General features: G+C 37.2%; 8 protein-coding genes and 1 non-coding gene across 22 annotated transcripts in view; 4 read left to right on the forward strand and 5 right to left on the reverse strand.

Moving 5' to 3' along the window:
• Positions 1-5,493, reverse strand: part of LOC109054227 (golgin subfamily A member 3-like) — an 18,794-nt gene extending 13,301 nt beyond the window's left edge. Inside the window, exons 1-4 of one of the 2 annotated variants that reach the window (XM_042723580.1) lie at positions 5,364-5,493; positions 3,113-3,389; positions 1,824-1,958; positions 585-697 (exon numbers count right to left, since the gene is read on the reverse strand). In XM_042723580.1, coding sequence (XP_042579514.1) covers positions 585-697; positions 1,824-1,958; positions 3,113-3,242 — 378 coding nt within the window. In that variant the 5' untranslated portion in view covers positions 3,243-3,389; positions 5,364-5,493. Of the gene's footprint in view, positions 1-584; positions 698-1,700; positions 1,959-3,112; positions 3,390-5,363 lie in introns of both variants that reach the window. The other variant, XM_042723579.1, reaches the window with a different exon arrangement.
• Positions 5,494-6,210: 717 nt separating this feature from the next.
• Positions 6,211-12,705, reverse strand: LOC109054228 (ran-specific GTPase-activating protein-like). The gene is made up of 6 exons (XM_019071514.2): positions 12,549-12,705; positions 11,166-11,302; positions 7,934-8,091; positions 7,719-7,847; positions 7,261-7,323; positions 6,211-7,014 (listed from the first exon to the last, which is right to left on the reverse strand). Exons 1-6 carry the CDS (start codon positions 12,561-12,563, stop codon positions 6,866-6,868), a joined length of 651 nt encoding a protein of 216 aa, XP_018927059.1. The 5' UTR covers positions 12,564-12,705; the 3' UTR covers positions 6,211-6,865.
• LOC122137528 lies at positions 7,095-7,226 on the reverse strand. The gene has a single exon (XR_006154931.1). It is a non-coding gene; the product is annotated as a small nucleolar RNA SNORA77 (small nucleolar RNA).
• Positions 12,706-14,403: 1,698 nt separating the features above from the next.
• LOC109075259 (protein FAM214B-like) lies at positions 14,404-33,704 on the reverse strand. Of its 6 annotated transcripts, XM_042723583.1 has the most exons (13): positions 33,359-33,704; positions 28,161-28,334; positions 27,663-27,817; positions 23,236-23,414; positions 22,585-22,751; positions 20,476-21,754; positions 18,950-19,006; positions 18,124-18,182; positions 17,945-18,044; positions 17,053-17,211; positions 16,832-16,900; positions 16,116-16,312; positions 14,404-15,488 (listed from the first exon to the last, which is right to left on the reverse strand). In XM_042723583.1, exons 6-13 carry the CDS (start codon positions 21,538-21,540, stop codon positions 15,335-15,337), a joined length of 1,860 nt encoding a protein of 619 aa, XP_042579517.1. In that variant the 5' UTR covers positions 21,541-21,754; positions 22,585-22,751; positions 23,236-23,414; positions 27,663-27,817; positions 28,161-28,334; positions 33,359-33,704; the 3' UTR covers positions 14,404-15,334. The 6 variants fall into 6 exon arrangements, with proteins under 6 accessions (XP_042579517.1, XP_042579516.1, XP_042579518.1 ...); XM_042723582.1 differs by lacking the exon at positions 28,161-28,334; XM_042723584.1 differs by lacking the exon at positions 28,161-28,334 and having other exon boundaries at positions 22,581-22,751.
• Positions 33,705-34,951: 1,247 nt separating this feature from the next.
• On the forward strand, positions 34,952-127,578 carry LOC109051339. The gene is given in 45 exon segments (XM_042723588.1): positions 34,952-35,228; positions 37,844-37,873; positions 46,569-46,668; positions 51,433-51,550; positions 52,876-52,999; positions 53,476-53,549; positions 54,311-54,368; positions 55,166-55,201; positions 56,505-56,724; positions 57,297-73,493; positions 74,088-74,342; positions 74,750-74,837; positions 89,832-89,875; positions 90,033-90,108; positions 92,150-92,224; positions 93,316-93,535; positions 93,910-94,137; positions 94,339-94,480; positions 96,407-96,576; positions 97,615-97,730; positions 98,340-98,503; positions 98,889-99,039; positions 100,508-100,576; positions 101,309-101,398; positions 102,702-102,842; positions 103,902-104,095; positions 104,178-104,263; positions 106,485-106,611; positions 106,865-106,961; positions 108,132-108,275; positions 108,766-108,843; positions 108,974-109,013; positions 111,168-111,205; positions 121,458-121,546; positions 121,895-122,011; positions 122,013-122,039; positions 122,270-122,393; positions 123,194-123,238; positions 123,318-123,389; positions 123,697-123,844; positions 123,977-124,033; positions 125,041-125,065; positions 125,067-125,131; positions 125,248-125,407; positions 125,562-127,578. Coding segments are annotated over 45 exon segments (21,027 nt in total). The 5' UTR covers positions 34,952-35,206; the 3' UTR covers positions 125,848-127,578.
• Positions 127,579-128,670: 1,092 nt separating this feature from the next.
• LOC109092868 (probable phospholipid-transporting ATPase IM) lies at positions 128,671-155,973 on the forward strand. 3 transcript variants are annotated; one of them, XM_042723594.1, is made up of 30 exons: positions 128,671-129,124; positions 129,275-129,419; positions 138,833-138,915; positions 139,200-139,258; positions 139,553-139,666; positions 140,297-140,395; positions 142,111-142,172; positions 142,871-142,943; positions 143,073-143,143; positions 143,295-143,377; positions 144,394-144,552; positions 144,799-144,887; positions 145,430-145,617; positions 145,799-146,007; positions 146,156-146,202; positions 146,280-146,445; positions 146,536-146,724; positions 147,637-147,752; positions 148,090-148,254; positions 148,396-148,507; positions 148,960-149,065; positions 149,280-149,421; positions 149,520-149,703; positions 150,470-150,693; positions 150,818-150,901; positions 151,649-151,894; positions 151,978-152,077; positions 152,430-152,468; positions 152,591-152,721; positions 153,671-155,973. In XM_042723594.1, the coding sequence occupies exons 3-30, from the start codon at positions 138,873-138,875 to the stop codon at positions 153,989-153,991; spliced, it is 3,621 nt and encodes a 1,206-aa protein (XP_042579528.1). In that variant the 5' UTR covers positions 128,671-129,124; positions 129,275-129,419; positions 138,833-138,872; the 3' UTR covers positions 153,992-155,973. The 3 variants fall into 3 exon arrangements, with proteins under 3 accessions (XP_042579528.1, XP_042579527.1, XP_042579529.1); XM_042723593.1 differs by lacking the exon at positions 129,275-129,419; XM_042723595.1 differs by lacking the exons at positions 128,671-129,124; positions 129,275-129,419 and adding an exon at positions 129,185-129,229.
• A 1,393-nt stretch (positions 155,974-157,366) lies between these two features.
• On the forward strand, positions 157,367-182,628 carry LOC109093482 (iporin-like). 2 transcript variants are annotated; one of them, XM_042723590.1, is made up of 13 exons: positions 157,368-157,666; positions 163,463-165,163; positions 165,629-166,166; positions 170,568-171,218; positions 172,397-172,594; positions 172,804-172,950; positions 174,605-174,681; positions 174,805-174,979; positions 175,059-175,164; positions 176,372-176,418; positions 176,602-177,676; positions 178,987-179,163; positions 180,234-182,628. In XM_042723590.1, the coding sequence occupies exons 2-13, from the start codon at positions 163,622-163,624 to the stop codon at positions 180,415-180,417; spliced, it is 4,917 nt and encodes a 1,638-aa protein (XP_042579524.1). In that variant the 5' UTR covers positions 157,368-157,666; positions 163,463-163,621; the 3' UTR covers positions 180,418-182,628. The 2 variants fall into 2 exon arrangements, with proteins under 2 accessions (XP_042579526.1, XP_042579524.1); XM_042723592.1 differs by lacking the exon at positions 172,397-172,594 and having other exon boundaries at positions 157,367-157,666.
• A 473-nt stretch (positions 182,629-183,101) lies between these two features.
• Positions 183,102-215,455, forward strand: LOC109092869 (acetyl-CoA carboxylase). Its single transcript, XM_042723589.1, is given in 56 exon segments — positions 183,102-183,234; positions 184,517-184,670; positions 185,566-186,064; positions 191,059-191,191; positions 191,281-191,419; positions 192,079-192,188; positions 192,264-192,345; positions 192,442-192,540; positions 192,618-192,727; positions 192,816-192,926; positions 193,013-193,222; positions 193,908-194,078; positions 194,572-194,733; positions 195,484-195,647; positions 195,741-195,891; positions 196,019-196,122; positions 196,229-196,310; positions 196,402-196,547; positions 196,631-196,781; positions 196,888-197,022; positions 199,091-199,237; positions 199,325-199,513; positions 199,715-199,815; positions 199,947-200,035; positions 200,203-200,327; positions 200,497-200,610; positions 201,247-201,360; positions 201,439-201,528; positions 201,614-201,732; positions 203,288-203,311; positions 203,796-203,939; positions 204,032-204,131; positions 204,795-204,902; positions 204,979-205,035; positions 205,127-205,136; positions 205,139-205,167; positions 205,253-205,468; positions 206,395-206,550; positions 206,643-206,846; positions 208,260-208,415; positions 208,529-208,651; positions 208,893-209,162; positions 209,367-209,464; positions 209,554-209,674; positions 209,797-209,907; positions 210,078-210,221; positions 210,807-210,927; positions 211,044-211,140; positions 211,221-211,317; positions 211,446-211,581; positions 212,081-212,258; positions 212,349-212,461; positions 212,559-212,713; positions 212,824-212,994; positions 213,419-213,555; positions 214,257-215,455. Coding segments are annotated over 54 exon segments (7,143 nt in total). The 5' UTR covers positions 183,102-183,234; positions 184,517-184,670; positions 185,566-185,672; the 3' UTR covers positions 214,384-215,455.
• Positions 215,456-216,752: 1,297 nt separating this feature from the next.
• On the reverse strand, positions 216,753-225,076 carry LOC109093475 (forkhead box protein N4-like). 5 transcript variants are annotated; one of them, XM_019107217.2, is made up of 11 exons: positions 224,395-225,076; positions 223,576-223,661; positions 221,992-222,064; positions 220,991-221,154; positions 219,766-219,857; positions 219,546-219,638; positions 219,335-219,456; positions 219,131-219,227; positions 218,808-219,015; positions 217,833-218,195; positions 216,753-217,729 (listed from the first exon to the last, which is right to left on the reverse strand). In XM_019107217.2, exons 2-11 carry the CDS (start codon positions 223,619-223,621, stop codon positions 217,479-217,481), a joined length of 1,509 nt encoding a protein of 502 aa, XP_018962762.2. In that variant the 5' UTR covers positions 223,622-223,661; positions 224,395-225,076; the 3' UTR covers positions 216,753-217,478. The 5 variants fall into 5 exon arrangements, with proteins under 5 accessions (XP_018962762.2, XP_018962761.2, XP_018962763.2 ...); XM_019107216.2 differs by having other exon boundaries at positions 223,576-223,664; XM_019107218.2 differs by lacking the exon at positions 221,992-222,064 and having other exon boundaries at positions 223,576-223,664; positions 224,395-225,075.
• Between the last annotated feature and the right edge of the window lie 3,110 nt (positions 225,077-228,186).

Consider the following 228,186-nt stretch of genomic DNA (forward strand, 5'->3'; position numbering starts at 1 on the left):
CTTTTGGACTGCATAGTACTAGGAACTAGCCAACATGGTGATCCCTAGAGAAAGGTTCCTCCGGTGTGAAAGCCCCTAATGTGTAACATTAAGTCCATCAAGTCCACCAATGGCAAAAAAAAAATAAAGATGTTGTTTCAACCCAGTTTGACTTTCTTTTTTAAGTGGAGGAAAATAAAATAAAATAAAAATAATAAACTAAGGTGAATAACAAACCATAAAGCAATAATAATAAACCAGTGGTTCAGCATTGTTGAAGTCAAACTTAGTTTGATGTTTCTTCAGGTGCCATATTTAAATATAATTGAGAGCTTTTGTAGATTTATCATTTGGTCCATTTGTCACAAAAGCTATAATATGACTTCAGAAGATCTGAAATATAGCACACAAGTTATGTGGACTTTTTTTGTCATTTTTAGAGATTGACAATGTCCATTCAATTTCACTGTAAGAAAAAAGATTTCCTTTTGAAAGTTGAATGAGGGCGAGTAAAATGATGCCAATTTTCAGTTTTCGGCCAACTATTCATTAAATCAAATATCAGTCATTTCACAGAAACTGACAGTTCTCATTAGCTGACTCACTCTCTCAGTGTGCCGCTGTACTCTGTATTGTTTGAGCTGTTCCTCCAGACGCCGACGAGCTTCCTGACGGATCTTTTCTTCATTTTCCATCTCCACAGATGGCTCTTTTGATGCTACAAGAAAGACATGGTCAATAAAAACACTAAAACTCTTGCCACGTAAAAATAGGCAAGTTGAAAGTTGAGATATTGTCAACCAAGCAGTATTGGATTGAATGCAACAGGCTCATCAATACTGAAACAAGCTTGGTTGATAACATCTTTTCTAGGGATAGGAACTGACGACTGGTTCCATTTTTATTATTTTGGATCTGTAACAAAATGGTATATACACAGGCTTTACTTTACAGACGTGTTCAACGTCAATTGCATTGAATCAAATCATTCATAAGTGCAATGCAATTAATTGCACTTAACAAGTCTATGTAAATGCATCTTTTGGTGGTGTAGATTTTTTGGGGGTAAAAGTAATGTTTTAAAGAAATTCGTTACTGACATGTTACTACTGCTTTGAAAAATCTTAAAATGAATAACAAAGCAGGCTGCCAAGGGTCTTCCAGAGCAAAATTACTAGAAAAATCATTGACCGTAAAAGTGGAAATGGAACCAGAATCATTAAAATGTCGTATGATTCCCATCCCTAGTCTTTCAAGAGTGAAGCTTCATGCTGGTCCACCTTGTGAGCTCTGCAACCCATAATGAGCCATTCCAGCTGCCTTAGTCAGAAAAAGAGAGTTTCTGCGTCAGTTAGTTCTTATTAGTTCAGCCATATTTCACATCCAAGCCAAACTGACTTAACAAGACGCACGATGTCTTGCCAGTGTTTATGCTGTTCCCAGAAAATCTGAATCACCAACCAGCACAACCCCAGGATTACTGTCATAAAGCACTCACAATCACAGGAGAGACTAAACAGCCTTTCATTAATTCATTAGGTGACATAATGCAATGAAGAGATTCCCACGCCAAGCCAAAACAGAGGAGCAGGCAAAAACAGGGTACACCAAACGGGGAGGGTTAGACTAAATCAGCCTCAAAAGCCAAACCTGGGGGGAATTACGACACAACAGGAAGGGAAGGCGGAGATTCGGGGGGTTATCCGGTATTGTGTGCTTACACAATTCAGTCTCCTGCATAGGAATACTTAGTCTGAGCGATTGCAATGCGTCACCCTTGAGAACAGAGCCCTCTGCAAGAGCTGCCTCAGACTTCTCTAGGCTGTCAGGGAAAGAGGCCACACCTGGATCCAGCTGTGCGCTCAGAGGGGAATCGGGAACCAGGGATGGAGTTGCCAGAGGTGGGGTGCTGTCTCCGCAGGCTTCCTGACCCTCCACCACAGCCTCTCCGTTCGGCAACAGCTCTGCTTTGACATGACCTAAAACAAAGAGAAGGGATCCAGCAAAGAGCTTACATTACACTAAGCGTAAACTTAAGCATATCTATCATGCAAAAGGGTTTATTAAAACTTTTATTACTATATGGACCAAGTAAAATTACTGACTGGTCATTCAACAAGTGTAGGCCTAGAAAATTAAGTGTTTAGTGCATTTAAAATGATTAAGAATTAAGAAAAATCAAATAAATACATTTATTAAAAAAAAAAACAAAAAAAAAACAAAGAGAGCACTTTAATACTTTCTTTTTGGTAAGAATCACTCGATGCAAAAGCAATTAGTAATGCATTAACATTTACAATACACTTAATACAGTATTATGATATAGCTATTCACTGTTCGTTCATGTTAGCTCAAGCCCAATACTAATACAATAAGCCCAATACTAATTATCCCTTATTGTAAATTCTCTAAATAACACTGTTGCATTCAAAGGCATATTTGTCATCCGTAATTAATTTATTCCACAGAGAGAAGCGTCCATTAATAAAATAAAGTAAATAGTCCACTACCGTCTTTTCATCTCATGCAAGTGGTGCATAATTTTATGCATATTTATCAAAAGCATGATTCTTTTCTTTATGGGAAATAAACGTTACTTTGCCAACTTTTAAAGTACTAACCCAAATGAGCAGGCTGATATCTAGGTAAAGAGGTTATGCCTAGTGCTTTTTGGTCATGTTGTATAACCTTTAAACGTGATTAGTGACCTGAAAGTTATCTTTTGCACGAGTCTTGCAGAACAAGTCAAACAGCCTAATCGAGCTACACTGACAGTTTAGGAAACTGATACTGAAAGAGGGGGAAGTTTGTGGATATATCCAGAAAAAACACTTCTTTAAAAGTAACAAATGGCACTGGAAGAAGTGGGAAGAAAAACCATCTCAAAGCCAAGTGACGCAGTAAACAGCAAATGTTCACTTTGAAATCTTTCCAGGTTTTGAATGAGCGCAACAAACAACTTTCAAGCACGAGCTTTACAGTGAATCCTGCACATTTTGAGCATAATTTGTGCATAGCATGGGTATAAAAAAAAAATCAGAAAGTACAAATGAACAGCCTCAATGTTGATTAAATCAACCATCTAATTGCAACAGCGTCCATCAAATAAATTTCATCTCAAAAGAACGCTTACCGTTAGGGATTTTCTCCATTACGAGGGATCTCTCCGGCTTCAGAGACTCTACAATATTGCTGCCGTGTTGTGCATCCGGCTGCTGAGGGTTGGCCTCCACTGAGGCGGTTTCATTCTTTCCATTTTCCATATTTCTTGAACCACAGATGCTGCTCTAGCATCCATGAACATGAGCTGGTCTCACTAGTGCAATTCACCTTCACTTCATGCTCTGTAAACTTTGGTTAAGACTGCAGGCTGGCCAGGATGGTGCAGACAGCTTGAGTCCTCGGTGATCCTGGAGGATGGAAACATTAGTTTAACTCATCCATACTGGGAGAAGAGTTCAAGACAACAATAGGTCACAATGCTGATGCTTCCAACTCATCTAATGGTGTGATAATTACAGGAATGTTTTTCCTGAAGCAATGTTTTGATCAAGGACACAATGCCGACACGTGTCTTTATTACTGGATGTGGCACTCGCAAGTTCCTCTCAGTAAACCACAAGTTGTTTTTCCAAATTGGAAAAACACAAGTTGTTTTTTTACTTTTTTTACTTTTTTACTGTTTTTTGCTTTTTGCAAAAGCAATTCACCCAATTTAAAACTTTTAACTTCGTAGTTGTTCAAACAGAAGAGGTTTCAGTGACAGTCTGATCCTTGAGACAATGGGACAAAACTTGATCCACAACTTTACCGGCCATTAGCACTCAAAAAAAACAACAATTTTGAAACGAATCAGTGATTATCACTTGAAAGTTCTGATTTTCTCTTTATTTATTGAAATTATGACATTACATTATACATGTTAACTGTCATCGTCCCGTATATGGGACGCCTAAATTTACTTCACTATATTTCAATTAAATCTAATCTAATCATGACAAACTATATATCGTTGGAAAGGTCTAAGCCTCCTAAATAGATATTTTACCAATGTTTTTTGTTAAAAATTATGTAGGAAAAGTAATAGTATAATTTATGACAAGAGTGCACCCTCAAAAATCTACATCATCATAGGAGTTCTGACCTTTGTCAAAAAAAAAAAAAGTATTTTTCGTTGCCTTTTTCTCTATCACACTTTAGAAATAATCAGAAATTATATATCACCTGAAAACTTAAAATCTTAAAATTCATCCTTTAAAACCCATTTTAAAATTGCATTAATATGCAAATGGTACATCAATATCATGTTACAAAATGTTTTCATTCGTGATTTATAAAAATTTAAGTTTGGATTGTGCACTTTACAAGTCTATCTTTAAAAATGTGAGTGACAGTTAAGGGGTTATAAACACGTTAAAATAGAAAAAAGTAATATAAATGTCTCTTATGAAGAAAAGTAATAAAATGTGTATCTTTAATAAGATTTCGATTCTGTCCAAATACAAATTAAATACAAATTTAAAAGACAAGCCCCTTTAAAACTGTCATACATTAGAAACAAGGTAGTTGTCTTTTATTAGGTTTCCAATGCATTGGTTAAATATTCTCGTGTTTAATGCATGTGTGGTATGCAAAATATGTTTCAGTCAACACAGATATCCATCAACACTTTAAGATGTCAGCACTAAAGCTTTCTAAATTAAATAAGTCTTTTAAATCCATGCACTGGAGTGAATGCTTCATATTTATGATAAGTGATGGCTCTGATCTAGGATACTGAACAATCTTTCTTGCATTAACTTTAATCAGTACTGCGGTTCATTTTGCTCTAATACTCAGAATCATGGTAGACTAGTAACTGACAAAACATAATTGTTTTTTTTTCTCATTGTAACCCATCAGTTACTTAAGGTTTGATGCTTAGACATCCGCACGAGACTTACTGTACAACAGCGCGATTTAAGATAGTTAACAGACATCTGGCATGCAACCAAAGCTGACATGACTGTAAAATCAACCCAAATGCACTCATGCTAAAAATCCCATATGGACAGTTTGATGAACTGTCACTTTCAGCAAAATATCGCTTACTTTGAGGAAACTGAAAATGAAAGCACAGCCACAAACAAACTAATCATGATAAATAATCACCAGCACGGGAACAGCGAAAAAATAACATGACATACTGTGTCAGTTCGAGTTTATTATTATAAATCTCTGATCTGATTAGCATCAGCCTTTAGCCACATCGCACGATATCCAAAAAACCTTTAGCAACCGATACGTGACACGCGACCTCGCTTCTGCAAAGCTAATATCACGTGGAATGGTGAGTAATTAGCGCGGTGATAAGAAGAAATGATTAAAAACAATTAAGCACCAACCTCAGACGTGCTCCTGCCCGTACTACGTGGCTGTTTAGTTTCCGTCCTTCAAACTGATCCGGCTCGCTACGTTTCCTCGCAACAATAAAGTTCCGCATTGCTGCGTAATAAAGCGAAAACATCCACAAATTTGATTTTTTTTTTTATAACCACCTCATTTCACAGTAATCAGTTTATAACATTATATCGTTACATACGTATATGTTAACGAATTTGCTTATCTAAAATATATACATCATGCTGCAATAAGCTTTTTTTTTAAATATATATATAAATCTGTAATTTTAAAAGGTTCAAATTCTACTGTCAAATGAAACAGAGCTGTGTCATGGTCTCCATCTGCCAAGTGGAAACCTCATATTTGTCTCATTAGGCTTGTAAATGGAAGCCAAACAGACACTGATGTATGACAAAGCATCAGTCTTTAATTTGGTTTGATCACAATCCTGTTACATGATTTATAATTAGTCAGCACTATAAAATGAGAGATTTCAAGCGTCATCAAATGCCAAATGTAATTTAAGGGACCCTGCTGCTCTGAACGAGGAATGTTGAAAATTTGCTGTTCATCAGACACAATATCAAAACCTCACTTCCTAAAACATACATTCAAAATAAAAATAAATAAATGCAAAATGTCTGAGTCCAAATTATTGTGCATGCAATCATTGTTAGACCTCAGATATGCCCTGTAAATCTTGATCAGTGCCTCATGGAAGGAAAACCATATTTAGTGACACAGAACCTACTTATATTTCACTTCTCTTCCTATACTTTAAAAAATGCATTTATCGTGCATTATCACAACTCAAATCCCTAAACATTTTAAATCCTCGTTTCCAATCAATTGACAGTCAACCACTTTTTTTTATTTTCTCGAATACCATTTCAAACAGAAGAGGGTCACACTCATAACAGATTACGTCCTTCAGTTATTCATGACAGAGCTGACATTTAATTTTTTTTGCCAGAAGCAGCCCTGCACAGAAAAAGGAGTCATTTTAGTCGTTCAATAGTAAATTCAAGCCACAGAGAAGTCAAGTGTTCCTCGTGTGACTTTATTGTAAGGAAAAGTCGAAGATCTCAGATACTCATTCTCCCTTTCAACTCATACAGCCCGCTCTCTTATCAGACAGTGCTCATCTAGACTCTTGCAATATAACTCTTTAAAGTACAAAAGAAAAACAACCAAAGAGGTTACCCAATGTGGGAATCAGTCAATAGCACAAGCCTTGTATCATAGCATGTCGTGTAAATACACAAAAACATGATGACTGGTCCACAATGTATGGGGAAATGAAGGGCGATATGAGAGTTTGTGAATGGGACAAAAGCTCACAACATCTTAATGATTATGAAATGGACACATTAAGAGTGGCACCAAGGTCTTGTGAAGTCGAGGCCAAAAAGAAAACAAGTGTCCAATTTTTCATTTTCAGAGTCTGTTGTAGAAAAGGGGAAAATGGCAAGTGGAGGATCCGTACGAAGCTACGTTCCTGGGCTCATTTCTTCTTCTCCTCCTCACCAGCCTTCTCCTCTTTCTTCTCTTCCTTCACCTCTTCTTTCTTGTCCCCTGAACTCTTTGTCTTGTCATCATTCACAGACAGCTCCTCCAGCTTCTCTGCCACTTTGTTAGCGCTGTTCATGCTGCCTGTGAAACAAAATTAAAAAGGCTCCGTTGAAGGAATACTTCATTACAAGCCTAACAAAAGATAAATAAATAAATCAAAATAAAATGTCTGAGAAGGCACGGTCACCTCCCAAGTTAATGGCAAGGCAGGTTATAACGTCCTTCTAACGTTACTGTCGCAGACATAAAAAGTCTAAGTCTGGATTCGTCAGACTGAAACAGAGCGAGTCTGCATGGTGACACGGTAGAAAATTCTATCAATCTTACCTTCTAGGGACTTTCTGACCTCTTCTTTGCATTCATCAAACTTCATCTTGAACTTCTGTGCATCTGCAAGACAAAGAGAACCAATAATTATAAAATATACATTTTCAAACAGTATTATGCTATATACTGCACAACTATTGTCACAGTTGGCATGAAACGGAAATTCATCTATTTTCTAAATGCATATCACTGATCTTATTGTGAATGGTTCATACATGTATAAGTGCAACTTCCAAAGTTGTCAAATTCACCAACCAATGGATAGAACCAAGCCCTCTTCTTCTGAACATTTTTTTCCCCAATTTGATTATCTGTTTCATTCAGATGTACTACTTTTTTCCCCCTTATTGAGTCTTGAAAAACTTTTCCATAACTTGTTAAGCTTTGTTTTAATGGCACATAAATAGTTGAACTACCTCAAAATACTTATTCTTGAAATGCTGTTCATATCTACTCACTCTCTGCGTTGAGGAATCGAATAGCCAGCAGCTCTGGTTTGGGTTTTTCATCTGCAAAGTCAGCATGTGTATTCCACACCCAGGCCCTGTCGCTGCCTGCATTGGGCTTCAGCTCCATCAGAGGCATAACTAGAGTAAGGGATTTCGATAAACCAGTCAACATGATTGCAGATTAATGAACAGAAGCTGAGCGGATAACGAACTGCTGCACTCACTGTTATGGTTGGCACAGATTTTGAGGGTACGGTCTCTCCTCATGAGAAGGCGGATGGAACCCTTCTCTTTGTGTCGCAGGAGTTTGACGTCACCCGTCCCGCGCTCCTTCCACTCTGGAGGATCATTCTCACTGGCAAAACGATACAGCTTTGCCCTCCTACATGAAAAATCACATTGAAGTTGAATTTGTCAGCAGTCAAATACATTTTTCAGATTATATGAAAGAACAGAAGCCGTGATCAGATAACATATTGGTACTTCAGCAGGGCTGAACAATAGAGTTGAAGGAATTGTCAATGTCATCATTAAAGTTTATCATTTGCACTTTTTGAAACAATTTTTAAAACTTTGAGCACAAGATGTAAAAAAAACCTCACTTTCATTTCTTGCGTTTCAAAGGACAAATGCACACAAAGTTGTCAATATGCCATATTTTTGAGCGTCCTCAAATGCAGTTGGTTAAGTAAATGTAAACAGTAAGGAGATAATCGGATTTATTATCAGTATATCACATCCGTACATTCTCTTAAAGTGACAGCTGTCTAATATAACTGCTGTGGTCTGGGCACTTAAGGTTCATCAAACAAAAGACAAAGAAAGAATCATTTACTGCTCTTGACCGAAACACTTTTGCTTTTTAATTTATTAAGAACTAATCTACATTTAACTACAGTGAAGATTGTGCAGTGTTAAGTTTGATTTATTTGTGATATTGCTTGTAATTTGTATTACTGTCTACATTTCTGTAATAATGTTTGAAGTTTATATTAGCTAGGCTTGTAGTTTTTGATGTGGCATCAAAATTGGAACCGTTAATCAATCTGGTTTCATATTTTTGCATTGTAACAATCTTATTAGAATGCATGGTTAAATAAGTAAAAAACTATGAAAACCGAGGGCATGCTCCACATGGAATGGAATTTTTAAGATATTTGTTTTACATGCTCTGACGTCAACTGACGTCATTCTACCACCTTATCAGTCAGTTTAAATAAAATAACTGCTCTTGAGCCCTTTTGTCACTTTAATCAGACTGAATAAGCTTTTTTTATGCACTAAAAATATTTTTATCTGCCATGTGCCTTGCGCTGCTTTTATTTAACCTTATTTTTTTTTAATTATGTCTTTTTTACATTCCCTTATTGTATAAGTTATATCTTATATTTTATATTTGATCTAGATTTTTAGGCTCTACTGTTAGTGTTATCTGTATGCACCGGGGGTCTGAGAGTAACACAATTTCGATTCTCTGTATGTATGTACTGTACATGTGGAAGAATTGACAATAAAGCAGACTTGACTTGCTCAATTGTAGTTACTTTAAAGGTATTTTTCCAAAATATTTTTTATTACCTTACATGTCCAAAACTGTAACTTTTCACACACAAAAAAAAACATCTTGTTGCAACATTTTACAGAAATCAAGACTGAATATATTTGGCCAAAATCCCATGTTATAAAAGATGAAGTGCTATGCAGGCTATTTAGACTTAAAACGCAAAAACTGATTAGACTTAAAACGCAAAATGATTGCCCTCTCTCTTCCCTGTTCTCACATCTCAGACCTCAAATACATAAAATATCACCCTTTTTAGATAGTTTAGTAAAGAGTAAAGAAAATACTTACTAGCAGTTGCCCAAGTGGTTATCAGTCTTACTTTTCCAATACAAATAATACCAGTCTACATTTTCATTACTGAATATAAAGTTATGACCAGTCTGCATCCAGCCCAAGTTCTTAATTTACTCTTGTAAGATCCCTTTTTTAAACAAATCGTAGAGATAGTGATAATTTCTGTCCTTTGTATGTTTCATAATTATATATGTATGTAAATATATCAGCACAGCTTTCAGTAAGTAAGGAGTGTGACATGCTTTATATTAAAATGAGTCATTAAAAGCCAGAAAAGAGAACATAATCTGGTAATAATGTACTGATGGAGAGGAACGTGGACACACAAAGTATGTTACAGGTTTGAGTGCACGCCTAATACAAACCAAAATCTCAAAACGGCCAGCTTTCTGAGTATTAATGTAAACACAATCGGTTATGTCTTAAGGGAATGTTAACAGTTGGGAGAATAGTAATTAACTGTGTCAGTATATTAGATCAGTGCATTAGGTCTTAGTGACAGCAGCCTTCTGTCTGAGTCAAAGTCAGCATGAACCGGAAGTTGCTGCCGACTTTATTTCAGTACGGTGACTTATTTCCACCTGAAACAGAATATTGAGTAGAAGGCGGGGTTTTATTTCTGCGTTCCTCCTTTCATCTTTCACTCGCAGCAAACTCACGGTTGGAGGGGTGTGGTTACGCGAATTCTGCCCAAAGCATCGTCATCAGAGCAGGACTGCCATTCCCAAGTGGAAGCAAAATGATCAGATTTTGATTAAAGAGTACCAAAAACTATTATTTTTCAGAGGATTAACCTGCACAGATGAATTGTTCACCTTAAACGGGGGCTACAATGGTGTTTCATGCATTCAGAGTTGTTCACAGTGTTAAAGAGATGGATTCTCATGCTAAACATGGCCAATGTTTTAAAAAATAATTTGGATGAATGTTTTGGACCCCATTCATGTAAGTACAACTGCATCACATTTCTGTCTTTTGTTGGAAATCCACATATAAATGAATATATGTTAATGGAAACAACACAAAACATCAGTATTATAGCTCCGCCCACGGCACGCCTCCAAGAGCTCTGCATTTTCCAGAGAGAATCGGAAAGCTGTATTTTTCTTTTATAAATACGATAAAACTAAAGACTTTTTGGAGATATGAAGGATGCAGTACTACTCTATAGGTACTCAAGATTAACATGACATTAGGTGAAACTGTGTATGTTATGTACCCTTTAACTACTGGTAATATATATTTTGTTGATTTTAGTTTAATGTGTGTTTTTTTTTTAATCAAACAACAAAAAAAAAAAAAAAACATTTCATTCATACAGAGCTCTATTATATATTTCATTATTCAATTTCTGTCTGAGATAGAATAAAATAAAAATTATAGACTGATGATACAAATGAAACAAAGTGCTTGTTGTTTAACTTTCTACTTATCAGCAAGGCTACTACTTTTTACTCCTCAGTAACTTTTAAAATAATCTTAAACCCAACATGAAAAAGAATCACGATAATAAGTGTGGAACCTGATCCTACTTGAAAATATATTTTTGCCACATCACCCAAATAAGCAACGTGCCCCTTTTAGATTAAGTGACTTACATCTTGAAAAGTTCTTCCTCATCTTCCTCTAGGGTCTTGACGTCCTGCTCAGGGAGCGAGACAATGGGTTCAAAATGAGGGTCATGGTTGGAGTCCTCTACGTTCTCTGTGGATGCTTCGTGATCATCTTGTGCCTCCTGGAGGGGGAAATTATAACAGCAGTTTTGTAAATCCAACAACAATAAAACAGGCCAAACTAATGTTTAATGCATTTGGAAAATGACCCGGGATCAGATGCATGACACATTTGCTACAGCATGTGTTCAGCTGAGATTCACCATGTCCTGATGCCATCTGTAGGGATCCCGCTTCCACATTACTCATCAGATCAGTGGAGTGAAAGGCTGTGGGATTTGGAGGGATCACTCTCTGGAGTTTGGCCTATTGTCTCTGAATGTGCTGCTGCAACCAAACTCACACCCACCAGCACTGAGCATGAACTTAAACTCACATGCTGTGATGCTGGGGACTTCATGCACTTGCTATCCACTAATAACCGGTCTAACATCCACGAAGGCCTTGTAGCATGCATTATTAAAATGCTTTCTGACCCACTCTGGCAGCTAAACATGTGAAGCTTTCAACTGTTTCAACTACTTTAAGTTACGTTTTGCTCAGTCAGCATTTTAAAATTATTAAACAGTTGATTTTTGCTAAACAACCGACTTCACTCAAGCACAGAAATCGCGTGTTTATGTTTAAAGATGCGAGTTGCATCCGTTTCTCGAAAGTGGGTAGTCAGTTAGCATCCAAGCTAACAGAAGCTAATAAGAGGCCTAAATGCGTTTAAGTGTTTAAATCTCCGTCTCACACCACGGTTTTGATAAAACTGAGCAAATGCAGTTAAAAGACTAGAATGAACCCGGAAGGGTGTTGATAACCGGCTTTGAACTTCACGTGTGTTGCAGGTTAACGATGCTAACGCATACAGGCTAACGCGGTTTTAGCATGATACATTTCTATTAAAATTACGTGCTTTATTTACCTGGACATGGCGTGGATATTTTTATTACGTACATAAAATCACACATATTTGATTGTGCGTTGTGTTTAAGGAAGTGACGAACACAAATACGCACACAATTATGAATTTCAGGACGTTGCAGCTGCTGCTGACAGTGTAGCGCGATTTTAAATAAACAAACAACTTTGACAGGGTATAATAACTAACAACAATAATACAAGTATTAAGAATAGTACGTAGAAAAGGGCATTTTATTGTCTTATGTTTAAGCGCGCCAAGCAGGAATATGAAAAAACACCCGCTTTTTCACACTCTGTTAAAGAAGACCCTCATAAAACATTTATCGCCGACGAAACACACAAAATAACCGTCTGTCGCGATCCGAAAGGGACAGGAGATGAAGATGGTGGCATTCTTACCTTTGGGTCCGCCATGGTTTTTGCAGATGTTTGAAGATTAGGGAGAGTTTCTGTACGGCTCGTGAGATTTCACCCCGCTACTTTCGCGCGCGCCTAACCGGAGAAGCGAGGCGGTGACGTCAGCGCGCGCTTCGGCTACGCACAAATTCTGCGGGATTGTTAAAGCTCCAGCTGTGGTAAACAGATGTTGCTTTTATGTTCGTTTCTTTATCAGTTTATCAAGTACATATGGTTTAATTTTCCAGACATTCTTAAGAAGAATTCCCACCAACAGGTAATTACATTCAACGTCTGAGCATTTGACTGTAAAGTTTTATTATGGTCTGAGCCTCTGTAGAGCACCTGCATATAATAATGTATATATATTTTCCCAACCAAGCGGTTCAGACTTAAGAGTGTTAGTTTTTATATTTAGTGGAAACAGCTATTCTTTGATTGCTTTAAACAAGTGTTGCAGTTACAGCAATGCATTTGACTTTCACTTGAACAGGTGTGCACAATGTTTACAACAATATTTTGTAGGGGTCAAGCAAATGTGGGTTCTGGTAAGTAACCAAAATCAACTTTTTCTGCATGATAGAAGCAGACCTGTCATGCACATTTTAAGTTTGTATTGTGGCCTTTACTGGTGTTGGATTTAATGGTAGCCAACAAATGCATATTTATAAACTTTTTTTTTTGTGACAATATTTTAGTTACAAAACTTAATACAAGGTAACAATAACTGTGTGCATAATCGATAGAAAGCAATGCTGTAATTATTTGAATTTACATGACAATAGAAACACAATAAAGTTGTCTTTATTTGCCACTATATATTTATATATACACATATGTGTGTGTGTGTGTGTGTGTGTGTATATATATGTATATACATATACATATATATGTATATATATATATATATATATATATATATATATATATATATTTGTATATATATGTGTGTGTGTGTGTATATGTATATATGTGTGTGTTTGTGTGTGTGTGTATGTATGTGTATATATGTATGTATGTATATACACTTACTACATTTAATATAACCAAAATCAATCAATGAGCTTGCATGACATCTATATTTACTCAAGGTTTGTTTTTACTTTTACTTTTACTATGCACCATAAAACAAGAATAAACCATTACATTCTGCATACTCTGGGAAAGTTATGTGAAACATAGCGAAAGACAAAAATCTCAAGAAAATGAAGGCGGAATCCTATGTGATTATTTTTCCCCAGGTTGTGTGCAAAAGTAATACCTTGGAACCACAGAGAAGAGCCAATCAGTGAGTGCTTTAAGAGAACTGAAGAAGAACCTTTGCATTAACCTCAGCTTAGAATGGCAGAGATGAAATCTAGGTCTGTGCTTTTTATTAACCTACAGTATTTTCTAGTTTCTCAACAGAAAATAAGTACAGTATCACAATAATACGACCCCTGCTAACTATACCACCATCTGTGCAATGCTCAAATACTCGGGTAAATCTGATTTCATGCTGTTGAATCATATTGCCTGATGCCAGTCATCTTTAAATAACTCAATGGGGTGGAAAGTGATATTGTAAGGTGTACATTATTTTCAAGAGAGTCTGAGATTTTATTGCTGTTCCGATCAGCATCAGATTTCCTTCATGCCAAAGCCCAAAAAGATAGATTGTGTCCGCAAATTTCTTAGGGGGCTGTGGTTGAGCCCTCATGGCATGAAACACTATAGTGGTGTTTTTATTTAATCTACACAAGCTTGTTTTTAATATGTTGTAAGTGAATGTATTTTATTGGTCATATACAAAAAATACAGGAGCAAACCTTAGTATTGCTTCTGAAGTATCCCTTGGCAAATTACGGTCAAACACTTGTTTCACCCGCAAGTCGCAGAGTTTAATCAATTTTTAAAATATACATCAACAACATTTTAAATACCCCAAATTCCCTCCCGTTCCCTCCTTTAGCCCTCCCTCCATCACTCACTTGGCAATCTTTTCCCTCCATCCTAACAAAGAGAGCACCTACTACCTCCCCAAAAATGAAATCACTCTAGTTGTGCAGCATATTGCTTTTTTTAAGACATTTGCGAACATAAATACTACAGTTTGTTTTCTGCTCTGATGTTGGACTGTTCAGAAGAAGAAGTTGGAACAGCAATGTCCTCCAAACTGCCGTCCAAAAAGAGAAAATGTCCAAAATAATGAGCTATTCTCCTCTTCACGACCCACGCACTACGAGCACAATGCCAATACTGAATGGATGTCCTTTCAGTCCTCTGTTCCACTGGTCTCTTTCTTTCTAGAACTTTCTTATCCCCTCCGATAGGCAAGTTACAGGTGGTGTCCGTTGTTGAAACTCCAGTCTGGTCCTGGGATGTCTCTTTTTCCATTTGCTTTTCCTCCATACATTCTCATTCAACACCTCTTTGTACATCCACTCAGTCCTCTTTGATCGAGGAAGTCCGTATCTACTGACGGTCACCAACATTTTAGAATAGAGTGGGTTGGTGGGCATGGTTACAGCTGGTCCACAATGGGCAGGTGCAGGCAGAGTGAAGGGCAAAGCTTAACTGTTTAACAGCACTAGAGGAAAACTCAATTAAGTCACAAGGCATGCATGTTACACACTCAGTTCTAGAGCTGGTCCTCAAGAGGGTGTGATATCTGTGTGTATGTACAAACATCTGTCTGCGTATGCATGTATGAGTGCAAGTGTGTCTGTGTTCAAGTGTGTAGGGGTCTCTTGTCTTGCGATCTTTATTAATGCAGTCCTTCCGCCCCACTGCTGCAGGGCATCCCGATCTCACACTCTGGGGGAGTATTTGGGGTTTCTTGGCACCTCGGTGAAAGATTTCAGCTCGTAAGGAATCCCAGTGTCCACCTCGATGGACTTGCGGGAGAATAGCAGCCGGATATCATTGTGCAAGTAGATTTTCCCAGATTTGGAACTCTGGAATCTGAGATATGCAAACAAAGAGGAGAGGAAAAACAGGTTTATAATGCTTCATTGCTTCCATTTTGAATATACCACTTAGAGGAGAAGTACTTTTATGCTTATGTTTTAAATATATATTAAACATAGCTATCTAGCCTTTTAAGTTGGTTGCAAACTAGCCTAAAAATTGTTGCTCTCCCATATATTTCTTCTAAATTAATAACAACAAGAACAAAAAAATGTTAAAAAGTGTAACTAAAGACACATTGTTTAAAAAAAAAAATGCAGTTCTTGTGAACTTTGTTCATCAAAGAATCTTGAAAAATCACAGTTTTCCCACAGAAATGTTTCTTGAGCACCAAATAAGCATATTAGAATGATTTCTAAAAGATTCTGTGATACTCAAGACTGGAGTAAAACTCAGCTTTGCCATCAGAGGAATAAATTACATTTGAAAAAATATATTAAAATAGAACACTCTTATTTTAAACAGCAATCATGTTTCACAATATTACCTTTTTTACTGTTTTTACTATATTTTTGATCAAATAATTACAACTTTGGTGAGCATAAGAGGCTTCTTCAAAAAAAAAATCTTATGGACCCCAAAATTTTGTAGAACAGTAGTGCACATTTTGTAAAAGTTTACCTGAGGTGTATCAAGTAGCAGAGAATCTTCTTCCTGTCAGACAGTGAGCCCTCCTGCCCCTCTGACCCCTCCGCCTCATCCACAGGCACCAGGAAGATACGATGGCGCAAGAAGGTCATGTGGTTGACGGGCATGTCCCCAAAATTATACGTCACCAAAAACATTTTAACCACAGTCTTATTGGGGTTAAATAAGGTCTGCAAAAAACCCCAAAAAACAATCAAATTAATAAAAAAAACAAAAAGACAAACATAGGATTAAAAAATAAATTATAACATTTAGGCCCGGTCCACAAGAACACGGTTATTTTTAAAACCGCAGCTTTTTCTACACAGTTTGGCCGTTCGCCCACACACAAATGCTGCATCAGGTCAAATTTTTTTTGGAGTTTTCGGCTTGTGACGTCGGAGCCTGCGCTGTGATCTCCACCTATTGGAAACTTTTATTGGAAACAGGCTTCTGATTGGCCAGCATGGCTTTACGGTTGAGACTATATCGCCACCAGTTGGTTTGACATGCTCTTGACAGTGCTTCATAGCATGCGTTTGCGTTTTCATGTGGATGGAGTTTTTTTTTAAAAACCGAAGAAGGAAAAATACCCGTTTATAAAAATAGCCGTGTACGTGTGGACATGGCCTTAGAAAATACATAGTACAAAGTGCTCAAAATAAATATTAATTGAAAACAATATGGAAAGAAATAGAAAGAGAGCCCACCACTTGAATGGTCCCTGCTTTGGGTACACTGTATCCTTTTTTTCCAAGTGGTTCTAGCAAGATCACCCCCTAAACATTGCAAAAAAATATGACTGTTAATATGCATTTTACAACAGAGAAGGTCAAGGAAGGTTAAAAAAAAAAAAAAAAAGTAAATCTCAACAAATTTAGAAAAAGACAAAAAAGTACTGAGAACGAAAACAGAGGCAGAAAGTTTATACCAGGAAGGGAGAAGGGGCGCTGTGCTCTGAGGTGTCATAATAAGTCACTTGCACAGGTAAGGTGGCATGCTGCGGGCAATAGGAGCCGCTAGCCCCGATCTCTGCTGTGAAGCCCTCTATTCGCCCAGATGGAGTAAAACGACCTTTCAGAATCGACTCCTGCAGACAGATGCACACAACAACCAATCAGAAATGCAATTAAAACATTAGTCACTGTTGATTAAGGCTGGAAAAAAAAAATCACACAACTTTTAAAATATGAACATGTCTTCATACAACTGCAGACTTCCTATATTGTTACGGAGGAAAAACTGGGCATCAGAAGTGGGTATAAGACATGCATTTTTTTTTTAAGTATCAGTAACCTGACAACCAAACCTTGGTAAATCACCTTGCATGATTTCTTTAAATACGCACTCCCATAAATGTTGCATCTGAAAGGGAAATTCCTAATGTGTATGCCATGCCCTTTTAATCGCTAAAGTTTCACTGTGTCTCTTAACTAAATCCTGACAGTAGGGTTTGCACTGGCATAAACTGTTAGTAAATCTGGCCCATAGATAAAAAATAAATAAATAAAAACTAGTCTGTGCCTATAATTCACTACGAGACTTTCTGTGAACTCTGTTAACTCCGACTGCTCGAATCTGCAGACTTCCTCTGACTTTCAGCAAATGGCTTGGATACTTTCAGACTGTGAATTAGGGGAAAAATCTGTGCAAAGTTGTGAAATCTATTCCAGCTTTCAGTCTTTTAGTGTCTTTATTAATTTGCATACCATGGTTTTATTGGCTTTAATGACAAACAGTATACAAATGTATATAAAACAGGTGCTGTGTGTTAATCAATCTTAATTTAGTGTTTTATTTCATCATGGCTTAGACTTGTGTACCTCAAAGTTGCCGAGAAGAGGTCTGCTAATGGAGGATAAAGAGGAGACTGAACTACAGGAGCGACTGGTGTCTGTTCGGCGTCCACTGCGTAACTGTCGACTATTAAAACAAAAAAAATTATAAACACAGATTCTTATATATTAATACAACATAATTTAAAGAAAAAAAGATGACTTACGATTTGAGTCGACTCCCTACTTTGAGCCTTCTCCCTGATCGTGAACAGTCTGTAGCAGTCTGAAAAATTAAGTTTTAAAAAGATGTTACAACTAATACTATGTTTTTTTTCCAATAGTCTTTTTGAGAAAAAAGACTTATGTCAGTAAATAGTTTTGAAATAAAGTTAAGGTTTATTTCATGATCATGGAAAACCAGGCTGCTGATAAATGTTAAAAGTAGATTTTAATCTACTTAATGGAAATGACAATAAGTCAAATACAAGCATTTGAATGATTGGGAAAAATCATTAAAAAAATACAAAATGAAAAGAAGGCCCATTAGAGTTAGAATGCTGAACAAATTGAAGTCAATTTCAAATTTTCAAACTTCAAATGAGATCGTACTTACAGATGAAGATGTGGCTGCAATATCACACATCTCACAGTAGTCCATAGTATCATTCTGATAAGTTATTAAATATCAGCTAGATTTAACTATGGAATGGGTTTCAAACTTGTACATTTTCAGCTAGTTTGAACCTTTATTTCAGTCTATTCATCTCTTTGTTTCTCTATTCTAAACCTATATTTGCTCTTTCCTCTTTGTTGGCCTGTTTCTATGACCATTTCTCTGTCCTTCACTTTTTCTTTTATTCCTCCTTTCTTGGGCTTTCTTCAAGTCCTGAGCTCAGCCTTTGAGCACTGACACCGGCGTGATGAAAGTGACAGCATATGAGCCTCTGTAGTCCATGTAACCCCTCTCACCCCAAAGTCACTCATTCTGGAACTGAATTTGGCCAGAACCTGTATGTGTGTATTTGTTAGGTCAGGTGAGGCAGGTCTCACCTCTTGAACAATGGCTCTGTCAATGGGCTTTGTTCCAGAGTCCCAATGCTTATTGTGCTGCAACGGAAAAATTAAGCATGCATATTCTAAAAATCTCTCACTCCCAATGTCTTTTTCATTCTGACTATTCACCTGACCTTTCATGATGACTCTGTCAGTAATGGGAGACTATCTCCACCCCCTTCACATTTAAACATTACAAAAAAAAAAAAAAAAAAGGCTTCTAAAACCTTCCCATTTCCACTTGTAATGTGGAAAAATCCAGCATGTTTTTACCCCTGAATTAAGGCCCTTTCACATGACTTACATTCAATACATTTCTCACATGCCACTTCGGTCTTTATGTGAAAAGCATTGCAAAAGAGAATTTTCTAATGCGTATTAAAATAATAAAAATGTGCATAATATAATTTCACTCTCTAAAAACATTATGTTTTCCATCTTGCTGACTTGAAGACTTTGAGAGTTGCATTGCCAGATCCCTTCCCCCAGGGGGAGTCTTCAAGGTTAGCCCAAAAATGCCTTATGTGCCAGGATCCCAAATGGGAAACCAGAGGCTGTTTTGTTTGAAGTCAATGGAAGAGAGGCCACGGTTTGGTGAATAAAAAGTAAATTAGGGGCCGTTAACACGACAATATTTTTATTCAAGCATGGGAAACTTTTTATGCATTTTGGCTGTTCGTTTACACAACAATGGCATTTTGGGGACTGAAAACGCCTATTTTTGAAAACGGGTTTCTAAGTGAAAGTTTTTTGAAAATGCCACCGTAATGGTTTCTGTGTAAAAACCCAATACAAGAATTTTTGAAAACGGCGCCGTCTTGCACATGCATAGTACGTGTTAGGTATGTACACATGCACAGTACGTGTCGATTTTAGAGGCAAGCGCGAACATACATGCACAACAATGGTGGAGTACATGATACTGTTGTTGCTGCTCAAGAGTTCGCTAACGCTTCTTCAGCAAAGTGTGGATTTACTTCACCAATATTACAACTAACAGCGGAGACGCATCATATACACACAGCAACAGGTACTGTTTACTAGCAATGTGACAGTGCCAACTACTGGCCTGGCATACGTAATACAGCGTTTTTGGCCATTTTCGTGGATATGTGTAAACGCGAATCATTTTGAAAACGTTGTTGTGTATTCGCAAAACTTTTTAGTTTTTGACTACACCATTGTCCTGTTAACGTAGCCTTAGAGTGCTTTGCAGAACATGTCTGCCACATGACAAATATCCTTACTGTACCCGAAACCTTTGAACAGAAGTGTAAATATGAAGTCAGCGGGAAAAAAAATGCATTCATTTGCATTTTATTAGAATTCATTTATGGCACCACAAATTAGTTTTATTATTGTTGTTGGTGGTGGTAATTACTAATTATTTGCTTGTTGTGGTATTTATATAACTGGTTTGTGTGGTGCACATGATCCAGGCAAGTTTGTACAGTATCTCTAGCTGCATTGTTAAGTCATGTGAAAGGGCCTTCGGTTTCATTTCTACTTTCTTTGCGTTTCACCTTGGTGTGCTCCCTTGCTGAGGGCAGTAGATGGTTCCAGAAGGGTGCACCCTTGGCATCGGTGCTGCGACAGGATGCTAATCCGAGCCCTGGTGCCAACAGTGCCAGCCGACTGCGTTTTGATGTAGATGGACCCTCATCCTCTGAGCAGGACTCTCCTGTATCACTGGAGGAGAGAAGTCTTTTCTTCACTGTACAGGAATTGGATGATCCTGATACCAGGCCATTTGCTTCCACTGGTGTTTTCTCAAGAGAGCTCAGTCTGTTAGAGGAGGAGGTCTTTGTCTCTGCCGGTGGAGGAGAAGATTCAAAAGTCGTCCCCCATTCGACAGCTTCAGCTGGTGTTGAAAACGGGACAGGCGCCCAACTGCTCTCTGTGGCGGATAGCATGCCCTTGACATCAACAGAGTTATGGTCTTCATCCCTTGGCTCATCGCTGGAGCCAGCCGGGATGTTTCCTGCTGTGGAGGCCTCGGTTCTGGGAGTAAGGGTAGGAGGACTTCCCTCACAGTGGCCCCGGGTGGAGTGAGGGCCCTGTGGGTCCACCATAGGAGGAGATTTTGGGGACAGCGGGGTGAAGGCATCCGGGATGGGCCTGTCGTGGTTGTGCTGGGCTGGCCGGCGACCAGGAATCAGTGGATGCGAAGGGGAAAGGGGAGGCGACCTAGGGATTTCTGAGTCTCTGTGCTCAAGGAGCGAGTTGGAAAAAAGTGGTTCCACCCCAGAGCCACACAACACCTCCCCATCGGACTCATCATCGTCGTCATCCTCATCCTGTTGGAAAAGACGCTTTTGGGCGACAGGAACCGGCATCCCTTTCAAGCTACGTTTCATACCTACTGGGACAGGCCGAAGAGTCTCTTGACTTTCCCCGAAACCACCTCTTTGGGAGAGGATGGAGAGCTGGTAGACCTTCTGGAGCCTGATCTCTTCTTCTCCAAAAGGTTTGGGAACGACTCGCCGTACTTCAGATTCAGGACTCTCGCTCCGAGTGCTAGGCAGAGGTAGATCCCCGTCCTGGACTGGAAGCTCTTTACGAGCCAGTTCCACGTGGATGTGACGCATAGTGACTTTGTTTGTGCTGGGTGATTGTTTCAGGGGAAGTTGTGCAGTGTTAAATAATAAAGACACTAGCTCCAGAGAGTTCTAAGATGTCTGAACAAGTGCAACAAGGCTGTGGAAGTCAAAGTAAGCTTCCCATCTCATAGATGAAAGGCTTTAGTTTCCAGGGGTCAGGTGTGGAGTTATGACAAGCTGATTTCCACAGTGCATACAGCTTCTGAAGTAAAACAAACAAGGATACAAGTATAATCAAACTGACATGAAACGCATAATAAAGATTACACAGCAGAATAGTAACAATGAACACTAATTCAAATGTGTATCTTAAACAATACATTTTAGACAAAATTTGCTTTGTTTTGATATGGACATCAATAAAGCTAATACATAATACACATATGATGAAATACAATAAAAATCACATAAATATGACAACTTATATCAGCATGCAAGTAGTAACCTCTCCAGTCGATTCAGTTCAATGTAGGATTTGTCAGGTTCAAATCGGGAACTCGTCTTTATGAATAGTTCATTAAAAAACGGTTCATTAATTCAGGAATCAGACTATACTATTTGCACTACATGTTTTTGGTTCATCAACATATACTATAACATTCATTCCTTATAAAATAAGACAAAATGTTTTTTATTTTGTAAAAAGAACTGGCTCATAAGAGTCATTCAGTTGTGAATCAGACTCACTGGTTTTGCAGTACATTACTGATCCGCCAAAAAGAAGAACTGGCTTATATGCATCATTTGTGAACTGAAGGGCACTGAAAGCATTGTATGTTTGTTTTTGCAAGTAGCCTGCAAAGACGACTTAACAAAAACACTTGCAATTATTTCCTGGCACACTGACTTTTTATCTCAAATCACATTCGATTCAAATAGCAAACTCACATTCAAAATTCAGGTAAAATATGATTTATTTTGCTGTGGCACAGAAAATTTTGCATTCAGGGAGCATCACTGTTGTAAACTGGAGCAGGAAAGTGTCAGAATAAATACAGAATAAATGTGTGCATGACCATTTTCCTAACCTACATGTTAGGTGCCTGCAGCTTGGCTTCAGGTCCCTCCGCATCCACTCCTGCAGTTGTGCTGACCCTTGAATCTTCACCCTGACCTTAGCCCCTGAGTTTGGCCATCTCCAACACTGCCCTTCTGATGCAACAACAGCATTCCCAGATACACAGGCAGCTAACAGGGGCCTGACGAAAAAAAGAAAGAAAGAAAAATGTCAGAGAGACAATCAACCAGATTTTTAAATGTCAAAAAAAAGGCCCCACCAAGGCTGCATTTATTTAATGAAAAATACCATTAAAATGATAATATTGTGAAATATTACAATTTCAATAACTGTTTTTAATTACAATTTTATATACATATACATATAATTAATTCATCTGATGGCAAATAACATTACTTGCATTATCATAATTCCTCAGAAATCATTTTAATATGCTGATTTGGGGCACAAGAAGCATTTCGAATTATTTCTAACTATATTGCACCAATATAATGTTGTAAATAGTTCATTAAACAAAAATCCAAACAAACTTGATCATTTCTGTGTTGCAGTCAACAGAAAATGTTAAATTTAACATTAGGACTATCAATCTTTGACAACAGTTCTATCCTGCTAAACAATCACTTGGTGACCAGTATCACAGTGCATGCTTTTAGTTTACTTACCAAGGGCAGAGCGTCAGTGAGGTGGGAGGGGCCTTGCAGAACGTGCCAATGAATAAGTAATATCTCTCCTACAGCTCCACCCAGATAAGGCCAGCGGCCAATCACGCCTCCCCTTGGCTCCTGAAAGGAGTGGACTGCTCAGCAGCTGCATCCTGAGCCAGGCATTCCAGAGACACAACCTATTGAAGAGCAATGGTTAATCAACAACAAAAAAAAATCGACTTGATCAAATCAGTAACCGTGCCACACAGTTCAACAACCTGCACATGATCTGAATCAGTCGTTGTTAACAGATTTAAAAATCAAGTTATCTGGCTTTTTAATCAAGCTTCAATAGCTTTTTAATCAAGACATCGTTCTACTGATCAATAATTAATCAACTATGAAAATTACTCTAACAGGGAACAGACACAAAGAGCAATCGTATGACTCACTACACTCATTTCATGCCATCTGATTAATGCACATGCTCAAACAGACTGTGTTCTGCATAGCTCTGACTGGCTCTCTGTCTCTAGAGCTCAGGCCTGCTTGGGATCAAGACCGGCAGACAAAACACAGAGACACACAACAGAACCTTTGTACTGTCTTGCTTCAGAGAACGAGCAGTCCTGCTCATTAAAGGACAAAAACAGGAACATACGAGCAATAACACACTAACTTGTGTAACCGAAGTAATGGAAAAACATAAAACAAGTGAACATTATCTACTCTAGCACGTAGTATATAGTCTAAATGCATACTAGCTGAAAAAATATGTTCATCCTTCCTTTATAATATTAAAATAAATATATGCAGAAATCTTAAGGATGCATACGTACATCACATCCATGGGGAGCAGAGATTGACAAATTCATATGCATATGCCACAAAAGTGATCTAAGAATGAAATGGTGTCTAACTAAGCAATTTGCATATCACTTACCCTACCATTCAAAATTTTGGAGTTGGTATTATTAGTTTTTTGTGCTTACCAAGGCTTAATGTGATTGATAGAATATTCGGTAAAAAAAAAGTATTAATTAAGTATTAATACAATTTAAATCACAGTTGTGTCGCTTAATATTTTTGTAGAAATCCATGCTACATTTCATTCAGGATTCTTTGATTAATTCAAACAGCATTTATTTGAAAACTATAAATCTCCTGCAACATGTCATGCAAATTGTCTTACTGTCACTTTTGATCCATTTAATTAGTGCCTGTTGATTACAAGTATAAATTTCTTTAAAATATCTTACTGACCTCAAGGTTTTGTGCCACATCTTGCAATGCAGTGAGCACAATATAATAAATGTCAGGTATGCCAGTCTGATGGCTATAATAAATGTATGAATGTATATATGTCCTGGTAGAAAATTACTTGGACCTATTATTTTTTCTACATATTTGTTTATCTCAGTATGGACCAGACCATCTTCAATCTGATGGAAAGAGACAGAAATTGACACTATATGGGACTGTTGCCACCATCAAGACTTAAAGGTACACTGAAGACTTGAGGTTGAGAGTACTGTTAGACATTGCTATGACAAACAGCAAACAGGGAAGACCTCACACTGACATAAGATCTGAAGATCTCAGTCAAAGGGTCCAGATGTACTTACTGTAGAGGAGACCTAAAAAAACCCTCTGTAACCCAACAGCATTGCAGGGCCTGATACAAAACATCAATTCTATTTTCATCCCTTTCTAGGCACTACTGTTCAAAAGTCTGCAATTCTTATTTTTTCTAATAAATGTATACTTTTATTTAGAAGGATGCATTAAATTGATCAAAACTGACCATAAAGGCTTTTACATTATTACAAAAGAAATACATTTCAAATAAATGCTGTTCTTTTAAACTTTCTATTTATCAAACAATCCTTTTTGAAGTGAAGTATATATAGAAGTGCAAGTTTTCTGTTAAGTCTTTTTTCATTTTTATATTAGTTTGCACGTGGGGGTCTGTAACACATGTAAGACCCTCAGAGCATTGCTGTGAATCTTTCAGACTCAGCATGAATAGAACCCTAAACCCCAGGTCAAATACAGCTGAAATGTTTCTTGAGAAAAAAATCAGAATATTAGAAGGATTTATAAAGGATCACACACACACACACACACACACACACACACACACACAGTAACCAACTAACATACTGGAGTTACACACCAACATGTTGCCCGGAGAGTAGAATGAGAGATGTAATATGTGTTTATTCTAAGCACATGATGCCAGTTATATGACTACACACTCTGTAATGCACTTTTCAGCTGTGCAATCAAATGGTTTGTTTTTTTCTTAAATTTTACCTAATTTTACCAGTCATTAATATTTATTGCTGTCAAAGACTGCATGATTTCATTATCAGCTTAGTCCTATTCTTGAAAATCGCTTCATATGGTTGCTTCACACAATCTACAAACCTTCATATTTTATTACTGTTGAATTGCAATGAATTGTTGTTTAACTTACATTATCAAATCGAGGATACACTGAGAGTTCAGTTTATCCGCTCTGTCTGTAAAAAAAGCAAGAATGTTCATCCCCACCCCCAGAGAATTCAATACGGAGCAGAAGAAAATAGATGGGGAAACCAAACATCCAAGACTAGCATGAACAGCTGTCAGCTGTATGATGTTTTTCTGGGTACTAGGTGTTATTTAGGAGAAAGAAGTCAGTCACGAATTAGTCAAGCCAGCTTCATTTGTATAGTGAATATTACAGCCAGTTTCCAAGCAGCTTTACATAATGTGGTGTCTTAATACCCCAATGAGCAACTGAGCCATGGAAAACTCCCTAAGATGAATGAGTAGAAAATTAAGGTGATATGAAAAACGAATTGATTTTTTATGATCACACAGCAATGGAAGGCATTTGTGCTCGTCTTTAGTTATTTGAATTTATGAATGCATAGCTGTGCATCTGTTTATGATATTTATGAAGTGAAGGAAGTGGATCAAAGCAAAAATAATTCATTCCACACATTACAGTTCCTCAGTGCAGGATCACAATAACATAGATGAAAGAATGAAGGGCTCAAGGAGCCAAACAATCAAAAATTACACTGGCGCTTCAGTTAAGCATTGTTTGTTTCCACGGTTGACCACTGAGCCCAAACAACATTCTGTTAAAACTTGCTAAACCCAAACTTTATTAAAGACTCATTCTCCCTATAGAGCCACCTTGGAGAACCTGATATAGCTAATAACTTTTTATTTGTTTGTTTGTTTTTACTATGGACATATTTTTGGATTATCTGGATGCCAAAAACTCACATGTAGCTTCTGCCTGGCAAAAGAGCATAAAGCCACTTCCTTCTTTGGCTTTAATGGAAACATGAAAATATTCTCAAACAAACATTACTTGATTCAAGCAAGCTAAAATATGGCACACTTATACCCAACAGGTGTTGTTACTCAAACAATAAAGACAATTAATTTTCACTGTGAATGTGAACGAGTGAGTCAGTGAGAAAGAACATCTCATGGGCATGAGTGCAGACCTCTACAGTGATTATGTGTGCAGCCCTTGAGGTTTTTGCAAAACACCTGGCTTTTACATCTGAGGAAGTTACAAAATTTCATTACAAACTAAAGCAGCATCAAAGACTAAACACTCACAAGCTCACCTCTGACTAAGCTTATATCTCCGCAACTAAAGCCTGCCAGTTTGTAAAACCAAGAGCTGAAATATTATACAAGGGTCATGATGTCATTGATTCATTTGTGCATTGACAACTAAGATGAGAAGAGAGAGAGAGAGATAGAGAGAGAAAACAGCTGTCTCACTCTTTTTCTAAGTTCTCTTTGAAGCTACTTCCTTTTCCACTTCCAACCACCAATGCTCATAAAAGGGTGGTTGACAGATAACATGCATGAAAATAAAGATATTAGGTTAAAATCAGCATTATATATACTGTTATATATATTATATATACGATATTCACCATTTACACCAATGTTTCTTGTAGTCAATTCAATTGTATCAATTCATATAAGGACACAAAAAATTGTAAAAGAAATAATACATATATGTTGTTTAAAAAAAGTAAAAAAATATATAATGTTACTATTCTTTTAGGTTAAAATCTACATGAATACCTAAGGGGCTGACATTGATGTGTCAAAGTCTGATAAAAATTGGTTACATTTTTAACATTTTAGAACTAAGCATACAATTGGCGTGTTTTAACTGCTTTTTTTCACCATTTAAAACAGACTGTGGCTAGTTTGCGGTTCATTTAAATAGCCAGTGGTGTCAAAATGTAGCCTGTCATTTAATACAAGGTCAGAAAAACTGCATGTTGTAGAATGCATACACAACATGTTTGCAATAGTTTTAGTTGAAGTATGCCATGTCACACTGCTGTCACTGCTAGACATCTCACGTCAACCATCCATAAACACACTACAAAATTCAGGTTAGCCTCCTGACTCACCTTTCTAAGAACTCCTGCCCTTTCCTCCTCCTCTGTTTCCCCGTCCTCTCTGTCGGAGCTCTAGAGTCGTTCTTGTTGTTGCTTCAAGACTGTGAGGAGTTGAAAGGTTACTTGCATGGAATGAGGGAGTGCAGGCCTTTCTTTCTGTTCCTCCCCTGAGAGGAGTGAGAAAGAGAGAGAGAGAAACATAGAAAACTTAAGTCCAATCAAGGTTTCTTGTTCAAGCCGTCTGTGAAAACACATCTTGCTGCTTATGCTCTCTGTGCACTGCTATTCTGGTATGCCCAACTGTGAATCTCTCTTTCTACCCTCCCGAACTCCCCCTCTCTCTTTCCCTCTTTCAATAACTCACACACAAAACCTCTCTCAGGCTCCCTTTGGCACATGCATATAAACTCTGTAACCCCCCTCAACATCTTTTACCCTCTCAAATAACTTCAACACAATGAAAGCAGCTTTTAGTCCCCCCCCTCACTTCTTGTGCTCTCTCTTTCTCACCACTTGTCTCTCTCTCTTCTGTGCTTTGCCTTTCAGCCTACTTCCTCTCAGCTGGTTACTGAAGGCAGGCGTGCTTGCTTGCTCAGTCAGCACACAGCTCATGTAAGAGTGGGGCTGGCTGTCCTGTCATCTGATTGGCCGGGGGGAGGGGGATCAGATGCCACAGCGACCGTCCTGATAGGTGTGAAGGCAAAGGGAAACCTCAAAAGTCCCGCCCACCTGTTCTGCTTGTTTTGCAAAGTGTATTCCTTCATAGAGCTTCAGTGAGTTATTGTGTGCATTAGTTCCAGCTTGTGTGTATAATATGTGAGTTTGACTAATAGAGGCATTCCAGAGCAACCCAAACGTGTTACTTTGGAGGCAAATATGCCACTCACATTAGTTTTAGTGATAACTTTTAAAAGTTTGGAGAATTTTGTTTTTGTTTTAAAGAAACCAATAATTTTAGACAGAAGGGATGCGTTAAATTGATCAAAAGTGACAGTAAGTACATTTATAATATAATATTACGACAGATTTCTATTTCAAATAAATGCTAGTCTTTTGAACTTTCTATTCATCAAAGAATCCTAATATTAAAAGTATCAAGGTTTCCACAAAAATATCACACAGCACAACCGTTTCAGACATTGATAATATTAAGAACTGTTTCCTGAGGAGCAAATCAGCATATGAGAATGATTTGCAAATGAAGACTGGAGTAATGGCTGGTAAAAATTCAACTTTGCCATCACAGGAATAAATGATATTTTAAATAATAATAATAATAATAAATAATGTTTTACAATATTAATATTTTTACTCTTTTTTTTAATAAATGGAGGCTTGATGAGCATGAGAGACTTAATAATGTACACAAATATAAGCATTTTTTAGTGTTCATACAAATGCATGAGCATGCTTTTTAGATGCTAATATCATTTACCTAAATACATCGAAAAAAAGAAAGAAAGGGGGGTGGGGGCAAAAAGGGGAAGCGCACAGCTGAGCGGATACGTCTCTGCATGAAAGTGTGTTATCTGCCCTTCCACAGAAACAGATTCTGATGGGCGCTAAGGGATGGGTGTGTGTGTGTGTGCGTCTGTGTAAGTGTGTCCGCAGGCAATGTGCCACAGACCTCTTTTAAATGCATGCAGCATCTTCCAAATAAGGAGACGTAATTCTGCATGCACTTAAATGAAAGCATTAACACATGAGATGCACATGAGCTTTAGATGCAGTGGGTGAGGTAGAGGGGAAGGTGTGGAGAGCGGGCGAAATGTTTGGAGGTGTTACATCGAGCACATGGTAAAGTTCTGATGTCTTGCATTGGTTGTGGAGTTTAGACAGGCTTAAATTGCAAACATGCATTACAGAGACACATAAAGCTACTTCTCCTTTAAGAGCTCACGTTCCGTACCCATATAAGGAATGCTTGGGGGCGTGGCTTGAGACATAGTCAACTAGCCTGTGAGAATTCAGCTATACAGAGTGAAGCAAAACTTACAAATACAAAAGTGCACAACAGAGTCACAAACATGCCTATACACACACTCAGTGGTGCTCCAGCATAGATTTGGTGTATGATGCTGGAAAAACAATCAAGCAGGCAACACTGCTCTCAGCTACTTCTCCAAAACAAGGTTTATTCTCTTTCAAAACACTTTCCCAGCAGCTATTCTGAGCTGTAGCTGGGATCAACTGGTCTATGAGGGACTGTTGAAGCTCACAGCTACATTCTAACCCTTCCCTTCCTCCATGCTTGAGTGTGTGTGTGTGTGAGTGTGTGTGTGTGTGTGTGTGTGTGCGTGTGTGTGTGTGTGTGTGTGTGTGTGTGTGTCTCGTATCCCTTTCTAGTCAAACACACTTAAACTGTCAATGTTGACACAAAAAGCTTGACTTTTACACTTTTTTTCTGTAGAAAATCTTGTGCTCGCGCGATTAAATTAATCAAAAGAAACGTTTTGAAAACTGTTCAGAATGTTTCTTGAGCACCAAATCAGCACACCAGAAGGATTTCTGAAGGATCATCTGACACTGAAGATTAAGACTGGATGCTAAAACCTCAGTTTGCCATCACAGGAATGAATGGCATTTTGAAACAGAACAAAAAACAGACACTTTTTCAGAATATTACTGTTTTTTCTGCATTCTTGATCAAACAAACGCAGCCTTGGTGAGTATATAAAACGTTCTTAAATGTATAGAATCTTAACAATATAAATGTTACCAATATATTTTAAACAAAACGTCCACATGCAAAGCATTCAGCTTTTTAAACCAGAACTGAAGTCCCACCAGACAGTCACTATTATAGTCAGCTGTGTGCTCAACTTCCTGTTTTCCACTTCAATAAGCCAAGTGAGAACACACAAATGGTGCAATCCTCTGCTCTCTGCACCGGTGATGTAAAAACACAGGATGTGATTTCTGCTGGTCACACCTTCAGTTTACTTACTTTAATACTTTCTCACTGCATCATTCTCTCTTTTAATGTTGCAAAGAGCAAGAGAAACAGACTGAAAGACTGAACAGAATGTTCCAGAAGAAAAAAGTGCCTTTAGAGCTATTTCGGGCAATGGTACACCAATCTTGTACTTGCACAATCCTTGAATGATGTGTGCATATGCCAAGGTATGCACTCTATAAATAGATCAATAAAATGATACGACCCAATAAAAGGCATTGAAACACTATAAAGCCTTTAATGAGGAATCTGCTATGGTTGTCTGTAAATGTCACTACAATAACAAAAACATAGCTGACGCTAGATATTAAGGTTAGTCCCTCTGTAGAGATTAGCACCTGACACTGATGAATGAGGACAGTAACTAACATGCCCTTGGTTACACTCTCCAAGGTGGGGGTGGCGGGTGACAAATGTACTTCTCTGTAACAGAGTAAGGGCGTAATGAGAAAAAAGCAATAGATGGTGGAAGGTGGATATGAGGGCAAAGGTGAAATTAAAGATAACTGCAGGGAAAAAGGGAGCTTGGGTATGGAGGCAGAAAGATGATGAAAAGATATGTTAATGTGTGCACACACACCTGCAATTAGCCTAGCAAAAAGCAAAGCACTATATAATATTCAGAGTATATATCGTAGGCATTGCTAAAAATAGATGTTCTGTGACAATACAGCAGAGCTTCAGCATTTTATAGAACAATACGAGTAAACAAGATATTCTAGCCAAGTTAAATGCAATTTGGGGTGAGAGATGGCTTGAGATATACACACACACACACCACAGCTACAGCCTATGGCAGTTATTAAACTACTGCTAATTCTGCTGGTTTTAGTGGCTAGTCGAATTAAAATAAATGATGAACAGTTTAGCAGGTTAGGACCTTGTTCTCAAGCTTCCTTTCTTTTATCACATGTCTGCACACACTTAGCTGTATAAAAGCACATGCCTGCACATGCATGCACACATTTATCCTTGTGATAATGATATGGGACAAGCTTCTATTATTATAATCCTAATCTAAGCCACTACGGGAGAAATCCTAAAGCTGAGCTCAGATCATGAGACGGTTAAAATGTGAGGCGGATCTTAGATAAAAATGCCCAGACAGGTGGTGAGTAGAGTGGGTTTGGCTATCATGGTTAACCATTCATGGCATCTCTACGGCTATTTAAAGAAGTCAAGGAGCATTTTTCTAGAGGTGAGAGAAAATCCAATGTGTGCACAATCAAAACGTGCTGATAAGGTGTACTAAATGGTGTTGTTATGCAATTGCCAAAGGGGGTTTCAGCATATTTCTATGCTGTTGTTTTAATTTTATTCATGTAGTATTTTAAAATAGCTTTTAGCTTTTCCATCTTCATTTTAATTTTGGTTTAAGATTTTCTCATTTTCAATAGTTTTTTATTTATATAGAGCTTTATTTAATTTTTGTTTAATTGTTAGTAATTTCAATATTTCAACTATAAATATGTTTAGATGCCATAATAACATTTTTAAGTTTTTTTCATATTCCTTATTTTATTTCACCTCATACAAGAGCAAGGATCCAATTCAAACAGCTTTTGAGCCTAGTAGCAGGGCCAGTCTGCAACGCCGGAAGAACAGTGTTAATGGACCGCCACCACCCTCATTCTCATCAAGATCGAACTGAAACCCCTCATTCAACATTTACAGGTATAAGCTGCAGAAAGGGAGTCGCTACAGGCCTTAAGCCACCTCACCCTGAACAAGCATTTGCTTCCTACACCAGCTTGACATGCTTATCTTCAGATTTGCTGCAGCTATTCCTACCATGCATTTCCCGAACCCAGTGATGTAATACATACTTCTGCTGATGGCCACACGGAAAGAGGTCACCCAGCAAGGGCATTAATTAAGAAGCTGATCTGAAGCACTTAATATTCAGGCTTCAAACTGATGAAAAAGGTCACATTCTACCTGCAGCTCTTTTGGGACGTCTGAGCCCTTTGCAAAGAGAAAGAGCCCACTTTGGGTCACTGCCGATTCTCTGTTCGTTTCTCGTCTGGCATCAGCAATGAGCCGGATGGATCCCTCATACATATTCAGCAACCTGTGTGCGCACACCCACCCACCTACTGACAAAACTCGCTCAATCTTCTCGTGAAATATTAGTATTATTGATAATACTTAGCCTATGAGGAGAACAACACAATATCTTCGCAGTCTATTGTGAAGCATAAAAGCAACCTTTTAAAAAAAAAACCTAGCTACTAAAAGCCAGGCATGATTCATGGGCCCAGGGCTAGGGGTGTAACACAGAAACAGAATTATGCACACTCCAGTCAATCACAAAGCATGCAATAAACAATAAAATAAACCCTAAAAGATAAAGAAAAGCAGGCACTGGGGTGAGAAATACATGTGCATTGTGCACTTATGAAAGTTGCCTTCAGTGGATGAAATAGCATGAATCAGACAAAGCAGAAACGCCCCCCTGCGCACGAACATACAGAAGCTCCTGTATGCATTGTGTGTGCAGGCTATGATTAATCTGCCATCATCAAACACAAAAGGTGGAGAAGACCCGGGGAATCTATTTTATATATCACACTGCTGGATCATTTCATGGTTTAATCTTAGATTTAAAGAGAGAGTTTAAGGTATATGCACGATTGATTAGTGAGATTGTAACTTGTTAGAATCCATTTTTCATTATTATAATCTCTGAGCCTAGAGACTGATCTATATTTAAATGAAATGAGAGGTGGATGGCAGCACAAAGAGAACTCACCCACAGCAAACACATACAACGATGACACTGACAAGGGCTGCAGCAGTCAGTAAACTAACATTCCCATCATAGCTGGAGGAGGAAGAGTTTGATCCTGTTTTAGACAGCAGACAGACAGGATCTCTAGATCTTCAGTGACATCGACGTCAAACTATCTGTGTTGAAATCTCACAGTGTAACGAAGATATATCTGAGCGATGAGGACACCAGATGCTGCCGACAAAGCTGTTCTGATTGCCTTTCTTCTCCTTTCCACGTCCTATAGGGCCTTTGCTATTATCTGCTTGGCTCTCTGTCCAAAGCCCTCGCCCGTGAAATTATTCTGTCCCTTTAAAAACAATACTTCCGGGATTTGCTGAAAAATAACTAGGGGGAGGGGCGTTCGAACAGCTGAAAGGGTGTCATTTAAGCGATTGGTCGCTTACTCGTCTACGAACCAATAGCAGTTGCGCTATTTGAATATATTTGAATAATAGTAATATATTTTGAAGCGCAACATTCCTATTGGTTCCGTGGCAGGTAACGTCTTGTCAAGCCACGCCCCCGTCCACGTGCAAGTTCCTTTTACTCCGCTCTGGTGGGGAAACGTATTGATAACGACTGGACAAAAAATAGGGTTTATGTAACGTTGCATTAATAATATTTCGATTAATTGGCAAATTTATATTTTGTAGACTAATTTAAGCAACCAAAATATATTAATCGAAAATAAATACCTTTACTTACAAAACAAACAAGCAAATAAAATTAATTTATAATCATTGCTAAATTAGTAAAGTCTTTATACGTTTTTCCTAACACCCCTACAAAATCATATTTCCACTTTTTTATCTTTCGAAAACCATGTAACTTAAATCAATAAGACCTGGAGACTTCAATTAATTTATAGATTTCTATAAATTAAATAACCAATAGACTTAACAGCAATATGTTTAAGTTTAACCCATATAACTAAACAACGTTTAGTGCCATTTTAATAGATTCTGCACAAACATTTGCATCTTTATATGCTTTTGATTGTGTCGCTGATTTGAAGCCTTTCCAGAGTGTTCAGGGTTCAGGTTTTTTGTTATGAAGCAGCATATTCTCAGCACTAGATGGCGCGATTGAACCACACAAGCATCAGGTATAACTCAAGATTGCGTTTGTTACAGTTAAAATGCGATTAAATCAGTGGAAATTAAACATTGCATTTCTTTCCTTTTATTGATAATTTTAAGAAGCTGCACGTTGTTCTTGTCTCAAAGCTGCAACATTTATTATTTAACATTTCTGATTGAAATAAATTCAACTCAAACTTGCAGCTATTTGTTAAAAAACATCCGTTTGTTTTATTTTATAAGATTATACTAATACAGATGTTGTCAATAATGCGAGTTAAAGAGCGATTTACACACTTTTTTATTTATTTTTTTTATTGCAAAAACTTGTAGAAACATACAGAAACAGGGAAGCAAGGCATGAATATATCCCAACAAAGAGCATTCATAAAAATAAGAACAGAAAAGAAATATTCTGGATTTGCGTATGTCAAATTATGCTACTGAGATTTGCACACCTGTGCGCCTACAAAACGTTATTGGACGCGTCATCTTTTAGACCCGCCTACATTCTCCGGTTCTCGAAGATGATTGGTTCATGCACATGTCACTAACGCCACGGGGACAGTTCTCCTGGCGCGTCGCAAACACAGTCGATACTTCACTCTTATTTTAATGATGAATTTAAACAACTTCGATTATTTCTCGCAATTTCAAATATCATCTCGAAAGTGGAGGAAATAAAGTGGCAAATGCCACAGGAGGTGATCAAGTCATAATTGTGCTGTGCCGGACTAAAATCTCAACAATGTCTCTACTGTGCGTGCGGGGTAAGTGTTTGGGACCTTTAAATATTTATCCGTTTTCTTGTTATTGCATTGTCTTCCTTTTATTGTATACCTGTTTTTATATATCCTTCTGTTTTGAAATAGCGTGTAGTTGCTAAACTTGGAGTGCATGTGAAGCCGGTTAAAGCAACAGGTTATGATGACGTTAAGTTATAATTCAAGAAAAGGTGCAACTTTCGACAAACATGTTAGTGCAACACAGACTCGGATGTGTGTTATTGTGGACTGGATGCGACTCATCTTCCCCGTTAATGCGCTTAACGGGTTTTCCCGGTGCTGAGATGTTATTGCATGTGCTGTGATCACCTGTCTGGTTGTCTTACTGTACACTATGATCATGCATGACAAGCACACATTTTACTTTGCATTATTGCATTTCATCCCCCTGTTTTTCATCCCTGTGGGTGTGTTTTTGTGACTTATGCTCTGTAAGAGATATCTGTAGCCTAACGCAAAACTATGTCGACTGTACTCTACTATTACTATTTTTAGCATATCTTTCTATGACAGAAACATTAAGAGTACTATGCTAGTACGCAGTTTCATAAGACCACTGGCTCCTGTGTGTTAGCCAATCAGAAAACTGGTGTGAGATTGGGATTTTCAACAATTATTAGATTAGATATTGATATTACTGTTGCTCATAATCACAGGTAGGAATTTAAGCAGACGTCTTAAACTTGATCAAAAAAATTTTCCCTATACATTGTGCTACTGACAAATTGATACCTTAAACTTTTTAAACTTTAAAAAAATTTATTTTTTTTAGCAAAAAGTAAGTCTTCTATCCTTGCATTGGTGAACGTACCTAAAGCATGTCTAAAGTCATGAATATCATAGAGACTTGAATGGGCTCTTTTGACTCGAGCTTGTAAGTAGCAACCCAGTAAATGTTATAAGTCATCATGCATGTTAGATCTTGTTACAAAAATGCATACATTTTTCCATTTATTTATTAGAATTTTAACTTATATTTGTAATTAGAATATCAGAACTGGATCTTCTGGTGAATACCACAGGCCTCTCTCTGGTGATGTATGCAGGACTTCTCCAATCATTTAGCCAGTTTAAACCTAGTCTTAAATAGCCAGACCTTGTCTGAGGCTGAGACTGGTTTAAACCTTGACCCTGCAAGCTTGTGAACATCTGCTTGCCTTTTAAACATCTGCTTAAATTTCTTCAGTGGTATAAAAGTCTTATTTTATCAGTTCTGTTTAGCTATTGACTATTGAAATAGTTTACAGCAACTAAATGTTATGCTTTTAGAAATAAGTGGTATGGAAAAACTGAATATTTGCAATATGAGCATGACGGCAATTTTAAACTGTCTATAGGAGTTTCCTCTCTTTATAAATCTAATACAATTGATTTTAGTTGGTCTGGACTAGAGTAAATTGCTGTTCTGTGAGGTCTTTTGTGTCTCAAATATATGTCATGCTGTCAGCAGTCATGAGGGAGGATGCACGTACAGAAAATCAAACGAGACTGACGTCTCTGATGAATAGAGAGATATTCTGGGATAACAGAACAAAATAAATATGATGTGAATGTAACAGTGGATTAGTATATTTTGGCTTTTCTATCAGCATTTTGCTGCAGATCTTTTAAAAAGCCATAGGGTATGAAGAAAGTGAATGCAAAGAGCTGCATGGGAATGTTTTAGCAGATTTGCTTTGTAGTGTTTTGTGGATGGTTCAGAAGTTTGTTCTCCACATGTAGAGAGGAAGCACACAGGCACAAGGGGAAAGTGATAAGTTAGTATATATCACGATGCTGGTGTTGGGGGAAGGACAGAGCTTTAGTGTAATCCTCAAGCCATCTGGTGCTGTGTGGGTCTGTGTGTGTGCGGCCGCAGCATCACATGTGTGCATGTCAGCCATAAGCTCTCTACAGCCTCTGTTTATCCAGTCTGACCAAAAGAATGCATCTAATACCCTATACCTATCTTTTTTTTAAAGATCTATGTCTCTTCCCATTTTTTTTCTGAAAACATTGCGATGTTTTTGGAGTTTAGGTTATGGCATGTTGTCTTCACCAGGGTAGTTCTGCCACATTGCTTTAAAGGGATAGTTCACCCAAAAATGAAAATTTGATGTTTATCTGCTTACCCCCAGGGCATCCAAGATGTAGGTGACTTTGTTGCTTTAGTAGAACACAAACCGAGATTTTTTAGCTCAAACCGTTGCAGTCTATCAGTCTTATAATGTAAGTGGATGGGAATCACGGCTAAAACATACAAAAAAAAACATACACAAACAAAACCAAATTAAACTCTGCGGCTCGTGACGATATATATAGATGTGTAAAGACACAAAATGATCGGTCTGTGCAAGAAACTGAACAGTATTTATATCATTTTTTTCCTCTGATTCATGCAATGTCCGAACTGTTAGAACTCTCCTGAGCACGTCCTCTTGTGCGCATTCTCAGCAGCAGGTGCATGAGGCGTCTTCTTCTTATTGCTTTATGGTGGATCGCAGACTTATAAGTGCATTACCTCCAACTATCTCTCAAATGGACCAATTAGGAGTGTCAATGGTCAAAAAAAATGCAGTTTGTGGTTTTAACTTACTTTGTCTTTTTTCTTTTCTTTTCAGTGAAAAAGGCCAAGCTACAAGGACCTCCAGGTAATGGATTGTTTTCCTCATGCATGAAACAGTTGTTGCTCTACAATTACCTTAGACACAAAGAGGAAAAAAGATAACACCTCATTCAGTCAGTTGTCATTCACATGAGTGTTTGGTGCTAAAATGAGGTGCTTGAATCAGATTCATGCTGCGGCCCAGTTTGGCTTGGACTGGAGAGACGCGGTGAACTGGTTTTCTTGTTAGCCAGCAGGCAAGCACTAGACTGTCAGGGGATTTTCACTCTCCTATAACACACATTACACTCTACACCGCAGAGATACAAACACACGCATGTAAGTGTATGGGTCCTATTTTAACAATCTAAGCGCAGTCTAAAGCATACGGTGCAGGTGCACTCAGGGCTTGTCCGAATTCACCTTTGCTAGTTTAACGACGGGAAAATGGTCGGCGCACCCAGGCTCATGTTCTAAACGGGTTGTTCTCCTAATCATTAATGGGTGTTTTTGGGTGTAGTGTGATATAAAAATATGAGTGTCTTATCTCATATCCTTTTTAAGCCAGTTGCGTTCGCCCCATGGTGGGTTCACTGTTTACATGGTGGCATGTAATTTTTCATTTTTAAAAATGTTTGTGTGCTGCTGCGCGTTCCTCTGTGTGTAATAAGTGTATGTGCGTTGTGCACCCGGCCGTAGGCACATATTACTAACGCACTCTTTAAATAACAAAGAAAAAATATTGCATCAGACTTTAGACCAGGTTTGAGTTGGTCTATGGCGCAGTCTATTTTCAGTTCCTCAAAACAGCAACGCGTCAACAATGTGAACACACCTCTTTTTTAGCCCATGGGCGCACAAACGGGCGCAAAATGCATTTGCAATTTAAACAACGTGGAGTAGGACGGGAAAATGGGAACTGCGTCGGGCTGAAACTAGCAAAAACACTTGTGCCACATTACGCCGGGTGTATGATAGGGCGCTTTGTCTTTTAATGACTGAACCTTAGAATTAGTATAAGCTTTATGGAAGAGCAATGAAATTAAATTTTCGTGACGTGACGTGACATGACATACAGCCATTAATACAACAGGAAAAAAAAATAGGGATTATTATTTTTAGCTTATCAGTATCAGCTGATATTAGATATTTAATATCAAATATTTGTTTTTTATTTAGATTCTGTTGATATCTTTAGCAGTTGTCAAAAGGAATATATATTGTTTTTATATTATACATTATAGTTTTGCAGCATTTAAAATTGATTTATTGATTTACATTTTTAGTATTTTTTTATTTTTATTTATTCAGGCAAATATATAGTATAGAATTTTATAACAGCAAGGCTATTTATCCATTTTCTGCCATGAAAATGATCTTCATCTTGTCATTATCAGGCAGAAAAAAAAAACTATTTTATTGGACTGTCCCAGTTTTAGTGCAAGTAGAAACTTGTAAAATTTTGCCAGAAAAGAGTTTAGCTATATATTTTTTTGTATGTTAATAATTTTTTTTTTTTTAATAATTTTAACTGTTTTTATGTTTTTATTTTATTTGTAACTCTTGTATTATTTCAATTCAGTTTTTGCCATGAAGATAGCCTTAGATGCTGACATGGCAATGAAAATAAATTACATATCAGCCAGAATGTTAATATTGGTGCATCCCTAAAGAATGCACACAAGCTTTCAGTCATTTCTGAATTAGTTTTGGGATTACATATTATAATCTGATGCATGTGGGCATACAAAAATGCCAAGAGCTGGCTACAATCTCCAGCTTCAGTCTGACTGTGATGCGATTTCAGAGAGTCAAGCTGCAGAGGTTTACAGCAGTCGGCCAGAAAGGTTGTGTTTATGAGGTACCAAGCTGCTAGAATGTTACATATTAACATGTTATGCTAAACAAAACAACATCAGCTCAACCAGTGGCATGAGTTTGGGGGGAATACTTGTCCAGGCATTGGCAGATGGGGATTATTAAAACATATTTGAAGACAGTCACTATTCCTTTAACTCTCATAGGTGCTGCTAGTAGTGCAGAAATTGCACGTTTCATTCATCTGAATATATATACCTTCTGTATGCATATAGGATGTGTTTTAATTACCGGATGAGAACATAGTAACTGCATAATTCATGTACTCTTGATTGACCTCATGTAGAGTGAGAGAGAGAGAGAGAGAGAGAGAGAGCGCCAGCAGCAGCAGAGCATCAGTCTGTGTCTGACTCCCAAATGAACAGAGGTCTGTCAGAGTGACAGAGGAGCCCATAGAATTCTAATCTATTGCTAATAACAGAAAAAGCCTTTTCAGCCTCTTCTCCGAGTGTCCCACCCACAGCACCGAATTCAATACTGTGCTAGAATCAAATGCAGTTTGACTCCTAATAAAATTCTATTATCTTTGCCGCAGAGGGATTCTCACTGAAAAGTGAAAGTGCTTCACTTTAGTTTAACAGCTGGTGATGCTTAATTGCATCAAATGAGGAAGCCTATTATTGAGACGGGTGTCTAAATTCCTATCTCTTGGCTTCTGCCTGCTCTAAACATGCATTCATTTTTCATCCGAAGATATTTCATTTTCCTTTTACATTGATGGCTTGCACAATGTATATCATGATGTACAGACTACCATTCAAATATTAGGGGTTTGTCTCATCAAATTTTTAAATTGCTATTATTATTATTATTATTATAATTATTTTTAAAGATATACTTAACAAGGATGCATTTATTTGACCAAATATACAGTAACATATTACAGTGAATAATAAGGGTGTTCCAATTTAAAATAACTGTTTTCTATTTAAATATTTTGAAATGTAATTTATTCCAGTGATGGCAAAGCTGAATCCACAACCATTAATCAGTGTGTCACATGATCCTTCAGAAATCATTTTAATATGCTGATTTGTTGCTTAAATATCAGTTTTCATTATTGTTGAAGACTGCTGTGCTGCTAAGCTTATTTTTCTGAAGACAATGCAAATTTTTCAGGGTTAGTTATTGTTGAACAGAAGGGGAAAAAATTAAGAGTGAAAACTTTTGTTGCATTATAAATACCTTTTCTGTCTTTTGTTTAGTTTAGCGTATCCTTGCTGAATAAAAGTATTTATTTTCTCTTCTCTATAATATTGACTAGATTTATTGCTTTCACTTAGGTGTCTGTGTTTTATATTTAACATCATGTAGGAGTGTTTCTCCAAATAGCTTGAAAATGTCAGCTGTACAGGCCTGTGTGAATATGACTTATTTATTTTCGTAAGTCATCAAAAATTAAATATTCATCAGGTTAGGCATCCCTGGGAGCTCCTTTGCACTTTCTTTGAGAGAAAGTGAGAGCGTATAAAGGAATCTTATGAAAGGAAGTGGATACAGATGTAAAGATGTACCCACGAATGGGTCTGACGTACATAAGAGTAATTAGAGATTCAGAATGATATAAATATTTGATCATTTCCCTGCTTCTAGGCCCAGATTAAATCACAAAAATCACACCTCGTTTCTGTATTTCCATTTATTGCCGACTCCTTTTTCCTGTTCTGAAGCCTAAGTGTAGGATTGCATGTTACATAATCCACAAATGGGAAAGCAAAAGTTAAAGTTTAAACTTTTCAGTTGTCTTCAGATTTTGAAAAATAGATATTAGTGCATATGTGACCCTGGACCACAAAAGCAGTCTTAAATCGCTGGGGTATATTTGTAGCAATTGGCAAAAAAAAAAAAAAAAAAAAAAAAAAAAACATTGTATGGGTCAAAATGATTGATTTTTCTTTTATGCCAAAAATCATTAACAACTTTAAAGGATATTTTCTCAATATTTAGATTTCTTTGCACCCTCAGATTCCAGATTTTCAAATAGTTGTATATCGGCCAAATATTCTCCTATCATAACAAACCATACATCAATGGAAAGCTTATTTATTCAGCTTTCAGATGATGTATAAATCTCAATTTCTAAAAATTTACCCTTATGACTGGTTTTGTGGTCCAGGGTCACATCTGGTTTCCTCAGTAGATTTCAATCTGAAGCCCACCCTAATGTTAGGTCAGAGATGTATTTCTATGAGAAGTTAGTCGATCCAGTAATATTTACTCTACCATTTCAGCTGAATCCCTTCTAACCCTTTAACAGTGACAGACCCGCACACACACATACAGAACCAGCCAGGCTCTTACAAAGAATCAGTTGCCCTTCACTGACTTTTTCTATCTTCTCCAGCTCTATCCTTCCATCTCTCTCTCATTCAGCCCCAATTCTGCTCTGCATTACGGTGCAGGTCATGTCAAGAGCGGGCTGCAGAAGCTGTGTCCCTCTCTGCAGAATCCATGGGGACAGAGATTACACCGAGGGTCTTAAAGCCTGTCTGCAGAGAGAAATTGGAGGAATTCTCATTAAACTAGCATTACCTCTTGAGAAAAGCTGTCTAGTTCTCACCTAGACAAACACGTGACACCTGACCCTCCAGGATTACATTACCACCAATATATGCATACACACTCAGAGGACAGTTTTAATTGCTCAACTGTTGCTCTTTTAGAGCTCATTTTAACTAGTTTAATTAACAGTTTTCTCAGATGTTCTCCTTAGATGGAAAATATAAAAACAAAGGTGACAGTTGTTTAAATGCAGTTAGAGTGTGGTGAAATTAATGTGGATTGCATAGCCCAGATAGTTTGGTCTTGAAAAAATAGTTTAAAAATGTTTTAGTTTATATTGATTTTTTTTTTTTTTCATTTTGGCCCAATTTGAGATTTCTTATGAATCTATAATACAAATAGCCAAGTGATTATTTATTTAGAACAAACATAATCAGGGAGAATATTACTAATTATAGATTTACTTTTAAGGTCAAATATTTTTCAAATTATTGTGGTATATAATGTAAAATAAGAGTTAATGTTTGACATTGATACATAGATTGATATAAATGCAAATGTCTGCAACATACAAAAAAACATCATAAATGTAGTTCATATAATTTGAGAATTTGTAATTTTATGGTGATCTATTACTTTAAACAAAGATCTCCTTTTCTGCTGAGTTGACTAGAAGAAACAATTAATTCAGGATTCATTAGACACCAGACTGCTGAAATAAATCAAGAGCGAAGGACAGAAAGCCTTTCAAGAGGTGGTCAGTATTCAGGTGATTTTATTGAGCATATTCTTTGAGTTGTTTTAAGAAAGCTCTCCTTGCAAGACTGTACAAAATGCAGGGTTCGTTTCTGTGAGGGCTTCCCACGCCTTGATTGGATGAATAATGCCGATGTAAATAGAAATGTCATTGAGCAGTCGTCTGCTGATTAATTTCCGCAGATGAGAAGTTCAGCCCATGCTGATATTTATGAGCTAAATTTAGAGTAATCACAGGGTCATGAATGCATTGTTTTCTAGAAATAATATTCTCTGGAAACAAATAAAAATGTTTTGTCTGAAATGAATATTGTTCAGAATAATCCCTTTTTTGTCCAATTTGATAACGCTGCTTCCTCTCTCCCTCTAATTCTTTTTCTCTGCTTGTGCCATTTTCTTTTAAAAATCACCCCTGTGAAATGAGTCTTGCAGTCTTTGTTAGTTTGGTAATCTGTTTTGAGGTCTTCATAAGAACATGTCATTCAGTACACAGAGTCCTGGGTCAAGATTGATTAACCCTTATTTTGCTCGGTGTTAACAAACCTGGTTGGTTTCAAATGCGTATTGTAGACTGGAGCATATATGTCTTAGTTCAAAAGATTTTTTTTTTTTTTATGTATATGACAACATTGTGATTAACCGGTGGATAGTAGATTAAAAAGCTGCAAATGTTGTCAGAGATATATTGTAAATGTTAAGTTCCTAGTTAAAAGTTATATTCAGCAAGGATGCATTAAATTGATCAAAATGGACAGTAAAGACTTTTAAGTTGTGACAGTTATATTCAAATAAATGGTGTTCTTTCTATTTACCCCAAAAAAATACTATAAATTACTATAAATTCTACAAAAATATCAAGTAGAACAACTATTTTTAACACTGATAATATTAAGAAATTATAATATTGAGAAATTTCTTGAGCATCAGTTTGGCATATTAGAATGATTTCTGAAGTATCATGTGACACTAAAGACTGGATGATAAATAATGGCAAAATTCAGTTTCAGGTATAAATAAATAACTTTTTTAGCCTTTATGCAGCCTTGATGAGCATAAGAGACCAACCCCAAACTTTGAAACGCTAGTTTAAGTGCCATGAAAGTATGAACATGCATTAATATGGTTGGCATGCAACATGTTTTATGTCCTTGGCCTGAAAAATGTTGAAGACCCCTAACCTTTAAATATGGGCCAAAAGATGAATCTGCCCCACTTACACATTATGTGTGAGGTGTGAAAAAGGCCTTAAAATGATGTTAGACATGTCGAACTTACATGAACTAAATGGAAAGTAGGACAAGTTTTTTTTTTTTTTTTTTTTTTAAACCATATCCAATTTTGTATGTATAAAAGGATGAACGTGGGTTGGCCCATTTGTGTTTTCCTGGTGTGTATTATTATTTTTTTTGTAAAGTCTGTTTCTCTGAGAAAGAAGGATTGATGGAGCTTTGCATTTCTCAACATAAACCAACAATCACGGATGCAGTGAAGCTGAGGCCACATTAACACGAAAACGATGTAGTCAAAAACTGAAAAGTTTTTCCCTTGCATTTTTAAAAGGTTTCACGTATACACGACAATGTTTTCAAAACAATCCACATTTACACACATTCTCAAAAACGGCCAAAAAAGCTGTATTACGTATGCCAGGCCAGTAGATGGTGCTGTCACCTTATAGTAAACAGTACCTGCAGGGAAGTGACGATTATATGTTGTATTATAAAACGGATAGTTCCGGTCCTTGATTCTGATTGGTTGAGCCGAGTTTGAAGCTGTAGTAAATTAAACTACAAACATACACCTTTGTTTACTTCTGTGTGTTGCTTGGCAACCACTTTGTTGGAACCACATCTGTTTCCGAGGAATAACATTGTTTGGTGGAAGAATACTGTTTTTATTAATGTCATTACATTTTATTTGCTGTTTTATTCTGTGAAACCTTACTACGTATATGGAATAACCGTTTTATAAAAGCAATAAGGCCCGTGACTCTGCTTCGTGTCGTGAGTTATATGTGAGTTTAGCTGTTATAATTTAATTGTAAAAAGTGGGTTTTTGGGGCTTATTGCTTTATTTGACGTGTCTCTGCTGTTGGTTGTAATATTGGTGAAGTAAATCCACACTTTGCTGAAGAAGCGTTAGCAAACTCTTGAACAGCAACAACAGTATTATGTACTCTGCCATTGCTGTGTATGTTTGTTCACGCTTGCCTTTAAAATCGACACACGTACTGTGCATGTCTACATACATAACACGTACTATGCATGTGCATGACGTCACTGTTTTCAAAGATTCCCGTTTTGGGTGTTTACACGGAAACAACAATGGGGGCGTTTTCAAAAACGTGCACTTTGAAACCCGTTTTCAAAAATATGCGTTTTCAGTCCCCAAAACGCAGTTGTTGTGTAAACGAACCGGCAAAACGCAAAAAAAAGTTTCCTGTTTTTGGCTGAAAACGCTGTCGTGTAAACAGCCCCTAAGTCTTATGTACACAATTCAGCCGGACTGAAATGACAAGGCAATCTTGTAAAATGCCTGCAAATAATTGAGAAGTGTACCGTAGGATCCTAGAGAACGCTGCAGTTCTAAGGGTATATCGGTTATGCTGAGCTGCAGGTGCTACACCACTTTCTGGAGATGGAAGCTACACTGCAGCTGATGGGCCTTGCTGCTCACCCACTGTGCCAATCTTGACCCTGCTTCTTTACCAAGGATACCAGACCAGACACCATTAGTCCTTTCTTCAAAATCTGAATTTACTTTTCATAGCCAGAAATAAATGAAAAAAACATGATATAATTCAGCCATAATATTTCTCGCCATTAAAATAGCCACAGAAGCTGGAATGGCATTACACAAACAAACAAACAAACAAACATATTTTTGCAGCCTTGTTAAAAATATGTCTTCTTGGACGGAGGAAGAAGTTTTGGGTTCTGAACGCTGCATTACGTTAACATTTCACTTTTACATCTCAGAAGATCAAGTGACATTTGCCTATATTTTCCAAATCAAAAGTTTGTTATCCTGAAAAATATTCTCAAAACCATTTAATAAAGAGATTGTACAGCTGCTTTTGAACTGCTTTTATAAAGAGATGATAGAAGCACTCACATTTGTCTTCATATTGCTCTGTACTCGTGGCTCTCGCGGAGCTCTTGTGGCACTTTATATCTAGGTTTAATTATGCCTGCTTGTTTTGACCTCCGACAGCCTATTTCAACCCGTCTGTGTCGCTGCACATAATAACTATTGCATTTACATAAAACCATGAATATTTAACACACACTTAGAGGTGGATGTCACATCTCAATTTTCCATTACAATACTTGTCAGTTTGCTATGACATCACATGAGTTGGTTTATTTAATATAGAAAAAGATGGATTGCTCAACTAAGTTCTGTATTCCTTTGCATGAAGAATTAGTTTACCCCAAAACCAGCGTTTAGTGACCAGTACAATTCCTGAAATGTCGTCTTTTGTTTTCCATGGAAGGAAGCCATACAGCTTTAGAATAACATTAGGATGAGACACTTTTTTGGGGGGTGAACTATATGAAACTTATAGACTTTAACGTTCTAACCTGTTTTTTTTTTTTTTGCAGACAAGTTTAATGTGTATGTCACGTTGAAGGTCCAGAATGTTAAAAGCACAACCATCACGGTGCGAGGAGACCAGCCCTGCTGGGAACAGGACTTTATGTTGTGAGTATTTCTGCCTAATGTTTCTGCCTAAATGTGTGCCTAATGAAAGGACTTTAAAAACACTCAAAACTACTTTGCTGTGGAAAATGGAAGATTGTTTTTGAGCACATCAAACTGGATGTGCAGATGTGTTCTTTGAAATAGATTTTTTTTTTTTTAACAGCAGTATTTATTTTAGGAGAGTGTACAATTTTGTATTTTAGAAGAGTTATGTTCTGTATATCTTCACATAGGGTTTTTTTTTTTGGTTCATGCTTTAAATTACACACACACTCACACACACTTCAGTTTGTCCTACCTTCTCTTACCTTCGACCCTCTTGTGTTGCAATGACAAATGTTAAATAGTTTTTTGATGGGCTCTCGGGAGGTTTTGTGCGTCCCAGAAATTGTCCCCGATTTTCAGATTGTTCCAGAGAGAATTTTGGCAGTTCTTTAGGAAGAATTCTGAGAATCAGCTGCAGTTACAATGATTATCAGAGAGAGAGAGAGAGAGAGAGAGAGGGAGAGCACAAAACACAAGGACTGACATGTAAAGTTTTTTTGTTCTTTTATTCAAAAATCACATTTGTTCATTCTTCATCAGAGATATGGAAGGGTTAATTTCTGGTTTCCCAATATTGTCAGTAATCTAATCTAAATAGTGTTGAAAGAAACACCATTTTTTAGACATTATTAGAGATTACTTTTCACATTTATCTTTAGCGATAATGGTGAGAGAAGGGTTAATTTCAGTCTGTTTCTCATACAAAGCTCTTGAAGCCAGATGTATACTGTTGCATAATTTTTTGAAGATTAAAAGACTCAATCCCCATTTATTGTAATTGGATTGAAAATAGTAAACTTGGGGAAAAAGTCACATTATATGTTTTGGGACAACTTCAAGAAATAATATGTGCAATTGTCAGTAGATTGATTGTTTACTATTGTTAAATGAAGTGGTGTCGTGTGTATTTTATATGTGCTGATATAGGGTCTGTAAGAATTTTTTTATACTTTTATTCATCACAGATGCAATACATTGATCAAAAGCAACAGTAAAGACACTTGTAACATCAAACACAATGTTTGTTTCAAAAGATTTATATTTCAAATAAACGCTCTTCTTTTGAGCATTCTTTTCATTAAAGAATCTTGAAAAAAATTATCAGATTGATAATAAGCAATGTTTATTGAGCAGCAAATCAGCATATTAGAATAATTTTAGTCAGTCAGTCAGATTTTTCGGTCAGAAAGCGTAAAATCAAAAGCAATGTGCCTTTTACAGCTTAGAGAAAGTGTTGTATAATTATAGGGATAGTATGTTAGGATTCTAGGCCAGTGGCTCAGCTTTGTGTGCGTGTTCTATTCAGACAGAGATCCTCTGTGCATGGATTATTGTCCACCTGCTCAGCGCTCACGAATGATCGGCAGGTTAAAGTCCGCACATACATAACACACTTTCACTGAAGGATTGAAACAGCATTGTGTGAAGAGGATAGAAGGATAAAAGTGAACGTATTAAAGAAAAGGAGAGGTACTGATAGAGAGAAGCTGTGAGGTTTCAGAGGAATAAATGTGAAAGGGCCGTTAGTGTGACACATTATGCAGAAAACTGTCACACTATCATGTTTAGAGCGGATGCAATATTCCCAGCTGTCATTTCTGAGTTTGTGGCTAGACTCTGCTGTTCAGCCATGAGTAGATGGCCAGTTTAAATATGCTTTTCCGATATGACAGGCAAAATTAATTTATCATCTGTCCAGGGAGAGGGGCATCTCCAATAATAGATTAGGTTACAAGTGTTTATCCAGGTTGAATACTCACAAATAAATGCATAGTCACATGAGTTTTCCAATATATAGTCTGCCATAAAATATATGTTTTCCGATTCAACTTTCAAACTTTCACATTCAAAAGTAGAAAGAACAGTGCTTCTGCAGTAGTTCATGTATCTGGGACATTATTATTATTATTTTTTAAATTTATGTATGTATGTATTTATGTATTTATTTAATTTAATTTTGTTTTATTTTATTTGACTGTCACTCTTCTAATTTTTAATAACTGTGCTTTGGTTTAGTTTTGGAACATACTAATTGAAAACAGTAAAACTGCGGAGTCTATGTTAATATCACATTTACCATGAATTGGGTATTAAATTGTAATATTAAAATCAAATTTCATGTAAATGTGTCTCTCAAATGACATATAACAAAATATATTTGTTTATCCATTCCTTAATTAGTTCAACAAAGAGCAGTGTCACTTTTTAATCGGGTTGCTGTACAGAGAAGAAAATGTTTTCCAGTTTGTTTTTGAATTGTGGTGTTGTGTGACCTGAGGTCATAACAGTATAATAAATCAGTCGATATGGATTAATATCTGCCCTCTCTTAAGAGGCTTACATGCCCAAAATAGAGGCTTTGGTGTGACAGCTATTCTATACAGATCATAGCTGAAATGTTAGTTTTTTTTGTGTGTGTGTGTGTGTAATTCTTCTTACGTGACACATGAAATACAAAATACAAATGCTTTAAAATACAAATTCTTACAGTTGTCAAACACAGAAACATGAACATTATGTGAATGAAAAGTGTTTGCATCACTGTCAGGGCAAATTTTGATCTTGTGGAACTGTACAATACCATCTGATTATGTAATGTGAAGATTAGGATTACTAACAGCTGGATTATATTGTAGATAATGATGGACAACAATATAAGGGATATATTTTTCATTACATCTGTCATTTACATCTGCTTTAAAAAGACTATTATTAAACACAGGTTATTGAATACATTAATGGACACCCTGTGGTGCAGTATTATTAGTGTGCTGTTATATTTGATTTGCATGACCAGTGAATGTTTTTCATGTTTCATTTGTTGTAAAACTGTAAGATTGAAATAATTTGATGAAATGATATAAAACAGTAATGCACTGAAGACCTGGTTTCAGTAGAAAACTATATACAAGTGTGTTTGTTTTCCCATGATTGTGTGTTAGTAGAGTAAGTGTACATTGTCAGGTGTGTGTGAGAGAGAGTGTGGGGATAAAGAGGATGAGTGTTGAGCATTTATCTGCTCTTTGAGGGGTTAAACTGAGCCATGTGCTGACCTCACATGGCAGGGATCAGACTAGCAAAGAGACCAGACAAATTGATAGCAATAGACAAAATGAGAGAGAGATAGACAAAGAAACCATTTGCTGAGATGCTCTCTCGAGTTGCTAACATTTAATCTTTTACAGAGGAATAATGACTATTATTCAGAAGTTTGGTGTCGTAAGATTTTTTTAAATGCTCACCAATGCTGCATACAGCAAAAACAGAAATATTGTGAAATATTGTTATAAATAAAAATAAATAAAAAATCCTGTGTTGACAGTTGAATTTTCAGCATCATTAAAACAGTCTTCTGTGTCACATGTTCCTTCAGAAATCATTCTAATATGCTGATTTAAAGCCGAAGAAACACTTCTTCTCATTATATCAGTATTGAAAATGTTGATTTGGACAGTCCTTAATGCTTTCATACCTCCACATTTCTGTAGAAATGTGACTATGGGTGTAATTTAGGAGTCTTGAATTCAATTTGAGAGATATAGACAAAGGATGCGAGTGGCATGCTGTCTTTCTCTGTATCACTCCGTCTGCTAACCCCAATAAAAAACAAAGTTTCCATGGACAGCTGTCAGTTATTATACACACTTTCTTCATATCGCACACAATTTAGAATATTATTTTTGTTTGGTAAGTGGCAAAATGAGTAGCTTGAGGTCCTTTCAGTCCTTTTTGCCTCACTGATGTGCCTAGTAGGGTTAGATCATTCCCTTTTTGAACTAACTTTATAATGCATAAATGTGTGTGCGTATATAATGTGTCCTTTAGTGACATCCACTAGCAAGGGCTAACTGGGCTACGTGAACTTGCCAAACCCGACCCCTTGGGTTCAAGACTTGAAAGGGAAGATTCACAACCACTGTTCTGACCTACTTGGAAAATACTTAAATGCTGTAGATTTCTTTGGGTAATACAGTGTTTGCTAAATCAAGAATGGAATGGAATGGTTGCGCTGATGGTTTGCTGTCAGCTTCAAGCTTTTTAGAAACCGCTAAGAATCACTAAGGAAGAGAGGGAGAGACAGTTATGAGTTGTTCAAAGAAATGAAAATATTTAGAGGTAGCAGGACTCCTGACAGCCTCAATGTTCTGATCGTGGTGTTCGGAGAGACGTATAATTAATTCCCCCTCCTCTTCTCCCGCCTCTTAATATAATTACTGTGTCTTTATATTGAATATGATTGTGAAGATTTAGCCTGGTTTGTGCAAGGAAAATTTCTGCTTGGGTAGTTTACATTGCATGAGCTTGACATTGTTATTGTGAATATTAGGAGCTGTTCAGGGAAAATTTGAGGCGGAGAAACTGTTAACACTAAAGCAGGGTGTAAAATGGAGACTCTTTTAGTTAGTTGAATTATTTCACCCCTAAATAATGAAAATTGTTACACTCATTTTGGTTCTCACCACATAACTCCACAAAAAAAGTCCATTAATAATTCAAAATTAAATTTTTATGATCCGTACAAAATATTTATGCCCATTTCCTCAGGTCACCCACCATTGGTAAGGCTATATTTAGACTCTCCTCTAAAAGACACTGATGAAGTGTCTCGAACTCACAGAGAGGTGTGGGTGAATTGGGAGAGTTCAGAATTGGTGCATTTCTTCGTCATATTTGTTGATGGTCTGATCTCTATTTCTGTGTCTCTATCTGTGGCCCAAGTGAGATTAATCGACTGGACCTGGGTCTGGTTGTGGAGGTGTGGAGTAAAGGACTCATCTGGGACACCTTGATAGGAACAGCATGGATCCCGCTTAACACCATCCGCCAATCAGATGAGGTAAGTGAGTACCACCTGCCAATAGGAATAAAGAGAAATACACCCCCGACATTCACACATCTCAGCTGTCTATCTGATGAGGCATGTAAGTGCCACTCCCACCTTGTTTCACACAAGACGTTAAGACCATCTGAGTCATGCCCGGAGCCGAGGTGGGTGGGGAGTGCAGTGCAAATGGTGAGAATGACGAAAGCATTGCCTGAATTGCTTCCAACTGGACACTTCTGGAATTAACTTTACTTATCCTAGGCCATCCAAGATCTAGATGAGTTTGTTTCTTCATCACAGCAGATTTGGAGAAATTTAACATTACGTCCTTGGCCAGTGGATCCTCTGTAGCAAATGGGTGCCGTCAGAATGAGTCCAAATAGCTGATAAAAACATCACAATGCAGCGAAAAGCTTAACTTCAAGGCATTGATTCTGGCTAAAATGTGAAAACCCATCTATAATGTTTTTTTCAGTGGAAAAGTTGTATTATCTGAATCAGGAGAGAAAAATGCACAATTCAAGTACCGTTTGCAAACGAAAGCAGTTCAAAACACTATCAGTGAATTTTAATGTTAGAGGACAAGGGATTTTCATCAGAAAAAAAGTGTTATTATGGGTAGTGGGCTGGTATTCAGCCTAGAGATGTGTTGGCGGCCACTCACGTTTTCTGCAAAAAATATAAAAATGTAGTTGAATTAGTTGTGCCCCTCATGACTGTGAAACAAATACAGTCAAAGTCCACTTGTTGAAAAGAGATCGCTTCTGACTTGAAACTTCTAAACCCCCCCCCCTCCCACCCCCAAACCATTTGTGACGCTGGACCATAAAACCATATCTTAAGTCACGGGGGTATAATTGTAGCAGTGGCCAAAAATACATTGTATGGGGCAAAATAATCGATTTTTCTTTTATGCCAAAAATCATTAGGATATTAAACAAAGATCATGTTCCATGAAGATATTTTGTAAGTTTCCCACCATAAATGTATCAAAACATAATTTTTGATTAGTAATATGCATCGCTAAGAACTTCATTTGGACAACTTTAAAGGTGATTTTCTCAAAAAAATTTTTTTTTTTTTTTGCACCCTCAGATTCCAGATTTTCAAATAATTGTATCTCGGCCAAATATTGTCCTCCTAACAAACCATACATCAATGAAAAGCTTATTTATTATGATGTATAAATCTCAATTGACCCTTATGACTGGTTTGTGGTCCTTGGGTCACATTTGTGTGTTTTATTTGCTGCAGTACCTTCATGCTCTCTCCACACTGTATCTCTGAGTCAGAGTTGGCATGACTCCTTACAGGTCTCTCTGTCTCTCTTTCTTTAGGAGGGGCCTGGAGAATGGACCTCACTGGATTCTGAGGTTCTGATGAAGGAAGATGAGATATATGGCACTAAAAACCCCACTCTTCACCAAGTGCTGCTGGACACACGCTTTGAGCTCCCTTTTGGTAGTCCACATATAATAGAACAGAATATGGCTTTTTTAATTTTATTTTTATATTTACTTTTTTTACATGCTTTTCTCAGACCTCTTAGAACAGATTCTAAGCAGTTCCTTTAACTGCCACATATACAGTGGCCACAAAACTAAATTCATACATTTTTAACTGACTTAAGTACTTTTTAGAGCCACTGTATGATATAAAAAATCTAAATGAAGTAGGAGATGTAAATGGAGAACATCTGAGGAAAAAAGGGAGGAAGCAAGCAAAGGGTGCTGATGTATTTGTGATGTTGCTGCAGTAACCTCTGTGTCTCATGCCATATTAAACACTGTGAATACAGAATTGAGTGCTGTGTGGCCAGAAACACTGGAAGGGAGGAGCAAGAGATGCATTGGAACAGTGGAAGCTGGAGTTTTATCTAAAGATATCTATAGACTTTCTTTTCCCCTCATTTCTGTATTATTTGTTTGCTTGTGCAGATATCCCAGACGACGAGGCCCAGTACTGGACTAGAAAGCTGGAGCGCATCAACTCTATGAGGATACATGATGAGGTACAGACTGTGTGTTTAATATATGAATATGTACAGTAGAAGTAACATGGTAATTTGATGGGACTGGACAAGAGTTACCACTATTCAGATTTTTTTTTTTTTTTATTATGCATTTTTTAGATTGGGATTATGGTGAATTTCATATGAAATATGATATTAAGATATATATATATATTTTTTTGTATTTGGGTTATTTTTTCTTCATGTCCAATAAATAGAAGTTTATAATGTTTTTTGGGTTCATTGTCAGCTATTGCCTGAAAAAATAAAAAATAAATCTCAGAACCTTTTCTTATGTATGTGTATGTGTTTGTATATGTATAGGTATGTATGTATTGTATGTTGATTTGGAGCAGGTATTTGGTATTTTGCTCTCATCAATATTGCATTAGTACTCCAAAAAAAGGAATTCTGCAGTTTAGAAGAATGATCTTCTACCGCCTTCTGCTGTGAGCACTGAGCTATTGCAAGGGCCTTACAGTTATACAGTACTGCCAAAAGACCACTAAGATGTGCTGGAGGGCTGAGATTAGTGCACAAGGACATCACTTCTGATTAGTTGTGTATAATTCCTAGCTAACATGGTTTATTTTTATTTTAGCCAATGTAATAAATAAGTAAAGTAAATAAATATGTTTAAGTAAGTCTCTATATTAGACTTTTTGATTCACCTTGTTTATGAAAACACAGGTATTGTTAGCTGATGGCTTTTGAGCTTTTTGTTCATTTCCCTTGTTTTTTTATTTATTTATTTTTTATAGTATTCACTGCAAGATGAAGCACAGAGAAGACAGCTGCCCCCTGTGCCCTCCCAGTGCTGTAAGTATACTGTTTTCAGCCCTTACTGTGGGGTAAAAATGAAATTGTTATGAGTCCCCTGTAAGCCAGTAGATGGCAGTAGTTTATAGCTGTTGTAATGCATTTTGCCCTGATGATTATGGCATTCAGACTTTTTTGTTCTGTTTGTTGTATTAATATTGCAAGTGTCAAGATTTACTTTTGCTTAAAAGGATAGTACACTCAACAAATGAAGATTCTGTCTTCATTTACCTTTATGTTTACTTAAACCTTTATTACTTTCTTTTTTTACTTGGAACGTAAAAAACAATGTTAGACAGAATAACACCATGATAGTCAATATTTACTTTCATTGTATGGAATAATAAATGTATTCTGTGAATTTACTTTCTTGTTCCATGGAAAAGAAATGTCTTACAGATTTGTAACTAATTGCTGAATATTCATTTTTGGTGACCAACCAAACCGTGAAGTAATTTACTGAAATATTTGATATAATTTTGTAACAAAAAAATACAGAAGCAGATTTATGAGTAACACTTACAATTAGATTGTATTAGTTAATGTCAATGCATTGACTAACAAATGTACTGCTCGTTTTCAGTGTTAAAGTATTAATGGATCTTTCTTAAAGGGGACATTGGATGTCCATTTCTCACAAGTTGTTATGAGACATTAGGGTCTTCATGAAAAGAGTTTTGTTTCATTATAAGTTCTTGCTCACTAATGTAGGTATTTAATGTTATCAAATGGAATCTTATTGTAAAGCGTTATCATTATATCTATCTTCTGCTGTTTAACTTTCTCCACACCACTAGGCAATTGGACATACTTTGGATGGAATGATCAGCAGAGTATGTACTTCATGTGTGTTGTAACTAATCATCATTTCACTTCCTTTCTTCTTTCTTTCCATTATCTTTTATTATTTACAGAGAGAGTAAATAAGGTTCGGTTGGAGGCACTTGATATGGAAAATGTTATTTACATTACACAAAGTCGCAAACAGATTCTTAAAGAGTGATTAAGTAAAATATCTAGGATTTATTAGTAATATACCAGAACGTAAGACACCAAGATGTCTAATGTGCAGTACCAGTCTCATGTGTTTGAACATACTACACTGAATTTATGTTTGCCTACTTAAATGTCATACTACACTTTTCGCTCCATTGACTTCCATTCATATACATGCAAATGTGGGAGAGTGGAAAAGCAAGCTCATGCGAAGAAGTTGTGACTAACAGCAGATCAAAATGTCAAGGCATGACCTTGTAGCTGAAATAAAAGAACAGAAATGTAAAACTGCAGCATTGGAGGAATGTGAATTAGATTGTATGGTTTTACATTTTGGATTTATTATTATTTGTTATGTGTTGAATTTATGTTTTATTGAAAGATGTCATGACCATTGCATTTTTTTATGCTCAAAGTCTAGTCTGACCGCAGCTTTAAATCTTTCGATAATGCTTATATTCTTAAAATTAATTCTAATTGTGCCATATGGTTTTCATTTCAAAACTAACATTTTTTTTTTTTATGACAGCATTTTTATTTATTTTCATTGGTAACTTTACTACTATTTTATAATTTGGAAAATACTAATAATAACAAATGTGTTTATGTATCCAAGCTACTGACTAATAGTGTATATAAAACAAGATGAAGTTTAGTGCATATATAAATTTTTCACTGTTCTCCCTCCTTTCCCATTTTGGTTATTCTTCGTTCCTTCATTATGCATATATTTGTGCTTCATGCTTTTATTTGTTGTGCATGTGATTTGTATTTAGAAATGTGTAATTGATAAATAACATCTCCATTAACTTTTTTGACACCATAAGTTTAGCTTAAATCTTAAAAACATGCAGTCACATTTGATTTTTTTCCCCCACCATTTTTAGAATTTACATTTAGCTTCTATGCAGTGTTGTGACAGAACCTTTTAAAAGTAAAAATATCATTAGTATGAAGTTTTATGAAATAATGCCTTTTGTTTAGAATAATTTATGCTGGAGTATAGCATATACCACAATTATCACTGCTTTAGCATCGTCACTGGAGTCTCTGCAATCATGTTATTTAATTAATTTAAAGTCTTAGGTAAAGTCCTCCCTGACCGCACTTTACTTACTTCTGTATTTGATTGTGCTGTAGCTTTTGATGACCATGATAGCACTGTGGAAGACAGGGACAGTGATTACCGCAGTGAGACAAACAGCAAGCCTCCACGATACCACACCACAGCTCAACCCAATTCCTCAGTACATCAGTACCCTATTGGCCGAAGATTACACAATCAGGCATTGTCAAAAGAGTCTAGAACAGACTCTATCCAGAGCTATGACTTGGATTATAGAGAAGGAAAGGAACAGAGGTATGTTCGAGGTAACACTTGATTACACAAATACATGTACAGCTTGGTACATAATTTTGAAATAAAGCATTACCCACCCATTATCTAAAAATCCTTAAAAAACATTATTATTTAAAGTATTACATTTATTTGAAGCAACCCTAAATAAGATACTATGACTTATTTTCAGATAATGTCTTGAATATACTTGTATTTTGTCTTTCTGCACTTCTGCACAAACTTGTTCTTGTTTAAAGTTTGCAATAAAAACAAGGGCAGTGTGCAAAAATCTGCCAGTGCAGTAAGGCAAAATGCATATACTCAAGATATGATCTATGAATAATATCTAAGAGTTGTTAAAACTAAATTTTAAGAATTACAACTATTAAGAACTATTAAGCCTGTATTAAGAATTTTTTTTTCAACCAGTTTAGCTCCAAAAATGTTCCGTTTTAGTAGTTTCATACATTCTCATCTTTCTGTCTTTGTTTGTTTTTATCCATCTATATATTTTGATTTAAGATTTTGTTAATTTCTCCTTTTCATTCTTCTCCTCATCCATGCTTTTGGCACTTTCACTTTATGCACACCAGATTTTCAAGTGGTACAGATGATGTCAGAATGATTCCAGTGGACTCAGGTATGGGAGTTGAAGACTGGGAGACCAAATACAAAATTAATGATAACATACTGGATGATTACCTGGAACCAGAACAGAAAACGTGGGATGACGATGATGACACCAAGAGTGAAATTTATAGAATCGTGAGCAGCCCGGATGACTCCAAAGGGAGTCGGTTTTACCAGACAGTAGAGTGTGATGCAGTGTCCCCGGAGGAGGCTGAGGAGTATGATCCATTAGGAAATCCCATCAGGAGAGCAGCCACAAGCAGCAGTGAAGTCTGTTTGGTCAGTAAGGAAGCTAAAAACTTTGAGGATGAAATTTCCCCTCCTGAGACTTCCATCATTCCTTCAGTTAGGCAACTTCGCAGGACAAACCAAGCACCGTATACAGAGGGGCTGTTGTACAAAACCAGGATGTGGGCCAAGAACTCATTTGAAGACACCCTTGAGAACTACACAATTTATTGTGAGGAAGAGGAAGCCAGGATGAGAGCAAGAAGTGAATATGGGTCTGCAGGATCTGATGAAATGCAATTCTCTCTTGGGTCTGAAGAGGAGCTAGATGATATGGCGTTTGTAGAAGAGGATGCACAGTACGAATATGACAGTTACTACAGTAATGCAAGAAATATTTCCTCTTATGATGAATGGTCACAAGGCTGTTATGAACAACCGAGTAGCATGGGGATTGATTGCACAATGGGCCCAGATGAAATATTGTCACCTGTGCAGAAGCCAGATAAGGAGTATCATGATACAATGGATGAACTTCAGAATTTAGTTGACTCTGTGTCAGAATATCTGGCTGGAAGAGAGGAGGAAATGAGTAAATATGAATCAATGCAAAAATCTGTCACTAAAACAGAAACCGAGAGTGAAGAAAAGAAAACTGAGGGTGAACCAGCTGAGCTGAAAGAGGAAAATGCTGTGGAACAAGGTATTGCAGGTGTTAAAAATGCCATGAGCTCTTTGTTTAACTCCATCACAAATACTAAACCAGCAGCTGAAAATACAGAATCAACAGAAACTTCAACAAAAACTCCATCTCCAGTTCCTCCCCAGTCAGAGTCTGGTATTTCAAAGCTGTTCTCTTTCATACCTAAATCAACTAGTGGTCCAACTCCTGTCGCTGTTGTACCACCTGCTAATCAGGAAACTAATGCAGACAAGAAGTTCTCTTTGCAGTCACTGTTGCCATTTCAGTCCCCAGAGGTCAGTCGACCAGCTAGTGCAACATCAGAGACTGATGCTACAAACATTGCTGATTCAAGTGGCTCTCAAACTCAGGATTCCACTCCAAGTCAGACACAAACAGTGGTCGATTCAGTGCTAGGAAGATTGAGCCCTTTCAGGCTTTTTGGAGACAAATCTAGTGCTGAAACTGTTTCACAATCAAATATAACTCAGGCAAACACAGAGTCTAAAGAAGTATCAATGGAGAAATCCAAAAGTTTGTCTTTAGAGGGATCTGGCACACAGCCTGAGCACCAGTCCTCATGTGGGGGATCAGGAAGTGGCTCAGTAGAGCTTTTACCTGAAACAGAATCTTCTGGCGAATTACCTGATTCCATGCCCAGAGGGGCTACACCCAAGCTAGTAGAGAGTCAAACTGAAGCAAAGCCTGCCACTCAAACACCTGCAGAAGACACCGGATTCTTTAGCCCCTTTAAGAAGTCATTGAACTCACTGATATCAAACAATGCTCCTGACGATAAGCCAGCTGAGGTCCCCTCGATGTTTTCTATTTTTAAACCAGCAGAGGCTCCAGAATCTGAGGATGTGTCTGGTACTTTTGCCAGTAAATTAAAGCTCCCTTTCTTTTCCTCAGATGCTCCAGTCAATACTCAGGCACCTAAACAAGAAGGTGGTATGCTGTCTGGATTTCTAAAACTAACAACAGGTGAGGATCCCAATACTTCTAGACCTGGAGGACTCCAAGCTGGTACTAAATCACCACTGTCCAGTCGTTCTGCACTGCTTGAAAGTGTTTCCAAAGGAAATGCAGATACTGGCTGGTTCTCCAATCTGTTCAAAGCAAGCTCAACTGAACCACCAAAGCCACAGACTGGAACACCAGCCTCATCAAAGCCAACAGTAACCACAGAGAACATTCCAACTGTTGTTGTGAATCCTGAAAAACCAGCCAATGTCGAAGAAGCTTCTGCAGATATAGTTGCAGAAGAAGATGCTGCAACAGAATGTCATACAGATCAAGTTGACCGAAATGAAAACGCATCTAAACTTCAAGATGGATCCAATACCAAGCCAGATGACCAATGCCATTCAAAGATTCAGGTGCAACCAAAGACACAAAATGATACACAGGCACAACCTCAGTCTCAGGGCTTGCTAGCCGGTCTTTTATCTGGCAACAACAAGCCCCAAGCAAGTTCTGGTCCACCTCCACAGGGTGGATTAATCTCAGGGTTACTTTCCTCTGTTACTGGTTCCCAAAACCCAAGCCAGGTTCAACCAGGGGCTGCATCTGCTCAGTCAGGAGGGCTGTTATCTGGAATATTGAAAATGGCTGCTCCTGAAATTTTAACCACAAACCAATCAACAGGCCCACAACAGCAACAACCCTCCAATGAAGGAAACTCCTTTCAAGAATCACCTGCAACTGCTCAAAGCCACAGCCAGCCACAGCAGAGCACTGGAATTTTCTCTGGGTTATTGAAATTGGCCAGTGATACAGTTTCAAGCCCCCAAACAGCACCTGCCCAGTCAGCACCAAATCCTGAAAATCAAAATGTCCCAAAGCAAGGAACATTGGAGGGTGCACCCAATGAGCCCTCTCAAGGAGCTTCACCTCAGCCTCAGTCGGGAGGCTTCTTATCTGGACTTTTGAAGTTGGCTGCCCCTGAGACTGTCCCAGCATCTGGAGAGGTATCCCAGCCTCAGCAACAGCTTGCATCACAACAGAACAGTAATCAACAACCAAGTCAACAACAATCAGACACAAAGAATCAACCGCTGCCATCTCAGCCACCACCAATTGAACCACCTCCAAGTCAAACAGGAGGACTTTTTGGGGGGCTCCTCAAATTAACAGAGAGTGCTCTTGCAGGGTCACAACAGCCAAGTGGTTCTGGCAGTCAGCCTCATCAACAGCAATCCAGCAAACCAAATGCACAGTCACAGCCACCACCTGCTACAGCAAGTGGAATGTTTTCAGGATTTTTGAACAAGCTAACAGCCCCAGAGAGTGTCCCTCAACAGCCACATCCTCGAAATAGTAACCTGACCTCACAACAGAGCCCTAAACCCCCTGAACAACCACTATCTTCCCAGACAGGTGGCTTCCTTTCTGGCCTGTTTGGTATGAGTGCATCAGATGGTAATAATGCCAAAGACCCAGCTCCCCAGAATCTTCCACAGCAGGAGGCCCCTTGTTCTGGTCAACCAAATGCACAGCAAAGTAACAGACAAAACTTGCGAAGACAAAATCAAGTTCCACCTCAGCCGGTACCTCAAAGTGGACCGAGTGGAATGCTTTCTGGGTTGCTTAATAAGATTGCAGACACCACCACTGCACCACCCCAGGCACAAACCACACAGCAAACCAGTAGATCTGATCCAAATGAAAGTGCCCCCCAGCAATCTTCTAGCCAACAGGGTGGGTTCTTTTCTGGGCTTTTTTCAACCAACCAGACACCAACACAATCACAACAAGGACCTCCTGGATCCAGTCAACTGCACCAGGGAAACAGGCAGCCTTTACAAAGACAGAATCCGATTTCATCTCATACACCATCAACCCCTGAACCATCACAAGGGGGTCTGCTTTCAGGCCTTTTCAACAAACTTGCATCAGCAGATACTCCAGTTCAGTCATCAACATCTGGAGTTCAGCATAACCAACAAAGAAGTAGGCCAGATGCATCAGGACAGAGTCAAACATCTACCCAACAGCCACCACCTTCAAACCAGTCGGGTGGACTTCTTTCTGGCCTTTTGAAGATGGGTTCAGAAGCTGCAGCCCCAAAATCACCTTCTGTAGGACAGCAGCCACATCCTGCCTCTGGAAGCCAGATGCAAGGTCCACAACGTCAATGTCAGACTGTGTCACAAGAAACAACACAACAGCAAAGTCAGTCTGGTGGTCTGTTTTCTAGCATTTTCAAAATGGCCACCTCGGATGAATCTGTGCAACAACATGCACAGTCAAGCAATCAGCAAGCAAATACATCTGTTCAAAGTGCCAACAATCAGCAAAATGGGTCTAGTGGTATCATCTCTGGATTTTTGAACAAACTTACTACAACAGCTGAAGTAACAATAGCAAAAAGTGAAGCTTCCCCTGATGAGAAACCAAAACAGCAGCAACAAGACCATTCTGGAATTAAACCTAGTCAAGGACGTCCACAGATTCAGAGAGCCAAACCAGTTGAACTTATGTCCTCTGAAGATGGAGGTGCAGAAAAAGATCAAAAAGTTTCAGCACAAAAAGGTTTTTTGTCCGGACTATTTAGCAGTGCCTCAGATGAAGACACTTCATCCAAACTTCCTTCTCAAATCAAAGAACTGCCAAAAAGTAGTTCTAATAGTGGTGCAGGTATGCTTTCTGGAATTTTTAAATCTGGAGCTAATGAAAATGATACTTCAGCACAAAGTAAGGACTCCGAGAAGGGCTTCCTTGATCGACTAATGTCTAAGCAGAGTAAAGACTCCACTACTTCAGTTACCAACAGCACTGGTTCAGAGTTGAACAATTTAGTGAGTGAAGCTTCTCAACAACCTGCTAACCTGCATCCTGCAGTGAAGTCCACCCAACAGTACATGGAGGAGATCCATAGACTCTTATATGGCACGTCTATTAATTATGGCTACCAAGATCTACTGTATACATTTGCTGTGCATGGTGCGATTCCCCCAGAACTGTATGAACATCAGTGTCTCATAGAAGCTCTTCTTTGGCAGCAACTGAATGATTATGCTCTTTCAGAGATGCTAGCAACACAAGTTCCAGACTGTTATTCTGCAAATCAAATAGAAATGCCATTATCCTCTGAACCTGTTGTAGAAACATCTGAATGGCGGAACTTGAAAAACATTGATCCTAGTCAATTCCATATACCCTCACATCCTTGGCAGGATGTTGTCAACCTGCCATTTCAAAGTAGTCTTCCACTAGCAAATGGAGAGGATGTTATTGTGTTTGACATGAGTAGCACAAACAAGAAACCCTGGGAAGGCTGTGACAATTTAAATGGCTTCAGTGATAAAAGAACCAAAAAGACTTGGATGGAGAAAACCACTGCCATAAATCTCTCAACAGAAGTACCAGCAAAAAAATATTCGTGCCAGTCAATGTCAGACTTTAGTAGCAAAAATGACTCAAAAATGACCCCAAAATCACATTTAGATTTAAAATTTGACTCAGGATTCTTCAGACGACTCACTGAAAAAAAGGGGCCATTGGATTTGACTCCAGGTGCAGTTGACCTCAGTAGCTCTGTAACTGCCAGTGAAAATATAGAGGATGACATGTTTTTTGAAGATTCTGAGTGGTACCAGCAGTGGCTGTCCTTGTTGGAGCAGGGAATTTGGTGGCCGGCTGAGGCAGGAGATTGTGGCTATTACGTTTACATGGATGAAGAATATATATACACTCTTTTGACTGATAGGGCTGGTAAGCACCTTTACGCATGTGCTACCCCAGAGGAGAGCCGTGTTTTAGAACAAATCACTGAAAATATTTCAAGTATTCTGCATAAAAAAGACAAACCAAAGATGACACTTTGTGGATTTAAAATACCTCTGTTCAACGAAGATGAAGTTCTGTGGATACCAGGAAAAAAACATTGTGACTCACAGCTCCTAAATGCTCCCGTTAATTTGTCTTCAGCTCTTCAGAAAGGAAACAGGATTATGAACATGAATCTTGAGCGGTTCTCCCAAATGTTTCAGGACTCCATAAATGCGCAGACAGAGCAACCTGTTGACTTCAGCATGTACAATCTCAAAAAAGTAAAAATGGGTTCACAAGAGCCAAGTATAATTTTTACAGAGGAGCAACCTCAAGCAGCTGACCTCTCTAGGAAAGCAAAGAACCCATGTCACGGAGGACCATACTGGATAAATCAGGGTATTAAAGACCTTTTTCCTGAAGTATCTGTGCACCAATTCTCTTCTCCAGTTACTTTTACTTCATCAGTGGGCTATAGAGAACATCCCTCAACTATAAAATCTTCAGTTCCTGAAATCAGGATAGGATATGTAGATGATAAGCCTGTTGACCAGAAAACTCAAAGCAGGCAAACTTTCAGTCCAATTGTTTCACCAAATGTAAACTTTGTTGAAAAGACAACTACTGCACCACAAACAGCTAAAAGCACAGCATTGACAGGATCTACAGTTACACCACAACCTCAGGCCACTTCTAGAAAACCTTCTGATCTACTGAATGGCAATGGAACGCCACCTACATCAACTAGGAAACTTCCTGTAACACCAGCAAATTCAAAAAAACAGGGTGGGTTTACACAGCAGAGTGCAACCATTACACCACGAGTATTACCTAATCCACCAACCTCAGAACAAGTCACAACAAGTATTTCTTCTAAGCCTTCTGCTGCATCTCAGAAACACAAACTGGCAAGACAGCCATCACAGTCAACACAGTCTCCTTCATCAGAGAAAGCATCAAATTTTGATAGCTCTAAGACTGAAGAAGTTCCCTTGAAGCCAAAACCTTCCACAGTGATGTCAAATCAAAAACTATCATTGCCACCACCACAGAATTTACTTTTTAACAAGCCTCAAATGCCAGTAGACACTCTTTTTTGTATTAAACCTGTGGATTTCTCTGGAACCTTGAGCAAAAAAGACAAAGGTAATAATGAGAAAACTCCAACAGATACTGATGCTCAAAGGTCTATTCAGGATATCATTGACTTTACCACAACAAAACTAAAAGTTAAAAAGCAGAATGAAGAGACTTTTCACATGGGTGAGACAGCTGCTGTTGATCTTACTGTTGAGTTAAATGAGGAAGTGAAAGAATTAAATGTCACATTTCCAGCTCTAGAGGTCAGAAATCTTTCCATGACAATGTCTGATGTGCCTCTGGGAACTGTTTCTGCTCCAGCCTCTCCGAGAAGAAGACCACAGTACTTTCCTCCAGACAGTGGAATTCCCATAAAAAAAGACGTCTGTGGCAATAAAGCACCGATATCACCAAAACAAAAACCCCAGCTTGCAAGACGAGCCTCAGATCAGGTGTCCCAGGCAAGCAGTATTCAAGTAATCCCTGAGAGAGTCCTGGTGGATTCACCCTTAAAGGTAGCATCAAAGTCGGCCTCAACACCAGTTAAACTTAATCGCATTGAAGGAGGCCCAATTAAGCAAATTTCCAAACCCAGCCATGTACCGACTGCCATACATCATGCACTATCACCTCATATATGTCCTGAGATAAAGAAAAGCCCAGCATTGCACATATCTGCTCAAAATAAACAAATTGGCCTCACAAGGCAGACTTCATTTGCTAGTGAATCTATGAGAATGAGTCACATGACTGGACAGTCATATAATGAGAACACTGCTCCAGCTAATTCAGTCAAAGCAACACTGGATATGACTTTAAAGACAGCCAATAAGCATATGGAGACGGTGATCACTGAGACTTCAGCAACTGAAGCAGTACCCCTTGTAAGAAGCAGACGGGCATCGGTCACTGAAATGAATACAGATTCTTTTGGTTTGCCTTTGCTTGTAGAGCCATCAGCACCAGAGATTAATTTTATCCTACAAAGGCATCAATCATTACCCCGGCTCTTATGTAGCGAATCCACGTTTTTCCAGGAAGGTCCTGTTTTACGCAGCCAAAACCATATTTGCAACAGAACTGCAGGTTTGCCAGTGCATCCTTCTCATTATCATCAAAAAGCAACTGCTCCAGCAAATGCAATAAAAGCTACATTAGATATGTCCGCTAAATCAACTACTAATTCAAGTGTGGTTACTGAGGCAATTCAAAAGGAAGCACTGCCACTTGTGAGAGCGAGATCAACATCAATCTCAGATTGCAATGAAAAGCTTGTCGGATTGCCTTTGCTTATTGAGCCGTCAGTGCAAGAAAAAACTCTTATCCCACAAAGGCGTCAATCGTTACCACATCTCTCTTCTAATGACTCCAAGTTTTTCCAAGAAGACCCTGTTTTACCCAGCCAAAATCATCGTCCTTATAACAGAACTGCAAGCTTGCCAGTGCAACTTGCTCGTTGTCATCAAATAGCAACTGCTCCAGCAAATGCGATTAAAGCTACATTAGATATGTCTGCAAAATCAACAGCTAGTTCAGGCGTGGTAACTGAGGTGGTTCAAAAGGAAGCTTTGCCACTTGTGAGAGCAAGATCAACATCAATCTCAGATGCCAATGAGGAGGTTGTTGGTATGTCTTTGATTGTGGACCCTCCAACACAACAGAGGAAAAATCTTTTCATGAGTTGTGAATCACAATCGAATGTTAGACAAAGTGATTCTTTACAACATGTGGATGTGAAAACATCCCAGTTAAATCCACCCTTAAGCCGACAAACACCTAGTTGGCAAGCAGCTTCTGCTCCAGCCAGTGCAGTTAAAACAATTGTGGATATGTCTCCAAAGCCGATTGAAAAAATCAAAGAGGAAAAGCAAGAATTATCTCCAATGCCATTGATGAAAAGAAAAACATCTGCTACTGTGATTGCCACAGGGACATCTGCTGGTTTGCCTTTAATTGTAACACCCTCTAATTCCCAAGAAAATCTTATGTCAGAGTCCTCATTTCCAACACAAGTGCAGGAAACACTGAAAGAAAAGAAAAGTGGTACATTAAGCCAGCATTCCCTTGAAGTCAGAAGCATCTCTGCTAAAGTGGGTTGCTTTCAAAGCAAGGGTCCTACATTACAAATAACATGGCAATCATCTGTTTTAGGACAGCCTGACAGAATACCCTCAGCACCAGCTAATACAATCAAGGACATAGTTGACATGTCTCCAAAACTCTTGTCAGATCCAACAGAGGTTTGTGGAGAAGTTTTGACTGAAGCTGGTGTGCTGTCACTTGTAAAGACAAGACCAGCCACTGATGCTGAAGTATTAAAAGAGCTAGCTGGTGTACCTTTACTGGTCAATCCTCCTTTGCTTCCTAAACTAGTTCGTGGGCAAAGCAAATTGCCTGATAAAATGTCATCTTTCTCTTTGAAATCAACTATAGCTCAAGGAACAAAAGGACCTTCGGCTCCAGCTAACACGATTAAATCCACTATTGATATGTCTGTGGGCCGATCAACCTCTATGGTGTCTGAGGGATCAGCAGGAGAAATGCTTCCAAGTGGAGAAATGTCTCTTGTCAAAGATAAAACAGCCATCAACAAATATTCAAGAAAAGACTCAATAGGAATGCCATTAATAGTTGATTCTTTTTCAAGTTCTGAACAGGTCTCTCAAAAAACATCACCTTTTATATCAATACTAGAGGAAAAAGCTAATCCACACCGAATGCAATTATTGAATGGACATCATACTACAGAACCTTTGTTGCGCCAGCAAATCTCTACCCATCACCAAAATGGAATCTTCTCAATCTCAAAGACACAAACTGTAGAATCTCAGCCCTCCAGCAAACCGATAGACTTCTCTGTAATTGTTTCACCTAGAAAGCACAGCTGCTCCTCTGTTCTGCAAAATGGACATCCTGTGGATTTTACTAGAAGTGAAGAAGAGAAATCAAGGATTGGAAGCAGATATCCAAAAAATGGTAGTAGCACTTTTAAGAAATCCTATGTTGGGGCTGTTGACCTGACTGCTGGCATAATGATTGACGTGAATAGAAACAAAAGTGGTGATGATGTCAAAGATCTTTCATCTCCAAGGACTACTAGCATATCTACTCAGAACACCTCAACATGTACAGCAGTTATATATGCCACCACAACAAATAAGAAAGATTCTTATCAACAGTCAGGAAATGAGGACATATTGGCCCCCCAATCAAATTATGTAGCTAAACCTCAAGCATCATACCCATCTTTTCAGTCAAGTGTGCCTACACAAATGGCAGATATATCAGATCAGATGAAAAGTCATTTGCACAGAGCTGATTTCCATTTCTCTAAAACTTCTGTACAACTAAAGAAAGAACAAAGTGAACCTGCTGAATCAATAAACACACATCTTTTGAATAAGGAGCTTCCATTTGCAAGCGACACAAGTGTTGATCCACATGGCGCTAATCTCTCTAAACAAATCAGTAATTCATCTAAAATGGTGACCTTCAGTGACCTGCCCCCAATATCTATGCCTCACATAAATTTCTCTGAGCATACAACTTATCAGCAAGTAGCTCAAAGATCTGTCATCAGTAGACAGGTGGTAACACACCAGTCAATTCCCTTGGCTTCAACTCAGAATGAAGGGACTGAACCATTTTTTACTTCTGCTGCTGCTGCTTCAACTATAGTCTCAAGACCCAAAGGTATTATCAAACAATCAACAGTGGAAAGCTTTGGAGAAGATTGCACCTCTCACAGTGGGACAGCTACTTTCATCGGAAAGCCTTTAGCATTAAACAATACACTTGTTCAAACCTCAGTTGTTCCAGTTATATCAGTTCAAGATGTATCCATACCTGACCATGGTTTGTCACCTAATATTGTGTCTACTGCTGCAAACCTGCCAGTGTCAACTTCTGCCATTGTACTAGAATCAGTAGTTGTTGTACCCACAAGTACAACAAACTCTCAAGTTTCCATGGCATGTTCAAGACCACTTTCAACAAGTCCTGCTGTCACAACAAGTGTTATTGATAGTCGTGAAGTCTCAAATTCAAGCCCAGCCACAAAGAGGTCAGTCAAAGGTTTGATATCATTGTTCGATGGAGCAAGCTCACAGCCAGCAATAGCTATCTCACAAAGAAGTGATAAAATGATACCGTCAATTGTCAAACAGTCACAAAATGTTTGTGTTGAGTTTAACCAAGAAATGACAACATCTCCAAACCGGACCGTGATAAAAACAGCAGACATGACAGTGATCAGTGGAACCATAACATCTACTGTTAAAGCACATGCATCATCATCCTTCGTTGATCCACCCACAGTGCAGATTCCAAGTCCAGCAAGTGATACACCACCTTCTGTAATAAGACCACCCGTTGAACTTAATGAAGTTTCACCAGTTACAGCTCAAGTTTTTCCCACAGACCAGCCTTTAACAAGAAGTGCACTCATACAAAATAACAAAACAACCGTTCCTCAGACTGAGGCATCTGCTCAAAGTTTGGCTCCAACATTTAGTGGCACAATTTCTGAGCCAATGAATGTTTGTGTTATTCCAGCAGAGACACAGTCTCAAGAAAATATTTCTGGAAGCATTCCCTTTCCTGAAGTTTCAGTCACAAGTGATAAATCCACAAGCCCTGCTACATCTTCCTCTGTGTCTACAGTTACTCCCTTAACACTTCAAACACAATTGAAAGAGATACCATTTATGGTTATATCTTGCAACCAGACTGATGTAGGCCAACCAAATGAAATGTCAACTCAACATCATTCTGCTACAGTCAGTGAATGTGATGCCCAGCATATGTCAGTTCAAGCCACTTCACAGTTCTCTGTACCTCAAACAGTAGCAGTGTCTCCGTTTGTTTCAACACAAGATACTCTGATGGACCGTATTAGTCAGTTAGATGTTACTCCCCAGCAGCTTGTTTTGTCTGAGATGATGTCAATTGAAGAGACACCATCTTTCATTCAAGTTTCTCCCACTGAGCTAGAGGGACGATCATTAATAATTTCTGTATTGGGCCCAAGAAAGATGCTTATACCTCACATCATGATTTCAGAGGCTAGCAGTCCTGAAGACTGTCCTAGTGAGGAAGATACCATGACAGATGAACCTGATACAATAGAGAAAGATGATCCTATCATTGACAAGACTCCTCTGGAAAGCATGGATGGTTCTCAAGACAATTTATCTATCAAGGTTGTGGAATCTCAAGAAACTTACAATCAGAGCATAAAAATTAATCTCTCTAATATAGTGGCATCCCCAGAGGCTCTAACAGAGGTTTCAGAGATTAAACATGATAACTCTATTGATGTACTTACCAATTCTGATGTATTTTCAGCACCATTAATACCAAGCACCGTTGAACAAAATGAGAGTATCTGCCCTGAGGCCAGCTCTTCTGAAAAAACCTATCCTGATGATGATTACAAGAAGGGTGGCTATGTGTCTAATCTGGAAGATGGTGCAAACACAGAATCAACAATATGTAAAGAGAAAATAAAAGATCATGAGGTATCCTCTAAAGTAATGTCTGACAAATTGAGTATCATTTCTGGACCAGTGTCTTCAGAAACAGAAAATGTACCATCAGAAGACACCCTAAAAGCCTCTAAAGTAATGTCTGAAGAACTGAGTATCACTTCTGGATCAGTGTCCTCAAGAACAGAAAACGTACCATCAGAAGACACCCTAAAATCCTCTAAAGTAATGTCTGAAGAACTGAGTATCACTTCTGGATCAGTGTCCTCAAGAACAGAAAAGGTACCATCAGAAGACACCCTAAAATCCTCTAAAGTAATGTCTGAAGAACTGAGTATCACTTCTGGATCAGTGTCCTCAAGAACTGAAAAAGTACCATCAGAAGACACCCTAAAAACCTTTAAAGTAATGTCTGATGAACTGAGTATCACTTCTGGGCCAGTGTCATCAGGAGCAGAAAAAGTAGACACTCTAAAAACCTCCATATCCGAATCTGAACCAAGTACAGAGGAAGTGGAAAATGCAAAATCACGTGAAGAGGCAACACCCACCAGCACTGAACCAGTTTCGTCTTCCACAGATGTTGAAGAGCAATCTGGCAAAGGCATATTCTCACTTTTTGGCACTTCATCTTCGGGTCAAACTCAGCCTAAGAGTGGACAGTCCATACTAGGAGGGATACTCCCTGGGTCCTCATCCTCTAAAGAAATGCCAGGTACAGGATTATTCTCAATGTTTGGAAGTTCTGCTCCTCAAGAAACCCAAACACCATCTGCACCTAAAGAGCCACCTGGAAAGGGCTTATTTTCTATATTTGGGGGATCTGTTGCTCAGTCACAACCTGGCCAGCAAGGTTCACCTATGTCTGGCCCAAAGGATCTGCCTGTAGGACCAAGACTACCACACATGCCTACTCCAAGGATGGCTCCAGGACCTGGACCAAGAGGACCACCAGGACATGTTCCAAGAACTACATCGGGACCTGCACCAAGGGGTCCAACTCCAAGAGGGCCCGCTTCCAAAGAACCACTGGGCAAAGGACTATTTTCTGTGTTCGGTGGGTCTTCTCAGCCGACAGCACCAACAGGGGGAACTGCTGCAAAAACACCTGGGTCTGGATCCTCAATACTTGGAGGTATTTTGCCTGGTTCTGGGGTCAAGGAAAACAATGGCCCTGGTTTATTTTCCATGTTTGGTGGAGGTAGTTCTCAATCCCAAGCACCAGGTGATGCTGCTGCAGCTGAATCTACAAATAAGGAATCAACCGGAAAAGGATTGTTTTCCATGTTTGGTGGGCCAAGTCCAACGGTAAGCTCTGAACCAGAAAGTCTCTTTAAAGTTTCTTCTGTGTTCTCATCAGATAAAACAAAATCTACTGGATTCAGCCTCATGTCTTTTATGGATGATAAGAAATCTGATTCAAAACCTGCAGATGCATCCACTGTAAGGGCGGATTCTCTCACATTCTCTCACTCTCACAATATAACACCCCCACCTTTAACTGATGCAATTACAGATGAACATACATCAGTTGAGGCTAAAGAAGAGGTTCCTGCAGAGATAACCTTTGAACCTCCTGGAAAGAAGGATGAGAAACTGAGTGATGAAAAGAAGGAAGAGTCTGGGAATGATACACGGAGGACTGATGAAATGCACCTCGCCATAAATGATAATACAAAGTCTGAAATGGTGACACTAATTAAAGAGACTGAAGAGGTTGCACCTCTGTCAGAGAAACAAGCTGAAAAGGAAGAAACTTCAACGGTTGACAAAGTACATGAGGAACAGACCATTAATGAGAAAGTTAATGAGGAGCTGGACATGAAAAATTACAAAGAAACTATAGCCACTAGTTCAGAGAAAACTGATTATGTGACACCAATAAACGAGACTGAAGAGATTGTACCTTTGGCTGAGGAGCAGTCTAAAAATGAAGACATTTCTGTTGTTGACAAAATGTATGAGAAACAAACCAATAATGAGCAACTTAAAAATGAGGAACTGGATATGGAAAATGACAAAGAAACTGTAGCCACTGGTCCAGAATCTGACAAAGATTTAAACCAACTTGTGCATGAAAAATCATCCGAGCAAGAGAGAGTTTTAGAGCCTTTTGAGCTTGAGAAACCAACAGAGGTCTCATTAGAATCTGAGAAAACTGTAGAGCCTGAAAAATCATCTGAATCACGAGACCCAGTGCAGAAAAACTCTGAATCAGAAGAATGTGTGGAACTGGAAAACTCTCAGGAAACTAACAAACCTCTGGATTCTGGGAAACCATCAGAAAATGAGAAAAATCTCTCTAAAGGAACAGGGGAAGTTGATGCTGTACAAATAGCAGACAAAATTTCAGCTGAATCTGAAAAAGGCATTGCATTGACAATTTCTGACAGCCAGCAAGCAGACCTTAAGGAAAAACCAGATGAAATCCCAAAGTTACAAGAATGTGACAAAACGTTAATAGTAGCAACCACACAACCATCTTTAGATCCACAGTTGATTTCTTCTGTTCAGCAGCAGCAACAGCCCAAACCAGACACTATTGTACCTCAGCCAGGAAAAGTGGGTTTTCCTGCTCAGCCAAGACCGAGAATGGCAGGAGCTTTTTGTCAGCCCAGACCCGGAATGCCTGGACCAAGAGGACCTAGACCTGCCATTAATCAACCAAGACCAAGAATGCCCGGATCTCAAAGACCCCCAGAGCCTTCTGGATTTTCTGGGTTTATGTCAATGTTTTCTGGCCCAAGTGCTCCTAGCAAGCCAGCAACTTCTAGTTTCTTCTCAGTGCCACAGACCTCTTTCTTCAAGTCATCACCACCTTCTGCTCCAGCACAACCACAACAGCAGAAGAGCTCATTTTTTAATCTTCCAACCAGCATGCCAACGGACTCCCTCACAGGTGATCTGTTTGGATTGTTTAAAGGTACAGAAGTAGTAAAATCAGATGAAACCAAGCTGTCAGAGAAAGGTCATGATGAAACACAAGACTCTAAAGAGCAAGTGAGCCTCGCTGCTAGTAAATCAAGTGCAGTCTCTGAACCTGAGTCAACTTTGGCAAGCACTGAATTAGTAAATGAAGACAAACAACTGAAGCAAGATGATTCAGAATCATTAAAGCTTGTTGAGGAGCAAGAGGTCAAATCTCCAGATGAAACAAGCAAGGAAATCACTGAGACATCTGAAACTATTCACACACAGACATCTGAATCGGGTTTACCCTCAAAGGTACCACCAGGAGACAAAGAAACCCCACCATCAACACCCAAAGCAGTAGATGAAGATAAACTACCAACCTCACCACCTTCGAAAGGTATCTTTGGTGGTTTGATGTCTGGTGCAGCCGAGACAGCCAAACCTTTCAGCTCTTTTTTTGGCTCTTCCACTCCTGCCCCTTCAGTCAGCACCAACCCTTCACGGCCACAAGCAGAGAGCAGTGGTCTGTTTTCCGGTTTAAAAGGTTTATCTGTTGGTCTCTTTCAAGAAGAGAAGTCAGCTTCTACAACGGAAGAGACAATGTCTTCAATGTTTGGAAGGAAAATAGGCTTCCCATGGCAAAGTTCACCCCCTCAGACCCCTCCTGCCAACCAGTCTAAACACCCAGACTTGAATCCTGAAGAAAATGATGAACCAGAGGCTGATAAATTGTCACTTGAATCAGAGGTCACAGGAAGTGCAGATCCCAGTGATACAGAAGGACCAAGTGACAACTCTTCACATAAGCAGCCAAGCTTTGACGCAAGTCCAGAGAGTCCGACAGCATTTAAACAAGGGGCTTCCCATCTGGAAGTAGAACATGTAGACAAATCCCAAATTTCCCAAGATTGCATAGACAAGAACAAGGACCCTCCTGATACAGATTCCAGTGCAGAAAAGCCATCAGAGAGCCTTCAACAGCAAACCTTTGATAAAAGGCTAGTAAAATCATAATAAATGGTTATTCTTAGTCCATTTATTATGATTTGTTGTGAATGTTACCCTCCATCTTTCCAAGATATTATTTTTTTTATTAATTATTATTCATTTTATTATTTATTCCTGTTTTTGATCATTTTATTTTGGTTTCTTACAGTATGTCAAGACAATACATAAACCAGATAACATTGCAAGAACATTGTTTGCTCCTTTAATTAAGAATCATTTAAAGAACCACTTTCTCCTTTAAAATGTGCTTAAATTTCAAACATTAGAATTCACTGCTACTAATTAATTTAATTTTTTTTTATATTTATCTTTCTTATCTAGTATTCTAATACATTAAAATTAGCACTTTCCCAGTACGTTTATTCAACCTTTTCCCTAAGATTCTTCATACTGCATTGCTGTAATGACCTAATTGACTTATTACCCAAACAGATTTTATTTAGTTTGAGACTTTGTTTTGGCAGTGACTCCCACTTGTTTATTCAGTTTCTTAAAAAATACCACATTGAGCCTATCAGTCTTAAACCTGTGAGGTTGTTCTAGAATTCATTTGATAATTGCATATTTTTGTGTTCCTTCACCAGCCCGGTGGACAGTTCTCGATTTGGGTCTTCTGGTAACCTTAGCCAAGCAAGTTCCCAGTTCAGCTCTGAGCCAGAAGAACAAAGCTATTCAGATGCTCAGATCAGGCCTTCTGTTGTTGCTCAGCATCTTCCGGCCTCAGATGAAACAGAAAAAGGGGAAAGAGAGATATATGCAAATGTGGAGAAAGAAGTACAGGGAGAGTGTGTGCCCAAGCTTGTTGCTAATCAAGGGAGAAAGCCAGAGAGGCAGCACAGGTAAGTGTTCCACATCAAATAGATGTGAATAGAGGATGGGTGAATGAATCTAGAAAAGACAAGGAAAGGGGATACAATCATATGAAACCTAAAAGCTAAGCTAAATAAATGTAAAGTACAACACTGGTAAAGGTGTATTGTTTGACCTTGATTTTAACTGTAATCAAACTTAAACATTGTTAATTATACCAGAATCATGTTTTAAACGTTTGTTTCCGATCTGCATCTAAATTTGAGTTTTGTTGCCCTTAAGTTCATGTCTCTTAGCTTTGAGACCATCTGTATGGTTCCAAGGTGACAAACTATATGTAAACATGTAATATACTCTTCCAGGAAATGAATCAAAAGCGTAGTTACAGCGAGTGATTTTAGCCACATGGTTTTGTCATTTAATTGTGTTTTTTCAGTTTCTATGAAGATGGACCACGTGCTTTCTCTCCTTCCCGCCTGCGCTGGTTGAAGGCCATCAGTAAAGTCAGAGTGAAGCTGCATGAGGTAGGAGGGAGAGAACAAAACATCTCTCACCTTTTCAAACAGTTAAAAAAGAAATCATTCTTGTTTTTTGTCCTCCTCTTCCTCATCTTTTCACTTGCTTGCTCTCTTGATATTTATCTAAACTCAACAATTCCTGGTTCTTTGCCCTTCTGTTGTTTGGTTGATTGAGATTCACTTGACAAATTCAAAGTCACAGGCTGCTGCTGGGAATGAAAGTAATGACATTTCAGTTATTTCTAATGTTTATTCCATTTGAATGGCCTGTATTTATAGGATAAGATGAAGAAATATGTATAGTTTTAGTTTTGAAAATGACTAGTTTTTGTAATGTGCACTGTTTTGTATGTAAAATAAGTTTAGAATTTTTGAGTTATCATGTTTGTGTTGTTTGTGTATTTGTTTAGTTTTTTGATGCCTTGTGTTTTTATGTATGTGTGTGTGCTGAGAGATATTCAGATTGATTGTAAACAGCCACTGAATGTATGTCATTGTGAGTGTCTGCTTACTTTCTTAAGCTTTTCCCTGAGTCATACTCTGGTTGCTTTGGTAATTGAAAAAAATGTGTGCCACCCAGTATGCTCTGTTATTGTTTAGCTGTGGTCTAATTTGGATTTGAGAGTTATTATTTTTTATATTGTTTGACATGCGCTGCTGGAAAGGCTGTAGGGTGCTTGTCACTTTGACTGAAATCATTCCACAGTACTAGATGACTTTTTTAAAATGAAGAAGATTAAATGATTCTATACTACTTGAGGCTTTTGGTGCAATGTATGGACTGTCAGTGGTTCCCTAACACATTATACAAAATAGGATATTTGAGACACCTTGAAAAGGTCTTTTAAAGAATCTCCAATAGGTTCCACCATTGTGGCATTCTGAGAAATGTCTCAATACTCACTCACTCTCTCTCTCTCTCTCTCTCTCTCTCTCTCTCTCTCTCTCTCTCTTTATTATAGCATAAAATTGTCAGTGCAGAGGTTGTCATATAGAATCAGTGGTGTGTCCTTGAGTGTTCTTTAGAGACAAAAGGTGGAGAGAGCAGATTCAGTATGTATAAGAAGAGAGGAGAAATGGTAGTGACAGAGATGACTGTCTTAGTACATCAAAGCATGTTAGCAACTGGAGCCCACTACTGTATTATTTATTTTAACAATAGCAGTGTCATTAGAGAAATCAGATAATGGGAGAGAAATAATAGTTTAAAGAAACATGTAAATTCCATATATATATAAACATTTGTACATAATGTAAATTTAAAAAAAAGCCTTTTTCTGTCTCAGAGAAAAAAAAAAATGTTTCAGGGTGCTAGTAGGCAGCTTGCCGACATTCAGCGGACGTCCCGAGTTAGAATCCCAATTCCGAGTACCGTTCCAGATCCCACTCCTTCTTTCTCTCCCACTTCACTTCCTGTCAGCTCTGATCTGTCCTATCATAATATATGCCAAAAAAAAAAAAATTTACCAAAAAAAGGTGACATATTGAATACTAAACTGGTAAATGTCAGTTTTGTTCCTTGGATTCCTCAGATGCTGGAAAACTTCGTATGGCAATGCTTAGATGATCCACCAATCAAAATGATGGTAAAACCAAAGAAGGATGTTTTTTGTGGATGCTGTTTTTTTTATGTTCTCGTTGATATTTGCAATCTGCCTCAGCAGCTGTGTCCTCTGATGCATGCAGCTGCTAGTGGGAGGGACTGTGGTGAAGGGTGATTGCTCTATTGAGACAAACGCAGTGACAGGGAAAGTGTTGGCCAGAAATGTCATCTCCAAATGATCACTATTTTCTGCTGACAGCTTAAACAGTACCTTCAGCACTTAATGTTTGGAGTATTTGTTCAATTTCTTTATTAATGGATCTGAAGTGCAGAGGGTGTTCCTTTAGCATGTTATGTGCACTGTATGTTTGCATTATGTTCATTTTAAGTTAAGTACTAGAGCAAGGCAGACTATGATTATAAATATCTATACATAATCCAAAGTGTTGAATATTTCTTTCGAGAAATAATTTGCCATGGCAACTAAGTGACATTACTATGGAAACACAACCTTGATTGTTGCATGTGGAGCCGCCCTTGCGTATTTCTTGTAGTTTGACTCGATCCAGACAAAACCGTTTTCCAAAAAAAAAAACATTTCTCTTTTTTAAGGACATTAACTGCTGGTTCAAATTGCTGTCAGATGTCTTAAGAATGAGTTGAACCCGTTATTAACGAAGCTTAGCGTCTGTGTTTTTGTTCATGGTAATTTCATCCAGGATTAGGGAAGTGAATTTAAATGTTGCTTTTTAGATAATTTAATAGATGCCATTATGCTGTCAACACATTTCCCTAAATGTTCATTCTGAATTTATTATGGAAAGTAGGAGTCTGTTTATTTTCTTTGAGGTGACCTGGTGGAACAAAAGAGACTGGCAATAAAATTAGCCGGACGCAAGCTTTTATGCTAATTAAAACTGTGTATTATCACTGTTGTTGTGGTAACCATTAGTATCCAGCTTTTTAGTTTTAATGCAAAGACTCAAAGTGATGACTTATAATCAAACTGCTTGCAGTGATCAAGCTTTTGTGGAAGTGTTAAGAGCATGTCAAATAATGAATGAATTAGTGCACTTAAATTTAACCACTATAAAGCATGAATGGTGTCCCTAATGCTGCCTTAATTTGAAAAAACCTATGTGTATACATTTGTTAACTTCCATTTAACAGATGGATCCGAAGCAAACTGCCGTAAACTAATTGCAAGGACAGTCTCGCCGCTTTAATCCCAGGTTAAGGAACATGTGCAAGGACAAAATACAACTGTAGTAAATCTTGTCTGGCTAATTCTAAATGACATTGTTGCTCACTTGAACTATTGGAAAGAAATTCTTCAAGGGTTGTTTCACAAGGAGTTAGCAACTGAATTCCCTCATGAATGGCCCTCCCACGAGTCTATTAGCATAGTGTACATATGGTAATTTAAAGGAAGAAGTTTAGCATGTGATCTTGTTTAAGGGAAACAGGTCAATTTAGCTCAAAGGGAATTATTTATGTTTTATAGGGAATTCACTTTTTTATGGCTGATCACTGAGTCGGCCAGCGATTCATTGAACGAGCCGTATAACATCAACTCCAAAATATAGTGGAAACACTATTAATTAGCACAGTAACATGATCGGCAGTTTAAAACTTTAACTTGTAAGCACAAAACACAAGATACTTCTCTTTTCAATGTAAATAAGATTTTATTGGATAAATCTAAGACAATATAAACTAATCTAACACATACAGTAGATGCAAACACACTCACACATTCACACAAGCTACAGGAAGAGAGAAAGTGAGGAAAGAAGGAGTTTAAGAGAGTGAAAATGTGAAATCGCAAGTTTATAGCAATATGTGCAGTGGCATAGACCTGAAAAACCTTCAATCATTGAATTAACCCTCGCATCGAGTTCCTCATTGAGGTTAAAATGTATATTAAATGCACCAGTTCAGCTAGAATCTGAAGGTACTTGTATTGCTTGTTTAGGGGGTTCCCTTGTTGTCTGCTTATTGGCTGGAAATCCAGTTGTCGTTCGAAAGTGACATCTTGGGAAGCCAATGGTTGGGTATTGGCTGAAGATGCAGAATTGTGGGCTGGTTGAAGTTTTGATGCGAGCACAGTCAGAGTTAAACACTCGGAGACATGGCTTTGTGGCAAAACTTAACTCAAAATGTGAAACTCTCAACGGAAAAGAAAGCCAGGAAGAAAAATGACGAGACTAGATTTATCTCCTCATGGTTTTAGAGGAGCAACTGGCATGTAAGCCAGAGCACGCTCAAAGAGCGATGGCGAAAAAAAACGGCTGCTAAAAACAAAAAGCATAATTTGATGGTGTCCTGGGTTTTTAAACTCGGCTGTTGGACTCATCCCAAATGGTGTCTTGACCAATTAAACATTGTCTTTTCTGTGGGGTCTTGCTATGATTCTCCTCCCAATACATACTGTAAATCAACGTTATCTTATCAGTCACATGGTCTGAATTTTCCAACTCTTGCAGAGTATAATTTGGACTTGATTTCTATAAGAACAATATAATGCATTTTACAAAGAATTGATTGATAGAAGCATTTAAAGCATGAATTTTCAAACTCATACATACCCAACTGCAGTGCCATTCTGTGAATGTGGGGACTTGTTCTGTGAAGAACAAAGGTCAAAAGGGTTTAGCTGGAATCTCAGTGTGGTTCTTGTCTTCTAGGTGGGGGAAGATGATGGTATTAGATTTGTCCTACAGGATTAAAACTGAATTTTAACAGTGGAATGATAAAGGCTTGTTTGCACAACGCCTCTGTCCGTTTGTTAGTTCTTATAGTGTAAATTTCACATTTCTTCCTAACACACTTCAGAAATGGCGAGGCATAGTAACAGCGCACATACAGTCACCTTTGGAGCTGAAGCTGTTGGGTTTTTTTCTTACATGATAAATGACTTTGTTCTAGTGGCTTATTCAATAACCACAAGAATGATTATTTGGACATTGCTCTGCTTTGTTTTATGCCAATTATTTAGTTTTTGTTAAAGGCTTTTTGTGCTTATGAATTTAGTTCTAATGCATTGTTCAAGACGGAATTAAGATTGTGTGTCATCTGACCCTGTGATGGCATTTGGCTAAGTATCATTTTAATACAAGTTTAACAGAAGAATGACCTGATTGATGCACTGCATTGTAGTTCTTTTAAACTTTTTCTTATATACCGAACATAAAGGCACACAAAAAGCCATATAGGACACGGGTCTGTTTGTTTGTTTTCTTCTTTGTGAAATTGAGGACAGAATATATTTATTTATATTCCAGACCGGATGGACATTAATATCCTTCAGACTTCAAATCACTATGCCCATTACAATAGTCATCCTCAGAGCTGGAAAACCCTAGAGAGACGGAAGGGAGAAGATGTGTCAAAGAAAATCAGAGCGATAGAGGCTGAGCAGAAGGGAGAGAATAGAGTGAATGAATTGGATAAGGAAGAGTTTCTGACTCTGAGTAGTGAGTATGCACAGAATACTAACTGGAAGGAATCAAAGGCATGTAGGATGACATTGACTGAAAGTCACCAAAGAAATTCACCCCTCCCAATCCAACTCAGCTTCCTTTTCCTGCTGATTTCCCTACAGCGTCCACAGAACCTGTGATAACACTGTGACAGTCTTTACTTCTCCAGTGTTGTCTCCCTAATCAGAAGATCAAAGAGAAAATGCCTAGAGGGAGTGCGGATGTGAAACGCTGAATGGTATGCCATCCAGAAGCTTGTGTATTCGATTGATGGAGCATCGATCAGGCAGTACAGAGCATTGTGGAGAAAAAAATAATAAATAAAAAATTATATATTATATATATGATGTGTGGTTAATCAATTGTGTAAAGATTTGAATCCTTATTTTTCTAAAAATAATATAAGGGATATTGTGCATACAATCAATCATTATCAATTAAATAGACACATTCAGGGACATTAAATATTCCTCTGCCTCATGTTGGGGTCCTGATCACTTACTATTTGGTGATAATGAATATAGTATTTCTCAATTAGGGGCCCGAGGTCCACTAAGGGGCCTCAGTAATCTTCCAAAATGGCTTCAAAATGATTTAAAATAATTTTCATTATTTAAAAAAATTACCAATTGATATTTGTTATTGCTAAATGTGCACAAGAAATGTATCATGTACCCTTTTTAACTGTAAAGAAAAAAAATCAGAAACTTCTCATGTACTGCTAAGCTCTCACTTTTACAGTTTTACTCATTGTGGCGTTACAGCCTTGATTAAACAAAATTGTCAGATTTTGGCAGTCCCCTCAAGAATTCTCAGCAGATATAAAACCATTGTATTGCCAAATTATGTGCTGTTGTTGTTTTTAACTTGTTGTTTAACTCATGTATCCATTAGTTTACTCAAAAATGACAATTCTCATAATTTACTGAACCTCATGCTGTTTCAAACCTTTATGACTTTCTTTATTCCGTGGAACTTTTTTTTTTTTTTTTTTTGTCGGGGTCAAAAACAACATTACAACCCACTGACTTTAATTTTATGGGCAAAAAGGATTAATGTTCTCGTGTTCCACTGAAGAAAAAAAAATCATACAGGTTTTGAACGACATGAAGGTGGATAAATAATGACAGGTTTGTGGATGAACTAATCCCTGAAGCAATTTTTCTGGCAAAAATTACATGAAAAAAAAACTTGCTGCACACATGATGCAACTCATCTAAGCACTTTGGACACAGTGACGAGATGATGTCATAGTGAGAGGAAGAAGAGTTGTAGGAGAGATGTGTGGAGTGTGTGCAAGCCTCCGCAAGGGGGAGGAAAAGAGAGAGAAGCAGATGGATGGAGAAGTGAAGAGTGAATAAGGCAGTGTGAGAGAGTGAGAGAGAGAGAGAGAGAGAGAGAGAAGGAGAATGGGTGAAAGTGTGTGAACACAGCTAAGGGTGGATGTGTTCTTAGCAACAAGCCAGAGGAGTGTAGGAGGAAGAGACTGGAGAATCAGAGATAGAGGAGTGGAACACTGACACACATGTGTGTGAAGGAGCAGGAATAAAAATTACAATAATTGAAATGAGAAGATGCCATTGAGGAGCTTGCCAGGACTACATAGATTTACTTGTGCTATAATAGAGAACATAAGGAACTGGCAGTGATTTTTTTTTAAAGGTTAATTTATTGGATTATTGTGGAAGCTCTCTGGAGCTTTGGATAAAATCTTAATCTGTCATTTTCACTTAAATTTTGACATTTATGTTACCTTTGGACTTGATCAGTCCCTTTTTATGGACTTTCTACATTTGGATCACAATGTGGAGCTCTCTTTATAATTCCACTCTGTTGGAAAATTCTCATTATATTTTTCACATAGACATGTGGTTTAACTGATCTGTGCAACTTCAACGTGGTAAGTTGGATTTTTTTTTTATTTTAAAAACTAAATATTTTTAGATAATATTTTCTGTTAGTATTTAGAGAATGCAAGCTTTTACAACATTATTTTAGAAAAGGTTTTGCTTCATTTTCTGTATTTTGTTGCACTATTTAAATATATTGTTTAATTTTATTAAAGAAAACTATTTGTGTATGATTTCTTCAAGTACTCTATTTACTGTATATAGGTTTATGCAATTTAAACATAAACAGGACTAATCTAATCATCTGAATACTTTCCTCTCTTATCTAAGGTGTCATGCATCCATTGATATAAGTTTGAGTTTAATCGTGTTGGTTAGTGGTACTTTATTGTACTTTAGTGCATGTTCAGTAATATAGATATTGGAGCTGGCTGGTTGTCTCAGTCTTATTTTCATTTAGTTGCAGTGACTGTGCAGTGAAGTCAACAGGTTGTTGTTCCATCATTATAATTGTGTTTCATTTTGAATGTGTGGCAGATTTAATATTTACTTAGTTTGCATGCAAAAAAGTAACTTTGTTAAATTCAAAGGTCATGTTTCAGCTCTTCAATCTTGACCTTCAATGCATTTCTAGCCTTTTATTCTTGAATAAGAAAAAAACAAAACAATGCATCTCTATATTAAATGTTCTTCTCTTCCACACAACCTGTTGTTTTGAAAATGATTTTCTTTTAGTTCTTATTTGCTTTGGATTTTTGAAGGAACATTTAGACACAGCGTGATCAATGAAATGATCAATATCTGAAAATATGTAGCTGATTGCAGTGAAGAATAGATCTGCCAAGGACATTGTTTAGACTGTGTGCCTTGCTTTTGCTTTGGTAGATGAATGTCTGGTCATTTGGGACATGGGTCAGTATGAGAGAAAGTGAAATAGATTGGCACAGCAATTTTCTATAATCGATCATCATCTTATTGTGCCTTTGCTTGGTGTATAGTTAGAATCATTTTCTATTTTAAGATGTAATATTTTCACAATTAAAAAATCTGGCATACAGATTTGAATCTTCTATGTATGTACTATAGAGAGTGTGTCTTCTGTATCTAGGAAGGTCACAGTGTTTGGTAGTGACAGCAAAGACACGTGTTTGAACCGAATCTAAAGCCCAGTGAAAGGCAAGATTAATTAAAAACGCTGGCTTTCATCACATTATGCTCTATACCTACAGACAATTACATGTTTCACTTGTAATATAGTACAGTATACATGAAAGATGTGAGAAGTGGTATGCAAAGCTGTGAGCTCTGAAGGAGTCATTGCCAATTAAAATTCCAATGTCCGTAACAAACATTTTCTTCAGTTTGGCAATAAAATGGTTAATACGTGTTGCTGACCATTATCAATTATAATTATTTAATGCAGTTTTTGACTTTTGGATCACTGCATTCATGAGAAGAACAGGAAAAAAATATATATATAATTTTTTTTCTTTCACCTATTAAATTATTTTAATAGATTTTTTTTTTTTTTTTTGCACCAAGTAAACTAATTTTAAAAATTTAAAAAGTCAGATTATTTGTATTTAATGAAAATTGCTTAATGTTTGTTGCCTAGGAGAAGTATTGATATTTTTAATAATTTGTTTTTGATTTCGGTAATAAGATCTGTTTTGTGCAGGAAAAGGGGATGAACTATTGGAACTCAAAAACTGAAAATAAATTTTTGCCCTTATAATGTCTGCAGTAGAGGCTTAAGTAACGTGTAGCATCTTCTGAACAGCTGTAGGGCTGGGTAATATGACTCTGAAATGATTTGAGCTGCCCCAAGTTATACGTTCTTCAAGCATTTACTTTGCCTGGCACCTCTTTTTTTCCCAATGTCTCACTGAGGTGAATGTTGTCCATGCTTAAAATTTGGTGTTGTGAGTGGTAGTGTGTTTACCCTCTGCTTTCTCCTTCCAGCATCCCTTATGCCTCTGTTTGTTCTGTGCATTTGTCTTCCACGCTTTTAGGTAGACAGAAAACGCATGCCTTGATGATTTGGGCAAAACACATACGTGCAGAATGCTGTTACCTTTAGCCCTTGTGCTTCAGTGATCTCAAAAAGCCACATTAGTGTGCTTCTCACTGTGCTTATGTGGATCACTCACCCCTGAATGCCCTTACCTACAGTGAATGACATATAGAGAGAGTGTGGAAAAGACAAGGTGAAAAGGCAAGACTGTGAGGCATGCAAGCAGACTAGTGAAGCATAAGACTGTGTAAACAAAATGTGGCATAAAAATGTTTGGCTTTTGAAAACTCACATCCAGTTGTTGCTAGTTAGACAAGTGTGAGTGTACGATCGAGACAGGAGATGCAGAAGTACTGAGGTATGCATCACATATGAGTGATATAACACTTCTGCCACAACTCACACCATTTCTAACACTGTGGTTTAACCACACAATACCTCATCTTCTCTCAGCCTCACTGTCCAATCAAACACCACCTCAGAGAGACATACTCGACCGTGTACTTATTTGGGAGAGACTGCTAAAATATGCAGTTGGTGTCTGTCAAAAAATATATGCAGCATGCAGACTCACAGAACAAGGGTGTCAAAATAAGATAAGCAGAATAACTGACTCTATCTTGAGTTATACCTACTTAACATCCATGGGTCGCTTTGCAATTCCTGATTGCCTGCATGTGTAACTTGTCTTAAGTTGATGCTTGGGAGTAGATGACAGTATTGCAAAAGCAAAGAGAAACATAGATGGAAAAAAAACATAGAAGAGTGAGTTTTATGCAGGTAATTGCCAACTTAGTATATAGATAGATATCTCTATATACTGTAGAGAACCTGACTGCAGGTATAGCACATGGTTTCCATAGCTACTGGTCCAGTGTCACATGATTTTGCACAAACATGTGACATTTTCTCTGCTTAATTGACTCTCCACAAGGAGTCGATGAGCCAGCATGCCTCTTCAGCTCTTCTAAAAGTCCAGTTATTTTTATATACTGAAAGCCGAGAGTCCCAGAGTCTGTATTTTGCAGATTTTCCATGACAAAATTGTATCTTGCTGTATTTCGTATATACATAAAAAATGAGACAGGCATAGCAAATAGTATGATGCATCAAGATATTCAAAGTGAAAAGCCATTTGTGGTTTTAATGAAGCTCTGTTGTAGGCAAACATTATATTTATTGATTTGTACTAGTTAGAAATTGCATGTCATATAATGTCAGGGCTGTGTTGCTATATTACTTTACTGTTGCACTGAGTTGCCATGGATTTAAGTGAATGTTCTTAAAAGGTGTTTAGTTTATCTTTTGTTCTTCTTATCGGTTGTATGTTTTCTCTCCAGCAGATAAGCAAAGCCAAAAGTGCTGTTGAATTTTCAGTCTGTGTATATTACTGCTAGAATGCTTGTATTATGCTACTTTATTTCCTTTCACTTTTATTACACTATATACTGAATACACTAATTTTAACATTATTTACATGAATGTTTGTGTGTGGTAGATTTTTGTTTAGGCGAGATAAAAACAAAGGGATCATTTTCAGTGTGTTTCTGAGGAGAAAATGCTAGTCAGCTGCTCATTTTGGCATAAATACAATTAGGGCACATTTCCACATAATTCAAATAATTTTTACCACTGTGAATGGTGTTTTGGACCAGGTCATGTGAAAATTAATAAGTAGACACTTTCATTATGTTCTAAACTGTGCTTTGGGTGAGTCATAATATATGCAGATGATAAATTCTCTGTGTTGTTGCTTACTTTGTGTTGCTGCAAATACATGACAAAACTTTGATAAGGGAGGAAATTAACTGTGAACTAAATTGAAGGTATGCATAATCAGTCATGTTATTTTCTTGACCAAATCAGTGAATTTGCACTGGTGTGATGCTTTAAGATGTACTTTCCCCCCATAGTCATGAATTTAGCCCTGCTTAAGTCAGCTGATAATCTCTCACTTATATCATCAGATGCTGTATTTCAAGCCTGAGTAATGTGATTCAACTCTACAGCACGGAAGAAGGGAGGAAAACGATGTTCTCCCGCAACCGCTGCAATGGACAGGATGGCACGGGCGTCCCTCAATATCCCCGACCCAAAAAGAAAACTTCCGGGCTAAAGAGAAGGCAGCCTAATCCCAAAGTTGCTCTGGTGTTGCGTGGGAAAATTCATCGTTTCTTGCAAGGATCTGCAGATCATTCTGTCCAGCCTTCGGGTCTTTACTGTGCTGGAATTGAAGAAGAGGATGAAGAGGGGGAAGAGGATGTTGAAAAGCTGCAGAACTACTACAGGAGAGGATTAGCTTCAGCAGAGGTCTGCTGCTCACCTCCGGTGCCAAACGGACATGGGCTGGGAGCGGTTTCTGGGGCAGCTTGTGTTGGGGAAGTGGAACTAAATCGAGAAGGAGGCATCAGAATTCCTTGCACTTTGCAGCACAACAGTAATTCGACAGTAGCTCAAAACCAAATGACCCAAGATCTAAATGGGACTAGGTTTTCATCTGCAAGAGGACTTGATGGTGAGCCTAAAAGGCACACGGAGACTTTGCTGTGCAGGTTAAATATGGCGATGCTGGATGAAGTCGTGGAGGGGAATAATGAAGATTTTCAAGAGGAAGAATCAAGTGCTATCGTTGAGCACATTCTGAAGGAATTACGAGGGATCAACAAAATTCAAGAGGAGATTTCAGACTTGAGGGAGTACCTGTCATCTGTTCATGGCTCTGTCGAGGAGGTCTCTAGCTGTGTAGATGCCGTCCTAATGGAGATCGAATGCATGCGTTCTGGAAACAAATCTGGTGTGGAGACTTGGCCAGGAGCAATGGGTGGCACTGAGGGGCACTCCTACCACACACACAAATCAGATAACACTATTAGTGTAGGCTGCTACACTGTTGAATCCTCAAGTAGCTGTGGTGATATACTCTCAGAATATCAAGTCGTTGATGGGAAGCACAAAGAGGCACCAAGGCAGTCTGCTTCCACTAGTGTTGAGACTTCAAACCACAATGAACATCATCCTTTTATACAAGAAGCATCTTATCAAAGGTCTGATGTATCTCGGTGCAAGGAGAAGGAAGCTTAGCTTCAGTTACCTTGAGCGCCAGGATGGACAGGACTGTCCGAGCACCAGTTCCCTATCTTCGGGTCAGAGTTCCAAGTCTGAAACTGATCAAGAAAGACCCACTTTTGGACATGGAAAAGCAGGGGGTGAAAGTCAGACCTGGAACCCAGTGGTTTTAAAACATAGTGGGAGTGGAGCGATCGGTTGGAGGGAAGATGATTCTTGCTCCAGACAAGGCAGTTTTGAAGAGGCAGAGTGCTGTACAGGTGGAGTGGACAGCCAGGACCGATCAAGAGCTGTAAGTACTTGTATGATGGGCACCTCGGATCAAATATCCATCGTATCTGGTAAACACTACAACTCTCCTGTTAGCAATAGAGGAGATTGGAAGCTGTATGATGCAGAAATGCTGCCTGAAGAGCCTGGTTTGGGCTGCAATAATTGCAATGCAGATAGTAAATATCATCAGAGCTCTGTTTATCAGAATCATGGGTCTTCTTGTGAAAATTGCATAGTTCCATTTAAAAGTGAGTCAACAGAAAGTGTGATTGTTGAGCCATCCAGAAAACTTCTATATGAAGGTACATCACTCTGTAATCAAAATGTCCTTGATTGGAAGCCAGGCTCTGCTGACGACAGTAATGTGGCGTTTAAAGTAAAAAAGTTTGGTAGAGCAGTTCTTGATTTCAAAACTGCCTTGCGAGGAGCTCTGAAGAAGATGGATGGAGCTAGTGCTACTATGCCTGGTGAAAGGGTCGAAGTCCTTCTGCAGATCTCCCCGTGTGAGGAACCACAAGGAATGGTAAATACCGAGACAGCAAATTTAGACATTATTCAAATAGAGATGGAGACTACACGAATAGAAACCTATTATTCTGAGCAGCCTCAAGCCATCGGTACAGAGAAAAGTTTAGTCGAGATACCTCAATGCATCTCCACCAAAGCAAAACCTGAATCGCCTGAACATTCAGAACATCCAAATTCTCCAGGGTTGGACTCCTCCACCAGTAATGCATCAGATGCTCCATCTGGACATCCAACCAATGCTCATTTACAACAGTGTTTCTCTACAGACATTATCCCAGACTCTTTTTCCCCCGAGGAACTAGCAGTAGAAGACGAGCAAAGAACACTAGCGGGGGAAACGCAGCCTCCCACCGAGTCCTCTACAGAAGGAGGTAGTGAAGCAGAGCTTAGTCAGCGGGATGCACGTCGTCTGAAGTGCCTCAGGAGTTTCCAGCAGATTCTAAGGGACAAGAGAGAGTCCAGAAGACAACTCAGTATAGTGACCATGTCAACATTTTCTGAAGATGATTTGAACCCAGGTATATTGAATTTGGAGGCTCTAAGCTTTCCTGTTCATTGTTCCCCCTTATTGTCACGTGATAGAAGTTCTTGTCTGAAGTTTCAAATTTGCAGTGTTAGTGAATTTCTGTGAACTCAGTCTTTTGAAATTTATGTCAGAAATGGAAAGTAAATCATTCTGCTGGCTGTGCACCTCAAACGTGTCTCACAAATAACATTTAAACACTTTTTTTAACTGTAAAATATCAGATCTCATCAGTAGCCAGTGGGTGTTTGGACCTTTCCTGCAGATATATTAGCAAGCGTCCTGCTGGGTGTTAAACTAGTCTGGTTCCCCAGGCTCAAACAAATTAATTACACTCATCGAATTGAAATGAAAACAAATCTGACATGAAAGTAGAGTGCAGTGAATATTTAGGAGCCATTATAAATGAATAATACATCTCAGTGAAACTTTTATGAACTGTCTAGATCAATTGCAAAATCCTCACAGTTATGCAGTTCATGTTCTCGGTCCATATACACAGAGTTATTAAACTCCCTGTCTGCAGATGTAAATATGTTCTTGGACAACAAGTTTAATTGCTTTATGTCTAGTTAAAGAGTGCTGACTAGTTCTGGTTAAAAATGGTGTGATAGCGTGTTGTGCTATTTATTGTTATTTTCAGATGGAAGCCAGGATGAAGATCAGGTTATATATTTTTCACATGGTTTAAAAAGTGCCTTGGTGTTTTATGTTTGCACTGCTCGAGATAAATAATTCTGTTTGAAGGTCTTTAGTGTGCATGGTGCTAACAGGCTCCCTTGATTTGGGTTGCCTGCATTGTGTTGAGTTACTTGTGTCTGTTTTATTTCATTTTTTAAATCATGCCTTGTTCTCATGGCTTGTAGTCTATGCTGCATTGTAAACATTACACACATTTTCAGTCTGTGTTATTGATTGTGGCTCATTAAAGTATCCCTCCCGGTTATACCGTATAATATAGAAACTGTGATGGCAGATTCATTTTAAGGCCTGGAGTTGCTGAGTCAGAGTTTTGTAGCAATGATTTTTCCCTCAGCCTTTTTGTTTTGAGGGGTTTGACATTACAAATGATTTTGCATTGGGAATTTATGGATTTTGTTGCAATTACATTAACAATTAATCTCTTTTAGAGTAAGAAATGCTTCATTTAGTGCACAGCCTGTTGCTAAATTGATGAGTTGAGAGATAAAATGGTCAGTTTTTTGACACAGCACAGAGGTGGCATAAATGCTACTTTAATAATTTGTCCTAATTATATAGTAAATAAAAATATTCTAAATATAAAAACTTGTTTATTCTAGTTTTTATTATTATTATTTTTTTTTTTTTTACAAAGCTTGATATACTTGCTTTTTTGAAAGATAAGCCTTTATCTTTCTGCATTCACATCAGAAGCAAAAATACTTTTCTCTTGTTAGATTTAGGTTACTATTGTGCATCTTGAAAGTAAATTAAATTGTGATTTTCTGACAGGAAGTCACATAAGAGAGTTCTGAGCCTTTGCATGTCTAATCTTGTCTTGACTAGAATTGTTCTCGTGACTGGAACATTCTGCTTGTATATTAATGAATATAGTGGTGAAATTCAATCAACCAAATGGCAGGGTTTCTCTATTCCTCTTTCTCCTTATTTTCCATTAAGTGCTGTTTTTGTTGTGTATATGAAGTTTTAACATTTAATATTTGTTTTAATGCATCATAATTTGATCAACCTCTCAACAGAATATCAATGGAGACCATAACAAACATCCATGGGCCAAACCTGGGTATGATCTCTTACTCATTCACTTTCACCATTTTTGAATGGTGTTGTTGTTTAGCGGGTTTTTTGTTGTTGTTGTTGTTGTTGTTGTTGTTGTTGTTGTTGTTTTTTAACCAAACATTAATTTTCCATTTCTGGAATATCCATATAATTATCTTTAGGGGAGGAGGAATATTTGGCATTGATAGCATGCCTGACCTTAGGAAGAAGAAGCCTATCCCCTTGGTTAGCGATGTGGTGAGTGATTATTAATTTTTATTTTTTTTCATATTGTTCCATGTTGAAATGCAACATTTTCAAATTTTTGGTAATATTTCCTTGTCTACTAATTATATCAAAATATTAGTAATTGTACTTTTCAGTTGTAATCTAAATCTTATCAAATAACTGAAATTTTAGCTAAAATCCGATCTGATCTTTTGTCATATTTTTTTCTTAATGCTTTCCTTCATTACTAGGCCATGGTAAGTAAATCTTTCTATCTTTCTTTCTATTTTAGGTCTAAATGGTTATTTAAGCTATAACACGGTGTCCTAAAAAGACATTATGTAAGAAGATTCCAGTGACAAGCAATTTGTCTGTCCACACCGAAGGCAAAAGTGCTGTCATTTATTTGCCAAAAAAATATAATCTAGATTGTACAGATGTAGTTTATATGTCAAAAATAATTTTTGCTCAGTTTCATTTTCTGTGTGTGATACCATCATCTTTGATTTGCTGCTTGATTCTGGTGTGATTGCAGAGCAGTAATACTTTATCACCAATGAATGACCGTATGTCATCCTGTCTCAGAAGGGTTTGATATTACAAGTGGTCTGTTTTTGTTTATAATGGATTTTGGTGTTCATGTAAATGTGTTAGTGTAATTTTCCAGCAATCTCGTAATTGAATGGCTTCTCTTCACCCTTAAAGAGGGACATCTTATGTGACAGAATGCATTAAAAACCAGACAAGTGTGCATATGATTGAGAAACAGATCTCTATTTGAAGTGCTCGTCTTCCCCTCCGGTTCACTGACGTGCCCATGAGTCAGAAATGGGCAACTTTCTTCAATCAGTTTTTGTTGTGACACAATAAAACTGAAACCCACACAGATACATTTGAGGGGACAAAAAAAGCAAAATAAAGACAGGCTTGATCTGAAACTTGTGACTTGCACAACAGATTTTCATGCCAGCAAACGCTTCTTTTTTGTAAAAGTTGTTTTAAGCGGAATATTAACAAAGGTTATTGCACAAATCATTTCTGAATGGTCAGTCGCTGAATTTGGTGGTCAAATATTTCGGTGTAATCAAACCTGGACCATGCAGTTTAATGTTGCCTAATTTATTGTCAACGTGTACATATATTAAAACATTTTATCATTAGAATTTAATATTAGCATTAATATTAACATGCATAGAAGTTACAGAGTTACATTATTAAATAGTGCATTATCTAATAATAATATATTTCATAATAGTGTTGTTTACTGATTAAACACTTGCTTTAACATTTACAATGTTACCCATAAGTAGAGCTTTTTAAGAATTTTTTACAAGTGATAAATATTATCATATGTTTTATCCTTCATTAATTTGTGTCTAAATTTTAATATTTTTTGTTAGTATTTATTAAGATGTGCCATCCAAATGATATACAAGGGATAAAATACTTGTTTTTTTTCTTCTTTTTTTCTTGTAGAAATGACATTTTCTCCTAGCAATGTAATATCGATCCTTGTAGTTAGCTTTCAGGCCTTTTTTTCATTGACTGAACCTTAACCAGCCCCCTCACTCACCCTGTACCACAACTGACTTGCTGACCGATTGGTGGCTCGAGAAAAGATAAAGTCAGGCCATTTGTGTGTTTTGAATCGCTGTCATTAGCTACGAGAGGCTAAATTATACTCTTATCTCTGTTCTCATGGAAAATCGATCTTTGGCGTATTGGTCTGCCTTTAGCTATGAGAGTTCAGCATGATTTATCAACGGTCTATCTAGGCTGGTTTTTGTGTGTGTTGTTGGTACTATTCTTTATTATTTACAAAGTTAGCTATGAAATGCTAAAAGCTATTTAATTAGACATTGTGCCATTAATGGCAAAACAGTGCTTAGTATATTAATGGGAATGTAGTGGACGCAAGCATAGAACAGCATTTACCAGGTGTTTAAGGAAACATTAAAGACCGCTTTTGCTAAACCCACTGGGAGAGCACAAAATAGTATAATGAGTGCTACAATTACTAACTGTTAATAATTAGGCACATGTTCATAATCAACCTTTGTTCCCCTCTCAGTCTCTTGTGCAGTCCAGGAAAGCAGGGATCTCTCACGCATTAGCTGCACGCTCTTCTCTGAAGGACGAAGAACTGGTAGGAGATGCAAAATACATGAACATCTGTTGTCTTTCTGCTACTCACTTTAAGTTGTTAATGTTGTAACAAGAGTAGCGACAGCATTGTGAAATACATTTGAGTGAAACAGATTATCAAAAAAAGTCTAAATGGAGTGCATGACTTGGTTCTATCATTGGTTGTTGATTGGATAAATGGTAAATGATTGGAAAAGTCCAGCATGTTACCAGAGGGAAGACAAAAATTTAAAGAAAGATATGCATGGATGAACTGTTCACAAGATGCATTTAAAAAACAGAGCACGACATTCATGGAACTTTTTAATTTTTAGAAAGAAAAAAAAAGAAAGAAAACTCACTGAAAAGCCATGATTGACATCACTGATAATCAATGCCGTGTGGTCACATTTATTACAACCAGTAACCATGTGACAGTTTGAATGTAATTTTCAGTAAATAATGATCTTATTTGTGTCAAATGTCTTCATTATATAAAAAGAAAGAATTATGTCTTTTAGCAGACTTTCAAAAGTAATATACAGTAGCACACCAATCATGAGTAACCAAATTGTGTAACATTATTACATTTAATTATGCTTTTTATGCTTTAAAGCTTGACAGCATCTTTTTCCTTTTAATTTCATTGCATGGCATTGTGTTGTTGTTTTTTTCGTGTTGTAATGATAATATAGTAATGGTTGACATAACTCTAGTTAATGTCTTTTATCAAAATGTAAAGGTATCCTTCAAAATGCAAAATTTTTTTTTTTTAAATTGAAAAAGATGTATGCCACCTACACTTTATGTAGATGTGATGTGGCTCTCATTTGGTCATGGGTTTGACACCTGTGTGCCCACTTGCATAACTACACCTACATCATGAACCAGGACCAGAATTTATATAGAGTATCTTTGTACTCTTTCCTTTTTATGTACTTCTGGATGCTTCTTCCTATTTTCTGTTTGAACCATTTTTAACTACTTCATGATGTTTCATTTCAACACGTCCTACATGTAATCTGGGGTTTGTTTTGAAATGTCTTCTTCAGGGTTGCATCTAGGGCCCGTTTCTGGCAGAAACAATTTTCAGTGCATTTTCTCTCTCTGTAGAAGAATCACGTGTACAAGAAGACCCTCCAGGCTCTGATTTACCCCATTTCTTGCACGACACCCCATAACTTTGAAGTGTGGACGGCCACCACGCCTACCTACTGCTACGAGTGTGAGGGTTTGTTGTGGGGCATTGCGCGGCAGGGCATGCGCTGCTCAGAGTGTGGAGTCAAATGCCACGAAAAATGCCAGGAGCTTTTCAACGCAGACTGTTTACAGAGTGAGTCACCAACCAAATACAGAAAAAACAAGCAACAACAAAACAAACCTATATATGTATTCTTACTTTAATGGTCATACAACAATTACAGTAAGCTGTTTATTTAATTTCTTAGCAGTATCCCTTATGAATGTTACATCTGTGCCATTGAGAAATGCTTTTTTTAATGAAAGTAACCAACTCAGTTAGGAGAAAACATGTAAAAATGAGTAAGAAATATTTAAGATTATGCACTATGCAATTTATGCAGCAAAAATGCAAAAGGCTGCTCATGCAGTATAAACTATTTGTCATGTTTTTGATCCCTTTTTTTATTGCACATTTTATTTTGCAATTCATTTTTATGTCATTAAACACTTCTCTATAATTGCTAGGAGCTGCTGAGAAGAGCTCCAAAACAGGAGCAGAGGACAGAACCCAGCATATCATATCGGCCATGAAGGACCGCATGAAGATCCGAGAGAGGAACAGGCCTGAAATCTTTGAAATGATAAGGCTTGTGTTCAATGTGACTAAACTGAACCATGCTCAGCAGATGAAGGCTATCAAACAGACTGTGCTTGACGGAACATCAAAGTGGTCTGCCAAAATCTCCATCACGGGTACAGAAGCAGGGACAGCTGTTATTGCTCTGATACCTTTCAGTAATCTACATTTTCAAGGAATGGTTGTATAAATGCAGATTTCTAATAGAGCTTTTAATGATATGCAGTGTGCCAGCACTGGAATACATTTTTCCATTTTTAATTTTTTTTTTTTTACTGACTATGGGTTAATCTTACAAGAGACTGTGTGTTTTCCAGTGGTGAGTGCTCAGGGCCTGCAGGCTAAAGACAGAACTGGTTCCAGTGATCCGTATGTGACCGTTCAGGTTGGCAAGACTAAGAAGAGAACCAAAACCATCTATGGTAACCTTAACCCTGTGTGGGAGGAGACGTTCAACTTGTGAGTCTGATACAATATTTTCTGTTCGCTTTGTTCTTTTGGAATCCTGTCTTTTATCTGTTGTGTTCTAATTCGCATTTCTTTTTCAATGTAATCAGGAAATCATTGCTTAGGTGTTGTTATATGTTATCACCCTTGTTTCAGATATTTCTCCAAAGGAGAATTAAAAATAGAAACAAGAGTATAGAGCTGTAAATTAAACTTGAATAGGTAATTTGGTTGGTATTGAGATTTCTGACATTTGTTTGCAGACTTTGGTATCTTGGAAAATCACAGTTTGTTTGATGGTTGAGATCACTTTTCAGACTCCACAGGAGATACATGAAATTGCAGGAGACTTCAGCTTAAGTGTCTATTTGCTCTCCATGTTTTCATATTGCAGGCTAGGAGAAATAATTAGGTATTGATATAAGATTTTAAAGAGACCTCAATGGCAAGTTTTCAGTGCTACAGACTTGTAAGTCAAAGTCAAGTCCAAGTTTTTCATTGTCATATGTACAGGTTACAGTGTACTAAAGTCCAATGAAATTCTTACATGGGGAGCTTTCTTGCAGAACTAAGGCTACATTTAGACGAAAACGATGTAGTCAAAAAAGTTTTTAAAAAGTTTTTAAAAAGTTCCACGTATACACGACAACATTTTCAAAACGATTCGCGTTTACACATATTAATGAAAACGGGCAAAAACGATGTATTACGTATTCCAGGCCAGTAGTTGGCGCTGTCACCTTGTTAGTAAACAGAACCTGTAGGGAAGTGACGATTATACAGTGTGTTGTATATGTTGCGTCTCAGCTGTTGGTTGTAATATTGGTGAAGTAAATCTACACTTTGCTGAAGAAGCTTTAGCAAACTCTTGAGCAGCAACAACAGTATCATTGTTATGAATGTTTGTTCGCGCTTGCCTTTAAAATCAGCACGTACTGCGCATGTCTACCTACCGTACTACGCACGTGCATGACATCACCGTTTTCAAAGAGTCCAGTATTGGGTTTTGTTTACATCGACACAGTGTTGTTAACTTGCACTTTGAAACCCGTTTTCAAAAATATGTCTTTTCAGTCCCTAAAACGCCGCTGTCGTGTAAACGAATAAAAAAGGTAAAACGCATAAAAAGTTTCAAATTTTTGGCTGAAACATTGCGTAAACAGCCCCTAAGGACAACAACAAATGATTTACAAAAAAATATGAGGAAGATTTTAAAGGTGAATTTTACACTAGTTTGTAAAGTATGCACTACTTTTAAAAAGTGTTATACGGGAAGAAAGTACTGCATTGCATTAAATTTTACAAATAATTTTATATGACTTAATACAACAGATATGAAGCAATAATCTTTCAAATAAACATGGTTAAGCAATGTTGTAAGACAAAACTGCATGAACTCTCTGTTATCTACGGTAATGTTGTGCCTTATCTTTATTTAATAATCTGTTGTTTTATAAAAGCAATAGCATATTTTCAAGGATAGTTTCAAGAATGTTGGTACACAAACAGTTGCTGGTAGCCATTAACTTCCATAATACAAATAATAAGAAATACTATTAAAGTCAGTGGCTACAAACAACTTTTGGTTGTTTGGTTTCCAATAGAAGAAAGAAATTCATACATTTTTGGAGCAACTGTAGATGAGTAAATGATGACACAAATTTCATTTTTGGGAGAACTATCCCTTTAAAAAATGTTTTAATGAAAATTAGCTAATACTTAGTTTATTGAATAAATTTGTTTTTAATAACAATCACAGTAAACAGTTCTTACAAGCTATGCAGTTAAGTTCATTAACATAACTGTACACAGTTTTCAGTTGTCAAAAAATATAACAACTTGTGTTAATATTTATTAGTTGTTAACTTTGTTTTAAATCACAGCTCTCTTTTATGAAGCAGCTGTGATTTGTTCACAAATATACCATTTCCTCCCTAGTGAGTGTCACAATTCATCTGACCGCATTAAACTGCGTGTGTGGGATGAAGATGACGATATTAAGTCTCGTGTGAAGCAGCGTCTGAAGAGGGAATCTGATGACTTTTTGGGTCAGAGCATCATTGAGGTCCGAACCCTCAGCGGAGAAATGGATGTCTGGTACAACCTTGGTAAGTTCCTCTGCCTATGCATGTTTCATTGTGAGGTGTTATTGAATTTTTTTAAATGATTTTTTTTTATTCTCTGGGGCTTTGAAAGTACTGTAGAACTGCTGATTTAAAGGCATGATGTCAATTTGTAGACAAACTTGAAGTCTAATTTGCTGTGGGTCCCCTCTGGAATTTTGAAAAGGTTTTGTGTTTTGTTCTAGAAAATAAATTACACGGTGTTACATGAATTTTTAAACCTTCATGTGCTTTAATGCAAGTTGTTAAAAAAACGAAAGCTGAAGTTGCTCTAGAAGGGCTAATGAAGACCTTATTTTTCTCATAAATCTAAAAGTGATATTTAAAAAACCCATTAGAAATTCTCAAGGGAACCTATGACTAGACAGTGGTAATTTTCTTAAGAGTTTTAGGAATACAAACTGAATGGCTCCATTGTATGCCACACAAGAAATTAAACCATTTATCTGTTTAAGTGTTGCAATTGCCGTGCAGGTCATAAATGATCTATGCCTAAAATATGAACTGTGATTTGTAATAGTATTTATATATTATTTAATTCTTAATGTTTTAATAAGCCTGGTCCCCAAAAATCTTATAATGGAATGATTTGCATGCATTTAGATCAAGGATAACACTGTAACTGTGAAATGCGCCAGATTTTGCTTTAGCTATTCATGAAAACTTGCATAATGAATTAAATATGTCAAGCATTAGCGCTGGATCTTTTACAGTCAGTCAGATGGCCTACAGCCACACGGCTGCTTCTCTCATTGCATAATAATGTTACAGAAAATATGGTTTCTAAACCAACACATTGTTTGTTTCTGATGGAAATATTCAGTATTAGTATTCATTTTAAAAACTTGAGTTTGATGTCTTTACATTTGAAGATACTGTTTGTTTTCTATTGAAAAAAAGTGAAATGTAACAGTATCTACTACTATACATGGATCAAGGGTCACCATTACGAGATGTGATAAATGAAGAATTGTCTTTCATATCAGATATGTAATGGCCATGTGTTATCTCTAACTTTTGCAGAAAAACGCACAGACAAGTCAGCAGTATCAGGGGCCATCAGACTGCAGATAAGTGTGGAAATTAAAGGGGAAGAGAAAGTGGCCCCTTATCATGTTCAGTACACATGTTTGCACGAGGTGAACCCCTACATACACCACTTTGAATTCTTTTTAGATGACAAATGCCTGTGTACACTACTGTGCAAATAATGTGCGGTTACGTTTTTTTTTAAAGAATTTACTTTTATTCAGCGTGGATGCATTAAATTATTCAGAAGTGACCATAATGATCATATTGTCTTTTTGAAATAAATGCTGTTGTTTTTAACCTATTCATCGAAGAATGTATCATGGTTTCCAAAGCAGCACAACTGTTTACAACACTGAAAATAATGCAAAATACTGAGCAGCAAATCTGTATATAAGAATGATTTCTGAAGGATCAGGTGACATTTAAGACTGGAGTAATGATGCTGAAAATTCAACTTTGCGTCACAGGAATGAATGACATTTAAAAATATAATAAAACACTTATTTTAAATTGGAATTATTTTGTACAATTTTAGCTGAAGTTTGCATCGAATAAATGCAGCCTTGGTGAGAATAAGGGTGTGAAGATATTACAAATCTTACTAAAATCTGATCATATCTAATAAGTTAACTGTGTGCTTGAAAGCAAACAAGACTCAATCATTTCTATAGCAAGGCACATCACCAAGCCTCTTTCTCCCTCTTTTTTTTTTGTAGAATTTCTTTCACTTTGTGACAGACGTTGAAGGACAAGGTGTGGTGAAGTTGCCCACGGCACGAGGAGATGATGCCTGGAAGGTCTACTTTGATGAGCTTGCTCAGGATATTGTAGACGAATTTGCCATGCGCTACGGAATAGAATCCATCTATCAGGCCATGACGTAAGCCCTGGAGGATTTCATCTGTATTCTGACAGTCCTTTGCTGTTAATAGGAAATATCTGCTGTTAGCATTGTGTAACCACATCAGTGCCCATCAATAATCAGTCAGTCTTAAGACCTATTAATCCTATTAAACACATTAATCCTGATTAGGTATTTAAATGGTGGGAATGTAGTAATTACTCACCCTCATGTCGTTCCGAACCCGTAAGACCTTTGTTCATCTTCGGAACACACATTAAGATACTTTTGATGAAATCTGAGAGCTTTCTGACCCTGCATAGACAGCATCGCAACGCTAAGTAATAATAGTAAATGTCACTTTTTTCGAATGTTAAAAACCTGCTCAGTTTCTTACTGGATGTCTGTGTCTGTCCACCTGTAGGCACTTTGCATGTCTTTCCTATAAATACATGCTGCCTGGCATTCCTGCGGTAATGAGCACACTCCTGGCAAACATCAACGCATTCTACGCTCATCCCACCTCAGTCACCAACATCTCCGCCTGTGACCGCTTCACTGCCTCCAACTTTGGGGTAATGCTAACTTAGCATTACACACAGCCAATCTAGCCCCGACCGAAGGACAGTTTAGGGTTTGATTATTCCCTGGGTCCATCAACAGTAAAGCTGCTCAGAACAATGACAAAAAATAGTGATGTAGCTCTACTTTTTTTTTCTCTTGTTATCAGAAAAGCTACAGTATTTTGAATAAAGCTGTGCTTTTGTATAAATGTGCAAACATGTGAAAGAAATTATTTTATTCAATAAGCAAGCATAAAGTGACAGTAAAGAAACATATAAAAGATTTCTATTTGAAATAATTGTTCAAATTAATTCTTTTCAACTTATTATTTATGAAAGCATCTTGGAAAAATATCACCATTTTCACAAAAATGTTAGGTGTCACAGCTGTTACCAGCATTGGTAATATAAGAAATGTGTCTTGAGCACTAAATCAGCATATTAGAATGATTTCTGAGGGATCACGTGACCCTGAAAACTGGAGTAAAGGCGCTGAAACCACAGGAATTAATTATATTAATAATAATATATTGAAATATGCACAATAGTCATAGATTAATATTAAATAATTATTAAATGTATTAAAACAGTTCTTTTAAATAGTAATATTCTTCTAAAATATTAGTTTTTTATTTTAATCATTTAATGTAAAACATTTAAAATGAATTTAAAAATTCGATGAAACCTAAACTTTAGAACAGTAGTCTGAGCTGCAGAGTAGATTAATGATACTGGTGCGTCGTGTAACAATATAATCAGAAAAATCCCCACAGCTGATGCACGCAGTAATTTGATTATCTGTCTTGAACATGCAAACACAGAAAAGTGGAGTGATACACACATTGAAAAGTCCTAGTGCTGCTGGACTCAATTTCAACGCTTTTGAAATGTTGCTCAGCCAAATTCAAAGACTGGAAATACCTGTTGCATAAGATATAATGTCACATTCGATCACAGAGTGATAGTGAGTCTGACTGTTATTATCAGAGTCACATAAACCTTTGATCCCAAATGCACTGAAGCTGTCATACGACACAGCCGAAGATGCTATCGTGCCAGCTCATCCTATCAAAGCATAAATACAAACTCTCCCATCCCCTTCTTTTCTTGTACTGGACCCTTCTTCTGTAGGAGTGTGGCTCATGCAATGATTTGGAAAAGATACAGAATGGTGAATAACTGAGAACTTGTCAGTGTCCCTGAACCTTTGAATCCCTTTCAGGTTTTAATGGATTTATCCAAAAGCCTTTCTGTGGTGTGTTTGTACAGTTTTTTTTGTTCATGTGTGTCCACATTCTGTGTCCTTGGCTCAAGGTCTAGATCCCATTCAAAGTGAGACTGGTGTCAGAGAGCTAGTTTCTGCTCTGACTTCATAACTAAACCATGCTTTGCCTTTCAAAACACAGAAAGAAACAGTCAATCCTTTTTTGTTTGTTAAATTTTATTCACCACTGACTCATTTTTCTCTCTGTTAATGCAGAAAGATCGCTTTGTTAGACTTCTGGATCAGCTCCATAACTCTCTCCGAATTGACCTGTCAACATACAGAGTAAGTGTTCATCATGTTCATTACCCTAATCTAATCTACAGACACAGTTTATGCAGTCTAGGTTGGTATGGTTTAAAACAAATTACAGCTCAGTTGGAAAATGACACACATTAAAAAATATTTTGCTGCTTACACATGTTGTTATTTACTTTCGTTTTGTTCTTTTTTTTGTTGTCATATTGCATCTTATATTTCTCAAGCTCTTCACTGAAACTGTTGTCTCGTTGGTAAACTTTTGACAAGGTTTTTATTAGGGGGCAGAATTGTAGGCGGTTAATTATTTATTTTAATACTGATAGATCTTTAGTCATTATTAAGTCATTAATCTTTAAAACATTTCATTATTATTTTATAATTGCCAGATTCAGAAAGAGCTTTATTGCCAAGTATATTTGCATATACAAGGAATTTGTTTTGGTGGCAGAGAAACAACAACATACAGATATAATAAAAAATAAAGATATGTGAGTAAATGTAGTATGTAGTATGTGATGCAGCTGATCACAGTCAGGTCTATATATACTGTATATATATGTATTTCCACTGGTTTTGAGAGTGCCTGGCATGTATACATTTTTATAAAGAGTTATAGACTTGATCGGTAAACATAGTGCATGTGCATATATAAGTGAAGCGTTGTTTGTTACTTCTCAAGTATCTATTTTACCAATGTCTTATCTTGCTTCTCACTCAAGCTTCCTTTGATCTTCATTCTGTCTTTTTGATCTCCAGAATAATTTCCCAGCCAGCAGTAAACCACGTCTAGCAGATCTCAAATCCACAGTGGATTTGCTGACCAGCATTACATTCTTCAGACTGAAGGTAAGATAACATACCTCTAAATCAGATCAAGCAACGGCATGCTGTAGTGCCCTTCTTGTTGTTTTATACAGGGATGTTGGTCTTATTTGTATTACATACAGTACAGACCAAAAGTTTGGAAACATTACTATTTTTAACATTTTTGAAAGAAGTTTCTTCTGCTCATCAAGCCTGCATTTATTTGATCAAAAATACAGAAAAAAAATTTAATATTGTGATATATTATTACAATTTAAAATAATTGTTTTTAAATTTATTATACTTTAAATTTTCATTTATTTCTGTGATGCAAAGCTGAATTTTTAGGATCATTATCACATGATCCTTTAGAAATCATTCTAATATGATGATTCATTATCAAAGTTGGAAACAGTTCTGCTGCTTAATATTTTTTCAGAACATGTGATACTTTTTTAGGATACTTTGGTGAATAAAAAGTAAAAAAAAAAAGAAAGAAAAAAAAGAAGCTATGTTTTTAAAATATAAATATTTTGTAATAACAATATACACTACTGGTCAGTAATTTGGGGGTCAGTAATTTTTCTTTCTTTTTTTTTAAATAAAATCAATACTTTTATTCAGCAAGGATGTGTTAAATTGATAAAAAGTGATAGTAAAGAAAATATATTATTAGGATATATATTATTAGAATTTTTTATTTTATTTTGAATAAGTGCAGTTCTTTTTAACCTTTTATTCCTCAAATATATTAGACAGCAGAACTGTTTCCAACCCTCATAATAAATCAGAATATTAGAATGATTTCTAAATGATCATGTGATAGACTGGATGTTACATGTGACACTGAAGGCTGGAGTAATGATGCTGAAAATTCAGCTTTGCATCACAGGAATAAAATAATTTTTTTTTTTTTAAGTATATTCAAATAGAAAACTATTATTTTAAGTTGTAATAATATATCACAATATTACTGTTTTTTTTTTCTGTATTTTTGATCAAATAAATGCAGGCTTGATGAGCAGAAGAAACTTCTTTCAAAAACATTAAAAATAGTAATGTTTCCAAACTTTTGGTCTGTACTGTATATTGAGTGACAGATCCTATAGAGATGAATGATTCAATTGTGTTTCATATATTCTTGAGTAAATGCTCCGTCATTTCTGTCTGCCTGAGTTCATACAGTAGAAGAGGATAATAGAAGGTTTGAGATGAAGATTGATTTCTTTGTGGGGCTTTTGTGCGGGCTTTCATAATGGAGATTAGTCACTATTGATTTGTTAGCGGGTGTTACAGTGTTTTATATAGATGTATTCTCATCTTCTCTGGTGCCCCCTGTGTCCAGGTTCTGGAGCTGCAGTCTCCCCCGCGTGCCGCCCATGTGGTCAGGGACTGTGTGAAAGCATGCCTCAACTCCACATATGAGTACATCTTTAACAACTGCCAAGAGCTGTACAACAGACAGTTCCAGCCGGCCGCGGAGCCTGTGAGTAAATACATTGGCGTCATGCACAGGTGCATGTTTGCATACACACAGATGGGATGAGTACGCTTGTGTTTGACAGTAAGTTTGGATATCTCTGTTCAGATGATGTCATTATCAAAGGTTGAATTTATCATGGGTAATACCAGCATTTAACATGGGACATCAGCCTGAAATGAGTAATATTTTATAGAATTTATCTGTTACCATAGAGACCACATTTGTTCATAAAGGTCAGGCCCATGAATCATCAGTACAATTCTGAGTTTCTTTCATAGACTTTTAAATATATCTATCCTGTCTATCTATCTATCTATCTATCTATCTATCTATCTATCTATCTATCTATCTATCTGTCTGTCTGTCTGTCTAGATGTCTATCTATCTATCTGTTTGTCTGTCTGTCTAGACATCTATATCTATCTATCTATCTATCTATCTATCTATCTGTCTGTCTGTCTGTCTGTCTGTCTGTCTGTCTGTCTGTCTGTCTGTCTGTCTGTCTGCCTGTCTGTCTGTCTGATTCTATCTGTCTGTCTGTCTGTCTATCTATCTATCTATCTATCTATCTATCTATCTATCTATCTATCTATCTATCTATCTATCTATCTATCTATCTATCTATCTATCTATCTATCTATCTATCTATCTATCTCTGTCTGTCTGTCTGTCTGTCTGTCTGATTGTATCTATCTATCTCTGTCTGTCTGTCTATCTATCTGTCTGTCTGATTGTATCTATCTATTTCTGTCTGTCTGTCTGTCTGTCTGTGTGTTGTTTTTTAACTGTCATTCTATCTATTTCTTTCTATATCTATGTTTTTCTGTATCTATCTATTTGTTGTTAATTTGTTATTTTATCTGTTGTTTTGTCTGACAGTCTAATGTTCTGTCATTTCGTCTGACATTTAATGTTGTTCCTTCTCTTGTTTTGTCTGTTATGTTTTCTGTTGTTCTATCTACCTGTTTATCGATCTTTATCTGTCCATCTGTCTGTTGTTCTTTCATTCTGTCAGTCTAATGTCTTTTGTTCTGTCGTATCATGCAATTGTTTATACAACAGAAACCACAAGAAAAGAAAGAGGGAGAAGAGGGTGAAGAAGAGGAAGACAAGAAGGATGATAAGGAGGAGGAGAATGCTGCTGTAGAGGAACCAGGACCAAGCATACAGAATTTGGACTTCTGGCCCAAACTCATCACCTTAATAGTTTCCATCATAGAGGAGGACAGGAACTCCTACAGCTCGATCATAAATCAGTCAGTCACCGCACAGATACACACACAATATCGCACGCAAACACACCGAGCTGTTATGTTTGACCTGGTGTGTCCTGTGCAGGTTTCCTCAGGAGCTGAATGTGGGGAATGTCAGTGCTGAGGTCATGTGGACACTCTTTGCTCAGGACATGAAGTATGCACTGGAAGGTATGAAGAAATATACATGTATATGTATGGGAAGCATGTGTGCCCTCAAAGGGGTAATGAACTGAGAAACCAAAATTCTCTTGATCTTTTGATATATAAGAGTTCATTGTACCATAAAAACATCCTGTTAATTTTAGAACTCAAAACTTTCCTATTAGTCTAAAACAGTTTATATTGAAGGCAGTCTGCCAAAACGGCAGAATGTGGAATGCGTGACTATATGATGTTATAGTGTGTAACATTGCTTGTGTAACATATAGTGTTACATGCGTAACTAGCGTTTAAATAACGAGAGGAAAACACAGGTCTACGCAGAAATCAAATGATAAAGAATGTTTGATGACAACAGGACGCTGTACAGTAATATAAAAAAGCCTATTACTTCTAAATGACTCAAAAATCTTGATAACATTTATAGGTGGACCTCAGAGAACAGTACAAAATACTAAAAAAAGGCAGTTCATGACCCCTTTGAAGTATGTCTGTGTTCACTACATATTTATTTGAGATTGCTCCTAACATCATTCCATCTTTCCTTTCCCATCTGTCTCTGTCTTCAGTTCTTAATCATATCGTCTACAAACATGGGATAAATGGTAAAGGTCATAATGCTGTGAGGCCTTTTGGAGTCATGAGAGTGTGAACTTGGGCATACGTTTCTTGTTATAGATGCAAGATAAATACACCACTCTGTTGCACGCTAAGTAATGTGTTCCCTCAAAGGAGGCATAATCTACACTTTTTTGTAGCCTTTTTTATGTTAATTAACATTTTTTTTGCACACAGTTTAGTTTACATGAACGTGTTCCACCACCAGTTGAATTTATCAAGCCATTTTTACAACTGTACCTTTGAGAAGTAATGTGAATTTACAATTGAAATGAGTTGTGATTCCAACATATAAGGCACTGCCTCATCCTTAACAGCTTCTATAGCTTTGATACCAAGAGGAATCTTAGTAGAGTTAAGGTTAGAGTTAAGGGGCAAATTACTGAGTGTTGAATAATAAATATGGCTGGTGTTGTGTTAATGTGCTCATTCTTGTGACTATGCACATGATCGACTTGTTTTTGCAGTTTAGATTTAATAATTTTCAGTGTGGGCTGGGGAGGGAGCTTTGCATTGTTAAAATTTCATTTCAAAAGAGCAAAGCAAATCCTGTTTTCAATGATAAATCCCCTTTAAAGGTTCAAAGCACTCTCTTTGGTCTCGAGTCCTCACTCTCTCATTGCTACAGCAGAGTTAGAGAATAGAACCCCCGGTTTCCTTTTAGATCTTCCAAGTAGGAGCAAACTAGAGTTAGACTCCTCATTGAAAAAACGATATTTTCCTTTTGATGCCAGCATCCTTTTCATCCTTTCATTGCACACCTGCACTTTTTTTCAGTTCTTCCTCAAGTGTTCTTCATCTCTCCATTCTCTCCTGCCTTGTTTTCTTGATTTTAGCACCTGCCACATTCCGTATTCGCAGACTTGATTTTTATGCTGGTAAGACACACTGTACGGATAAGTCTCTGTGAGAGTTTATGTGTGCACATGTAACACTACTGTTCAGAAACGTTTGCGGGTTGGCAAGATTTTTTGATGCATTTGAAGAAAGTCTCCCCAAGGCTGCATTTAATTTATCAAAATTAATTGTAAAATAAAAAAATGTATTTGTTATGTTAAAACTGGATTTTTAGCAGCCATTTCGTTATTTTTATTATTGTATTTATTTTTTATTTTTTTACTTTTTATGGTTTTTAGCAGCTTAATTATTATTATTGTCAGTGTTGAAAACAGTTAATATTTTTTTGTGGAAACAATTATACATTTTTACATTGGGAATGTAATTCTGAATATAAAATTCAAAAGAACAAGCATTTATTTGAAATAGATTCTTTTTTTGTAACAATGTGTAATCCTTTACTGTCACTTTTGATCAATTCAATGCATCCTTGCTAAATAAAAGTATTAATTTATAGATTTTTAAAAAATCATACAGCCTTCAAACTTCTGAATTGTAGTGTATGTGTGTAAAATGCATTTTTAAACACTAGCCTCAGTGAGTGAGTACAGCTAGGTACTTTCAGATAGAAAAAGCAGTTCATTCTTGGTTTATAGCTCACTAAAGAATTCATACTGTATGTTGAATCCGAAGGAGAGTAAATGTTTACTGGGTTAAATTCGTGACAAGGTAAAACAAAATTAAATCCGTTGACTCACGCTTGTTGTTTCTCCAGAGCATGTGAAGCTGAGGTTGTGTAAAAGTGCGGACTACATGAATCTGCATTTCAAAGTCAAATGGCTCTACAACGAATACGTCCATGACCTACCCGCCTTCTCCGACACCGTCCCAGAGTACCCATCGTGAGTCTTTCAGAGCATCTGTAGCTAAACTTCTCTCTCTTTTCTTCAAATAACCTGCAGTTTGTTCTTCTTTTGAGTCGTTTAATGTTCTCACTCACACACTGTAATCACCTACAGTCTCAAATCGACTATGATCCCTAGATGATGCTTTCCTCTGTTGTTTAAATCTTCTTGTCCACTTGCTGCTTCGCTGACCTCCTGCTTTATTCCTCCTCCTGTTTCTCTACATTTCTTTTTCATTTCCCATCTGTAGGTGGTTTCTGCCATTTGTTCTCCAGTGGCTGGCTGAGAACGAGGAAGTGTCGATGGAGTTTATGCATGGAGCCCTTGAGAGGGATAAAAGAGAGGGGGTATGGTTCAGAAACTGCTGTATATCCTTTCTGTGCGGTCCTCTCTTTTATATATGGCTTCTTCGCTCTTGGTCTACCAGGCTTTAAAACAAGCCTTGTCAAACAAAATTGCTGCTTGCTGTCTACTACCTGATTTTTCTTTAAATTGATAGATATTTTCTTTTAGTTATTGTAAGGGCAAATTTAAATGGTTTTGAGAAATGCTTTCTACAATGCATTCATCATTTATGTATTTATATATTGTATAAAATACAATATATTGTTCAAAATATGGGGTTTGGTAAAAATGTATTAAAAATATATAAAAAGTTTTTTGAAAGAAGTATGATGCACTCCAAGGATCCATTTATTTGGTCAAATATATGGTGTAAATACTTATATTGTGAAATGTTATCACGATTTAAAATAACTGTTTTGTATTTTGATAAATTTCAAAATTAGACGTTTTTTTTTTTTGTGATGGCAAAACTGAATATGCTGATTTGGTGCTCAAGATTTTTTTTTTGCTTAATATTTTTGTGGAAACCATTCTGCATTTTTTAAGTTTAGAAGAACCACATTTACTTAAAACAGAAATCTTTTGTAACATTTTAAATGTTTTTTTTTTGTTTTTTTGTTACTTTTGATCAATTGAATGCATCTTTGCTGAATAAAAGTATTAGTTTCCTTTAAAAAAAACAACTCTTTTGGGCTTTCAGTCCTAAAATATGTAAATACATCATAAATATATGAGCATTTCATGTTTTAAACTATGATAATATAAACAAAGATTGAATTTTAATGTGTATTGTGTTTCCACCACACAAACCATTTTGCCCCGATTTGTTCCCCTGAAAATTAAAGCAAGAGCATCTAAGATGAATTATGAAATGTGATTTGTGAAGAAAGCATTAAAAAAAATCAAGTTTAATATCACTTTGAACAATATTTTTTAGCACAATTTCTAATCTCCATGTCATTTTCGTCATGCAAAAAGGTGTAAAAATATGATTTATATTTGTGTATTTAGGATTCATAAAATTTTGTTGTTCATTGCATAATTCTCATGACATTTGTATGACATTAAGTAGAAAAATTCAATAAAAACAAACAAACAAAAGACCCAGGGCAAACAGTTCCCGTAGCTAAAGAAACATATACGACTAAAAATCTCTCCTGTCATTTCCACAGTTCCAGCAGACGTCTGAGCATGCTCTGTTCTCCTGTTCGGTCGTGGACATCTTCACTCAGCTCAACCAAAGCTTTGAAATCATTAAGAAACTAGACTGTCCTGATCCTGCAGTGGTTGCTCAGTACAATCGACGATTTGCCAAGGTGAAGATCAACAGACCTAAACCATACTATATACTACATTCAAAAGATGTTTCCAGAGAAACTGGAAAATAGAGAAGCAGAGAGTGTTTGTCTTTAGACCATCACCATCTGTGAGTCATATCTAACTTAGACGTCTGACGCAGACACATCTTTGTTGAAGCCTACACCGGTTTTGTAGGAGCTAAGATGCATTTACATTTCATTAGTTTTAGTAAAGACAGTGACTAAATACTAAATGCAGTTATTTGACATGATCGTAATCATGGGGTTTTCTGAAATCATTTTAATCAGTAGTCAGCATATTGAGGTCTATTTCAGGGAACTAAACAGCAACTTAATGCGTCTTCAACAAAGTCAATTTGTATTGCTTTTCCAGATTTCAGACTACCAGTTCAGCACAAGGTGCAGTTCGTTTACTCTGCATACTGTTTAATAGTGTTAAACGGTATAATCGTGTTCTTTCTTTTCTTCTTTCCTCTTTCCCAATCAGACTATCACCAAAGTGCTCCTGCAGTATTGTGCTGTTCTTACCAAGAGTTTCCCCTCGTACTGTGAGAAAGAAAAGACGGTGAGCACTCAAACACTATATTTCTACCAAATGTTTGAACTTGCATGTCTGTTAACATGCATTAAGAGTCCGAGTAGGTCTAAGTTCTGTCTCTCTACATGAATATCTTTCTTTCCTGCCTCTGCTGCAGCCCTGTGTGTTGATGAACAACGTTCAACAGATGCGGGTGATGTTGGAGAACAGGGCCGTGCACAGACCTTTTGAGGGGCATGTGCTGAAACTGAAAAAGGGCACCCCCCTCCCTTTTTTTATATCAAGATTATTTAGAAAGCCTGCATAAAAGGAAGAAATGGTCACATCTTCATGACAAATTCAATAACAATAATTATTTGTAGGGTCCTGTGTTTGTAAATTGCTCTTGTGTACTCCCTCTTTTTTTTAAATTGCATTTATAGAGAAAAAAAATACTTGACTCATACATAAACATGTTAACCAAATAATACAAATTAGCTTATAAAACCAAACAGAAACCAAAATCTTTTTTTATTGAACTTCATGCACTTTTTTTTTAGGGCTGTCAAATGATTAATCACAATTAATCACATCCAAAATAAAAGTTTTGTTTACATAATATATGTATGTGTACAGGGTATATTTATTATGTATATATAAATACACACATAAATTATATATTTAGAAAATATTTACATGTATATACATTTATATATTTATATTCTTATATTTTATATTATATATAAATATATTTAATATATAAACATAACATATTCTTCTTAAATATATACATGCATGTGTGTGTATTTATATATACATAATAAATATACACAGTATACACACATATATTATGTAAACAAAACTTTTATTTTGGATGTGATTAATCGTAATTAATCATTTGACAGCCCTACTTTTTTTATGAACTTTGCAAAGAAAAAAATTATATATATTCTCTTTTTTAGCAATTCTGTTTGGTTTTTATAAGCTAATTTGTATTATTTGGTTAACATGATTATGAATGACATTGAGAAGAGGGGAAGGTGAGCAATGAGTCAAGTATTTTTGACAAACTTTTTTGAAATATAATTTAAGTAATTATGTACAACTCAATTCCAGATTATAAGAAACTATAGCCATACCATAACTATAACATATCCAACATGTATCCGTCTATCTGGCAAAAATTTGATACTGTGGTGGACCAGGGATGTTGGTCTCTTGAAGGTTTCTTATTCACTACACTTTCCCTAAAATAAGCCAGCAATGAAAAAATAAATAAAAATAGTGTGAAAAGTACAGTTGCAGTGAAAAGCATTTCTGAAGGATCACGTGACACTGAAGAGTACTGAACTGGAGTAATGATGCTGAAAATTCAGCTTTGATCACAAAAATAAATTACATTTTAAAGTATATTCAAATAGAAAACAGTTATTTAAAATTGTAAAAATATAACACAATATTACTGTTTTTGTTGTATTTTGGATCAAATAAATGAAGCCTTGGAATGAATCATGAATTACATTCTGCATGATAAAATATAAAGATTTCACAGTGATCTTCTGTAATTTTTTTTTAGTTACTACTACATTACTGTAGTAAAACCATGTTTTACTACATTTTATACACGTGAGGACGAGCGGAGAGTATACCATAACATGATTAGCCTAAATGTTAATAAATTAAGTGTATCAGCAATCATAAATCAAAGAAGAAATTTCTTATATATGTTATCTAGGTGACGAGGATCACTCGTCGCTTTGTGTAAGTTCCAGTACGAAACAGCGCGGGGGCGCACCTGTTATGATTTTCCGATGGTAAAAAATGGTAAAATGCATTTGGCCAAAATCGCATTTTAAAGATGAAATGCTACTGTATGCACAGGCTATTTAAGTGTTGGCTATGTATTGGCTATGACTAGATGGCAAATGCTAGCCCTCTCTCTCAGGCGACGTCCCACATGTCTCAGTCAGTGAGTCAGTCAGACATCAAATAAATAAAATATGAGCCTTTATAGACATAGTGTTTAGTAGTACTTATTCAAACAACAAGATATTTATTTACCCTTCGCAAAACTTTGTTCAGCTCAGCTGTTGTCTACTGTGCGGCTGCTGTGGAACTTCAGTTGATTCAATGAATATAGAGGGGGCGGAGTTATCAGCTTACTGACAGCTTGAGGATCGAATAAGATTTACACAAGCTCGTTTTAATAACTTTCATATGCTAAATATTTGTAAAACAGACAGACAGATGTAAAGGGTGACCAATAGCATTGATTAAAAAAAAAAAAACACCACAAAAAAAGGGCACTTCGGAGTGTAAGGGCAAAAAGGGCATGTGCTCTGCACAGGTTGAGCCCTACCTGTGCACGTGCCTGTTGGAGAAGATGTTTGAGTCTATGGGAGCCAAACAGGTAAGTGAAACATGAAGCTATTACAGGCTTTTAAGTTTTTTCTTTTTTTTTGGCTACAGTTGCAGCAATTTACAAAAACGTTCTGTGGTGGTACTATTGTAAACTGACATATAACTGGAAGAAGCCATTCAGATGTCCAGGAAACTATGTTTGTGCTACAAAAATGTGGTCCCTTATAAGGTACACTATCGTTCAAACATATGGGTTTGTGAAGATTTTTATTACATTATTGCAAGAAGTCTCTTATGCTGACCAAGACTGCATTTATTTGATCAAAAATACAGTAAAAACGGTAATATTACAAAATAAATTATTAAAATTTACAAGAACTCTTTCTGTTTTAATATATTTTAAAATACAATTTATTTTTGTGAGGCCAAAGCAGACTTTACTACATTTTTTAATGTCTTCTTATTAAAGAACAGCATTTCTTTACTGTCCCTTTTTATCAATTTAATGCTTCCTTTCTAAATAAAACTAAAAACAATCTTACAGTACTTTAACATTTGAACGGTAGTGTACCTCATTTAGCGAAAATCTAAAATAGCATCACGTTACCTCAGGATGCACCCAATTACTCTGAATTTGTGTGTAGTTTTTGTGCTGCTTAGAGTTTTGAGTTGTTTGCTCGTGTAACTGGAGAAACTGAAGTGTACTTTTGGTTTGATGACGCTGGGCCTGCTGGCATTTTGTGCATGATATACTTGTGGTGAGCAATGAACTGAATGTTTATTATCTGTCATGAGTTCGTCCAAATGTACCACATCTTTTTGGAAATACTGGTGAATCATCTGCTGCAAGACACGAAAATGCCATTTCTATTTTTTTTTTGACATCAGTGTGTTTCTGTGTGCATCTTTCTGTAGATATGTGTGTGTGGTGAATGTTTATAATAGCTGAGCTAACCATATGCATTTTTTTGTGTATAGTATACTGTTGAGGAAGAGCGGGTAGGTGAAGTGATGTGTTTTTGAGATGGATCATCCCTATTAAACCCTCTGTGTGGTTTGTGTGCCTTAGTAGATGTTGTGTTTAGACCCTTTCACTAGGTTGCAGTGCCCTTTTTGTGCCACCTTATGCCACCCAAATGATTCAGCCCTCCGCAGTGTTGTTCTCTTAGTATAAAAATAATGTCTCTATTTTCACTCCCAGCTGGAGAATGAGGAGGAGCCTGAGGACGATGAGGAGGAGGTGTGTTGAGAGTGTTTACGGATAGGGTCCAAAATTAACTGCTAATTACCTGCCAATCATAAGTAAATTGAGAAAATGTAAATTTAGAAAATTATGGTCCATCTTTTTTATTATGGTGCTCTGGCCGCATTTAATATTTTGGTCTTCTAAACTATCATTTAAACATCTTCCAGTTAGACAAAGATGTGTGTTTGTGTTTACGAATGTAGTCTTGTTTATGAGTGTGTGTGTTTAAAGCTAAGGATTCTTTTGGTCTCCCTCTGCTCAGGCCATCACTGATGATGAAGGCAATGAGGTCTGTACACACAACACTGCAGTAAAGAGGAGTGTGAGATATCATGGATGTGTGAGTGTGTGTGTGTGCGCGCATGTGAGAGTTTCGCAAGATTTTGTGTGAATCAACAAGGCAGTGAAAGTCTTCTGCTACTATCAAGCACCCTAGCACCTTCTTTCTTTTTTGTTCTTTGTTTTTACTATTACTCATCTTGTTCTTTATTTTTCATTACCAGTCGGATGAATCAGATGCTAAGGTGAGAAGCAGGCATACGTCTCACCTGATGTGCCTCTTTATGAAGCTGTTTATCAAACATATGAAACATTATAAATGGCTGTTCACACTGACAGAGATATGAAGTGACAAAGCAACCGGATACGATGCAGCAATTACCATACAGTTTACACCTAATAGCAAGTCACTGACAGTACAGCGACTTCTTAACACTGAGATTTTCAACAGAGCAGATAGTTGCACTACAGAATCTGGATTTTCTTCAGGACTTTTTATTAAATATAAAGTTCCAAACAACAGCCTATTAAATAGAATTTTTTTATTTTGTTACCATTTAAGTCTTGTTTATTCTCTCATTTTTGATCAAATTAATACATCTTTTCAAAATAGACTTAATTTTTTTCCAAACACAAATAAGATCTTACTGAGCCCAAACCTTTTTTATCAGTAGTGTAAGTGAAGCTGCATTTATTATTACTATTATTTTTTTACATTTATTTATTGATCATTATTATTTTTTTATGTGTGTCATTGTTTTAATTGTGCACTTTATTATTTTTGTCTGACTTGTGTATCTACGTCTTTTCCATTAGTCTGGCCTTTCGGATTCAGAAGGATCAGAGGTATGTTAAGAGAATATCGTCAGTGCTTTTTAAAGATGGACTAAAATCAAAAGCTCGGCTTATATACAGTACAGTCATCTGTCTGGTTTTCATTTACACGTTCATGTTTTGTTTTTGTGAAATGTATTTAGAGATTGTGACAGACTAAAGAAAATACAGTGTTCATTTTGGGTGAACTGTCTCTTTAAGACTTTAGGTAGTTAGTAAAATCTGATGGAGCAGACGGGTTTTTAGATTGCAGTCACACACATTAAAGCCTAATTGACCCATTAATTGCGACCAGATAATTTAATGTAGCGCTTAAGCTTTTAAAAGAATCAAAAGCTTTCACTTCTACAGCTGGGATTTGTGCCTTAATTGATTCTTGTATCCAACCAAGAGCAGTGAATCTGAATAAGAGTGAAATATGTAGGTTCTCTGTATTCATATAAAAAATAGAGTTAGTCTTGAATGCAGGTTAAAAGATATTGATTAGATCAATACAAATGGTATATTTTAATTGGAGGTGAGTGAGTGCTCTGTGTGATGTGTCCTGTGGAGTTTGTGTTCTAGACTCCAGCTGTCATGTTAATGATTGCAACTGGGTTAACATCAGCATCATTACATAATACAGACTAATTAAAACACAGCTGCAGAGTTACACCATGACAGATCTGGAAAGTCCATTGAATAGAAATTACCGTTAAAATCGTTCTGTAGGGGTGAATTAACCAAACAGTTGATGCACATTGTTGTTTGTGCAGTTTGTGGAATTGTTCATCCAGAAATCAATATTTGCTGAAAATCTACTCCCCCTCAGAGCATCCAAGATGTAGATGAGTTTGTTTCTTATTGACAGATTTAGAGAAATTTAGCATTACATGACTTATTCACCAATGGATGCTCTGCAGTGAATGGGTGCTGTCAGAATGAGAGTCCAAACAGCTGATAAAAACAGCACAATAATCCACACCAGTCTATTAATGAATGTCTTGTGAAGTGAAAAGCTGTGTGTTTCCATCATTGAGGCATTATAAGAATCAATAATAACATTTCCTCCAGTTGTCACGAATCAGTTATCCTTTTATCAGCTGTTTGGAGGTTCGTTCTAACGGCATCCATTCACTGCAAAGGATCCATTGGTGAGCAAGTGGTGTTATGTGATTTTAGCAGCTTGGTATTTTAAATTGATGGCACACTGGACTGTAATTGGAGAATGTATGATTTATTTTTATTTGTAGATTGACAACAAAGAAAAGGAGAATAAGGTTGGTTTTGTAAAGATACAAGTCAACTCATTTGACTTTAGTGGCTGTATTGCGTGTTGTGAAACCCTGTTGGTTGTGTACCTTTCAATAGTTTGTATCATGTGCTCCTGTGATTGTGGTTTAGATTGTGGTTATCTTATTGCAATGTTTTTTGATCATGGGCCATCTTTTATTCCCATAGTTTCCTGTCCTCCCTCAAGTATTGTATAAAAAGTGGTCAAATTATGATAGTTAACTAAAGATTCGTTTTGGGACCGTGTTGCCAATCAAAAGAACTGAATTAGAACAGCAGCAGTTTAAGGTTTAGCAGGCACTCTTCTAGTGACTGCACATAAAGTGTGAGTGCTTTGCTTTGTGTTATTATATCCAGGCATTTTTAAATTAATTCTGCTTTTTAAAGATGACACTGTCAAGCGATGACAGATATTCTGCTGTCCTTGAGTTTGTGTGAGTCAGGTGTTGCTGTCAGGGTCCATGGTAATGTTCTTTAACAGTGAATTTTTTGACTGGTACGTTGGTGTATGTGGGAAGGAACAAATAAACGCATAGATAGAGGCAAGAAGCATTACATTTAATACCCAGGGCAGTACTGTCTGATTAAAAAATAAATCCTACAAGCAACTAATAATGTAATGTTTATATGTTATACAGTAAACTTCAGAGTCAGTTTATTTTTTAACAATCTATTCATCAAAGAATCTTGGACAAACAATTGTATCACTAATCAGATTCAATGAGCTATGCTAAGCTAAGCTAAAAGTGCTACCGCCAGACCCAGAGATCGGCTGAATGGATTCAAAAACGGTAAAACTCAACTGTTTAACTCTAGGGGAGTTGGAAAATTAGCCTATTTTCCAAAAAAGTGGAGTGTTCCTTTAAAGCAGGTGATAAAATCAGCCTGTCCTAACCAGGTGAAGCTATAAAATCTAACCTGCTGCAACTTCAATAAGTATTTTAACATTTAGTCAGTTGGTTTCTGTATATCAAACATCAGATATTTTCTGATTGCCGTCATTGTCACATGGCACAGCAGTTTTGTGTTCTGGTTGTCTTGGTTAGGCCAATTTTTCAATCCACTCTGTGTAGCTGTTTTTAATGCACAAGCGCATCCTATGCGAATGGCCCCTTGAGCATTCGGCTGCTCCTGTTCAAAATTACAGCTTCCTTCTCTCTGTCACCCTCACCCCCTGCCATTCATCCATCTGTTATTGACTGTTGTTTCTCCTTTCATCTGCATGTACAGCTTGACAGGCAGAAGGTGGGTTTGTGTGAGCTAAATGCTTTAGTTTGATGTATGACAGTCATAGTGAAGTAGTCAGTGTCGTCGTATCAGATACTTTGAGCAGATGAATCAAATATTTAGGGACTTCCTCTTATTACACGGTAGAATTATTTATCTAGATTCTTCTTTCCTTCCCTTCAATTCTGTGTGCGGAAGATATTGTGGTGTTTGAGTTCATCTATGTGCATATTTGCTTTTAGTAGCTCTTTAAACTTTTTCTTTGTTGGCTTTCATTCTTATTGTCTTTTTGTTCATTTTTTCCTTTTGCAGTCTGTTTCAAAGAAAGAAAAGGTGTGTGCACTTTTACAGTATTTTGTAATACTAGTACTTAAAGCCTCTGTGTGTGTGTGTATATATACAGTATATAATGCACCTAATGTCTGTGGTGGTCACAGCCCTGGGGATGAGTATGAGTACTCTGTAGTGACAGCAATAATTAATCAAAAACAGCTGAAACAACGGCATGAAATAGAACGTAAAATCTTGAGATGACTTTTTAAAAGTTTAACTAGTTCTAACCCGGCACACCATCCTAATAACGCAGTGCTCGGGTTGCAAGATGCTGTAAAAACATTTCGCTGCATGTAGCTCATAGACAAACAATTAAAAAATTGTGCGAAAGAAAGCAGCTTCATTATTTTGAAGTGAAAAGTTCAAGTACGACCCCTGGAGTAATTGCCACCCACAGAACATACACAAGCATATGGTCCCCAGTGGCATGTTTTTTGCTAGTGTTTTATAGATTGTTTTATTCAATTCAAGTTTATTTGTATAGCGCTTTTCACGATACAAATCGTTGCAAAGCAGCTGTACAGTATATGTTTCTACAATATACACACTAACATATTTTATATTTGTTACAAATTAGTGAGATTTTGTAATTCCATGTATAAGATACATTTGAAACATAAACTTTATCATAATCTGTAGGCCAGTTGGGTGGAATAATTAAATCAGAATTTATAGTTTCTTTCAATTTAAACTATATTATAGTGTTATAGAGATGTAACTCTTTTGACAAAACTCTTTTTCAAAATACATAAATATACACATAACACACTAACATATAAATTTAACACTGAATTAATCAAAAGAGACAGTAAAGACATTAATAATGTTACAAAAAAGAAATAATTTAACCTGAAGAAACATATCATGGTTACCACAAAATATTAAGCAGCACAACTGTTTTCAGCATTGATAATAATAAGAACTGATTTCTTTATTTAATGCTTTTTTTGTGTGTGTGCAGCAAATCTGTTTCAGAAGATATGTTAAAATGTATTAGAATGAATTATGTTCATGTTCATGGACACTGAAGACTGGAGGAAGGATGCTGAAAATCCAGCTTGCATGACAGAAATAAATTACATTTTAAATGATAGTTATTTTAAATGTTAGAAATATTTACTGTATTTTACTGTATTTTTAATTAAATAAATGCAGCTTTGCAGTCTTTCAAAAACATTTAAAAATCTTACTGTCTCCAAACTTTTGAACAGTAGTGTATTTGATTTAGTATTATTCATATTCATATATAACTAATAATTACAGATATAGTTATAGTTATGTATATATTATGTATATTTTACATAGTCATTAAACATGTAAACATGTTTTGCATCTGCCCCAGTTTGGGGATCATCTTCATGATTTTAATGTTAAGCTATAACAACTAAATTAGCAAATATTTGCATTTATTTCCCTTAATGTATTGAATAATGCATCATTATATGTTTTCATTTAGATTTGGCTTGTAAGTGCCTATAGTTTCTATCTTGTGTGTTGATTTGTGTATGTTTCTTTGATTCATGTGTTTGTGTTGTTTTTGTGTCCATGTTCTGGAATGAGGGGGAAAGGGAGGGAGGTTTGTGTACACACGCGCGCGCACACACACACACACACACACACACACACACACACACACACACACACACACACACACACACACACACACACACACACACACACACACACACACACACACACACACACACACACACACACACACACACACACACACTGTTTGTCTGTGGTAGTGTTGCCCCATAGTCCCCCATAGGATCAACTGGACTCTGTGTGATATTGAATGTAATTTTGTTTCTCTGTCTCAAGGATGAGAACACGACCACAGAGGTGGGTGATGGAGCTGAGGTAATAAGCTGATGCACGTCTGTGGGTGTGTGTGTGTGTGTGTGTGTGTGGTGCTTTCTAAAACATGATAGAACAAGGTCTCATTAGTGTGAGGAGCAAGTGTGTGTATAAAATCTGATGGGAAGGAGAGATGTGTGCTGTTTGGCTGTGATCTTGTCCCCAGGGCTCCAGTACCTCATTGTCAGAGTCTTGTTTTTTAGGTGGAATAGGATTCTTGTGCCCTGATGTGACATAAAAACAATTAACCATAATTCAAAGCTTAAATAATGATGTGCCTTAGGCAAATGATGTGATTTAGCTGTTGTCAGTGAATAAACGATCATTGTTTTCGTAAACACAGTAACAGATGCTTATAAAACTTTTTTCTGCATTCTTAGTGTTTTTCTAGAGCATACTTCTAGAACACTCATTATGTGTTTTATGAGTAGTTTAAAGTAGTCTTGTGTCACCAGGCTATTGACTGAAGTCTGGTCAACTTTGCTACTTATTTTGGAAGTTCGGATCATTTTAATGACTTGAATTTTTTAATCTTTTTCAGCAAAATAAACAAATTCTCATCTAAGTCATTTTGTGTTGTTAAGTTAAAATGTTATATTTTCAGTTCCTCACACACCACATATACAATCTTTAATCATACTCTGAATTAGAAAATCATTGTAATGCAACCAAATAATACATTTTTCTGCATTTATTTTATATTTTTTGGTCATTAATTGGTCATGTGACAGACGTATAGACTCTGTACAAAACAAAAAGCATTCAAATACATATTTGGATCAAGCTGTGCATTCATGAATAAAAGGATTTTGAACATGCAAAATCTTGACTAAATGAACATAACCAGAGAATTGTTCCAGAGTCATATTAAAAATTTACGAAACGTTCATGACTGACCCAAACTTACCAAAACCAACCACTTTTTTTTTTTTTTTTTTTTTTGAAAAGTACAAATTAGTAATTTTATGCAGCAAGGATGCAACAAATTGATCAAAAGTAAGAGTAAAGACATTAATATTGTTACAAAACATTTCAAATCAAGAATGAAGTTATGTCTGTTAAAAATTCAGCTTTGGTATAACAGGAATAAATGTAAGCATTTAAAAAAAAATTTTTTTTTAATTGTAATAACATTTCACAATATTGCTGTTTTTAATGTATTAGAGATTAGAGCACAAGAGACTTTTCATAAACCTTCTTTGCAAAATCTTACCAAACTTTTGAAAGGTAGTCTAGCTGGAATGTATGCATATTCAGATACTGACCTGACAGAACTGAAAGTTTTCTGGACTCCAGAATATAATCACACTAAGCAAACTGTCCGTCACTTTATACACATTACACAAAAAGATCGCCACTAAGACTCACACACAATGTTTGTCGTGTAATTTTGCTAACTCTGAGAGATGGTGGTGGTATGAGCTGTGTCATCAGGAGCTTTCAGATCACTATTGCTATTGTACTCCAGTTTATTTAACTTGGTGTCTGCTGTGACGAGGAGTAAATGCAGTTGTCAATGCTAAAAGCTGATTATGTGAATGTGACCTTAGACAGAGAGTAGATTAGACCTTACATCTGTCAGACTAAAATGAGTTTGACTATGAATGTTTTTCCCATTTTATTTATTCGGTTTGTTTTTATTTTATTCTTCAGCCCAAAGATGAGGGAAAAGAGGTGTGTGGTGTTTCTCTTGCAGATGAAATGTGAACATTCCTGTATTTATCTCAGTTCTAACATTCAGAAGCATCTGTTTTCAGTCAAGGATTTGCTCAGCTGTATCATTTTTCTCTCTGTGCCTTTTCTTTGGTTTTCCCGTGTTATTTTCACTCTGTCCATCCGTAGAAAGAGGCAACAGTCAACACAAAAAAGGTGCGATAATCATCACATGTATGTGTGTGTGAGTGAGACCGTGTCATGTTGTTTTGCCAGAAGCCTGGCTATCTCTTTCCTCCTCCTGAGACTTTCCCTATCACTGTGATGGCATAGTGCAAATAGATGTTCAGGCAAACATGCATTTGTGACCCTGGACCACAAAACCAGTCACAAGGGTCAATTTCGAGAAATTGAGATTTATACATCATCCGAAAGCTGAATAAATAAGCTTTTCTTTGATGTATGGTGTATTAGGATCGGACAATATTTGGCCGTGATTCAACTATTTGAATATCTGGAATCTGAGGGTGCAAAAAAATTGAAATACTGAGAAAATCACATTTAAAGCTGTCTAAATGAAGTTCTTAGCAATGCATATTACTAATCAAAAATTATGTTTTGATATATATTTATGGTACTGTAGGACATTTACAAAATATCTTCATGGAACATGATCTTTACTATATCCTAATGATTTTTGGCATAAAATAAAAATTTATAATTTTGACCCAAACAGTGTTTTTTTTGGCTATTGCTACAAATATACCCCAGCGACTTGAGACTGGTTTTGTGCTCCAGGGTCACATTTATGATCAGTTCTGTGCATTCATTGGCCTCAGGTATTTGTTGACATAAGCCACAATTAAAAATGTAACAATTTCCACTAAATTTTACAACCAGAAAGTGTCTAAATAAAAATATATCTGAAATAAACTAATATATTTGTCTATGTTTGCTTAAAAAGTTTGCTTGTGCAACCTTTCTTTGATATAATAAATAGCACTTGGTTTGATTCTTTATCGCAATGACATTCACACAGTGTGGTTCAAGTGTCCAAATACTTGTTGGGGCCACATTCTTATGCAAATAAAGGATAAAGATGCTATCGATCTATATTTTAAAAATCTTATTGGTGCTTTCCGTCTTTGAATAGCCATAGGCTAGAAGACAGAAAGCAAACAAAACCTACTTATACGTTTTCTCTGTTCTACCACCCTGAACCAAATCTACATCCCTTGCTGTCGATATTGTGCGATGTTTTAATTGTCCTTTCTCAGCAGCATTAAACTGGATAAACACATTTTTACCAAAGTTCATTACGGGAATGAAAGCGTAACTCCCCCACTCTTTGTTTTGGTATTTTTACACCTGCTTTAATTAAGATCTGACAGATATATTGCGGAATATTTTTCTTACCGTTGAAAAGGGGCTTTAATAGAGAATGTTTCCAATTTGCTGATGACAAACAAACACGGTGATCCCCCTCTTACATCTTTTCCTTGCCTCTCCGTGCCTCTGCCTAGTTTAAGTTCGATATTTTCTATTAAACTAACACATCTTCCTGTGTGTATGTGTGTGTGTGTGTTACTCTCAACAGCTCGACTCAGAGGCTGCAGATATCCTCAATGACCTGCAAGGGAAGCTTAATTCTGTTCTGGATAACCTGAGTGGCTTGTTTGCCAAGAGGTATACTTAATTTTCTGAGCCTGAATTTCAACTGAATATCATAATTACAATGTTTCTGAGTGTTCTGCTTATAAATATCACCTTTGCCATAATAGCTCTGTCAGAAAATCACTATTATTTACTTTAATTCTAAAAATATTTAATTAATTTTATTTTGATGCATTTTGAATGCATCTATAAACATAAACTAGAAATGAATACAACATAAACATTGCACTACAGAAAAATCTATTTTGGAAATAGTGTCATTATCACTATCGTCTTGCTTGTCGGACTAATTTTGAATCTTCAAATCTTTTCCCCCCATACCATACCATTCTCCCTCTCACTCTTTCTGTATGTGTATAGTTTCCAGGCCCGTATGAATGCATGTGTGCGTCAGATGGCGGAGATCCTGTATCAGATTAAAGGACCTCTGAATCAGAACACTCGTAACACAGCGGAGGCTGATGCAGACAACGCACTGGCCGCTTATGGAGTTCCTCGACACAAAGTCAGTTCCTTTAGTAGCTTTTAAGACCAGTTTCAGATCAGTTGTCAATTTTGCCACACTAGGGGTCTCCATGTGTGCCTATTTCTGTTGCTTGGCACACTTGGTATTCTAAACAGGAGCAGAGAAAAGTGAAATAATAACCTGTCATCAGTCATAAATTCCCCGGGGAAATTCCCCCGACTGCCACATGTAAAATGTACATACACTTCTGTTTGTGATGTGTGTTGCAGCCTCAGCATCTTTGCGGACATATGTGACAAGACTGTGTTGAAGCGTGTGCTAAAGGACCTCTGGAGGACTGTTCTGATCTGCATGGAGAAAACGATTGTGTTACCGCAGAGCAGCGACAGTATAGTGAGCTATTTTACAAGACACATGTACAGGATGTTTAGTGTTGGACACCTAAAAACTCAATTCATGACACAAACAGTACTATGATTCTCTGTCCCTGCTCTCAGAACACCATGTATGCTCATTTACTGACACAAAATGGTCATTATCAGTGCTTATTATTATTATTATTATTATTATTTCAGTTGTCAGTGTTAGTATACTATCTAGGAAGAGCAATGAGTACAAGACTCAAGCATTCAGAAGTGACAGCGATGATCAATGATGAAAACACAATAGTTTCATAGCTTTTTCTCATCTTCCTCACTTTTCCTTTTGTGTTATTTATTTATTTATTTATTTATTCATTGCTTTCTTTCATTTTTTCAGTTTTTATTTGATTTAAGATTTATTTTATTGTAGAATTTTGCATTTTCAAAAAAAAAAGTGATTAATCATGAAAATAATTCCTCAAAATGAAAGTTATTTTATTTTATTCCTAAATTTATTTATTTATTTTATTTTTTTTAAAAAGAGCCTAATTCTTCTTGTTTTTTGAGAAGCCATTTTCTAACTGGTGGTGAGTTCTTGTCTGATTTGTTAGACTGCAATTTCTAAGTTATAAGTTAAAACTATATTTTAATTGAGATGGCATCTGCGCTGCTTATGGCAAGTTGTTGAAATAAAAATGTCTAGGAGATTAATTAATTAATTAACATACATTTGACATTTAGGATCTTAATAATATAATATTTTTTCAGCCAATGCTGGCAGGCAGAGGTTTGAAATAATTGTTCTTTTTATTATTATTATTATTATTACAGGGAGCTCAGCTTCTTACTGCTGCTAAGGAACTGTCTAAACTAAAGGTATTAACCATAAACACTTGAAACGTATAATCTAAAGCCTGAAGCAGTGGGTGTGGCTAATGCTTCTCTCTCATTATAGGGAGGGGTGGAGCCAAAGAGCTTGTCACCAAGACAATGTATGATCCTGGAGGCAGCACTGGATTCAATCAAGGTGTGTTGGTGGTAATGGCATGCCTGCTGAGTTCCAACACGTTAAAGTGTCGAGTGTCTGCTTAAAAACAGAACTGTCACACCAAGTCAACACATTGCACACTAAGTGTTTGGGATCAGTGCGTCATTAAAGTGTGTGGGAAGAAGAGAGAAACTGAAAGAGTCTAAGAAATCTGCTCACCACAGGCATGACTTCTCACACATATTAATGTGGTCAGACCAAATAAGTGACTGTGAACTGTAGCACCTTTTGCAGAAGGAAATGCATGCTAATTTTCTCTCTCTCTCTCTAACCTGCTACTGGGTAGCTCTTCTTCCATGCTGGTGGAAACGGTTTAAAGAAAGTGTACCTGGAGAAGAGCCCTGAGCTGTCGTCGCTGCGTTATGCTCTCTCCCTATACACACAGACCACAGATGCTCTTATCAAGGCATTTGTGACGACACAACATGCTCAGGGTGAGATACATACACCTGCACACGTTCAGTGGCTGACTTTTATTAACCCTTGCACATGGCCACACAATCTGTATTAATTATTTGACATTTGCAAGACTCATATATTTGAAAATTAAACATTTCTTCTTGCAGTTCAAAATGGTATGGGCATCAGGATTACCCCCAAGGAGAACATTCGACCCGACAGAGGTGGGCTAACGATTTGTTCATCCTTGACTCTTTGAATTTCTCTCTCTCTCTCTTCTGAATTAAATACAGAAATATAGGAAATGATAGTAGTAGTAGTATTTTATTTCTTCAGTCATTCAGACATAACAACATACACAAACAGAATTATTATAGTACAGCGATGACTGAAGGGGTTTAGGCTGAAGTGAAACACTTATTAATGCCTAACCCTAAAATGATGGGGAAAATGGAATAAATTAATGCAATAATATACAATAAATTAAAGTTTACACACATACAATCAAAAGTTAAGGGGTCAGTAAGTTGTATTTTAGTCTCCAATGTTAAAAAGGCTATGATAATTTCAACAAAAACAGTAAAATAGCAATATTGTGTAATATCATTTTTAATTCAAAATAAGTGCTTTCTGTTTTAATATATTTTCAAGTGTAATTTGCTAAGCTGAAATTTCAGCACACATTGCTTTAGTCCTCAGTGTCACCTGATCCTTCAGAAATCATTGTAGTATGCATTTATGCTGCTCAAGAAATATTTCTTATTATTCTTAGTGTTTTTTTTTAATTGTTAAATTTTTTCATGTTTAAAAGAACAAAATTTGTTTGAAATAGAAATCCTTTGTGACATATTGAACAGTAGTGTGTTAATATATGTATGTATTTTTTGTGAACGCATATACGCATTTAACAAAAAATATTTGTAAAAATTGACTCTCTGATGCCTTTTGATTTTTTTTAGCATTTTATGAAAAGATTGCATTTCTCTTCCACCAAATCCACTGCTTACTACTTGGTTGTTCATTAAATATTTGTCTAATTTCATTACTCTTAAGCTACCACTAGTTTTTCTATATCATTTGTAATGACACATTTTACAGCATTTCATTCAAATCCATTCCTTAGAATTCCATATTTTTAACCACACTCAGTATTAAATGTGAACACTACATATATTTGATTCTAATATGTTGAATATACAGTGTTTGTGAAATGAAGTGGTTTGATTGACAGGCTCTGGGGTTGAGCGGCCGATCGGAAGCAGTGATTCAGCTGGATGTGTCGCCCCCAGCTGGAAACACTGAGCAGAAACTCGGTGTCCGAGGTGAGCACACTACAGCAAAGTAGAGCTAAATTTAGGACTCTTATCTGTGCATTTAAGTGACTTAATGCTGAACCCCCCCAGTGTCTTTTTATGAACTCTTTATCTTTCTCTTCCAGTGATTGCAGTAAACGACATGAAATGGCAGACCTCAGGGATGTTTCGTCCATTTGTGGATGTTAACCTGGTCGGCCCACAGCTCACAGAGAAGAAACGGAAATTCACAACCAAATCGAAAAACAACAGCTGGACTGCAAAGTACAACGAGGCCTTTCAATTGTGAGTAAAAACACGTCTACTCGTCTGTAAATGATGTGCTTTGAAATACCAGCATTTTCTATAAGAACTATACTAATACTTACTAGCAGTTAACAATATACAGTATATATATAAAAAATATATGTGTATTATTTCTCTCCTTTATTTCAATCAGTGTGTTGGGTAAAGGCGTGAGTCTGGACTGCTATGAGATTCAGATAACGGTGAAGGATTATTGTTTCGGTCGTGCGGATCGAGTGGTCGGGATCGCAGTACTGCAGCTGCGAGACGTAGCAGACCGGAAAAGCTGCGTGTGCTGGTGCCCCTTGGGTCCGCGTATCAACACTGATGAAACCGGGACCACCGCACTACGAATCCTCTCTCAGCGCTCAGCTGATGAGGTTGCCAAAGAGTTTGTCAAACTAAAGTCTGAGACCAGACCTGCTGAAGAGGGGAGGTGAAGATGAAACTCAAGGTTGACCTCATCAATTTGACATTAAAGCGGACTGGTTAAAACAGAAGACACTTCAAACAAGCGTTCACAGACCAATCACGCAAGGACCTACACTGTTTATAAAATTGCGTATGTTTATTTAAAGCCTTAAGAGACACTTAACTGTCTGACTGGCTTTGCATCTCTCTACATTATGGGCAACAACTCACAAAATGAGTGCTAGCATTGAGAATAGCATTCCTACCGTCATGGAAAATCTGGAAAGGAAATGTCAGGGAATTTTCAAATGTTGGTGTCAGGCATGAAAAGTCATGGAAATGTAAAAAAAAAAAAATATATATATATATATATATATATATATATATAATCAGAAATCTTGAAACTAGAAAGAAGTATCTAGTTAAACAACTTGAAAATTCATGGAAATATTAAGAAATCCTAAAAAGCCAGCTCTAAAATATTTTGTTGTCTAGAAATTGATTTGTAAACTGCATTTTTTTTCACAAAAAGTATCTTGGTATTCAAATGACTGGAAAAGTCATGAAAGTAATACAAAAAAGTCCTAAAAAGTCTAAACTAAAATATTTTGTTGGCTAGGAATTGGTATTTGTGAGAGAAGTCTGCATTTTTTTTTAATTAAAATCATCTAGTTAATCAAATGACTGGAAATGTCATGCAAAAAAAAAAATCTTAAGTCAGCACTGAAATATTTTGTTGGCTAGAAATGTATTTCTTATCTGCATTTTTTTCACAAACATTATCTAGGTATTTAAATGACTGGAAAAGTCATGAAAATAATAATAATAATAAAAGTCTTCAGTCTAAGCTAAAATGATTTGTTGGCTAGAAATTGGTATTTGTAAGTGCATTCTCTGAGTTCTTTGCAACAATGTTTACAAAATTATGTAGTTTATCAAACAACTTGAAAAGTCATCGAAATTTATTGGTAAAAATGTGTGGGAGCTGTCTGAGAAGAGAAAAGCAGAACACTATACATTTTACTGAGCACTTCACAGTTATTTCAAGCACATTGTAATGAAAGCTATTAATGACATTACAAAAAAAAAAAAAAAAAAAAAAAATGTGAGAAGATGCAAGAGTTTTGCCAAACACGAGTCTATGGGCTCATTCCACATGTTCTTCGTGGCCTTCTGAATGGGAGGAGTCTTATAGCAGGGGGAGTGGTCTAACAAGATTAATTTACATTGGCTGCTTATTCTTTGATTGGCAGGCACAGATATGCACATTTAGACACGTTTTTCTCTAATGGTCTTGTTCTCTAATGTGTTCTTGAAATCTTATCTGTGGTACCTTCAATGCATTCATCACCTTTGTCTAACTTGAAAGACATTTCTAATAGTCTGACTTCTCCGAAGATCATGGTAATCCCCCCATGTCTCAAAGCAGATAAATAAAGACACACATAGACCCAACCTATAGTGCCAGCCAATGAGAAGGGATGTACTGTATGAAACTTTGTTTACCTTGTGCCAAGTAGTTTGTATGCTCTCTTTTTTGAGGTGTAATGGAGTTATGGTTTGTTTTGTTTGTAATATATGCACAGTCTGTAAAGTAAACTACCACACGTGCATGTATTTACTGTAAATTCCAGCTTTTGGTCATATGTTTATTTAGGTTTTGTCAATATGTGGAAAGCTATTTATGTATTTCAAGCTATGGAAGAGATCACAGATTGAACTGATATTCTGAATTTATTTATAAATTATTTCTGAATTAATGTGTGACTCGGATCTTTCTTTCTGATGCACATTTGGATGCATAGATCTGTGGTTGTAAAGCTTACACTCACTCTTTCTAACTTTCTATATGACTACGGTTGTTCCTCTTAAACCATTTCCTCTCTTCCTTTGTCTTTAGCTTTTAGCAGCAGAAACATGTCATTTTGAGTGTTCCTTCTCTCTTTAGAAGTTCCTCTAGAGGAATTCGATCCTTGCCCAGATTGTTGTTCAAAACCACCAGGCCATTTCACTCCTTGACCTCTGCCTTTAATAAGGTCACCTGTTTTAAAAATCAATGAAACACAGGTAAGACTTGTTTGTTTCTGTATAATGCAGATCAGTTATTTGCATTTAATGTCGGTGTATTTTGATGTGGAATACATATATTTAATAGTGGGTGAATTACATTTATGTTGTGGCAAATACTTTTTCACATCTGAAGTGAAGCTATTTACATGGAAAAGTGTTTAATGACAGTAAGTACTCTTTGTGTGTGTGTGTGTGTGTTTGTGTGTTAGTATGCTCATGAGTGTTTAATAGTTCAGATTAGTATGATTAATCTGTATTCTTAGATTTTTCGCTCTTTTCTTTTTTTTAATGGGTTTATTATAAGGTTACCTATAGTCATTTCCTCATAAAATATGTTGCATGCATGTTTGCACAGTGCTGTATCAGGACTATTTTAATGATTGTTCACTTACAGAACGGAAATAAGTCACTGGCCTGTGATAACTTTCTTCATAAATTTATGCTTGTGATGCTTGGTTATAGTTTGCGGACAAACTCGTTCCCAGAAGTGAGCTATATATATAGTGTAACTGATTATAATTAGCTTTATATAAAAACAGAAGTCCTTGTTTAGATGGTTAAGTAAAGGTGTATATTGTGTGCGTTTAGTCTGTGTGTGGTCATAGTGAACATGCTCAGTACTGCTGCACTTTGTCAGTGGTTAGAGGAATGAGGGAAAAAAGGGTAGCTTCCCTTTTTGGTGTGCAGGAAATCGATACTTTTCTAGCAAGTGAGTGGGTGTGTGTGTGAGAGAGAGAGAGAGAGAGAGAGAGAGAAAGACTGAGAGATATATAGAGGTCTTAACAAAAGTTTGACAGTCTGAGTTTATTACAGAGGGAGACCAAGTAAATTTTACCTCAGATTAACTATCACTAGAGTGGAGAAAGAAAGAGAAACAGAAGAGAGCGCTGCAAGTTGCTGCCCCTCTTCCTTGTTTATCTAGAGTGTGGGGTCTGTGTGTGTGTGTGTGTGTGTGTGTGTGTGTGTGTGTGTGTGTGTGTGTGTGTGTGTGTGTGTGTGTGTGTGTGTGTGTGTGAATGAGTCTAGGCTGAATGCCTTCACTCCCTGTTTCCCATCAACGTAAAGCAAGAGCAGATGGAAGACTGAGAGCTGAGAGAAAGGAGGAGGAGAAAGAGAAAATAAAAGGGCAAGACAAAGAGGAGGAGACTGTTTGGCTCACTTTAGCGATCTCTGGCTGGAGAAAGAAGTGCCACACTAGACCTACACACACTACGATGTCACAGTTGGAAATTTACGGTAAGAATCTTGAGGGTTAAGATAAGGGCTGCAGCGAGGGGTTAAGGTCAGTAGAGGGGGATTCGTCAGACAGTCCTGGAAAACACAGGAAGTAAAATTGTGGGTGTGAGTATGAAAGAGTTGTTCATTTTTTTTCTCGTCTGTCAGCAGTCTTAAAAAAGGGGTGGGAGGTTCACGTAATACACTGAGGACGAGTTTTTGGGTTTTGAGACTGTACAACTTTTCTAACCAGCCTGCTGTCAGAGAAACATATGGCACACAGGGTTTAACTCTTCTAAAATTACTTGAACATCAGGTGAGAACTACTGCTGTTCTTTTATTTTGTGACAAAAAAAAAGTTTATGAATACTTTAATGAATATTTTAATTTGATCACTTTTTAGAACACAAGATTAAATGTTTGAAATTTTATGTAACTCACTGAAAGCATCTTAATTTCAGCAGGTATTGTAGTGTACTACACCTCAAACTGACTTGTGTGTCTGTTTATTGAGGAGTCTCTAGGGATTATATAACATAAATATATATAAAAAAAAGATCTATATAATAATTTATATATTTAAAAAAAATGCTTTAGCATCAAATTATCATATTAGAATGGTTTCTAAAGCATCTTGTGACACTTAAACCTGGAGTAATGGCTGCTAAAATTCAGCTTTTCTATCACAGGAATAAATTAAATTTGAAATGTATCAAAATACATCATATTTCACAATATTATTGTTATATATACTGTATGTAGTAGTCAACATTTGAAGTGGATCAAAAAAGTTCACCAAAGTTGTCCTAAGATGAGAACACATTTTATTTTAGGACAACTTTGATTAAAGTTTTTAATATATATTAAATTCAGCTTTGGTAAGCATAAGAGACTTCTTTCAATAAACATTTAAAATAATCTTGCCAACCCCAAAGTTTTGAATGGTAGTGTATATTTATATCTACTTTTTAAAAGGATATTCAATTATTTGTGTTTTGGGTACATATGTTATAACTGTATTTCTAAGAGTGTAGGATCATTTTTGCTTGTTTTTGTATTTAATATTTAGCGCTGTTGATTACAGACTTCTAAAAATCAACCAAGACAACTGAAATGTTTGTCTTGTACTGTAACATATATTCTCCAGACTTGTTTAGGACATTCTGAAGTCTGGTTCTCCTCAGGTTCAGGAGTTTGTCGTGTGTAGGATGTCTGTGACTGTAGCATGACCCTGAGTTCCTCTGGTGGCCCATATAACTCGTGGTCAAATACAGCAGATAAATAATGCAGTGACAACACACAGCAGGCTCTGGCTGATCAGATATGATTATCTCTCTGACAGGCTGTTATTGTTAATGGATAAATAATGAAAAGGTCATTAGACATGACATGCCTTTATCTGGTAAAATGAGAGGCCTCTCCTTCTTTTGCTATACCTGAGTGCCGTTGTAAGGATTGGCTGAATCATTCATCAGCTCTTGTCTTATAGATTTTCCATTTAGTTGTGATTTATCGCTTTAATGCCTTTACTAAACATTTTTTTAAAGATTAAATTATGTTAATTGGCTAGGTGTTCAAATGCAAGCATGCTCATTTAAGACTACTTGGAAAAAAAGTGTTACACAAGTAGATAAGGAAGTTTAGTTTAGATGTTCAATGTTTAAATCCCATGAGGCGGTTTCAGTAAAATCAGATAAAACAGAAGTAGCTGAGTTCCTCAAATTCTATTGTATTGTGATAAGCTGCTAGCAAGGATAACAAAAAGCGAGGAATAAACTAAAAAAAAAAGAAAGAATATAAATATATATATATATATATATATATATATATATATATATATATATATATATATATATATATATATATATATATAATTCATATTTACAACAACAATAGGAGGAGGAGAGCAACATGCTACAACCAGTGAGACAACTTATTAATTATGCCTGGTTAGTATCGCTATCACTATACTGTTGCTCATGAGTATGTTTAGCACTAAGCATTAAACTTTCGCACGTTACTTGTCTTTTACACCATTTGAAATAACTCAAACCATGCAACCTGTTAAGAAGAGCTTATTGTTTTCTTAGCCATCTGATTTGTTGACTGCTAGTTGGCCAGACTAGTTCTTAAGACACCTATTTTGAGCTGAACCAGTAAGCAGCCACACAGAAATTGCTAAGAAAAAAGTACTTGAAACAGTACTCAGCTGCCATCATTAGACAGATCTCCATCTCAGGGCCATAATGCCAAGCTTCTCACACTGGGACATTTTACTAATTCACTTCACACATCTACTGTATGGACTCAGCCGTGTATTTCCAGTGAGATGTTTTAACCTGTATAGCTCTTTAGCTTGAGCTGCCCATCCTATGGCTCTTCCCATGATGCCCGCCTCTGATTGACTCAGTCAGCATGTTTCCTGCACCCCCAGGTGAAGCGAAGGAATGATGATGAGATCCCACTGCAACAGCGGCACACTTCACGTTTTGTTGCCTTTAGCTCACTATAAAGACATTTAGGAGAGTAGAGTTTGGTAGAGATGATTGTGTTGGCCTTTAATGTATAACTAGAGGTTCTGTACTGTCCCAGTTCATCATCTGCTTGGAAAGCACCAGTTAATGATAACATTGCTTCACTAGACATTTAATATGTAATCAGCAGAGAAAGTTTCTTAGTCTTAGCCACCTTTGCCTCTGTTGACCTGATTCAGGTTGAATCTATCAGACCGCCTGAAACTCTGTGGATGAGTTTTGCATTGTTTGCATGTCTGAGGGACACTTTGATAAATGCAGAGTCAATTTAAAGCTTAACTTTATGTTCCAGACCTGTTTTAATCTCTTGCATGTGACATGATGTTTGCATAACTAAAAGAAAAACATTTTGAAGGAAACATTTTGTTAGCCAAGTTTGGAAAGAAAACATCTGGTAAACCTAAATATTTGTATAGAGGTTACTTTCTGTATTAGATTGAACTTTAAAAGGGTCGTCGGATGCTGCATGCACTTTTACAAGTAGTTTGAACTGAAATGTGTGTTGGCAGTGTGTGTACACAACCACCCTATAATGATGAAAATCCAGTTTTATGTTTTTTATTTTTTTTAATCTACTAAAATCTTTATCCCTTTCTCAAATCAAGACAATCTCAGATGCTTGTCTTTGTGAAGTCACACAAACAGGCCCCTCCCACTATTGTTTATTTGACAGTAGGTTTTCAGTACTGTGACAGTAGTAGGGCTGGGCGATAAATCGATTTTATCGATTAACTCGAATGTGTAGTTTACATTGACTTGTTTGAATGAAATTCGGTTTTCTTTTTAAAGGGGTCATATGATGCTTTTTTAAAGATCATTATTTTGTGTATTTGGTGTAACAGAATATGTTGACATGCTTTAATGTTCAAAAAACACATTCTTTTTCAAATACTGTACATTATTGTAGGTCCTCTATGCCCTGCGTCTCTCAAACGCGTTATTTTCAACAAAGTCCCTCCTTCTGACATGGGCAGTCTGCTCTGATTGGCCAACTGACCCAGTGCATTGTGATTGGTCAAACACCGCAAGCACTCGTCGGAAACGTAACGCCCCCTTACATAATCGTGAGCTTCATCTTTCAAAATAAATGTAAACACATTAATAATGTCCTTAGTTTTACCATCAGTTCAAGCCAGAAAGGGGAACAGAGTCGCGTGACAGACACAGTGATGAAGCTCATATGTGTTGCAGTACACAAGCCACGGACGGTTGAGACAGCTGACTCCACTGTGTGACCCTCTCTCTCTCTCTCTCACACACACACACACACACACACACACACACACACACGCGTGTGAGTACGCGCACGCACACACACACACACAACATGCAAAACTCCGCATTTGAACAGTCAATAGCAAGTACTTAAACTAATAACAAAACATACTTACAGTAGCTGATTCAGAAGCGCCAGATTGTCATAGCAAAGTCAGAATTTTCGTATTTCAGAAGGCGGGCCTTCATTTGATACAGGAACTATTCCAGCCGTTCATGCCAGACTGGGGAGAGAGGTGTTGTAATAATGTAAAATATGTGAAAAATAATGTGTTTTTCGAACAGCCTAGTATGAGAGCCTGTTCTAGTACACCCCAAAAAAAAATCAAGACCTTGTAAAAGAGCATAATAGGACCCCTTTAACAGCTCTTAACGCTGAGTGTGCACTTGGATGGATGGTTAGATTCATGATGTGCTAGTATGTATATACTGTATGTATGTATATATATATAACTTAAGGTCTTTCCAGCATTAAGGTAATCCTGTTTTTTTTTTTTTAAATCCTCGTCTCAATTACAAATTTGACAATTTTTTGTAAATGATAAAGAATGATAGCCCCTTTTGCATTGCATTGCATGTCAGGGATGACAGATTGATAAAAAGACATGCTATTTATGACTAGATGAAACTTTTGATATTTGCGGTAAAAGTGGCTCTCAGATTGACTTTGCCCTATCAGTGTGGCTCCCATGAAAAAAATAACGAAGACAACCGACAGTCTTACAAACATTTACAAACTGTATCTGGTATGATAAGAATGTTAAGTTACATTTTATGTTATGTTATGTTACATTTTCAGGGCCTGCTCTCTTTTTGGCTTGTTGTTTCTGATTGCACTTTAACCCCAAGGGGGAAATCCAGATCAAATCCCAGAAGGGAAAATCAAAACAAAACAAAGTTAAAACTTGTTTCGAACAATTTCTTTGTCATCTGAATATTAATTTTAAGTAGGGAGGAAAAATCTATTTAAATCGTAAATTGGATTTATTGTGAAATAATCTGGGATTTTCTTTTAGGCCATATCGCCCAGCCCTAGACAGTAGTTTAGCTTTTCTCCCCAAAACAACATACAATATAATATTATATGGATTAATATTCTTATTATAAACATAATAAGAGTAAAATATTTATGGATTCATGTCATTACAAAAATACCCGTACACTACAAACAACTAGTATGCCTTTATCTTATAATAAAATATTAACCTGATTTGTTTTTAATCCATTATATTGGTATGTTTTCTAGTTTTAGCTGTATAACTGTATCTGTTCAAGTTTGATCACTCTCATAGATATCCATTCATTCATTCATAATAAAATGTGATTAAAAGCTATGATTCAGTTTTATATGATAATTATAAAATATTTGCCTATTAACAGCTTTGTTGTTCGGTAGGCTACCTTTTGTTAGTAGCTTGTATTGTAACTAACTACTATTAAAATGTAGCTGTAGTTGGACTGTTTTAATTTACACATATCTTGCCAAACTTGACAAACTGCCGTTTCAAAGAATCTCTCCCAGCACTATTCTGCTGTCATCTCCAAACTGGAGTTTTACTCACTACTAAGTAATTACTGCATTTCTGAGGAATCCTTCTGCAAGTCACTGCATGTTTTATACTGTCCTGAGATGCATGTGCTAAACAACACAAGCTACCTGTTGTAATCGAGACTCCAGACTGAAACATTTGACACTTATAATGCAGATTACTGTTCAGTGATCAGTTTGAATGTTGTATAGTACTGTATATTGATAGTTTAGTGTATGGTAACATTCACAGTTTTTGATGCTACAGTTGTTGTGCTGCATTTTCCCACAGTCTGTACAGACTGCATTGTACAAGTGTTCACTTGTTTGCCATTAGCACTTCCTTCTATTGTATGATCTTTCAGCAGTTAATCAAAATGTTGCATTTCACAATGTTTTCTCCATTCCCTCACAATTAACCACACTGAGTTTGAGTTGCACTGTTAGTGTTTGTGCATTCAGGGTTCATACTGTTACTCTGCATTTATTATATTATATTATATTATATTATATTATATTATATTATATTATATTATATTATATTATATTAGATTATATTATATTAGATTAGATTAGATTAGATTAGATTATTAGATTAGATTAGATTAGATATATAGATACACTTTAGACACACAGTGACATTTACTTTTGTCTTCAGTGGGATTCTAAAGAACCTCTTGTTCAATGAACTGCCCTACTTTCAAAACCACTTAAGTGGTTTTAGTGTCTGTGTTATACACCCTCATAAATTGTCCTGTTATTTATCTATTTTTGTAATAAAACCAACATTTATTAAAAAGTAATAGCATGTGACACTTTAACTTTTCATTCATTCATTCATTCATTCATTAGCACTCTCTTTTGATTCTGTTATGACGTCTATGGCCCAGCATATAGTCATAGGTTTTTAAAAATACCCCTCAGGGCACTGTAATTATCTGAAGTGGTGTGGAACAATATTGACCAGAGCATGTCAGCACACACACAGGCATGTGGGGTATTCTGAGACAGACAAAGCTCATCAGGAGACAGGATCTTACTTCTTTTGTATGCATATTTAACTTGAATTCACTCAGATGTAAGCCAGGCACGCATGTGTACACACTCCTTTGGTTTGCCTATTTTTTTATTTTTTTTTTTTAACAAAACTGGGATGGTGTTGTAATCACATTTCAAAGAAACATAAGAAAGCGCAGAAGAAAAAAAAGATTTAATGTTGGCTTTGTGTCAAAGGTGGAAAACGAGAGCGCACACAATAGCCCCTCAGAAAACACACACACATATGAGTTGACTTCTATGAGTTGCCACTTGACTTCTAGACTCTAAACAGTGTTTGTAAAATTGCCAGTCATTGTTTTTTCCTTCCAAAGAGAGGAAGGTCAGAGTATTGAGGGAGGATTTTCTAGGTGCTGCCTTAAATTCTTTACGGGGCAGTTGATGTGTGCCTATAACGATTTATTTTTTCTATTCCTGCTAGAATAGAATTAGAATTTATATGTATATGGTCCCCATTTTTAATCACCTTTTAAATTAATTATGAATTAAATTAGCAGAACCCACAGGAAGTTGAACTAGAATTTAAATTAAAATGATGGACATAAAATGACTCCATTTCAAGCATTTTAACTTTGTCTTTGAATTAGTTAATTTTTCTTCTTTATATTCAAATTCAGTTTAGAATTCCACAACCTCAATTTAAATTTCTCAAAAATTTGAGGCAACGAGGGGATGATTTATAGTATGTGATTTTTAAAACTGAAAGTTTTGCCTCTTTCTTTTTGTGGTTGGATTTTTTTGTCTGCTTTTTTCCTCTTCTGCTCACACCTTACTTCATTAAGCACATCCTGCATATGTAACATTATGTAATATTTATTTTTATTTACTACTTTTTTACAATGACTACTTTTTTTTTGTTTTGCTTTATTGTTTGGGTACATCCTGAATATGTTGTGTTTTGTGTTATTTATGTTTTCCTGTAGCATGCATGTTTACAAACATATGCTTGCATATGTGGTTTTTATGTGTGCGTGTTGTGGCCTGTGCCTTGTCATTTTGCACCCCATCAGAACCCCCTGTATTTGTTTCTGTGGTTTAATTGGACTCATGTCTTTCTTTTTTCCAACCACTTGCACTGTTTTTCACTCAGTGACCCCCTTATTTCTGTCCAATTCTGCCTATTTCCCTGTAAATCACTCCCTGCATCTTGTGCTGCCGTGAAGAATTAACGTCACAAAGTTTGCACATTTGGCTTGGGTGTTGTCTCTGTCTCAGTACATGCTGTAATTTTTTTTTTTTTTTTGGCCTCAATCATTACTGACAATTAGAGTGGGAAAGGTCTTATGCATTCCATTGCAAATTAGATTTTGCAGTGTAAAGACTCTGTATGTTGATTATGCAGATTACAATGAAATGTAGAATCAAAAATATGATGATGAATGATAAACCCTTTGTTTTGTTTAGTTTTTTTCCATACATTGAATAATACAATGACATGAGGCATTCAGATCTCAAAAAGGATTAAAAAAAAGGCCAATAAAAGTAGTTATATGATGGCTTTTTATCAAGAAAAGAACAAAATTAGAATAATTATTTACTTTTTTCTCAAATAATTGTCAAATGGCCTACTTTAATGATACATTTATAGTGCTTTATCTCGTCTATTCAATACTGTCTGCTAGCATTGAATGGAAGTTAGCAGCTCGAACATTCAGTTAAAGGAGTCATATGATGCTATTTAAATTTTTCCTTTCTCTTTGGAGTGTTACAAGCTCTTGGTGCATAAAGAAGTTGTTGCAAAGACTAAAGTCTCAAATCCAAAGAGATATTCTTTATCAAAGTTAAGACTCTGCCACACCCCCCTAAAACGGCTCATTCAAACACGCCCCCACATCTCTATGTCATTATTTGGAAATATTTGCGTAATGCCGCCCAAATGTTCACACAAAGAAAGAAGGCGTGGTTTCAGTAACCGCAGTCAGTGTTGAAGCAGCCATCAGGGAGATGCTGTGTGTTTCTAGGTGAAACCAAAAGCACTTTATTTGGCCTTCTAAAAGTAGATGCATTTAGGAATCTTTAAAATTGCTTACAACAGAACAGCAACGTATTTTATGGACCATTTCGTGAACCAGAGGAGGTAATTCTGACTTTGCTACGACAATCTGCTACTGTAAGTATGTTTTGTTATTAGTTTAAATATTTGCTATTGACTGTTCAAATGCAGAGTTTTGCGTGTAGTGTGTATGTGCATGCGTGCTCGTATGTGGGTCGATCACACACTGGAGTCAGCTGTCTTAACCGTCCGTGGCTTGTGTACTGCAACACATATGAGCTTCATCACTGTGTCTGTCACGTGACTCTGTTCCCCTTTCTGGCTTGAACTGATGGTAAATCTAAGGACATTATTAACTGTCTTTACATTTATTTTGAAAGATGAAGCTTGCGATTATGGAAAGGGGCGTTATGTTTCCGATGAGTGCTTGCGGTGTTCAGCCAATCACAATGCAATGAGTCAGTTGGCCAATCAGAGCAGACTGCGCATGTCAGAAGGAGGGACTTTGTAGAAAACAACGCGTTAGAAAATTACGTGTAGTAGATTACGTATTTTAATGTACAGTATTTGAAAAAGAATGTGTTTTTTGAACATTAAAGCATCTCAACATATTCTGTTACACCAAATACACAAAATAATGATCTTTAAAAAAGCATCATATGACCCCTTTAAATATCTCCTTTTATGCTCCTTAAGTCATCAAGTCACCCAGGTTTCAAACTACATTAATGTGAGTAAATGATGACATAATTCACACTTTTGGGTAACTATATGTCTTTAAGGCTTCCAATTAAACTTGAGTAGGACATGTACTGAGTTGTAACTCCTTAAATGTTTATTTTTGGTTTTCATAATGACTAGTTTTTTTTCCATTGATGTGGATAGCATATCCAAGCTGTGGCCGTAGTGGAAAACAGCCCTTCCAGAGGTGCTATAGCATGTGTGCTGTACATTTAAAAAAAAACACACAGACACATGTGGTTTCCATTATTAACTCTTGTGCTGAAGTCACTGTGGAATTGGGCGGGTTTCATAAGTGCTGTTTCCTCAACTTGAAATGTGGGTGTTGTGTGTAAATGTGCAAATATACTACCTTTTAAAAGTTTGGGGTCTGTAAGATTTTTAAAATGTTCTTTTATATTTTATATGTTCTTTTGTATTAGTGTGTTCATGTCTGTTTGTTTGCATACATTGTGTGCCACAGTTGCGTTTATCCATTAAAAACTCAGGATGTATTATAGTGCTTAAGGATCATTTCGAATAACCGTCATCATTAAGCAGTTTACACACTCTTCCTGAAAGGAAAACAACTCCCAGACAAAGGTTTTGTTCTTTTTTTCCAGAGAAATTATGATTAATCCTTGAAAAGGAAGAAGGGAAGCCATGTCATTCTTTGGCTTAGACTGTACAAGGAAGAAAGAAAGAGGTACATGCACGACATACAGTTCTGACATCAGGACACTATCAAACCAAAGTCTTTCATCACTCAAAAGTGAATTGTCATCATTGTGATGTTTAAATGAAGTATGCGGAGACATGCATTGGTTGATTTCCCCAAAAGTTTAAATGCTGTGGTGCTGTTGATATGTTTGTTTGAGCATCCTGACAAACAATTTGTCTCATCAACTTTCCTAACCTAACCTAACCTAACCTAACCAAGCCTAACATTTGTATAGAGTATATACAATTTCTCTCTGTATTTTCTTCTAGAGGTGGAGAGGAAAATCAGAGCAAATGACAGAGAATATAACTCATCATTCAAATATGCTGTGAGTATAAAATCAGAAGATTTATATAAAATCGCTAATTCAAACCTACAAAAATGAACATTTATTCTTGTCTGATGACATACTGATGACATATCCTCCAAACAGTTTCCTTCTAAAAGATTGCAGTTATTTTTAGATACCTTTCTATTAAAAAAAAACACTTGGTATTCGTCATTGTTTTTCATCACCTATTACTTATATTGGGAAATGACTTCCAGCATGTGTAATCTTTAGACAAACAACATCACCACATGAATATGTGAACAACACTATTAACACATCTTTTCTTCCTGAACCAATTCCATCAAGACCTCCAAATACAACCCCTTCACTTTTCTGCCTCTCAACTTGTTTGAGCAGTTCCAGAGGATCGCTAATGCCTACTTCCTCTTCCTGCTCATCCTACAGGTGTGTAAAATCCAAGTTTACTGAGTGAAGCACTGGCAACAGGTTGCAAGACTGATATGTTCATAATATGTTTTCATTAGTACCTATAAAATAAATAAATGGATGAATATGGATGTGAATACAAAGTCTGTCCAATTCAAAGGAAGTGAAATTCTTTCAGGATGTTTCCTCAATTTGACACATTTATTTTAGTCATTCATATTTCAAAGAATGGTTTTGTAACGTGACCCTGACTTCCGTATCAAGCCCACACCCCACACATTCTAAATGACTTAATTCTTGCACAATAATGACCGTCTCATGACCCTGTAACTTAATTTACTAGCCTTGACTTTGAGGCATTTTTGTTACTTATCATGGGCAGCTCTTTCCATTCATGCAAGTACAGCGACCATAGACGAATGGAGAGACTGAAGAAAAACAACATGGCATGACCAACAACTGACAATAATCATATTATAAATATTTTGTTCTTAAGCTCAAATCACAAAGTCATACAGTATACGACTTCTCACATTCATATATGTGCAACGTCTCTGGCGCACAATACAGTAACTACATGTATGTTGTTGCCATTACTTTAATATCATGTTCCCACATTCAAAGCACATTAACATTTTTGTTTTGTAGGTTATTCCTGCTATTTCTTCTCTATCCTGGTTCACCACTGTCGTCCCTCTAGTCTTAGTATTAACAGTGACTGCAGCCAAAGATGCCATTGATGATATTGTAAGTACACACATGTGACTATATACAACAAACTGAAGATCTATTCATTCTTTGTTCGTATTTCTTTCTTTTTCCCTTCCTGAGAGAAAACAGCCAGATCTGACTGCGATTAGACTGTTTTTGCCAAATTATTCCTTTAAAGGGATAGTCCACCCATAACACAATTCTGTCAACATTTCCTTGCCCTCATGTTTATTTTTTAACTTTATTTTCTCTGCTAAACACAAAAGAAGACATTTTGAATGTTGATTGTTCATAACAAAGCAGTTTTGATCCCACTGACTTCCATTGTATTGTTTGTCAAAGTTACAGAAGTCATTGGGAACAAAAACTGTTTAGCAACCAACATTACAAAACGGTATTTCACAGTATAAAAAAAAGTCACAAAGGTTTGCAACATTTTGTTGATTATTTTATACCATGTACAGGGCTTGAATTTCGGCGCAGGATTGCGCATAATTCTACTGATTCACGCAGTTTCCGCACTTGTAACGCTCGCGATAGACGACGGAATGTATCATTTGCACGTGCTTTTGAGTCTCACAATTTTAAACAAAAATGAGCCGACTCACACCCAAAGCACGCGCACATAGAGATGCATCTGAGAGCGCGCGCCTTTGTGCGTAAACGGCCAAATACATAAAAAAATTTAATATTATTCAATATTATTCTGTTTCTGTGGTATTTCTGTACCTAAATATTTCTGTTAAACCTACCTGAAAAACTTAAAACAGTTAATTTTATTTGTATCTTGTTATTGTATTTGTTTGTGCCATTGCTTGTCATTAATCTATTCTTATTTTATTACTGACTGTTTGCTTGTCTTTTTTAGTTAAAATGAATTCAATTCAGAGTTTAAAAAGTTTTTTTTAGTTTCTTCCTCACAACATAAATATAAATCAACAACATAATACACTGGGTGAAGAAACATTTAGTTTGGATGATTGTAGTTTAAAAATATGTCTAAAAAAATACTCTAACTCCAAATTAAATACTCTAACTCCTCAAATTAACCCCCCCCCCCCATAAGAGCCACCTAAAGGGTGAATTCCCCCCCATTTTCCAAAACAAAATTCAGGCCCTGATGTAATACTGGATAGCTTTGCCCCACCAATCATTTCTTTTTTCCCAGTGTGATCCAGAGGACCTCCAGACTTTCTGCCAGATCCCAAACAGAGCTAACTGGGTTTCCCATGCTCTGGTTGTGAGTCTCAAGGAAATAATCTGACATTTAGTTAATGAGACTGGCAGCTTTTACTACAATACTCAGTATACGTCCAATTTAAATGCCCTTTACTTTGGCACACAGACGTCATCAAGCAAACTTTCCTCTGAGCAGCAGAAAATCGTAAAGCAAAAGGTTACAGATCTAAAATTTGTCAGCAGTGGACTGGAAAATTTGATACAGTTAACAGGAGCCACCTCACCCTCAGCAGGAATACAAAAGTCCTTATGTTCCTGCTGAGGGGAGTGGAAGGGAATTAGGGAATCGCACTTATCGCCCCTCCTGTCCTCTCTGTCTAGTTTTCAAAAACTGGGATGAACTGGTTTCTGGATGCAGAAGGTCTTGGCATTTGAAGACAGAGAATTCTCTTCTGTCTTCAGAAATTCATTCATCCCATGAGAGCTTACAATTACAGTTACAATTTTCTTTTTGCTTTTTATTTAATTTCCTACATGATTTTCTTTCAGTCTTTTTTTCTTCTCTCTGACAGAATCGCCACAGAAGCGACAGGCAGGTGAATAACCGTAAAGTGAATGTGCTCATCAATGGAAAGTGAGTGGCTGTCAAATTTTGTTTGTCACTCTCTGTCAGTCTTGTTACCTACACACCTTTTTCAAACATAAATTTCACATGACACCAAATGCAGTCAGAGCTATTGTGGGTTCAACAGTTTGCTGTCAAGACGTTTTTTTAATATTGCTTATACAACTTTAGTTTTGGTATATGATCATGACCTGAGAGTTTCAGTATTGTTTATACTGTAGCTCAAACCAGGTGCATGTTTTACATATTTTAATGTGCATGCTCTTCCTAGAGCCCAAAACTTTGGCCCGTTTAACTGAAAGGTGGGATTTAGTGAGTGTTCTTCTCTTCATACCGGTAACCACAAATGCTTTGAATTTTAAACGAACTACAAAACAAGCAGATTGATCACAACAGGACGCAGCTGACGACACGTCAAAGGGTTCTTCCTGTTGTTCTGACCTGTTCTTATGATGTTATCTAGATTACACACACAATGAATGGCTGCTTGATTGATGCCTCAGATTTCTATTTTTGAAATAATTTTCTTGGTGGTCCCTCATCATATTTAAAATGTGTCAGTATAAAGCTCAGCAAGAATGTGCTTTCATAATTTATGTTGAGTTAAATAGAAACACATGACCCACACACATCGAGTGTTGCAACTTGTTGAAATCAGAATGATGTTTATGCGTTAGACATAATTTGTTCTCTTTTTTTCAAAATAGACTGATAAGCGAGAAATGGATGAATGTGCAAGTGGGAGACATCATAAAGTTGGAGAACAACCAGTTTGTCACAGTAATACATTTTACAGATTTAGATTACATTAAATGTAATGTAACTGTATATCTTTACTTAATGATTTAGGATCAGATGTTAATTGATATTAAATGAACATCACCTTGTCTCTCTGTATCATCATCACAGGCAGATTTGCTCCTGTTGTCCAGCAGTGAACCTCTCAACTTGGTGTACATTGAAACTGCTGAGCTGGATGGGTAAGTACAAGAAACAGAAAAGAGGCAGTGTTGTTTTTATGTATGTGCAGTTATATTAAATACTTTTGTGTTGTTTTAATGAAGCTGAAATATCTCATGTGATTTTTTTTTTTTTTTTTTTTTTTTTTTTTTTTCGCTTTTTGTCACACAGAGAAACCAACCTGAAGGTTAAACAGTCTCTGACTGTAACAGGAGACATGGGAGACTCTTTAGAGGATTTGGCTGCATTCAATGGTGAGGAGAGAGAGAGAGAGAGAGAGAGAGAGAGAGAGAGAGAGAGAGAGAGAGAATTCCTTGCTCTAGTTAAAGGGATAGTTCGCCAAAAATGAAAATTTTGTCATCATTTACTTACCCTCAAGTAATTCCAAACCTATGAGAGTTTCTGATGAGCACAAAAGAAGATTACAGAATGTTGATAACCAAACAGTACATAACTATATATGTTGATACTAGGAGCTGACGAGAGTCAGAGCAGGCATAGTTTAGTCTGGCATTTTTTTTAGTATGCAGCTTTGCATCTTTATACTGAATTTTGAGAAGGCACAGACCAGCCTTAACTTGGTTGTGTGAAGGTGTCTTAATTTAGAGAATAAAATTGAAATCGTATCCTGTACAAATGATGATGGACACACGTCAGAGATGTGTGTATGTGTTTTGTGAGATTTTGTCATTTGTCTGGGTTACTCCATGATCATACTCCTTCCATTCATAGAGAGCCAAAGGCCAGATATAAACAATTACTGACCCTGCCTATACTCTGATAATTTGTCTAGCATCTCTCCTTCATACAGATATTAATCTCATAAGAAGTCTTTACTAGTTAATAATTAAGGAAATGAACTGGAGACAGCAACACACTTTTTTTGGCTTTTACAAATATATTAAAAAAAAGTACTACTCCCTATTTTTATTTAGTTTTTGTTTGCTGTGTTCTCCGATAGGAATCTCAACTTTTTTTTTTTACTAGACAACAAGATAAAACTTTGTTTTTCGCCCGAGTAAAACCCCAGCTTACAAGTCTCCTGTAGAGTTTTAAAAGAGAACAATAGTCTCATTTTGTGTTCAGAAGATATTAAAATCTGCTAAAATAAATGCAAACGTAATTTTTTCCTCCCAAAACCAAATTATCTGTGCTATGCCATTCACACACAAAACAAGTTAATATAAATGAAATGTAACTGAGAAGTCCCAAATCTTCTCGACTTCTGAGTAATAACATTTTCCTCTGGTCTTCTCTGTGCTTTCTTCAGGGGAGGTGTGCTGTGAGCCTCCTAACAACCGTCTGGATCGCTTTACGGGCACGCTGACATTCGGCACACAGAAATACTCTCTGGACAACGAGCGAGTCCTGCTGAGAGGCTGCACACTCAGAAACACAGACTGGTGTTTTGGCCTGGTGTTGTTTGCAGGTAATAAATTCAGGCAGATGTGTGGTGTGTGCTCTGGAGCTGTCTGGAGTCCCAGTTCAACTCATTTATTACTGCAGAGAATGTGTGTGGCGTGTGCTTTTGAGGCTGTAAAATGGCTTACCAGCACATAGACTAAATAGACTAGATAAAAACTGACTTTTAAACAAATAATATTCTGGATTTATGATTGAAATCATTAGTGGTTTGTTATCCTGAAGTAAAAGTATATATATGTTATGTCTTCAGGCCCAGAGACTAAACTAATGCAGAACTGTGGGAAAAGCACCTTTAAGAGGACAAGCATCGACCGACTCATGAATATACTGGTGCTCTTTGTAAGTTAAATGTCTAATCTATAATTCTTTTACCTCAAGATAAGCTCCACCTTTATACAGTAGATGTATGTTTATGTGACCTACTAATGATTTTTATTTAGCAAGGATGCATTAAATTAAACAAAAGTGACTAAACACTTCTACTCTTAAAAAAAAATATGTAAAAATGTAAAATTATAAACAACTCTAATATTAAAAAGAACCTTTGAGCAGCAAATCAGCATATTAGAATGATTCTAAAGGATCATGTGACACTGAAGACTGGAGTAATGATGCTGAAGATTCAGTTTTATGAATTTAAATAAAAATAATTTAAACAGGTCTTTTAAATAATAATAATATTTCTCAGTATTACTGACTAAATAAATGCAGCCTTATAGTGAGCATAGGATAGCTCTTTCAAAAAATCTTACGACCATAATCTTTGGAACAGTAGTGTGAATAAACTATAAAAAAATTAACTGCATATATTAACAGAAGTCTATATTTGTTCATGTGATTTGTAAGCAGATGGTTGGTAACTCTGTTTGATCTCTTTGTAGATTTTTGGGCTTCTGGCGCTGATGTGTATTATTCTGGCTGTGGGGAATGGGATTTGGGAAAACCATGCAGGGTCAAAGTTCAATGCCTTTCTTCCACGGGAAGAGAACACTGCGTTTTCAGCATTCCTCACTTTCTGGTCTTACATTATAATCCTCAACACTGTGGTCCCCATCTCATTATATGTCAGGTAGAGTGTGTTCATGCACGGTATGTGTTTGTTTTCTGTGAAACGTAACATTAATTCAAAATGTTGACAAAAATGTCTGAGACCACTTTTTTTTTTTTTTTTTTTTTTTTCATTTAAACCTGGAGACAAGCAGAGTTTTAGGACTTGTGTGTTATTTTCATTCTCTGTTTTTATGTTGCAGTATGGAAGTAATTCGGTTAGGCAACAGTTACTACATCAACTGGGACAGGAACATGTATCATGCACGAACTGACACGCCAGCTGAGGCTCGAACCACAACGCTCAATGAAGAGCTCGGTCAGATCAAATACATCTTCTCAGACAAAACCGGCACGCTCACCCAGAACATCATGACCTTCAACAAATGCTCCATTAATGGGAAATCTTATGGTCAGGACCAATCCCACATGCATCAGTTGTTTATTATATTTATACGCCTGTATTTCTTCAAAAGATTGCCAAGACATAAAACTCCCCTCCAGCAATCAAACAGCCAGATACTATTTGAACTTAAAAGTGTGTTTTCTCTGCTCTACAGGAGATGTTATTGACCACTATAGTGGACAGAGGCTGGAGATCACAGAGGTGAGAAACAAAGTCTCAAACAATCAGAAGGGATTTGAATGAGTCTGCTGGGTTAATGATTTTGCGTTTGGTAATAGGAAATGACACCAGTGGATTTCTCCTTTAACCGGCTTGCGGACCCAAAATTCTTCTTTTATGATCATACTCTGGTAGAGGCTATAAAGCTGGAGCTTCCAGACGCTCATGCTTTCTTCAGATTACTCGCTCTCTGTCACACTGTCATGGCAGAAGAGAAAAAGGAGGGTAAGTGCTTGTGTATAACTTGCCTTACCCTTTTACTGTATGTGTACTTTTTATTTTTATTAATTCATTTACTCTTAATTTACTCTGTAGGTGATCTGGTATACCAGGCCCAGTCTCCTGATGAGGGCGCTCTGGTCACTGCTGCGCGTAATTTCGGCTTTGTGTTCCGCTCACGCAGCCCTGAGACAGTGACAATAGAGGAGATGGGGATTCAGAGAAGCTATGAGCTGCTAGCCATCCTGGATTTTAACAACGTGCGAAAAAGGATGTCTGTAATTGGTATGCTCACGGTTGATTGAACAAACAGTTTACCCAAAAATATGAATTTCCTGAAAAATGTACTTGCCCTCAGGCCATCCAAGATGTAGATGAGTTTCTTCAAGAGAATAGATTTGGAGAAATTTAGCATCAATTTGCATCAGTGAATGGGTGCCGTCAGAATGAAAGCTGAAACAATAGTCTGACACAACTCCTGTCCATTAATTATTGTCTCGTAAAGCAAAAAGTTGTGCATTTGTTATAAGCAAATCCATCATTAAGGCCTTTTCATAAACTTTAATTCATGGCTTCTGGCTAAAAAAAAGAATCCTCTATCCATAATATTGGTTTTCTTCAGTGAAAAAGTCATTTTATCTGAATCAGGAGAGAAATATACAGAGATAAGGCACTGTTTACAAGTGAAACAAATATATTATATAAATATACAAATATATTCTAAACAAATATATATCAGTGGGGTTTGATGTGAGAAGACAATGGGGGATTGACTTTTTCACTAGAGGAATTATTACAGATTATGGACTGATTTATTTGACCAGAAGTGATGGTTTAAAGTTAAAAAAAATTTATGAAGGATTTGTTTTTTTTTTTACACACATGCATATTTTTATGTCATGTGGCATTGGAGTCATGTGGATTACTTGTGGATTATAGTGATAATTTTATCAGCTGTTTTAAATTTAATTCTGATGGCACCCATTCACTGCAGAGGACCGATCGGTGAGCAAGCATTAAATTTTTAAACTCTGCTCAGATGAAGAAACAAACTAATCTAAGTCTCAGATGGCCTGGTGGTGAGTAAATTTAAAGCAAAATGTCTTTTTAAGGTAAACTTTCGCTTTAAGAAGGCTCCATGGCTCTTCTCATATAGTGTGTATTTTATGCGTGTTAAATTTGTGTTCTTTCTTTCAGTTCGTAATCCAGAGGGCAAGCTCTCCCTGTACTGTAAAGGAGCAGACACCATCATATATGAGAGACTACATCCCTCCTGCAGCGAACTGATGAAGGTCACCACTGAGCACCTCAATGTAAGTCAACACCAGAGGGCTCTAGTGAGACTACGAAGAGAATATTTGTTTATCTCTCTCAGAGCTTCACATGCTATTTCACACAGTTAAGACAATATAGCTCTGTTCCAAAACCTTGTGAGCTCCCTTTCTGTCTCCTGTCTACATTGGCAGTGAACTAATTCATTTTAAACTCTAACTGAACATGCTTAGCAGTTGATCTCCATAGAAAACTCTACAGATTTACTCACAATAGCAGTGCCTGTCTTACACAGAGTTACTGTTCATTTAATTTAAATATTGCCCATTAAATATATATTTGATTGTGCATTCTTTCAATATGTTTTATTCTCTGCAGGAGTTTGCCGGAGAGGGGTTGAGAACTCTTGTTCTAGCATATAAGGATTTGGATGAGGAATATTTTTCAGAGTGGAAACAGCGCCACCATGAGTCCAGTGTGGCACTGGAGGACCGGGAGGAGAAACTGGAGAAATTATATGAGGAGATAGAGAAAGACATGATGGTATCAACAAAACACACACCCACACAAAAGCATAATTAGAGCTTATAGTCTTTATGTAGGGTGCTCTGTTTAATTTACCCAAAATGTTAGCTATTTTTTTTTTTTATTCTAAAGTGTTTTTATGCTGTTCTTTTTGTGTAGTTAATTGGAGCTACTGCAATAGAGGATAAACTTCAGGATGGAGTCGCTCAGACCATTGAACAGCTGACCAAAGCCGAAATCAAAATCTGGGTGCTCACTGGTGACAAGCAAGGTGCTTCATTATTTAATTAGAAAATTTATTTATGCTATTTGAGACCCTTAATCACATCCCCACTACTGACTAGTGTCAGTAAACCTGATGTGTTTGCGTTGCTCGTTTTCTGTGCTGTACATCTCATGCTTTGAAGAGAGGAATAAAGGTATTAAGCAACACACACAAAGTTCGCAAAGTCTGTTTTAGTATGTATTTAAACTAAAAATTCTATTTACATTATGAAAGTGCAATGATTCAGTTATGTATCACGATGAGGTCAGTGCTTGTGTCATTTATAATCATTATGTAATGTACTGATTACCCACCATTTGTGCGTGTGTGTGTATGTGTGTGCGTGCACGCTCTTGTGTGTTCATGGTTGACTGGACTGTTAATTAAGTTCCTTTAATGATAAATTACCAAGTGGCCCTCTAAAAACTTTCTTGTTTCTGTCTGTCTGTCTCTAACAGAGACCGCTGAGAACATTGGCTACTCATGTAACCTGCTGAGGGAGGAGATGAACGAGGTGTTTTTTGTTGCAGCTAACTCACCCGAGGAGGTCAGACAGGAGCTGAGGTAATGTATCTCATGCAGATGACATATGTATCATATATTGAGTGCTAAAACACATGAGAGAAGGCACGATTTGGGTGGGCGTACACAAAATGGGTGTTTTATAGGGAAATTTTAATGATGTTCAATGAGTATGATTCTTTTTCCTGCTACTGGGTATGTTTGCACAGAATTTCTGTTGTGTTTATATTTAAATCTAGTTTTTTTATTTGCAAAGGGATGCCCGTCTAAAGATGCTTCCTGATACTGAAGAAGACAAATTCCTTATTCCTGAGACTATCCTGGGTGATACTCCTAAAGTGGTTGAGGATGAAAACGTAAATGGAGACTACGGACTGGTGATAAATGGACACAGCCTGGTGAGAAAGTGTCCTAATGTCCGAATGTGATGCTGAGATGGATGTAGCTGCCGAGAGTAAAACCATCTTATTTCCTGTCGGGATCTTCGGGTTCCTAGGCATTCGCTCTGGAGAGCAACATGGAGCTGGAGTTTTTACGGACGGCTTGCATGTGCAGGACGGTCATCTGCTGTCGGGTGACTCCTCTGCAGAAAGCTCAGGTGGTGGAGCTGGTCAAGAAATATAAGAAAGCAGTCACTCTAGCCATAGGAGATGGAGCTAATGATGTCAGCATGATTAAAGGTGAATTCAGCTGGACAACAATATAGATGCATAATAAAATTATCATTCTTAGGGACTTTGTGTTGTTTATTGTATAAAATGGCATTTTAGAATGTAAAAAAAAAGTTCAAATGTTTTGTTGCTTTTAACCCTTGTTCACAGCAATGCAGTGTTATTTAAGTATTATTTATATAATATTCTAGTATTTAATTAAAGTGATAATATTTTGTTTAATTTTATATTTTTATATTTTTTATTTATTTTTTTTATTTTGATTTTTTTTTTGTATTTTTTTTTAGTTTTTTCATTTTATTTTTTATAAGTTTTAACAATTTAGTTTGGAAAAAATAATAATAATAAAATATATTTATATTATATATATATATATATATATATATATATATATATATATATATATATATATATATATATATATTTCAGTTTTACTTTAGATTTATTCATTCAAATACTATTAAATTCAAATTTTCATTAAATCTTTTTAAGTGTAAGTTTTTATGGCAATATTTGTATTTTATTTTAGCTTTATTAAAAATGCTTAATAGTTTAATTTTAGTTAACAGTAACAACATTGTAGCACTGAGACTATCTACAGTGAATGCTGGTGTACTCCCAAAAGTGACTTCATTGTTTATGATTCTTTTGCTGTTCTAATGCTTGTGCTATTAACATTTGTTCCATCTGACACATTATTCAAGCTTTATTTTTATTTTAATTTATATATATATTTTTTACATTTGATATTGATCTTATTGTGTTTCTTCTGCAGCGGCTCATATCGGTGTGGGTATCAGCGGTCAGGAGGGGATGCAGGCAGTGCTGTCTAGTGACTTTTCTTTCGCTCAGTTCCGTTTCCTGCAGCGCCTTCTGCTGGTACACGGCCGCTGGTCGTACCTGCGCATGTGCAAGTTCCTGCGCTACTTCTTCTATAAGAACTTCACCTTTACCTTTGTGCACTTCTGGTATGCATTTTTTTGCGGCTTTTCCGCTCAGGTGAGCCAAGTGCAGCAGAACTGAAAACTTGTTTTTTTTCTTGTATTTACCCTTGCAAAGACTTTACATAATTATCTGTAAATATAATAAAAACATTTTGGGTTCTTCTTGCATGTCTTTCTAGACGGTGTATGATGAAGGCTTCATCACTTTGTATAACTTGGTATACACCGCCCTGCCTGTTCTGGGAATGAGTCTGTTTGACCAGGTAGGTTGTATGTGTGTGTGTTACATTAAATTAAAATTAATTTCTATTAGGGCTGCACGATTATGACAAAAATCATAATTGTCGATTATTCCCTTGAAATTGTAATTGCGATTATTAATTAGGATTATCAAAATTTATATTGAATAATGTTTAAACTATTGTTTGATGCATATTATTATATGAAAATAAACAAGCTGAAAACACTCTAACAGAAACTTTTAGTGCTTTTCTATAGTATTAAGCCTCAAATGTCAACTATACATCGGATTGGTTTCTTCTTAAATTATAAAAAAGTAAAAATATGAATGGTATTATAATGTTATACTAAAACTTAAATTAAAATAATGGGAAAAATCCTTAAGATAACATAAAAAAGAAAAAAACGCATCTTAAGCACACCGAATAACATAAGTGGACTTTGAACGATTAATTGCCACTTTAAACGATTACGTAATTGTGGCATCCATAATTGTGGATAATTTAATAATTGTGGCATAATTCAATTAATTGTGCAGCCCTAATTTATGTCTGTCCAAACAAATGCAATTCTGATCATTCTGAATTCAGACACTTGTGAAAGGCTATTTTTTTTATTAACCTTCAAGGAACATTAAAAAGTGTCAATTCGCCATGCTCTTGTGTGTTAAAAAGATGAATGAGGCCATGTAGCATTTCAACTGTATATAAATGGATAGAAATGAATTGGTTCATTGAAATGAAATCTGACTGTTTTTTCTGTTACTCCAGGATGTGAATGCTGGCTGGAGTCTGGAGTACCCTCAGCTGTATGTGCCGGGGCAGTTGAGTCAGTACTTCAGTAAACGTGCTTTTGTGATGTGTGCACTTCACAGCTGGTACAGCTCTCTAGTGCTGTTCTTTGTGCCTTACGCTGCCACATATGACACGGCGAGAGACGACGGCAAAGATGGTGCAGACTATCAGTCATTCGCACTGATTACTCAAACCTGTCTCACCGTCACTGTGTGTGTACAGGTCAGTTTAACATCTCCAGTTGTGTGTGATTCATTTGATTGGAAGTCTTTTTTCCATTAATTTCTGCTCTATGTTCCATACAGTTGGGGCTGGACCTCTCATACTGGACTGTTGTTAACCATCTGTTCGTGTGGGGAAGTTTGGGAATGTTCTTCATACTGACCTTCACCATGTACACTGATGGACTTTGTGGGGAGTCGTGGCCTAATGGTTAGAGAGTCGGACTCCCAATCGAAGGGTTGTGAGTTCGAGTCTCGGGCCGGCAGGAATTGTGGGTGGGGGGTAGTGCATGTACAGTTCTCTCTCCACCTTCAATACCACGACTTAGGTGCCCTTGAGCAAAGGCATCGAACCCCCAACTGCTCCCCGGGCGCCGCAGCATAAAATGGCTGCCCACTGCTCCGGGTGTGTGTTCACAGTGTGTGTGTGTGTTCACTGCTCTGTGTGTGTGCACTTCGGATGGGTTAAATGCAGAGCACTAATTCTGAGTATGGGTCACCATACTTGGCTGAATGTCACGTCACTAAGTCACTAAGACTTTTCCAGTTACGTCCATCTTCTTTTGCATTCATAGGTAAGCAGGGCTTGCATGTTGCATTCCATTGCATTTGTAATGTGTATGATATATCACATACTGTTTTTCATACAAATTTTCAAGAAAAAGTGTGTACAGTGTGTGTGTGTTGTGTTTTACAGGAACTGCTCGAAATTGTCTTAACCAGCCCAACGTGTGGCTGACTGTTGCATTGACAGCTATACTCTGTGTGCTTCCTGTGGCTGCTTACCGGTTCTTCTACAGCCAGATCTCTCCTACCATCAATGACAAGGTACAGTATAGAGTTACTTAACCTCACTTTACTGATCCTCAGATACAGTTTAATTCACAGTACCTCTTACTTGTACAATAACAGTAAATTACATCATTATTTTATGAACCATTATTATATCAATTACTTTTAAGATCACGTTGGCATAATCTGAATATACAGTAATTGACGGTTTATATGCACATCAAATTCCATTTAAGGTCTATATTGAGATTGCAGCCGTATTCAGAATGTTTATATCCGTACAGGTATCAGAATATTCCTGTAATACAATATGCTCAGTTTTATCACATTTTCAATGATAATTTAATTAGGACTTACACTTTTCACCTTGTTAAATGCCTGACACCACCACAAAAAGGAAAGGGTCAAGCAATCGTTAATAATAATAATAATCGTTCAAGTTTATTTCTTTTAATAATTACATTAAAAAGACTCAGTCTCATTGTCACTCTAGAAATGGACTGATGTTTTTATTCTTAACGCTTCAAAGTCATTTCTTTCTGCAGATGAAAAACACAGAACTGCATTCTGAATTCAGAATACTGCATTTAAAAAGAATGTAGTGATTTCTCTCATTTTGAACTTTATTTTTATTCTATTTTATTACCAACCACACAGAATCAGGCAATTGGATTGCAGTGTTAACATGACTCAATACTAATGTTGGCAAATAATAATGGAGTTTTGATGTGTATGTAAATGTAGTCATAGTGAGTGGCTGAATTAGAGAGAAAACGGGAAGACGAAATGAGAGGAAGTACTATATGCACATTAAAATGTCTTATTGTAATTGTGTGTAATTGCATAAGCAATAGTAATATCAACATGATAGTACTATAATGAATAACAGAGTAAAGAGAAAGACAGTATCTCAAGTGTTTGCTGGATTGATGGGTGCATAGATGGGTGCAGAAATGAACATTTCCGTTTTGATTGTTAAATACAGGTGAGGTATAAGGTATGTCAGATGAAGGAGCCTGCTCCTCGTCCGCGCCGCACCAGACTCACCCGAAGGAGCACACGGCGGTCCGGTTACGCCTTCTCGCACGCCCATGGTTATGGTGACCTTGTGACCTCTGGCAGATTTCTGCGGCGACATGCACCTGCTCGCTCCATGGGCTTGATTTCCACAGGACGCTCTCCTGGGTTCAAGCCCACAGGTCGGTCTGCGGGTTACAGCCCGGTCGGGCGAGAACAGAACCCCAAACAGAAAGTAGAACCAACATCACTGCAGATGTTCCGTGCGGTTAAAGACGCTTCCTTTTGAGGGTGCAGCTTTTCAACCGGAGCTAGAACCAAAACCTTAAATGCTGTTTACAGGGTTTGAACTCTTGGGGACCATTTCACAGCTGCTGTGTTATGTGTATATAATACGCACACTAAGAACAAAAGACTTTTTTCCTAATGTACGAAATCTTGTTGAGTGTGCATAGACACATTTGTCACTCAAAATGCAAGTGTGGTTTACAGCAAGAACAAACTGAAACATCCGTCATACTGAAGGACAGAGAATACATACAGTACTTGTCCTTCCTACTGTCATCACTACAGTGGGAGTGACAAACAAACTTCAAGACTGCAAGAGAGCAAAAAACAATGGCATTTACATGATGTCATAGAGGAAGTCATGAGGAATCTAATTCAAAACACTGTTTCCTGTTCTTTTCCTCTTCCAGGTACTATGTCCACTAACTCATTTTGACATGAGCTCTGAGTTCAGTATACACCACACCCAACATTTTATAGTCATTTTGTAACTCAAACGGGTCATTGCATATTTCCTATCCTTTGAGTTACGTTTATAATGTTAATCAACTTTTTCTTTTGCACCAAAACAGTCCTAGTTTCATTTTTCCTCCCTCTTTCTGGGCTTTAGAATTAAAGGGATAGTTCATCCAAAAATGAAAATTCTGTCTTTAATTGATGTCGTTCCAAACCCATAAGACCTTCGTTCTTCTTCTGAACCCAAATTAAGATGAAATCCGAGAGCTTTCTGACACTCCATAGAGAGCAATGCAACTGAAATGTTCCTGGACACAGAAATGTACAGTAGTAAGGACATTGTTATAATAGTGCATGTGAAATCAGTGATTCAACTACGTGTGGTTCAACTTTCATCAAAAATATCATAATTTGTGTTCTGAAGATGAATGGGTTTGGAACAACATGAGGGTGAGTAATTAATGATAGAATTTTCTTTTTTGGGTAAACTAACCCTATAAATGGGCCTTTTTGCTACTGTACCTTTAAGAGCTCATATAAGAGCTTTCTTAGCTTGTGAAATGAGTAAAGGTCTGTTCAGACTAAGAACGTTAACTATAACGATAATTATGTAAGCATCCATACCAGTGCGTGATAACATTGTTTATAATAAGTGTGTGTGTGTTAATGTTTTGTTATCTGCCGCTTTTAATGCTCAAACTCTCTAAAGCAGGATGGATTCTGATTGGCTGATTTTATTTTATTTCTTCCCGTCAGCTGAGGAAAAATACATTTTACAAGTGATTCTAACATTGTTGTTCCTCTGTTTCATTAATGTTATGGTGTTTGCTATTCTTTTAGATTTAAAAGGATTTTTAAAACTATATCTTAATTGTTATAGTTATCATCGTTGGTGTGAATAGGCCTTAACAGTGCTGAAATAGCCCTCAAATAGTTAAGATGGGAGTGACATGATCAAGGACCTTGTTAAAAATAAAGTCAGCCGCTCTACTAATTTTGGGATGCATTGGAAGTTGACACAGAGTCACATATGCTACAGTAACCAGCAGCCAGAAAAAGCCCATATCTTACACTTATCTTTATACAGCTTCCAGAACAAGACATTTTTGCAGCTTTGTTTCTATATATGCTTTTCTTTGGACTAGGACAGGGGTTTTGACTTCCAAATGTTTCAGTGTTTTAAATCCCAAAATTATATTTCAAAATAATTCATATTTTATGTCATGACATGATTATGTCTATGTTTAGAGCTAAAAAAATGAGGAGACCGAATTGGAGACATTCATAGTATTACATTATACTCATAGAATGCCTTGCATATGACTTTGACTTACAGATTAATGTTAGTATCAGGAGTTCTTATGGTTTGAGAATATACAAGTGTATTTTTAGCACAGTAAAAAACATTTTAATTCAGCATTACGTGGTATACTAATAAACATCCTATTCATACTCTAGTTGTGACAGTCACAACTATGCAAATCCTGTATTTTTTTATACAAATAAAAAACTTTTTTTTACACTTTTTATATGGTTTAAAACTGTTAGTTTGTTCATGTCTTGTCAGTTACACATGGCTGTAAGTTCACCTTGAAAGTAAAATTGTGCCATTAATTATTCACCCTAATGGTGTTCCAAACATGCATGACTGTATGAACATAAAACTTCAAAGAATATTTTAGCTACTCTTTATGATATAATGAAGTGAATGAGGAGAGGACAATCTTACTTTAGACAACACTTACAACATAATAATGCAATTAGATCACAAAATATCAGAAATTGGATTTTATATATATATATATATATATATATATATATATATATATATATATATATATATATATATATATATATATATATATATATATATATATATATATATAATACTTTGAGGTGCCAAACAGGAAATGATTATATAAAAATCTGAATATATAGATGTAAATCTGAATATATAATGGTAAATTGTGAACATATAGTTATAAGCCTGAATATATATGTAAATTATAAATATATAGAGTTATAATTCTGAATATATTATGTATGAATATATAGAAGTAAATCTGAATATATACTGATTTTTTTATTTTGTTTTTGGTTTTTTTAATTTTAACCTGAATATATAGTTATAAGCCTGAATATATATATATGTAAATTATAAATATATAGAGTTATAATTCTGAATATATTATGTATGAATATATAGAAGTAAATCTGAATATATAGTTATAAGTCTGCATATATAAATACAAGTCTGAATACATACTAATAATTCTGAATATATAAATGTAAATCTGAATATATAATTAGAAGTCTGAAGATATAGAAATAAATTATATGCATACACACACACACACATATATATATAATAGCTCATTTAAAACTGCGAAATAGTTCAACAAATATATACACAGATATTTAATTTAAATATGTATAAATATATTATATATATATATATATATATATATATATATATATATATATATATATATATATATATATATATATATATATATATATATATATATATATATATATATATTAGAATATTTAGATTTAGATATTACAAAAGATATTTGGACAGAAACTGTACATCTGTACTTACTGATTTGCATCCACTAAAAAAACGACCTAGCAACATTTGTCAATTTAGCAAGTAAAAGCCATTTTTAAATGTTTGCAATGACATTGAAATTGCATGCCCAAGAACAACTGTAATCCCTGGTTTCCCTATGTATCCAGCTAAAATTAGGTGGGCCCCCCAGACAGATGGGCTCTTAGACCATTCATGAGACATGCCAGCTATTTAACTCAGAGTCTGAGAGTAAAGGCAGGCATTCTTCGACTAAACAATGAGAAATGCATCTAGTAATGACTAGAGAGCAGGCAGAACAAAGAGCTGCCTATACAGGGGACCAGCAGTCTGACACCCCTCCCACCCTTACGCTGTCAAACCACAGTATGCCAAAGCGCTCATCTGGACCCAAAAGACGTGATTTGTGACCGTGTATAACCGTAAAGATGCCCAGAAGTCAGCATTGTAAGAGGACGCACAGTAAGGGAGGGTGCGCTTCATTCTGACGTAGCGCCGCTCGCTCCAGCGCTGCGCCTCTGTTGCGCTCAATATCTCCACCACAAAATCAACCCAAGCGTGGCGATCGTTCAGCGTGATTTGACATCGTGATATCCAGGAATCAAGGAGATGACATTTATCGTCAACGTAAGTATAACTCTGTCTTTGCTTTAAGAATTTAATGGGAATTTAGCAAACACTGTGTGGAGGAAGCTAACGGGGCTGCCCGCTGGCAAATGTTACATCACTGCTGCTGATTCAGATTTAACTGTGATTTTGTCGATCGTTAAGAATGAACTAACTAGACATTTATGCGTATTGTTGTTTTAAAATGGTAAAAAACAGACGCTGTAGACGCGTGCGCATTCACCGTTATCTTCGCTCATATAACACGCCCGTTTTTACGCTCGAATGTTAACATTAAATATCTGCATAATGGTTTTTAATGTCTTAAAGGTGGTTTTCTTTGCCTTTAGAATAATTCAATCATCAAGAAAGCATGGCCCAAAGGAGGCACATTCGTGTCATGGACAGGCTGTAACGTTAGGTTTTGTTGTTTTGATGCTGATTTGGTATTATTTTTTTATGTTTCGACTTGCTTTCATTACGATGGCGCATTGCATGTAAAATAGAAAAGAATACACACGTGGTAAAATCACTAAATAGGCCCACAGATGCAGTAATGTCAGATATAACACCGTGATTCGCTGTAGGCAAGTGAGGCCTGTTTGCGCATCGATCACAACACCAGCAGTTCCCTTTATCACCTGAAAACATCGGGACTTATAGATGATAATATGAATGCTAAAAATAATGAAAAAAAACCCACACACCAAAATAAGCCGCATAAAGGTCTGTTAAAGTACACGTATGTCTGTTTGATATACGTCACTGACAGTTTCTACTATATGGCTTACTTTTCTGTCCCCTATGATTTTTAAATGAAAATGCTATGTGAGTCATTATAGTTTAGAAGAATAGATTAAAATGCATTTTAAGCTTTATTAGGTCACATTACTATATAGGTTGTTATTGGAGAATTGTACAATCTATTGCTTTTTGTTTATTTTAGGCTATTTATGGTTAACTGACTTTTAACTTGTTGTGTAAGCAAGTCCAAGGTTTATCTTTAATTTATATATATGTACATACACACATTTATACCATTTTTTGTTTAATTTGTGTGTATTTGATATATATATATATATATATACATATATATATGCACCATCACATTATCATATTACCAAATACCAAATTACCAAATATTATAATATATTTATTACCGGATGTGACAAATGTTGTAACACAGACGAAACAGAACAGAAGACATGTTCTGTGCCAGTGACAATCAGCATTGTCCGCTACTTTCCTCTAGAAATATTGTTAAAATGCACACTCCAATAAACAAACGGTGAGCTTGTAACATTTTGCATGCTCTTCTTGACAGTGTGTAATTATGATCATAGCAAAATGTTACTCTCTGGCCCAATAGTGGTCGTTTGATCATTTCGATGTAGAGAAATATCACTGAATATATAATATATTTTGTGTTGCATAACTGACATGGGCTGAAATCTGTTTCTTTCCATCATTGAGAGAACTTTCTAGTCTGATTCCATTTAACAAAAGCAGCTTGTGTTCAAGAGATGACTGTGAGATGTTGTCATTTCAGTTTGAAGCTTATTATTAATTGTAAGTGGTTAAAAATGACCAATATAGTTAAATTGACTGTAGAAATGATATCATTTTTTGTTTTTGTTTTTGAAATCATAGTTGCATGTAATAATTGAAGGTGTGTTGGGTAATGTTGTCATTTGGTAATTGTAGAAGGGCTATGATTGTGTATGTAGTCTGTGGCTGGCTTTTTCATGTTTTTTTTAACAGTAGCTTGATGTTTACTTTCATCCTGACTTGTAAAAAAACAGAGTAAGAAAAGCGAGCATGAAAAATGTCAATTTCATTCATTAAGGTTTATTATTTATTATCTGGTTTTGTATAAGTTCGAATTTGTGTGTGTGTTTAGTGCTTTAGACATCATTGGGTTTTTTTTTTTTGGACATTTAAACATGAGTCACACTGGGAAGACGATTATGGAAACCAGTAAACCCTTTTTATCTTTTCTTCTCTTATCATTTTCTGACTGTGACCTGTTTTTCTTTAGATTTCCAGGCTATTGTTATCTTATTTCAAGTTGCCAGAATGGCTGTTTGAAAGTAGCGTCTATCTTTAAAGTCTTCAAATTGCAATATTTTTGTCAACAGCCTGTAATTCAAATCTTTCTGCAGCTTCAAATAGGCTATGTTCAGTCAGTCAGTCTCATCTTCTACTGTAAAAAGAAAAAGGGTAAATAATTTAGTATATAAATTTGCATAATAGCCTTTAGTCATCTAATATATGATACTAGAAAACCTGAATTCTATTTCAAATTTACTACTCAGTTGCTTAATAAATAGCACAAGCAAAATCATTTTGAATGCTTTTTACCCAAACCTCCTTGTGTTTGTGCATTTGTGAGAGGCATGTTGTCTTGTTGCTGTCTGTCTGCAGCTGTCCGTCTGAGCTAAACGCCCAGTCTGTGGAATGTAGTGGCTGTCATGGCCTGTAGTTACAGCAATGAGACATAGAAGAGAGAGAGAGAGAGCATTTTCTGCCCCCTTAACCAGCCTCTCTGTCCCTTTTCATTTTATTTACTACATCAATAGATGAGGATGTTATGATTTACAGTAGCTTGACTGGTGCTCATAATTTCAGCCAATAGTTGCCCTGGTCAGTCTAACGGTCTGTCACTAGTTGGTCCCTTCAATATGTCTCAGTAGTGTGTGACTGATTAGATGAAGTCAGGCTAAACTGACTCATGAACTACTGGAAATAGATGCTTCAGACTGTGTGAACTAATTTAAGGTCTTAGATACATTTCAGTGTTTCTCCAGCAATGTCAAGTTGAAATTGGAACTCATCAGCATCCTGTGTTTTCATCAGTGTAGTTTTTCGGGACCTGAAGAAGATTTATCTTTTTCTTTGTGAATCTTCTTAAAGTCTTGAAAGTCTTGATGGAACAGAAGTAGTGGCAGTTCTTTTCTTTTATATTTTGACATACATCCGAGTAAAATGGATTATTAAAGAAAAATGTGTTGTACTTGGTTCTATGCATCAGTTGTTGATTGGATAAATGTGAGTTTTCTGTCAATAAGCAGACTAAATAAATGAAAGGGATACTCCATCCCAAAATGAAAATTTTGTTCTTAATCACTTACCCCCATGTTGTTTCAAACCCGTAAACGCTTTGTTTGTCTTCGGAACCCAATTTAGGATATTTTGGATGAAAACCAGGAGGCTTGTGACTGTCCCATTGACTGCCAAGTAACTTACATTGTCAAGGTCCAGAAAAGTATGAAAGGCATCATCAGAATAGTCCATATTCTCCAAAATGGCACTACAGTGACGCAGAGAGACACAGAGGAGAGGAATTGTTGAATAAAGTCATTATTTTTGTTTTCTTCACATACAAAAATTATTCTCGTCGCTTCATAACGTTACAGTTGAACCACTGATGGCAGATGGACTATTCTAACAATGATTTTCATACTTTTCTGGACCTTGACAGTGTAAGTTACTTGGCAGTCAATGGGACAGTCACAAGCCTCCCAGTTTTCATCCAAAATAGCTTAAATTGTGTTCCGAAGATCAACAAAGCTTTTACGGGTTTGGAACGACATGGGGGTAAGTGATTAATGACAAAATTGTAATTTTGAGGTGGAGTATCCCTTTAAGAAGTCCATCTTACATTACCAATTAAAAGTATGTCATTTTATTGGAAAATCGAGGTGGATAACAATTTGATTAAAAAAAAGAAACGTATACTTGAATTAATCGTGCACAATAAAATAAATTATATGTATTTAGTAAATAGAGTGAATTTGCATTTCATGCCAAGTTTAAACAGAGTATTTTTTTTTAGAATTAGCTAATAGAGTAGTATTCCAAATGTCCTTCTGAAAATTATTTTGCAGACTGGATGACAACCAATTTGAAAAGAAAATATTTTTAAGTAATGTGGTTCAGAATATATTTTCTTAAACACACACAGACTGGCAGGAACACATGAGTGTTACGTAACTGAGTTTAATCTGGCAAGACAGCAGGAGGATGCAGACAGTTCCGTGAGGGTTTTCATTGACAGGTGATGTTTGCAGGGGACCACTTGCTGTTATATGGCTCCTATCTGTTAAGGTAAAATGCACAGAATTTCCATATTGTTTACATAATCAATTATTGGCAATATATTAAATGTACTTACTTACAAGAACAACCTCAGGAAAAATAATTTAATTGCTATATAATTTGGTTTGGTAGAACATGAAGTGAAGTAGATTTTAGGCATAAAAACATGTGCATGATCAACAAATGTAAAATATGGTGATAACAGTGTCCCAATTGGCCCAAGACTTCTGTCAGCCTGCCAGTAACACCCTGTATTGGCCCTGGGCCATTCTTATTGTTGAGACCTCAACCACATGTAAAATAAATGCTAATAACCTAATTTTATAATGTCCATGTTTAAGCAATTAGAAACTAGAACTAGTTTTCAATGGCACTATTCTGGATTATCCCAATGATATTGTCTTGTTGTGTCTATGACCTACAATGGGACAACTATCACCAACAATCTGGCACACACACACACACACACACACATACAGAGGCTTTCAGATGATGTAATGTGCTCTACTACTTCACAGAGACGGTTTTAGGTCATTGTCAGGCTTTGCACGTCCTATTACTTTTTCCTGTAGCTGTCTGCCCACTCCGAGCCCCAACAACAGGTCGCTGACCCACAGCCATTTCCTCCTTCAAGATTTCCGCCCGTCTAAAATAAGGTCAACGTCCACCACTCACCCCTCCCTTCCTCTCTCTAGTGAAGTCGACACCATTGGTACACCAGGAAAAATATACTGCGTATCACTTTGACCAAAATAAGAGCTGTGGCCTAGTGGTTCGCTCATACGTGCCACAGTGCTTGTGCAGGTAACGTGGAGTTCATCTAGCATCATTTCCTGAAGTTCACTATCATTTCCAGTCCTATTTCTTGCCCACATAACTAAAGGTTGCAAAAATATCACAAAATGATCACTGTTAGAACTGTTAGAAAGTGAGATACTGTAGTTTTATCTAGACCTCGCCATCTCCATTGAAATCTGTGGTTATCTCTAAATGATCACCTTAGTTTTACAGTAAAGGACCCAATATACAATTTGTTAGGAGTGAAAAGAAGTTACCTTTACTTTAAGAAGTTATGGAATACCATTGCAGCGGTATACTGTTAGCAAACATCCTGATGCCACCCACACCATTCATTCTCTTTTTCTTGTAGTTTTAGGTGTATGCTCTTGACAGTGCCTGTGTTTGGTCGATATAAAATATTAATAAAAATTATTTTAAAAAACATGCTTTTAAGATCCTGGTTAATTAATCACTAGGTCAGTATATACAGTATGTAACCATTAGTCAGCTATAGTAATCTACTCTTAGTTTTCTTTATGGACTCCTATAAGTTTAAGAATATTTGTGTTGGTTTAAGTGTATTTCCTTAATATTAAATAATATCAGTTAAATCATGTATTTACCCGTGTACCAGTTTATTCAAATCTTGTCTACATTCTGATTTCATTGTCATCTGTAGACTGAGCAGATTAAGGAGCATGTGAACTGGATTTACTTTATTATTCATTGTTTTTTCTTTTGTCTATTTTTGGTACTCAGGATTTGTCCCCATAGATCATTTTTTTGTTATGCAACAGTCTTTGTTGAAAATGATATGATTACACAATGAGACACCTAACTAAAAAGCTCTTTCCTCTTATGAACACTGGATAACTTAATGTCTTACATGATACGTGAAGATAATTTAAAACTGAATCCTGTCTCCTGTCTTTTTTCCAGATGTTGACCTTCCACCAGGAGATCCTCTTTAACCTTTTCTTTAATGTTCCTCACTTTCCAAAACCCCGGATTGGCATTGGACGTGTGAACTAAAGACCTTTGAAAACCACGTTCTGCAAATATCCAAATATTTTTCATCCTCATCCACATTAGGAGAAGATGGACAGTCCACCTAAGCTAGCCGGGGAGACTCTTATTGTCCACCACATTCCGCTGGTTCACTGCCAGGTTTCGAGCTCAAGACAGTGCTGTGGTAGTCCATTGAAAAGGAACCGTAATCTCTTCAGCTGCCCGGAGAATTTGGGATTGAGCCGGACCACCTCCCTACCTGAGAGAGACATTCTTCAGCGGGAGGCTTTGGTGTACAGCAGCCTCATACAGACGACGAGCAGCAGCCTTAGCTCTAGTGACACTTTTGGAGATGGAGGGATTAGGGGAGGAGAGAAACATGAAAGAGGAGGGAGGGAAGGGAGTATGGCAAGCGACACTTCCTCTTTCACCTCCAGCAATTCTGAAGAACAGGCTCAAGGCCTGCAGATGAAGACACGTCCGAACTCAAGGCGTAACCCCTTTCTGCTCAACACTGAAGATGAAGATGACGACGAGGATGAAGACAATCTGAATGGATATTTGGAAGACTCCTCCTTTCACCTGCATGGAAATTCGCATGACATCTCAAATGCCGCACTTGCAAATGAAGACTTGCCGCCGTTCCACCTGCATGACCTTGGGTTTACTGCTGAACCTTTTCTCTTGCATGAGTCTACAGAAAAACAATGGAGTTCCACTAATGGGCCTAGTGGGGAAGCAGAGAGCAGAGACCACACAATAGGTGGGGCTTTCGTTTTATCTACTAACATTGAAGGCCTGAACTTGCTGAGATTAGATAGCCAGAGGCGCCACGGAAGCAGTGGTTCCACCCTTTCAATGGACTGTGGTGAGCAAGAATGGGGTGAAGATGATGATTATGAAGACCAGTCCATGCAGGGCGGCAGAGGAAGCTCAGAGTGTTCCAGTCTCGCAGCACCACATTGCTCCTGTTGCGGCCTTTCTCAGCCATACCCTGAACATTTTCACGAATCGTTTTCTGAGTGCCACCCGGGCTACGGCAGTGATTCCTCCTGCAATAGCTCAGATGGAGTGCTGGTTAACTTCAGCACGATTTACAACAAGATGAACAATGTTGTCCCTGCCAAACAGTTGCTCAATATTAACAGTTCCACCGAGCAATCCTGTGCCTCTTCTGTGTCTGAGCTCGTTGGGAGGTGTGGAACAGAATGTAGCAGTGGACGTGGAGCTTTCTACCTGGACTTACACACCTCCCCGATCAAACCCTGCCACCATCCTTTGGCCACTCAAGAACATGCCAATTCTTCTTCTGTATCTCAGCCTCAAGGTGCCACTACGGAACTAGATGCCAATTGTAACTCGTACCACAACCTTCTCGGAAGCGAGGCGCTGTTCTCTGCTGAAACCTCTGCCAATGAGCTCACCTCGTGTCTTCAAAGCCAAGCTCGCTTGGTTGTAGCAACACAGAATTATTACAAGCTTGTGACGTGTGACCTTTCTTCCCAGTCCTCTCCCAGTCCAGCGGGATCATCGGTCACAAGCTGCTCAGATGAGCACAGCAAAGGAAGTCCCACTCAGCCAACAGAGTACTACCTATTCCAACAAATGAAAGAAGATGAAGAAGATGCAGAGGTACTATATGATTTGCTTTATGTGGTGTTAGCTTGTATTTAGCATTTTGTACCATCACTCATTCTCAGAGCTGGGTAGATTACTTACAAATTGTAGTCTGTTTTACAAATTACATGACACAAATTGTACTTAGTAACGTAATCCATTACATTACTCATTCTAGGTACTTTTGGTAACGTAACTCGTTAATCACATTGATTTAAATAGGATAATATTGTAGCATACTGTTATTAAAATGCAAAGAAAATATATTCCATTTGTTGTTTTTAACAACATAAAGTGAATTAAGCATTACATTATGTCAAGGTTTTTCAAACTGGGGTTTGTGAAGGAACTGCAGGGGTTTGTGAGTTTAATGAAAAGTCATAAAAATGTCAAATTAAAATAAATCATTTTAAAATAAAACAACCAGCTCTCTTTGTATACTTCTACATCCTTTAGATTCTTTTCTCTTTTTTTTGCCAGAATGAAGAAAAGGATCCAAGTGAGATTGACTCTACCCATGAGAAGGTAATTGAGGGGCAGGTGTATATCAACATCTCCCCACCTACGACAGCCTGCAGTTCAGTTGGTGCTTCGGGGAGCAGTCGACCTCGTTCTCGTAGCTATGATCGGAACTTGGACAAGTCTCTATCTTCTCGCCTTGGATCATTGGAGCGCATGCTCAGCTGCCCTGTTGGGCTCAGTGAGAGTGCAGCCCCGAGCCCGCCACCTCCACCACGTGTCACTTCTTTTGCAGAAATTGCAAGAAATAAGAGGAGAACTGGAGGGTCACCATCGCAGAAGGGTGGGATGGAGGCGACGTCCATGCACTCTCACTCATCTGGAGAGTTCTCGCCCATCCTGGAAGACCTTCCACAGGGTCAAAGCCACAGTTTGCCACCGCTCACTCGATGCCATAGTCAAGGAAGCTGTGATTTGTCCTCCCAGCATAGACCGCAGAGTACACCACTGCGAGAATCACCGGGGGGAGCAGGAAAACAGACTCGAACTAAAGCAGAAGGTAAGAGGAAGTTTTTTTTTCTGGATTGACTTATTTTGTGTTTGAATAATGTTATTGTGCAGACTGGCACCCAGAAGCCTGGTTGGATTTTGGAGGTCTTCTTGACTATGTATTCGATGGATAGTGACTATTTAAATATTCTCAGTGATTGCCCAATCGGGTTTGGATAGTTCCCCCAAAATGAAAATTCTGTCATTAATTACTCATCCTCATGTTGTTCCAAACCCGTAAGACCTTTGTTCATCTTCGGAACACAAATTAAGATATTTTTGATGAATTCTGAGAGCTATTTGACCCTCCTATAGACAGCAATGTAATAAACATGATCAACGTCTAGAAATGTAGCAAGGAGATCAGTAAAATAATCCATGAGACATCAGAGGTTCAAACATAATTTTACAAAGCTACCAGATCACCTTTTGTATGCAATGAAAAGAAAAATAACGACTTTATTAAACAATTTGTCTCCTCTGCGTCACCCTAGTGCCATTTTGGAGAGTATCCACTGAAAGTTAACAGCATATCGTCGCTGCCCGATGAAACTCACGTATGTCCAAAACGGTTACTTTTCAGGAAGTAAAAAAACACCGTATTTCAAAAGCAGTTGAATGTAGCGTTGTCATACTTGGTACGGCATCTTTACATGTAACCATATTCTTGCCAGTGTAATGATATAATCCACATTTGACCAAAATTGAGTTTAAATGGACATACGTGCATATTTTACAGTAACGGTGGTCGATACGCGTTCTTCCGATCATTAATTAGAATGGCCAAGTCGCGTTTCATTTTGACAGATGAATACGCTCAGTTTATTAAATAGCCTACGTCTTAGTTTATTAAATACGCTTAGTTTATTTAATATTAATTATAAATTTATTAAATGTCTCTTGCAAACTATGAAGGGACGATGAATCAATACACTGACATGGTAATGCTAGACAGATACTTTGTTTGCACAGTCCTACCTTAATTTTGTCACTCCTAGACGTACGTCTGGCGCCAGGGGGGAAACGTTTACCTCGATGAAGGAGAGTCATTGTCTCACCAGGCTATGTTTATTTGGCAATGTATTGCAAAAAAAAGAAAAGTGAAACTTCACGAAACCGGCGAGATGCTTCCACAGGGCGGGAGATACGCGGCGTGATTGACAGCTTTGACACCAAATGGTTATACGTGAAAATCAGATGACATGATTTCACAACTTTTCATTGGCCATTTAGATATGTGAAGCATACTGTATACGGAAATGAACCTGGACATTCAATCCGTCGAAAAATCTCAAAATCGGCAAAATGGACATACGTGGTTTTCATCGGACAGCGACGATATGCTGTTCTGTGTCAGCTGCACCATGCAGATACGTTTTCTGCGTTGTTTACGCTTTGATTCGAACGAAAATGGGAGGGTCAGAGAGCTCTCAGAATACACTAGGGTGAGTAATTAATGACAGAATTAAAATTTTTGGGTTAACTATCCCTTTAACATGATTTGTTTGTTTTATAGTACTGTATGTAAAGTCAAAAGACATACTGTATGCTTTGGACCTAAAAATAAATTTAATCATCCTTTACTCACCCATGTCATTTCATATCCCTATGACATTCTTCCATGGAATAATAATAATAAAAAAATAAATGTTATGTGGTTTTGAAATGAAGTACAACAGAAATTGTTGGGTAAAATATTCTTATATTTATGTCTATGGATTTTTATAGTCTGCCGTAGTGTTGGGCGGTTTCTGACTGTTTCACAGTTTATCAAATTTTTTTTGCTCTGACTGTTCCTTTATGTGAATCAGAATGCATGAAACAGTTGCACAACGGTTGCATTTTAATCACGATCCAAACAAAGATGCTACATGTAGCTTGATCAGTTTTTGATGTAAATTAGATTTATAAATTTGAAGCAAAAACAGAACGATCTGACTGAATGTTGTGAAATTACGCTACATAAATCATCTGCATGAAACAGCAAGCAGGCTGAATGAGAGCTCAGGTTCACTCTCTTACAGCAGGTGGCGCTTATGGAACAGCAGAATACAGCGTTTCCTTGGTTACCGCTGTAAACAAAACAGCTGCACTTTTAAATACTACATTAATATGCTTTATGTGGAGGTAAGATGGAAAGAAAATAGCATCTGAACTTTTCTGAGAACAGTCTGTTCCTATATTCGTATAAACATTCAATTCAGTATTTAGGATTTTCTTCCGATATTTCACACATGGTGAAGTGATTTGTTCTTCCTGCTATAATATTTTCTCCTCTTTTTTCATCTTCAGCATCTCTGGTTTATTAGCCCAGTTAAAGTTGTTTGTTATCAATAGTTCTAAAAGTTCTCCAACCATTAGTCGGAAGTGTATGCAGTTAACAATTAAAAAAATAATTGTACCGTGTGCATAATTCAAACCGCATTACTGTATGAACCGGTATATCACCCAGCACTAGGACTCTGCCAGGTGATCTTAAATCTTATGAGATTAGTAATAATAACACATCTTCTTCTAGCTGCATTATGTGAGGTGTCATTCATGTCTGAAGCACAAGCAGTGCAAGAGTTGCATAATAAAGTTACCTAATACTTAGGTTTGGAGGTTTGCCAAAGCAAAATAAATAGGCAGAGTTTGATTATTAACAGACAGGTTAACTAGTGTTACTGGACTGCATGTTAGTTGTCTCTGTGCTGTGCTGCCCCTGCTGGCTGTGACTGGGTTCTACAGTGTTCAAAAGCTCTGAGATATCAGTGTTCAGTAGGGATGGGAAGATTAACCGATATGTATCGATACGCGGTCATGCGCGTGCACGATGCGAGTGCATCGGTAGAGCAGCAGAGGATGAATGAAATTTTGGAAGCAAATCGAGATGCATCGGTTTTTGCAAGACGCATCGGTTTTTCCGAGATACAGCTTATGCTTTTAATACAGAATGTATTTCTTTATTTATTAACAAGTGTTGTCAACCTGTTTTTTTTGCGCATAATTTAATCGACCTACATAAAATAGGCCTAAGCAACGGACTTGAGGATGTGTGTACTGCACACTACAACTCAATGTATCAGCTGCGCGAATGAAGCCAGTGATGCGCCCAAAGTTGTCAGAAAGCGCGAAGAGTAAGCAAAACAAACATGTCGGACGCCGAGATAATTTATCCTCCACTGAATTTTAAATCTAAGTTTGGGAACACTATGGATTTTACAAGAAAGACGGACGACTTGACAAGACAGATGCAATTTGTAAAATGTGCCGCGCATCTGTAAAAAAAAAAAAAAAAAAAAAAAAACGGGCAGTACGACTAATCTGATATCTCACTTGAAGCGGCGCCACGGTGTTGTTGTGGAAGCGTCTGCCAGTGCCCCAGCATCCCCTGCCTCTAAATCTTTGTAAAACTTATTTTCATAGTTGAAAAGTGAAATCACAATTCTTGTTGTGCAATGGTAAGCCTTCTTTCTGTTGAAAGAGTGGAAAGATTTTTTTTAGTATATATTGCACTTATACGTTCTGTTTATCTTGGAAATACTTAAATAATATGTGCCATGCCATGTGTTCTAAAATGGCCCTCTACTGTAAACCGACACTTGGGCTCTGAGAGAAAAGCCAGTTTGTAAAAAAGTATTGGTTTTACTTGGTTAATAAATAATCAAACTAATTCAATGGCACCGCATCCTCTTTCACATAACCACATAAACTTGATCTAATTAGCTAGTGCTGAATTATCGCATCGTATCGTGATATGGGTGTGAATCGTATCGTATTGCATCGCAAAATGCCACACATGTATCGTTAATATATCGGATCGGATACTTTGTATCGAGATGCGTATCGGATCGGCATTATACCTTAGATGCCCAACCCTAGTGTTCAGGCATGTGGAGCAAACAGCTTGCGCAATAGCCCAGTGACGTTTCACACACACACTGTGTGCCGTCAGAGCACACACAACACACACCTAGTGGTGAACACAGAGGAGCTTCATAATCAGGCTGTTTTGGTCATAATATCTTGGTTGTTTATGTACCTCTTTTGGTCATTAATTTTTTGGAGCAGTGTTTTAAGGTGTGTGTTTGAAAAAAGCTTTTGTTTTTTTTGTTTTATGTATGGTTTTGTTTCACTTTGTTTCAAGAACCTGTTGTTGCTGTTGCTCTTGCTAGGTTTTAATCCAGCTGTTTTAAATTGCTGTCATTGTCATAGGCTTTCTGGTTTAAATTTACAACAAATAACTTGCTTCATTTATAATGATTTTTTGCAGCTTTAGATATTGTTAATGCCTGCATTACTACAATAAATGATACTCTGCCACAGACTCTGAGGTTTTAACTTTGCAATTTTGTTCTTAATCTTCATTTGTCTTATTTTCTCTGCAGCCCTCCTTGCTCATCTCGGTCTCTTTTCTTTCTCTCCCTAGGTGGCCTGTCTAGCTCCACAGACTCCTCTCCAGTTGTAATTCGCTATAACAAAGACCAACGTCCGACCTCGTTACCCATTCAGCCTTTCACTTTACAGCACCAGTTTGGAAAACCACAGGCGAAGCCTCTCCTTCCTCTTCTGGACGGATACATCAGCCATATGCAGACTCGAGGGGCTGCGGCGGCTGAGGGAGGTGAAGATGACTCTGAAGAAGATCGTGTGCCACCACACGGCACCTCCAGCACACCTACAACAGTGCGGCCATCCCCACTGGGCAGCTACTCCCCAGTTCGCCTCCAAGGAGCACCCACCTCTTCCGGAACCTGCTCCACATGCACTCCGACCCCGGGTGGTCCAAAGCCGCCACGTTCCCTCTCTTGCCCCAACTCTGCAGGTCTTCTGCCCCAGCAAACCCCACCCGGAATGACCACACATACAGAGACTCCTAAACTCACTCCCTTACCTCCTACACCGCCTCCACCTCCTCTGATGAAGCAGAGTCCGCTGATGCCTGCATTGCCCACTAGAAATCACTGTTTCCATCGCGGCAATTTGCCGACCCTTTCCAGCTCTGGGCTCAGTCCTCTAGCGTCACAGGAAGAGCCAGTGAAGGTTTTACCAGCATGTGTGACACAGCGACAGCCTAATGGTAGGTTTGGAGCAAAAATTAGTCAGACATAGTTCTAGACACTCTAGTGTGTTGTTTTTGACCTTATTAATAACTTGAGCTTTTTTTTCTGATTTCAAAGAAAATAAACATTAACATGGTTTTGCCTTGAGTTTGTAAAAATTGGAATTTTTTTCTTATGATTTGAGTTGGATAGAATCGTATTAGAGGTGTAACGATACACGTATTCGAACCGATAATATTCTTTTGGTTCAGTATGCATGTGTGCCGAACAAATCATTCAATAATGCCGTTTTGGTGCTCTTTGATGGGGCGTGACAGATTGCTGTATAAACGCCTCAGTTTAAACAGCATGATCAGTCCTTACTCATAACTTCTAGTTTTAATGCGAAATAAACATGAATGAACATCTCATACAGTATAATCGCTTAATCAGTGTTTCAAACATGAAAGACGTGATTAAAACACTTTACCTGTTAGCGAGGTTTTAATTATTTTATGTATGTTTATGTTAAGCTATGACAGCCACTGTTTAAATAGAAATTGTATAATTTAGAAGTTAATTTAAAAACTGCATTGTGTGCAATTTACACGTTTGCATAAATTTTTTTTTTTTTTTTTTTTTAAAGAGTTTATTATAAAAATAAATAGTAACTGAACTTAAGTTTGGGCTCTGTTGTTAATTGTAACCTTACAGTAATGTAAAAGGGCTCCCTAGTTTAGGTAGATTTTTATCTCTAAGAAAATATTAATTATAATTTAATGTGCTTAAAGAAAGAGCAATTTGTTCAGCAAAACCTGCTGTACCGAAATCATACCGAACTGTGACGTCAAAACAAAGGTGCATACCGAACCATCATAACTGTGTTCCGTTACACCCCTAAAAAGTGTAAAGGCTGCCTATCTGAACAAAGCCTTGGCTTCCTTACTTAGCTTGGCTTTTCTATCCTTAAACTACTGCTAACTTCTTCTCTTTTCTATCCCTCCTGTTTCCCCTTCTGCCCATGGTTTGCATTGCATCACTTTGGCATTTCCACAATTTTATCTTACCCTTCTGACTGTTCTTTCCCTTTTGCTACGTTTCACTGTATATGTACTTTTATCCATCTTACTGTCCATTCACCAATACTTCTTTCTGTCTTTTCGTATTCCATCCATCATTTGCCACCTTCTCCATTTCCATCCATTTCGCCCCCCAGTGCACCACCTCTCCCCACAGGCATTGAAATGGAGAGAGTACAGGCGCAAGAACCCTCTGGGTGTGGAGCGTGGAAAAGACGGCCCTCATTCTTTCTCTAGTGCTTTGGAAACCAAGAGACCTGGAACTCGTGTCATGCGACGCAATGTGTTTGATTTCCCTCCCACCAATCAACCACTCAGCTTCGGCAGACTGAATGGTGCTGAACCAATTTCTAACATTCAACGAGGGTTGAAGGGAATGAGCTGGAGAGGGGGCTGGGGTGGGGTCATTTTGTTTGTAGCTAGTAGACACTTGAGTGTGTTTATGACCTTATCTTTTGTCTGTCAATAGCTTGTTTTGTCTAGCACAGTGTCTGTGTTTGGTATATGTTTGCATTTATCTGACTGATGTTGTTTTTGTTTATAGGTCAGTCATTGAGGCAGCTGCCGCAGTGCTACAGTGACTTCCTGCCTGATTACTTCTCTCAGACGGAGCGCCCCCCAGAGGAATTCTGCTTATCTCCTGATGCTAGTACTGACAAATCCATTTCTATAGACCTGTTGCAGAAGAGAGGTGTGTGATTTTTTTTTTTCTTCTTTTTTTTTGTGTAGTTATGCTAACAATGGCACACCATGTGTTCTTTTTTGTGTTTAAGTTAAGTTCTTAAGTTAACCTCACTCCTGGTAGAGGTGAATTGTCCTAGTTTTATATTTGGATTTTCATTTATCAGACACTTTATTGAAAGTCACTTTAAGAGTTTGAGTCATTAAATATTATCACGTATTGGCCATCTAGCATCTAGTTAAAAAATAAAACTGCAAGCAGCTTGCCAGAAAACCATTGTTTTGGTTGTGCTTCAGCTTTCCTCCTCTGTGTGAATGTGGTTCAAGACACAGCTGTACATATGGATACAGAACGTCTTATGAGAGTAGGACTAATAAATAACATTTTTTCTTTGTTTTTACAACTGGTGATTCTCCAGAGGTTTGCTGTTTGGTGATAAAGGTGACACTGCATAGTGACATAGCAATAGTTTAGATAAGGACAAGATTGAGATGCTGAATTAGAAACTAAAAGGAACAGAAAAAACATGGATTTTACCAGACAAATATTCCAAACCTAAATGACTTTTTTTCTGTGGAACATTAGAGTTCAAAGGTACAGCGCGCACATCCAAAACAATAAAAACTGGGTGCTGGGTAGACAAGTAGTTGCAAAGGTAAACAATAAGTCCGCACACCAGAAAATGCTCCTAGCAATTTTAATAATAGCTCAACACGTGTAACGTTTTGGGCCCAAGCCCTTCATCAGACAACGGGCCCGAAACGTTACACGTGGTGAGCTATTATTAAAATTGCTAGGAGCATTTTCTGGTGTGCGGACTCATTGTTTACCTTTCTGTGGAACATGAAATGACAATTTTGTTGAATGCTTGCAGTACTCTTGCCCATACAGCAAGCATTAGACAAATTGGCATCATCATGCTAGATTATTGTGCTATATTCCACGTGTTCTGATGCCAAAGAATAGCTTAGGACATAAAAAATAATTTAAATAGCAGCACATTTATTCTGCTTTTTGGCCTTTGGAGGCCAGTTCCTGGTTCCTGCTTTTGTTGTATAGGCAAGAGCAGTGTAAACATTCTTAAAAACACAGAAGAAATAATGTCATACAGGTTTAGAACAACATCAAGGTAAACAAATGATAACAGAATTTAAATTTCTTTAGATCAACCATTATTTTAAGCAATTCCTTTTGCCTCTCTGCGTTGTTTTGCAGTTTAAACAATGTCCAGATTGACCTACAATCTCCATATAGTCATATATACAGCAATATAATAACCTCAGCAAGCTCATCTTTAAAGCTTGATGAGGTTAATATAAACCTTATTGTTGCGGTGAGCCCTTTAGCTCTTAAATGAATTATAGTTTTATTGCACCGCATACACACAGCATATGAATCTGCAGTGATTGTTACATACGCTCTAGTGACTAAAAATCTGTGTCTCTTGATGTTGTTTCCACTGGGTCCTCATGTCAATCAAACAAAGCCCCTTTTGCTTTCCACTCATCTCACATATTGGCAATTCTCATCAGACCCTCAAAACTGCATTAGCACAAGACAGAGCGTGTGTTTGTGTATTATTAGTTGGAGTTTAATTTAATTAGATGCATTGAATAATGAAATATTTTCTGTTCTGTCTCCTCTGTGTGTCCTTATGTACTAGGTTTGGTGAAGGCCATAAACACAGCAGTGGATCTGATAGTGGCTCATTTTGGCACCAGTCGGGATGCAGGAGTAAAGGTACAACATTAAATTTGAAATAAATAACAGTGTTAAAGTCAGTGTACTTGAGTTTGAGTGTCTCACTAAAGGCAGTAAAAACGTTGACAGTACCTTCTGGTTCACTTTCGCTCTCTTATACAGGCCAAATTGGGCAATAGCTCTGTTAGTCCGAACGTGGGTCACCTTATTCTGAAGTACCTCTGTCCTGCCATTCGTGAGATACTGCATGATGGCCTGAAAGCGTATGTACTGGACCTGATCATCGGACAACGCAAAAACCAGCCCTGGAGTGTGGTGGAGGCCTCCACACAACTCGGTATGAGAGCAATGATGTAGGGGATTATTGTATGGATGAGAATGAAGGAAATGATTTACGCTTATCCTTTCTGTCCTAGGTCCCTCTACACGGGTTTTGCACAGTCTGTTTTCTAAAGTCAGTCAGTATTGTGAGCTGACCAATCACAGTATGAGACTCAATGCCTTCATCTTCGGCCTGCTAAAGTAAGCTCTCTTTTCTCTTCCTTTCACTCCTTCTAATCACGCTCAACTTCATACTGCTTATGAAAGCACATTTTTGCTCCTTTCATAATGTTTTGCTTGTTAAAGCTTCGACATGAAATCAGAATGGATTTCTTAATTTGCATTCCTTCATAGATTTGGCAAGCACAATAATACAAAGTCAAATATTTGGTGAAAAAACTATTTTAATTAGAACTATGTTTTTAGCAGTGCTGTATTAAATAAATATAGAATATACATGCTTTTTTTTAATGCAGTGCATTTTGGGAATGCTTTATCGGAAGGATACGTGCAGACAGTATTGCTTTAGATTTTAATATAATACTTTGAATACATATTGGCATTTTCTACCTTTGCGATGGTGCCAAAAGAGGTTGTTTTGGTAGGCATCTCACTAGGATTTGGAACCGATCGATGGCGTATGATTTTTATAAGCACAATAACAAGCCAGGTCTAAAAAAACCCTTCAAATCTTGCCATCTAAAACTCAGCGGTGTGTTTCGAGAAGTCTTTAGAAGTCATCAAAGGCTCCAGTTTTGCTTTGATGGGCCTTGATGTACTCATCTCAACTCTTGTGCAAACTTCCTCTTTTCCACTCCTATTAAAATTACAGTCAGAGACACAGCGCTTTGATCATTAGTTTCAATTATGCATTCTGCAGCATGCTGAGCTCTCTCTGTCTGTCCCACTCTGTGCTGTGGTCACTCCTCTTTTTAAGATCAATACAAAGTACAGTAATCACTCCCGAGGCTCCTTGTTGTTGCACTTGTAGTATTTCACTTTAAAACAGATTTCCAGGGGTATTCAGCAGGGGGTCCCCAACACCTAGGAGGTCTGAAGCAGTACTGCACGGACAGGAGTAAATGTAGCTGTTATTCACGGGAATAAAATATATTTAAAAATATATAAAAATAGAAGACATTTATGTGAGCATAAGTCTTTTTTCAAAAACATTCAAAAAATTTTACTGAACATACACATATATATACACATACACACCCACACACATATACTGTATGTATATACAGTATATGTGTGTGGGTGTATACAGTATATGTGTGGGTATATATATATATATATATATATATATATATATATATATATATATATGTGTTACAGATTTGCATTTTACCTTTGTAGTTTTGGGGCCAAGATTTTACATCACTCAATCACCTTCACTATTTTTCAGCTTGCGATCTCTGGAATTCTGGTTCAATCACATTTACACACATGAAGGTAGGACAATACTTTCTACAACATCTATGTTCAGTATCTTGTTTAAGAGTAGTTGGCTGTAATCAGAGGAATGCTGATGCAAAGATTTTTAGGTTTCACATATTCTGTTGCCAGCATAATTCTAATAATTAGCATTTTTTGTGTCGCCATCTGTTTTTTTTTTCTTCTGGCGTGGTTCCTCAGACATCATAGCCGCACACTACCACCCATGGGGTTTCCTACCGCTGTCTCAAGGGGCCTGCCAGCCACTGTTTCAAGAGTTGCTGCTCCTTCTTCAGCCGCTCTCACTGTTGCCCTTTGACCTTGACCTGCTATTTGAGCCACACCAACTACAGAAAGGGGAAGAACACGTGAGACGCAAAGAACAGCTGTGCTCTGCTCGCCAAGGCTTCGACCAATCAGATCGCTCCACTTTCCAGCTCATGCGAGGCTGTGGAATGTTGGAGTCTGGAGCGCAGGAAGTGGGAATGCTGCCTCAGAGAGAAAGCTTCGTCTTAAGAGATGAGGACAGCCGGCTATGGATAGAGGGAGTGACATTAAAAATGAAACGAGATGGGCGGAAAAGTGCGGGAGCAGAACGTGAAACACGAGATGAGGCTGGAGTTGGCAAAGAGTGTTTGAGAAAGAGTGATGGAGGACAGATAGAAGGCGGCGGGTGGTGTGGTGGCAGGATGAAGGGAGTTGGAGAAGATTGTGAGAAGGAGAAAAGGAAAGAAAGAGATGGAGATGGAGCCAAACAGAGAAACAGACAAGCTGGCTGGTGGTACCAGCTGATGCAAAGTTCACAGGTTTACATCGACAACTCCGCTGAGGGCTCGAAATTTGTGAAGTGGGAGAAGAGGAGGAAAGGAGGTGTTGAGAACCACCGGCAAAGCCATCCACCTCCAAGAGAAGGTGTGGTTGAGGGGGCTGAGGCCATTCAGCAGATGGACGAACATGTGGAACATGGTAAGACCAGAAGTAGCAATATTAATAGTGTTGGCAATGTGGTCCTCCACCAATCAGCATTGTCAGAACCCAACAAGGTCGCTAAGGGGAAGCCATCGTGGATGGGAAGTCCACCGGAATCAGTGCTCACTGAGTTGAAGAAGAGTAAGGAGAAGCAGCCAGACTGCCGAGATGCCCATGAAGGGGTTCAGGCTCAGCCAGAAGCAGGGGAGGATGGGTCGGCACAGGTGCTTCGCTGGGGTCGGCTGTTTGGAGCTGGAAACACAAGCAAGATGGAGAAGAGTGAGTGGAAACAAGTCAGAAAACAAAGGCGAGTTGGTCTGCATAACTATATTTAACTCAAGGGAGGCAAGGGAGTCAGTGCCTCCTCAAAATATTGGATGAGAAAAAAGTTTATAGTGCAAAAATAAAACAATGCCAATATTACAAAATATAACATTAAAAAGTGTATAAATCTCTTGTGTTTCTTAAGAAACACGGTCCAGCCGTGACACCAGCAGGTAATGTTACAGCGGGAGTCTGCGTCTCTCTTGACTCCTCCATTGAGTTTTCACAAAACCCCTAAAGCGTGCAGAGTTTAGTGGGGGGTGATTGAGAATGAATGGGGGAAAGTGACGTGAGATATGACTGGTTATGATCAGCTGTGATTGCTGCTTGCAATAAATCCCATCTCTTGTGTTCGTGTGCGTTTCCCGTTCGTGAATCAGTCTGAGTAAGCAATATAATGGTGTTAATGGGAAGACTTATTAAAAAAAGAAAATAAACAACTCACACACTTATATAGCAGCTTTTTACGTCAAAATAAGACTTGAAATTGCCTGAAAACATGATCTGTGGGAGTTTTTAGTGAGTAATCAGCTTAAATCTCAGTGTTTCTGACCAATATTTACCAAGCTTTAATGACTGATGATCTGAAAAATTCAAAAATAGTTAAAAGTTAAATATTAAAAAGAACACAAGTTCACAAATAAAATGTATTGTTTAAATTGTTACTGCCTTGAGTTTATTATTTTGGAATAAATGTAAAATGCTTAAAAACACTAACTTAATGGTATTTATACTTGGCTTATAGAATATTGATTACATTGTTAATGTAAAAATTTAAAATAGATTTTTTTTTTTTCTGATAGTGTAAGTAATGTTTATTTAACCAAGAAAATGTGACTAGGACATGGATTTTTATTATAAGTGAATGCTTCAGTTATGTTGTTTACGAATTTGAATGCTCAAGGTTTTTAAGGTAAGATCCGATCGGCTGTCGATACTTTTATCTGTCAGCCGGAGAACATCATTCTGAATGTGATTTCAGTGATATTGTTTCTCTGTCATTGTGGTGTGAATTTCTCTATTCTCTTATAGTTAAAACAATTACCAAAACATTATACTGTAGCTATCGATCTTGATGTAAACCGGCTTATATATATCACAGATATTGCTATATATGAAGTTGGTCCAATAATAAAAAAATTTTTTTTTCAAACTTCAATTGCTTTGTTTTCAGAATGCGTTGGTTCTACACAATTCCAGACACTAGCAGCATCTTTTCCAGAAGGATTTTTTTTTTTGAGGAATTTCTAGTATAAACTTGCAGCTAATTTTCTACCTACATGTTTGTCTCAGATTGCCGTCTGGTTGGTTGAGTCTCGACCGTTCTGTGCTGGATCTGGTGGCTCAGTCTGTTGGAGTGGGGAAAAGAGCGGAGCAACAACCTCTTACGTCTCAAAGCCAAGAATCCCACCTTGGCCCAACTGAACAAGCACAAACACAGAATCCACCGACATGGAGACAAGCCCCACGGTAATGTTGTTAGACAAGTCATAATGACTAGTTTTGTATTTCCAGAAGAAAACCAGTGCTTGCAAGGCAATGACAGAAGAGTTTTTAGTCAGCTTAAGTTTTAGGCTGTGGCTCCTGAACATTTTTTTAGTCATCTATGCACAGATTGTATGTATCATCTGAACATCAGCACTTATTCTGTATTCTGTGCTGTCTTTCTAATGTAAAGGTGGTTATAGTTGATTAAATAGATCAAGATAAATAATAAAGATTAAATATAAAGACCAAGCACAATTCAGTATGCAAATATCACACCATTAATGTCAGTATGTTATTTTTTTAATATAATCTTAAATTTCTTGTATAATACAAACAAAAGCAAAAAAATACACTGCACAAAATGTGAAAAACAAGATTGAAATGATCAAAGTTTGAATGTTTCTTTAGCTCAGAATTTGGTGGAAAAAATAGAATGTTTGATTGATTAGTAAGTGCTACTTCACAAAGTACTGTAATTGGCTTATTTAATGTAATTATAATATATGTGACCCTGGACCACAAAACCAGTCTTAAGTCGCTGGGGTATATTTTTAGCAATAGAAAAAAAAACATTGTATGGGTCAAAATTATTGATTTTTCTCTTATGCCAAAAATCATTAGGATATTAAGTAAAGATCATGTTCCATAAAGATATTTAGTAAATTTCCTACCATGAATGTATCAAAACTTAATTTCTGATTAGTAATATACATTGCTAAGAACTTAATTTGGACGACTTTAAAGGTGATTTTCTCAGTGTTTTGATTTTTTTGCACCCTCAGATTCTAGATTTTCAAATAGTTGTATCTCGGCCATAACAAACTATACATCAATGGAAAGCTTATTTATTCAGTTTTCAGATGATGTATAAATCTCAATATCGAAAAATTTACATTTAAGACTTGTTTTGTAGTCCAGGGTCATATATATAATAATGTAAGCATATTTAATGTAATTATTTATAAATGAAAATGCAGTGCAGCCATGCCTCATAAATTCACCAGATTAATTCTCAACTAATTTTACTTTCTTTCTTTTTATGTCTCTTTCAGTCAAGTGAAGGCGTTATGCCATCACATTGCCACAGAGCCAGGGCAGCTCAGTTTCCACAAAGGTGAAGTGCTCCAGGTGCTCAGCAGGGCCGACTCTGATTGGCTGCTGTGTGCTCTGGGTGACACCCAGGGACTTGTTCCCATCATATACGTCACCCTGATCGAAGACAGTCAGGAGCGCTGAAACTCACAGGCTCCGATAGAGACGGGTGTGAGATGTGGTCAGGGACAAAGAGGAGGGTCACTGCTTTTCTAAATATAAAATCTGCCGCACAAGGGAGTCTGACGGTTCATTATGTGCTTGCATGTGTATGTAAACACCTATACACCAGTGCACACACACAAACATCACACAAGCACCCTCTTTGTTTCAGTGAACAGCATTGAGCCAACCAGTGATTAGAAAGTGTAGATCTAGTTACTAAGTAGTGAAATTGTTTGCAACGAGCCGTAAGGTTTTGCAACTTAGCTTGTAATCATAAATGTCAATAGCCTTTTAAAAAGAACGAAAAAACCAAATGAAGTTGTTAGATGACACTACTGGCACATATGCCTTGTCTTTACTAAATACTGTACGATTTTATGTAATCCAGATGTTAACCAATTCATGTGTTGTGACCGAGAGTGTGTGCACGTGCCCTTCAGAGGTCATTCGTGAACATCTCTTTCTCACACTGTCCGTGCAAATAACTGTATGAAGCTGAATAGTACATCAATGAAAAGGGACGCCTCGGTTTTGAAGTCTACGGAAATGAAAGCTCATTAACATGTTGAAAAAGACTAAATATTTTCAAGGGAAATCAACCTGTCCATAGGCAATTTTTTTTTCCAACCTGTGCTTCTTTGACAGGTAAATCGATCCGCTGATGCTATCCCCAAAATCTCTGCCCCTTCATTTCAAGCCTTTTTTTTTTTTAACTAATAAGGGACAGTTTACAGCAAGATTGCCTGCATGTGACTTGAGTGCATCACAAGTGTTTTGCTTTTCTGATACTTAACGAGTTGAAATAAGCTTAATCTTTAACCTTAATTATTCTGTTCCTTCCTATATTAACTTCTGCACAATCTGCAAGAGATTTAGAAAGGGAAGATCTGTCTAATGTTTGTCTACGTTAGATTTTTGGTTGTTTTGATTTGGTTCAAGGAGTCTGTTTGTCCTATATTTATTAAGATAGATCAGTCTGTAGATGAACAGATGGATGCAAAGATAGAATGGAATGGATTTATAGAGTTTTATGTAAGTAGTTGAATAGATGGCAAGCAAAAAAGAGATTTTTGGGGGATTTGGTGGTAAATCCATTCCCATTTCAATATATTCAATTCATGAGATGATTTCCTCCAGTTAACAACATGAACAGATCGCTTAAATATCATCCACAAACACTTTCCTCTGTTTTTGCAGTAGAGGACAAAAAATAAAAAAATACATTTAGACAAAGAAGGTGAAATGCACGATTTAATTCAAGGTGAGGCCTTATGGAAGGGAATGTGTATTATGTATTCTAAATTGTTATTTTTAGGACTTGTGTATTATCAGCAATTTTATTTAAAATAATCTTGGGCCCTTGGTATGACACTCGACATGCTTTTCCTTAAAGTCGTCATATTTTGATTTGATTTTTTCAGATTGCTTTATTGAGACATCAATAGATGGTTGTCAAAGTATGTTTTTTGTTAAAACAGTTTTATGATTATTCTTTTCTATTTATGAAATGCATTCATTATTATTTTGTGTATTTGTAAATGTACATATGGTGCATTCTCATGTTCTCAAAAGGAAAACGACATTATGACTTGGTTATTAAATGCTTACAGTTAATAACGAAACCAATCAAATGTACATTATACTGTTATGGGATGTTATGAGTAGAAGAAAATGCTCTCACAAAAAGCTGCGTAATCTAGATTGTAGTGCTGCTGCTTTAGGTCAATCCTGGTCACTTAAGGTTTGTCTGTTGGTCTTCCAAATACGCTTTACTTTCAACTAAATCCACCTGGCAAATACCAGAGAGAGAGAGAGATTGCGAGAGAAATAGCTGTCCAGTGCCTTTTTGAACCAATGCGTCTGCTAGTGGGATTCAAGAGTGGTTCCTCAAAAGTGGTTGGTGCCATTCCAGTTGCTTTTTCCTTCTGTATGAAGCGGGAATAAACTACTGGTAAAACTGGAATCAGAGTATTAGAGGATAAACACCAGTTAAAGAGACGTTTTAGTTGGGAGGGTGATGTATGTTTGTGCAATGTTCTCTCTCTTTCTTTCCCAATATTTCTGGCCTGTATATACTGTATGATACCTGTAGCTCACCAGGCTCTCCTTTCCCCGTGTGACCATGTTGTGCTCCTATAACATTACCATCATGTATGGATATCAATAACAAAGTGCTCATGTGAACACTGATGCAGTGCCTCTTGTCCTTTATTCTAATTTATGTGTTTATGATAAGTGAGTTATCATTTGATGATTATCATGTTTGCTCAATTGTTTTAATGATTGTTTGCCTTTTTCATAACCCAGGTGCCACTTGAATCACAAAACCATTACACTGATGAATGTATGCTCACTGTTAGTTCGTAAATTCAATAACACATGGCTAGGCGCTTCAGGCTACACATAGCCTTGGTTAAAACTTAAAATAGACCAGGATTATGGTTGTGTTAACAATACAATTTACTAGAAGTAATTTTATATTTTTAATATTTTTTTTTTTAATTTAGCAGGAAAAATATATTTTTGATTAATTATTTAAACATGGGTACTCACCCTGTGTTTTAGTGATTATTAATAAATAATTTTTCAGAAAGACGGTTCCGTACAGCATGAAGAAGAACGTCACGTGATGACGTAACACGCGCAGCAACGTGGACGGATGAGCGGCAAAACAAACTTTCAAAGAACCGTAAGGTATTCAAAATAAAACAAACACAAATGTAGGAGAAAACCAAACGGCGAGTTCGTCTGTGTGTAGATGTGTTGCTGTTCTGTAAGAAGCAGTCAGTGACAAGGGTAAGTAACGTTAGTACAAAAAAAAAAAAAAAAAATCACGGTGACGTGTTGACAAATAACGGTATCACCTCGCGGAGAGGTTTGCAGTTAAAGCTGCATTTTTACACACATTTTATTCAAGTTTTTTTTGTTATATACATTGTTAAGATTATGAAAGTGTCATCGGGTTGAGATCCTCCCATTTTGTTGTTTATATTGAGCTGCAAAGCCACGAGACGCGAAATTATGAATCCTACTATGGCCAAGGCTTAAACTTATGAATATTAAATAGGTTGCGTGACGTTCGCTTGAATATTCATGAACTCAAGCCTTTGTCGTAGTAAGAAAGTTGAGATAAGATCACTGATCTATAATATAGAACATATATAGATCAGTGGATAAGATACAAAGCAAAAGCAGCATGGCCTAATTAATTGGCAGGGGCTATTTGCACTATTTTTTTTTTTTTTTTAGTGATATGCTATTTACACAGTGCAAATAACTATAGGTTCTATTTATGTTAAAATAGCAGGATTTTCTGCAATTTGTACTACTTATTGCAAATATTGGCAATTATCTGCACCTCAGTATTGTAGTACATTATAAAACAGTATGCAATTTTAATTTTAATTCAAATTATTAAATGGATGCCACCCTACTGGGACAATAAAGCTATAACTACCTGATACTTTATTTTCAACTTTTTGGTTATTTCCTTCATTTTCATTGAAAATAAATGCTTTTCTGGTGTGATTTGCAATTTGAAAAGGGAGAAATTGTTAGCCAAAAGGTGGAGTTAGTGTAAATAGCCTCTGCCAGCAAGGCTGGCTACTTGCACTTAGTGTAAATAGACACTCCGTAATTAATATTGATAAGCCAAAGCCAATGGGAAGGCTGCAAAGCAACGACAACATGACCTAGATTAATTATTATTCATAATCTTTGTCACTGTAAAATCCGTGAATTTGTTACCAGAACCGTTTGACAGCACCACGATGTCATTCGTCGTAATCTAGCTGTTTTAAGATGAAAACCTATTAAAATGTACATGTATTCAAATAGTTTTTTTGCAGAAATACCGAGTGTATTTGAATATTTTTATTCAGTTTTACTGGCAGAGAAATCATCTATGTCCTTGAATTTAGGTTTAAAGAGTATGTTTAGGTTATTGGTGTGACGTTTGTGTCCGGTTACACATCACACGTCTTCTGACCTTTGATGCTGTTGTTACTATATTCATAGGTTGTTTATGAGCCATTCCCTCCCCCTCATTTCTTACCATCAAGGCTGAACTTTCCCCTAGATCCCACACACACACTCACAGAGGGTCCACTCTGTAAAATGGCACTTTTGTGGCTGTCTGCTGGCCAGTTGTAAAGAGAAGAGCATTGAGTACTATGTGTACGCATTCCATTACCAGAGAAGGTCTGGACACTGACTGACCGCTTCCCTTAAAGGTTTGATCTAAACTTTTCTTGAGAACCCTGTCGGTTTTCGAAAACTTAAATGTTTTTTCTAATATTTATGTTTTACTAATATTTAGTTCAGAAGTTCTTACTGAACATGTTAATTATTAACTGTTGGCTTTGCATGTGGCCAGGTTTTTTTTTTTTTTTTTTAATGCTTGCGATTCTGTTTACATTCCTGATTGTGTGCGTAGGCATGTAGTATTTCAAAGCGTTTGAAACGGTTGCTGTGTGCACTGGACCAGTGTTATTTACATACTGTTATAATATTTATCAATATTGGCTATTATTAAAAAAAAATATTTTCAGTTTTCATTTGAATTTTGCTTAGTAATTTTTTATATGCTTATTAGGCTTTGTTTTTTAATTCTTCCTTTTAGCTTTATTTTTATTTCACTTTCAATTTTTTTGCCTCAACCTAATTATTTTTTCTTTTTTTCAGTTACTTTCCAGGAAAATATATATATATATTTTTTCATCTAATAATAATTTTTTTAATTTAATAATTGTATATTATTTTATTTCAGCTTTGTTTCAGTTAAAGAGAGTGATTTATTAATTTTAAAGTTTCCTTACGCTAATAGAACTGTTAAATATCTGCAGTTCTTCTACATGAATTAAAAGTGGTCATGAGAAACATGCGTTTCTCTGAAACTTCCCAAAGCTGAATCACAGAAATAGTTTTTTGTTTTATTTCAGCTATATATCTAATTTAGGAATTCAGTATAACCTATGAATGAATGATTCACCCTACAGCTTTTAATTTCAGACAAGAGCACATTTTGCACTGTTTTGGTTGCATCATAATATTGCACACTGATGCCATCTAGTGTTGTGCACACGTTTGATAACTTAATTGTGGCATGCTTTTTCTTTATCTTCACAGTTGAACACTTACAACACTCGGGATAAAAATAAAAGGAACCTCTTACTGTCAGCTCTTGCTCATAAAGCCCTGTTGAATGCATCATCGAGGTCCACAGGGTGAGAGAGATGCCATCACAAACGCCCACTACGGAACGTTCCGAGGAACACTCTCCTCCAATAGACCCCAAATCAGCAAGCACTACAACAGGAAATGAGGAAATTCCCCCATCAACTACTAGTGATCCCACTGACCAATCAAAAAGCACAGAAGCAGCTGTTTCCAGCACTTTTCCCATAGAAGCTAATAAGTCAGATAGGCCCAAATTTGGTTCAAGTGTTCAGGCTAAAGAGAGAATGAAGTTTATTCTGGGAGCTTCTGAGGATAATTCCTCTGATGATGAGACTTTGGTTCTGGGCCAGGCCGCCAAACCTCAGCCCAAAAGCACAGAGACACCTAACACACAACCCACCACATCATCAGAAGTGGTGCCACCCCCGAACCCATCAGCCTGTTTGAGGTGAGTATCCTTAGAGATGTTTTATGGTTGATTATGTGTGTGCGTGAGGTTTTAAGCTGTGAATGTGCTGTTGACATGACATTAAAGTTTTAAAGCTGCGCATGATGAAAAAGGGATATATATATATTATGTATATAATATGATATATATGAAATTACTTTACAGTTAAACCTGATATTATCATACCTAGTTTTCATGAGCTATGTTACAGTGACATATAGAAACATACCAAATTAACTGAATTGGAATGTGTTTGCATCTAAATGTATTTACATAATAATATTAATTGATAGTTATGTGGAATAACCTTACAGAATATTTGTCACAATGCATAATTATTTAAATAAACTAAGAAAGCAAAAGTGCAAAAATTTGAATAAATGGAAACCCCTTTTAACCTTTAATTCTTTACGTTTCTTAAAAAAAAAAAAAAAAAAAAAATCTGTTATTTGACATGAACTCAGTTCTTGAATGCAATGTGAGATTAATGCAAATAGACTAGTTCAGATTTTCCCTCCTGTGCCTCAGTATGACTGATGTAACAGTTAACTTCGCTATACCGATAGAGGGCGCTGTGCACCACATGAAAGTGTCCAATGTCAAACAGGACAGAGTTATGAACCAGAAATACAGCCATATGGTCATTCTCAGTGATCACATGACTTGCTCATGCTTGTCACCTGTTAAAGTGACATGCCGCACATTTCTGTACTATTAATGGAAGCAGTGCTCCTGATGTTGACTTTCAGAGACATTCTCATTGCGTTTCAGCATAAAAAACCTTCTCCTAGATTGTTTCCCGAGACGAAATATCCTAGACGTATATTAAGGTGTGTGTTGGGACAAGATGTTTTGATGTGGTCTCTGGCTCTTTGTGTGTGATCTGTGAAACGCTGTTGTCCTCTTCAACAAGTCACCTACTTGGGCGGACTCCCTCAGAACCAATGGACAGAGGTTGATAATACAGAGCAGGACACAAATTTTGTTTTTCCCATAATGGAAGTGAAAGTTTTCAGGCCGAAAGGTAAGGTCATTCTTTTGGTGACATTTGTCTACACAGATCTTTTCTTGTGGTGACATTTGTTGAGACAGATCTGTCTTTGGTTGTAGTGAACAATCACCTGTTACTATGTTTAGCACTTCGGCAAACTGCAATCAACAAATGAAAACTCTTTTCTCTAGCATGTTTTCAACATGGCTAGATTTATTAGCAAAAAATATTTGCACAGATTATAGGTAATAAACCTTCAGAAACGTGTTGTTTCACAGGCATTTTGCAAGGAATTGCATTTATTTGTTTGTAGAGAAACCAAAAACAATGAACATCCTTACCAGGCTCTTAGCATGTTTTTCTTAAACATGTGGTGGTGAGGTCCTCACATGGGGGAGGGGACATGAGAGGGAGAAAAGAGGAAAAGGGAGGGAACATAAAATGTGTTAGATGATGTTTTCTTCTCCTGCATTAACATTTGATACTTTGCCATGGACGGAGAAGAAGGGCAAGCACTCAACTGGTTTCAGTGCCTCAAGAGGTTGGTACCAGACCAAACATGCACCTTGTTCATTCTGTCCTCTAGAAGTGTACAGTATGTTCTTCACTAGAGTAGTACACTGGAAGTAAAAAAGGGGTGTGGTTTCTGTAGTTGTTTTTAGCAGCGTAGCATAACACAGCAGTTTGTGAGTCACAGTAGTGTTCGAATAGAGTTTTGGAATGCAGAACTTTGCAGGATTTCGCTGAAATGCACACCACAATGCAGACTTTTCAAACTGTGCGTGAAGTATTGCGTAATATAACCTGATAATGTTAACCTGTGTCTCTCTGAGTTCAAATACTTGTGTAAGCACAAAGAGCAAAGAAAAAAAGAGATCTGGATGATGGCAATGTTTGTAAGGTTCCCTGATGCTACATGCAGTTTTCAGATAACAGAAAAAACAAATGCAGCTGCTCATTGTTTGCGGGCAAAGACGCTGGATAATTGAAAACAGACATGAAGTCTCAGAACATAGCGTAATCATCAAAAGGATTTTCAGACAAGCATAATAAAAAATTTTCTCTCTCTCTCTCTCTCTCTCTCTCTGCACAAAATGAGACAATTACAAAAAATAGGTATTTTTACTAAGCATGCAGTTTTCAAGAAAATATGTTTTGGCGTGCATTAGATTGCAAAAGATTGTATGCTGCTTGGGATACGCATTACATAGGTAACATTTTTTGTTTATTTTATTTATTTAATTTTATTTTAATTTGGTATGTGTCTGTATTGGAAAATGTATTTGTTCAAGCCCAAAATCCCCTATTTTTATTAGTGGCTGTAGCCCCTATTGTATCTGTACTGATTCTTCTTCTTCTTGTCGTCCAATGGGAGTCTATGGCAGCCCTATTAATGGAACATTGAAAAATGATGAAATTTGGCACACTTGTAGTGATGGCCATGAATAGCGATCTGACCAAATTTGGGGTCTCTAAGACCAACTCTGTAGCGCCACCACCAGTTCAAATATTCAACATTGAAATGGTATTAACTCTTGAACTCCCAATTCTAGAAAAATGAAACGTAGTACACCTGATAACTCTCCTCATGCTGATCACATTGAAAATTTTACATCAAGTCTACACTCATTACAGAAGTGGCCATTTTGAAAAGTACAGTTTTGTATTTTTTTCACTACTCTTCCTTCAAATTTTGTGCAATTTTTCCAAAACTTGGCAGAGATGATCTTTGGACCGAGCTGCATAGATATATGACTGAACATAATTTTTTGACCTACCCTTTTGACCTACCTACCTTTGACCTTGAACTTAACCGAGGTCGACCCGAAATTGGTTCAGAGGCCAAACTTTGGTCAATCAAAATGAAACTTGATACACTTTATCAACAGCATGGTATGAGGATCCATGCCAAAGTTGGGAACAGCGCCACCTATGGATCATGAGATATGAAAAATTGCTATTTTGGCTCACTGCTTTTAAACAGTTAGTCAGAAAATCATGATATTGGTGTCTGAATCTGTGGATATCAATTTTGCCAGATGTGTCTGCCGTTTTGGAATTTGTTATAAATTGCTATATCTTTTAAACCATTTGACATATCTGCACAAAAATTAATAGGGATTATTAATGTATCTTTTGGGAGGTATGTGAGGTGTTTGAAAAAATTGGTAGATATTGTTGCAGAGATATAACGATTTATTTCAAAAACATAACTTTTGAGAACATTATCCAAATGATGTAGTTTTACTGTAATCTCATTCCCTGGTTTATGCCTATTCTGACGATGTCTCATTTGTCATTTTCCATGAATGTGCCGGTCAGCCATATTGAAGTAAATGAAAAACTTTTTTCGCTGCTACTTCTACAAATTTTGCCTAATTTTCTCCAAAATCTGATCATATGATCTTTGGAACGAGCTACACAAAAATTACTGAACAGATTTTTGATATTCACTACCGTTCCCGAGAATACCTCTCCAAATTACACCGTGCCTGTGTTTGTTGACTTATGCTAGTTAGCTTAGCATGCTAATTGGTTAGCATGCTAACCAGTTGCCATTCTTTCTAATGTGGCTCTTCAGCAATCAGGTTAACCGTAAGCAACATTAGTACTAAGTTAGCATAGCATGCTAATATGTCTAAAATGCTAAGTCATGCTTTTGTGAGCTCATTCACACACCTAAACTTCTCCTCTGCAGCCTGTTGAATGTGTGTCAGCTGAGTGGGTCACTCTGCTAAGACACTGACCCTGAATCTTTCATGTGCTGTTTTGATTACTTTATTATCCAGATCCGCATTGTGCAAATCTTTTTTGCTCCTGGATTAGAAATAAATGTTTTAATCCATGCTGTGTTCATTTTCATTTGAACTTCTGTTCATTCTCAGTTTGTTCTCAGCTATACTTTTAAACCAGCTTATTTTCATGTTCATTCAATTTCTGCTGTTTTTGATCCTCGTTCAAGGGCTTGGCCCCATATCGCTGCTTGCAGCTATATTATTTAGATTACTTTTGCCATCATTTAACACACTCTTAAATTTAAACTTAAAAACAGCTGTAATTTAATAACAGTTAAATGTTATCTTTTCAGCAAATGAATATCCATTTTTTATTGTATACATATGTTTTGATCCCTAAATTTCAAACTATTTAAAATAATTAAAATGATTTTAATGTTTTATTTTTTTTTTATTTTGGTATATTTATAATTTTAATTTTTTTTATTGGTTTTTATTTTTTTATTTTTAATTTGTTAATATTAATATTGATATTGTGTTAATAGAATAGAATGGTGTGAGTCAGTGTTACAAAAGTAACATGCTTTGCCTTGAATAATGGGTGTTTTTTTCAAGTGACACATTTAAAAGATAATAGTCAGCATCTCAGAGTGTTGTTTCCACTGATGACTGCAGAAAATGAAGTGTGATCCTGCAGGTGATCCACAAGTTTAATAGTTGACAGTGTTGTAAGCTGTATATCCCTTGTTTGTCTTCTCCATTCTCCCTTTACTGTACATTAATTGCATTACATTTACATTTGCATAAAGACATGAGTCTGAAACTTAAAGTGTAAACTCTTTCTACAGTTCAGGGGCAAGTTAAGCGTTAGTCAGTACTGTCTCTAGCATACAGTATATGATAACACATTAAGCTTTGATTGGCTGATGTGCTTGTGTGAGCATTTATATTATAGCACACTTTGACACAGGTGGAGAGTACAGAGGCCAGATCAGTAGAGGAAACATTTTTCACACGGACAGATCAAGTTGACTTCAAGAAGTCATGCTGATATGATGGATTCTTGCCTCGTATGTTTGTTTTTGTAACATTTAGTGTGCTTATATTGGCTAAAATGCGGCTTTGTTGGTGTTTCTCATGAAGGATTACGTAAAACGTTTCTGTAACAGCAGTTTCCACATGTTATTTGTTATTGAAGCCCTACCCAGCTTCCTTTTTTAGATGTATTGTACATGTTTAAATAATTAAATGATGTTTTTTGCCTGTAGGCCTAGCATGTCAGGCCCTCATCTGCTGAAAAAGGGCAAAGAACACAGGAAGATGGACGTGCACAGAGATTTCACTGTTGCCTCCCCAGCGGAGTTTGTCACTCGCTTTGGAGGAAACCGCATTATAGACAAGGTTAGAGTCATGCCTTTATGTATAGGCCTATGTTGTTTTACTTCATTTTCAGTTGTAAAAAAGGGTTTAATATATCTCTCTCATCTTAGGTGTTGATTGCTAATAATGGCATTGCTGCAGTTAAATGCATGCGTTCAATTCGACGCTGGTCCTATGAAATGTTCCGTAATGAGAGAATCATTCGCTTTGTGGTGATGGTCACACCTGAAGACTTGAAAGCCAATGCAGGTCAACAGACAAGAAAAAAGATTGTTCAACCTGAAACGCAACTTTATTTGTATATGCACTTTGTGACCCTGGACCACAAAACCTTTAAGTCTTAAGTCTCAGTTTTTCGAAACTGAGATTTATACATCATCTGAAAGCTGAATAAATAAGTTTTCCATTTATGTATAGTTTATTAGGATCGGGCAATATTTGGCCGAGATACAACTATTTGAAAATCTGGAATCTGAGGGTGCAAAAAAATCAAAATACTTAGAAAATCACCTTTGAAGTTGTCCAAATGAATTCTTAATGCATATTACTAATTAAGTTTTGATATATTTACAGTAGGAAATTTACAAAATATCTTCATGGAACATGATCTTAATTTAATCTCCTAATGATTTTTGGCATAAAAGAAAAATCTATAATTTTGACCCATAAAATGTATTTTTTGCTATTGCTACAAATATACCCCAGCGACTTAAGACTGGTTTTGTGCTCCAGGGTCGCATTTTATGTTATTTAATTACATTTATTTTTCATTTAAATTTGTATTTTTTTAGTTATTATTTAAGTTTATCTCATATTTTATTACATAAACCATTGGTTCTAGGCATTCATTTTCAGTTTTGGTTTATTTTAGAAATTATATCTAAATTTCACACTTTTTTTCCCTCCAGAATACATTAAAATGGCTGATCACTATGTGCCAGTCCCTGGTGGCCCAAATAATAACAACTATGCCAATGTTGAGATGATTGTGGATATAGCCAAAAGGATTCCAGTGCAGGTACAGCCTGTCCAATATCTGTTGCAGAGATGTGTATTTTCCATCATTATTAATGATGGTCTTGTTGTCTTATAAGCGGTTTGGGCTGGATGGGGTCACGCTTCTGAGAACCCCAAACTACCAGAGCTTCTTCATAAATCAGGGATATCTTTCCTAGGTATTTCATCTGATCATCTAAGACCTGTTTAGACAGCTTAGCCTTGCTAGTTGAGGAGAAAGGGTGTTGATGGGGTTGTCTTTTTTTTTTTTTCAGGACCTTCCAGTAAAGCCATGTGGGCATTAGGAGACAAGGTGGCATCTTCCATCGTTGCTCAGAGCGCAGAAATCCCCACCCTGCCCTGGAGTGGATTTGGTGAGAGATCCCGTTCATGACGTGAGCTGTTGCTAGTGTGACGTCTTCATCCATCTTTCTTTATCTTTTTTTTTCAGGTCTAAGGGTTGAATGGGCAGAAGAAGAACAAAGGCATGGCCGTGTGATCAGTGTTCCACCTGAACTTTATGTGCAGGGCTGTGTTAAAGATGTAGACGAGGGTCTAGCGGTGAGTTTTCACTGCAGAATCAGACTGTGACATCGCTGTTACAGTTTTGATTTAGTTTGCTGCTAATTTACTGTTTTCTTGTGGTTAGAGTGCAGAAAAGATTGGCTACCCTGTGGTAATCAAAGCTTCAGAGGGAGGTGGAGGGAAAGGCATTAGAAAAGTGGACAGTTCCGAAGACTTTCCCAGCTTTTTCAGACAGGTGCTTTGATGCAACTTCATTATTTTGTGTAGTTCTAGGTTTGGTTTTGTTACACAGTGTCACGGTGTGTTTGTTCTTCAATACAGGTGCAGGCTGAGGTGCCGGGATCACCTATTTTCATCATGCAGCTAGCCGAACATGCACGTCACCTGGAGGTGCAGATCCTGGCTGACCAGTACGGTAACGCTATCTCTCTGTTCGGCCGAGACTGTTCCATCCAGCGCCGCCACCAAAAGATCATAGAAGAAGCTCCTGCTACCATTGTCTCCACCACCACTTTTGAGAAAATGGAGAGGGTGAGGCACAAATCTATGAATATTTTCTGGCCATGTTGCCTTTGGCCATTAATAAGCTCTTAAATTGGGCTGTAAAGTTCACACAGCTGGTTTGTAACTAACTCTGTATTTTATTTGGTTGCACCATTTGTTCTTAAAGGGATACTCCATCCCAAAATGAAAATTTTGTCATTAATCACTTACCCCCATGTCGTTCCAAACCCGTAAAAGCTTTGTTCGTCTTCGGAACACAATTTAAGATATTTTGGATGAAAACAAGGAGGCTTGAGACTGTCTCATAGACTGCCAAATAAATAATAGTGTCAAGGTCCAGGAAAGTATGAAATCCCTTTAAGGCAGAATGTAGCTAATAGTTTGTAGGTTCTCTGTAAAGTAATGCACAGTTGATCCAAGGACAGCCTTCAAATTTGTGCACAGACGTATACTTGCAGACAACATTCAGATATACATTCTGATACAAAAAAATTACATTTATTCATTATGATTGATTTTATTTGACATGCACAACACGGATCGATGCACACCTAGCTGCTCTATTTAGATTAGGTTTGTGTTAGAGTTTTAATGAAAGTTCATGATATTTTTGTGCATTTAATATTTTTTTTTCCAGCCTTTGGTTTTGGGAACTGTTCCACAATTGTGTGGATATTGGCTTGCACAATTTATTTTCTGCTCTGTGTGTCAGTATGCAGTGCGTCTGGCAAAAATGGTGGGCTATGTAAGTGCTGGTACAGTGGAGTATCTGTTCACTGAGGATGGAAGTTTCTACTTCCTGGAGCTGAATCCACGGCTACAGGTGGAACACCCCTGCACTGAGATGATTGCTGACGTCAACCTTCCTGCTGCACAGCTACAGGTAAGTAGCATAGTGAAGTTTTGAGATTCTCACTGCAAAGCAACAGGACCGACCCGTATTTCCCTAATTTGTTTCATATTTTGGGGGAAGTCATGGCCTAATGGTTAGAGAGTCGGACTCCCAATCGAAGGGTTGTGAGTTCAAGTCTCGGGCCGGCAGGAATTGTGGGTGGGGGGAGTGCATGTACAGTTCTCTCTCCACCTTCAATAGCATGACTTAGGTGCCCTTGAGCAAGGCATCGAACCCCCAACTGCTCCCCGGGCGCCGCAGCATAAAATGGCTGCCCACTGCTCCGGGTGTGTGTTCACAGTTTGTGTGTGTGTTCACTGCTCTGTGTGTGTGCACTTCGGATGGGTTAAATGCAGAGCACGAATTCCGAGTATGGGTCACCATACTTGGCTGAATGTCACGTCACTTTCACTTTCACTTTTTTTTGTTATTGTTGTTAACTCCCAAATGCTGATCATAAACTCCTGGTACCTTCTTTCTGTAGATAGCGATGGGGATCCCTCTTTACAGAATTAAGGATATCCGTGTCCTGTTTGGCGAAGCTCCGTGGGGAGACACACCTATTAACTTTGAATCTCCAGAATGCATCCCCTGTCCACGGGGACATGTCATAGCTGCACGCATCACCAGTGAGAACCCAGATGAAGTGAGCAGGTTTCAACATTGATAATAATAATTAGAAATATTGGTAACACTTTATGTAAAGCCTTTATGTATAACGCATTATAAAAGTAGTTGTAATGCATTAATTATGCCTTGTAGTGCACCTTAAAATGCATTGTGCAATCTCATGAATAATTGTAACCACAGTAAATACATTATAACACTTATAAATTAATTTTTACGCTATGCATTTTAAATTCAGTTATAATTATTTACGACAGGATATAATGTATGACGACACACATTATGAATAATTATAATACCCTAGCAACCATTTTTAATTCATTATACGTAAGTGAAGTGTTACAGAAATGTTTTCTAAGCAGCAAAATCAGCATATTACATTTCTGCAGCTGGAAAAATCAGTGTAGCCATCACAGGAATGTATTGCATTTAAAATGGAAAGTTATTTTGAATTGTAATATTTCACAGTATTACTGTTCACGCTATTTTTGACCAAATAAATGCATCCATGGTGAGCTTCAGGGACTTGCAAAATTGTTCGTTTTTTGTATGCTCGGTCTTATTTGTATGCATGTATCTTCCAAAGTTGTCTAATAATGTAAATAGATTGCATGTCTGAATTAATTCACTAGTATCATTTTAGTTACTCCTGGTTAATTACAGTATCTGTTAAGTATTTTTAAAAGCTTAGTATTAATGCACTAGTCTTTGAAGGCTACTTAGCAGTTTATTGCCTGATTCATTTATTTAACATTTTTGTCCTCACAAGGGCTTTAAACCAAGCTCAGGCACAGTTCAGGAGCTCAACTTCCGCAGCAGTAAAAATGTGTGGGGTTACTTCAGTGTAGGAGCGACCGGAGGCCTACACGAGTTTGCAGACTCTCAGTTTGGACATTGTTTCTCCTGGGGTGAGAACCGAGAAGAGGCAATCTCGTGAGTTCCTGGAGACTAGCAGTAGATACTTGAATGAAGTCTTTAATGCTTTAAAGGCACCAATGGCTTTGTCTTTGTTCCTATGGCCTGCAGAAACATGGTGGTAGCCATGAAGGAGCTGTCAATCAGAGGAGATTTTAGGACCACAGTGGAGTATCTCATCAAGCTACTAGAGACGGAGAGTTTTAGGAACAATGACATTGATACTGGCTGGCTAGATCACCTTATTGCAGAGAAAGTGCAGGTAAGACCCAAACCTGGGAAGAGAACTGTCCCAAATCAAGACTCTGTTCTATTTTCCTCTCATGCAAAATAAGCTTTGAAGCCATTTAAAGTAAAGTGACATTTGTTTTACTGTATGTTTCTTTTAGGTGGAGAGGCCAGACACCATGTTAGGTGTGGTATGCGGTGCTCTACAAGTGGCTGATGCAAGTTTTAGAGAGAGCATGTCTGACTTCCTGCATTCACTGGAGAGGTATTTCCACTACGAGGGCACTCCAGCATCTCAGGCATTGAAAACCCAAAGAAACAACTGTAATGTTTCAGCATTCTGTGTTTGAATGTACTTCTGGATGTTTCAGGGGTCAGGTGTTGCCTGCTGCTAGTCTCGTCAACACAGTCAATGTTGATCTAATCTATGATGGAGTCAAATACTGCCTACAGGTAACATATAATAAAACACTAGAATCCCTTCGATCATCTTTTGATTCATGACTAACAAACGTGAATGTGTGTGTTTGTGTCTGTGGGACAGGTTGCTCGCCAGTCACCCACCACGTATGTTATCATAATGAATGATTCCGATATTGAAGTTGATGTCCATAGACTCAGTGATGGCGGTCTACTACTTTCCTATGGTGGCAGCAGCTACACAACCTACATGAAAGAGGAGATTGACAGGTTAGAGAAGAGGAGGTTTTGTGCTGTGTACTTTCATATGTACCAGCTGATGTTTATTTGGTCTTTTGTCATATGATGTGTAGCTACCGCATCACAGTGGGCAACAAAACGTGTGTGTTTGAGAAAGAGCGAGACCCTACGGTGCTCAGGTCACCCTCTGCTGGCAAGCTGTTGCAATATGTAGTTGCTGATGGTTCTCATGTTCTGGCCACCCAGCCTTATGCTGAAATTGAGGTAAAGATGAAGCATTTTACATTTCTGGGTAGAAATTTCTCTTTACAGAATGCACTTTTTCAGTTGCTTATTAGAGTGGTTGTTTACTTTTGCCATCTTTTTACAGGTCATGAAGATGGTGATGCCCCTGCATGTCCAGCATTCAGGTTGCATTCACTTTTTAAAAAGACCAGGAACAGTATTAGAGCCTGGGTGTGTAGTGGCCCGAATGGACCTGGATGACCCCAGCTGTATTCATGCGGTGATTCGTCTATAATTTCTCCTCACAAGATTAAGCACATGATCAAATCCACTTACTGTTTAGTACTGTTTACATTTAATCATTTAGCAGATGCTTTTATCCAAAACAATAGAAGCAATCAAACCAAGAAAAGAACAAAAATATGTAAGTGCTGTGCACTTTTTTTTATAATAAATAAAAAGAAAACAAGTAGATGGGATAGAAATAGAACAGAGAGTGCTAGTGTTAAGAGTGATAAATGTTGAAAATGTCATAGTCCCATTTAGCTGGTTGGCCCAAAGATGTATTGGGACAGTAGGGCTGTGCAAAAAATCGAATACGATTTTCATGCGCATCTCTTCAGTAAAGACGCTCCTGTAATTAGTAGTATATCTCCAGCACGTGCGTTAAGATCAGGGTTGCCAGGTTTTCACAACAAATCCTGCCCAGTTGCTTTTTAAAACTAGTCCAAAACTAGCACAATCGCTTTTCCAGGAGGTTCCCCGATAAAAATTGCATCCCGGGGTTAAAATATAAGTTTTTGTCAGGGTTGCCCTGGTAATATTCACATTTTAGGGGCTAAATATCACGTTATTGGTATTGGGGTCGCTTCAAACCCGCGGACATGAAAAACAGCCACAGACTTGGTAACACTGGTTCAGGTGGAGCGGCATTTTACTACACAGAGCCGTAGTCCACCGACAAGCTACACAAAATCGCTTTCAAAATCGAGAAAGAATCGCCTGCGATTTTAAAATCGATTTTGTGTAGATTGTCAGTGAATTACGGCTCTGTGTAGTAAATGCCAACCAGTGTTGCCAAGTCTGCGGTTGTTTTTCATGTTCGCGGGTTGAAGCGACCCCAATACCAATAATGTGATATTTAGCTCCTAAAATGTGAATATTACCAGGGCAACCCTGACAAAAAACTTATATTTTAACCCCGGGATGCAATTTTTATCGGGGAACCTCCTGGAAACGCGATTGTGTTAGTTTTGGACTAGTTTTGAGAAGCAACTGGGCAGGATTTGTTGTGAAAACCTGGCAACCCTGATCTGAACGCACGTGCTGGAGATATACTACTAATTACAGGAGCGTCGTTACTGAAGAGATGCGCATTAAAATCGTATTCGATTTTTTGCACAGCCCTATGGGACAGTTTGACTACCCTTAAAGGAGCTGAGTGGTTGAACTAGGCATTGCAAATTCAGTCCAAATTCAATATAGTCCATTATTCAAAATATTGGAGAGGGTTTTTTTTATCCGGCCCCTCCTACTCAGACTTGACATAGATGCATGTTGCCAGATTGACGACACAAAAAGGAACGAGCGGACTTGATGATGAATGAAATGAAATACACTGTGTTTTCCGTCAACTGGCAACCCGAAATACCGCAATACAATTGGGTAAACTGGCAGTGGGAGGGTTTCACAAACCAAAACAAAGATCGACATTACGGCTCGGAACACACATTTTCAAAGGAGAATAACTGACTGTAGCATTGTTTTTCAGATAAACAAGTGTTACTTAGCATGTTTTTTAAATATCTGCAAACATATTATGGTATTTTTATGCTTCAGTAGAGTCAAAATCTTACATACAGCACCTTTAAAAATGAACTGTATGAATGTTATTGCTGTATATAAGAAATTATTGCGAAGTGACAATTATTGCAAAGAAAAAGTGTGCCCAAGCACACTTTTCAAGCAATATAATATATATGATAAACTGTTCTCAGTGAAGAGTATTTTGATTCCTACTGGTTGTCAGATGTTAGTGCATCATGTTCATAATTAATGTGATGAACTATTCCTGTGAGGAACTGACTTGATAAAAATCACCTTGAAATCAGCTTGTTAAAAGTAAAAAAGAAAATTGAAGTCAGTCCTGGGAAAAGATGTACAGTAGCATAATTTGGTTTGATATCTAATGCATTCTTGAATGTAATGTTTAGTGTGTAATGTTAAGAATGTAATGTTTTAGTGTCCAAATAATTTTTGGGGCCACAGTTTTTGCTTTTTACCAGTGTCATTTATAGTCGTACTGCCATCTGTGTTGAGAAATTTTAATTCTCAGACTACTTCATCAGGTAAAGCCGAATACAGAGCCATTACCATCCCAGGAGCCTTTACCTGCTGCAGGGGAGAGGCTTCACCAAGTGTTCCACAGTGTTCTGGAGAACCTAGTGAAAATTATGGATGGATACTGTCTACCGGAGCCATACTTCAGTCAAAAAGTCAGAACACTAATCCACTGATCAGACTCAAAGTAGCATGAAATCAGTGTTCAGTTTGGTCTGCTAACTATCGATATGCCGTTGCAGCTGAAGAAGTGGATCGACACGCTGATGAAGACTCTTCGGGATCCATCTCTACCTCTTCTTGAACTACAGGAGATCATGACCAGCGTGGCAGGGCGTATACCAGTTACCGTGGAGAAGGCAATTCGAAAGGTCATGGCACAGTACGCCAGTAACATTACCTCTGTGCTCTGTCAGTTCCCCAGCCAAAGGGTGAGTGATGAAATTAATATACTTATCTGGAACATAGATTGTGCTCATATCTCTAGACAGAGTCAAGTGTAACTTGAAATAAGCACATTTAGTTGATACCATTTTATATTACTTGACAGATTCTCTTTGCAAAGATACTGTGTATAATATAAGTTCTCGGGGCATAAACAGTTGTAATCAGTTTTTAATCAACACTTCCAGATAGCAAACATACTTGACAGCCATGCTGCTACACTTCAGAGGAAAGCTGACCGAGAGGTTTTCTTCATGAACACTCAAAGCATTGTGCAACTGGTGCAAAGGTGAGAATTGCCTGATGACTCGCTCAAGCTGATAACATAATAGATTCTATCTTAGCTGTTATCGTAAGATACCCAAAGACTTCTCTGTTAACTAGGAAATGCCACTATACACCTGTTTTTAATCATTTTAGGTACCGAAGTGGCATCAGGGGGTATATGAAATCAGTTGTGCTGGATCTTCTGAGACGGTACCTTCAGGTGGAGATGCAGTTTCAGCAGGGTATATGTCCCGGTGTAATCTTGATACTACTGTCACAGAAGAGAAAACAGAAGATGATTTCAGAAGTTTTACCTTTTTTTTTAAATATATCTGGAAAAAGTTAGATAAAGGACATAAACCTGAAAATGGTTTGTTTTAACAGTATAATTTTCTCATTCTTATGACAGCTCATTATGATAAATGTGTCATCAACCTAAGAGAGCAGTACAAGCCAGACATGACTCCAGTACTGGAGTGCATCTTCTCCCATGCTCAGGTCTCTAAGAAGAACGTCCTAGTCACCATGCTCATAGTAAGATCCTTTCTGAAATACTTAACAGTGCTTATTAATTTAATTGTATGTTGATTCCACTCAGTTATTATGAAAATAGCAACAGAATGTTTAAGTAGGAGTAACATGTAGTTTGACTTCATTGATGCATCTTGTGCTCATTTAAATTATAATGCAACATTTCTTTCAGGACCAGCTCTGTGGCCGGGACCCGACTCTTGCTGATGAGCTCATGGCCATTTTAAATGAGCTCACACAACTCAGTAAAGTGGAAAACTCTAAAGTAGCGCTTCGGGCCAGACAGGTATGAACCTCAAGGGTTGTGATCTTTGAACTCCAGCACACGTGTTAATGTGTATTCAAAATAGCATACTGTACTGTACTATTTTATCAGTAAAGTGTTTTCAACTTTGATAATGTGACACTGAAAATAGTGAACTGCTATCTTAAATTGTAATACTTCACAATATTCCCAGTTTTACTGTATGTTTACTGTATGCAGCCTCGGTGAGCCTTCTTTCAAAAAAAAAAAAAAAAAAATCTTACTGGAACACTGATAGTGTATAATGTGTAAAGTATGCACAAAGGATGACCTATAACATTTTTTTTCTAAAATAATACTGTATCCCTTTCCTTTCCATTATAGCATCGCATCTCTTTTTGACTATATGATTGGACAGGCAAAAGTTACATTTTACCCAAAAAAGCTAAATTTTGTGAAAACAGAACATCACACTCTAAATAAAACATTGAATATTGTATATTCATGTGACAACAAAATAGCATACGTATTTATAATGCTTATTATTTAGAAAAAATGCATTTAAAAAAAATGGCAGGGTACAGTATACACAACACATTATGCACTAATCAGTAACAAAAAAATATGTTATGCATGTTATAAATATTTGTTCAATAACTACTCTCTATGTTTCTTCAGGTGTTGATTGCCTCTCATCTGCCCTCATATGAACTCAGACATAACCAGGTGGAATCCATCTTTTTATCAGCTATTGATATGTATGGGCATCAGTTCTGTCCTGAGAACCTCAAGGTAAAGCATCAGCGATTCTTTTGTCTTTACCGCTTTAACACTTTTATATATTTGGTTATCTAAATCCTGCATTTGCAGAAACTCATCCTGTCTGAAACCTCCATCTTCGACGTCTTGCCCAGTTTCTTCTACCACAACAACCGGGTGGTTTGCATGGCTGCCTTAGAGGTCAGTTAAAGCTTGAGCTTTTCTTCCCAAATGTTAGTGGTATGCAGTCAGGCCTTTCCAGTGTATTTGTGTGGGAATTCCTTAGGTATACGTACGGAGGGGATATATAGCGTATGAGCTAAACAGCCTTCAGCATCATCAGCTGCAGGATGGAACATGTGCAGTGGATTTCCAGTTCATGTTACCATCATCCCACCCTAACAGGTACAGCAGCAACCACATGTGGATTCTTTATATACTGACAAATACGATCCAGATACTGAAATCTCCGGTGTACTCCCATGACTTCAAAATATTCATTTATTTTTGTTTATAGAATATAGCTTTTTGCTATGATCTTTATGAATGGTAGTTAATGAACTGAGCTGTGGTGCTTAACAGGCCACACTGTTCATGTAATAGAATAACAATAAAATTTAACCTGGATGTATAGTACAAGTTTTCTAGTCTGAATGTTTCTGTATGATCCCCTGTAACATTTATTCTCCTATTTTGACATTGTTTTCTGTGTATCTCTCCTCTGAAAGAGATCCTTACTCCTCATTGAGCCAGTCCGTGCCCAAACCCACGTAATACGCTCTATATTTTTTAGCATCTATTTAATGAAGTAATATATAACAGAGTGCACAAAAACAGATTCTTTCTTACCCTCCTAACTTCCCACTTTGGTGTAAAGCCTGGTTTGGGTTTCCTTTTACTAAGCTATACTGGGAGATGGTATTGAGCACAGCACAGGGGCAAATGGATTTCACACCATCACGCTGGGGTGATTGATCAACTTGTTTTGAGTAAGAAAGAAAAAGGTACATAAGTGATTAGATTGCACTTAGTTTTACACATAATCATAGGTTTTAATGCTTTAAAATAGACACTGAATCATTTGCTTTCTTTGTACTGTATATATAAGTCGACATGAAATCAAAATTGACCCTGTTTACTTTGCTACACATTCCTGGCTTCATACGTGAATGATTCATCAAAAATTTTGTCTTTTTGTTTTGTCATCTTTCATCAAAATTATAGTAATCAGAAATCACATTATGGAAGTAAAATGGGTTGTGAACACCTTTTCATGTTGATTTTAAATATTAAAGCATCAAAACAAAATCTTTATAGAAATGTTTACATTTCTTCAGAAGTCAAAGAAATAATTTTCTTTAAGTCAAAGCAGATTGGTCAATCACACTGAATCATGTTATAGGGAAAGTTCACCCAAAAATGAACCCTTTGTCATCATTTACTCACCTTCATGTTGTTCCAAACCTATATGAGTTTCTTTCTTATGTTAAACATAAAAGAAGATATTTTGAAGAATGCTTGTAAGCAAAGAGTTGATGGTCCCCATTGGCTTGCATAGATTCTTTTCTTATTATGGAAGTCAATACAACTGTTTGATTCTTCAAAATATCTTGTTTTGTGTTCAGCATAAGAAAGAAATGTATACAGGTTGGGAACGACATGAGGGTGAGAGTAAATGATGACAAAATAAAACTATTCCTTTAACTGGGTTGTTCTGTATATGAATAGTATAAGGATTGTAGCTTTGGATGTTTTCTCATAAAATGCAGAAAGTGATTCCCTTACAGTTACATTTGCTTGCTTATTTTCAACCTAATGATAAATAATGATTAAAATCTATTTCGATTTTTTATAGACAACTATTTCTACTAAGATTGTTTTTAACATAATCATGATAGAAAGAGATCGGAAGTTAGAGGATGACGATCCAATGCTAACAACTCACCTGCTCTCATTTCAGAGGGAGCAGTCCTACTTTGAACAGGTAGAGTACAGCTCCTCCCTGCAACCAGTCAGCCTTGTGTGTACAGAACCACGTAGTATGTCTGCAGCAATGCATGCTGGATGCAACTGTTTAATGACTTGAAGGAATTTAGCCTAAAGGGTATTCCTTGTTTTATTTTGGATTTAATGGCTCGGATAATTTTGTCAATTTATTGGGTAATTCTACAATCCTAAATTGGCCTTAAATGTGCTTTCAGTCAACACAGTATTAAAATGTGGAATGCATTTACCAATCCATTGTTTAATTAGAAGAGCCACATAATCCAAAGCTGAGACCTTTAGGAAGATCACTGAGTATTTTGCATTTAAACTTGTGCTTTTTCCATTCAGCACAAGCAGTGCCATGAGTTTAGCATTTTTTGTCCATAATTGGTACCCATAATTACTTACTTTTGCCATTTTGCACTCTCACACACACATGCACATCCTTTGTATACATACATATACATCCTCTCCCATCTCAGAATGTCTGTTCCTGTGAACGATACGGGAGAGTTTCAAACAATGCGTCGTCAGGGCAGTGAGCTCTTCCTTGAGGGGGCGCTGTCGCCCCCCTGTCAGAGGATGGGAGCCATGGTCGCCTTCCATAGTTTTGAACACTTCAAAAGGTGCCTTCACTTCTTTTTTTCATATAAATTGAGATTTTGATTAAATGGTTAATATAATGGAAGATGTGATCTGATCTGTGATTGTATTGTAGGTGTTTTGATGAAGTGATCGGCCGCTTTGCGGATCCGCTTTGTGAGAGTTCTCTGTTCTCTGATGGCTGTTCCACCTTCTGTGATGGGGAGAGCTGTAAGGTCAGAGTTAGGGGAAGAAACAAATAGGGACTTTGCCAGTGCTCTTTCCATTTAAAATTAGAGAAAATTACTGCATTTTAATCACAATCCAAACAAAGATATTGCATACATGCAACATGAGCAGTTAGATTATTTAATTTCAAAATTTTAAGCAAAAACATAATGGTCTGATTTTAGTTTTGTGAAACTATACTACATAGAACATATCTGCACAAAAAACAAAAACAGCAGATGGGCTGAATGAAAATGCAAATTCACTTTCTGCCAGCAGGTGGCACTTATGAAACAGTGGCAATAAAGCATTTGGTTGCCATTGTAAAGAAAGCAGCACTTTAATATGCCTTATACAGAGGCAAGATGAAAGAAAATACCATCTAAACTTTACTAAATCCCCTCAAAGATGCATTCATATAAGCTCAATTTTATTGCGATTCGTTTAACGTCTCAACCAACTTGAATTGTCACGTATTTGTATTGATTGTAAAAAGTCTAGGGCTGCATCATTACATCTCTAGAAACAAACATTAATATTTCACCCAAAAATAAAAAAAAAATGTCATCATTTACTCAGCCTCATGTCATACCAAACTTTAATTTTTCTATGAAACACAATATTCAGTTAATGGTTGATATCACTGTACATATGGTCTGTCTCTGTTTCAGAACATGAAGGAAAATCCCATCCACATCATCAATGTGTCAATCAAACAAGCAGACACTGAAGATGATGATGCTTTAGTCATAGATTTCACTGCCTTTGCTAATTCTAAAGTAAGTATGTTAAAATCTTGTTCTTTTAGCTGTATGTGCTGCTCCAGGACTTAACTCTCTTTGTGCCTCATTTCAGAAAACTCTGCTCTATGAGTATGGAATCAGAAGAATCACATTTTTAGTTGCACAAAAGGTGAATGCTCAGATACACAAATGACCATATATGTTGTCAATCAAAAAAGATTCAAATGAAAAATGCTAAAGTGATAAATCTTCCCCCTCAGCGGGAGTTCCCGAATACTTCACGTTCAGGGCCAGAGATGAAGTAAGTGATGAATCTGTTGATTCGGTCATTTAAAAATGTACATTGTAGAGTAACATCTGAACATTGTCCTTCTATTTCTCTTTAGTTCCATGAAGACAGAATCTACCGTAACCTGGAGCCTGCTCTGGCCTTCCAGCTTGAGCTGAATCGTATGCGTAACTTTGATCTGACGGCCGTTCCCTGTGCCCATCACAGGATGCAGCTGTACCTGGGTGCTGCTCGTGTGGAAGAGGGTGCAGAGGTCACAGATTATCGTTTCTTTATCAGAGCTATCATTCGCCACTCTGACCTCATCACCAAGGTAACCAATATTACTACTAGACAGTATGAAATATTATATTTAATAAAAATGAAGCTACGATATATTTAAAACCATGATTTTATTTTCACAGTCTTTTATTTTGTCGGTGTGAATATTTGGGTTAGAGCTCATGTGATTACATTAGTCTAACTGGACACCATCATAAATGCATGCATGAATAATCCTTGGCATAAATCCTAAAATATTTTACTATACTGAATATAATTTTTTTTTTTAACATATCTGTACACATAAATTAGTTTTGTTTATAGTACACTAGCATTTAAACTATGGGGTTAGAATTGTAAGATTTTTTGAAAAAACTTTTGAAAGAAGATTCATCAGCCATTACTGCAGCCTTGAGTGTCACACAGTCCACAAGAAATCATTCTGATATGCTGATTTGGTGCTAGAAGAAAGATTTATTAATATTAGTGTATTGTAAGATTTTTGTGAAAACTGTGATGCATATTTCTTTGTTGTAAAATGTGCATTTATATGAAATAGATTTTTTGCAACAATTTAAAAGTCTTTATTGTCACCTTTAATAAATTAAATGCATTCATGTGGAATAAAAGTATTAATTTTTATTTTAAAAAACCAAACAAAATAAAAAACTTACTGACCCCAAAGCTTTTAATGCTAGTTTATATATTGATGTACATTACGCCCCAAGTTGCTTTTAACTTACACTTGTTTCAGACTTGGCAATTAAAAGTCATTGACAATAGATAGTTAAAATTGTAATACTAATGCATTAATCTTAAATGTGAAACCAGAAATCTAAAGTTCTTATTTCATAAATTTTTTTTAAAAAAAATCCAAAAATGTGACGTAGGTTGTTGATGGGTATTTGTAGGGTATTTTTATATATGTCCTATATTTAAAAATGCGTTTCTGATTTTATTTTTTCACTCTTTCTATAGGAGGCCTCGTTTGAGTACCTGCAGAATGAGGGAGAGAGGCTGTTGCTGGAAGCGATGGATGAGCTTGAAGTGGCCTTCAGTAACATATCTGCTCGTACCGACTGCAATCACATCTTTCTCAATTTTGTACCCACTGTTATTATGGACCCCTCAAAGGTTAGATTCAAAAACATGAAACTCTTAAACGTATTTAATCATCGCTACTGCCAGTGTTCCTGAGCTGTATTGCTTGGTCTTCTTTCCTACAGATAGAGGAGTCCGTCCGCTCAATGGTGATGCGGTACGGTAGTCGTTTGTGGAAGTTGCGTGTTCTCCAGGCTGAGCTGAAGATCAACATCCGCCTCACCACCAATGGAGATGTCATTCCCATCCGCCTCTTCCTCACTAATGAGTCCGGCTACTATTTAGACATCAGCCTATACAAGGAGGTCACTGACCCCTCCACTGGACAGGTACAATCTACATTCACAGGATTATGATTATATATCACATGACACATTGGCATAACACAGAGTAGTCAAGGAGGAATAAATGTGTGAAGGAATTCCTTTTTCTTCTCTCAGTTATAGATTTCAAAGGTGCATAGACTGATATCTGACCCAGTTGTTTTTTGAGAGTCACTGCTAAAGTGCAGAACATTCAAAGGTCGAAAGTTCAGTGGTACATCAGCTCAGACTCAACAGCAGCTGCTTCATAGATCTGTTTATCAATATGCTTTTATACTCAGTAACATTTCTTCATCTGACTGTTTTCTTCTTACCAACACCAAAACTTTTCTTTTTATAGGGTGCAAGACTGCTAAATGAGTTCATGAGTGTAGTTTGAGTGTAGCTTGCACAAACAATAGCTAAATTCAGTGTTGAATATGTGCTTTCATCTCTATTTGTCTGTGCTCTAAAGTGCATTTGCATTTCCTCTTGCCAACTGAACCTGATTCACTACTGACTTCAGTGCCACACACATTAGCTTGGCCATCTAAAAATAGGAAAAAACACAATTTTTGATACTGTTATTGTCATGCTTTTTTTCCTGTTTGAACATGATCTTAACGGTTTCAGTCTTTCCCCCATTTAAGCAGATGAAAGCTGTACTTACATTACTGTAAACCAATAAAACTCCACTGAGTGAGACTTTGATGTCAAACAATTCTAGGCAGGCTAGAAATCAAATACTACATATTTTATTGGAATAGATTACCTCATAAGTTTTTGCTTTGCATATTGCTGTTGTAACAGTGCAACAAACTACTTAAAGGGATACTCCACCCCAAAATGAAAATTTTGTCATTAATCACTTAACCCCATGTCGTTCCAAACCCGTAAAAGCTTCGTTCCTTTTCAGAACACAATTTAAGATATTTTTGATGAAAACCGGGAGGCCTGTGACTGTCCCATAGACTGCCAAGCAAATAACAGTGTCAAGGTCCATAAAAGGTATGAAAATCGTCGTCAGAATACTCCATCTGCCATCAGACGTGCAATCTGGGTTATATGAAGCGACGGGAACACTTTTTGTAAGCGAAGAAAACAAAAATAACTTTATTTCTTTATTTCATAATTCCTTTGTCAAGGACTTTCATACCTTTTATGGACCTTGACACTGTTATTTATTTGGCAGTCTATGTCACAGGCCTCTAGGTTTTCATCCAAAATATCTTAAACTGTGTTCTGAAGACGAACAAAGCTTTTACGGGTTTGGAATGACATGGGGTTAAGTGATTAATGACTAAATTTTCATTTTGGGGTGGAGTATCCCTTTAACTCCACGGCCACCTATGTCCACAACAGTATCTGAAGACCCCATGGCTTCTCCATTTTTCTCGAATCTTTTCTCGATTTTTTTAAAATGCTTACTTACATCTGCAGATAATGTTCCAGTCATTTGGAGACAAGCAAGGTCCACTGCACGGCATGCTAATCAACACACCGTATGTCACAAAAGATCTACTGCAGGCCAAACGCTTCCAGGCTCAGACCCTTGGCACCACGTACGTCTATGACTTCCCTGAGATGTTCAGACAGGTGAGGTGATTCAGTGAACAGTGAACTTGTTCTCACTGTGATTGTGGCAGTCTTGTTTCTGGAATGTATTGTTGGATTGACATTAGCCCATTATCTTTGCGTTCTGTTGCCAGGCTTTGTTTAAGCTTTGGGGACCAGGAGACAGCTACCCTAAAGACGTGTTGATGTGTAATGAACTGGTCCTGGATTCTCAGGGAAGACTTGTGCAGATGAACAGACTACCAGGAGACAATGAGGTGCATCAATGAATTCCTATTCTATCCGAAACCCTATTCTTTTTAGGATTTTCTCTTGCACAGGAATAATTCTCTGTGGATCGTAGGAGAATGCTTTTTCATCAATCAGAATTATGGAACTTGTTTACATTTTAATAATTTACCTTGTAAAGAAAAGATGATAAATGTAAATAACTTTTCCGCAACAATGAAGTAAATGGATGAGCTCTGTGCAAGTCACTTGTTTGTCCTCCCTTTCCAGATTGGCATGGTGGCTTTCCGCATGAAAATGAAGACTCCAGAGTACCCAGAGGGCCGAGATATCATTGTGATCTGTAATGATATTACCCATATGATTGGCTCATTCGGGCCCCAGGAGGATGAGCTTTTTTTACGGGCATCTGAGCTGGCCAGAGCAGAGGGGATTCCACGTATCTACATCGCAGCCAATAGTGGAGCTCGAATCGGCCTGGCGGAGGAGATCCGCCACATGTTTCAAGTGGCTTGGATTGACCCAGATGACCCTTATAAGGTGACTGAATGCTTAATGTGCGGTCAAATTTACCGTTGCTTGGCTGGGGTGTTTCATGTTAATATCACTAATGTTTTTGCATCTTTATAAAATCCAACCACCACTGACTCTTGGGTTTTTTCATTTTATAAATCATATTTGATGCATGCTTGCTTTGTTTTCCCAGCTTTTGTTCAAGTCTATTATTCTGTTTTGCCCATGCAGGGTTTTAAGTACCTATATCTGACACCTCAGGACTACACTCGCATCAGTTCCTCTAATTCTGTCCACTGTCACCATGTAGAGGAGGGAGGCGAGTCCAGGTAAGCCTACTGGCTTCAGTATACACAGAAAGAACTATACCCAAACACCTCTCTCTCATCGGCTCATATCTGTTCAAATAATGTCTCAGGTACATCATCACAGACATCATAGGGAAGGAAGAGGGTCTTGGAGTGGAGAATCTGAGGGGTTCTGGCACCATAGCTGGAGAAACTTCTCAGGCTTATAAGGAAGTCATCACCATAAGCATGGTAAGATCTAACATCTACCCATAATCTCATCAAACAATTTACAGTGTGCCAGGAACAAAATGCCAATATATAATATATTATCTATGTTTTGGTCATCTAGTAATCATTCTGTGTTCCTCTAGGTCACATGTCGTGCTATAGGAATTGGTGCGTATCTGGTACGTCTAGGACAAAGAGTAATTCAAGTGGAAAACTCCCATATCATCCTGACTGGGGCTGGGGCACTAAACAAGGTGTGGAATTTGACATCTGCAGTCACACCTTAAAATGTGTCATGAAAAAAAATAATGAATATGAATAAAAAGTGTCATGTTTATGTGGGCTGTTTCTCATTTATTCTTGAGAATAGATGAAACCACTTTAATTCAGTGATTTAATTCTTGACTTCTGTATTTCTTTATAGGTGCTGGGTCGTGAAGTCTACACCTCCAATAACCAGCTGGGAGGGGTTCAGATCATGCACAACAATGGAGTGACACACAGCATTGTGCCAGATGACTTTGAAGGGGTGCTAACTATACTGCAGTGGCTATCCTACATGCCAAAGGTAGTCTGTTCACAGATACTGCAGGGTGAATCTCAAAACAAACAAACAAAAAAACATGCCTAGTTCATATTTATACCCAAAATAATAATAATAAAAAACAGAAATCATGATTTAGAATTATATGCAAATGCAGCTTGTAATGTAATTTATATATATATATATATTTATTTATTTTTTTTCCTTCAGATTTACGGTAATGAAAGTTGGATGGTGAATGGGTTTAATCTAGGTTGAATTTTTATGCCAGTAAATAAATCAGTTATACACTGTATATATTAGGGATGGTAAGATTCACAGATTCGCATCGGCATGAAAGTTAATGATGCGATGCAGCATAAAAAAGTGTGCATCGGATACAAGTTGCCATTTGTATCCCGATGCATCATTTCTAACATATTTGCATCAGGAAAAAAACTTTAAAATATATATATATTGTCCAGTTATGATCTTGACAGGCTTTAGATGTAATCTTTAGCACGACTTTAAGTAGTTAGTAGTTTAGTCCAAATGACAAAAGGGCAAAGGTGTTTTTGTGTTTGATTAAATTAACATCAAACCCTACTTGTGTTTGCTGTTATAATTTAGAGCAATCAAAGTCCTGTCCCAATAATGCCTTCTACTGATCCAGTTGAGAGGGAGATTGATTTTGTTCCCACAAAAGCCCCCTATGACCCTCGCTGGCTGCTGTGTGGACGACCCCATCCCAGTAAGAATCCTATTATCCACACAATCTGTTATGAACAAGACATACTCCCGAGCTGTCTGCATGGGAGCTCAGGATGATACTGCAAGCTCAGCCTTTCTTTGAATCTGTGTTGATAGCTGTGAAGGGAGCATGGCAGAGTGGGTTCTTTGACCATGGTACATTTATGGAGGTGATGGCTACCTGGGCACAGACTGTGGTGGTGGGTAGAGCCAGGTAAGAGACAGAGCATTAAGTGACAAACATTTGATTCAACTGAATATTCTGAGCTGAGTGAGACTGTGAATGTCCTACAGGCTTGGTGGGATTCCTCTTGGTGTCATTGCCGTCGAGACCCGCACAGTTGAGGTTACCATTCCAGCAGATCCAGCCAACTTAGACTCAGAGGCCAAGGTCAGAGTCCTGCCACTGTGACCGTTTTAGGCCCTGACCGTGGTTCCCTTAAGTGTTCTCTGTGTTTGCTGTTAGCGTGTCCCAGTTATTCTTATCAGCATGCACTTAATGTGTCTTTTCTGCCTCAGATCTATCAGCAGGCTGGTCAAGTGTGGTACCCAGATTCGGCGTATAAAACCGCTCAGGCTATTGAAGATTTCAACAGGGAGAAACTTCCACTTATGGTGTTTGCGAACTGGAGAGGCTTCTCTGGAGGCATGAAAGGTATATAGCTGGTTTTCATATAAGACTTTGCATTTTAATGTACCTGTTCAAATGTTTTTATTTTATTTATTTATTTTATTCACCAGGGATGCATTAAACTGATCAAAAGTGACAGTTTCGTTGTCTGTTTCAAATAAATGAGGATCTTTTGGCATTTCTATTCATCAAAGAATGCTATCATGGTTTTCACAAACATATTAAGCAGCACGGTTGTTTTCATCATTGATAATAATAAGAAATGTTTCTTAGGCACCAAATCAGCATATTAGAATGATTTCTGAAGGATCATGTGACACTGAAGACTGGAGTACTGACTACTGAAAATTCAGTTTTGCCATCACAGAAATTAATTACATTTTAAAATATATTCATATAGAAAGCTGTTATAACTGTATTTACGGTGTGCATGTAAACTTCTTTAAGGAACATTTATGAAGTGTGTCTGCAAAGTTTTAAGAGTGTTTCTTTCGAGTTTCAACATGGATGCTCTGTGTGTCAGATATGTATGACCAGGTGCTAAAGTTTGGCTCTTACATCGTGGATGCCCTGCGAGAGTTCAGCCAGCCGGTACTGGTTTACATCCCTCCCCACGCTGAGCTGAGAGGAGGATCGTGGGTTGTGATCGACCCCACTATAAACCTTCAGCACATGGAGCTCTATGCAGATCGAGAAAGCAGGTGAGCATGTCGATACAGCTTCCCTTCACTACTCTGCTAAATCTTTTACCCATTGATCTGATTTGATCGTTCACCTCAATTTCTCTTCAGAGGGGGTGTTCTAGAGGCCGAGGGCACAGTAGAGATAAAGTTCAGAAAGAAAGACCTGCTAAAGGCCATGCAAAGGATTGATGCTGTGTATTCCCGTCTGGCTGAGCAGCTAAGTATAGCAATTAATCTCACTTGAACACAAATTTCCTCGCTGGCCCAGGGAATGTTTACCTGCATGTGACACACTGTTTACTGTGGTACTCCACGCAGGCAACCCGGAGTTAACAAGCCCGGAGCGTAAAGACTTGGAGGCCAAACTGAAGTCTAGAGAGGAGTTCCTTCTTCCCATCTACCACCAGGTGGCGGTGCAGTTTGTGGACCTTCATGACACTCCAGGAAGGATGCAGGAAAAGAGTGTCATCATGGTATAAACAAAAGAAATATTAGGAACATAAGGCTCCATTTGTCCATGGAAGACATCTACCAGTTTTAAAGTGTGGCCTTTCTGTTTTTTCACCTAATCAAATGTTTTCAGGACATCCTGGACTGGAAGAACGCTAGGTCATTCTTTTACTGGCGTCTGAGGAGACTGCTGTTGGAGGAGGTGGTGAAGGGGGAGATCATGAAGGCCAACCAGGACCTGAGCAACGGCCACATACAGTCCATGTTACGCCGCTGGTTTGTGGAGAAAGAAGGGACTGTAAAAGTAAGGAAACCTAATTCATGTAAACTGAAGATTTCTGTTTTTCTCTCTTACTGAAGTCGACAATTTGTAACACAAATTCAGCTTAGGATCTGACATGATTTGCCAAGAAGAAAACAACAGCTCTTGTTAAAGACTATTAAAAGTAGTATCTGGTGAAGCTGCAATAAAATATAAATGTGTTGCCTCTGGAACTAACATTTCTAAAACTTAACCTGAAATAAAAATTAAAGATTCATTTTAAAATTTAAATGAAAATGGAAAACATGCAAATAAAAGTTCATTCAAAATATTAATAAGTACTGTAATAAATATTACTAAAATAACATTGGTGGGCAGTGTAGTCGAGCTTTGCTAGCTAACTTGACTATGATGAAGCTGATATTTATCCCATGTGAATTAATTGTTTGATAATTGGATCTTTCAGGCGTATCTGTGGGACAATAACAAAGTGGTGGTCGAGTGGCTGGAAAGCCATCTGTCACAGCAGGATGGAACATGTTCAGTCATCAGAGAGAACATTAAATACTTAAAGAGGGACTACGCTCTCAAACACATCCGCAGGTAATTTTCTCCCCTCGGATAGGTATTTAATTTTTTTTTTTTTTTTTTTTTTTTTTTTCTCATGGATGCAATAGCACACACTGCTGTAAAATACAGTTGTTTGGGATCGGTAAAAAAAAATGTAAGTATCTTATGTTTACCAAGGCTACATTTATTTGGTAAGAATTACAGTAAAAACTGTAATACTGTAAAATATTATTGCAATTGAAAAGAGATTTTTACTATTTTAAAATGTAATTTATTTGTGTGAAGGAATAATTCAAAGCTGAATTTCAGCAGCTATTGGTGCTCAAGAAACATTATCAATGTTTCAAACAGTTATGCTGCGTAATATTTGTGATAAATTGATACATTTTTTTTTAAGGATTCTTTGATAAACAAAGCTGAAATTAATTTAAAATGTAGTTGTTTGTATAACTATGGTACTTTTGATCAATTTAATGTCACTACAGAATAAAAGTATAAAGTACTTTTAGAAAAAAATCCCCCAAATGACCCCAAACCTCAAAAAAAAAAAAAAAAAAAACACTACAAAGCCAAAGCTTTGCATCCACCACTATTTCTGGTTTTCCGTTTCTCAAATCTGTTTAATAACAACAATTGAGCTTTAAGTCAGGTTTAGCACAAACACAATGACCAGCAAACGGGCATTGGTTGTATAAGCAAACCTATTTAAAACTTGTCCTGCATGTTATGTTTAGTTTAGTCCAAGCCAACCCAGACGTGACCATGGACTGCATCATCCAGATGGCACAGAACATCACTCCCTCACAGAGAGCCAAAGTCTGCCACCTGCTGGCCACCATGGACAACTCGACCACCAGCTGACCACATCCATACCATCGAAAGAAACCTACAGAGAGATGGTAGTCAAGTGCTATTATTAATTAATAGTGCTTTAAAAGTCTAATTTAAAAGAAAAAGAAAAAAGGACACTTTTGGTTGGTTCTTTGGATCAACACATCGGTCAGTAGCCTTAAACGCACAATTTTAAATGTCCAGCAATCACATAGTCCTCCTACTCATCTTACTGTACACAGTTGCTGTTAGTGTGACTCACAGTGATCATGTTAGGATGGACATTTCTCAGCGGAGCACCAGAGCGTTTCTTTAAACTCGCTCTCAAGACAGGGAAATTAGTATGCAGTGTTTATCTGTTCACATTTGTGCCTTTGTGTCCTTTCTGTGGAAATAACCGACTGATGAATGTACAATGAGTGGACAAGACTGAATATTAGATGGTTTTAGGGAATCACCGATGCTTGGAGCGCACATTCATGCTGTGTAGCACTTCCTCAGGAATATATGCAACATTAATTGAGAAGAACAAACTATTAAATCTCTATAGTTAGAGTGAAGTAACAGTATTACACCTAAATACAATCACTGTGTAGATATCAGGGTATTTCTTGATGATAACTTACAGTAGTTATGAACAAACATTGCATTGCAAAATACTGTAATGCTTGCAGAATTGTTAACGTAAATTCAAACTGTCATGAAGTTCATTTATCTGTTCATATTGAATGTACATTAATCTGCTTGGTGTTAAATATATCACATAATAATGAAGTAGTTATATATCAGGGCCACTTTATATTTTAATGGCTTGAACTTTGGTTGTTTGTATAGTTTGTTTCACATGACTGCAGGTAATTCTTCTGTTCATATGAATGCAGCTATACTGTATGTGCTGGTTCTATGAATGGATAAATATGTGTACTGTACTCAGCTGCTGATTCTGATTAAAGAAGACTTCTTGATCAGATGTAATGCGTTTAATCGAGTTTGTGTGCTTTTAGGACGTGCAAGTCAGATTAATACTAGAGCCAAAGTGCCTGACTTTGTCCACTTTATCAGGCAAGATTTATAATTATGCATTAAATAATCCGTGTTTTCATCTTGGTGAGTTTGTGGTGATTTATCCAATTCATAATTATCTTGATCTTAGAAATACAGATGGGTCGACATTTTGTTCAGTTGTGTATATACAGTATTTACTTTGTTTTTGCCAAATTATTCTAGCCACACTCTATGCAGGGTGGCATTTCATTTATGTAATATCACTAATATTACTTCAGGTAAATGCCACCCTGCAGTGGTCCAGTCTTTTCAGATGAAAGTAAATTTTGCATTTCATTTGGAAATCAAGGTCCCAGAGTCTGGAGGAAAAGTGGAGGGGCACAGAATCCAAGCTGCTTGAAGTCCAGTGTGAAGTGTCCATAGTCTGTGATGATTCGGGGTGCCGTGTCATCTGCTTTTGTTGGTCTACGGTGCTTTATCAAGTCTAAAATCAATGCAGCCGTCTACCAGGAGATTTTAGAGTACTTCATGCTTCCTTCTGCTGACAAGCTTTTTGGAGATGCTGATTTCATTCCACAGCAGGACTTAGCACCTGCCCACAGTGCCAAAACCACTTCCAAGTGGTTTGCTGACCATGATATTACTGTGCTTGATTGGCCAGCCAACATGCCTGACCTGAACCCCATGTGGAATCTATGGGGTGTTGTCAAGAAGAAGATAAGTAACATCTGACCAAATAATACAGACGAGCTGAAGGCTGCTATCAAAGCAACCTGGGCTTCAATAACACCTCAGCAGTGCCACAGGCTGATCGCCTCCATGCCACGCCACATTGAAGCAGCAATTCATGCAGAAGGAGCCCCAATCAAGTATTGAGTGCATAATTAGACCCACTTTGGAGATCTTGAACATTTCTGTTTTGTAAATCTTTTTTTGATTGATCTTTGAGAAAATATTCTAATCTTTTGAGATGCTGAATTTTTAAATTTTTCTAAGCTGTAAGTTGTAACCATCAGAATCAAAACAAAACAAAAAAACTCTTTAAATATTTAAGTTTGTGTGCAATGAATCTAGAATATAGGAGTTTGCTTTTTTGAGTAAATTTACAAAAAAATAAAGAGCTTTTCCATGATTCAAATTTTTTGAGATGCACCTGTAGTTGAAAACATTTGAAATTTAGAAAAGTATTAAAATTTGATAAGTTTCATTAGTAAAGTGATTGAACGATTTACTGTTGTTATTACATTTTAGATAGGGTAATCTGTAACCTATTACATTTCCAAAGTAACCTTCCCAACACTGCTCATGAATATGCATATGCAGCTAAAAAAGAAAGTCATTAAGAATTAAAAGCCAGTTAAATGAATACATCTTTGAATCTGAATCTGAAATTTTATTGCGTGCATTCAAAATATTTAGATATGTACAATAAAAACGATTCATGTCACCATTTCAGCTCTTTGCATAAATATAAATAATAAACAAACATTAAAGAGCAGATACAGTGTCTATCACAGTACAACAAAAGACACACAACTACAGTTACAAGGCTAACAGTTACATGGACAAAATGATGTCTTTTATGGTACAGAAAAAAGCTTGGCACACCCAAAATCACAATTCCCATAATTTGATCTTTCTTCCTTAAGTGTTGTGTTAACTTACAATTTGCATTAGGCATATAATAACAACACTGTAGTTTGTATGATTACGTTCGGCCACAATGCCAGTATCTGCACTGGACTGCGCTGTTAGAGGAAATCTTTAAACTCCTTATCAATCATACTCTCTCACCATGCAAATTCTCTAAAAAACAAAAAACAATTACTGATTTGGTCCCTTCAAACACATTGCATTTAATGCAATTAATACAGTCAATGCAAATGACACCTTTGAATACTGTGACGTCACCATAAATGCTACTCATTTCAGTTCAGGATATCGTAATGCTTTCTATCTGATGTTGAAATAATTTAGCAAAACGTTTTTGGCTGCCTTGGAAGAAATCTGTATTGCAGGATGTTTTTTGGAGTCTGACACACCACGAAGGCTAGGATTGAAAGCTTTAAAGATGGTCCTGGGAAGTAAAGCTCAGTTTGTTGAATTTCTTGCGAGTGCAATTAAAGCAAAACGATAGGCTTTGTTCCTCCTTGTGTGTTCATGTACTGGTTAGAAAAGGCATCCACAGCCGAGTATGAAGAGTAGAGGCCTGTCACCTGCAGGTCTGGGTAAGGCAGTCCTCCTGCATTGGACACAGGTGTGACATTGCCAGTGTCCAGGTCACAGTCAGACAGCCGAAGTGGGGAGTTACTGAGTGTACCTAACGCCTCCAGGTTAAAGCTGTCATCCTTCATCTCCTCCCACAGGTTTCCTGCAATCAGAAGAGGAGAACCGTGTTAGATATCAGCTTAGAAACAAACAAACATTCTGTGGCTTTCAATATTTTAATATCAGTTGATTATTAACATAGTAACCTTGCCAGGTGAAGTCCATAATACTTGGGTCCAGTGCGTCCACCTCTGAATTCACGTCAGTGTGAATCGTGTAGAAGTCGCTGTGCTGCTTGTTTGTCAGGTCGGGGATGGTGTGGAGAGGGGGTGTCTGAGCAGGAGCAGGGGAGGCCGGAGCCAAGCGAGACTGATTCTGGAGCTGCAGTTGAAGGTGCTGATGCATGGGGAGGCACTGTAGAGAGAGAGTGACCACTGGTTGGGGCTGCATCTGCGCTGGTATTGGGAGGGTCGGTCCTGGTGGGCAGCTGGGCAAGCGAGTCATGCCAGTCTCAATGGACTTTTGTCTGCAGCTCTCCGGTCTGTCTGTAATGAGTTTGTCTAATTCATCTGGTAAAAGAAAAAGTACCAAAACAGGACAATATTAATGTCTACAGTTACTTTTCTGCTCTAGTATCTGTACTACTTCATCTTATGCTTTGCATAGTGATACTATGAATATTGTTGGTTCTTGTATGATAAAATGGCTGTCTGGCTCCTCATCTCCTCAAGTCGCTTTAGATTAAAGTATCTGATAAATGACTGAAGCCTGGAATACACTACATTAATCTTTATCAGAGTTTGGCCCCGTTTTACAGTGTGGAAGTCGAGTTAATGCTAGTTTCGTCAGATTTTGTGCAGTAGGGTTTGAGTGATTTCTGTGGATTTTGTGATGTTGTGTTTTGGGTTTAGTATTGTGTTTTTTGGGGGGATATTAAGTTTTTTTGGGATTTTTTAGTTAATATTAGAACGCATTGCAATTTCATTTGTCATGTGTCTTCCTAGAAACAAGGTGTGTATTTCTGCATGAGTTTGCTTTGTTCTGAGTGACTTTAACCAGCCTTAAATGTAAGAAAATTCACTGCTGTGATGCTAGAGTGTTGTGGGTGGTTGTCAGAGCAAAGATGTCAATCAAAGATTAAACTCAGTTTCATAGCACTATAATAGTCAACGATTTGAGACCTGGATTGGCCATGCTGCGACGGATGGCTGGGAGATCTTTGCGTTTCCATTTCCGCATCTCTTCCTCCATTTTATCAATCTTTGCAGGATTGAGTGCCCAAAGACAGCCCTTTCTGGAGGAACCACTCATCTTGTTCTCCACCTTCTCGAAGCACTTGTTCAAGGACAAGTTGTGGCGTACAGAATTTTTCCATCCATCAGGTGCTGTCTGAGAAGCACAGAAATCGACAGTACAGTATACTGTAAGTAAGATTTATTTGAATCCATGGTGTGTCGGCTTAGTCCATCTATTCGCCCGGCATTCTTTCGCATAACCTCCTCACCTTGAAATAAGGGAAGTGCTCTTTCATAAAGCTGTAGATCTCACTAACAGGAAGGCTGCCTGTTTTGCTGTTCTTCAAAGCCATGGCAATCAGACAGCTGAGAAAAGATATCAAACATAGTCAACTTGAGATACATAAAATCTTGTTCCCTTTCCAGAGAATCATAATGTTTTTCAGAGGCTGTCACAGTGAACATTATTTCACCTGTAGGAGTAGATGGGTTTAGGAAAAGTCTTGGGCTGCAAGTCCTGGTTGTGAGCAGTTATTCGAGGTTGAGGAAATAGACTCTGGCTGTTGTAGCTACCATAAATCCCACTGGGAGAACACTAAATAGAATGTAACAGAAATGGTGTCTTGATATATAATATTACTACTTTGAACAGTCTTCACAAATAATCCCAATTACTGAACCAACCTGTTGGTTTGCCTGAGTGAAAGTGAGAACTTGTTGAGGGGCGGTCTGGTACATTGATGCGGCACACGGAAACCCAGGGGAAAACTGGGGCATCTACAAAAACAACACAGAATACATCTATAAACACAAGATTATTGTAGCTCTATTACAAATGGTTGTTAAGTTCTGAATTGGTTGTATATGTATTATATAATTGTTTGAAATCTGAAACATCACTCACGCTACTGATGGCCAGAGGGCTGTGCTGCATTTCACTCTGTAGATGAATCGCAGATCCTGCTCCTCCTGCTACCGTCATGCTATTCAGCTGAGCTGAAAGTTTCAGCAAAGTGTTATTTAGGGATTCAGTCCACTACTGTTAAAGGGTTAGTTCACCCAAAAATCCAAATTCTGTCATTAATTACTCACCCTCATGTCGTTCCAAATGAGTAAGATCTTTGTTCATCTTGGGTACACAAATTAAGATATTTTTGATGGAATCCGAGAGCTCTCTGACCCTCCATAGACAGCAAGAATACTACCACGATCAACGCACAGAAACGTAGCAAGGACATCGGTAAATAGTCCATGTGACATCAGGGGTTCAACCGTAATTTTTACAGGCTACGATAATACTTTTTGTGCACAAAGAAAACAATAACATAATTTATTCAGCAACTATTCTCCCCGAGTTACGTACCCCAGAACGTAGAAAGCGCACGCATTCTTTGCGCACAAAAAGTATTCTCATAGCTTCGTAAAATTACAGTTGAACCCATGATGTCACATGGACTATTTTACCGATTTCCTTGCTACGCTTCTGTGTGTTGATCGTGGTAGTACCCTTGCTGTCTATGGAGGGTCAGAAAGCTCTCGGATTCCATCAAAAATATCTTAATTTGTGTTCCGAAGATGAACGAAGGTCTTACGCATTTGGAACGACATGAGGGTGAGTAATTAGTAACATAATTTAATTTTTTTTTATTTTTTATATATATTCATTAAAAAAAAAACTGGATCAAAGAATAATCTACAGGTTTATTATGTATTTCTAAATATACACACACATGCATGTATATATTTAAGAAAAATGTTATGTTCATACATCAAATATATTTATATATAATATAAATTATATGAATATAAATATATACATGTTAATATTTTCAAAACATATGCTGTGTATGTGTGTCATTATATATGCATAATAAATATACACAGTATACGCACACATATTATGTAAACAAAAAACTTTTATTTTGGATGCGATTGATCGTGAGTAATCATTTGAAAGCACTTCTTAAGACATAAAAATTAAAAAAAACAAATAAATATGGATGCAAATAAATAACAGCCTTTAATTAAAGGCTAAGATATCCAGTTTGATGTCTGAGATGCTGTTGTATGAATTCCGATTTTTTTAACTCAATCCATTGTAACCATACACAGTCTATAAAGCTCCTGACCTGTCTGCCGCTCCAGCAGTGTGTTCTGAGCAGAACTGGAAAAATCGGGTCGTCCAGATCCTATCTGCTGCAGTCGGGGAACATCCACAGAGGTGAGCCAGGACAGGGACTGAAGATCGCCAGGCAGCTCGTCCTTCAGCTGCGAAGGGTCTGTAGTCAGGAGTCTACAAAAACACAGTATAGCTCTCAGTACTAAAGCACAAATATGAATTTGATATGAAAAAATAGAACTGTGCAGACAATTGCACTTTTGTCAATTCAATATGTTACATTCGTATTATTTTTGGCCTGCATAAACTAATTCTATTCTTTTCTCTTTTAACAGGTTTTCTTGTAAATAGCTAAACAATAAAGTCTATTTGTAAATCTGTTGTTTGGGGACGGAAATAAAAATACTCTCACCCTCTGATCTAATCCAGTGCAGGGAGAATTATTTACTCGGCCATTTCTTCATTTGGACTAAGCATCAAGAAAGCAGAGAAACTCTCTTGTATTCTCTCCAGACTTCACTAAACACTCGCTATTCAGTCCAATAATTGGGGTCGCTATGACAACCCTCACTTTTCAGTTATTTTGTGTGTCTGGACACTTCAGTGCCCCCCTCTCCATTAAACCAACCTCTAACAGTGGTCAGGTGACTACCGCCTTCTTCACTGTCATTGGCTGAATCATATGTAAACAACCCATGAGATCATTTGAAACATGGGTATGTGGCACACGTTGCCTGCAACAGTTGGTCCAGCCCCATTGAAAAATGATCACCTATTGTGTCCCAAACGACAAATCTGCACAGCGGCACGTGGCTCTATTGTTTCCCCCCCAGACCCTTCCTTGATTGTCTTTACCGTTTTTTTTTTAACCAACCCCTTGCATTAATCTACTGGAATGACAGGCCTCACACAACAGAGAAAAATAGGATGCCATCTGTTTCCCTGTCCCTTTCCACCCAACCCCTGTCCCCTTCTGCCCCATCCCCCCCGCCTGGAGGCATCAGACAGTACCTAAGGGGGGTAGCTGGGAGGGGGTCGCTGAAGGAGGTGGAGGTCAAGCCACACTGCACACACAGTCTGCCACCTGAATAAATTACAGCATTGAAGGAAGAACTTGGGGACATGGCCTTGAGCACCCTGATTGCTCTGGTTTGGAGCTTCTGAAAAATGATCCTTTTCACACACACACACACACACACACACACTTGCTAGCATGAAACCTTAGACACCGAACATGTCAACACTACACTGTTAAATGTCTTCCTAATGCCTATCCACATAAAGACATGAAAAAGACACCGTGAAGGGCATGGGACAGTTGAACACAAGTTCTGCTTCTTATTGATGAGCGTTAATCAGTCTTTTTTTGGTTGAGTGTAAACATTTAATGGAATTAAAATTTATTTCTCTGCCCTCTCATTTTGTAGCTGATTTTTATTTTTTCTTTCAAACATTGATTTCATCATTAATATAACTCTCTATTAATTTTGTAAGCCAATATTAACTTATATTACTTAAGTATAATTTAACACTCATAAATTAAAGACTGATTAGTTGCCACAAGAACTGTTAAACTCCCTCGTGTTGTGTGTTGAATATTATATATTTTATTTAAATAATAACACCTATTTGATATAGATTTTATTTTTTATTTAAATATTCTATATAGAAAATATTTTATCTTATACTATTGCATAAAAATTATATTCAGTTTGTAGAATCCTTCACACAAAGCCTGTGAAAACGGATCTGAAACTGATTTTGACCGACAGTTGCTGCCAAGAAGAGCATCCACTTGTTGTGTTGCCAGACAATAGCTGTACTGTAACATCAGAAGCACATTCACATTTAGTTTTAGAAAATGTTGTCTTACACCGCAGGTCTGAGATTGATGCACAGATATAATAAAGGAAAAGAATAATAATGGTATTCGTTATAGTACTGACTCAAAACCCGTATTTCAGTAATTGGAAGGAGACGGGGCTTGATTTTGGAAAGAATTCATAACATGCCACATAAACTCAAATTTTGGATTGTCAAGAAAAGGGGGCCTACATCATTGTACTTATTAGCATTTCTGAAGTCTAATTGTAAACCCAGCTGTGTATTGTACAGTTTACGGTCATTAGTGTGCAGTTATACAAGTGGAAGAAAAAATGATTTTATTTGCTCAGTGATGCAAACCATTACGTGTCCCACAGAAAGGCGGAGGCGGGCGCACACAGTCACGGTTTATCACAGCTCAAGTCGCCCTCGTTTACATTCTAATTGGGAGCCACTTCTCCTTGGTGACCCGTGGGGGCCCCCGCCAAGGTCCTCAATCCCTCCGTGTGCCGACAGCGGCCGCGTAAACAGAGCTGATGCTTTCTGACAGATCCATTCAGAGCAAAGATGATGTATTCTCTCGCTCCTTTCTTTTTTTTTTCACAAACCCCAATTCCCTGCCTCTCAGCACACACCTTTATTTTACAGAACAGGGAAGGTGGAGATTGTATTAAGATTAGCAGCGCTCTTCTTCTTCCCGAAATTATCTTTTTATTCTTTAATCTGGTTCAAAAGCAGTGGGCTCAGCCATCAAAGTAAATCACCCCCTACCTGTAGTCTTGTGCGGAGGTGTGGTGACTCTGTACAGGGTTTTCATGAATTCCTGACATCCTGCTTGTTATTCCACTTTCAATCATCTTCTGGCAGATTAAACGCAAGTAAATGAACCATGCAAAGCAGAGAGGAAAAAAAGGGAATTTTAGAAATGCGCAAATACACTTAGTAAAAAAGTGTGACTATTTAAATAAATAATAAAAAAGGTTACACATTATTTTAAGGTGTCCTTGTTACAGTGTAATTATACATTAAAGTACTGAGTTATTATTATTAACTACATGTACTTACTATATGGTTAGGATTAGGGTTTGTCTTAGGGTTACTTGCATGTAATTATGCATAATTAATTGTCATTATAATAGTAAGTACATGTAACATGCGTAACAAGGACACCTTAAAATAAAGTAAGCTATTACAAAAAACAATCTGACATGACATCGCGACATAAGAACAAATTCGTTTGAAAATATTAATAAAGTAGGAAGCCACCAACAAAAATTTGAGACACAACTGGGTGAGCAAGAAACAAAAATGTGTTGTGATATTTGTTTTGTTGACTAAACGGAGATCATCAGACGTCTTCAGTTACCTGTCAGTCAGCTCGCGCGTCTCAATATTTCATATGAGTAATACTTAATTTAACCAAAAAAAGTTTGGTATTTTTTAAAAATAGACGCAGAACTTTTTGCAGTTGTCTAGAAAACACCAGCTAGTAAATAAAGTCAGATATTGATGTCATTTAAGCAGGTGCGCATCCTCTTGGCTTATTTAAAAAATAACGATAATAGAAACATGAAATAAACCGCGTCTTACCTGTTAATGCCGCAGTTGTTCTGCGGTGTAGAAAATCTTGGATAACGAGAGGAAAGCTCTACTGTTGGTCGGGGCACTTGTTGTCCCGCAAGAAAAAAAACCGTTTTTTAAATTTCCCTCGTCTGTGCGGTTCTCTCGGGACGGTCATGCGCACTGCGTGAAGAAGAGAGGAGGGGTCCGAGCGCTGACTGACAGCTGCTGCCTTGCCTCCACAATCACCTAAATTATCCGTCAGAGCATCTCACCTGCTTCCCAATGCTTTTGTTTAATCAAAACGTTCTTTCCTCAGAGATGTACGTTTTTTTCTCTCCGTGTTTTCTTTGTGCAGTATGCTAGCACACAGGTGCGCAACTTCTTATCCCCCTCATAAAAAAAAAAAAAAAAAAAAAAAAACCGAAACGGAAAAGTTTAAACAAAACCCTCTGTTTCAACTGGAAGCTTTGTTTTAGAAACTAAACTCGGATAAACGAATATTAGGCTAACGAGACCAACTGTAACTAACCGAGCAGTGATGTGCACGTCACCCGGTAGCCATGGGCAACACAAAATAACACAAATAAGTTCTTGATGTTATTCACCTATTTAAAAGTAGAACCGTTATTTTTATACAGGTCTACGTTAGATAAAGACACATCCTCTCCGTGCGGGTCTGTGAGATGTTCTGTCCTGGTAAGAGCAGTATTTCAGAGTTCTGGTCTTGGTTTTTAACCGCTTTTGAACCCGCGTCCTTTTTTGCTTCTCTGCGGCGGGAAACCCGCGCTGAGGGGCGCGCTGGCTGGGCTTGACATTTTACACACATACGACAGACTCGGAAGAGCAAGCAGAGGGTTTAAAGGCCCTCCTGTGAATTAAATACGAAAGGCAGAAGATAATGTTATTGACCGCACACAAAGTGTGTTTTAAATCCGTTTGCTGTCATATATTTGGACACTTTATAGGCTATTAGTTACTTAATCTATGCTGAGTGCAACAAATGAACTACGTGCAGATGTATAATTACTTCATACTGCTGCTTATAACTACAGGTATGATTACTGTAATTAATAATTGAAAGATTAACGTCAGGAAACGTTTTGAATTTTGAAATATAGGTTTCAGATATCCGGCCGGTGACGTTAATTGACTTGAACCACATGGGACACTACAGATGGAAGTCACAATCAATGCGCACTTGCAACGGACAAAAAAGACGCTCCTACAGAAGAGAAGAGCGCTGGGTCCTAAAGCCCGAGTGTACTGTGCTACTTTCAGCCTCAGCCACTGCACGCACTGTTTGTCAAGCTTGTAATGTGAAGGGAAGGATAATGTAAACATAGCCTAAGCATGTCAGCTGAAAGTTACTTTGTCATACGAAGTAATTTTAGATTAAACAGGACGTTCCAAGACGCATCACACATGGTTTTATTTTAGTGAAATGAATAGTTTAGTTAATGCATAAAGCATTGTTCTAGTGTGTATTTTAAGTGTAGAACCCTAATGGTATTTTGCTCTTTGTTTATTAGACGTGGTTTAAAGAAAGGTCAGTTCTGGGAGTCACTTCTTCTGTTTTATGTAGTTTGTACGTCTGTTTATTTTAAGAAGCAAAGCAGAATTAGTGACTCAAATCAATTAGACTTATTATCATTATTTCTTCATCAATATTTTTCTACTTTTTAAAAGTTGCATGTACATGCAACTTGACTTATGACTTTATATAATACAAGTGTATTTACTTTTGTGTGTATAAACTAAGCGCTTAAGGTTTAGGCAATTTCCTCTTTATATTGTTAACCAAAACTGTCATCTTGCATTTACCTGAAGCTTATCACCAGTTTTAAGATTGTCTTTTGACAAATAAAGCTATATGATTGCCGAACAGAAGTCACAACTCTGTTTCACACCTCAGATCGAGCTGTTTTGATTTTGATATTGTTTTAACCCAGTACTTGTAGAGTGAGGTCATTCTTCATCTGTTTTCATTGTTTCTTTCTGTTTCCTAGACTAATGAGAGACCCTGAGTGACCTTTTGGACCGCTGTCTCCCAGACTGAACCCAGGACGACACAGGACCACAGCAGAGGAAGCCTAAAGCATTGTCTCAAGAAGATCTGTCTTTGATGGGTCAGAGGGTTCATTAGGAAGCCTTCAAGAAGGTTTAGTGACCACATGGTCAACAGTAGCAACGATGATGGTTCTGCTGAGACAAATATGGTTGTGTGAGAAGGAAGCATCTGAAAAATGTTAGCAACAGGTTTTGTGCCCAAAAAGAAAAAAGTATGTTTGTCTTCAATGGAACACACACACACACACACACACACACACAAACAAACAAACAAACAAACTTTTATTCCTAAACAACTTTATCATTTCTTTTTGACTTTCATTGTTTAGAGAGAGAGAGAAAACCCTTAGACATTTTTCAAAACATATTTTTTGTGTTCCACAAAAGATGAAATTAATTTAGGTTTTGAATGACATGAGTAATGAGATGACACAAGTTTTATTTTTGGGTGAACTATCCCTTAGCCCTGTAAAGCCTGACATATTAAATAATAGTCTGATTTTTTTCTCTCTCTCGAATGAAAGGGTTTTAGACAATTATAATGTTTTTTGGTGAGTTTTGGTTAGTCAAATGACACATGGCATGTAGTTGGTTGTGTACAACAAGTTTTTCAGGGACAATTGCATATCAATTATGATACAGTATAGGCTTTATAGGGCTAAGCTACATGAATGAGGTGAGGAAAGACTTTAAAACACTTAAGGTAATGTTGCAAAATTCAATACATTTGCTTGTGTTAAACGTGATTAAGCTTTACAACCTAATTCATAATATTAATACAACTCAATCTGTATGGCAACATCACTGACTAGCAAAAATGCAATAGCCCTACATAGAAAACATTTGTAACTCTCAAATCAATTGACTGAGGGCCCTTGTGTTAGTGGTCACCTCCTATTCTTCCATTTCTTTTCTGACCTTTAAAGTTCCAGTTCAAACACTACGTCTTGGGGGTCACCAATCAGGTCACCTCTTGACACTAGTCTTGACCTTTGGTCATTTCAGCAGGGCATGGCTGATCTAAACTCTGACAGGGAGAGTGAATGAAAGCTTTCTTCTCTCTGTTATTCATTCAACACCTCCAAAAACGACTGGTTGTCCCACTTGGCTCATGTCAAAACGGTTGTCTTTTGGTTGATTTGTTTGAAGATGCCTTGGGTAACCTGAGTGAAAAAGCAGTTTAGGAACACTACCAGTGGCACGAGGAGAGTATCTTTAAATTGCAAAGCCATTACAAATTTTCATAGATAAGTCTGTAAGCTTTAATTGTATATTTATTAATTAATTACAATGCAAATGAAATTTAAACCAAGGAAAACAATCAAAGAATATGATATCTACTGTTATGTAGAATGCTAATCTTTTCTATTTACTGTTTTTTTTCTAGCTCTTACTGCTCATCGAGAATCCCACAGTAAAAGAACCGATGAAACATAGCTAATACTAAGAAAAGAGCCCATGAAAACGAGAGAGCGAGGTGGGATTTTCGGTGGGAACGCGGCAAAGCCGGTGTTATAATACACCCTTATTCTCCGCTTGGAATCTCTAATGGGAAAATCAAGTGCTGTGACTCCTGTATAATAGGATTTGCCGGGTCTCGTGCTGCATCAGGGCCCAGTGGGCAGCACAAAGCCTGTTAAGGCTGGACAAGCATTACTAGAAGGGGTGGGGGTGGAGGGGGGACGGGCCTGTGGTGTAAGGGGCGAAGGTAGCCTTGACAACAGAGGTTGTGAATGGGACAACTTTTAATAT

This window comes from Cyprinus carpio, chromosome B5 (genome assembly GCF_018340385.1).
Source record: "Cyprinus carpio isolate SPL01 chromosome B5, ASM1834038v1, whole genome shotgun sequence".
Taxonomy (NCBI): domain Eukaryota; kingdom Metazoa; phylum Chordata; class Actinopteri; order Cypriniformes; family Cyprinidae; genus Cyprinus; species Cyprinus carpio.

Bases quoted from the DNA above. Each gene is read 5' to 3' on its own strand.
- LOC109054228 (XM_019071514.2), bottom strand. The intron at 7,848-7,933 runs GTGAGTGCAGCA...CCCTTACTCTAG, and splicing joins AATCTGTGCCAACCATAACA to TTATGCCTCTGATGGAGCTG. The intron at 7,324-7,718 runs GTGAGTAGATAT...TTTGTCTTGCAG, and splicing joins TCGATTCCTCAACGCAGAGA to ATGCACAGAAGTTCAAGATG.
- LOC109075259 (XM_042723586.1), bottom strand. From the start codon at position 21,540: ATGCGTCACATCCACGTGGAACTGGCTCGTAAAGAGCTTCCAGTCCAG. The intron at 16,901-17,052 runs GTATAAACTTTC...TGCAATGTTTAG, and splicing joins GCGCCCCTTCTCCCTTCCTG to GGGGTGATCTTGCTAGAACC. The intron at 16,313-16,831 runs GTGGGCTCTCTT...GGTTTTTTGCAG, and splicing joins AAGCAGGGACCATTCAAGTG to ACCTTATTTAACCCCAATAA.
- LOC109092868 (XM_042723594.1), top strand. From the start codon at position 138,873: ATGTCATTCTTTGGCTTAGACTGTACAAGGAAGAAAGAAAGAG. The intron at 149,066-149,279 runs GTAATGTATCTC...TTATTTGCAAAG, and splicing joins GAGGTCAGACAGGAGCTGAG to GGATGCCCGTCTAAAGATGC. The intron at 150,902-151,648 runs GTAGGTTGTATG...CTGTTACTCCAG, and splicing joins GAATGAGTCTGTTTGACCAG to GATGTGAATGCTGGCTGGAG.
- LOC109093482 (XM_042723590.1), top strand. From the start codon at position 163,622: ATGGACAGTCCACCTAAGCTAGCCGGGGAGACTCTTATTGTCCACCAC. The intron at 166,167-170,567 runs GTAAGAGGAAGT...TTCTCTCCCTAG, and splicing joins GACTCGAACTAAAGCAGAAG to GTGGCCTGTCTAGCTCCACA. The intron at 177,677-178,986 runs GCGAGTTGGTCT...TGTTTGTCTCAG, and splicing joins AAACAAGTCAGAAAACAAAG to ATTGCCGTCTGGTTGGTTGA.
- LOC109093475 (XM_042723596.1), bottom strand. From the start codon at position 223,661: ATGATTGAAAGTGGAATAACAAGCAGGATGTCAGGAATTCATGAAAAC. The intron at 222,154-223,575 runs GTAGGGGGTGAT...GTGTGTGAAAAG, and splicing joins ACCTCCGCACAAGACTACAG to GATCATTTTTCAGAAGCTCC. The intron at 221,155-221,991 runs GTACTGTCTGAT...GTGTTTTTGTAG, and splicing joins CTCCCAGCTACCCCCCTTAG to ACTCCTGACTACAGACCCTT.